This window comes from Trachemys scripta, chromosome 2 (assembly GCF_013100865.1).
Source record: "Trachemys scripta elegans isolate TJP31775 chromosome 2, CAS_Tse_1.0, whole genome shotgun sequence".
Taxonomy (NCBI): domain Eukaryota; kingdom Metazoa; phylum Chordata; order Testudines; family Emydidae; genus Trachemys; species Trachemys scripta.
Window position 1 is genome coordinate 209,707,711 of NC_048299.1, and position 288,358 is coordinate 209,996,068.

At 41.3% G+C, this 288,358-nt stretch overlaps 2 protein-coding genes and 3 long non-coding RNA genes across 12 annotated transcripts in view; 2 read left to right on the forward strand and 3 right to left on the reverse strand.

The window, feature by feature from the left end:
- Nucleotides 1-8,647: 8,647 nt before the first annotated feature.
- On the reverse strand, nt 8,648-14,784 carry LOC117871644. Its single transcript, XR_004644313.1, has 4 exons — nt 14,662-14,784; nt 12,029-12,173; nt 10,762-10,803; nt 8,648-8,723 (listed from the first exon to the last, which is right to left on the reverse strand). It is a non-coding gene; the product is annotated as an uncharacterized LOC117871644 (long non-coding RNA).
- Nucleotides 14,785-14,887: 103 nt separating this feature from the next.
- LOC117873456 lies at nt 14,888-44,011 on the reverse strand. The gene is made up of 4 exons (XR_004644735.1): nt 43,893-44,011; nt 41,739-41,839; nt 16,365-16,511; nt 14,888-15,456 (listed from the first exon to the last, which is right to left on the reverse strand). It is a non-coding gene; the product is annotated as an uncharacterized LOC117873456 (long non-coding RNA).
- Nucleotides 43,652-192,088, forward strand: ASXL3 (ASXL transcriptional regulator 3). 5 transcript variants are annotated; one of them, XM_034762845.1, is made up of 14 exons: nt 43,824-43,914; nt 66,095-66,158; nt 68,028-68,110; nt 74,941-74,943; nt 99,677-99,785; nt 101,131-101,242; nt 112,807-112,928; nt 125,527-125,644; nt 126,568-126,687; nt 131,494-131,657; nt 171,354-171,450; nt 171,953-172,058; nt 177,489-179,448; nt 183,217-186,858. In XM_034762845.1, exons 3-14 carry the CDS (start codon nt 68,055-68,057, stop codon nt 186,856-186,858), a joined length of 6,609 nt encoding a protein of 2,202 aa, XP_034618736.1. In that variant the 5' UTR covers nt 43,824-43,914; nt 66,095-66,158; nt 68,028-68,054. The 5 variants fall into 5 exon arrangements, with proteins under 5 accessions (XP_034618737.1, XP_034618735.1, XP_034618736.1 ...); XM_034762844.1 differs by lacking the exon at nt 66,095-66,158 and having other exon boundaries at nt 43,653-43,914; nt 183,217-192,088; XM_034762846.1 differs by lacking the exons at nt 66,095-66,158; nt 125,527-125,644; nt 126,568-126,687; nt 131,494-131,657 and having other exon boundaries at nt 43,652-43,914; nt 183,217-192,088.
- A 55,210-nt stretch (nt 192,089-247,298) lies between these two features.
- The window catches only part of NOL4 (nucleolar protein 4), a 248,946-nt gene continuing 207,886 nt past the window's right edge, over nt 247,299-288,358 (reverse strand). For 2 of the 4 annotated variants that reach the window (XM_034762852.1, XM_034762853.1), the window contains 3 exons: nt 285,856-285,969; nt 262,065-262,245; nt 247,301-249,597 (listed from right to left, as the gene is read on the reverse strand). In XM_034762852.1, the coding sequence (XP_034618743.1) occupies nt 249,404-249,597; nt 262,065-262,245; nt 285,856-285,969 (489 nt within the window). In that variant the 3' untranslated portion in view covers nt 247,301-249,403. Of the gene's footprint in view, nt 249,598-262,064; nt 262,246-285,855; nt 285,970-288,358 lie in introns of all 4 variants that reach the window. The other 2 variants (XM_034762851.1, XM_034762850.1) reach the window with 2 other exon arrangements.
- Nucleotides 268,359-271,454, forward strand: LOC117873458. Its single transcript, XR_004644736.1, has 3 exons — nt 268,359-268,493; nt 269,496-269,648; nt 271,142-271,454. It is a non-coding gene; the product is annotated as an uncharacterized LOC117873458 (long non-coding RNA).

Genomic DNA, 288,358 nt, shown 5'->3' on the forward strand with positions numbered 1-288,358 from the left:
TCTGGGCTGGGGCAGGAGGTTGGGATGCAGGATCCCACTGGTGCTTACTATGGCTTATAGGAAGCGGCCGCCAGGCACCACCCCTGCAGCTCCCATTGGTTGCGATTCCCAGCCAATGGGAGCTGCAGAGCTGGCGCTGGGGGCAGCGCACGGAGCTTCCCTGGCCGCCCATGCCCCTAGGGACCGCAGGGACCTGGCAGCCGTTCCGGGACTCATGCGGGGCCAGGGCAGGCAGGAAGCCTGCCTTAGCCCTGGGCCCCTGCTGCGCTGCCAACCGGACTTTTAATGGACCGGTTGGCAGTGCCAACTGGAGCTGCCAGGGCCCCTTTTCAACCGGGCATTCCGGTCGAAAACCGGACGCCTGACAACCCTAGCACCAGCCTAAGCATCAGGACTCCAGGGTTCTCTTCCTAGCTCTGCCACTGATCTCTGGGGCTCTCGGGTTTTTCAACTGGGGATAATGATACTGACCCATCTTTGTAAGGCACTTAGAATTCCAGAGCTGTAAAGCACTATACTGTGCAAGTACTGTTATTTTACATCTCTCTGTCCAACATTCGGCTCACACGCTTTGAATCACCCGCTTGTCACTCTGCATGTTTGTTTCCCTCCCTTGCCTGCTGTGCTGCCAATGCACAGCCTTTCCAAATAGCAGAGTGTGTCTAAAACTTGGTGCTCCAGGAAAAGAAAGAGATTAATGTTATCTTTACCATATTGAAACAGAATTGATTTTAAACAGGCACAGTAATACTGCCACCACAAGTGATCAAAAGATCATGAGCCTCCCCTCCCACCCTGCAATTCAACAGATTGATTTAAAAATCATGAGGTTTAAAAAATAATATATTTTGAGTCCTTTTTATTTGCCCTTTGGTTCTTCAGCCTTTAGGGTTTGTGGTTCCAAGCTTTTTTGCCACAACTATGAGTCTAGAAATCTGCTTTAAAAAAACAAACAAACAAACAAACAAACAAAAGCTGCGTGTCTTGTGTACTCACATGACTCCTGAAGCTGCAACTTTTAAGAAAATGTGAAATATTGTGAGACTTAGAATAAAATTGTGAGAGTTGGTAACACTGGCAAATCAACTTACAAATAATTTAGGCAACTTCGTTTCCTTGCCTATATTGTTTATAACACTTTACATTGTTAAACATGATCTATTCTGGTTTTTAGAGGTAGTGAAGGGGATTTCTAAAAGTGCTAAATACTGCTTTAACTCTGCTCCCCCTAAAGTCTATTTTGATTAACTTAAAAGTTTGGTTGATAAAGATGGATGTAATATCCTCAACCTTCTAGCGCATTGGGCAGGTGGGCGTAATGTGCTCCCCAGCCCTGGAGCACCTGGCGGGCGGCGCACGCTCCCCAGCCCTGGAGCACGAGGTAGGCAGTGGGCCCACCCGCCCCAGAGCACCAGGTGGTGCGGCACCAGCATCCCCAGCCCTGGAGCACTGGGTGGCACAGCCCCAGCCACCCCAAGTCCCAGCCGCCCTAGCAGGCTTCCCAGAACTTAGAGCAGCTTGCCTGGGCTGGGGTCAACTAGCAGTAAGCAGGAGGGGGTCTCGGGGGCAGGGCCACACAAAGCTGTTTGAGGAGGCACAGCCTTCCCCAGCCTATTATACGTGCTGCCCATAGAGAGGTCACTGATACAGAGCAATGTGGATGGCCTGGTAAACTGGGCACAAGCAAACAATATGCATTTAAATATAATCAGATGTAAAATTATACATCTATGAACAAAGAATACAGACCATACTTACATGTGGGGGGACTCCATCTTGGGAAGCAGTGACTCTGGAAAGGACCTGGGGGTTGAGATGCTACTCCCCATATTCTTCATAAAATATTATATGAATATGGTATATCTAAGATGTATTTTATGCAAGATGGGTCATGTGAGATATTGGAAAGGTTATGATTTACCGAACATGATTATCCTATTTGTATGCATGTATCATTTCTGTATCTGAAGTTAGGTATATGGACTATGTATCAATTACGAAAGTGTTTGCACCTGGGGAATGCCCACCAGACAAAAGGCAATCAGTATTAAGTTTAGTTTGTGTGTTTGCTTTATTTGCTCAATAATCTGCTCTGATCTGTTTGCTATCCCTTATAATCACTGAATATCTATCCTTTGTAGTTAATAAACTTCTTTTGTTTTCTCTTAACTAGTTTGTGCAATTCATGAAGGGTGGGGCAAAAAGCTGTGCATACTGTCCTCCACATTGAGGGAGGGAGCGAAATTCATAAGGTTACGCTGGACAATTTTCTGTGAAGCGCAAGACAATACAATTTTGGGTTTACACTCCAGAGAGGGTGTGCACTTGAGTGCTGGGCAATTCCCGAGCTGAGTCTTCCTGCGCAGAGCTGATCTGTGTGTTTCTGCAGCTGGGTGTGGCCCTATCTGCGTGTATGCTGGAGGAGGCTTGAGGGCCTGGCTGAGCAGGGCAGTGTAAGGGAACCCTAACTAGTAGAACCAGTGGGCTCAGTGGTACCCCAGTACATCAGATGGCACCCCGAAGGAGGGGGAGGTAACCCGTCACAGGGGTCATGATGGATAATCAGCTGAACATGAGCTCTCAGTGGGGCACTGCAGCCAAAAGAGCTAATGTGATGCTTGGATGTATAAACGGGAATATTGAGAGTAGAATAGGGATGTTATACTAGGGGTGGGGGGTGTCACACACTTGGTATCTTCTGTAGGTGAGCTTATTGCACACACCTGGGGCTCCTTGGATCCCTCCATTTTCCCACTTCCCTTTATGCCACCCTTCCATCCCCCCTATTCAGGTACTCCCTTGAGGTCCCCCCATTCCCATCCTGCCAGGGGTTCAGAATGTCCCCCATTCTTCCCCCCCCTACCAAGGCTGCCTATTCTCCCCCCCTTCCCCCCCCCCCCCCCCCCCCGCCAGAGGCTGTGTGCCCATTCTTCTCACAATCTCCTCATTCAAGGGTGCCTCCATTCACCCCCTCCCCCCCACGACAGGCCCTCTTTGTGTGCCTCTATTGCCCTTTTTCCCTCCATGCCCACCCCCTTCTTGAACTGTGGACACCAGAACTGAACACAGTATTCCAGTAGCAGCCACACCAGTCCCAAATGCAGAGATAAAATAACCTCTCTCTTCCTACTTGAGATTCCCCTGTTTATGCATCTAAGGATCACATTAGCCCTTTTGGCCATAGCGTTGCACTGGGAGTTTATGTTCAGCTGATTATCCATCACGACCCCCAAATCTTTTTCTGAGTCACTGCTTCCCAGAATAGAGTCCCACATCCTGTAAGTAGGGCCTACAGTCTTTGTTCCTAGATATGAACATTTACATTTAGCTATATTGAAGTGCATAGTGTTTGCTTTCACCCAATTTACCAGCCAATCCAGATCAGTGGCCTGTCCTCTTCATTATTTACTGCTCCCCCAATTTTTGTGTCATCTGCAAACTTTATCAGTGATTATTTTCTTTCTTTCAGGACCAATTCCGATGGAACCCCACCAGAAACAAACTTTTGGTTTTGTGGAACCTTGTTTTTTCAGCATTTAAATTTTGGTCTACATTAGAATTGACATTCACTTTTGACTTCTGAGGTGCTGTGCTCAAAACATGGGGCCCTGGTCCTGCAATCAGATCCACATGGTGGATCTTTGCAATCATACAAAGATTGAAGTCAATGGAGCTCTGCACAGTTGCAGAAGTCCACTTAGACATGTCCAGTTGCAGGATCATGCCCATAGTTATATGATCCGCATATCAAATTGTGATGAAATTAAAAGTGGCTATGCCTACATTATTTAGTTTTCAAAGCATTACGTTTCCATATTTCTTAAATTCTACATGCGCCTCCTAAGTTAGGCCAAAGATACATGATTGTGACTTCCAACAGAGCCCCAGTTGCATGACACTCTTTGCAGTAACTGTTATATCTTGTATTTAATTGCCTGTAAAACTTGCTGCTAATAGAATGTAAAATATTACTATAAAGTATAGTCTGAATTACAATTAAAAACACCACTAAGTATAAATTACCTATTTATCTATCAATTTTCAAATTTAATTATCTTCAAACCAAAGTCAAACATATGGGATTAGGGTTGCCAGGCATCCATTTTTCAACCAGAACACCCAGTCAAAAAGGGACCCTTGTGGCTCCAGTCAGCACTGCTAAAAGTCCAGGCACTGCCTGCCCTGGCTCCGCGCAGCTCCTAGAAGCGGCCGGCATGTCCAGCTCCTAGGTGCAGGGGTCCACCCCAAGCACTGGCTCCGCAGCTCCCACACCCCAACACCCTGCCCCAGCCTGGAGCCCCCTCCCGCACTCTGAAACCCTCAGCCCAGAGCCCCCTCCTCCACCCTGAGCCCCCCATCCTTGGCCCCACCCCAGAGCCCACACCCCCAGCTGGAGCCCTCACCCCTTCCCACACTCCAACCCCCTGGCCCAGGCCTGTGAAAGTGAGTGAGGGTGGGGGTTGGGGAAGAGCAAGCAACAGAGGGAGACGGGATGGAGTGAGAAGGGGTGGAAAGAGGTCTGGCTTTGGGGAAGGGGCGGAGAAGGGAGCAGGGCAAGGTTGTTTGGTTTTTATGCAATTAGAAAGTTGGCAACCCTATATGGGATGAATGCCTAAAATGTCCAAGTTTTAAAAGTTAGCCATTTTCCTTCTGAGTTCTACAGATCAAACATAAACAAATTTGTTGGTCTAGTCCAGTGGTTCTCAAACTAGGGCCACCGCTTGTTCAGGGAAAGCCCCTGGCGGGCCAGACCAGTTTGTTTACCTGCCGCGTCCACAGGTTCGGCCAATTGCGGCTCCCACTGGCCATGGTTCGCTGCTCCAGGCCAATGAGGGCTGCAGGAAGCGGCGTGGGCCAAGGGACGTGTTGGCCGCCCTTTTGGAAGCCCCATTGGCCTGGAGCGGAGAACTGCGGCCAGTGGGAACCGCGATCGGCCAAACCTGCGGACGCAGCAGGTAAACAAACCAGCCCGGCCCGCCAGGGGCTTTCTCAGAACAAGCGGCGGCCCTAGTTTGAGAACCACTGGTCTAGTCTAAGAAGCTAAACAGCTAAAACAAATCCAATTAAATACTGCAAAAAAATTAAACTTTAAACATTTACTCCTACACTGACAGCTTATATGCCATGTTTCACCCTAGAGTTAATTTTTTATGACCAAGTGGCAAACCCCCAAAAGGAGAATTTATAGTAGAAGTAAGTCACTGTTTCAGGATGTTGGACAGCAGCTGTCAAGGCTTTTCCCACATTATTTCCATTTATAATCTGGAGGCTGGAAATAAGTGTCACTTGATTGTTAATATGCCATGTCATTTGTCTTACTTTTTTTATTCTGCTATCTCAGTACACTTTGCTTACTTGCCCTTTAACCTAACTGCAAGATTTACTGCATCTAGACAGAAATATTAATTGACAGAAGCAGTGCCTTGGAGACTAAGTGGCACAGTAGGTTAGTGCCCAAGCCTTTCACATCTGGAAACCTACAGTAAGTTAAAATTCTGCTGGGGTCACAAGTGACAATAAACTTGACTGAATATTTGTCACATCACACACTCAACACACAAGTTGCTATAAGTGACCAGAATAGGACTGGAATACTAAGTTGCATTGCCAGCCTGTTTTGAAAAGAAGTGGGAATAGCACCTGCCTGCACCTTTCTTGACACTTTTATTCAATCACAGATTAAGTAGGATTTAATAATAATCACAGTGCACATTAAAAATGTATATGAAGAAAAGGGTAATAATTAAATTCTAGTCCAAGCACTTGTCATCTTGAGTACGTTCCCACAATGCTCTCAAAATCATCTCTTCACACTTCATTCAAGTCCAAAATCATGTAGCTTATTCTTCTTGCTTTACCTTATTTGCAGTGTCTTTCACAGCATTTTGCACCAAAGTTGCTAAATATAAATGTGGGGGGGAATCTTGTGCCAATTTCTAAGCAGTCAAGAAGGGTTTGGACTCCTGGAGTGAGCTAATTCTTCATTGGATAGGAAATGGCACTGACTCAGGTCTTTCCTAATGTCCTTGCAATACATAAATAGGTTTTATTAGTACTTTAAGCAAAAATGGAAAAGCCAAGTATCTCACTCCTTTTTCTCATAAAGAAGTTGAAACTGAGCAAACACACATAAAAATATCATTTTCAACATTCTAAAAGAAATTATATTAGTCAGCATGTCAGAGGAAGAAGGTTTACAACATTTCTCACCTGTTCTTTGCTGCTTTTGGCAAGAAGTCAGGGTAATTAATTACTACAGCTTTTCAAATACAGTAAAGGCTATGCTATCTGGCCCTTTACCAACTGGAAAGCTCTAGAAACTGGCATTTCTGATATCTCCCAATACAAATCTTCAATCTAGGAACCAGGACGGATGCCGAAGCTATTTGGGACCCGAGTATTTTCAAGAGCAGTCGGACTACGCTCGAGTTAGCCAAGAAGAGCAGAATGCTGTTCTTTCGGTTTGTATCTGCCATTATGATCAGTCGGTTTATTACTCAGTGTATTGTCATGTGTTTATCATAAAATATCAACACTACCGTACCATTATGGCATCCAAAATACCAACGAAAAGCAAAGGAGAAATGCATAAAAGAGTTGTGTTGACATTAAAACAGAAAATAGATACATGTACACATCCTGAAAAGGGCGAGAATAGGAATGTTTATTCATTTTATTGTATTCTAATTCTTTGAAAATTGGTAATCCATTGGTAAGTATAACTCTTAGTTAACTTGAATTTTTGACTAACTGGCACCCCCTATTCCCCCAACATGCCAGATAACAAAGCATTTACTGTATTGGTTTACAAAAACTTGGATTATTTTATAGCTATGATAAAACTATGAACATAATCATGTGCAGTGGTAAATAACTCCTACTCTGCTCTTTGATCAACTATTCCATTCACTACTTACCTTGCAATGTACTCTGTATCACCTGCTTCGGAGAGAGTATCTTGGGAGTTAAACTAGATGATTTTATGAAAGTGATCAGTGTAAAGATTTTTGTTTCACCATCTTAAGTGAAATGTTTTAATTATTTTCAAAAATTGACATGAAAAAGACCATTTTTAACCAACTTTATTAAATACTCCCAAATGGTTTATATCAATCAACTGTGTACTTTACCAGTACAGTAATCTCTATCCCTAATGAGGTAGGAAAGCCCTGTATTTAAAGACTTCAGTTCCTGCCTGCCTCCAAGGAGACTATTTCCCAGAGCAGTTATGAGCCAGCCCCTAGCTTCTCCCCTGCTCTGTATCTTCTAGGGCAGGGGTTCTCAACCTTTTTCTTTCTGAGGCCAACCCCAACATGCTATAAAAACTCCATGGCCTTCCTGTGCCACAACAACTGTTCTTCTGCATATCCAGTAGATTAAAAGCCATGACCGGCATTAGGGGGTAGCAAACAGGGCAATGGCCTCGCAACGCTAAGTTGCTCAGGCTTTGGCTTCAGACCCATGGGGCAGGGCTCAGGCATCAGCCCCACGCAGCGGGGCTCAGGCTTTGGCTTTTTACCCTGGGCCCCAATGACTAACGCTGGCCCTGCTCTATGGTTTATTTTGGCGGACCCCCTAAACGTGCTTGCGGCCCCCCCAAAGGGCCTCGGACTCCTGGTTGAGAGCTACTATTTTAGGGGTCAAGTCCAATCCTTCCCATCTTACTTCATTAGAAGGGAACTAATTTTATACAGCTAACTTCCTATTCACTAAACTGGCCTCCAGCACCCTCAAAGTTTGCTGTCAACTTCAGATTATTAAGGTCTTGATCCTACAAATTCTTGCACAAAGCATATAATGGCGGGCAAAGTTGTTGTGCTCAAGTGTACGTAGGACTACTTGTAGACACAAGTAAGGTTAAGTGTAGGCTTAGTCCTCCATGCTGAGAGGTAGTAAGCATCCAATATGCCCACTCCCCTACTTTCAAGTACATACAGTAAAAGTGGATTGCATATGTAGAGAACAGGTGACTCAGAAGAGACCTGGGTGTATATGTAATCCTCAGTTATCCCTTTTTTCCCCCCTCTTAGGTCTTATGCCTGCTACTAGGCAACAGAATTTTGGCAGCCAAGTAGTAGCTCATTTACTAATGAAGAATCAATTTCTTCTGTGCTCCTTGTCCTCCTCCTCATTATTTACCTTTTGTTTACATGCACAGTACTCTATACTTACACTGTGCAGGTTCAGACCCTTAGGCTATGTCTTCACTGCAAAAGAAAAAAGTTTTTTTACATCAAGATAGCCATCTCAAATTAGCTATCTCAATGTGAAACCTTAGTGGAGAAAAGGCACAAGTGGAGGGCATAGAGTTGACCTTTACTAGCCACATCAAGGTAAAAACTACCTGTGCCTTCTTTTCACTAGGACTTTGCATCAAGACCGCTATCTCACTGTAAAAACAAAAAAAAAAAAAAAAAAAAAAAACCCACATCTTTTTAACAGTGAAGATAAAGTCTGAGTGATTGATACGTTCCTAAGCAACAACTGACGGAAGATGCAATGCCACATTCTTAGTGGTATTGTAGGCTTATAATTCACAATCTAATACTGACTTTACAAATTAAACATGACTGAAGAGCAGATATAGCTTTGTAAAAGACATTCCTTCCTTACTCTTATTGACTACTTTCAGGTCCTTAAGTCCCTACCTGTTTGATCTCTTCACTCCTTTGCATTTGTCAATACTTTTTGGCAACATATGAGCTTCAAATTCTTCTTGGCACCTAAGTAGAAGAAGAGATCAAAAGCTGAGGCAGTGAAGAGGGTTCTTTTCTGTCACAAACTCTAGCCTGTGTCAAGTTATAATGTTACTTGATATTTTAGGTGTTTGAATATATGTTTATATGTTGGTCTTGGCAACTATTGTGAAGCAAAGAGGACAGTGGCAAGTGCAATCTTTTAACTATCATCATGGAAATTCCATATTTCCCACTAAGAGCATAACATTTCTTTAAACAAGTTGTTACAAATGCATTTAGCTTCAAGTATACTGGTAGATTTGCCATTTTTTTAGGGGTGATAGTAAAAATTACTTACCAAAAGGTTGAGTATCTGTTGTAGTTAACATTACAATTTATTCATGAGTCTGAATAAAACTTGAATGTTATAATAAAATGGATTCATGAATATTTTAATACATTTTAGTAGAAAGTGGCTGAAGTCTGATGTAAGTGTTTTTAGAATAGCATTTAGATTATTCTTATTGTTAAATACTTGCAAATATAGGATACAATTCTGCACCCGTTAAATCAATTGGAATTCAGAGGGATTTTGTGTGATTTTCACCATTCAAGTAGTGCAAAACAGACTCAAATCCAGCTTAAACAGCTATCTAAGAATTTCTCTGCCAGGGCTATAGGGCTATTAAAATGGCTTCTATACCATGCCTACCTTACAGCCCCCATTTAGGAGGATGGTTTGGGGAAAAGCAAGCATATCCTAGCAGTTGTTACAGTTACCATAATGACTTAATGGGGCATTAGGCAGCCTGAGTAAGCTGGAATAGTCTTTGGATCCTAAAGAGCCCTATATAGTAAAAGTTTTTAATAAAAGCTCGTAGAAGGCTGCAAAACAGGATTTTTTTCCCCTGGAAACCTAATCAGCAAATTAATCTATGCTAAGAAGTGGTTTTGCCAGTTCTGTAGTGCAATTCTGTACAGATTCAAAAACTCATTAAACCTGATTAAACACAATTAAAACTACATTTTACAGTGTTGTAGAAGCTTTTCTTAAATTTTCATGCAAGCCAGTATACAGTAGTAGTGTGGAAGAACTTATGAAAGGCAGCAGTTATGATATTCCTGGCTAGTATTCCTTCTCTCAACACAAGGAAATTTGATCTTCAGATATGGTGTCTTGGCTGCCTACACTCTCATCCATGCAGTAGGATGGTAGTATATTCTATCAGAAAGTGCAATTGACAGTTTCTAGGGCACAAGTGTCCAGCAGAGACATGTTTAGACAGACTGCATAATACTGCAAATGATATCTCTTCTGCAATATCTGTCTATAATAGCCATTCTGTATGGTTACCATATGCCCCTTTACTCCTAATCAATTGTTGTTGATTCCTGTAAGCCTAAAAGGAATGAATTGTCAATAAAGAAAAATAGTACTTATAACAGCCAAGTCAGATTGTACTGCAGTGGGCATTTGAGAAACACATTAAGACCATATGATTGATATAATGACAGACACTTCTATTGTGAGTTAACAGACATAAATTCTTGTGATGAGGTTGTAAATAACACAAAAGCTGTGTTGAATTTTTTTTTAAAAGCTTCCAGACCAGAAAAACAAGGTGAGGTATGTGAAGACAAGAGACACAAATATATCAGAGGCATACCGTATAGCAGTGGTTTTCAACCTCTTTACCATGGTGGGCCGCATATGCAGCTCTCTATGTATTATGTGGGCCACATTGACAAAATATATACTACCTGTATGGCCCTGAGGATGTCACATGGGCTGCAGCTATGTGTTGATTGGTCCACAAGCAGCCCAAAGGCTGGAGGCGGAGAACCACTGCTGTATACAAAGTAACTTAAAATAGACAATAGTAACCAGGGTATCAATAATAGATATTAAGCTTATCCACATGTGCCCAGGGAAAGATTATTTACAAAACCATTAGTAATCCTCTACCCATCTAAAGGTATGCTGCCTGGATTTTGGCAAACTCTGTCAGGGCCTTTAATGTGAAGCAAAAGTCAAAATGAGACTATGCATGTAAATTAAGTCAATGGAGCAACACCAACTTACATGAGTTGAGGATCTGACCCATTGTTTCTGCCTGAGAAACATCTGTGTGGACAATAAGAAATATTAAAAATACATGTGTCCCAGCTACATAATTTAGAAATAAGTAGATCAACATGTGATTGTTAACACCATGAGCTAGAAATTATCCATTAGTAATTGACCCAGTGTCATCTAATTACCTTTTTAAGAATGTCTTTTCCACAGCTATATAATACCAATTTTCTATATGAGCAATAGCAAAGTTCCCATTGATTCAATTAGCTTTGGCTCAGGCCTTATGAATGTGTATACATACACGTGGGCAAATAGAAAGTTCCTTTGAATTTTATCTGTTAAGTGATTCTTTAAAACTTAATGTAGCACAATGTAAATGTTCTGCCCTATTTCCTTCCACTGTAAGAAATAGCACATGTACAGGAAAAGACACCATGCTGAACCAATGACATCTACCCTGTTTCCCTCTAAACAGCAGCTGACTTTGCTAGCCATCAATAAACCTCAGTGCTGAAAGAGCCCCCCGCCTGCCATTAAATGCTAGTGCTCTCAATGTCACATCACCTACCCATTACAAATGGTTGAAGTTATTTGAGTAAAAATGTTTGTCAAATAACAGCCTTTTTGCTAAATCAAAAATTCTTTTAATATTTTAATTAAAAATTTTTAACTAAAGGAGAAACAAAAGTAAAATCAGCCTGTTTGATTTTTGGGGGGAGGTTGGTTTTTCATATGGGAGGCATTTGATTTTCTTTCTTCTGGCTTCTCATTTAAAAAATGGCTGAAAATACTATCTTCTCCCTTTCCCCGCCCCCGTACAAAATTTTCATTTTCCAAACATCAAAAAATTTAAAATTTTAATAGTTCCTGAAAAAAATTGCAAATAACAAACTTAGTCCATTTAAAATCTGTGAAATGAAAACAGTTTCAAAATTTGACTTATTTTTGCTTTTTCAACCAACTTTACTACCCACCATCTGGTTTGCCTGCCACTATTGTGTGGAATTCTGTCCTTCCCTCCACCCCAATTCAACAGTATCAGTATATGAAGCAGCCTAAGGTGCAGCAGAGAGAGAGCACAGTGGAATTATCCCTGCTACTGAAGCAAGGGGTGGTGGACAAACACAAAAACATATGCCTCATCACTTCCCAAATACAGAGTATGATTATTTAGCATTAAAGTAGTTCCAAAATACACAAACTACTATTCAGTCAATCAGAACTAGTGTAAACAAAATACATATTGGAACGCACAAGAAACCAGCCTCCTTACCTGTTGTCGTCAGACATGGACTCCCAGAATGTTCCCACTTCCAGCGTCTTCTGGGATCATCTCTTTTTTCTTTCTCTTCCCCTCAGGGATCCTGAGTGCAGAGGATTCTGCCTTCTCTCCCTTTCCAGTGGTATTGAAGAGGGTCCTATTGGGATGAAAGAGAAGAGACCTCATACTCACCCTTATTTGCCAACAGGGTTACCGGAACAGCATTATATGAACTTGGCCACCTGGAGGGATTACATTTCCAAGCAACCTGTTTTCTTGGCTAGAGCCCAATTGGGGACTACCACAAACCAGCCTTTTCCATTCCAGCTCAATGTGCTAATGCAACTCTAGCCTTGACCTCTGAAGTCAGTCAAGAACATAGACCCTCTCACTAACCTCAGAATGCTCCCTCAATGCTGCTGCTACTCATCAGTGATCCTGTCCCAGGAAAACTTGGAACAAAGTAGTACTGGACAGGATTTGTTCCCTCATATACCCTGCCTAAAGAACTGGAATCATAGGAGCCAACTCTGTGGGTGCTCTGGGGCTGGAGCACCTATGGGACAAAATAGTGCGTGCTCAGAACCCACTGGCAGCCCTGTGGTTCAGCTTCTCCCCCTTCCCCACCAGCGCCTCCCACCCACTGGGATCAGCTGTTCAGCGGTGTTCAGGAGGTGCTGGGGGGGTGAGGGAGAAGTGGAGCAGGAAGAGGCAGGGGGAGAGGACGAGAAGGGGCGGGGGAGTTGGTGGAAGGGGTGGAGTGGGGGCAGGGCCTGGGGCATAGTGGGGGGTCAAGCACCCCCCAAGAAATCAGGAAATCAGCACCTCTAGCTGGTATAGTCAATCACAGTCCATGACATAGTAAATGGTTGTAAGAAAAGCAGGGGAAAAGACAGCCTCAGCGAAAAACTATACGAAAAACCTGAAGATCCTGTCTGTACTAGTCTTCACGTTTAAATCAAACCTGACAATGGGGAAATAACAGACTTGGATATCTTCTGAGATATAGTTCTGTTGGTGGGGTCTGTCAAAAAAAATTCTATAGTTTAGAATTTGTCTAAGAGTTGTAAAATTGGCAAGAATCTCTTACCTTATGCCCAAACCTATGATGAGCAAATAACATTTTAATTTTTATTTCTTTACTATATGGTTGGGGGGGGGGGGGAGGAAATCAGTGTTATCATTAGGAATGTACTGAGACAGGATAAAGAGAACAAACAACTTTAGAAAATTATTTTAATACTGCAAGGGGCAGTTGAAGTATCTGAATATAAGTCTTCTCTTTTTGAAGTGCTGTTAAAAACTTTCTTTGCAGAAGGTCTCTGGTTTAAAAACGCTATATCTTTGATGGAGTTCAGTACTGAAAAACAGATTAAAGATCTCACTCATTACTGTCCCATAAGAAAACAATCTTGTCTTCAGACCATAAGCATCTCAGCTACAGAGTGCAAAGACTTTTTTTTAATCAAATGAATACTGACATAAGCACAACTGCAACACAAGTACTCATGGCAGAGGTTCTCATATATCCTTGATCATACATTATAGACTGAACTCTTATTAAAATAACCCTCCAAGGAAAAGTGAGAAGAAATCCAATAAAGAGAGAGATTATTTTTCAGAATATCAGAGATCTCTATCATAGCATCTAAATTAATCTTTAATCTAGTTAAATCTAGTCTAAAATTCATGTTCTCTTGATAAAATTTGTTTTCAGTGGGAAAAATTTATTTATTACTACTTCACATTATTGCTGTCAAAGATTATTGAATAAAGAAACTGTGAAGTTTTTACTTATAGCATATTTTGATACAAGAGCATTTGGTTAGTGGGAAGAACTAAAAAAGATATATGTAACAGATTTTGGCAAAGCATTCTAAAGGTTCTCATGCCATTGTAGAAGAAATTACTGCAGAAAATTCTTTGCTTTATATGTCTGTTTATTCATGAATGATTTTACCAAGTACCTAAATTCTCCAGTGGAAATACATGTGCTCAAAGAGGAAATGTGGGCCCCCTTACCAAGTCAGTAAGTACCAGAATATGCTCCAGGGTATAAACTTTTACTTTGCCATGATTGTTTTTAATCATTGCTAATCCTGTACATAAAGTACCAGTTAAATAAGAAGTTTAACTTTATAAAATGAAAACGTGGCAATGTACATGTGGTCAAAACCAGTACACTACACATTTTACAGAGATATTTTGTTTTTGTCAATTACAGAATTAGAGATGCACTAATATTTGGATATATGGATGTTACTATTTTCAATATCCTCCAATCTTCCTTTTTATGGTTAATAAGGCCTTGCTGTAAGACCACCTCAGGACATCTGGTTGTAAAAACACTGCAGCAAATGTAGATTAACTCAACAGTTGTTATGATGTATAATTTAAATAAGACAGAACTAACTGGCTCAACATTTGGAAATTACACAAACTGTTCATACTAAATACAGTTTGACAATGGAAATATTTTCTGTAACCTGTCTACTGGTGTATGTGGAATTTTCAACTAGAGTAAAATGCAGTATTTTATCACTTAGATTTCTTCACAATACTCTTGGAGGATGAGTAAGAAGGATTAATCTGCAAGAAGCACTGACAGGTCACCTGCAGTAATACTTGACTAGTGAAAGAGTTACCTGAAAAGATGCCTGATGTCAGAACTTGTTGGAATCAGAATTACCGTTCTTGGGAAATATCAGCATTAAAAAAAAATGTTGTTCCAAATCAGAGCAAAAAGTCAAAATTTTGAAGCTTACTGTGAAACAAATTCTGAAAAAATTCAGTTTGGAACCATTGAAATATTTTGTTCCAATCATGTTGAAATGTTTAGTTTCAATAAGGTACAAACATTTAGTTTCAACTTTATCATTGCATTTAGTTTTGGCCTTTATAGTGTATTAAAATATTAAATAGAATATAAATATTGTATTATATTAAAATATTAGTTAATAACCCCCTCAGTTTCTTCTAACTGCCCTTCAGCAGAGTCAGAATTGATTTGTGTTCTCCTTAGCTAGTTACTGTTTTCTATATAAATTATTTTGTCCATGGGTAGTCTATTTTGGTCAAGGTTCAAATTTCTTGGTCAAGGTATAGTCAAGGTCCAGACTTCAGAAAAAAATAACAGTAATGATAAGTAAATAAAAAGATTTCAGAGTCCATTCAAAAACATCTGACAGTCCGGATTTGGCCCGCGGACCACCTAGTGACTACCCCTGATTCTTCTTTGAGTGATGTCCCTATAGGTGCTCCACTTCAGGTGTCGGTGCGTCCTGGGGCTTTCAATCGAAGATTTATGGTAGCAGTGTCCGTGTGGGTCACGCCTGCACAGTAGGTGTCTCATGGTGCCATTGGAGCCTCATCTAGCGCGTGCTTCTCAACCATCCTCTGCCTGGAGCTCTAGGGTAGTGTTCACTGCTCTTCACAAAAACCTTAAAAATACATTTAAAAGATAGTCACTTAGAAAGTAATAGTTATAGTTAATTTTGTTTAGATAGTAAAAAAAAAAATAGTTTTTAATCCCAGTTTTCCCTTCCCCATAGCTTCCCCACAGCAGGGTCTGTTTAACCATTGAATGATGCCTGGCTTCCCAGGCTTTAAGAGATATGGCTCATGCCACGAAGTAATGCCCATTTCTGATGGACATTCGTTATGTGTCCAATGTTTCAGTGAGGCGCATATCCCACAAAAATGCACCCACTATAGTAATTTGAAAGCAAGCTGGCAAGACCAGGATCTTTGCTTGAAAATGATCATGATGGGGAAATCTCTCCAACTGGAGACAGAACAATGGACCACCTCTCCGGGCACTCTTCTGTCAGCAAAAGGGGACATGCCTTCCTCTAAAAGATCGAGAGATGAGAGCGTAAACACTGCCACAGAGAGCACTGCAGCGGTCTCCTGCCAGGTCACTATCCCCAATGCCAAAACATACCCGAGTGATCACCTATGATGCTCTGGGCACCTCCGCGACAACCAGTCCTGAGACAAGAAGACAGAGTTGAGGCATAGAAAGAGGCATGCTTCCTCCATGGCATCGACCTCACCTGTGAGGGACTCAATGCCGAGACTCTCTCCAAGCACCATGTCTCCACCTCTGGCAAATCAGTACTGACTGCACCAATTAAAACACCATAGCATTTGCCGGTGCCATCACCAGCATTGAAAAAAGTGTCTCCATGAGCATCAGCAGTACCAACACGCTATGCCACAAAAACATCTCATGTATGTGTTCTCACCAATTCCCTTGATATCACACATAATACACAAGATACAAATAGACAAGGCCAAGATCATCCTGATAGTCCTGACGAGGCCCAGACAAGCCTGGTACCCTTACCTGATGCAAATGGTGATATGCACGCTCGAACTCTCCCTCGCTGACCGGACCTGCTTTCACAGAACAACGGTCACGCTCTTCACCCAAGTCCGGAGAAACTCCACCTGCAAGTTTGGCTCCTGCATGATTCTATCATGGCGAACTAGCCTGTTCAGAACAAGTCAAACACATATTCCTAAACAACAGGAAATTGACCACGCATAATACTTACCTTCAAAAATGGAAAAGATTCTCCTCATGGTGTCAAGAGAAACATTTGATGGCCATTACAACACTGTTACTGATAGTGCTGAAATACCTATTGGAGCTAAAACACTTGGGTTTGGCAAATAGCTTGATCAAAGTACATCTCACGGCCATTACAGCATTCCATCAAGAGACTGAAGGGACCTCTATCTTCACACATCCAATTACTAGAACATTTACCCAGAGGTTCACCCACCTATTCCAGCCTGGGATCTAAACCTGGTTCTGAAATGCCACACCAGACCTCCATTCAAACCTTTATCCACCTGTTCCTTACTACATTTGTCCAGGAAAGTGGCATTTTTGGTTGCTATCACTTCCATCTGATGTGTGAGTGAGATGGGGCCCTCATGGCTGATCCCTTCTACACAATATTTTTCAAGGACATGGTCATGTTATGACAACATCCAAAATTCCTACTGAAAATATCATAATCCTTTCATATAAACCAACCAATTCATCTTCCCATGTTTTACCTAAAACTACACAGGACTCCAAGAGAAACTGTCTTGACATTAGACGCGCATTAGCATTCTACTTAGAAAGGGCCAAGCCTTTCTGAAACTCCCCAAATTCAAATATCAAATTCAGAATACTGAACCTCCTAAGACCATCAGAGCTCATTCCACACGCTCACCAACCTCGGTAGCATTCCTAAACAATGTACTATAATAGAAATATGTAGAGCGGCCACTTGGGCCTCTGTCCATACAGTCACTGATCTCTATGCAATCACTCAAGGTTCCCGATCTAATGCCATAGTTGGCCTAACCGTACTTGCCTGTACAGTACAAATGAACCCAAAGTCCCTCCTAGCCTCTGAGGGGCACTGCTCTACAGTCACCTGTAGTGGAGCACCCACAGGGACATCACTTGAAGAAGAAGAGAGGGTTACTCACCTTGTGCAGTAACTGAGATTCTTCGAGATGTGTGTCCCTGTGGGTGCTCCATTACCCATCCTCCTCCCCTCTACTTTGGAGTTTGCAGTAAGGATTCTACAGTAGAAAAGGAACTGGAGGGGTTCGTGCATGTGCTAGATGAGGCACCAATGGCACCACGAGACACCTACCGTGCACACGCGACCACATGGACACTGCTACCGTAAATCTCCGATTGATTGCGCTGGGATGCACTGACACCTCAAGTGGAGCACCCAGAGGGAAAACGGATCTGGAAGAACCTCAGTTACTGCACAAGGTGAGTAACCCTCTCTTTAGTCTTTCATTAGTTAGTTACTTAGTTTACTTAGTTACTTTAGTTTCGACTGTTGACCCATTGGCTTTACTAAAATTATATATAATGTAGAGCTTCAGAATAGGATTGAAATCCCATCTACAGCCTTTAAGTCAGATCGTCAATCACCAACATTTAAATCATGTCCTTTGTGTCAGAGAATTATTCCCCTCACAAATGGACACTATCTCTGCCTATTTCATTTAGGAAAATAGTTCCTTCAAAGTGTGCTATTTGCAGGACTTTTTTTAAAGTCAAGCGAGTGTAGACCAACGCTATTCCTGATGGAGAAATCAGTGAGATCTCAATCTGATGCTGAACCTCAACTGTGGGAATCCTCAGGATCAATACGTGGGACCTAGCCTGTCACTGCCTCACAAACTATTGAGGTAACTCCAATTGCTATATTCCCTAAGAGGCACTGTTCTTCAAAGAGCTCTAAGACTTGTTTGTTAGAACCATCAATTACCCCTGCTGGCCATGAAAATAAGACCTGCTCTGTTAGATATTCTGACCAGAGGTGGTCAGTACTGCAAGAGAAGAGAGCAGAATCCCGCAGATCAAAGCAGCTGGAAGTAGGCAAGTCTGCTCTCCAAAGGAATGTGGTACTGGAGGGATCTGCCTCTGTAACAGCCCCAAGCCTCAAGGAATCCTTCAACATGGGCTTAGATGATACTGTGGCAACAGTCTCATCATACCCCAGCATTGACAAACTCTGGCACCAGGATGCTTACAGCCAGCTTCCTCAGTCCTGACTCAGAGTGTTGGAGATATCAGCCTTTGTGGTACTGAGAGTACTTCCTACTGATAAAAAAGCAGCTGACAGATATGGCACTGAGCCTTTCCCCCTCAAAAGTGTGGTACCCAGAAACTCTTCAGCCATCTCCTTTAGGGACACAATGGATATCAGGATAATTCCTGACCTGCTGTCTCCTTTGTTGGAGAGACAAGATGGGCAAGATAATATCTTTTATTGGACCATCTTCTGTTGGTGAGAGAGACAAGCTTTTGAGCTTACACAGAGCTCTTCTTCAGGTCTGAGAAAAGTACTCAGACTGTCACAGCTAAATACAAGGGTGAAACAGATCACCTTGAATAGTCTCTTGCAATATTGGTTAAGTCACTATTCTCCTCTCTGAGCTAATCAAGGTCACCATCAGGGCAACCCAGGCACCTGTCACAAAAATTTCACTGGATTCCCATATACATAGACATCACCATCACCTCTTTTGATTACAGCAATGAATGAATGATCCAAGCAGGTTTACAAGTCAACCCCCTAAGAAAAAGAACCAAAGAAATTGGATTTGCTTGGCCATAAGATTTATTCCTCAGCATCTCTTCAGGTCATAACTGCAAGCTACTTGATTATGCTGGCCAAATACAATGATATATAACGGGATAAAAATGCATATTTTCATGTTGTGATATATCATGCACACAAGAAATTTCTTCATTTCCAAGTACTACATGATCATTATCAGTGCATGGTCCTTCTGTCTTGCCTCTCAACTGCACCTCAAGTGTTTAATCACAGTGCTTGATTGGCAGCAGGATCATGAATCTGATTTATAAACCCAGCAGCAACAGGGTTGAGACAGAGCCAAAGCCAGGAATTGGAGCCAGGGGTCAGAACCAGATTGCCTGGAGTCAGGGAAGGCAGAAGCAGAGCTGGCTCTGAGGCAGGAATGAGGCTGAGAGAACTTGAACAAGGCCAGGTATAGGGCAAGGTCTAGGCTGGAACAGGGCTAAAAGAGAGGCAAGCACAGGAGGATAGAGAATCCACAGGCTTGTGTGTGTTGAGCAGCCAGTGCTCTGCTGTTGGTGCTGGGTTTATAACTCAGATTGGCTGCAGGACCAGCAATCAGGCACTGTGATTAATCGGGCAGCTCCAGGGCAGAGCAGGCTAGTGGCTGGTCTTAGCTGGCCTTACCTCTGACAGGGAGTACATCTGGGTTGATTCCAGATCCTGCTGATCATTCAGATTGCATAAATATGTTGGAACTGAGAGAAATTCGTTTGTCCTGTAAATTGTTTCTTCCTCTAATAAAAAATCATACAGTACAAATTAAGAGAAAATGTTTCAATGATGTATTATATAAATCGACAGGGGGAGCAAAATCAAGCCCTCTCTCTGTCAAGAGACCATATTGCTATGGGAGCGGTGCCTCAAGCACAACATAGATCTGATAGCCCTACATCTACTGGGGGAATCCAATGCATTAGCAGACCACCTAAGCAGGACAGTGTCCTCTTCTCATGAACAGTACAATAAAAATATAGATTTTTTGCAGCCAAGGAGAACAAAATGTCCCGTTTTGGCTCTCAAAGAGGTTGGAGTCAAGGTGCTCTAGTAGATGTCTTTCTGATCCCTTGGTTGGATCATCTGCTCTGTGCATTTCCTCCTTTGCCCCTAATCCACAAGGTGCTCAGGAAAGTGAGACAAGACTGGGCTGAGATGATCCCAGTGGCTCCAGCATAGCCATGGAAATGTTGGTATCCAGACCTACTGCAACTCTCCATTCAATAACATATAACTTCCTCTCCTGCCAGACAATCTCTCAGATTCTGGCAACATATTCCATCTGGATCCAAAGTCTCTTCACCTCATGACATAGAGGCTCTCTGTCTAACTTCCACAGATAGAAAATGTCCTTATGAGGTCCAGATATTTATTATGGAACATAGAAAGCCATCAACCCAAGAAAGCATACGCTGCCAATTGGAAATTATTTTCCTTATGGAGGAAGATGAAACAGATTGATCCCCTACAAGCATCTGTACCATTAATTCTGGATTATTTACTATAATTTAAATCATTCAGTACTCTTGTTTAGTTCAGCCAAAGTTCATCTAGATTTCATCTTCCTCCTCCTCAAGGTTCTTTGGTAATTTTCCATCCTACAGTCACAACATTTCTTGAAGGATTGTTGCACACCTTTCCACCAATTAGGGATATGCTACCTTCATGGAATTTGAACTTAGTTCTCTAATCATTAATGGAACCTCCATTTGAACCTCTTTCACCTTGCTCCCTCCACCATTTTTCAATTAAAGAGACATTTTTGGTAGCTATCACTTCTGTGCGCAGAGTGAGAGATGCAAGACTTATGTCCAATCCTCCGTACACAATTTTCCACACAGAGTAACTATGCAATCACATCCCAAATTTATCTCAAAAGACATTTCAGACTTTCACATTAACCAGTATATACACTTACCTGTGTTTTTTCCAAGATCTCATTAATCCCCTGATGAAGTAGATTTGCAAACACTGAATGGCAGGAGGTCTCTCTTATATTATCTTAGGAGCACAAGACCATTGAGGAAATCCCCTAGACTCTTTATTGTACATGGCAGTGCTTCAAAGGACAAACCAGTCTCCTCTCAAAGATTATCCAGATGTATTACAGACTGTCTAAAAATTTCTTATGTAACCCTTCTGCCAAGTGGAGTTAGCTGCAACAAGTGTAATCCAATAACAGCCCAAAGTGATCATTTTGACAAAGCAACTCCATCATGCTGTTCACCTCAGCAGAATAGGCATGTCTAAACAAACATGATTTGTTTCTGAAGTCTTTTCCCTCAGCTCATCGCTAAATGTCAGGGGAGAGCTCAGTCAGACCCTGCTTACACTTAGGCCTGGTCCCCACTAAGCCCCCACTTCGGACTAAGGTACGCAAATTCAGCTACGTTAATAACATAGCTGAATTCGAAGTACCTTAGTCCAAACTTACCGCGGGTCCAGACGCGGCAGGGAGGCTCCCCCGTCGATGCCGCGTACTCCTCTTGCCGAGCTGGAGTACCGGCGTCGACGGCGAGCACTTCCGGGATCAATCCGGGATCGATTTATCGCGTCTTAACCAGACACGATAAATCGATCCCAGAACATCGATTGCCTGCCGCCGGACCCTCCGGTAAGTGTAGACGTACCCTTACTTTGTCAATAATCTACAGCCTCCAGTTTGAGTAACTGCTCATTCCACTAGATCACAAGCAGTCTCAGCAGCATGCTTCAACAGGATACCAATTGCTGAAATTTGCAGAGCAGTGATTTGGTCTTCAGTGCCCACATTTATTAACCATTATTCCTTAGTATCAGCGTCCAGAGCAGATGCACAAGTGGGAAGAACATTCCTACAATCTCTATTTAAATGAGCTTCTAGCTCCCACCACTGAATCACCACATTGCTTGTTAATCTCCATGAGTGGGAGCCACATAAACAGGAACAGGAAGAAGAAAGAACAGTTACTTACCTTATAGTTGGTTTTCTAGATGTTCTGTGCATATAGATCCCATAACCCACCCTCCATCCCCGCAGCTCAGAGACTCTTTGAGACACTGGATGACAAGAAGGAACTGAGAGGGTGAATGAGGTTGTGCTGTCCTTCATACTCTTAGGGTGATGGTGCAAGGAAATGAAGGTCATGTGCATTCCCCTAGTGGACACAGCTTTTGAAGCTTCTGAACTCTTGTGCTAGAGGGGTAACCATACCATGAATGGGATCCCCAGGCACAGAACATCTCAAAGAACCAGTTACTATAACATAACTATTCTTTTCGACAATGTTGAAACATTTTATTTAGATTTTGACATTTTAATTAAAAAAATTAAAATAAATTAACTTAAATTTCTTAAAGAAAAATTGTTTCTAACAGAAAATTTGAACATATCATTTTGAAAATGTCAAAATGGGACTTGACAAATACAAAACTTTTTTCAGTTTTGCCAAATGGGAAATTCATCAGAATCAACCCTTTCCTGAAAAATGTTTCAGTTCTGACAAATCAGAATTTTTTATGGATAAATATTTTGTGAAAAGAATCCTGACCAGCTCTAGTCATTAGTATCATCTTGACAACAGGAACTGTAGCATGACCTAGGGATTATCTATATGGCACATTAGTGCATGGCAGACCAGAGTGTAACTCTACAGCGCACCAGCTGGCCACACTGTAACATCCCACTGCTACAGCACAGTGAAAGTCACAGAGTGTGGCTTAACATACTACTATTTCAAAGTTCGCTTGGAGCGGCGAACAACGGAGAGGCTAACAGAGGGAGTTTGACTGAGAGTTTGCCTGGGGAGAGCCCACTGAAGCTTTCATCTTGCAGGCTTCTCTGAGTAGTTAATGCAACAGCTGAGGAAGCTCTTAGAAGGAAGGTAATATGGATGGTGAGCGATCAGCTGTTGTGACCGGCACAGGATGTACCATGTTTGTCTTTCTTCCACAGGACAGAAGCGACTTTGTCTGTGCAAACTGCAAGCTGGTCTCCGTATTGGAAGAGAAGGTTCAAGGTCTGGAGAAACAAGTATCAACCTGCGTTGCATAAGAGAAAATGAAGATTTCCTGAACAGATGTCAGGATATGTTTCTATGGGCACAACATTTTGAAGAATCAGAGCAGGCTGCACAGCGGGGACAGAAGGACGGTGAAGAAATTTGGCAGCATGTGACCTCCAGACGAAGAAAGAGGAGCGTCCACGTACCAGCAATGCAGATACAGGTGAGCAATCGTTTTCATGTTCTCTCCACAGGTACTAATGCGGAGAGTGGACTAGATGATATATCTGAGGGAATGGAGCAGAAGGAGACTCCACCGATTGGAAGGCATGAAATGTATTGTCCTAGGGATGGGGGTTCCACGACCAGCACTCCCAAGAAAAGGAAGCGGGTGGTGGTGGTGGTCGGGGACTCCCTCCTCAGGGGGACTGAGTCCTCTATAAATTATAAATTAATTTATCTGCCATCCTGACTGTGAAAACCAAGAAGTCTGCTGCTTGCCAGGAGCTAGGATTCATAATGTGACGGAGAGACTGCCGAGACTCATCAAGCCCTCGGATCGCTACCCTTTCCTGCTTCTCCTCATGGGCACCAATGATACTGCTAAGAATGACCTTGAGTAGACCACTGCAGACTCCATGGCTCTGGAAAGAAGGATAAAGGAGTTTGAGGTGCAAGTGGTGTTCTCGTCCATCCTCCCTGTGGAAGGAAAAGGCCCGGGTAGAGACCGTTGTATCGTGGAAGTCAATGAATGGCTATGCAGGTGGTGTTGGAGAGAAGGCTTTGGATTCTTTGACCATGGGATGGTGTTCCAAGAAGGAGGAGTGCTAGGCAGAGACGGGCCCCACCTACTGAAGAGAGGCGAAGAGCATCTTCGCAAGCAGGCTGGCTAACCTAGTGAGGAGGGCTTTAAACTAGGTTCACCAGGGGAAGGAGACCAAAGCCCTGAGATAAGTGGGGAACTGGGATACCGGGAGGAAGCAAGAGCAGGAGAGCGCAAGAGGGGAGGACTCCTGCCTCATACTGAGAAAGCAGGATGATCAGCAAGTTATCTTAAGTGCCTATACACAAATGCAAGAAGCCTGGGAAACAAGCAGGGAGAACTGGAAGTCCTGGCACAGTCAAGGAATTATGATGTGATTGGAATAACAGACTTGGTGGGATAACTCACATGACTGGAGTATGTCATGGATGGATATAAACTGTTCAGGAAGGACAGGCAGGGCAGAAAAGGTGGGGGAGTTGCATTGTATGTAAGAGAGCAGTCTGACTGCTCAGAGCTCTGGTATGAAACTGCAGAAAAATCTGAGAGTCTCTGGATTAAGTTTAGAAGTGTGAGCAACAAGGATGATGTCATGGTGGGAGTCTGCTATAGACCACCAGACCGGGGCGATAAGGTGGATGAGGCTTTCTTCCAGCAACTAACAGAAGTTATTAGATCGCAGGCCCTGGTTCTCATGGGAGACTTCAATCACCCTGATATCTGCTGGGAAAGCAAAACAGTGGTGGACAAACAATCCAGGAAGTTTTTGGAAAGTATAGGGGACAATTTCCTGGTGAAAGAGGAACCAACTAGGGGCAGAGCTCTTCTTGACCTGCTGCCCACAAATAGGGAAGAATTAATAGGGGAAGAAAAGTGGATGGGAACCTGGGAGGCAGTGCCAATGAGATGGTCGAGTTCAGGATCCTGACAAAAGGAAGAAAGGAGAGCAGCAGAATAAGGGCTCTGGACTTCAGAAAAGTAGACTTTGACTCCCTCAGGGAACTGATGGGCAGGATCCCCTGGGAGAATAACATGAGGGGGAAAGGAGTCCAGGAGAGCTGGCTGTATTTTAAAGAATCTTTATTAAGATTGCAGGAACAAACCATTCCGATGTGTAGAAACAATAGTAAATATGGCAGGTGACCAACTTGGCTTAACAGTGAAATCCTTGCTGATCTTAAGCACAAAAAAGAAGCTTACAAGAAGTGGAAGACTGGACAAATGACCAGGGAGGAGTATAAAGTGTGACAGACACAGAGCAGTGGGGTACAAGAGTCTGGTATAGGGCAAATATACTGGTCACTGGATGAGTAGTTTTCTTTTCCCTGAGTGACCAGAGCAGGGGCTGCACTAGAGTATTCAGGAACCTGCTAGAACCAGTTAAGGCAGGAAGGCTAATTAGGACATCTGAAGCCAATTAAGAAGAAGCTGCTAGAATCAATTAAGGCAAGCTAATCAGGGCACCTCGGTTTTAAAAGGAGCTCACTTCAGTTTGTGGTGTGAGTGTGAGGAGCTGGGAGCAAGGAGCTGAGAGTGAGAGGGTGTGCTGCTGGAGGCCTGAGGAGTACAAGCGTTATCAGACACCAGGAGGAAGGTCCTGTGGTGAGAATAAGGAAGGTGTTTGGAGGAGGCCATGGGGAAGTAGCCCAGGGAGTTGTATCTGTCATGCAGCTGTTAGAGGCACTATAGACAGCTGCAGTCCACAGGGCCCTGGGCTGGAACCCGGAGTAGAGGGTGGGCCTGGGTTCCCCCCAAACCTCCCAATTGACCTGGACTGTGGGTTCTTCCAGAGGGGAAGGTCTCTGGGCTGTTCCCCAACCCACATGGTGAATCTCTGAGGCAAGAAAATCCGCCAATAAGCATAGGACCCACCAAGATAGAGGAGGAACTTTGTCACAAAAGATATTGCTCACTCATGCAGGAGTGAAATCAGGAAGGCCAATCACACTTGGAGTTGCAGCTAGCAAGAGATGTTAAGAGTAACAAGAAGGGTTTCTTCAGGTATGTTCAGATGGTGGGAGGGGGACTAGGACTGGGGTGTGAGAGGGGGTTAGTGATGCAGGCTCTGGGCAGTGCTTACCTCAAGCAGCTCCCAGAGGCAGTGGCATGTCCCCCCTCCGACTCCTACGCAGTGGCGTAGCCAGATGGCTCTGCGCGCTGCCCTGTCTGCAGGCACCGCCCCTTCAGTTCCTACTGGCTGCAGTTCCTGGCCAATGGGAGCTGCAGAGGTGGGGGGGACAGCATGTGGAGCCCCCTTGCTGCTCCTATGCATAGGAGCCGGAGTGGGGACATGCCGCTGCTTCCGGGAGCCACGGCACATGCGGAGTGGGCCAAGCTCCCCCACCCTGCTCCCCGGCGGGAGCTTGAGGGGCATATTAAAACATCTGAAAGGCCAGATGCGGCCCCCAGGCTATAATTTGCCCACCCCTGTCTTAGCTAGTTGGGGGTAACCCCTACCTCTGCCCTCCTTGGAGTCAGGGACATAGCTCCAAGGTAGATAGGGAGCTTGGGCCCTCCCTGTCCACCAGATCCTGGTTCGGGGCCCTGAAAGTCAAGTTGTGTGCACCAGCCAACTTCCTACCACCACTGCATCTCAGTTTGGGGCATGGTCACAGTGGGCTTAGAGTCTTTACTTCCAAACCCCCACAGTCTAGGACCAATGCCTGTTGACTTCTTGAGCCCTTGCCCACAGTTCTCCCTCCTGGGGAGTGTCTGAGTGAGAGGGAAGACACTCAGCCAGGTCCTTTTGGTAGAAGCTTTCTCTCCTGTTGCGGCAAAGCAGTATTCCTCTAGAAAATGGCTTCTTTTTCATCCACCACCCCAGGGTCACTGAAGCTCCCTTTATCCTGGTCTTCTCCCAGGAGCGTGCTCAGCAGTGCTGGAGGGGCAGGGCCTCCCTGGCCTGGTACTGCTCCAGCCCTTCCCATCTGTGCCATAGAGTGGGATTTATAAATCCTGTTGCAATGCCCTTAGGATATTAACTTATTTGATCTATGCATAATTCAATGGCTGAATGCAAATGGAAAGAATTTTAAGTAATTATAGGAACAGGGTGTGTGTGTGTGTGTGTGTATATATATATATATATATATATACACACACATATATAGTGTGTGTGTGTAATCTTGATCTCAAGATTCATGCATTTGAGGGTACGATACAGATGGATACACAGTATAAATCTATGATTTGGTTAAACTTAAATCAAATGGGCAGAGAAACAGAGTGTATTATAACAATTTCCTATGAGAGAATTTCATGATCAAAGACGCACAAGAATTTATAAATGTCTTACTGAGTGAATAATTATTATAACAGTTATTCAAATGTCCATATCCTGTTATTGTCTGATTGTAACATTGGTTTTACTTACTAAAAGGTAGCTAATCACTGTATTGTTTTACATCTCATTTTTCAGATGTAGAACAATGTGCTGCCTGATAAGTCATATTATTTTAATCAAAATACAGAGAACATAGGAAGTAATCACTTAAGTGTGACAGATACATTTTAGTACTACTGAAGATTTAGAACACTTACGTTATTTATTGAAAGATTTTCTTATTAATCACTGTTAATGATCTTTTGTTCATTTCTGATGAAGAAAAATGAGCAATTACACTAAAGTTAAAACTATCAATCTCTGTGTTTGCATTTGATACACATTTTTCTGTGGTAACATTATGAAGAAACAATTTAGCAATTAGCACTCAATTTAAATGAGGAATTAGTTTAAATAAATTATCTGTGTTCTCCTAAAACAAAATTGTCAATCTAAATAAAAGGGGATCTGTTAATTATGTTTACTGCTCTCAAAAACTTCAAGTTATATTTTTAATTATATTTTTAGCCACTCATTTCAGATGAACACAAATATGTTGATTTCTGCTGATATTTTTTAAATGAACTACTTTTCCAAAATGATTAGCCATGTCACTTCTGAGAGAATACTGGTCTTAGATGATGATGAACCACAAAATACAATTAGGCACATAAACCATTCTACACTAGTGGTGACATTCATTCATTGTGATTTCACTTGCCAATATTGCTACCACTAGCAAATTCTAAGAATCATGCAACAGTGACTGTACATTATGGAAAAAGTGAATTACAACAACATGTTTGAGAACAAAAATCTCAGATCTGAATGTGGATCTTGGATGAAATTCTGATCCATTGAAGTTAATGGCAAAACTCTCCCTAATGAAGCCAAGATTTTGCCCCTTGAGTCTGATATTCTGTTATCTTCTTTCTGTGGTGATTTCAGTTTAAAATTCCCTGTGATGTCCTTTTAGTACTTTGCCCATGTTTCCAGTATAAGTGGCATTTCTTCTTAATTTAAAATAATTTCATGAAGAAAAATTATTCAGAAATCACTAAGGAGAAAATTTATATGTATAATGAACAAATTCCTCAGTGACTTATCCAAAAAATAGTCAAAGACTCAGCCTTACTTAACATCCATTGCCTCATGGGCAAGGGAGCAAAGGTGGGCCTTAAAGTGTGCCCTGAATACTAATATATATGCACTCTAATATATACGTGTGTGTGTGTGTGTGTGTGTGTGTGTGTGTGTGTGTGTGCAACTGAATTTGTATATATAAATATATATTATTTATTTTTCCTGTCTCAACAGCAAAAGAGGAAAAAGAGAGACTGAGAGGGCACTTGCAAAATGAAGTAAACTTTGTGATTAAACAGGATGGTCATAAAAATGTAATATTTAAAAAAGATGAAAAAAACTTTCAATCATCATTTTTTCACATTTTGTGGAATGTTATTCTTTTTAAATTCAAAATCTCAATATTCCTTCAACACTGTCAGTAAAAATCCCTCTATCATTTGGGATTTTCCACTTAGAGAGTAATATTTCATCTAGAACTTACAAGTTTTGACCTTTTTATTAAAGGCTAGATTTCAATAACTTTCAACGGTCCTATAATCCTCATGGTATATTTCTTCCACATTTTAACAGTGTGTTCCATAATTGGTTGATTAAAAATGTAGAAGGCTGTGATTCAGAGCAGTCATACACCTATGGTATTTATACTTCAAAGTCAAGAAGTTTCCTGACATATTTTATTGGGAAAATGACTTGTTCTCCTCCCAAAGAAGCAATTCAAGCAATGTATTACATTCTTGTAAGTTCAAAAATGAAAGGCAGTACTATTCATAGAGCTGTTGATATGTCTGGTACCATTTTATGGATTGATTATGACCATATCTGAGGTAGTACTATCTGTTTCTTAGAGTTCTAATTTGGGCTCATCCTTAACATCCTGACAACGCTGTAATTCACACATACTGTACAGAGTGAAAATATTCAAAGCCAGGCAATTCAGTCCAGATGATTAAACATACCAAAAAATAACAAAACTTTGGAGCTCACTTCCTCCCCAGATCCATAGCAGTCCATGTTTTGTTAGTATTCAGGGCACACTTTAAGGCCCACTTTTTTTTCCTTGCCCATGTAAGTCACTGAGGAATTTCTCTATTTTATTTATATATATATATATATACTGGGGTGTATGGGGTGGCCAGGGAGGGGTAGTACCTCTGATGGGGGGACTTGTCGTACCTCTTCAGGGGTAGTCCATCTACTTTGGTCCCCACCTGTCACTCAGCTCTCACCTGTGGCTCCAAGTAGCTTCAGCATGAGCAGCAGCCAGACCCCGGGCAATGGCTTCAACAGGCCGGCCAAACCAGGTGAGTGTAACTGATGGGATTCAAACCCTCAGTGAATTAGGGATATGCCTACCCTGCATGCGACGTCAGCTCCGGCGGACTGGGCGAAAGAGATCACTAAGATCCAACGGCCAAGAAGGCGGTTTTGCAACGCTTTGTGGAAAGCGATGGGCTTGACGAGGCTCGAAAGATGTCAAGGCCATCCACTGCAACCAAAGAAGCTACCAGTCGTGATGATTTTTCGTACCATTGGTGTCTGGCTCCTAAGGTCGAGAGAGTGGGATTGCTCCCGTGCAATGGCTCTACCACTTAAAAAGCTTTCACGCACAGGTCCTGTGCAAATCATCAAACATTATCATCATACCACCCAGGTCCTGCAGCGATGGGGGAGGGGCAAAGCGACAGGTGGAGGTTATCACTGGGAATCGTAGTTCCAATCCTGCACGCAGGCCGTCTGTGGATAGGTGGTCGTCCAGCTCTGTACTTGGGGCAGCAGAGTTGCCCGGCAGCATCCCAGGCATCTGAGCAGCCCTCTTCAGGATAGCACTGCTCACCCTAATAAGGGAGGGGCCTAGAAAAGGTGGCCTAAAAATTGCCTGCCCTACAGCAACTGCCCAGTAAGCCGCGGCTGGCAGTTCAACCCAATCTGCGGCCAAAACCAAAAGAAAAATTTGAGAAAACTTACCATTGGTGTATGGAATGTTCGTACCCTCATGGATCGAGAAGCTGTTGCAAGACCTGAGAGAAGGACACCTCTCATTGCTCGAGAACTAGTCCATTATAACATTGATATAGCGGCATTAAGTGAAACAAGATTGCCTGGGGAAGGTTTCTTGAGTGAACCAGGAGGTGGTTACACCTTCTTCTGGAAGGGTATGACTGAGACAGAGGATAGAGTACATGGAGTTGGTCTGGCAGTAAAAACCTTATTGATGCATCAACTCCCAGACCTTCCAGTGGGTATCAATGAAAGATTGCTGAAGCTACGCTTCCCACTAAATGCCAAACGTCATGTCACCATCATCCGTGCATATGCACCCACTTTAACATGCTCTGACAACTCAAAGGAACAATTCTATGAAGATCTCGACAGACTGATCAAGCCCACACCTGTAACAGACCAACTACTCCTACTTGGAGATTTCAATGCCCGAGTCAGGGCTGACAGTGAGAACTGGAAAGGAGTAATCGGGCCACATGGTGTAGGCAAAATGAACCGTAATGGATTACTTCTTTTGAGTCTTTGTTCTGAAAATGACCTGACCATTACTAACACTCTGTTCCGACAAGCGGACAAATACAAAATGACGTGGATGCACCCTAGGTCCAAACAATGGCATCTGATAGATTATGCCATTGTTAGAAGGCGAGACATCTGAGACGTACTGATTACTAGAGAAAAGCGAGGCGCAGAGTGCTGGACAGATCACAGATTAGGCAGGACGTCTCTTCAACTCTACATTGTTCCTTCTCAGCACAAATGTCCTAAGCACGTTCAATTTTGCCAAACTGAAGGATGCTCAATGTTTCAACAAATTCCAGAAGAGTCTTGATGACAAACTGACATCCCACGGACAACTGATCGGTACTGTAATCGAAAAGTGGGACCAGTTCAAGCAGATAGTGACTGACACAGCAATAACATCTCTTGGACCAAAGAAAAGAACACATCAGGATTGGTTTGATGAGAATCAAGAAGAAATATGCTCAGCACTGGAAGTAAAGAGAAAAGCCTTTATCGAATGGCAGAATGACCCCTCCCCAGTCTCCAAGCGGGACCATTTCAAGTACCTTCAGAGCAAAACACAGAAAGACCTCTGTCAGATACAAGACATACCCTAGCAGGCTGCCCTATCTCTTCCACAAAAAGGCAAATTTGGCAGTTTTGGGGATTAGCGAGGTACTATTGACAGTTCATCCCTAACTTCACCACTACCGCTGCCCCTTTGACAGACCTGATAAACCACACAGCACCCAAAAGCATCCGGTGAACGAAAAGCTGTGCATCAGAGCATTACAAGACTAGTTGACCTGGGAACAAATACTATTCCATCCAGACTTCTCGAAGCCCTTTATTCTCTGAACAGATGCCTCTGATGTTGACTCAGATCAGTGTTATCTGAGGAATTTGGACGAGGAGAAAAAAACCCTGTTCTCCATCGTAATAAGAAGTTATTCCCACAGGCGGTAGCGTACTCTGTCATTGAGAAGGAGGCCCTGGCAGTGAAATGGACTGTAAATACCCTACCATATTACTTGTGGGGGCAGTCCTTCTGCCTGGTAATTGATTATGCACCACTCCACTGGCTGAATTCAATGAAGGCCCATAACCAACACATTATGCAGTGGAATCTCTTGCTGCAGCCATATAGCTTCCAGGTGATGCATCAAGCAGGCATAAAAAATAATTACACAGCTTTTTATTCATGGCATGGTGGGGACATGGACTGACCCCCAGACACCACAACCCAGGATCTGAGGGGAGGGTGTGTGATGAGTATAGAAATCCTACATTGGGCTGAAAGGGATTAAAGGACAGTACTGAGCCCAATTAGCCCTGCCCCTCCAGTCCTCCAGAGCATGCTCCAACTTGAGAAGGGACCAACCCAGCTCAGAAAGTGGGAGGCTAGGAAGCAAGACAGAGCTATCTGTAAGGCTCCTGATAAAGGTGCTGAAGACGTCTCCCTGAGGAAATAGGATTATATGCCTATGGGGCTGACAGTTTGGTTTCTTTTTCCCTTATCTGGGACCAGAAGCTGAAGGAGGAAGGGAGAGGCAGGAAGTGATCCAGAGAGGGTAACTCAGAGGGTCCCCTAAGAGGCCAAATGCTGTTGACCCTCCTAGGGTCCTGGGCTCCCCTACCAGTGCCCCCACTACTAGGTGGAGGCTGACCACTAGGCCAGCCAGCCCACCAAGGACCCTATTACAAATAAAAAGAGATCTATCATTGAAAATTATGTACTGAAGCTGTACAATTAGCTATTTTCACATTTTTTGAGCTTTGGTGAAAATATCCTCATACAGAGCTGCCAAATACCAGTCACTTATGCAATGTGGTAGAGTTACTGAGGCTCCTAGCTTGGCTGCTTTGTGCCACTCCCGTTAAGCCATAAAGCCAGCTTAACTGGCTACCTTAGGATTTCCTCCCACTGAATTTTAATTAATTTTTCTCTGAGCCTGTTCAGTAGTTAATTTCTATTTGATCATAGATTTATTACTATCTCACCATTTTTTCTTTTAAACTTAGTCATGGACAAAGTGAACTGGGCACTTTCAGATATCAGTGTTCAGCCTTTTTTAGATATCTGTGTGTAATTATAGGGGCTACTTTGTACCCCAAGCTTCTAGAATGCCAGTAACATGCCAGGTGTACCACAGCAAGTACATGCCAGGTGTTCTACAGCATGCATCTGCAGCAAGCACTGTAAATGCTTCTGAGCTAGGCCTTGTAGGTGCTAGTCCTGGAGGGTCCCAAAAATCACTCAGATACATGGCTAAGGGAAAGTATATTACTAGGGCTGGCAGGAAAGGAAAACGTTGCAAATACCCTTGGCACAGAGCCTTACATACTTATGGTTCAGAATGAGCAATAGCAGTAAATGTTTGGGTCTCTGGGGTAGTCCAATTGAGAGTCAGGGCTCTTCAGACCTAATGCTTGGGTGCCCTTTCCAGGCCAAGCAAACGGGCTTGCAGGTTTTAAGCCCAAACTCAGTGTCTCTCATTCGGGGCCTGTGCACTGGTTCTCTGCCCAGCCACTGCTGCTTCCCCATAAGTCCCACACAGACCTGCACCTAGCTATAAGGTCCAACAGTCATAGCCTGTTCCACACACACTCTATCTGTTCCTGGCTCCAGCTTCTCTCCAGCTGTCTGCTTACCATGCTGTTGTGCTTCAGTTTCCCTACAGCTCCTCACTTCCATGTAGCCACTGCTCCCAATCAGAGCCCAGTCACTTCCCAGTTCAGGGTCTTTCCCCTGACCTGGCCAAGGGAAAGGGAAGTGCACTGGGGAGAGGACTGATGAGAGTTGTAGTCCCCCTGCTTTGCAGAGACATCACCAAAAAAGTGTGGCAATAATATTTTTTTAAATGGGAAAAGTGTATTTTTCAGCATCTCAGAACCCAAAATCAGTTTATTAATTATTATTAATATGTAGTATATTTGTTTCACAGTTAAGCCTTGAAAACCAAACCACGATCAGGGCTTCACTGCACTAGCTGCTGCATATATACATAGTAAGGCACAGTCCTTGCCCTGAAAAGCTTACAATCTAAATAGACAAGAAAGAGAGAAAGGAAGTATTATAGATGGAGAATTGAAGCAGAGAGAGATTAACTGACTTGCCAGAGGTTAGATAGGGAGTCTGGCAGAGCCAGAAACTGAATCCAGATTTCCTGAGTCATAGTTCAGTGCCTAAACTACAAGATTATTTTCCCTCTGTAGCTGATCGGATTTTACCTATGCTTATAAACAATTGAAACTGTCTTGCATTCTTAACTCTAATTCTTACTATCTAGAAAACAATATGATCAGGTAAATTCTTGGTTATACCTTGTGGTTATATCAGCAAAACTTTTCCCATTTATTTTGGAATCTGAAGCTCCTAGTTCACATTTCATCAAGGGTGAAATCTTCTCCCGGGAAGAAATGCTAAACAAGAACATGCCTTGATTTAATTTTGTTCACTAGGTTACCATCCTAAATCCTGAACTGCAATACCTCTGTTACTGTAATGCACTCTATTTAGTTTTTGGATGCAGTTCCATTTGATTATTTTATTCATTTCTTTCCTGTATTACTTTTACAAATATATTAACAGATACACATTTGAACAGATGAACAGCTATAGAGTGATGTTGCTAGAAAAAACTGGATAACACTGTTCACTATGGGCCATATCCAGCAAAAATTTTATATGGTCTTCTGAATCAGGAAAATCTCAAAATACATTAAATTGTTGTGATAGGTTGGATCACAGAAACCCCCTTGGGAACTGCCAAGTGATGTGCCAAGACTACTTCTGCCCCTGCTTTCCCTGCCAGCTCGGGACCCCAGCACCCTGTCTTGCTGAGCCAGACCTGCCCATCTGCTCCAGCACAGACCCAGGGTCTGAATTACTTGCCCCAAAGCTGCAAACTTAACTGAAAGCAACTTACAGAAGTGTTCCAGTCTTTAACACTCAGATGTCCAACTCCCAATGGGGTCCAAACCCCAAATAAATCCGTTTTACTCATAAATTGTTTGCCCTCTAAAACACTGATAGAGAGACATGCACAGCTATTTGCTCTCCGCCCTCCCCCGCATATTAATACATACTCTGGGTTAATTAATAAGTAAAAAGTGATTGTATTAAATACAGAAGGTAGGATTTAAGTGGTTTCAAGTAGTAACAGACAGAACAAAGTGAATTACCAAGCAAAATAAAATAAAACACGCAAATCTAAGCCTAATACAGTAATACAACTGAGTACGGATAAAATCTCACCCTGAAAGATGATTCAATAAGTCTTTCACAGACTGGATGCCTTCCTAGTCTGGGCACAATCCTTTCCCCGGTACAGCCCTTGTTCCAGTTTAGGTGGTAACTAGGGGATTCCTCATGATGGCTCTCCCTTTTCTCTGTTCCACCCACTTATATATCTTTTGCATAAGGCAGCAATCCTTTGTCCCTCTGGGTCCCCCCCCCCAATGGAAAAGCACCATGTTAAAGATGGATTCCAGTTCAGGTGACATGATCACAGGTCACTGTAACACTTCATTACCCACTTGCCAGCACACATATACAGGAAGACTTACAGGTAAAACAGAACCATCTGCAGTCAATTGTCCTGGTTAATGGGAGTCATCAAGATTCCAAACCACCATTAATGGCCCACTCTTTGCATAATTACAATAGGCCATCAGAGTTATATTTCATATTTCTAGTTTCAGATACAAACAGAGGTGAAAGTAAGCCAGTCGGCAAGAGCCGGTACGCCGTGCCGGACTGGCTTCTCCGGTGGTGATTTAAAGGGCCCAGGGCTCTAGCCGCTGCGGGGAGCCCTGGGCCCTTTAAATCACTGCCGGAGCTCCAGCAGCCGGGCTCGGGTGGGGATTTAAAGGTCCCAGAGCTCCAGCCCTTGTGGGGAGCCTCAGGCCCTTTAAAGCGCTGCCCGAACCCCGCTGCTGGAGCTCTGGTGGCACTTTAAAGGGCCTGGGGCACCCCGCAATGGCCGGAGCCTCTGGCCCTTTAAATTGCGGCGGCAGGGCTCGGGCAGCGCTTTTAAAGGGCCCAGGGCACTCCGCAGTGGCAGGAGCACCGGGCCCTTTAAATCCCCGCCCAAGCCCTGCTGCCACTACCCCAGCCCTAGTCCGAGCCCTGCCACCCCGGGGTAACAGTGGCAGGGCTCCTGTGGTGATTTAAAGGGCCCGGAGCTCCAAGGTGGCCAGAGCCCTGGGCCCTTTAATTCGCCCCTGAGCCCCGGGGCTTCCAGTTGCCTCTGCAGCTGGTAGTTCCAGGGTGATTTAAAGGCCCTGGGGCTTCCAGCCACAGCCAGAGCCCCAAGGCCTTTAAATCTTGAAAGGCCCTGCCTCTTCACGTTGAGGCCACGCCTCTTCCGGTTGAGGCCATGCCTGCTCAGGACTCCGGCGTACCAGTAAGTCCTTTAAGTTACTTTCACCCCTGGATTCAAGAGTGGTACATTTATACAAATAGGATGATCACACTCAATAGATTATAAGCTTTGTAATGATACCTTACAAGAGACCTTTTGCATGAAGCATATTCCAGTTACATTAGCATATTTTCATAAAATCATATAGAGTGCAACGTCACAGTTGAGTTTTTTCTTTTTATAATTAATATGGATAGAGAGAGAGGATACAGTAGACACAATTGTAAGATATCAGAGGGTTCTGATGACATTGTCATGACCACAAGAGTGAAGCTTGAATAATTTTTGATGTGAGAATGACAACACATTTTAAACTATATTATTCACTGTTTTAAATGATATCATAAACTTTCAAATCTCAGTAGCAGAGATGGACTCTGATGATACTCAGGGTTTTAAGTAGTTTGTTAAATTCTATGATTGTGGATTTGACAATTTTTTTTATTTCCATTTATTCTTTTGTGCTGTATTATATGTTACTAACCGTGGCCCTGTCCTGATTAGGTTACATAAGGAGTGATTTATTTTGCGATGTTTTCATCTTTGGGAAAGGTTTTGGTTAAAGGCTTATAGTTTTTATTTTTGTTGCAGGATTTTTTGCATAATATCTTCACTAGCTCTCTATGCAGAAGACCATTTACGTGGTGCATAGACCCTCCACTGGCCCTTTGCTCAGAGTAGATCTGAGCATGTGTGTGAGAGAATGGAAAAATGTGGGGAAAAATCATTTTGTTTCAACTAGAAAATTATTTTATTTTTAGTTCACTGAACCCCCTCCCCAGAATAAAGTAGTTGGGGGTCAAATGAGAGGTAGCGGGGAGAAGCAGAGCGGCGGCGCGCCCGGGGGAGCAGGCGGAGCGGAGGTAAGCTAGGGCGGGATGTCGCGGGGGGGGCCTGCAGGAAGCAATGGAGGGAGGGGGGAAAATGCGGCATGCCCGGGGGAGGAGGCGGGGCGGGGATTTGGGGAAGGAGTTCGGAAGGGGTGAAGTTGGGGTGGGGCCAGGGCAAGTTCAATATAACGCGGTTTCACCTATAACGCAGTAAGATTTTTTGGCTCCCGAGGACAGCGTTATATCGGGGTAAAGGTGTATGTGGAAGACAACTGGAAGAAGTTAAAACAGCATTTCACTCTGTATCTTCAAGATAAAAAGTAAAAAGTGAGTAAAAAGGAAGTCATTCAGAAAGGAGCCTTATTTTTGACAGAGGGGGCACGAAAAAAAAAGGGGGGGTGGCCAAAAAATTTTTTGTGTGGGGCGGCAAAAATCCTAGAGCCGGCCCTGCCTACCACTACACTTCTTTTTTTCCACCCTTCAGTTTGTTTATTTGTTTAGACTTCCCAACCTTTACCATTATAATTCCCCACACCATTGTTTGTTTATATTCATTTCTGCCCCCAGCAGCCATCCTCATTGCTCCCTTCTGTCCAGGAGGTCACTGCCTCCTTACCTAGCCGTCTTTTTCCTGTTTGAGGACAGCCTTACCTTTCTTCTCCTGCTTTTCAATTTGTTTCCCTTCCCATCCCACTGGCCCGCTGAAGTCTGTTGCTTCCCTCCCTACTCATCTATGTATATTGTGCCCATGATTATACTTTGTCCCCTCTTCTTTTGTTTAACTCCCCCATTCACTTCTCAACTTCACAGACGTGCCCCATCACGCCCAAGTAACTGGAGGAGCCGATCCTCCCTTCTTCCCTTTCTCCGCTATCCCTTCCTTTTTTCTCTCCTGCCCACCTCCGCTGGATGCTTCCTCCATCTGCCTTGCAAGATTGACCCCAGCCCCAGGTGAGGCTTCTACTCTGGTGGCTTCATTCCTCCAGGGAGGGAGTTCTTAGTCACTGATGATGCAGCCCTTGGCTTTCTCCCCCACCTGCCTCTGTGGTCACCACTGTATCAAGCAGAGCTGGAGTCAGAGGGCCCATGTTCCCTGGAGGAACTGTTATTGCAGAAACACCAGGAAAATGGACTGTGAGGTGTTGGGCTGGAAACAATTCAGCCTCCTGGGCAGAGCAGTGCATACAGGTTAATAAAGTTCCACTTGTTCAGTTTAACCTGTATTCAGTTTCACTCTTTGTGAATGAAACATGGTGGGGTGCTCATCAACTGTGGAGTCTACTTTCAGTCCCTTATTGTCTCATGTATTTCAGAAGAGTTCCTTTGTGCAGTGTCTACTGAATCTTTGAATCCTTCAACTCCTTTGTGGAACAGTGAGTTCTGTCTGGAGTTCTCTGCTTATATCCCCATCCAGAAACCCTGTGACCTTTGTTCCTCATCCCTGTTGTTTTTCATTATTTGTCCCAAGAATACTGCTGTTTTTCTCATTCCTGTGCCCCTTCTCAGTTGACAGGCAGGCCTTTAGTTTTGGATGAGCTTAGGTCTGCCCACCCATGATACAAATATTCACATTGTCTCTGCATGTTCAGTAAACACCACATGGAAAAGGAGTAAAAAAAAAAAAAAATTAAAAAAATACCCCGAGTGGAAGAAATGAGCAGTTAAAAGCTCCACCAGAGCTGAAACTCTCTAGATACACCTCTACCCTGATATAACGTGACCTGATATAACACGAATTCGGATATAACGTGGTAAAGCAGTGCTCTGCGGGGGCAGGGCTGCGTGCTCCGGCGGATCAAAGCAAGTTCGATATAACGCGGTTTCACCTATAACGCAGTAAGATTTTTTGGCTCCCGAGGACAGCGTTATATCAGGGTAGAGGTGTATGTGGAAGACAACTGGAAGAAGTTAAAACAGCATTTCACTCTGTATCTTCAAGATAAAAAATAAAAAGTGAGTAAAAAGAAAGTCATTCAGAAGGTAGCCTTATTTTTGACAGTATTTTTATTTAGCATGTGCATAGTCATCTAGCCAAGCGATGGCATCTTCAGTGGCATGATGCAGTTCTTCTAGGCCACCGCTGAACCTAGTCAGCTGGCATTCCTCGACGATGTGCGTCATCGTCTGTGTTGTGCTGCAGCTTTGCAAAGGGCTGTAATGAAATCCCCAGCGGTACTGGTTGGCTGCACAGAGACCTTGCCCGATCTAGAACCTGCTTAACAGGGACCATTGGCGACGGGGCAGGTCAAAACCAGGTGGGCAAATTGTGGGGTTGGCAACGAGGGACTGGTTGGGGATTATAACAATATCCATTCCTCTCGCCAGAGTGTTTCCGCCCTAACATCCTGGCGTGACAGATGAGACCATAATGGGTGACATGACAGCAAATGTGCAGCTGCTACTTTAAAAAGGTCATTGTGCAATGGCAGGCTTGGGTTGGCATCAGGGCTGTCCCTAGCCATTTGGGTGTCCTACGCAGCCCCCCCGCGGGGGGCCTGTGTGAGGCCCCATGCCTCCCTGCCCCTGTGTCTGGGAGGCAGGAGCTAGGGGGTCATTTTGGGGGGCTCCACAGGCCCAGAGTGGCCCAGGGAATTAGCAGAGGGCTGGGAGCAGCCTGCTCAGCTTCCCTCTCCCTGGCCCCAGCCGTGTCGCTCGGGGGAGGGGGCTTGGAGAAGGGCTCCCCCACGCAGTGGCGGGAAGCGGCGCAGCCCGGCCCCAGTCCGTTCTACTCTGCCATCTCCCAGCCGCAGCGCTCCGCTTCCTGCTGCTGATGAGAGCCAGGGGCGGTCCTTTCCCCAACCTGAGTGACAAGGCTGGGGATGGGGCAAGGGAAGAGGAGCGGGCCAGCGGCAGAGCAGGGGGGAAGGGTAAGAGGCAGGGTGGAGGGAGTTGTCTGGGGCCCCACACAGGGCTGGCTTTAGGAAGTGCGGGGCCCAATTCGAACATTGGGGGGGAGGGATAGCTCAGTGGTTTGAGCATTGGCCTGCTAAGCCCAGGGTTGTGAGTTCAATCCTTGAGGGGGCCACTTGGGGATCTGGGGCAAAATCAGTACTTGGTCCTGCTAGTGAAGGCAGGGGGCTGGACTCGATGACCTTTCAAGGTCCCTTCCAGTTCTAGGAGATGGGATATCTCCATTTTCGGTGGGGCCCAGTCAGGGATGGCTGCGGGCAGGGGGTGCGGGGCGGGCTGCAGACAGGAGCTGGCTGCAGGCAGGGCCGGGGGTGCGGGGCTGGCTGCAGACAGGGGCTGGCTGCAGGCAAGGCAGGGGGAGCGGGGCTGGCTGCAGACAGGGGCTGGCTGCAGGCAAGGCAGGGGGAGCGGGGCTGGCTGCAGGCAGGGCCGGGGGTGCGGGGATGGAGGCAGGGCAGGGGGTGCAGCAGGGGCTGGCTGCAGGCAGGGGGTGTGGGGCTGGCTGGAGACAGGCGCTGGCTGCAGGCAGGGGGTGTGGGGCTACTGCGGGCAGGAGTGTGTGTGGGGCTGGCTGGCTTCAGGCAGGGCCGCAGGGGGGTGCGGCAAGGGTTGGCTGGAGACAGGGCAGGGGGTGCAGCAGGGGCTGGCTGCAGGCAGGGCGGGGGGGCTGGTGCGGGCAGGGCATAGCAGGGGGTGCCGGGCTGGTGTGGGCAGGGGGTGCCCCTGCTGGGAGCCCCAGGCCCTTTAAATTGCCCCCTGGGGAAGCCGGGCCACCCTGGTACGGTGCACCGGCTCTTGCTGGTACGCCATACCAGTGCTTGGGCGCGGGGCCCTCTTAGGCGCGGGACCTGATTCAGGGGAATCGGTTGAATCGGCCTAAAGCCAGCCCTGTCCCCACACCCTAGGGATGGCCCTGCCCCTTGCAGGGCGGGCGGGCGGCCGAGGGATAGGGCTGGTTGCCGGGGATCGTACTGCCATGTATGCAGCATGCAGTTGCCTAGGGCACCATGAAATTTGGGGCAATTTGGTGCCCCAAATTTCATGGTGCCCTACGCATCTGTGTATGCTGCGTATGCCTAAGGACGGCCCTGGTTGGCGTGTACTTTCTCCAGTAACTTGCCAGTGGCAACCTCTTGTCTGATAGGAGGAGGAGCAATATTGCTCAGAATTTTTGATAGTGACTGGTTCTGAAGGATTTAATGTATTCATTTTCAGTTAACTGAGGCAGTTGTATGCAGGAATCTGAGACAGCATGCCAGCTAGGCAAGTCTATTGATAGGGAGACTGGGCCCAGGCAGACTGACTGGGTGACTTTGTTTGAAGACAGAACCTGAAGACAAGGATGGAGTCCTGCCAAAAACTTGCCAGACAACACTCTTTTTAGTACCTTGTTTTGGGACTTTTATACAGAAGAAGGGATGGAACTGGAGAATGGCTAAGTTGGAAGGCTTGGGTTCCACAGTACCGGACCCTGCAAGAGGCAGTGGCCAACCATTAGAGAACCACTGGGGCAGGATGAGTAGTGTCATATTGGGCTGCAAGGGGGTGCAGTGTATGCCAGTCCTCCCACAACATGATTAAGAATCCGAAATACTACAAGAGACCAGAGGCATAAAGGCACATAGAGCTTATAATCAAAGTCAAACAAGAACAGCACAAGGAGCTGCACATGCTGTGGCAACCAATGAAAGCTAGGATAATGCCCACCATATGTAAAAATGCAAGAATTACAATGGACTACATCATTTTGAAAGAGTTTGCAAGTACCTGCAGTATGTGCATAGCATGGACAAAGGGCATCATGAAAGCACCACTAGCTCAGCGGCGAAATGGACTATGCTGAAGCACAAGATGAATGAACTATCAATCTGAAAACAAATGGGACATTTATTATTTTTAAGTTAGACACCAGTCCGACACTAGAAATACTGCTAATAACTCTCAAAGAAAAGCCACAGACAGTGAAGGTATATGGTTAAAACATGTTGTCTTCAGTGGTGAGTTTATTCCCACTAGAGGAGTATGTGAACTTCATGTATAGGTAAATAACAAACTGGAAAAGATACAATCTGTAATAGTACCGAGTATCCATTATTGGGCTCAAGATGTGTCAAGCCCTTGGTTAATTCTTGTTAATTCTTTTAGGAGAATGTATATAAACGGTGTGTTTAATTTCATTTGCTTTTTAAATATATATATATATATAAATTTTAAGACAGTTAAAGTTGGAAAGTTATGAACATACAATAAAATGAATTTCATTAGAATGTTGTAGATTGAAAAATAAAATTGAAAATCAGACAATTCAGAAATAAAATGCCCCAAACAATCTCTATACCTTACTATGACATATACTGTCCACATAACATCATTATGGGTATATGGTAAGCATCATAGCTACTTTTCAATTTTTAAATGACTAAGGAAAAGTACTGTATTACACTGTAAGCTTATATATCCCTTCAGTCCCCTGTGTGGAATAAGCAATCCAGGAGAACACTTCCTACCATGAGCATTACTGAATATCATGCGTAATTCCAGGATTGAGTCCCCCTGATTCTGCAGATACTTAAACATTTGTTTAACCCTCACCGCAAGTAGTTCCATTGACTTCAAAGGAATTATTCACATACTTAGATTAAGCTTGTATGGAAATCTTTGGAGGATAAGGGCTTTTGTTTATAGCCGGTTTTAGTATGAGATACTTTGGGACCAGAATGTGTAGCTTAGATGGGTTAGGGTGGATATCTGTCCTGTATGTGGGTGGTAGAGTGAATAATAAATTTATAGTGATGTTGCTAGGCTATTGAGAAGATGGGGCAATATATACAGAATAAGACATGAACATGTTGTGGTATCAACTATTGTGGGAAGATTTATGCAAGGTAAGAGGTGAGATGTTATTGTCTCTGCCTTGTAAATGGCAGGTGAATTGAAAGACAGTATTTGATTGAGGAGGCAGTGGGACTGCTGATGGTTCATACTTTGGGAGATAGAACATAGGATGGCAGAATGGAGGTATGCTTGTGCTACTGGAAGTGCAGTGGAGCTACAGTGTGTGGATGTAAGTGTGTCTCAGGGATCTACATGGATGGGGGCTATGGATACAGATTTTAATTTTTGTAACCTACACTGTTCTGATTCTTTAAGGTGTATATATTGCTTGGCAATAGCCCTGATAGGTTTGCTAGAATTTAAAAATAAACATTTTATTTTATAATTGAAAGCACAGCAAGCCAGCTCTAATAGGCATCACCTTTAAATGTCCACGTTGTTGCCATAGTGCCTAGCAGTCCCCACACACATTATAATAACCACAGCGCTGCCCCTCCCACGACAGACGCGCACACAAGTCTCTGGCTTTGCCTAGCAATTTTGGCAACAGCGCGCAGCGGATCGTATCCACGCTGCCCAGGAGAGACTACACTTCCAACGGGGCAATGCTCCAGCTCGCTCCGCCGCTGGCTGCGCATTGCACCCTGGGATGTGTAGTCTCCGCTTAGCGCCCCCCCCCCCCGTTGGGCAGGGGCAGCCACCCTAACAGCTCTCGCGAGGTTTTTGAATCGCTCTGGTCTCGCGCGCGGTTTCCTCGCGAGGGCGGCCGCCTTGGCTGGGATGTTTGGTGCGGTCGCCATTCCCCTGTGTGACGTCATAGTGCATTGTTGTGAGAGTAGCGGAGCATCCCTCAAGCTGTCAGCTGTGCTGCTGCTGCTGCGGGAGCCCGAGCCCGAGCCGGCCCAGCCCCCTTCTCCTCCCCCCGCCCCGGGGGCTCCGGAGCTCCGCGCCCGTGTAGCCTTGTCTGTGTGGAACCCCTCCGGGCCCCCCTCCCCCGCACGCTCCAGTCCGCCCTCCCCCCGCCCCCCTAGAACCATCTCAATGAGATGCAAACATGAAAGACAAGAGGAAGAAGAAGGACCGCACCTGGGCCGAGGCTGCCCGCCTGGTAGGTGCCGCGTTCGCATGGTGCGGGCAGGCGAGCCCCCGGCGAGTGGAGGGGGCGGTCAGCCCCGTACAGACCCCCCCTCCCCCCGGCTTTGTTGCAATCAGTAGGGCATGTTGGAGTGAGCGTGCAGGGCTGGGTGAGCGAAGCGATTGACTCGCCGGGCGGTAGCGGGTGTGAGTGGCTGCCTCCCCCCTTACGTGGGTGTGTGAGGGGCTAAGGGGCTAGCCAGGGGAATCCCCCCCCACACACACACACACTGCGTGTGAAGTTCCCTCTTCCCCAGGGGGCGCCTCCTTTCCCTGGTATGCGTGTGTGTGAAATTACAAGGGTAGTCCCTCTTGTAGTGTGTATATGTGGGAGAGACATAGCTCTCCCTTTTCCCTTTAATGTGTGGGGAAATAGCTACACCTTTCGTTAGTGTGTGTCGAAAAATATCCACTGTGTGTGTGTGTGTGTGTGTGTGTGTGAGAGAGAGAGAGAGAGAGAAATTCCCTTCTCCCTGTCCCATGTATTTGTTTCAAATATCCCAGAAAAGTCTCCCCCTCCCCCCTTTAAAATATATGTAAGTGAAAGATCCAAGGATTTCCCATCACTCCATTAGTGTGTGTAGGAGAAAGAATTATCCAGGGATTCCTCTCCACCCATCTGTGTAGAGAAATGGCCCAGGCAATCAATCCCACCCCTCAGAAAGCTATTTGGCTCTAAAGACTTCATGTGTTTCCAGAGGGTTGGGGAATTATTTGTCACCCTGTTTCTCCAGTATCTGTTTTATGTGACTTTGTTTTATTGTTCGCTAAGTGTATTAGGACACTTCATTTACTTTGTGCTTCAGGACCCTTTTGTGTGAGTTCTCTCCATTCTAGGAATTTCACAGTGTGTGTGTACGATACAGCATGTGTGGTTGTACATTATAGTGCGTATGCCTTCCCTGAAGATGGGGTTATTTCAGCATCAGTTAGATGCGGTTATAGAAAGAGGACAGCTAGAAAGATCTGCTGCTGTTTATATTGGGGTTTTTTTGGGTATTCATATCAATTTCATATTTTACTGATTATTTCAACAATTAAATTAGTATTGAAAGAATGTGATCCTTTTCTTGTGGTGCTAGTGAGTGTCTGTTTTATTTATTTTTTGTCTTAGAATGGCTGTGAAGCACAGTCCTTTTTGAAAGGATGTGTCTTGTGGGACTATGGAGCATTACATAGGAATTTCAGCCTTTCAGTGCTTCCACGGCATAATTTATATCAAAATAGGAGGCAGTCCTAACTATAGATGTCACTGCCAGTGCCTCATAGGAGTCTTGCATTGATTGAACATATAAGGTTCATTGTGGTAAAAAATTACTACAGTTAGTTCAGCTTTAGCAAGGGTGGTCTGATGTAGGCACTTTTAGAGTTGAAAAATATGCCTGTCTAAAACAGGAAATGTGCCAGGCCCAAGGTTCTTACTTTCTCACTATTGTCTTTCCTTAATTCTGCAGATCCTGGTAAAGGAGTAAGTGTATTAAGAGGGCACTCTCTTCCCCAAACTAATGACTAGAATAGATGTTCCCAAACTCGTAAACTTTATAGCTCTTTATGGTTGTTTGTGACTGTGATTTGTGGCTGTCTTTTGTTATACTGTAAGCTGCTAAACTTCATTAAAAGACATTTAAAATACATGGAATTCTATCCTAATGTTAGTTTAGCATGTAAGCAATTGCTGTAGCTGCCACAGGGAATATAAGCCATCATGAACGGGAAGGGAGATGGTCCGTGCAAGCGAGGAAAATCTCTGTTAAGGTGTAGTCAACTCTGTGGAAAAGTTCAATAGCTTCTAGTACATAGATTGAGCTGTTATAAATAGGGAAGCTCTCTCTGTTTGAGTTGCATTCTTTTTCTCACTCAGAACAGCCTTGATTGTGTAAACCTACTAGGACTGGTAGTTGCTTTATATGAAGAGTGGGTGATGAAGCACGTTGCCTGTTTTACAAAATGTTCAGCCTCCCAAAGTTACTAAATTATCCAGAAGCTTGTCCGTAATCTGTTTCCTATACGACTTATGCATAGACTGCTTGCTTTGACCCTGATTCTGCATCAGGATCTACTAGTGCAGGGATTCATGCTAGCAGATCTTTATTGAGGCCAAATTTATGGAGTCCTTATATTATTTTATGTAAAGGACCTGATGGTTCATTATGATTCCATTTTCTTGGAATACATCAATAATGTATTACTGCAAGGCTTGATTAAATCAATTTCTTTCCAACGACAAGTAAAGAATGAAGTGATTGATACATACTCACAAGTAATGACTCATGAGCTAGCTAGATCAATATCTATGTTATAAAATTGATTGGCTTCTGAATTTCTTTATTTTTAAGAATAGGAAGGTTGAATTAATAAGTTATAAGTACTGATACCCATTTTTTATATTTCCTATAAAAAGCCTACAAGTGTGTTAAGCTTGTAAAGTGAAGTACTCCCAAGTTATGAAATGACAAAGTTAAGATTGTAAGATAATCTTAACTCTGCTCCCTTGTGTATGTGTATGCATTACAGTACAGTCTCTAAATTACATGTTCATGCACTATTTTTCCATAGCACCTCTAGCTCACACAATACAGAATGGGGACAGTGCTCAGTGAATGAAATAGCTGTTGAGTTTTTCACTTTGTACTCTTTGTTCCTCCAGTATGTGGTCCCATGCTTCAAGTACTGCATATTTTCCAAACTGTGGACTAACTAAAATGCTTTTTTCTCTTATTTGACACTCATCACTGTAGTACCTGAGAGCCTTGCAAATGTAAATTGATTTAGCCTTACAACAGGTTTGTGAAGTTAAGTATTATTTATTATTATTATTTTATTATTATTTTACCTATGCAGAACCGAAGCACAAAGAGATTAAATGTGTTGTTCAAGGTTGCATAGGAAATCTCTGAAAGAGGCAGAAAAAGAATGCAGATTCCCTGGGTTGCAGTCTAGTTCCTTAGCCCTAAGCTGTACACTAGTCATGGTAGAAGTGGATATAGTGGTGTCTGTAGCATCCTCACTTCAAACTCACATGCCCCATACAACAATTACATAGAATAAAGCGGGGTAATCTGGACCCTGCACCCATATCATTACACAGTCCTGTCTTATTCCTTGTTCAGCATGCACGATGAAAGAGGCAGCAGTTCTGCAAAAAAATCCAGTAAATTATTTATAATAAGGCAGTTTTGTAATGCATATGTCCAAGCAATCAGGCTTAAGGTTGATAGGCAACCTTACATTTATCATTTCTTGATACTTGAATACATCGTCTTTGTCATCTTGACATTCTTGTAATGTTTTTTTGTATAGAGTCTTAATGTAAGAAGAAACTAACAAATGCCACTATAGTCAGCTGTTTACTATATCTCACATTAAAATATTTTATACTGTGCAATAAATAAGGCAGGAACCCTGGAGACGTTCCTTGACCTGTATTTTGTGGAGGATGGCAGGGTTCCTTTGAGGTCTAACTACTTTCCATATGTAGCACCCTACCTCTTTCCTCACTCACCTCCACTAATCAGAGAGAAAAACGTAGCCCTTTTTTAATGGGGGAGAGAGGAGGAGAGTACAATTGAACTATTTTGGCTCATATATTCTTTAAACTTAATTGTTTGTTTGCTCAGAGAGAGCAAACCTGCCAAATTTCAGGAAAAAGCTTAAAAAAGACTTAAAAAGTTAAAACAACTGACAATGACACCATTGAATGGAAAAGCTTGTGCCTCCTCAGTTCTAGGTGTTCTTAAAACCAAAATTATAAGTCCTGAAATATTGTTAACTTCTGTCCTATACTAATTTGGTGCCTTGAGTTGGATTTTCCAAGTTCATTGGTTGCACAAGACATACATAGTACAGATGCATCACAAAATAATTGATTGTAGACCAGCTGTTTATATTTTTAGTAGATGTCATAAGCCAGCAGTTCTGGTAACTTTTGTCTCTATGTAGTTTCACATTCTAAGTTCATCAGTCACTTTAAAATTGAGGAAGACTCTAAAATAATTAAATGAATGTAGATTTACAAATGTGTGGCTATTGGGGAATGAATGGATCACTTGGAAAATTTCAACGCAAATTTGAAGTTAAATTGAAGGGGTTTGTTCTTTTGAGGTTCAGTCCTTCAATGGTATAGATCGGAGTTGTCATAGAACAACACTCAGCCATTAGTTATGGCTGCCAGACATACTGCTTTACTTATGACCCAGATAGGTTAAATAGGCTTGAAGGGAGCAGATGCTGCAGGCTGGTAAACCCTCAAGACCAGTGTGGCCAGTATATTTCATGAGGCATTGAGCATCTGCCTATAAAGGATGGTGTTTTATCAGAACCATTTGAAAGAATTTCTGTGACTAACTTGCCCTCATCACTGTCCTTTTCTCTTTATTCTAAGCACAGCTCTAAAGCATACTTAAACTCTAACTTCCACTTGATAGTGGGAGTAGCTGAAAATTCTGAAACTGGTAGATTTTCACATCACTTATGTTCACTAGATTACCCCCTGCATGCCTGCTTTTCCTCCTCCAAGCCCTGTTCATAATTAAATGAATGTAGAGGTTTGCTCCAATTGCTTAGCATTGTGCATGTTTTGCTGCACTATGCAGAATCTTCTTGGTACAGGGGATGAGTGAACTGGGTGTTCTGATGCTTTGGTTCTGCGTATTTATTTTTGTAGCTTCCTGGCGCTACAGGTCTTAGTTAAGAATAAATTATTGTTCCTACATAATAGTTTAAATTAAAATACTTTTTTTTTTTTTAAGTAGCAAGTATGTATGCAAATTAATTAAAGAAATTGCTGCTTTAAAGAATAACTACTTTGGAGATGTGGTTGTTAGTCTGTATGTTACCGTTTAATGTGGCTGGCTGTCCAAATCTAGTTATCGGTCACTTGTCCTCTGTTCTACTGAGATTGTGTAGTTGAAGTAGATCATACAGTGGTATGGAATTATATTGCAGTATGTCTTTATATTTGAAGCACACAAATGAGACCAAAAATCAGAATTGTAACATGTATAGCTAGAGCTTTGTAATACCTTTTGACTTTTGTCTCCAGTTTTCACTCTTGTTACTATAAATACAGTTTAAAACATTATGAAAGGAAGTTCATGCATTTCTAAAAATGGGGATTTGACATGACTTTGTTTTACTACACTAAGGGTTTCTTTGTTGTTGGCTTAACAGAGACCTACTATTATTTCCATATTTCTTCTAAGTTCATTCTTTTTTAGACATGCAGAAATATTGCTGCTTCGGGAGGTTTTGATGGCCTTTCACTTTGATCCACAATCAATGTTGCTTTGAAGATCTGTGGGGTTTTTAAATGTTATTTATTTGCCCTAGAGCTTTCTCAGATTTCTTTTTTTTTTTTTTATTCAAAGCAATTGCTGCACTTGTTAGGTAGCACAACTCCTCCATCTATTTCTTTACCTTCTGTTGTTGCATGTACATAGCAGCACCACTCTTCGTTAGTATTGAGTATTCTAGAGATTAGTAGATTTAAAAAAAAGATTTAAAAAGGTGAACTGCAAATAAAATGTAAACTTAATTTACTTGTCCAGTATGTGGACAGTGATCCTATTAATTAGAATGAGAGACATTAATCTTATAAACAACTAAGCCTTACCTTTTTCTCTGAGATGTTCTGAAGACATGTCTGTCTTGATCAACTGTGATGCCTCAGGTACCAATGAGGTAGTCTGGAGCATGGAGCCAGACCTCTGAATATAGATATTGAAGAAAAGAGGAATATGTTATATAATTTTAAAGTCACTTGGAAAACTACACAAAGCCCTTGGAAGAGCCCTCAGCTCCCTACAGATGGGTTCAGTGCTCCAGAAAGCTTCCTTAGTAGTTGTGATATCACAGCATAGGGCCCAATGGAGTATTGCAGAGAATCAGGAGCCAGATGTCTGTGAATTCCCAAGACCTGAAATAGAACAGAAAAGGGCAAATTTGGATTGTTCATGGGCCCAATCCTGCAAGATGCTGCGTGCCTTCAGTTTCCTTTGTTGTGATTTGGAGTGGAGCCTGCTCAGCATCTCCCAAGAGGTCCTCTGCACATAGTCTGATCTGGCCTTACATGCTAAATGCCTATCTTTGCCTTTTCAATGAGGGCATTCAATCCACATGTATTGCTGAAGTCAATAGAATTTACCTTTTATGTTTGCAGTCACCTTTAGATAACACCCATGCGCGAAACTATTTCCTGTTACATATAGCATCTCATTTCCTCTTCCAGTTTTCTGACTTAAAATAAGCAATTGTCTACTTCCCCCATCCCAGGTGTTGCATTCTGAGAATATATATATAAATTTTATGTATATATAAAAAAAAAAGCAAAGCAACAAGAAAATTGTTTTTTTAATTTTATTTGTGTTGTGTTATTCCCTAAAGGCCCCAGTCAGTATCAGGGCTGCATTGTTCTAAATGAAGACGTGATCCCTGACCCAAAAAGGTTAAAACCTAAATTGAAACAAGGCACAGGTGAGTGTTTATAAAACAATGAGAGAAGAAGGATGAAGTAACATTGGCTGACTGTGGACAGCTTGATGATTCTGAATCATTTGGATATTTTTAGTAAACAAATTAATATTAGCCATTCATCATGTAAGTGGTCAATAGCAAAAGAGGGTTTTGAGGTAGACGTTGTAAAGCTGTTCTGGTTAGTTCTGGGAAGGCTTTCCATGCACAAAGGATAATGTGTAAGAAAGCAGAAACGTGGAAGAAGTGAACAAATGCATGGCTGGGCGGACTGGCATAACTGGTGAAATAGAAGGGCAGGATACAGTATAAGTGATGAGGAACAATAGGTAGAGATGGATAGAGTGAAGGGCATGAGGATTAAATCAAGGTATAAATGTAAAGCAGTTGAGGATCAGACAGAGGACAGATTAAAAAAAAAAGGATGTGATTTAGAGCAATGGGTTAGAAGATTTTAGTGGCTACGTTTTGTATGGATTGAAAGGTGATGAGCACCTGTTTGAGCCACTATGTTTATCATTTGATGAGCTGATTTAAAAAAAACTTCAAGCTGCTTTCTTCTCTTCATTTTAGTTGGATCTCTAAAAATGGATCTTCTTAATTGTTTCTCTTCAGGCATCTGTTACAGTTAGTATATTTTGGAGTTACTGTCTAATGATAGAGTAGATGTATTTGAAAAAGAACAAAGATCCTGTCCACCCCTTCATGAGGTTCTCTGCCCTGCATAGGTGCAGCTTCTGTCTAATATACCACCATAAAGATTCTTTATATTACTAACATTTGAAGTGATTAAAATTTGGATTATATTAAAAAATATTTTTCACCCTCTATACAGTTTTCTGTTTTTATTTTGGTTAGTTTGGGCCAGGGGTCGGCAACCTTTCAGGAGTGATGTGCCAAGTCTTAATTTATTTATTCTAATTTAAAGTTTCACATGCCAGTAATGCATTTTAACATTTTTAGAAGGTCTCTTTCTATAAGTCTGTAATATATAACTAAACTATTGTTGTATGTAAAGTAAATAAGGTTTTTAAAATGTTTAAGAAGCTTCATTTAAAAGCAAATTAAAATGCAGAGCCCCCCAGACCGGTGGCCAGGACTCGGGCAGTGTGAGTGCCACTGAAAATCAGCTCGCGTGCTGCCTTTGGCACGCGTGCCATAGATTGCCTACCCCTGGTTTGGGCAATGAAAATAAACTGGTTAATTTCACTGTAGTTCGCATGCACTAGCAGAGTACTGCAATGTCTGAGTTGCAAGCCCTTTAGGCCAATGTTTAAGTCTGAAAACAAAACAAAACAAAAAAATCCCTACTGTCTAAACTTTGGGCCTGACCTACATAAGTGTCTCTGTAACAGAAAGTGAAGTTTGATGTCTGATGTGTGCATAGGGAAGTGCTCCTGAAAATCACAGATGCAGAGAGAACTATCAGTTTAAATTTAAAAGAACACTGCACCTATCTGCTCTTCTCAGCATTCTTAAAACTTGCATGTTAAGAAACCCCTTATGTATTACTTGAAATGCCATTAAAGGCTGAAGTTACTTAGATATTGAAGTAAGTGTGTGTGTGAGAGAGAGAGAGAGAGATCTGGGAAGTCTAGAAAACTACTGGAAGTACTAATGTTCCAAAAAACTGTATTTAGACATATATTCATACAGAATTTGTTTATGTGGTAGGCATATTATAAAACCCTTTTAAAGTTTTCTGTATCCTTGTATTTTGCTACATACAAATCTCTTGAACTTTAAAATGCAAACTTGCATGCCTCTTCTGTGTGGGAGCAGCAATATTGGCAAAGGGCCGGGGAAAAGTGGCAGAGAGGAGTTGGAGAACTGCAGTGGGGGAAAAGATGCAGAAGTGCACGCACACTGTATGAAGTGGAACAAAAAAAACCCAATATCCCAGGAGGAAACCAAAATTCCATGATAGAGAAGGAGAGAAGTGGAAAGAGAGAGAGAGAGAAATTAATTTTCTTAATTTTGGGATGACACTTTATTGGACTGTCAGCTACTTATTTAAGTGAAGTGGTAACACAATAATCTCAAATAATACTTCCCTGCTAAATTTTTGTTTTCATGAGATTTTTTGAAGTATGGAGATTAAAACAACAAATCAAAGAATCCTGTTCTCTGTAGAAACTATTGTGACATTCTGTACCTCGGGGGAACACCCTGCACCCCCATGTTCATCCTTATAATATCTTTGTGTGGTATCCAATGTAAAGTTTGTCGTGTCGGGTGTCTTTAGAAGGCTCATGATGCACTGAGCATTGTTGTTTTAGTAATGTTATCGGTTGTAATTTCATGTATATAGTTATGAGGCTCAAAATGTCTTCTCATGTCTTAAAACTAGCCCAGGCAAAAACTCCCCCAGAGCAGAGGGGCAGTTCACACCTCATCAGGGCATGTATGGAACAAACCCAGCCCAGCCTCACAGGAACAAAGGACGCTGGCCTAGGCAGCAACAAAGGATCTGTTGGACTCTCGAGTGAGTCACCTCCCTTCCCTTGTCAGTTTGGGACTTTGATGAGATAATGCTCACCAGACCCTGAAAGAGGGGTGTGGAGGGCACAGCCAGGAGGGAAGAAAGAACATCATAAAAGGGAGAGACGTTTGCCATGCTCTCCCTCTCTTCCACCTCCATCTACAGACACCACCACCAAACGACTGAAGTGCTGATCAAAGGGGAGAGCCTGGCTGAAGGGCAACCAGCCAGCCGGTGGTGAGAAGCATCCAAGTTTCTAAGGGCACTGAAAGTGTTAAGATCAGCTTACAATGAGTTTTGCTTTTATTTCATTTGACCAGATCTGACTTGTTGGGCTTTGACTTATAATCACTTAAAATCTATCTTTTGTAGTTAATAAATTAGTTTGTTTATTCTACCTGAAGCAGTGAGTTTGGTTTGAAGCGTGTCAGGGACTTCCCTTGGGATAGCAAGCCTGGTACATATCAACTTAATTGTTAAATTGACGAACTCATATAAGCTTGCAGTGTCCAGCAGGCATAACTGGACACTGCAAGACGGAGGTTCCTAGGGCTGTGTCTGGGACCGGAGATATTGGCTAGTGTCATTCAGTTGCAGAATCCATGCAGCAGCTGGATTAAAAGTGCTCACTCACATAGCTGGGAGCAGCTTTCATGCTAGAGGCTGTGCATGAACAGCCTGGGAGTGGGGGTTCTCACAGCAGAGCAGGGTAAGGCTGGCTCCCAGAGTCAAGGATTGGAGTGACCTAGTAGATCACGGGTCCAGATAACACCGGGGAACGTCACAACTATAATTAGAACTTTTGGGAAATGAACTACTGTGTTTCTTATTACATCACATTCCAACTAATTTTAGGAAAATTTGCCTTTATCCATTTCAACCAAGAGAATATTGCAAAGGTTTAAAAAAAAAAAAACCAACCCTTTAGAAATAAATGAAAAGACCCACTTGTCTTATGAAATATTTTCCTCTCCTTTGAGTGATAGATAATCCTTTCTACTAATAAAAAGAACAGGAGTACTTGTGGCACCTTAGAGACTAACAAATTTATTAAAGCATAAGCTTTCGTGGGCTACAGCCCACTTCTTCGGATGCATCTGAAGAAGTGGGCTGTAGCCCATGAAAGCTTATGCTCTAATAAATTTGTTAGTCTCTAAGGTGCCACANNAGGTTTCAGAGTAGCAGCCGTGTTAGTCTGTATCCGCAAAAAGAACAGGAGTACTTGTGGCACCTTAGAGACTAACAAATTTATTAGAGCATAAGCTTTCATGGGCTACAGCCCACTTCTTCAGATGCATCCGAAGAAGTGGGCTGTAGCCCACGAAAGCTTATGCTCTAATAAATTTGTTAGTCTCTAAGGTGCCACAAGTACTCCTGTTCTTTTTGCGGATACAGACTAACACGGCTGCTACTCTGAAACCTTTCTACTAATGGAATTTTCATTGTTGGTGTCACCTGATCTTGTCCAGATTGCTTCTAGAAAAGCAATGCTTATATGTGTACCTATCTTGGAATCTCTTTTGCAAAAAAGCCCTCTTCCATACTTTTTGAGGATGAGACTACTGCTGTTTTTTGTTTAGTAACCAGAAATACTGATGTATTTTCTTACCGTTGAAGAATATAACATCGAAATGTTCCACAAATAGATTTGTATTTATGGGTCATAATATCTGGAACAGTTTAAGGCAAAATCCACCTTCCTGCATATAAGCCAAAAGGCTTATCCAGCCACTGCATTGTATTGCCTTATAGGCAGAAGATGAACTGGATGGCTACCCTGGAGGCCAATGCTGAGGTATCATAACCTTTGTGTAAAGTGACCTTTCGTTTTTCTGTTAACAGGATTTTTTAGGGAAACATGGTTTTCTAAGACCAAAGTCATTGGAACTCTTGGGGAGTCTGTGTAACTTGCATGGGATTTTGGTAATGAATGTTTTGAGTCTATAGCTCTGATGTGTGTTAGAATTCTTTTCAAAGCTTTTGTGAATAGGCAAGGGCCTTTTCTTTTCTTTTAGGATACCAATTTTACAAAAGTGTTCCATATCCTTAAAATAAAAATATTCCGAGATTGCTCCATTGAGCAAGAGAGTTCATTCTGTGGTAGAGCACCAATAGAGTTGAAGGATAAGACAGTTATTTTTTTCCTGTGGACTGCAGGTGATTTTAAATCATAATCCTTCCTGTGCTGTCATATGTCGCTTAGGGCCTGAGCAAGGCTCCTCTATCCCTGTCTATCCTCAGCCACACTCGGTTCTCGGTTATTAAGTCCCATAGATTTCCTGCTCTGAATAGTGTTCGACGAAAGTATTCTTTCACTTGCCCCTTTTGCATGTTCTTTCAGCTGCCCAATGGCATGCCTGCCATGGCAGATGCTCTGGCTTCATTCTTAACATGTCCTATATAGTTCATTCTATTTTTTTCTGGATAACTTTAGAGATCAGGAGGTGTTGAACTCTGACAAATCTTGGCATATGTTATTTCATTTGCTAGCTTTTATTTTTCTAAGGTATTTGCTTTCGAAGATATTTAGACATCTATCTCTATGTTTGGTGACTTTCCAGCTTTCACATCCATATGTTAAGATGGAAATAACATTTGAATTGAAGATTCATAGTTTGGTCGATAACTTAAAATCGATAACTTATCAGATCTTGTTGAAACTGATGCATGCAGTTACTGTTTTGCCAGTTGGTGATATTATTCCCTTCTGGATATCCCCCTGGGCTTTTAGGTTACTGAACTGACTCACTTGTTTAACCCCCAACTTGTAGGACCAGTGGACTGCTTTTAATCTGAACCTTACCCTTTGACCTACATGGCTTGGATGGCCCTACCAGGAGTAACTCCTCCTGGCAAACTTCTCAGGGTCATCAAAACACTCAAGGCCACGTTATTGAATCCACCAAAGAAATTCCTTGATTTCCTGGGACTGCGAAAAAATAAAAATTCATACTGAGCATTCAGAGAAGTCCTACTTAAAATGTGAAAAGACTAGTGCTATTCTGAGACTAGGAGTTGCTAATGTTTACCTCTGTGGTTCCAAAAAAGGGCTTACTTTAGGATAAAACTCCCCGCATCAAAGGCAGGTGTATAGTTCAAGTACGGCAGAATGAATCTGCCTTTGAATAAATCATATGTTAATTACCTAATGGGCGTGTTTTCCTAGTTTGCTTTTCCTTGATGCTTTCACCTGCCAGAAAAAAAAAAAAGGCCATTGCTATTCAAAGTAGAAAGGGCAGTAAACTAAGAGAGCCCCAAAATAAAGCTCATCTCTTGGTTGAGCAGGAAATCCAGTTGTGTGAAAATGATATACCTATAACTTTCCCGGCCGTAAAAGAAAATCCTACGTACCCTCTCCTCTACAAATTAAAGTATCTACCTTGTTTGTGATTCATAGTTTTGTGGCATGCAGGCTGATTTACAGCACCTCAGATTTCCCATTAGTGTGTGCCGAGTTCTTGTTTGATCTGATTTTGGAGTTGGAGCAGGCTTATAGCCCATGCAAAGAGTAATCCTTCCAGGCTGAGTCTGGAGCTCATGGCTGCCGACAACTAGTGACCTATCCTGAGTGCCTTCACGTTTTACTCAGATGGGTAGACAAAATCTGCATCTTAATTTTGGGCTTATGGTTACAAACTGTTGGTATAAGGATCACATCTTTATCTCTATCTCACTATCACCTCTGTAATTTTAAAGTCAGAGTTCATCTTTGTTCCTTGTGGGCATGAGGCCTATTTAATTGTTCTGGCTATGAAGATTGATAGCTTTTATTGAGTTTAAATCTCTAAGGGAAACTTCTGTTCAGCTGGTAAACCACTCTGTTCATTTTCCTTTGTCAGCTATGTCAATGCAGTGTCTCCCAACCATACTGTCATGGTACATCCTCCTCGCAGTAATGTTGCCTCGTTATATGGCTGATCTGTGTAAGTTACTGATCACATCAAAGAATTTTTGAAAACCTTATGCTTGGGCTTCCTGAAGCCCTTATTGAGGGTAGTGTGGATAAAGATATGCTCCCTGTGGAAAACTGGTAATGCTTATCATTTCGTGTATTCCAAAGGCAAAAAATTATTTCATAGAATTATCTTTTGAGTCACAGATTAAATGATAGGTGTGGTCTAGCAGTAACCAGAGAAGAAGAACTTCTCCAAAAGTCAGATTGTCCTCAAATAGAAAAGCTATAAGTTATCATGCAGGTCTTCCCAATAAAACCTTTAGGGCATCTCCCTCTCATATAGACACCCCATCATGTGTTCTATCTGATCTGTTGGTACCTTGCCAAACTCTTGTTCATATGGGTTTGAAACAATACATTATTTGCCAGACTTTATACAAACATCACTAGGTTCCACCCAAATAGAGCCCGTTTCTGTTACAGCTAATATACTTTAAAGCTGGGTGGGGGAAGACAGTATGAAGATTAGAATTAAAAATGAACAAGATACGTGACGCAAACAAAATATGCATGGTTTGGTGTGATACCAAGTACTGATTCTCCCTTGCTTGAGAACCTTGCATGAGTAACTGGCAGCTGTACCATCTGTGAGTAAGGTGGTGTTCCCCAACTCATGGCAATTAAAACTTCATAGCATTCCACACTGTCATGTATTTTATTTTATATACAGCTGGTATTGATGACTAATCTCTTAAGACTTTAATCATCTCATGAGGAGAGGTGGAATAATTCACAGTAGCTCTTCCTTTCCTCACTCATGAAGATAAATATCATAAAATGATGGCTGATCATTGTTATGACACTAACCATTTTATATTTAACAAAGATAGCAAAATCCCACTGGCAGCTAACAAAAGAATTCTCTCTATATATGTGGCGCGAGAAGTCTATATTTCTCCAATTCAAAAATGTGACTTTCCTGTCTACTTTTGGAGCATTTGAAGTACTAGAATTTGATTGTGCCAGTGAATTGACTACATACAGGGATATGATGTCACATTTCAAATTGATTTCAAGTCAGTTTTGAACATTCTGTAAGCTTGAAAACCCCCCAAATCCCTTTCATTTGTAATAGCAGCTCCCTCAAAAATTGAATAATTTCCCCCTGAATAAAACAAGATGATGGCTTTCATTTCACTTTTCTTTGGAGGGATTTTCCTGATGGGGTTGGGGAATTCAGATGCTTTATTTTTTTAGCGGGGGAAAAGTCACTTCTTCCCTCCTGGTTTTAGTTTTCCTTGTCCTGACCTTCTGTGTTGCACCCCAGCCCATCCACCCTCCAGGCACACACACTTTGGTCATCCTTATAAGGATAAAACCTACCAAAGTATGAACAAAGGTTCATTCTCTACATCAGTAACAACACAGTTTGGCTCCCCTTCTTTTCATGTTAGCCAACAGGCAGCAGTACAGGGAACTGTGCTGTATAGCCGATGATGGGAGAGGAAGAGAGAAAACACCGAGTCTTGCAAGGATAAGGAATCTCTTTACAAAGACTGAGAGTATGTAAATAAACTTTTCATCCAAGCATCAAAATGCTGTACAGTGAGGATAAATATATCTGTTTTACAGATGAGAGAACTGAGTCTATGTGATTTTTTTTTAAGGGTCACACAGTATCTCTTTCTATATTATTGTTAGATGTGGTATAATATAACAATCCTGTTATTTGTAAATAAAACCTTGTTATATTCAGCCCATAGTGACTATAGTGACTAGAGTACTATAAATGCTTAATTGTATTCATTCCTCACAATATACCCATATCAGTCACAACACAAAATCTGCTTGTTTTATTAATTTTATAGACAACCCTGATCTAGAAAAAGTATTTTAAAAGCTGATAGGAAGTATGTATTTAGCTGCAGTATATACCCCTAAACATATTTTATTCTTAATCCTATATGTTATAGTTTAATATTTTTTCTCTCTGAAATCTTAGGTCTGTATCTGTAGGACACCGTCTAACAAGATAACTCCTTGTAGGAGAGGAGTGGAAAGAAAACTGGCATAACTGTCTCCTCTTGTTAAATCTGGTACATTTAGAGAGTAGCCAGTAGGAATTCTGTTACTCATTTTGGAAGTACTCCTTAAACATTACATTTGCCTGAGGAAAGTAAGTGATGGAAGCTTTTAAAAACACACACTTGTGTGCGTGCGCGCGCACACACAGACACATGATTTCAGAAGACTTCCTCTTCACATGTTTTGATTCTGACCATGTTGAAACATCAGTAGTATAGCAGACCTTTTAGTGTCTGAAAAAAGATCTATATTAGCTTGTGTTAGTGATATAACATATACAAAAAGTGAATATATTCAGGCTTTTCCGTGCTGTTTTTCTCTCCATCACTTACATAGCAATCAGTGTTAAGTCCCAAGCAGCCTGCGAAGAGCTACAAAAGGATCTCAGAAAACTGGGTGACTGGGCAACAAAACGGCAGATGAAATTCAGTGTTGATAAATGCAAAGTAATGCACACTGGAAAACATAATCCCAGCTATACATATAAAACGATGGGGTCTAAATTAGCTGTTACCACTCAAGAAAGAGATCTTGGAGTCATTGTGGATAGTTCTCTGAAAACATCCACTCAATGTGCAGCAGCAGTCAAAAAAGCCAACAGAATGTTGGGAATCATTAAGAAAGGGATAAACAATAAGACAGAAAATATCATATTGCCGCTATATAAATATATAAATCCATGATATGCCCACATCTTGAATACTGCGTACAGATGTGGTCGGCCCCATCTCAAAAAAGATATTAGAATTAGAAAAGGTTCAGAAAAGGACAACAAAAATGATTGGGGTATGGAATGGCGATTAATGAGACTGGGACTTTTCAGCTTGGAAAAGAGATGACAAAGGATATGATAGAGGTCTATAAATTCATGACTGGTGTGGAGAAAGTAAATAAGGAAGTGTTGTTTACGACTTCTCATAACACAAGTATTAGGGGTCACCAAATAAAAATAATAGGCAGCAGGTTTAAAACAAACAAAAGGAAGTATGTCTTCACACAACGCATAGTCAGCCTATGGAACTCCTTGCCAGAGGATTTTGAGAAGGCCAAGACTATAACAAGGTTCAAAAAAGAACCAGATAAGTTCATGGAGGATAGGTCCATCAATGCTATTAGCCAGGATGGGCAGGGATGGTGTCCCTAGCCTCCGTTTGCCAGAAGCTGCGAACAGACGACAGGGGATGGATCACTTGATGATTATCTGTTCTGTTCATTCCCTCTGGGCACCTGGAATTGGCCATGGTCAGAAGACAGGATACTGGGCTAGATGGATCTTTGGTCTGACTCAGTATAGCTGTTCTGATCCTATTTGTTGGTAGCAACAGAGGGTCCTGTGGCACCTTTGAGACTAACACAAGTACTGGGAGCATAAGCTTTCATGGGTAAGAACCTCACTTCTTCAGATGCAAGTCTTGCATCTGAAGAAGTGAGGTTCTTACCCACGAAAGCTTATGCTCCCAGTACTTGTGTTAGTCTCAAAGGTGCCACAGGACCCTCTGTTGCTTTTTACAGATTCAGACTAACACGGCTACCCTTCTGATATTTGTTGATAGTGTTTCTTTATATTGTTTCCCCTCTGTTATCTACAGCATAAAATACAGGCAAGCTGATGCAGGACACAAACTTTTGGGGTGGAAAGGAACAGTCTCAATCATCTAAGCATGATCGCTTTCTCCCTTGTACAGGGTGTATGAGCCAAAGAGGCATTCACCTCCCTTATGGATGCAGTTAAGGATCATGGCCACCAATTCAGGGCAGTTTTTAACCAATCTCTGATATGGTGGTGGGGTGGGAGGGCTACCTTTTTCTCTTTGCTCTCTCCACAGCGGAGTTGCATCTCAATGTAATGTTTCATAGCCACAAACTGCATAGAACCCATGTTTGTCAGCTAACCGCATGCATATGTCACAGACTAGAACTCCCATCCTAATATTCTAAACTCGTAGCCCTCTGTCACTTGAGCTAAAGGAGACTCTCTGATTGCTAATAGTAATAGAGCTCATGCTATAGTAGAAATGGAAACAAAATTCAGTGTTTCTTGTCAAGATATTTGCCTTTGACCCTGATCTTGCAAAGCAATCTGGTAGCATGAACCCTCTGCCTATGCAAAATTCTGTTATAGTCAGTGGGATGTGCCGGGGGCTGTGGTAACTGATCCCAATGCAGGTTCAGGATCTTAGTCATTTAGATACTTAGCTTGTCTTACTAAGTAATAAAATGGGAAATTTACCTTCTACCTCCTAGCCTGAGGGTTGATTTTACTCATCATGACAAAATTTTACTTGCCACAGCCTCTGCAATTTAAAGGAATAAAACAGTTGTGCTGTTCTATTGTATATTGTATTTAATTGTGACATTTATTTATTTTGAATTCTAAATGCAAGTATGCCATTTATTTTGATTTTTCAAAGAGCCCTAGCTGCCATTACATCAGTTAAAATATGACATTATAGAAAAAACAGCATACTCAAAATTGATCCACTTATCCCAGTCCCAAAACAAACATTAAACCAGCCAAGCAAAGCAGTAGAACAGAGAAATCATCCATCCTACTGGAGAGCTCCATTCTCTCTCTCCGCCTTCATCAAATGCCTAAGGAATTGGACAGGCCTTCCATGGCCTGAAGGTCAGAATACTGGGGCAGTTTCAGACCAAGAAGGGGAGTAAATTCCAAAGTTGATATGCTGACAGAAAACTATCTGCCAGCTGTTTCCCCCCAGGGCAACGGAAGGGATTGCAACTCATGTGTCTCTGCCGACTATGGTGTTGGCTGTCTGAACTTTTACGGTGGCGTATCCTAAGCCACTAGGTCTTTATAGGTCAATACCATTAATGCCACCTAGAAACCAATAGGGAGCCAATGTGGATCATGATATATATGTGCAATGTACCAATCAGTTGTTAAACTTTGTGTTTGATATACTTGGAAAACCTTTTGCTTCTCGGCTCTCTGTGAGCCGAGGGGTGAAAATATTATCTACTATTTATATCTCTATCTGACTTTGCTTTTATTACATCTTCATACTCTTCCTGGCTTCATTCTACTTTTCATTTCTTTCCTATAATACAGGAGTTCTCAATTTTTTTCACAGTATAGACCACATCCTTTAGAAAAAAAGAAAAAAAAATCTCTCGGGGACACTTCCCCTCCCATTCACAATTGTATAACATCCCTATGGCAACTATAATTGCTCATATGGAAAAGTAATATTAGGAAAGTTATTAACATATTTTTAGTGTCTTTTAATGCAGTTTAGCAGCTGGAAATGAAGAGAGCTAGCATCATGTGACTAGCCAGCTATCTAGACCACCAGCAAGCAAGTGCTCCGTGAACCACAGTTTGAGAACTGCTGCAGTAATCGTGGTGTACCTTCCTTTGTTGTCTTCATTCATCTTTTCCTCCTTTTACCCTTCACTCTTACATTCTTTTTTTCACACATTGTGTCCCCTACTTCTTCCCCTTTGTCTGTCTCTCCTTGCTTCTCCCATTCTCAATCCCAGCCCAAAATACTTCCCAAAATCTCTCTTCTGATTGATTTACCCATCAGTCTCTCCCCTCACAACAGAAGGCTTTGAAGTTTTAGCAGAAACTTGATAGCCAGAAGGCTAAATCTGCTGACCAAAAACGAAAGATTTGTGTGGGGCCTTTCTCTCCCTCCCCCCCACCTCGGCCTCTGAGCAAACAGCTGAGAAGGAGCAGGCTGGGATTTTTATGAGGATGCTATCTCTGTACCCTTGCATGGGATTCCATCTTTCTATTAATTAGCTAGCTAATAGGTGTCTAAAAACTTGAATGTTCTCTGTCTACTGGAAGGAAGAAAGAAATATTCATTCTGCGCTCTCCCCATCCATCCCAGTGCCTCTTGGCTGCATGCATGGGCCTGTCTGTGCTATCCAGGCCTTCCCCCAGTTTTTTGTCTGCTTAGAAAAAGGGCTAGGTAGTATCACTTCTACCTCTCTCCCAGCCTGTGGTGTTTGGGGTTTTTGGGTGGTTTTTCCTAGTGTGTTGCTCTAGTGTCGTTGTGGTTGCTTGGACTGTAGCTTTGCCAAGCAGCAGCAGCAATGAAATGTACCTGATTCTTTTCAGTTTAGCTGCTGTTCACAAGGATCTGGATGTATCAGTGGAAAGCTTGGCAAAGCTATGAGCAGCAGCAGAGCCGTGGGAGCAGCCTTGTCTGCTGGTTTAGGAAGGAAGACAGCACTGTATCGGTTTACATTGGTTTCATATTAAGAAATCTTTTTTTCTGCAAACATAATGGCTAGAATCTTTAGGAGTGGATGGTACTTGTCTGCAAAAGCTTCCTACTTGCCACAGGAGAATAACATTCTTGAGTTCTGTGATTCCTAAAACTGTAGTTTGCACCACTGTCTGTTTTCTCTGTGTTGCTCGGTAATAGCTGAATTGCAAACAGTTGAGCAGATTTGATTCTGTGCATTGAAGGGCAATTTTACACATATATTTAAAAAAAACTGGTGATACATTACATACAGAGGTTATCTCCTGGTTTCATTACTGCCAAGCAGATTATAATGGTACAAAGTTGGGAGGCATTGTTAATACAGAGAAGGATCGGAGCTTTATACAGGAAGAACTAGATGATCCTGAAGACTGAGTAACAGAAATGGAATGAAATTTAATACTACAAATTGAAGGGTCAGGCACTTAGGGTCTAATAATAAGAATTTCTGCTATAAGATGGAGGTTCATGAGTTGGAATTGACAGAAGGAGAGAGACCTGGGTGTGTGGTCAAGCACAGGATGTCCGAGAGTCACCAATGTAATGCAAAAAATGCAAATACGATCCTGGGATGTATCAGGCAAGGTATTTCCAGTAGAGATAGAGAAGTATTAAAGACATTGTGCAAGGCTCTGATAAGACCTCATTTGGAATATTGTGTACAGATTCTGTTCACTGTTGTTCAAGAAAGACTAATTCAAACTGGAACAGGTGCAAAGAAGAGCTAGTAGGGAGGTTTGCTTGCTAGGATCGTGTAGGTATCTCAAACTTAATTCCCTGCCATTGCAGCAGCCTCAAGTATTGGTGCACAGTTATCCCTCCTATTCTGTGCCTGTGGCACATAATAGTTTAATCTCCTGTGGGCTGTGATACTTTAGTCTAAATTTGGTTGTTGGGTTTAGCGTGTGGGTGCTCTGGCTGTTGGTCAATAGTATACAGGAGCATAGGTGCTCTGGGGCTGGAGCACCCACGGGGAAAAAATTCAAAAGTGCCCATTTGTCTCCTGGATCATTAATGTTTATTAATAGGTCTGTTTTCTACTAGTAGCTCTCAGAAGTGCCATGTGATAGAACCTGGCTTTGGTTCAGAGTCCTGGTCTCTTCACTCTCCACATCAGCAGGGTATGGGGGAACTACTCAAGTATCTTGGTGATCTCTGTACTGAACCCTCAGCTCTCTTAAGGATCTTCTTAGTAAGGGGTGGGCAACCTGCGGGCCGCATGTGGCCTGTCAGGGTAATCTGCTGGCAGGCTGCGAGAGTTTTGACTATCCACAGGCATGGCTGCCCGCAGCTCCCAGTGGCCGCCGTTTGCCATTCCTTGCCAATGGGAGCTGCAAGAAGCGGTGGCCAGCACGTCCCTGAGGCCCACGCGTCCCTATGGCCCGCCCCACTTCCCGCAGCTCCCATTGGCTGGGAACAGTGAACTGAGGCCACTTTGGAGCTGCGGGCAACTGTGCCTGCGGACGGTCAATGTAAACAAACTGTCTTGCAGCCCGTGGGCCGCAGGTTGCCCACCACTGTTCTTAGTCCTGCTTAGATGGTGAATTTCACTGCTAGTTATGCCTAATGTGGAAGAATAAATGTAGGATCCTCAAGGATACAGTGCAAATCATTCCCTTTCTTCCTCTCGCTTAAGAAAATATGTTGGGACATATCCCAAAGAACTAGGGACAGGAAGACTCCTATTTTTCATTACTGTAATTTGACTTGCGCTGGGGTCCTAACTATTAACTATAATCCCAGCATTACCAGTCATTGCCCAGGTCTAAGTAAATTCCCATTCAGAGGATATGAATGTTGGAGAATGGGGTTGGTAAATAGGAGAAAGATTTAAAACAGGTAAGGCTTCCTCCCTTGCCCTTCATTACCTTGTCTTACCAAGGTGTTCATAAGTGCATTAAGTTATTCTCTTTCATTATTTTACATGTCTTAGTGGACAATTACTAGTTCAGTTTTAATCTTTAGCATTGTGAAAAATCATGGAAATACAATTTTTTTGTGGGGTGGGGGGTGTGCTGTGGAGGTATGCATTATTGGTGCATGTATAAGTTCAGTCTGTTTGTTAGCTCACAAGCTTCTTGATAATATTACTGTATGTGTGGTGTTCTGTACTGTCACCTCATCCTGTTTTCCATAGGTAGGTGGGGGAAATCATAATCCTTCATTGAACTGTTTTTTCAACTAATCACTTTTACTTTCTTCAACTAATAAGCTACTTTAAATTGAGCCTGTTTAGTTTTCTTTCCTTACACAAGAAATACAGTCTAGTTACTGTATTTAGCTAAAATAGTCTTCTTAATAGTTATGAAAAAACCCAGACATTCTGACTTCTCATTCAATAGTATTCTAAATCAGGAAATGTTTGCTCTTCACTTAAGGTAACTTTTGTGGTGTGTTTGTGTGTGTGTGTGTGTGTGTGTGTGTGTGTGTACACACGCATATAATATATATCTGTTCTAAATGGCTAGATGAATACAATTACACTTGTCAGGATATATGAAACCACAGCCCACACTGTGCATCCAGTGATTAAACCATTTCACACAATGGGCAATTGTTCATTCCAGCACATTCAGCCTTTCTAACATATTCTCCATTTTAGTATGTCGTTATATCCAGAATGTATTTGCTTCATACTGTGGTATTTAAAAGGTGTCTTGTGAGGTTGATTAAAATCTCTGTAGTGTTATACATATTGCTTTGTCAGTTCCTTTTTTTGTTTTGTTTTGTGAAGATGATCTTCTGTATCCATGTGTCTGGCTATTGTTTCCACAATCCGTTCAGTGCAGCTTCCTCAGCACATACTGCCCTCCCTTCTCCCACTTCCCCAGATAGGGTGATTTCTGATGTTTTGCGTAGCTTTATTGTTTCCTTCCCACTGTCATCAAATTCACACTGTAATACTTGGCACTTTTACTTCCTTTATAGAGTAGGATGTGATGTCATAGAGAAGGGGACAGGGCTACCCAAATTTTCTCAATTGCAGGGAGGAGCTGCCCAGGTGTGCTGAGGGGCCTGTACTCAGGAAGAGAAACAGGGAATCCTCCACAGTGAGTAACCCCACTTTCAAGTGCACCCAGTTTCCTTCATAGCCATGTCCAGTACAGTGTAGTTTCCTCTTCTGCCCTTTCCAGTTTTACCCAGTTTGCCCTCTGGAGTGTTCCCAGTTCAGTTCAGTTTCCCTTTTTCCCCTCCATTTTACAGCATATTCATTTTACTTTATCCTTTTCTGTTAATGCTCCTCTGTTCCTTACTCCAAAGGTTATGTTTTCCTTTTTTGCCTCTTGATGTTGTTAACTGCCATCATTCTAGTCTTAATCTTCACTCACATTGTCCTCTTTCCAGTGAATTAGACTGTCCTATTGCTACTACTTCCTGTTTTGTCTATAGTTCCTCTCCTCTCCCTTGTAATAATCTCTTTCCGAGCTCTCCGCTGATCCCTTTGCCTCTTTTAATTACTTTCCTCCCTATTTTTCCCCCTTTCAGGTCACCATTCCATTTTCCTTTCCTGCAAGTTCCATGTGTAATCTTTCCTATTTACATACACGTTGTTATAAGCTCAGTTCAGCTCCCAAACCTTTCTAGTGCAGCCCTCATTTCTGCATTTTTCTTTTGTAGAATTAAAAGGTAAAGAATAAGCTTGTCTGACATGGAAAACAATATGGGGCAAGGGGTTTGGTAAATAATGTTCTGAATTGGAAAGGGGAGAACAGGAAGCTACCAGAACTGTAAAATGGCAAGAGGGGCCTGGGGAGCTCAAGGGATTGGTAGAGGGTATGGAGGCTTTGGCTCCTCTTGGTCACCTGCTTGAATTACAGCCCTGGTTAGTAGTGATTGAAAATATTCACCATCCAGTCTTCGGTGACTTATGTGATATGTTTTGGTGGTATGTCTCTAGTTCCTAGTGGACAGGTGTCCACGTTACAGTAGCTACCATCACAATTGGCATTAATTGGTAACTAGTCAAGAGAGGCCAAGGATTGAATGAGCATGGAGACCAAACTCATTTCTCATTTGCCAGAGGTGGAAGTGCAAGTTGTTACTGAGTCACGTTGGAAAGACACTGTGGGGAAGCTTGCATTGCCATTGCCTGTGCTGTACCTTTTCTGTTGATAAAGGATTTCAGTTTCCAGGGCTGTCAATCTGGCACCTTACATGAGCAAAAGAATGGCAGAAAGAGTTAACTGGCTAAAACTGAAAAGGGACAAAAAGCAAATGACAAACTAGAAAATTCCATGCCAGTTGGTCTGAATTGGGATGAGGAGTGTATTAATTTGGGCTCAATTGGAAAAGGCTGGAAAAGGAGTGGAAAACTGAGCTGAACTGGAAAACATACTGCATTCGAGTGAGTCATGTAGCATCTTGTGTGCTTCTGTGACTGTTTTGACCACTTAATTTTTCATCTTTTTAAAAACAAAAAGCATTTAAAATTTGAAACCTATCATGTCACTTCTGACAGTGGCTCCTCCTTTGCAAACAGAAGGTTTTAGCCTTTTTTGTTTCTGAGGTCATCATAAAATGTAAGCACAGTACTTCAGTGACCTCATACTGTTTTTAAAGTAGTGAGCAAAAACTAGCAATCTCTCGCGCTCTTTTTTCCCCCTGCCTCAGAGAAACTGTACTGCCGTATTGGTCTTCTCAAATAGGTTTCATATTTTAACTCTTTTTAGTTTACTTTGTATCTTTGGAAGAATATTCCCATGCATTTCAGCAGATGATGCACACAAGCAGCAAGTAAATCTCACTTTTTCTGCAGTGTCCTGGACTATATCTGGCCTTCCAACAGATGGAGGGATTGCAGTCTCAACACTGCAATCCCCCTTCCAAAAATAATTAGGAAAAAAGTGCATGAACACATAACCTTTCAAATTCACAGAATTATTGTATCTTATTTACACATATATATCATTTCTTTTTAGGCATTGGAAAAACACCCCAACTCACCAATGACTGCAAAACAAATACTGGAAGTCATTCAGAAAGAAGGATTAAAAGAAACAAGGTCAGTATTTATATGTTCAATATTTCTTACAATTTCTTTGAAAACAATGAAATCTAGTAGTAGTGAGGACTGTATGCCATTCCTAAAGTAATATGCACTGGCTAAATCGGAATGTCAGCGCATGGCAAACTTATCTCACTTTTTTAGTTTTCAGTGTTGTAGCTGTGTGTTGGTCCCAGGATAATAGTGAGACAGGTTGGGTGAGGTAATATTTTTTTATTGGACCTACTCATCTCTTTCACCAACAGAAGTTGGGCCAATAAAAGAGATTACCTCACCTGTTTGTTTGTTTTTTTTAGGTTTCTTAAATAATCACGTGACTCAATTTATTGCAAAGTGATTTGGATGCAGAAATGGATTGCAATGGATAAACCCCTGGAGGGTTGAGTAGGTTGGGGTAATGGGGTTTGATCCAAAACCCAACGAAGTCAGTAGCAGTCTTTCCATTGGCTCCAGTGGGCTTTGGATCGAGCTCAATGCATTCTGCTTCAGATGGACATACAGCTCCTTATTCCTGAATCACAACTGTGAGGTGATCTAAGCTATAACTGGGATTTGGACATGAAGACAAAATGACAGATTACTCTAACAGGAAAGGAGAGATTAGTTTGGGGAGGAAAGTAATAATGATGCTCAAATACAGGGTGCATTTTCTTCTTCTATGACTGGTGTTGAGGGATGACTGCTCACAGGGAATTTCTCTTCAAAGATACTGTGTCAGTAGGTGTTGACCTGCGGCAGCAAAAAAAGGTACACATTTGCTTCTATTTTAATTGTATCCTTTTACTGTGGCGCCTAAGTCTAGACAGTATTTGGTCCTGCCATGTGGGCAGGGGACTGGACTCGATGACCTCTTGAGGTCCCTTCCAGTCCTATAATCTATGAATCTATGAATCTAAAGTGTAGGGCAAGTGAGCTTTTAAAGACAACTAGTCTAGTAGAATAGTAATGCATTATATCTCTTATTTCTGAATTTATACTGTTTACCCAAAATAATCTTCCCTAGGTACTGTGTTATGTTTCTTGTCATTCAGAAACATTTTCTAAGAAACAGAAGGAATAATGCAGTGCAGAGTCTTGCACAGTATATAACCATGCAGCTTACTGGTAAACTAGATACGAGCATGTTGTAAGACCTAATAAGTGTGTGTTGGTGGAATGAACAGCAGCAGGGATAGTATTCTATGTAAGTGGAAGCCGAATTTGCCCTCTAAAGCTCTGCAAATGTAGTTGCTGTTCAGAAATCATTTAAAATGTTTGTGCCAGTGCCAAGGAAGAAGGAGAGAGCCTTAGAAAATAAATGTCTGAGCTTAAGCTCTGTGCCACAAGGATATGCAAACAACAAAAAAGTCTCTCAAAAGAAATCACTTGAAAATTGTATATTAAGATACTCCACAGCAACGAATGAGCTTCTGATTGTTCTTTTTAGTCTTATGATATGATGCTACTGAACTTTGGTTTACAATTCTATTCTAATAATTCTTGTTATAATAATACCACCACCTCTTCATAATTCTTAGAGTGCTTTTTCCCCATCATGGTGTATTAAAGAGGAAGCAGTGTACAGAGACTGGGTAGGGGTGAAGCTAGCTCTTTAATATACTTAAAATACAGAAAACAAAAATACTTCTTTTGACAGTAAATATAAGTAAATCATACAACAGGAAGAAGAACCTACTAAACAGAAAATCAGCCTTGTAGTAATGCATGAACTCAGAGTGACAGGCAAGAAAAGGATTGACAAGTGGGGGAAGGGATAGCTCAGTGGTTTGAGCATTGGCCTGCTAAACCCAGGGTTGTGAGTTCAGTCCTTGAGGGGGCCACTTAAGGATCTGGGGCAAAATCAGTACTTGGTCCTGCTAGTGAAGGCAGCGGGCTGGACTCGATGACCTTTCAAGGTCCCTTCCAGTTCTAGGAGATGGGATATCTCCATTAATTTATTTTTATTTATTTATTCTGTATGATTTATATTGTGGTTCAGTATGTATATGCTGTAAAATGAATACAGCACACGTTTGGGTAATTAGTAGTAACTAACTATATGGAATGTCATGTGTAGTGATGAGCATTCCTACTATTAAAGGCAGGACAAATCTCTATATTGTCTATTCTTTAACTGAGCCCCAAATTGAGGAGCCTAAAAATTATGATTGTTGCAGTTGTCTGGAAATTGTGACTTTTTTTTTTTTTTAGAACCGAGTTTAAATTTAAACAAAGTTTGGATTAAGTGTTTTCTACTGCATTGAAAATAGTTGAAATTAAGTGCTCATGAAAGATTTTTGACTGAGAATGTTGGTAGTTAAATTCCTCTACAGAGCAGCAGGCTCTGCAAACTTATCCTATTTAGCCATGCTACTTTAACTGTAATCTGCAGGGGACCATCTCTATGGCTCACAAGCCTCACAAGTATCTCAATTTAGTCTCCATACTGCTATCTACTGAGACTTACAAGTAGTGGTGGATTTTGTGATGAGTAGTCAACCTGTACCCCCCGGAAAAAAAAAAAAAAAGCTGTAATGAGACCACCAAAGTGTCTTGGACCACTGAACAGCCTTCATTCTTTGATGACTTTCTTTCAACTGGACTGGATTTGAACCAGCAGTGAAGGGTTATGTATCCTATTCCCTCTTCCTTAAACTGATATGTTTATCAGCAAACCTGTAGCAATTCTGGGTGAAGTTCTCCTGGAATTCTTTTCCAGCCTTTCCAGTGTATAGTGAACAAAAGGACTGCTCAGTTCAGTCATTTTGCATGTAACTAATCTAAAATTTCTTGCTGTATTAGCAACTCAGAATTAATAACTTTTAAGTTTTGACATTTTTATTGTTGCCATTAGCGGCCAATCTTTAGGAGGACTCTGTCTGCCTTTTAGGCCCTTACATTTATTTCTCTTTGATGTTATAAAGATGTGGAATTCCCCAACAGTTTGGTTGTTTTTCTACCCAAATTAAGTCCAGCAGGGAGAAAATTTAAAAAACAAAAACACTACCACATATCCAGGTGCACCTCAAGGGAAAAACAAACAAAACTATGGTCATAAGCTGTGCTGGAGAAGAGTACACTTGCACAGATTTATATCATGTTTGAGATGCATGTTTCAGTTTTGTTTTTGTTTTGTTTTTTAAATATCTTTCCTGCTGCGACAATCACTTGTAAAAAGATCATCATCTGGCCAATCCTCCTCTCTGTACCTGGAAGGAAAACCAACTTTTAAGGTAAACAATTTTGGGGCCTAAAAGCTTGACATTTTTCTTAACTAATGAAAAGAAATTATTTGTGTGTCTAAATGTAAGTGTTAGCAAACTGACATCCCTTGAGACTGTAGTCTTTTATCTACAGAGCAGGTGTAATGCATGCAACAATAGTGCAAACTTCAAGTTTACCTTTCATTGTACCTCAACCTTATTCTGAAATAACTGCTTTTCTTGGAGACAGGGTAGTTTAGCTATGTGCCTGTTTAAACACTGGCCTCTCTGCTGAGATTACAAATGAAGGTGTCAATTGTGCCACCTGGCCACTTTTAACTGGATTGGGAATACCAAATTATTTCACGTAGGCCACTAAGCAGTGGTTTAATGATAACAATTTTTGGATAGTACTGACATGAGCCAAATTTGAATTGGTGATTGAGAGAGACTTCCTGCTCCATTACCAACTTCCATAGCTTTCCAACCTACTGTTTTCCTCATAAAAACAAAATAAATGTGTGTATGTAATTGGAGATTTTAGTTAATTTTATTTCCTGTATTTGCTATAATGTTTCTTATAACAGGCTAAGTCAAGAGGGGATACTGAGAAAGATATATGGTTTAATTAAAACAAACACTTGTGTTCTAATATTTTTTAAAAATGGGATAAAATCCACAATGATTTTAAGGGTAGATGTTTGATTTTGAGAGATGTCAGAATCACTATAAAAATTACATGGTAGGAAACATCAATTTCACATCTTGTAAAGTTGCAAATGTCCAGGTGTGATTAAAAATATGTGCTCATGGTGATAAGGACCTGTTACGTTTCAGTAGGTTTCGTCTATGTGAGAATTTATCAGGCAGTTAGAAAGACTGAACAAAATTAACGTTCTGGCAGCCATTCACAGTGATAACTTCCGTTTACAAGTCAACTTTGTCAAAAGTTGTTTGGCTTCCATGTTTTCTAGTTTATACAGTTTTGCTGCATGCTAGTTTAGAGTCCAAGCGATATAGTGTAGTAGGGAAGGACTTGTGAGAAATCTTTGTGCAGAACCACTTCTAATTATTTCCAGTTAAAAAGAATTATAATGGTAATTTGCGTGAGTGTAAGATGGTAAAAAAGGATTCTGAAAAGAATTAACTCACTTGCCAACAGCAGGCAATTTAATTATTAGAGAAACGTCAAAGGGATTGAAATAATTACCAGAAACCTAGTAGCCAGATATGAAGTGATAGATGAAAGATGAGGAGGGGTATACCACTAGTGATGTTCAAGGGGAATGCCCTGATGAACAATTCAGCCCCGCCACTATCCCCAGCTGATGGGAGAGGGAGTAGGTGTTGGGATTTTTACAGTGGGTACTGATCCTGAGTTACTTTTCAGTGCTTGTTCTCTTTTATTAGTCTCAGGATAGTAATTGTCTGATATGTATGATGCTCCATAACCCCGGTAGCTATTGGTTGGATTTTTGGCACTTCCAGAAGCTCCTGGCTGATGTGAGAGGAGACAACTCTTGGCTACTGTACCCCTCCTGTTGCCTTGACATGGTTTTTGGCAGGTGGACAGGTGTGGGTGGGGATAACTCCACGCCAGCTTTTGCTGCTTACAGGTTTCCTAGGCAGCATCATCAAATTGACATGATTTGTGACAGCTTCACTGCTGCTTACAGGGTTCAGAACAACAGTAGGGAAACTGAGCTAGAGTCACATAAATTCACTTTGCTGCTGTTTGAGGAAGCTACGAACAGCAGCAGAGGCAGTGAACCTCACTGTCTGCAGACTCAAGAATACAACACTATGCTGGTTTACATTAGATTGACATTTGAAAGGCCTAGAAGCTTTTTCTTCAAGTGAAAGTTTAAATTCTGCCAAAATTGATGGCTTAGGCTCCCATACTCAACGTGGAGTATTTACCCACTGGCCAAGGGCAAGTGAATTTTTTTTTTAACTCCTGCAGTACATACAGGATTCCTTATAGAATGCTCTAGGCGCTTTACATAAATATGAAACATCAAATAAGTATATTTTCATTTTTGTTGAAAAATGGAAACCAGTTTGGCTTCCCAAAAATGAAAAGGCAACTCATTCCAGAGTCATGAGATATATGTGCTAAAAGTACAAGCTTCAAATATGTCTGAATTATATTTAGGACAGGTAGTGAACAAAAGTTTCCCAAATAAAAGATTGGAACATTATGAATCACAGATACTCCATCTCCTGTTCTTATTTGTTATTTATTTGTTAAAAGGGCAATAAACCAAGAAAAGGGGGGCAAGAAATGTTTAACTTTTGGAATGCAACTTTAACCCACAGGTCCCGTATCTCTTTGCCCTTCTCCTCTGTCACACTCATGATTCTGAACTCTGGGGCAAGATAATTCCTTACCCTTCTTGCTGTTAAGGAATGTTTGACCTGAGTATCTTCAAGTAACTGTGATTGACCTATTACTTTTACTATCATTATTATTTTAGAACAGTGGTTCTCAACCTGTTTACCATTGTGGGCCTCATCCAATATTCCCTGTATGGCCCTGAGGATGTTACATGGGCTGCAGCTGTGTGCTGATTGGGCTGCAAGCAGCCTGCGAGCCACAAGTTGAGAACCACTGCTTTAGAAGAAGTAAGAAATCTTGCTCACTCTGCTACTTTTACTGCATTTGTAACTTACCCATAGAATTCTTAACCCTACCTCTCTTTCCTTCTTGAGTTGGCTTCCCTCTTAGTTACTACAGGAAATGTCAATTAAAGTCCTTCTCCCTCATCCCCCTCTCCTCTCCAAAAAGTACATTGGTTATCGTTCTTGTGCAGCTGTTACTCTGCCTAAGGTCATGCTGTCTACATAGGATCAGATAGATTCTGGTGATGATAATCTTCTTTGGGAAGACTAAGAAGAGATATTTGTCATAGGTAACAATGAAGCTCAAACCTTTCTGCTTCTCATCCTCAAAGGTGATAATAGCCTTTTCTCACCTAGCTTCTGATACTGAGATTTCAGAGCCTGAGGAGGTGCCAGAGCAGGACGGTAATTATTCTCAAGATTTTCTGCTAGAGGATTTATGCTATTTGTGTAGAAATATTACATCAGTATGTTGCCTGGAAGTAAGCCCGTGACTTCATCTGTTACCTGAGAAGAGCCATCAAAGGAGAGCACCTAACCTAAACAGTATGCTCACCAGACTCTTTAAGCGCCTAGCTTCTAAGGTGAAACAAATGGAGTGGATCCTGAATCTTTTTTCACTGCACCAGTTTTGTGTACAAGGACCTGTCCATTCCAACCCCCAAATGTCTTGAAACAGAGACCTTGTCACAGGAGGTAGTGTCTCTGACAGTCATTCTTTTTTCGTTTTTTCTGGCTTCAATTCCAGAACAGCTGTTGTGTCCTACCGAAGCTGTACCTACTGAGTATCCTGGCACATTGCCTCAGTCTTGTATTGTTATGATTTCAGGTTCTCCAGCAGTTTCTGATCCTCTCTGGAATCAATGCATCAGAAACATATAAGACTCTTTTCATTCTCCTGTCCTTGCGGAAAGCCTCCCTATTCAGTTAGTTAATTAAGTCACCTATTAAGTGGATCTCCTGGGTTGGTAATAGGGACAATGGACACTAAAGGCCTTATTTTGAGTTCAGAATGAGCCTGAGGAAGTGATTCTTTTCAGAGGAAAAAAATGTCCATCAATTTCCTTGAATATAGGGCTTTTAGGAAAGCACTGGTAGCCCTCAGGGACTCTTTGGAATCTCAGGGGACTCCATTTGGGTCACAGCTCTGAGTGCTCTATCTCATGTGGGCATTTATCCCTTCTGTCTTTGTTAAACCTGTTGGATAAAATTTTAAAAAGAGCTGAAGTCTCATCTACAGTCACTGGGATATAGGCTCCTAAGTGATGTAGGTGCTTTTGATATTTTACCCAGTGCTTCTACATCCCTTAATCTTTCTGCCAGTTTCTCTTTAAGCCTTTGAGTTCTATGTCTGTGGGGTTGCTGACTTTAAAAACCCTTTCCCAGTTGCTGCTTTTCTGCAAATAGGGTAAACGAGCTTGGCAGCTCTGTTCTCTTTACTGCCAACCTATTTCTGGTTCTCCATGGTATAGGGAGGCTTTTCTTCCTTTCTCCAGTAATTTCAAGGTTTCTTCTTGGTCAAGAAATACTGTCATTGCCCAGTTTTATTCTTCCACTCAGAATAAAAAAGAATGCAGCATGTGCCCTTTGACTGTTATAGAACCTTAAAATTCAGCTTTGGAACAACAAAGGATTTTTGGTCTTCTGGGTTGTCTTATTATGGGAAGAGCCAAGGATGGGGACCAAAACTTCTAAGGTAACTCTAATCTGCTAGATTGTATTTGGGAGGCCTATTCAGGTGAAGGAGCACATTGTTTTTTTCAATCTCAGAACCTATTCTGCCTTTGTGTAGTCAATCTTTGGGACAGAGAGGGGACATTTTGGTGGAAGAGAGAAATAAAGCTCGTGTGCATTTTTTCACCTGGTATGTCTGAATTATTGCATATGCGTCAACAGATGCAGTTTTTGGCTATGGAGTGATGAGAGAAGTTGTGTCTGAGCAACTTCTACCCATTCTTTCAATGAAAGACTGCTAGAAAGATCCCCTCTCTGGTCCTCCTTCAGGTACCTTCTCAAAACTCATCTCTTCCATAATCCATATAGCAGACTGCAACCTGATTATGGCAATGCAGGTGGACAGCTGCAATCACTGTCACTGACTAGCCAAGAATGGTGCATGTCATATTATATTTGCTACTCTGTCTCCACTACTTCCCTCCTGGCCCTCTTGTTTGTCTCAGATACTTGTTACTTGTCTTTTTACACTGTAAGCTCTTTGGGGGAAGAGACAGGCATAGATGATATGTTTGTACACAGGCACAATGGAACTTTGACATGGTTGTGGTCTTTAGATGCTGTAGCAATATATGTTAAACAATAAGATCCCTAGTATTCCATTGCAGACAGGTGAATTGGAGGTTTCAAAGACTACAGTTTTTATTTGTAAATATTTCTGAATCCTGGTTACACTATTCTGGACTGATAATTCTAAAATTCATCATTTTAGGCATATTTTAATGTATTATATTTTAGCCACTGATGGCTTATTTTAGTTCACGTTTATGTAGAAACTATCCCTAATTTGTATATTTTAACGCTGCTTCTCTCCACTTTGGAGCACCATGGAAGCTTTGTCAAGGGGCTTTAAGGGACAGTGCAGGAAAATAAGTTGTTTCCATGAGTCAAATTGGTATCAATTTTATGTTTCTCTCAGATATAAATTTAAGTTCAGATTTATTATCATGTGGGTTAAATTTAGGAGAGAGTTGAAAAGACCATTAACATTACGTATTTGTATTTATAATAGTGGATTGGGACCCCATTGTACTGGGCACAAACACATAGTGTGAAACAGCTTCTATCCTGAAGAGCTTACTATATAAATTGACAAGGCATAGGATGGAGGGACAAGAGAAGCATGGAGACAGGTGGAGTGACTTGCCCAAGATCACATAACAGGTTATTGGCAGAGCTGAGAATGGAGCCCTAGTCTTGTGACTCCCAGTCAGTACCCTATCCACTAGACCTTTCTCTTGTTGTACTTAAAGTACTGCACAGGATCTTTTCAGGGGGAATAAGACAAAACGCCACATTTATTAGTAATACGTGTATTCACTAACACTGTATTATATGCATATAATATATTACACTTACACTTACACACACACACACAAACACACTCCGTCTTGTTGTTACCAATTAGTTGCTGCCCTTTACTTCACTGGCCAGGTGAGTTAGATGGGGGAGGGGGTGGAGCCGGGCTTCTGCCGATCCGGATCGATGCTCCCATGTTGACAAGACGAGACCCGGGGTCCTCTGCAAGACACCTCACTTTTATAGCAGCTTTCCTCTTATGCAAATCTATAACAGATTTAAACTTTGTGTCTGTGTCCATTGGTCCTTTGTGCTGCTTTCTTTTGAGTGTTGTCCCAATGCTGCAAAGAGGGTGTTTCCAAAAGAAGGTGCTTGCTTCTAACCCCCGAGGCCGTCAGTATGTCTGCTTGTCTTTAATGAGCCCACTTGACACGTTTTATTGTCCTTGGGTCTGGCTTCCAGCCCCACTCCAACAGTTGAGGCTGTCTGGAGGTGCTGCCTTCCATGCCTTCCTCATTCACACCTCATTCATTCAACAGGGCAATTGATTAAGAGTGGGGGGGGGGGGAAGAGCTCTTGTTCTACTGCTAGCAAACAGAAATTTTTCTTCTATCTTATTCTATCCTTAGGGGCTATAATATTATACCAAGGGCAATGCAAAGTTTTTAAATGAGGCTTTGATACAAAGTTCCATGAAAACAGAGGTCACACGTGGGTAGACCCACCACAAGGTTATATGAAGAGGCACAATGTAAAGTCATATGAAAATTATCAGAGATTTATCTACACTCTGTGTGTGCATATATGTATAAATATATAAAATAAAGAGGATAAAATACAGGCACCCCATAATATAATTTGTATCCTGTTGTAAACTGACTATATGTAGTAGCTGAGTGTCTACAGATATTCAGATTTCATAACTAATTTGTAGAAATAAAAAACACCAATCTAGTCACTCCATCATTTCCCTTAGATCTTCAAGAGTTTACATCAGTTACAGTGTTTTTTAAGGCTTCCCCTTCTGCACATTGGTGCTGATCATCAAAGAATTTAAGCATGTGCTTATGTGCTTTAGTGAACTGGGGCCTTAGAACTGTTGATTCTCTTACATAAGGTGATTAATTTTATTCTTTTAGATTAATATATTTGCTTGTAAGTTGTTCAGTGCTTCATTTCTCCACCTAGTGAACTCTGTAATACTATAGTCTGATGTGTCTAGGTACAGCAATGTGTGACATAACTTCTGTGAAAGTTGGATAGGTGGTTATACAAAATACTGTTGCTTGGTTTTCTAAAGGGTCAGCAATAAAATAGTTTATTTTAAATCAAGAAATAACACTGGAAAGTACTTCACTATGAAGACCGCGAAAATGAGAATGTAATCTGTATGAGACACTTGCTTTCCTAGCTATAATGAAAACATATTTTCATTTTACTTATATAGTTATTTCAGTTTTTGTTTACCCATTCTGTTTTTTCCCCAAGGGTTAGATAGGAGTATTAAGTGCCTGAAGCCTGTTTAAAGGGAATATGTGCTATATTGTAGTTATACTGTGAAATTATAGCACATACAGTGAAAGTGTGAAGATTTTACAGTTAATCCATGTTTAGTAATGTCATCATTTAAGGTCTGTAAAGCAAAAACATTTTGTCTTTGAATGTGTCCAAGTCTCCATTGTTACAGCTCAAATTAGGATCCACATTGTGTATTAGTGCCATATTGCAGAAGTTACTTTTTTCTAAGTATGGAGGGAGGGAGAGTAAACAATTGTTACAATGAAAATGATTAATAATATACCGTATATACTCGATCATAAGCTGGTTCATTTATAAGCCAACCCCCACAAGATGGATACGTAAAAATTGAAAAGCTTTATGACCCGTTCATAAGCTGACCTTATAATTCAGGGGTCAGCAAACTTTGGCTCACGGGCCATGAGGATAAGCCCCTGGGGGGCCGAGATGGTTTGTTTACCTCCAGTGTCCGCAGGCACAGAGGTAAATCTAAGTAAACAAAGTGTCCCAGTGCACCAGCCGCTTACCCTGGCGGGCCGGGACAGCAACTAATGGGGAAATTTTGGGGGGGGAGGGGAGAGAAACTGGGGATCAGGGAAGTAACCCCTGTGACCACCCCCTACATGACCTCACCCCCTAGCCCAGGACCCCCACACTCTCCCCATTCCATCCCTTCCCACCACCTTATCTGGGGAGGGCCAGGGGAGGATGTCTCTAGCCTGGCTGGAGCTGCTCCGGTAGGCTGGGCAGCGCGGCCGGAGCATGTTCCAGCAGAATGGGCCGGGCAGCATGGCTGCAGCGTGCTTCGGCGGGCCGGGCAACATGGTCACAGCTTGCTCTGGGGGGCGTGGCCGAGCGGCACAGCTGCAGCCTGCCAGCCCCGGAGCTGCAGCTGCTTCGGTGGCTGGGGGGAGAGCAGCGTGGCCAGAAGCAGAGAGACTCTGGCCCCACCTCTTCCCTTCTGGCCCTGCTGCCTCTCTTTGCTCCCTCTGTTGGGGAGAGGGGCTGTGTCCCACCTCTCCCTCTCTATACCCGTTCATAAGCCGACCCCCTTCTCTGGTGCTTCCCTTTTTTACTAAAAAAATGTGCTTTATGAGCGAGTATATACGGTAATATAATTGATAGTTTTTGTCAAGGCTGCTTCCCCACTCTGAACTTTAGGGTACAAATGTGGGGGCCTGCATGAAACGTCTAAGCTTAACTACCAGCTTAGATCTGGTCCGCTGCCACCACTCTCAAAGTGCTAATTCCCTTCCCTGGGTAGCCTTGGGAGACCAATTCCCTGGTGAATACAGATCCAAACCCCTTGGATCTTAGAACAAGGAGAAATTAACCATCCTTTCTCCCACCAACTCCTGGTGGATCCAGATCCAACCCCCTTGGATCTAAAAACAAGGAAAAATCAATCAGGTATTAAGAAAAAGGCTTTTAATTAAAGAAAAGAAAGGTAAAAGAAAACCCTCTGGGAGAGATTAGCATACCAGCTACTTTCACAGACAACAGATTCCAAACACGGGATGTTCCCCTGGGCAAACCCTTAGTTACACAAAAAAATACCCAAAATACCCAATTTGACTATTCCTCTAATTGCACAAGACAGGTTACAAAGAAATAAACATAAACCTATTTATTTCCTTCATTAATACTCACTACTTAATAAGAGGCTGAATTCTGGAGCTTTCCCACTCCGGTCCAAACTGAAACTTAACAGACAAAGGGAACTTTCCTCATTCCCTTTGAACCATCTGGTCCTCCCATTGGTTCCTCTGGTCAGGTGTCAGCTAGGCTAGGTGAACTTCTTAACCCTTTACAGGTAAAAGAGGCATTAACCCGTAACTATCTGTTTATGACAGTTTTATTTGTGATATTTACCAACTACACTGGATAAAAATCAACACTTCCTATTGGTCCAACCCACCTACTGTTTGGAGGTAGGAAATAGGCATCAGCTGTGAAAATAAAAGTTATGTGGTCCTTTCTACAAATTCCATGCTCAGCATCCTTTTCATAGTGAAATAGAAGGTTTAATGTTTCTATATTTTTGATGCTTTATATAACAAAGACAACCTGTGTTCATCTATCCTTCATCATGGTTAATACAATTCAGTTATAGAATTTTTTGAGAGACCCAAATTAGTAACTAACAAAACTTGTGTGGAAATGGAAACTAGAGTATTGGAGTCCCCAAATACATATTGTCACTTTAAAACTTACACAGGTTATGTCAAGAACAGCTTTCAGTGTTTTTTCTGGGAAGGTGTAGCCTCCCTTTGGCAATATAGCAGCAAAAGTTGACTTTATAATTCTTTTCTTTCTTCTAAGTAAAAAAATTAATCTGCTTTAAATTTTGCATCTTTTTTGAGAGAGAGAAATTAAGATTTCTTACAGATGTGTACAAATCCGTTCATACACACGTGGAAGTTAAAGAGGGAGAAAGTCTGACTAGATCAGTAATCCATTCCCCTGGCAGTGCAAGTTTCTTCCCTGTATCCAGTGGTTTCTCCAGTTTGGTTTAAAATGACTAACATGGTGGTTTTTTTCCCTAATTTAACAGATCTTCCTTTTTGGGGAGCAGTTTCCTGATAATCTTAGAATTTTCCCTTGCTTAATTTAATCCTTTTTACCTATATCCAGTCAGAGTGTGTTCATCTGAACCCTTGTTAACTTAACCACTATTATGTAAAGAGTGATATGCTCTCTGAGGTTTGTCTTAATCAGCCAGCTTTGCCAACATCTCCTGGTTAAAAGAAGGTAGACTGTAAATTGGTTTTCTAATAATAGGAGCCCCTTATTGTCCAGACCTCTTAGCATTTTAAGAAATCTTTAGTTCATTGAGGTTTGATGGTAGCCTGAGCTTGTGAAGGCCTATGCTCAGCTCAATGGCTGTCTGTAATGTAATAACTTTTTAACTTCTTATCCAATCAATTCAGAATTTCAGACAATTTTTCAGGCCTTCATGGTCAGAACTCTCTGCTGCTGTTAGGGGAAAATATGGAAACTGAAAGGGGAAAAATGGGGGATACATGGAACCCTGACAGTTGATTAGTACTGCCACAGCTGTAAACACCTCTGTAATTGACTATAGATAAAAGGACTAGTTAGTGGCACCCATTAATACCTGCCAGTATAACAATACTCAGTCTCCTCTGTTGTCCTCCTAATATAGTTTTACAGGTTGATACCCTCAATGATCTATATCTCAGAAAGAAAGAAGACAAATAACTTGGGGGACTAGGAGGAAGTGGGGGCAGAATGGGGGAGTGCACACAGTCCCTGACATGGGGAATCCTGGTATAGGGGAAAGGAGAATAGGGGCATACAGAAAACCCTGGCAGGGGGAAGATTAAGTGATCCTGATAGGAGGATGTGGGGACACACTCTCAAACTCTCTACCATGAAGGCCTATCTTAACCAATGTGCACTCAGGACTCTTTCACAAGGCTTCCATCTCAGAGGGGCCCCCAACCACTGGAAAGAAAACCCAAAATAAAACTAGAGTGATGCTGCAACCCTGTGCACAGTTTAGCAGGCAGTGCCATTTGGCCCAGCTGCTCCTCCATCACAGCTGGAATCAGGAGTGGCAATCCGAGCTGGGACAGGAGTGGAGCACTGATCAAGGAGGGGTGGAGGAGGGTGCACAGCCGAGAAGATCCTGGGGGCAAGTTGCTGTGCTATGGGGTTAGTGGGGAGTATTGGGAAGCCGCGTGGGTGGGGGTGAGTGGAGCACAGGGGTGTATGTGCAGGATTGAGGGCTGGAATGTTGGAGGAGAAGGGGATGTTAGAGGTTGTGGCCAGTATGCCTGAGATGCTGGGGGGCTGTGGTGAGCAGAATATATTTCAGGGCTGCTGGGATGTGTGTAGAGGCTGTCAGTGGGAGCTGGTGGAGAGTTGTTGAAGTGTATATATGGGGTAGAAGGGGCATTCTGGGGTCTGTTTCTGAGATGTGTTATTCCTACATTGGTATATTTTAACTTCCAAAACATCTCTGTGTAGAAATAAAACCAAAAATGACTGGAAGACTTCTCTGTACAAGGATTTTGACATAAATCAAGTGTAACTCTTCAGGAAGGAATATTATAGACACTTTAAATGCAGTATATTTTATTTTGTTTAAAGCTAATTAGTGCTGTTTTCTTCTCATATTTTTCTCGATTCTTATACCAATCTTTTAAGTTACTGTGAGATCAAATTACTTTGTCCAATTTTCAGTGTGAAAGCAGAATGAAAATGAAAAGCAATTAGTATGCTGATACAGAAATTTTTCTTAATTGCTTACATGATATTATCTGAAAGAAAAAAGTGTACTACTTAATATATGGTTAGTTTTTGGTTAAGCCACATGAAAAATTCCCATTTTCTGCACATAATTCACATACAACTCAATATTTATCAATACAGATGACTTTGATATCTGAACACTGAAGTCTCAATAATCCTTGGGCTGGCAAATATTCAAGGTGTAAATGGGAGGAATTGACAAGTAGAAGCCAATTTTTTACCTTTGTGAATAGGATTAATGAATTTTTTAAACAAAATTTAGGGACATTAACATCCTCTGACCTGTAGTTATTCAAACAGTAAAGATGGTATGAGAAGATAGAAAATCTTCTTACAGAGTGCTCTTTTGAGCTATTTGCCTTGAGAGGTAAATGAGACAAAATAGATTCTCTTTTCTCATTCTTAATGGACTGTACTTTACCTGCAATTGGAGAGTAGACAATGGAATTTCGAAGCTTATCTGGTAGAAGATGCTTGTTCACTAGATGGAAACCAGAAAAATGTGTAGCTTCTAGAATATCTCCCTCTCGGTATATAGCCTTCATAGATAAAATTTTAGCTTTTACCTGTTTCTTTATGGAACTGCTTCAGTTATTATTGAGATCAGTTTATCTGCTTTTGAGAATCCAACCAAGGGCTATCATAATATTCTTTGTCTTTTAGAAGAGCTTGAAATACTTTCATGTTTATCATATTATACATATCTCAAGACAATTGTTCATTTGTACTGAAAATAACCACCGTTGTTTTCCACTATTTATGTTAATTTATTTTTATTTGTGCTACCAGTCCATCTCTTTTTTAAATAGACCATTAAAATATTTTAAATATCTGAGTCAATTAGAAATTGAACCACATTATCTGAAGAATGACATCCTTCCTCTACAACTACCCCAGCCAAAAAGCGAGAGACAATCTAAGACTTGAGAGGGTGAAAAGGCTGGGAAAGAAACTTGCAAAAAATAAATGGCATTGGCTATAATCTTTTCTCAAGAGCTACTAAACTTTGGTCATGTTATGGATTGATAGCAGGTGAAAATCAGCCCAGTTTCAACCTCTTCATACATGCTAAATATCAAATAAACTTTTTTTTTTTGTTTTTTTGCAAGAGTTGTTACAAAGTTGTAAACCTAACCAGCTATATCAAAATATCATTCCACCAGATGATGTATAGAAATGCATGAACTAAGGCAGTGATATTATGGAGAGAGTTGCTTTCCTAGATTTGCAGTAGACAGATAAAGATTAAGGAGATCTTAGACATCAAAATACTGTGAGGGTTGCGTGGCAACCTGGTCCATAATCTTAGCTGGAAAAGGAAGATTAGGTAGTTGGCCAGATTGTCATTATCAAGTGCTGATAATTTCCTGAGGAAAAAGCTTCTTTATTACCGCAAACTGCCTTTTCAAAGGGAGGCATTGAAAATTTTTCACCTGTACCCATTTCTTCCATATTAGTTCTTATCATCCAGAAAGACATGGATCCAAATAACACACTGTGACCTGAATCGTTCTCCCTACCTCTGGTATCTCAATGAGTGTCAGTGGCCAAAACGCAGCCAGAGAAGTCTTAGTTTTTGCCATATGTGGATGTCCTCTTGTATCTATGAGATGTAGTGTGGTCCAAACCCATTCAATTTTTTTATTCACAAAGTAACTAGGAATTTCCTCACAATGGGGGAAACTTGAATTGGACATCAAACTTCAGCTTATCAACCAAAACAAATCTGGTGGTTGAAAATTTAAGGCCTTATTGGGGAGGCGAAGGACCTTGCTTTGCCTCCCTGACCACCAACAGAATAGAAGTACTCCTATCTCAAACTGTAGGAAGGAGGGGTTGGTCCCAGACATCAGTTAAGTACCACAGGATTGGCTTCAAAGGCCGTTTATACAACTAAGCCACCCTTTCCCAACCTAGTATCTCACTGCCCAGTGTCCCTATAAAGGTTTCAAGGGGAGAGGGAGGCAACTTTTTCCAATGGATGAGTTTCAAACACCAAAAAATTCAAAACCATCAATTTCTCCTATCTCGTGGTAGATCTCGCCCCCACCACTTGACAGCTCTCTCAATTTTATCCTGAATCTCACAATACTTGATTATTATTTTTTTAAATCCCTATTTCATATGACTGCCTGAGAATCTCAGATTTTAATTTTTAACATTAGTTTCTAGCTGTCATGGTTGTGGATTAAAGCTTGAAAATGTGAACTGTAAAGTCTCAAAAATCATAAGACAAATAAAAAGAACCCAAAATACATTGTGGTTGGTTTTTTTTTTTTAACATTTCCTTATTTTTAAACCAGTCTTATGATTTTAATGGGCCAAACTTTTTATTTTTTTGAACACGTGGAGTTGGCCCTACTAGAAAAAATAGTTGCGTTTTACGCCACAATCCAAAAGTAAGCCCTCAAATCTAGGTCTGTTGTGGGGGGGTAGTTCATGGTGAGTAAATAGGAGAGGACGCTTGTCTCTTGCAAAGTATTCTGGTTGGTTGGAAAAAGGGCCAGAAGGCAGGCCCGAGCTCTGTTGGTGCATAGGCCCCCTGCACTTTTTACCAGGTTTTGGAGTTAATGTTGGCTGGGCTAGGTACGCATATCTAACATACCTATCTGGCGAACTAGATACATTTTCTGATATGCAGTGGGAGGCTCTGATATTCAGGAAGATACTTAAGCACATGCCTAACTTGAAATCCATATGCACGTCCAATGAAGTATGTATTTGCAGGATCAGTGTCATATTTATACCATGAATACATAAGGTAAACATTAAATAGATTCTTACTGAAGAATACATAAACAATATTCTCATTAAACATGAATTACAAGTACTTACCAAACTTTCTACTCTCAGTTGATAAATATATTATCTAATAATGTTTACCATTTAATTCCAAAAGGAAGTATTTAAGACACTGAAATCAAGATGATAATAAATGTTAAATAAATATCCTAACAATTCCTGGGTAAGAGTTAAGATTGTTTTGTGATGAAATATGCATTTCTTTGTAATTAGTGGATAAAATCTTTGACCCATTTAAGTTAATGGCAATCTTTGTCATTGACTAGGGATCAAGATTTCACCCAGTAAGAATAATGTGCTTGTCTGTTACAAAGGCAGTATAAATTTATGATTGCCTTAATTATTCATTTCTCCACAGTTTAGTGCTTGGATCTTGCAAGTGATGTGATAGGTAGTATTGTTGTTGTCACCTAACAACCTTGACTGGTTATGTAATGAAGTTTTGCAAGTATATTGAGATTTTACCATATGCTAAGCTTAAAAACCACTCTCAGAACTTAAGGTCAAAAAAGAACAAAGAAGAGCTAGTGATAACATAACATGTAATAGTGGAATCTGCAGCTGGGCCAAGTTAAAACATGAAGGTTAAATAATCTGCCTAGTACTTTGAAGGAAAGAAAGGAGGTGTTTACAATGGAACACTGCTAACTATAACCTCTTCCGCATAGTGATTCACTGTGCATATTCCAATCCGAGCAGCATACCTTCCATATTTAAATGTGTGTTTCCTCAAAAACACAATCTTAACTGTAACCAGTACTCTAGGCCATATAAAATTTGATTTTTTCTTAATTGTATATACCATAACTGCAGACTGTATATTTCTAGTGTTCCCTGATAGATGAGAGTATTTAATAAAAATATTTTAGACATACTTGACTGTGCTAGGCAGCAAAACTTTAGCAGTTACATTTATTTTGAAATAGTCAAAGGCAAGCAGATATCCTTCTGCTGACATTTAATTCTGATACCAAGAAGTATTACTATAAGATCACTATTTTTGGTTTTCCTTGATAGCCAGTCTTGTTTGTGACAGTGTCATTTCTTGGTATCACTTCATAGATGTTTGAGTTGAGGGTATTTAAAGGGTAAATTACTACAGAAAGATAGGATTTTCCCAACCCAGCTTTTATTATAGAGGAAAGATTCTTCTTTCTGCTGTTCTACTCTAATATCCCCCGAAATAGATTTTGTTTTTTTAAATTTTTTAAATTATTTTTGTCATTTATTGTTTAAATATAAATGTTTATGTAGAAATAGGAGGATACTTTCCCACACTTTCTTTTCTCTCCCCCCCCCCCCAGATTGTATAAAACTGATATACTAAGACATAAAAATGAAATATGGGGGAGGGGGGGAACCCACTTGATGTTCAGTGTCAAAATTGTAAACTGTCACTCTTTCAAAACAAATCAAATGAAAAATAATGACCCGTAAAAAGCAGAGGAGAAAATCACAAATGCTTACAAGGAGGGAAAAATGCTAGTTTCCTGCATTTTTGATATTTTAAAGGAAGAATAAAAGGTGCTGTCCTTGCAGAGTTTTGCACAGAAATAGGGGAATCATAAAATGAGGCTTCGCTATGGTTGTTAGCTTTAGATCAGAAGTCACTGAGTGATTGTTATCTTTGACTTCCAGAGTACTTTGTGCTAAAAAGAGATTTTATTTCTAAATGACTGATTTAAATCCACTGTTCTCTACACTCCTTTGCAACTAGTCAAGGCATCTTTAAATCTAGAGTGTTGGGGGTTTTTTTGCCTAGAAGTTTTCTTTGTGTTTTTTCACAGCCATTGTTTGTTGTCCCACCATGGTGCTCATCCTCCTGGCCAGGGATTTGAATTGGACTCCTTTCAGAATATATCAGCAATGCTTTTCTCCTTGATGGAGGAGGTCGCTGAAGACATGTAGCTTCGTATCTCATAGCACACTGGTCAGATCTCCTTGCATCTGAAAACAAAACAGATAATTGCAACCCATTCTTAAAGATCCACAAATGTTTCATGGATCACTTTGGGTGGGTGGGTGTGGGGGGGGGAGGGGGGAGAAATCACTGTAGTAGGTATGAATTCTGCTTGTATCTTCATCATTTCTTCTCCCCACCCCACCTCCACCCTCTCAATTCCCCCCTGCCTGTATTTTGTTACTAATGACATTTCCATGAAAACATCTTTGTTCCTTGGTTCATGTTTTCCTGCTGTTTTTTCCTCTTTTTGAAGTCAGTTTTCTGTTTTTATATCACATTTGCTGTATTGATGGCTGTGACATCACAAACAGGATGTGAGGAGACAACATGAACTGCTAGGGAATAAAAATCTTATTTGCACTTAAATATCCTTCCTAGGAAAGAGGAGAAGGGTCAGGTGAGGGGGAATGAAATGATGGTATAGGGTCAAAATTGTTTCCCAATAGAGTATATTTCAATGTTTATAATAGGGTCTCAAAAGCTCTTAAAATAAAAAACTGAATCATTGTCACTGTGGTCAGGGAAACAATATTAGAATGCTTTTAGCAGCAGAATCCAAATTTATATGTGATTGAAGCTAACAACATTGTGGTCCCTATTCAGTTGGGCCTAAAACTCATCCTTGTTAAGTAAAAACAGTAAAATCTTTACAATATTGATATTCCTCCAACTTGATGTAAATGTAGACATTGGGCATGAGGTGAATTTTGGATCAGGAGGAATCATTTCCTTAGAAATTTTAAGCAAGAATTCCAAATCTTACTAATTCAGAAAAGTGTGTGGTAGAAACTGCACATAAATGTGGGAAATTCAAACAGGACAGCATCTTGGCAACTTGTCAGTTTTAAAATACTGGATTAAAGGAGTAAAATAATTAAGATCAGCTAAACATATTGAGACTTTTGTTAGTGAAAGCAGCTGAAAGAAAATGTGCACTATTTTTCTCTACAGCATATTTGTATTAAAGCTGGCCTTCTCAGCAGAATGTGAGATTTTCATAAACTCTTTCCATACATAGATCCTTCAGTTTCATGTCACATTCTGGCTTTCAAACTGTCAGTACCGTTTTTTAGGTTTTAACAATTTTGGAGAGAAAAGATATATCAGTAAACATCCATCAAATGAAAACAAAATCTTCACATTCAACAATTGCCAGCTATTTCACCAAATAGTGTGTTTGGACTGGTTTAAAAATTATTAGATATTGGCATAATTTAACACACTTTTCCTTTACCTGAAATATGTATTTTTTATTTACTTACAAAAATTTAGTAATTGGATTTTTGGCGTTGGATTTTGTTGCATGGCTGTCAGGGGGAAAGGGCTGATGTGTGCTTCATCTCCTCTTGGGTGTTCCTTTGATCTAATTTTAGTAACATTTTGCATTTGTCTTGGCAGCGGGTGTGACTTGAAAATTTTTATTTTTCTAGACTTGCTATAAAAATAAATATGGCAAATTTCTCTGGAGCTGTAAGTGGGCTCAGTTCCATTGAGTTAGATCAGTGGTTCTCAAACTTGGGCCCCCCTTCTTTGTGTCTGTAGTCGTTCACACTCCCCTCCCACCATAAGCACAGATACTGCCACCCAGCTCTGACGGCAGAGCGGAGAGCAGCAGCGGCTGCTGCTTGGTGCCCAGGTCTGAAGGCAGCAATGCGCCAGTAGCAGCAAGTAGTAAGGGTGGCAATGTGAAAAAGCGATATTCATCAATATAACTTTTCACAGCAGACTTAGCGCCCCTCTGCCACCCCTTCTGCGCTGCTGCTGCCACCTCTCCAGGTGGGAGATGCGGGGGACAGAGAAGAGCTCAGGTTGCCTCCCTGTGAGGGAATGGGAGGCGGGGAAGAAGGATAGCCTTGGCGGGGCTCTAGCTGTCCCCTTTATCTCCTCCTTCTGAGTGTGCACGGCCCTCCTGCATGAGCCTCAGCCCAGCCACCTGGGGCTGACAGACAGAGAGCTCTAACCCCCACCCACCTACCCACACGCACACCTCATGCTTCCCTTGACACATTCACGTGCTTCCCTTGAGAGGACTGCCCCATAGTGAGAACTGTTGAATTAGATGGATTTTCACGAGCAGATAATTTGTCCCTTTTCTTCTGCTTTGTGTGTGTGACTTTGATACAGTCACTTTCAAACACTGTAAGTGCTCCCTTTAAGTGGTTAACTTAATACATGAAAATTTTTGTTACTTTGTGCAAAAGTTTGTCAGTCTGCTCCTAAGGTTCATATTCTTGTGGAGCTGTGTTTTCATGGAAAAACACAATTCGTATTGTAGTTCTTTAGGACATTTTACCTCATAAATTACCGCTTGGCTAGCCAATCAGATACTGACCACACAAAGAATAAAGCTAGTTACAAAAGGAAAAGGTCAGTCTGTGGTATTTTCCCAAAACAACCCAAAGAGGTTTTTGTGGGGGAGGCTAACCACTTTAAGATGGCTAAGTTAAACAAGAGAGTTAGTGATAACTTTTTGTAGCTCCCTAGTGTGGGATTAAATGTTAGAGAAGGAAGGGGATTAAATTAATGCTAAATGTGTCTTGTTTGACATGGTCATTTAGTTTCAAACTTACTATTTTTGTTGAAGAATGAGTGAAATACAGTTGACACCCAACTCAAAGGACAGAGAGATTTGGAAGCTAAGTATTCATTTTGTATTCACACATTTTATGGCAGTTTGTCTTGTGTTTAGTACATTTCTAATTATAGCACAGTAATATTTTTTTATTTTCTAATCAAATACATTTAAAAATCACAAGTGCCAGTGAAATATGATATGGAAATAACACTTTCAGTACATAATATGTATCAAAACCATAATTTCTCAAGCAGAAAGAATGAGTTTATTGGCTTTGGGCGGGGGGGGGGGGGGAATCTCCTTTTATGACCTTTACCTCTTCTTCCATGGCTTGTTCTCCATGGCAAGAGCCCATGTGTTTCCTCTCCCCCTACTTTTGTTCTTCATGCCGGCCATCAGCATTGGAGCAGAAACAAAAAGGTAGATTACTTTTTTATACAATTATTAATAGGCTACTTTGTAATGAAAAAAGTGAAGAAACATCACACTTACTTGCTTATTGAAGAAAATGACTATCACAAAGTTACATACTCTTTTACTGGTTTAAATGCGCCTTGCTCAAAGTAATGAAATACCTGCTCCTAGATTATACTGAATGGAGAGGAAATCCTATGTTTGGGGGACACTTTAGCTAACGTCTTTGGCAACCATTTTAGCGCATGCTGAGTTCTTCCTGCTTCAGTTTCCATTTTTATTCTGAAACAGTTTTTGATGAGGATTTGAAAAAGTACTTTTTTGTTTCTGCCTGAGTTTCATAAGCATGTATTAAAAAAAAAATTATCATCATTATTAGCATTAGATTATTTCTATATTCTGCAAACTGCAACTACCACATTGGAAAAGATTGCTCAGGATGGAAATGGGCTTACAATAAGAACATAAGACTGGCCATACAGGGTCAGACCAGTGGTCCATCTAGTTCGGTATCCTGTCTTGCGACAGTGGCCAATGCCAAATGCTTTGGAGGGAATGAGCAGGACAGGCTCAAGTGATCCATCCCCTGTTGTCCAGTCCCAACTTCTGGCATTCAGAGGCTTTGGGGCACCTAGAACATGGGGTTGCATCTTTGACTGTCTTGGTTAGTAGCCATTGATGGGCTTGCCCTCGATGAACTGATCTAATCCTTTTCTGAACCCAGTTTACTTTTGGCTTTCACAATATCCCGTTAGTGAGTTCCACAGTTCACTGTGCATTGTGTGAAGGTGTACTTCCCTTATATTTGTTTTTGTTCTGCTGCCTATTAATTTAGTTGGATTCTTGTGTTATGTGAAAGGGAAATAACACATCCCTATTCACTTTCTGCACACCATTCATGACCATTATAGACCTCTATCATATCCCCCTTAATCATCTCTTTTCTAAGATGAACAGTTCCAGTCTTTTTAATCTCTCCCCACATAGAAACTAATCCATACTCCTACTAATCATTTTTGTTCCCTTCTCTGTAACTTTTCCAATTCTAATATATATTTTTTGAGATGGGGGCAACCAGATCTGTACACGGCATTAAGGTGTGGTGTACCATGGATTTATAAAGTGGCATTATGATATGTTCTGTCTCATTATCTATCCCTTTCCTAATGGCTCCTAACATTCTGTTTGCTTTTTTTGACTGCTGCTGCACATTGAGCAGATGTTTTCAGAGAACTATCCGTTAAGACTGCAAGATGTCTGTCTTGACTGGTAACAGCTAATTTAGACCCCATCATTTTATATGTATAGTTGGGATTAAGTTTTCCAAAGCACATTACATTGCATTTATTAACATTGAATTTCATCTGCCATTTTGTTGCCATGTCACCTAGTTTAGTCAGATCCCTTTATAACTCTTTGCAGTCACCCTTGGACTTAACTATCTTGAGTAATTTTGTGTCATCTGCAGATTTTCCCACCTCACTGTCCACCCCTTTTCCAGATCATTTATGAATACATTGAACAGCAGCGTTCCCAGAACAGATACTTGGGGGAACCTGCTTTTTACCTCTCTCCATTGTGAAAACTGACCATTTATTCCTACCCTTTGTTTCTTGTTTTTAACCAGTTACTGATGTATGAGAGAACCTTTCCTCTTATCCCATGATTGCTTAGTTGGCTGAAGAACCTTTGGTGTGGGACCTTGTCAAAGGCTTTCTGAAAGTACACTACATCAACTGGATCACTCTTGTCCACATGCTTGTTGACACCCTCAGAGAATTCTAATAGCTGTGTTGACTCTTCCCCAACATATTGTGTTCATCTATGTGTCTGATAATTCTGTTCTTTACTATAGATTCAGCTGAATGCCTTGTACTGAAGTTAGTCTTACCGGCCAGAATTTCCTCCGAAGCCTTTTTAAAAATTGGCATTATATTAGCTATCCTCAAGTCATTTCGTACTGAGGCTGATTTAAGCAATAGGTTACATATCACAGTTAGTAGTTCTGCAGTTTCATATTTGAGTTCCTTCAGAACTCTTCGGTAAATACTATCTGGTCCTAGTGACTTATTACTGTTCAATATAGAACAGTTCCTCAGATTGGCCACCTAAAATAAATGGATATGGTGTTGGAATCGCCCTTACATTCTCTGCAGTGAAGATTGATGAAAAAATTCATTTAGCGTCTCTGCAACGTCCTTGTCTTCTTTGAGTGCTCCTTTAGCACTTTGATCATCCAGTGGCTCAACAGGCTTACTGCTAATTATGTACTTAATTTTTGTTGTTAGTTTGTGTGTCTTTTGCTAGTTGCTCTTCAAATTCTTTTTTGGTCTGCCTAATTATATTTTTACACTTGACAGAGTTTATGTTCCTGTCTATTTTCCTCTATAGGATTTGACTTCCAATTTTTAAAGTATGCCTTTTTGCCTCTAACTGTCTCTTTTACTTCGTTGTTTAGCCATGGTGGCATTTTTTATCATCTTACTTTTTTTTTTTTTTTTTTTTTTTTTATTTGGACAATACATTTAGTCTGAGCGTCTGTTATGGTGTTTTTAAATAGTTTCCATGCAGCTTACAGGCATTTCACTCTTGTGACTGTTCCTTTTAATTTCCGTTTAACCAGGTTTCTCATTTTTGTGTAGATCTCCTTTTTAAAGTTATGTGCTACTGTGGTGGGTTTCTTTTGGTATTTTCTCTCCCTACAAGGCAGTTACATTTCAGTATGAGTATGTCTCATCTTCTTGGATTTTTTTTCTCTCTACTTTCCCCCAAATGCAGAACAAATTACAGTGAAAGCATGTTTTGTAAAATATTATTCTCATTTCCTTTCTGGTCAAGGAATGGTTATTACTATAAGTTAATGTTATTTAAAGGGGTTTCCTAATGATACAAGCATATTCTTTAGAACCTATGAATATTAGAAATATACAGGGTGGTATTTTAAGCAGTTTCTGACAAAAGGGCACAGATCAGTTAAAAGAGAACAAGCATAGCTTTTTAAAAAAGTGAATGAATGTAAGGTGTAAATATCATTTTTCTGTACAGTATATGTTGTAACATTTGTATTATATATACATTTTTTTCTAGTTTAGCCACCTACAGTATGGTTAGCATCTTATTCTTCAGTATAAACTTTCTTTTGCCTTGTACTTTTACCTTCATATGAGAAGTTTTTCTTTGTTCAGGAAGACATTGTTACAGTGTAGGTCGGGGTGGGCAAACTGTGGCCCGCGGGACCGTCCTGCCCGGCCCCCAAGCTCCTGGCCCCGGAAGCTAGCCCTTGGCCCCTTCCCTGCTGTCTCCTCTCCCCCGCAGCCTCAGCTCACTCGCTCTGCCACCGGCGCAATGCTCTGGGTGGCGGGGCTGTGAGCTCCTGGGGCTGGTGGTGGTGGGTCCAGCGCTGCCAGCCACCAGTGCTCCAGGTAGCGCGGTAAGGGGGGCAGGGAGCGGGGGGGGGGTTGGATAGAGGTCAGGAGAGTTTGGGGTGGTGATCAGGGGGCAGGGGTGTGGATAAGGGGCTGTCGGAGGGGAAACTGGGTTGAATTGGGGCAGGGGTCCTGGGGGGGGCTGTCAGGAAGGAGAGGGGGTTGGATGGGGCAGCAGGGGGCAGTCAGGGACAAGGAAAAGGGGTGGTTGGATGGGGCAGGAGTCCGGGGGGCCATCAGGGAACAGGGTGGGGTTGGATGGGGCAAGAGGCCTGGGGGGGGGGGGCAGATAGGAGGTGGGGGCCGGGCCATGGCCTCCTCCCCTCACTGGCCCTCCATACAATTTACAAAACCCTCGGGCCAAAAAGTTTGCCCGCTCCTGTTGTAGGTTAACGATCCAGGTCTGCAGTTATTGCTTTCCAAAGTATATATACTCTGTGAGATATTAAATAATCCGTAACAGAATACATTTTTTGTGTCTGCTTCAGCAAACTGCTATCTTACCTTATGACCAATTTGCTTATATGGGTGGTGATGGTCAGGGGAGAGAACTCCTGAAAACTTTAGGAGAACTATAAATTATTTAATCTAGTGTAGTATCAATAGTCCTTATGTTGGTGAAGTTGTAACTTCTTTTACATTTAATTACTTAATCAGTTGCTTTAAATTAGGGGTTAATTCTGTGAAATTACATTCAAGTTGCTTTATAAATGTAGCTACTGAATGAGGGTGGTTCTTAGACATGGGCACCTCTAAACAAATATAGTTGAAAACTAGAATATGTCCCTACCCTGATCCTGTAGGGCGTGTGGGTCTGACTAGATGGAGACGTTTGCGGGATCAGAGCTGTATGCATGTTCATGTGTATTTTTCCTAGTTGAAATGGTTTTGGTCACTTTAAGTTTTGTGTTAGCTAGTTCTTGAAGAGGAGAGGGGTAATAACCTCATGCTGGTTGCTACTGTGTAAGGAAGGCCTTGATCCAAAGTTGCATGAAGTCAATTAAAGTATTTCCACTGCCTTTATCAGGCCTTTGGATCAGGCCCCATATGTGTTGCTTTACAGTGTGCATGGGTAAACAACATACTCAGTCAACGCTTCCCCCAGCATTTCTGGCTGCCATATATATTGAAAAAATATTAGTTTAATTTATTTATAGTGTAGGGTAAATCTCTAATATTGTTCAAATATTCTGTAGAAGCAAGAGATATGGCGCTGTGTTAGCTCTAGGAATTAGTAATGAGTTATGGAGCTTTCACTTTTGGTTTGTTTCTAGTAGTGGTCAAAAGTTGTTAGTGTCTGTTGGCTGTTTGGTTGCCTGTATGAAATGAATTGGTGATTTTAGTACCATTTGCAGTGATCAGGTGTCCACATTATAGAAATTGTCATCAGACTTGCAACTAAGTGACACCCTTGTTACTAATTTGATAAAGAGGCCTAAACAAAAATCTGCATGTTCATAATGGCTGGACTCTTTTTGTTGCTACTGGTGGCCTCCCTTCTTCTGCAGTTGAGGTACACTGGCTGGGCAGTGTGGGGAAATGTTTGTCTGCTATGCTGTACTTGTTTAAATTGAATTTAATCAATTAATTTCCCTTTTTTTAAAACAGTGTGCTTTGGCAAGCCATCTTTCTCATGGCAATCCATCTAGCAAAGATGATTAAAATTAAATGGAGGCTACAACTTTAGGTTTTTAAGAGGTTTTAATTTATTTAAACATATTTTTCATTGTGCTTAGTAATCTTAAAAAAACCCTGTTTGTATTGACTTTTGTCCTTTTCTCTGTGGCAAAAATTGTTCTTCAATTCTCCCAGATGTTTTATGGAGGATAATTGAACATAGTAGTCAGATTTCTTTCTTGTCTGCTTGCAGAGGGTTAATTTAGTTAATTCCTGCTGCAGAACCTAGAGAGGGAGCTCAAATGCACAAAATACAGGATACTTTTTGAAGGGAGAAAGGGGAAGCTTGCCCTGGTAAATGGAAGTTTGTGTGCATATTAGGAGGAAGATATCACACAGTGTTTAAGAACTTGTGTCCTTCTAAATCATAACAGTTTTAGAAATGAACAAATTTTGCATCCTAAACTACTTGACGATATCTGTTAAATTATCAAAAAGTCGTAACACCTTTTTGTATTGGAAGACTAACCAATTATTCTTTTTCTTTCTTGTTTTGTATGCGGTTGCTTCGTGCCTCCCTATCTCCTTTATAGGAAGTAAGTATCTTTTGAAATATTTTATACTTTTGAAAGTATTTTCTAAAAGTGCTTGTTTTTTGTGTGTGAGTGTAAATCGGTTTTCTTGTGATAACAGGAAATACCCACCTTAAAGACATATATTATTACAGATGAAAGTACTCAAGAATGTTTTTCATAACAGCAAAATAGTTTTCCGCATAGTATAAAATGTAATTTTAAAATAGGGTGACTAGCTGTCCCGATTTTTATAGGGACATTCCCAATTTTTGGGTCTTTTTCTTATATAGGCTCCTATTACCCCTCACCCCCATCCCGATTTTTCACATTTGCTGTCTGGTCACCCTATTTTAAAATGTAAAATAATTTTCATATATGCTGATTTATAGTAACAAACATTTTTCAATATGTAGGTTTAAAACATGTGGCTCTTTTATAGCCATGAATACCAAGGCACGATGTGCAACTTGGTCAAAATTGAACTGATTCTGATACAATTTGACCCAAAGGTTTTTGAGTATCTTCTGTTTGATATGCAAGGAATAAAATAGTGGCAGGGAAAGTCACAAAATGCCTAGGAAAGACCTAGTGAAAGGGGAAAACAGCCGTGTAGCTTTTTAAGATACTCTTGGGCATCTGCAGCCTTGACTCTCTCTACCACAAAGACAATAGAGTGGTAGCCTGTGAAAAGAGGAGTGTGGCCTTCAAGAAGGAGGGAAGGTTGGAGTGCTCATTATATGTTTCATGCATCCCTAGCAAACTAGGGTAATATTGAGACTCAGTTCCACTCAGCTGACACCACACTGCATGATTGGATCTTTGGTCATTGGGTTTTCAGGATGCAGCCCGGTGCTTTCTGGTGACGTATGTGGCAAGTGTCTCCTGAGGATTATACAGTTCAACTTCAACACAAGGAGAATTGGTCTGATCTTCACTTTCCCCCTCTTGGTGTTCTACAGGAGGGGAGCTAATATAGGGATTCTTGAAGTTGGCACATCAGATACATGTACTTACGGCTCAGTAGCTGACATGGATTCCTTTGTACTCAGAAAATGGTTACTATTGTCCATTTACCAATTAGCCAGTATTTGAAGATTAAGATACCTGCTGTGAGAACAATAGTGGCCATTGGGGGAGAGTTCTATATTTTGAGTTCGTTTATCTTGTATTATTTTAATTGCCTAATGATGAGATATCTAAACACAAGTATTGTGACCAAAATCTCTCTAGATGGACCAGCAGCAGAAATTAGAAGAAAGATGCTAAATGCAAACTTGAGTATTATATAGACACACACAACTCTATCTTGTTATTCCATGCATAGAATTCAGCTGCCTTTGCAGTTAGCATCTTCCTATCAGCATCCTGCTGAAATAGTCTTCATTTTTGACAGCTTCACTAAATAGAAGCTCCAAGCATCTGACATAATTATCAGTAGCTTCAAGTTATATATGTTATCACCTAAAAAATGTAACTTGAGAAAAATGGTCTTGCATTGCTCAGTTAAATGCCATATGTCACTGTATGTGAACCAGTAATTCAGTAAGAACATTTCTAGAGGAAAGGCATGCATCTTATTTGACCTCTGTGTTCACTGATCTTCAAACAGTAACAAGACACTTTAATATATTCTACTTTACAGCTAGTACAATAACTGTACTTGTAATTTACTCATATTCCTAGACTGACCACATAGTATTATATCAGCTCAAAATCACATGTAGGATTCTTTTTATTTGCAGGAAAAATAAAAATTTTAAAGAACAAATCCTTTAAAAATGTTATGTTGTATGTTTTAAAATTCACCATTTAATAGCTGACATGAAGCTCTATAAGCAGCAGTTTTAGCTGTAGTATTGGTTTTTAATGAAGACATGTACACTGTATGAAAGTCAATACAGAAGTAGATATTGTGGTAATATGGTATTTTAGGTAACCTATAATAAATTATATTATACAGCTGTTCTGATATGAGGACATCTTATAACGAACTACTTATGAGCTTTTACTGGAACAGCAAATAAATGATCATATAATCCATCTTGTCAGAAAATTAATGTACATCTCTACCCCGATATAACGCTGTTCTCAGGAGCCAAAAAATCGTACCGCGTTGTAGGTGAAACCGTGTTATGGCGAACTTACTTTGATCCGCCGGAGTGCACAGCCCCTCTTTCCTGCCCTCTCCCCCTCTCCCCCCGAGCACTGCTTTACCGGGTTATATCCGAATTCGTGTTATATCAGGTCGCGTTATATCGGGGTAAAGGTGTATATACATTATGGACAAATTCTGCTTTGAGATGCAACCATTGAACTCATTAGGAACAGTGTGCACATCAGAGGACAGAATTTAGCTCCTACCAATAAAATCTACCAAAATTGAATAGGGACCAATATAATTAAAAATTGTATAATGGAGTCCTGAACCATAATTCCTGCAGACTTTTTGTATTGTCTAACTGAAGCACATTACTTTAAGTTCCAGGCCCAGTATTTTGCTGAGTGTAGCCTCAGTCCTGCAAACACACATGCATAACTTTACACATACGACTAGTTACTCTTAAGTCAATGAGACTGTTTATGTGGATAAAGTTAAGCATGTGTGTTTGCAAGATTGGAGTCTGTGTGAAGAAACACAATTGGAAGTTCAGTCTCTAATCATAAGTATAGCAATGTATATGGGGAGATAGATATGATGACAGTACACCTATAAACACTGTAGTTAATTTTAATTCCATTAATACAAAATAGGATACGTTTGTGAGCGCTCCCTGCACCCTCACTATTCCCCAAATTAACTTTTCAGAATAATATGAATTTAGCCAAGAGCAAAAATGCATGCTTTGTTTTTCTCTTGCATGTAAAATCTAGCCCTGTGTATACATCACATAAAGATATTTGTACAAATTAAACACTGTGTGAAGGTATTGATTTTATTTGACTATTTTTAAAAGGTACTTTAAAGTGCATTCCAATATGATATTGCATATAATTACTGCTCCACTAAAAGTATAAAATATGTGTGTATGTTTCTACAGTAACTTAGGTTGGCCATTTTAGGAAAATACTGTCCTAAATAACTTTAACTCCTATAAGTTTAAATATGTTCTTCCTGGGCTCTTTATTATTATTCTTTTGTTGCCTTTCATCCTATGGGATGCAGCTGCCCTTGAACTTGGTACTGTTTTGATCATTCATGTGCAGCAGCCACATTGTCGGTAACATTTTGAAAATGAGGCTTCATGGTGTTATTTGTGAAGTAATTTCACATAAATATTTGGACTTTGGTTCCTTTAGAATGTGGAGCTGGTTGCTGTATGAAGAAAAGCATAATTATAATTCGCAGACTTTTTGCCTGAAGCCTAGGGGACAGATGCATATGATTAAGTTTGAAACTGGCCTGTTATTGTAATGTAGATGTTTTCAAGGTTGGGAGAATTTAAAAAAAAGGCAAGGCAAGCATGAGTTTAAAAAAAAAAAAAAAAAAGACAGAGGGAATAGTTTTACAAGAGGCACTCTATCTTGGACTGCTTTATTTTTGCTCAATTTTATTTTTCAGTGGAACCTCTCCATTAGCTTGTCTGAATGCAATGCTTCATACTAACACTCGTGTAGGTGATGGAACATTCTTCAAAATCCCTGGGAAGTCGGGACTGTATGCTCTCAAAGTAAGTTGAATTTTTGCATATACAAAGTACATAAAGTGGATTAATAGCGCCATGTATATCTCAATAGATATAAAGGTAAACAAATTAGATTCTGTGGGGAGTAGATGAGCTGAAAGTCTTTTCTAACTGTTTTCAGATGTCTTATAATGAAAGTAAACACTGAATGTTTTATCTCAAAGAGTATGTGTATTCTTGAATTTGGCATATGGTAAGAAAACCATGCTGTAGAGTTGTTAACAGAAAGGCCTTTGTTTTATAAGCAGTGAGTTCAAGAAGATCACTGACTTTCTCATGAAGTAATTGTGTTAATATTTAATTTTTTGAACAGTGGAAGACTTTTGCAAGTTCAGTGTAAGCAGCTTTTAAGTTACAGCTTATTTTAAATCAGAAATATAATTACAGTGATAAAATCCTGAGTGGTTTGATACTAAGTGGTGGTGATGGTTGTAGTTGTGGGTTTTCTCTTGTGTGTTGTGTTTTTCTATGTTGTGCTGGTTGAAAAAAAATTGTTTTCGCCCTGATACCCATGATCAAACTATACTGGCTTCGTACTGGGGAGGAGGGTGAAGTAGGGGCAAGAAAACAATAATGTGAAATTACATGTTCTACAGACTAGATTTAATCTATTGAAGTTATGGGGGAAATTCTTTGATATTTGTGATAGAAAAATAATTGTGCACAGTTTAGAAACAATAAAAGCAGTATGAATAATGCTGCTCCTTAGAACTAAAAATGCACTATTTTTTGGTTAACAATGAATGGATTTCAGAATAATCATTTTCTCATTTGCTAATGGAAGAATGTTTAGTTTGGTCTTGTTTTAAATCTGAAGATATCCCTGGCTCGAAACCAGGTATTTGCAATCATTCCCATGGCTTGTGAGTTCCAGGTTGCTGCAGCTATTTGAATTCAGGAAACAGGCACAGGCAAAAGAGAAACATTAAAGGATTTGTGTTTCTCTTGCAGCACTTAGGACGTTCAGCTAGATGACTAGAATTTTTAAGTGCCAAACAAGTCTGTTCAAATACAAAAAGTGAAAGGAAGTGCATTTTGATTTATAACTCTTTTTATAAAAGTCTAAATTGTGACTTTTTACAGGATAACTTGAAAATCAAAAGCTGAAAGAGCTATCTCGTAAAGATCATGTTTTACTTCTTTCCATAAAGTAACTCTTATGCAGGAAGCAGATTAGTTTTTGAAATGTAGACACCCAAATGTGTTGCAACAGTTTTACCTTTGGGGAAACCTAACAGTAATATAAACATTTTTTGTGGCTGGCCTTACATTATTTTTCTTTTCTCTCTCCTTTCTCCCCCCCCCCCCCATTCTGTTTTTTTAACTGCAGAAAGAAGAATCTACATGCCCAGCAGATGGAACATTGGATTTAGGATGTGAATCTGAGTTAGATGGCACTGAAATGGCTGAGACAAACAATAGTAATGGAGAAGAAAATGGAGGTAGGTATTCTTAATTTCACTTTTCAGGAGCTACTATGGAAAGCATATATACCAATTAGGTTCATTATTCATGTTTTCAAAATAAACTATGGTTGTTTTTGCAACTAATTAAAACAATTTTGAGAAACAACTTCCCAATTTTGTTCTTATAAAGGGGTCAGGGCCACATGAGAAAAGTGGCCTTTTTGTTTTTAAAAGACTGGTATGTTATGGGAAGCTGTGGAGTATTTACAACGTTCTGAGTAGATCTGTTTTTCATTTAGTATTTCCCCCCTTCTCCCTCTATTATATCGCTTGCCTTCTTAGGCCCCAATCCAGAGTGTAGGTACACCCTGTCTGGAGCCCCATTGACTTCAGTGGGATTTTGCATGGGCACAGGGTTCCTCCAACACAGTTCTTTGTGTAGGACCAAGGTCTTAGGTTTACAAACTCTTTGGGGAGGGGATCTTACTTTGTGCTGGTATAGTGCCCAGCATAATGGAGGCAGTGTGACTTAAATCTTAAATACCGATACGCTGAACAATGGTACTTTAAAATGCCACCCTTAGAAATAAAACTTATTACTTTTAGGAGGTAATAAATACGTATAAAGAGAGAACCTACTCCCTCAAATTTTCATCATATATAAACCCCTAAACCAACTACTGACAATTAGTGGTGAATGCTATAGCTCTTGAAGATTAACCAGTAAAGTGTTTATACTGTGCATACTTTACAGTATATTGGAAGTTTTCATGCCTATATGCCACTGAAATTGCCCTTTTTGAGCATTCCTCTCTTCTGCCTTCCCTCTTGAACTCTGACCCACTAGTGGACTTGCAGCATACCCTTTTGGATCATTCTGTGGCATAGGGGTGGATGAATACCCATTATTGGATTTATATAATCTTTGTGGATACTATTCCTCAGATAAATATAAGGAAGGATAGAATGAGGAAGGATGTTCCAGTGGTTTGGGCACCAGCTTAGGATACGGGAGTCCTGGGTTCATATCCCTGGTCTGCCACAGAATTCCTGTGTGATCTTGGGCTAGTCACTTAGTCTCTTTATGCCTCAAGTCCTAATCTGTAAAATGGGGATGATGATATTTATCTACCTCGCAGGGGTGTTGTGAGGATAAATATATTAAAGATTTTGAGGTGCTCAGAAACCATGATTATGGGGCCATATATATACACCTCTACCCCAATATAACGCTGTCCTTGGGAGCCAAAAAATCTTACCACATTATAGGTGAAACCGCATTATATCAAACTTGCTTTGATCCGCCGGAGTGCGCAGCCCTCGCCCCCACCCCCACGAAGCACTGCTTTACCGCGTTATATCCGAATTTGTGTTATATCAAGTCTCATTATATCAGGGTAGAGGTGTACTTAAGATAGAAGACATTTGTGAGTTGAATTATGAGATTGTGAATCTGGGTAGAGCTATAAAGGGCATGTACTGTTAGATGGCTGAACTTTTCATTTCCTTGCTTTAGAGACTTTTATATTAGATATGTAATGTGTGCAGCCTTAACTGGCATATAGTGCAGGAAGGACTTTTAAGAAGTATTTCAAGGTCAAATGAAATCCTAGGAAAGTCATAAATCCGTTACTAAGTAGGTATGGAAAAATTGTCAATAATGATGCAAAGAAAGCAAAAGCATTGAATAAATATTTCTGCTTTGTACTAGGAAAGAAGCTGGGTGAAATTTAATGTCTAGTTTGCTTCAGTCTTCACTAAAAAGGATAATGGTGAGCAATACTCAACAAAATTAATATTAACAACAAAGGGAAGAAATGCTAGCTGAAATAGGGAAAGAACAGATTAAAGAATATTTAGGTAAGATAGATGTATTCAAGTTGGGCAGGGTCTGATGAAGTTCATCATAGGGTGCTTAGGGATCTAATTGAAGCAATCTTGGAACTGTTAGCAATTATCTTTGAGAAGTCATGGAGGACTGGTGAAGTCTCAGAGGACTAGAGGAGGGCAAATATAATACTTACCTTTTAAAAAGGGGAATAAAGGAGACCCAGGAAATTATAGACCAGGCAGCGTAACTTCAGTACCTGAAAAGATGGTGGAAGAAATGATTAAACGATCACTTTGTAAGCACATAGAGCAGGGGTCGGCAACGTTTGGCACGCGGCTCGCCAGGATAAGCACCCTGGCAGGCCGGGCCAGTTTATTTACCTGCTGATGCGGCAGGTTCGGCCGATCGCGGCCCCCACTGACTGCGGTTTACCGTCCTGGGCCAATGGGGGCGGCGAGAAGCGGCGCGGGTGAGGGATGTGTTGGCCGCAGCTTCCCATCGCCCCCATTGGCCCGGGACGGTAAACCGCAGCCAGTGGGGGCTGCGATCGGCCAAACCTGCCGCATCAGCAGGTAAATAAACTGGCCCGGCCTGCCAGGGTGCTTATCCTGGCAAGCCGCGTGCCAAACGTTGCCGACCCCTGACATAGAGGATAAGAGGGTTATAAGGAATAGCCAGAATGGATTTGTCAAGAACAAATCATGCCAAACCAATCTAATTTCCTTCTTTGACAGGATTATTGGTCTAGTGGATGGGGCAAGCTGTAGGTATGATATCTTGATTTTAGTAAGTCTTTTGACAAAGTCCCGTATGACATTCTCATAAGCCAACTAGGGAAATGTGGTCTAGGTGAAATTACTAAAACGTAGGTGCACAACTGGTTGAAAAAACATACTCCGAATAGTCATCGATGGTTTGCTGTCAAAGTGGGAGGACATATATAGTGGAGTCCCGTCGGTGTCTGGTACTATTCAGTATTTTCATTAATAGTGGAGTGGAGAGTGTGCTTATAAAATTTGCAGATGATAGTAAGCTAAGGAGTTGCAAGCACTTTTGAGGACAGGATTAGAACTCAAAAGGACCTTGATAAATTAGAGAATTGGTCTGAACTCAGCAAGATGAAATTCAGTAAAGTCAAGTGCAAAGCACACACTTAGGAAGGAAAAATCAAATGCACAACTACAAAAGGGGAATAACTGGCTAGATGGTAGTACTGCTGGAAAGGATCTAGGACTTATAGTGGATCACAAATTGAATACGAATCCACAAAGTGATGCAGTTGCAAAAAAAGGCTTATATTCTGTGGTGTATTAACAGGAGGGTTGTATGTAAGACACGGGAGGTAATTGTCCTGCTCTGCTCAGGGGAGTAGCCTCATCTGGAGTACTTTGTCCCATTTTGGTCACTAGACTTTAGGAAAGATGTGGACAAATCGGAGAGAGGCCAGAGGAGAGCAATAAAAATGATAAAAGTTTTAGAAAATCTGACCTATGAGGAAAAGTTTTTTTAAAAATTGGACATGTTTAGACTTGAGAAAAGAAGGCTGGGGATGGGGGAACCTGATAAGTCTTCAAATATTTTAAGGGCTATATAAAGAGGAGTGTGATCAACTGTTCTCTTATGTCCACTGAAGGTAGGACAAGAAGTAATGGGCTTAATCTGCAGCAAGGGAGATTTAGAAAAGCTATTGGGGAAAAGCTTTTGAACTGTAAAGGAAGTTAAGCTCTGGAATAGGGCTCAAAGGGAGGTTGTGGAATCCTTATCATTGGAAATTTTTTTAACGGGTTGGAGAAAACTCTGTCAGCGATGGTCTAGCTTTACTTGGTCCTGCCTCAGTGCAGGAGGCTAGACTTGGTGATCTCATGAGGTCCCTTTCAGCCCTATATTTCTATAATTCTATGTGTTCACAGTTTATAGTGATAGTGAAATACTTTATATTCAAACATTTACTAGACAGGATGTTAAACAACACCTGTTACGGATAAACATTTTAAATCTCCAGGTCCTGATAACGTGCAACCAGGCATTTAAAAAAAAAAAATTGGCCAACATGTTCTCTGAACTAATGGTGCTGATTTTTTAAACAGATCTTGGAATATGGGGGAAATTCCAGAGGACTGGAAAAAACGAATGTTTTGCCAATATTTGAAAGGGGTATAAATAGGATGAGCCTGGTAACTCTGGTCTGTTTAGTATGAGATCCCTGTGCAAAATAATGGGAAGACTAATATGGGATGCAATCAGTAAAGAATAAAAAATTGTAGCATAACTAATTTTGTCAGTATAATTTTATGAAAAATAGGTCTTATCAGACTAACTTAATATCACTTTTTGATGAGAATACAAGTTTGGTTCAGTAAGTGCTGACATAAGGCATTTGAGTTACTACACTCAACATTCTGCTTAAAAAATGAGCAGTGCAGAAGATCAGAGTTGCCCATATGAAACAGATTAAGAACTGGACAACTGAGTGATCTCAGTAGGAATCATCAGGCAAAAGGAGTGCTTCTAGTGGAATCTTCTGTTCTTGGCCCAGTGCTATTCAGTATCTTTTATTAATGCTTAGGAAAATGTGTATAAAATCATTGGTGGTAAAGTTTATAGATGACCAAATTGATGGAGTGGTAAATAATGATAAGGCCAGGTGAGTAAGGCAGATTGGTACCTGGACTAATTAGGACAACCAGCTGATACGAGTATAATCTGTGTAATGTACTGAATGGGTGAGAAGACTTGAGAGTCCTAGATGCTGCCAGAATGGTTCCACCCGTCCTCCTTGACAGTCTTTTCCCAAAAGGAGGATTCAAGACAGGGTGATAATTGGAGTAATCTTACATCTTGAGAGAATTTGTTGAGCAGGGGCGGGGGTGTGTATGAGTTTAACAATATCTTCTTTAAAAGGAGGTGTTACCCAGAGGGGGGCACTGATAGTTAACTGGTGCCAGTGTGTCTCCACTTGTCTTTAAGTCATAGCCTTCAGATTTCTCAGTATCTCAGAAAAACTCTGTTTGAAATTAAAGTATAGAAGAATCTGCTCTTCTCCTCTTCCTTTTCCCCACTCTCCCCAGTACAGTTTTGCCAGCACAGGTGCAAAGTTCTTGATCTGGATCTGAGCAATTGTTCTCAAATTATTTTTCTAAAAAATCTCAGTGATAAACATGTGATTGTTTCACTGAATGCTGTGCTAACAACTTGGATTAATTAGGTTGATGACCATCTGGAATGGTTGCACGTCAGGATTTCCCATACCATCATGGCATATGTTAAAAAAAATTATTCATGCTCCAGTTACCTAGTTTGGAATGAGAATTCCACCAGCAGCCCTCTAGTAGGTTTTCTTTTCATTATTTGTAGGTCATCCAAGTACCATGCAAAGATGAAGCCATACTTAGTGTTTAAGATCCAAAATGGTAATAGTCTAGGATACGAAATGGTTATAATATCCTACTGTGCGTGGCAGACCACGGTAGTGTGGTCTGTAGTCAAAACAGTATCCATCTCCAGATTGTCTGAAACCCATTGGGTTCCGTCTTCACTCCAGTCAGAGGAGCATCATGATCTCAAGATGGAGATGGTAGTGATCCATAGAAAGATGTGACTTCCACTTCCAGTCCCAGCCCAAACATAGATTCTGAAGTGTGACCAGCTCTGAGTAGGGCCTCATCTACACTAGGAAATTAGGTCTGGACATTGCTCAGGGGTGTGAAAAATCCATACTTCTGAGTGATGCAGTTAAACCTATCTAACCCCCAGTGTAGACAACGCTTGGTCGGACAACAGGATATTTCTCCCATCAACCCATCTACTGCCTTTTAGGGAGGTGGAGTACCTACGCCAACAGGAGAACCCCAACTTCAGCTTTTTAAATGTAGAGTAGCCCTAGGTGACCTTACTACAACCTAACAAAAACTACAGTTCCCAGCACTTCTTAAATGTAAAACTTCTTTAGTTTCAAAAGTGAAACTGATTACATTGTGACAAATTCATCTCTAGTGTAACAGTAGTGGATATAGTAGGTCAGCCATGCAGAAGTTGGAGGAGCAGATTCATTCTGAGTCTTGAAATTTTGTCTTTGCAATTGTTAGTCCATTGAAATTCTGTGTGTTTTCTGGACTAAAACCACAAGGATAACTCTTGACTGTGGAGCTAATATTCCCCTTCCTTTGGCTATGAAGTATTCATTGGCTTTCCACACTCTTCCTTCCCAGGAATGGAAATTTTGGCTCATTCAAGGCAGCCTGTGACTTATAGCAGTTGGGCTCTTGGGCATGATGCTTAAGATTTCCTCTGAATATGTTTGGTGTATAGTCTGATACTAATGTGCAGTGGGCTTTTCCCCAGCAGAAGTTTAATGGGATCACAGCCTGAACATATGGGACTCTTCCTCAGCTTACAGATCGGACAGAGACCCAGTTTTTTATTTATTTTCTTCATTTTCCCACCAGCAGTTACGAAGGAAAATTATCTACCCCCTCCAGGGCAAGATTGACTACCCTTTGCTTCATTGCTGTGGGTGGGAAGGTCTCAACTACTGAGGTGGTGCAATGTGAGAGGCTGGGAGCTAATTGGGTGGGGTCTCTTGGCTCTATTGTTCTCTGCTATAGAGCAGAATTAGTGAGGCCTGAAAGGTTGGTGGTTGGTTAGTGACAGATCATACTTCTCTGATGAAAAAGTTGCCTAGCTGTGGAATGAGGATCCACAGTTTTCTGAGATTTATGGAGTTCTTAGGTTCCATTATATCTTGTGCAGCATTGGTTACTTTAACATGAGCGTATCATTTTACAGGGCTTTTTTTGTTTTTTCTTTTCCAAAAAAATGTGTTTGAGCACTGTTACTGATGTTTTCATAATACTGCTATTTCCCTTATACAAAGAACTATACAATCACTTTACCTCCCAAACTATGTTTTGTTTGATAAAGAATAAAGCTAACAGATTAGAGATGTGAACGGTTCAGATTTTGCAAGTTAAGCTCTGCAGATCAAAGTGTGACTCAGGTGAATTGCTTGATATATCAGTGTTGACAAGCTATGACCAATTATGTCAAAACAAGTATATATATCTGTGTCACCCAAAGAAAATATATAGAATTTTGTGGGATATTTTAGTCAGATATTTATATGTTTTTCTGAGGATGTTTTCTATATAGTTTAATATTAAAGAGTATGGGCATAGATTTTATTCTTGAGGTAGACTACAGTTTTTAGCATATGGTAGTAATATTAATTTGTTTTGTAATATGGCTATTAGTAGACAAACTTTCTCATCTGCTGTGGTTACCATAGTAAGAAAAGAATTGTACTGCTGTTGATTTTTCTGGTCTGATTTTAAATCAGTCTGGCCTGTCTGAAATCAAAATCAATTGTTCCATTTATTTTGGAAAGATGGGGCTTCTTAAAGCATTCAGGGAAATTTTCTTTTTCTGTAGATCATAAACAAGTCTGCTCATTATTATTATTCCTAATAATTTTTCAGTGCTGTAGCTGCATAGTCATTTTGAATTATATTTCACTAAACATTTTTTGGTGTATTGATATACTTAATATTGGTATCCCAAATCTCAATTGATTTTAAGGTTTTGGAGAAAGTTAGTGAACCATGCTGTTGAAGGTTGGCACATTAATTTTACGTTTTGTTTAAAGAAAACCAACAGTTCTGTATGTTTTCTAAAATGTATCTTTCTCACTATGAAGAAAAGTTGCTTCTAAAAGGAGAAGAGAAAATGGAAGGGAAAAGGTTATATAAACCTTGTCTCAAGTATTTTGGGCTATTCATTTTTTTTTTTAACCCTTTTTCATTTTAGGCTCTCAGAACACTCACAAAGGAATTCTTACCTTCTATTTCCTTTCTACCTAAAACCCTGCTCATCTGTCAATTCAAAGACCTAACAGTTTATTGTCTCACAGCCACTTTGTTCTCACTTCCTCTACTGGGTCCTGTACCCTTGGAGTAGGGTTACCATATTTTGTGCCTCCCAAAGGAGGACACTCCACGGGGCCCCGGCCCTGCCCCCAGCCCCGCCCCTGCCCCCACCCCAACTCCGCCCCCTCCCCAAAGTCTCCGCCCCCTCCCCTGCTTCCCGCGAACATTTGAGTTGCGGGAAGCCTGAAGCAGGTAAGGGGGAGTGTGGGGGGAGGAGGCGCGGCCCAGGCTGTCCCCGGCCCTGGGGTGCCGGCCCCGGGCCCGGCCCCCGGCCCACCACCCCTGGCCCGCCCAGCACTGCGGCCCCCGGCCTGGCACCGCCATTCCCCAGCCTGGCCCCCGGCTCGGCCCCCGAGTCCCCGGCCCGGCCTGGCACCACCGGCCCGGCCCCCGAGCCCCCGGCCCCGACGGCCCCACCTGAGCCCCCGAGCCCCCGGCCCGACCCCGCTGGAGCCCCCGGCCAGGCACCTCACCGCGGGCCCGGCCCCGGAGCCCCCGGCCCGGCCCCGCTCCGCCGGCCCGTCCCGGCCCCCAAGCCCCTGGCCCGACCCCTGAGCACCCGCACCGCCGGCCGGCATGTCCCGATTTTCCCGGACATGTCCGGTTTTTTGGGCTTTCCCCCCGGATGGGGATTTGGAGCCCAAAAAGCCGGACATGTCTGGGAAAATCCGGACATATGGTAACCCTATCTTGGAGGAGATGACATATAGAATAGAACACAGTAATGCTAATGATATCACTGAATGAAGTGCCTCCCTTGCCTTAATTCTGCTTGCTTCCTTTCTCTTCCCCTACTTCCTCTTGGCACTAGCGGTGAATAATTGCTGACTACCCAGATGTTTCTCCCACTCTGCTCCATGCTACTCAGAACTTTTTGCATAGGCAGTCAGTTGTGTTGCTGCTGCTGTTTTATAATCCAGAGAGAACAAAGGATCCCACATTTCTGATATAGTGTATGTGTGCATGTGGCAGTTCCATCTACTTATCATTGATGTATATGGACATGTGCCCAGTTACTTCTAGCCCTTCCTGCTTATAACTCTGTTTTCTATTACACTATTCTTCATTTTGTTTTGCATATTGGAGCTGACTGTTTTGTTGCTGAGTGTTGCTTTTCTGAATATTGCCATTCCTCTTGGAATATTGCTATTGCTTCTACTCTTCGACTTTTCCCTTTAGTTTTCCTTCTGTATCACTTTTCATTCGTAGGAAGTAAGATAATAAGACTTCTCCCCTCCATTCTTTATGGTTACAAACATTGTGGCTTTGTCCTGAGATTTTTGCATCAAGAGTTTGACATTTGCTCTATGACTTCTTGTCATTTGGATAGTGATACAGCATCACAACGTTGTGAACTTGTATCATCACCAAAGTAAATGAAGGACACTTGGGTTTATATCCTGGAAATGGCATCAAAATTGGACCTTTCTATTTATATAAGGAGTGGGTGGGGTTCCCTGTCACCATGGAGGAATAAAATATATGCTTAGTGACAGGACATGTTGCTTTCTTATGAAGGACACTTTGTGGCTTTCCTGTCATATTTTTTCTAAAATTCATTTGTTTTTATAACAGATTCCACTCTTCTGCCCTTTCTTACATTGTAGGGTTTTATGTACATAGAACAACTCTTGCCTTTCCTTCAATTCTTCGACCCCTTTGCTTTGCCAACAAAACAAACTGGCTATCTAATAGAAATATAACAATCCATGAAAATTTCTTATTAAAAACAAAAAGGGATGTGGAAACAGAAGTCGAGCAATTTAAAATATTGAGTTTCTGTTTTTGGATTGTGTGTTTTATATCTTAGGTGCACAAATATTGCAGAGATGGGGTTAAATAAATATTTAGACTAGTGTGTTTGTTTGCTGCTGACACCTTCTTGCTACTTTAAGTTGTCTCTTTGATAGTGAGCTTTGCTGATCATGTGAAAAAGACTCTTATCCAAACCATGTGATGCAGTTGAGTTCAAGGCATTTTTTGCCCATCAGCTCCCCGAGGTATTGTGAGGCATAATTTCAGCATAAGCAAAAAAGAAAAAAGAGACAAATTTCACTTATAAAGCTTCTGGCAAAACTCGCTTCCCAATCCACTATGAGAACTGTATTGACATAATGACATAACTATGAAAAAGTAGTTCTTTCTCTACCATTTGTGAGATGAGTATTGACTATTTTTTTTCCTCTAAAGATGAAAACAAATGTTCAGTGTGTTACCAGTTATACCTCATACTGGCAATGAATTATTGGCAATTAAGTTGTCAGAATTCCATACTTTATCTTATAAATACAAAAAAAAGTTTCAGTAATATTAATGGTGGAAGGCATTACCGAAGACGAAGAAATTGAGTGGCACTGAATTCTCTGCTCACTCCACTGAGCAATAAAAATAAAAAAACACACAGCAAATCAAGATAAAAGTAGAAGGACAAATTCACAGCTGACATATGCCATTGCAACTCTTTTGAGGATCCCAAACCTGCTTTTATAGATGTGGTACACCCCATTGCACATTTTGGAAAACCATCTACTAGTACTATAGTAGATATTCCAAGATATGTGGCAATCTTCGCTGTGTATCTGAGGACAGGACTGAAACCAGTTACTATGTGAGCATGGGGAAATTTACCCCAAATTCAAACTGGTTCTAACACTGTTTTAGCTACACTGGTGTTTGAAATTGGTGGGAGTAACATTATAGACAAAGCATCAGAGTCTTCAATCATTTTTACAGCCATTTTACTTATATCTGCTAAAAAGTAAGTCTAATAGAATGTTTTGGCTGTTTTTGCAGCCTTAATATTGTTTAAACATAGTTGGATTTAAAAAATAAATTAATTTACTTTGCTTTTTTTTAATCTTAGAGACCCTCAGACAAACACATATTCAGGCAGCTGTTTAAAAGCAAGTACTGTAATATTCACTCACTAAAACATGTATTTTTAAGAGACCTGAAAATTAGCAACATACATTTGCGTGGGAGACCAGAACTCCTCTTTGTGAGCTATTCCAGTCCATCATTCAAATGAGCATGTGTGTGTTCTTGGTTTACCAAGCAATAGTTACATGATAGTCGGGGATGGCTTCTTAGAAGCCATTACAATTGGTTATGCAGTTACATAGTTACAAATATTTTTAGAACACAGGGCCATCAGTGTCTCTCTTCTAAATATATATTCAGACATGTAATCTTGTTAAACTTCCCGGGGAAAATAAGTTACTGTCTACTTCTATTTAGAAAACATTGTGATATACATAAAATATTTCAATTGCCACTTCAAGGCTTGATCACATGGAAAATACCCATGAGCTCCTGAGCTATACAGAAGGGTACAGAATTTGGTTCTACAACAGACTGGCTTATTCAAGAGAAGTTTAGTTTTCTAAATTGGAGAGGAGCCTCAGTGTGGTGGGGTGACATGGAAAAGAGCTCAGTGCATGTAATTGAGCTTTCTACACACCACAACTTCTGTCCTGGCCCAGCCCCTGTTGCCACTTAGAGCTTGGATGTCTACAAGGGGAAATTTAGCAATATAATTAGACTGCTGTAGTTATACTGGTATAACTTGCAGTGTGAACGTTCTTATTCTGGAACTCAGCTCTCATCTCTGTTCAAGTCTAGGGGTGGAACTTGATTAGAAACAAACATTTGTGAAGCGATGCATTAGAAGTTAGCGTGTGGCTGAAAATTCACGTCTCTACAGATCCTGAGACTCCATGACTTTCATGGGTCATCAGCCGTGGAGATTGCTTTTTGGTGACAGGGTCCCTTATTCCATTTGCAGGAGCCTCTTAAGACCTCAAGTGCCTAAGCAATGGTATTCTTAAAATGTTTTTTTTTTTTCATAGTTTGTCCAAAGCAGATACCTGAAGAAGCGTCTTCCAATCGAGACTCAAGCCTTACTAACACACCAGTGCAAAGCAAGCTAGTGTCTTCCTTCCAGCAGCACACCAAAAAGGCACTTAAACAGGTAAGCTGGTATTTATTGGTAGTCAGGTGGCTTTCTTTTTAATGTGTTGCCTGACTATTTAAACAAGAAATCAGTGAGAAACACCACAGAAAAATGTTAAGACATTTCGAATAAAAGTACCAGCAACTTATTTAGCTGGACATTTTTTTTTTCTTGATCTGTAAACATCTGCAATAAGAAGAACTGTTGTGGGGGAAAATTTTGAAGTTTTTGTGTTCTGTGCACTAGTGCTGTAATTCTGCTTATTATTGTATACTTGAGGGTTTTTTTAAATGGCTTCTATGCAAGCGAAAAAGTTTTGTATGCTTTATTGTTACTTCCTAGGTTTTGTTGACAGACTTTTTAAAAAAAAAAAATTTGCAAAACAGATTTTGTGAGAGATTGTAGCACTGAGAGGTGAATGTACTTGCTGTTCAGTTTCTCTATAGAGTGTGTCCCCACATACTGTATTTAATGCAAAAATATAGTACCTGAGAATGTCTTTGTTTTGAATAAGCTGAGTTTGGATGGGTTTGGGTTGCACAATAAATAATAAAGCTTAGAACAAGTGACTGAATATTCATGGTTTGATGTAAACTGAACACTATAATGTGAAAAATTGGCTCAAAACAGTGCTAATCAATTTCATTCAGAGCAGATTGAATGAAAAACCATAGAAATGCTTGTTTAAAAAACATCACTCTAATCCTGCTATCTATTTGCCAAACGCAGAAATCGTTTCCATTTCTTAAAGATTTTATTTTATGAAATAAAATAAAACTTTTGTTAAATATTGGTGTAATGAGGTTGGGTTGGTTAATTTTCCCCTTATTTCATGTCCAGGTTACATTTAGCAAATAAAAATGGTAGTTGAAGCCAACTATCTCAAACACTAGGCCATTCCAGAGTTATTAACTTAGGCCACAGCTCAGCAGAGCACCTAAGCATGTGCTTATGTCCATCCCTGTTCAGCAGAACAATTTAGCACTAAAGGTTAAGTCCCATTAAAGTCAATAGGATTTAAGCATGTGCTTGAAGTTAACTTGAAGCACATGCCTACATGTGTTGCAGAATGGGGTGGTTTGCTAAATTGGAGCCTTCAGGCTTCTGGGTCAGCAGAAGTAGAGCGGCGGATGCAGCAGGCTTTACTAATTGTGTGGAGTATGGGTGAGTTGTGAGTGAGGCAAACGGTGTCTGGAAACTTCATTTAATTTAGATTTTTTGTAATATGTGAGTGTACTGAAATTTGAGTAAGCCACTACTCTTTTACATGAACTCCTAATCTTTAGAGCAGAAAAGAATCACTATTTATCTAAATACTTAGGGTCAGATTTGTCACTTACTTGCTTTTGGGGGAGTGAAGGGGATGGAAAATGCTGAAAACAAAAATAAAACAAATGAACAGAGACCAAAAGCAATTACAGAAGCTTAATTAATATAAAAATTCATATCCGAGATGGAAGTCCTTGCAAAACTGCCCATAAGGCAGTAGGTTTGCAAGAGCACCAGAATGCTAAGTAGTCAATAGAAAGAATGGAAAGCAGCTTTAATTAAGATTATAGTAATTAGATCTTATGCTTCAGATTGCGAGTTTATTATTACAGCTGTCTGTGAAGAATGTTTTATCCCATGTACAACATTATACAATTGGTTAGGTGTATTGAGGTGATGAGATTTTTTGCACTTTTTTTACTTGCCTATGAAGCATCGAGTATTGGCCAGGCAAGATGTGTATTTGATTTAATCCAGTATTGTAAATCCTATAAAATAGGTGAATGAACTTTCAATAGCAATTTTATTCAGAAAATTGCTGTTGAAAGTTTATTCACCTACCATATATCCTCTCTTCAGGGTTTCTGTTGCTGTTATGGACACATAATGTGTCGTCTTCGCACAAAGAAGAGCCTGCAGTATGTTTGAATACACAGAAACATTAGGCAATTGTATGTGACACTCCACCAACTGATATTAACTTACTGGTTCTCGTCTGCAATAACAAGAAGCTAAACCTTCATTGTGCACTTAGTAAGAGCTACTAATGCTGTACAATGTCACAGTGAGCATTTGCCTGGTTGTACATTTATTTTTTCTTTAATAAAACAAATCCCTCACAAAATGACAATCCACAAAGCATTCTTTCAACCATTTTCCCCCTTCATCATATTAAATAAGGGCAAGATTTTTTTAATTAATAATGATCTTTTGTTTAATTTTTGCCCACTAAATGTAAGTGAAAGTCCAGCTGATAATGTGAAATATTACTTGAAGACCTGAGCTCAGGTGGAGCGGTCTGCTCTGTTAATATAGTTATTAAACCAAACAAATCATATGGCGTTGGCTTTAAAGTATTATGTTGGAGTTTGGGTTGTTTTTGATAAAGATTTCTAGAAATCCTTTGTTTTAGACCACTAAAAGTAGGTTTAGCTTCCCCTGCAACATTCTGCATCTTAGGACATGCTTCCCCTTGTGTACTGGAATTTGTTTCAGTATCACCATGCTTCTGCGGCTATGCCTGTAGTGTGAGGAGGAGGGCACCTCTTGAGCCCTGGGTCCTGCCCATGACTAACTCAGAATGGCGGTGGGGGATGGGAACTGTTGCTTAGTCCTTACTGCGCTCTGCTTTTCAGGGATGGGGAGGTTGCAGTGCTAGTCCACTCTAAAAGTCTGTGTCATAGCTCGCATCTCGTGTTCTCATCTTGCAAGGAGGCCTGTGTTAATGTCCCAATCCCTGGAGCTTTTTAGCATTGCCACCCTCTCTTTTGTTACACTTTTGGGGTAAGTGTTTTGAGTATTTCAGTCTTGGGTGTGTTTCCAGTATGTGGCACATTTGTCTCCCCTTTTGTGGAGGATGGGGGATTTTCACCACCTGACTTTGCTCTTGATTATAACTGAGTGGAGGGTTTAACAACTTGATCCTAGTTTATGATGGCTTGCTCGAAAATAGTTCCTGAGGTAGAGCTCCCATTTATGTGTGGCTTCTGCTGGCAGGTTCTCCTTTGCTAGATTCTTATTTCTTTCTTGCTTTTGGAGGCAGGTGCATGCTACACAACTCTTCTTACCAATACTATTGGGCAGGGGATGAGGCATGCATTCCCATGTTGTTTTGCCCTTTATGATCTTGTCTACACTAGAGGATTTTGGCCTACTAACCAGTGTGAGCATCTCCTACCATGCAAGTAACAATCCACACATACAGTTGCTATCAATGGACCACAGGTGATCACAGCACTATGTAAGTTGCACTTGCTGTGAGCCAGGTTAACTCAAGTACAGACCTCAAGTTCTGGCATAGCAGCTGCGATGGGCAATTACTCCATCCTCCACTGCGCCTCTCTGGTAAAATTTCTGTTCTATTGATCTGTGTCAAGTTTTCTGCAAGTCCCTCACCTGTACTGAATGAGCTACTGTACCCACTTTAGATCTCATGGCACACACGTTCTCACCAGCATCCACTTATTTGTGATTGCTACATTTACCAAGCTGCTCTTGGGGCTTTTCTCAAAAGAAGCCATCATATGAGCATATCTACCGACTGGTCTGATGCAGATGACACAAGACGCTTGTGAACCACTAGGATGGTGAAGTGATAGTGTCTGCTGAACTCTGTTGTGACCAGGTGTAAAAGCATTTTGCCCAGTAGCTTATCACTTGCTCTGGGACAGTGCCAGGAGAAGATAAAGAGTCTGAAGCTGCAGTGCAACAATGCCTGGGGTGCTAGTAGACCTTCCAGGCAGGGAAGAAAATCTGCCTCATTTTTGGCCCTTTGGAATTAATGGAGCGGAGTTCCTTTTTGACAGCAGTGTGCTGTGGGTAGAAGAGGAGGAGGACGCCATCATCCAGGCCTAGAATCAGAGTGAGGGCCAGGACATGTCTGCGACTGTGCTGGGGCCTCAAGCCCTCTTGATTGAGACAAGTTCCAGAGACAGCAGCCAAGTGGGTTTGGGAGGATGTGATGCTCAGGAAATAAGGGGACCTCCACACAAGGTATGTTGCTGCTGCTGTTTTTACTGCTTTGGGCTTTATCTGCATGCTTGATGGCTGGGTTCCTCTGAGTGCTGCTATAACTGTTGTGAAATGGGTAGATGCTATCTCTCGTGAGGCAGGAAGGAACCCCTCCACTTGCTTTGTTGTGTTCCGCCAGTGAACACTGCCAGATTCAGGAGCCCTCTCCATATGCCCCACGCACAACACCCCTTTTGTCAGCTACACTTGCTGTTCGAAGTAAGGATACAAGTACTTGGCAAATTCTGCATAGGTGTTTCTGAGCCATGCCACAAGACCTGTCTCAACAGGGTGACCAAGCAGGGAAAACTAAAAAATAAAGTTACAAAACCACAGACATATTGAAAATGGCAAAACGGAATGCTTTCAGAAAGCTACATGATGCAGATTATGGCTTGGTCCACATGCTGCTTTTGGGTAAGAGGACATAAAGCACTTAGAAAGACATCAAAAGTGGCTGGAAATAGCTATCATGTACATGGGACACAAGCCGAAGCTATTATCAGGTAGCAACCTGCTTTAAAGCAGCTATAGGCCAGAGCACTGAAAGCATCGCTCTGTCAGTCAGCACAAGATAGCGGCCTATCAGATAATGGTGTAATTTAGCCCAAAGTTTCCCAAATCTTCTAAAAAAATATTCTGGTAAAGACAGTGCTGTAGGCATTCATCATTAATTCAGTTTCCAAACTCCCTGGCCCTCATATAAACTCGCTTCACTTTCTTCAGCTCCATTGCACATCCTATGTTACCAATTGAGAAAATAAGTAACAGCAAATATATTAGCCTCTCTTCCCCTTGCCCCCCTCATGCTCACCTTAATAGCAATTTCTTTACTTTACTACAATCTAGTGCAGAGAGTCTTTCCAGGCATCTTGCAGTCTGCAGTAAGTAACCCAGTATTAGTCTCACTGTACTGCAACGTACATCCTTTACCTCTTACCAGGAACACACTCAGACACCTTGCAGCTAACCCAAAATTTCATCGGGGAACAAAAATAAATAAATGTTAGGAGACGATCATTACCTCTAATCCTAGCACAGGATGTCTTCCTTGAAGGCTTTGGAATTCCAAAGTGAACTGAAAATTTTTTGCTTGTATTGCATTTTTGGTATTCTAAGGGGTCTAGTGTGTTAATATGCATATTAACCATTTCCTTATATTTCATTTTAGAAACCACCATTGCATCAAGGCCACAATTGGGAAATGCTAGCTCAACATAAGCGGAGAGTGATCAGACATCTGGCAACACAAGAGGCAGATTGCTTGACAAATCTTCGTGTCAACAGGTGAAAAATGAGAAAGATGAATTGTTTCTTTACCTTCAGGGAAACATGGAAAGGGACAGTGATAGAACGTACTAAATGCAGCCAAGAAACAGAAGTGTGAGGAGGACAAACTAAGTTGCTTTTTTGAATGCCAAGACAAATAGGGAAGAGAACTGAGAAGTCATGACTTAAAAATATCATGACAGGAAAATGAGGCTGGAAGCGCAAGTGTTCCAGAGGTTGTTCTTCAGGGAATACATGTAGAACCCGAAAGCAAAGTGCACGGTGTGTCCTTCCACAGGTCCCTGTGCATGGACAACAGCTCCTCAACACAGTGCTATGGTATGGGACAGTAGCAGTATTTATAGAACTTGCCTCCTGGTCATTTCCATAGTACTCAACCCTTGCCTATTGTCAGGAAAAAGAGAACAGGAGTAGGTTCATTCTCTGTTCATGTTGTGTCCAACAACTAACTATGTGTGGGGTTGTGGCTAATTGTATTGGGTGCTTATTGCAGCTGGCCTGCATGTTTTGTGTTTTAATAAACATGGTTTTCAGGATTTCTTTCTCCAAAATTTCATTAAGCAAAACTTTTTAAGCTTGAAACATTACCGTATTAAATCCTTCTGGGCACCCCTCTCCTTTACCATCTCCCACACCCAAAATCATAAAAATGTATCCTTGTACAGTAACTCCTCACTTAAAGTTGTCCCGGTTAACATTGTTTTGTTGTTACGTTGCTGATCAATTAGGGAACGTGCTCATTTAAAGTTGTGTAATGCTCCCTTCTAACGTTATTTGGCAGCCACCTGCTTTGTCTACTGCTTGCGGGAAGAGCAGCCCTTTGCAGCTAGCTTGGGGGGGCTTGGAACCAGGGTGGACCGGCAGCCCCCTATCAACGTCCCCTATCAGCTCCCTGCTCCCCTGAGTTCCCTGTGCAGCAGCTGCCTGCAGTTCAGCTGTGTCCCTCCCCCCACTGCCATGTGCTGCTCCTGCCCTCTGCCTTGGAGCTGCTCCCCGAGACTCCTGCTTGCTGTGCTGAGGGGGAGGGAAGGTAGAGGGGGGCTAATGTCAGGGTGTCCCCCTGTCCCCTGCTCCTGCACCCCGCTTACCCCATCTTCCATAGAGCAGGGCTCAGGACAGAGGTCTCAGCAAGCTGATCTAATTAACAAGGCAGTGTACTTAAGGGAAATGCGCTTATCTCCCTCCATTCCTGCTGCCTTGCAGAGTGAGAGAGTTAACCCTTGAGGGCTCAGCCAATTGCTAGTTCATCATTTAGCAGTAAGGGAAATATCCCACTCTCTGTTTGTTTAAAACCTATACTGTGTGTGTGTGTGTGTGTGTGTGTGTGTGTGTGTGTATATATATATATATATATATAATATAGTCTTTTGTCTGGTGAAAAAAAATTTCTTGGAACCTAACCCCCTCGTTTACATTAATTCTTATGGGGAAATTGGATTCGCTTAACATCGTTTAGCTTAAAGTCGCATTTTTCAGGAACATAACTACAACGTTAAGTGAGGAGTTACTGTATTAGCAACTACCTCAGGTCAAATCCACCACTGCTGCATTGTTGGGGTTAGCTTTTGAGACAGGGAATAAAAGGTCTCCTTCTTTAGAAGTTCTGCAGCCACTGCTGCTTTTCCAAAGTCTCGAACAACTCTATCCACCAGTTGGTGTGGTGGTCTTGTCCCAAATGTAGCACTTGGCTTGACAAAATTCTCTTTTAGGTAACTCATGGAGCCATTTAACTAGGATGAGGACGGATCGAGCTTCTCTCTCGACAAACGAGTTGCCCAACATTTTCCATGTACTGCTCATCTAAGTTTCCATTGGAACGTCCCCTGCTGCCTCTCCTGGGCCACATGTAATGTCTGGCCATTAATTTTCATGGCCTCCAGCAGAAAATTCTCCCTGAGCAAAGAATGAGCTCTATCCATTCAGCCTGACCACCATTTTGAAAATATTTTGCAGAAATGGCTGCATTTCCCAGGGAGATATGGAAGTTGGACCACCTTTTTCCATGACTCCCTTGGGTTCCAAGAAGCCTTTCCAAATCTCTCACAATCCATTACTTTAGGGAGCTATGCTGGGAACTGTGGGATAGGTACCCAGATGGCAGTGTGCCTGCACTATTGACTGGCATGCTGTGTGTGGGCATGGAGCAGGTCTGCAGAGAAGCAAGATGCATTGCACAATTGCTGTTTATATTGATGCAATGTCACTAGTTCAGTTAAAAGTGGTATGATACATGTTTTATTTAGGGAAAACAGAGAGAGAATCTAGCTGAGCATATCCTTTGTGTGTTCTGTGCACCGTGGTTGGGGAGTTTGGTTTAAAAGAAAATGGTGATTTGGTTTTTATTTTAATAACAAAACAGTCTGCATGGCTCAGCAGTTCAGACTATGGGGCTGTAAATTGCAGCGCGTACTAGCATGCTGCGCTGCACTGCACCATGTAGACCCTGCAAGTGCGAACTAATCAGTACCTAGATCACATTAATATAGTCCAGTTTTTTTATTAAAATAAAAACATACAACACAAGCTGCTTCCCGTGTAGCTTGTTTACTTTTTGCTAAGTTGGAAGACAGAGAGTTTTTCCTCCATAGAAGATTTTTCAGTTGATCACTGTTAACCACTTAATACTACACAAACCATTTTTTGTTTTGAAACAAACTTTCTTCTTTTTTGAAAATAAAATTATTAGTGAGTTGATGCACATGCCATCCTTGTCCCGATTCTCATGCAAGTCAGAATGGTTATTTAACACAAACATCAGCTCTTTTGTCTTTCCAGTTTCTTTGTGTTGTTGAAAAGCAACAAAAAATAGATTTACTTTTGTACTACAATGATCTATGGAAATTGTAGCTGTGAATGTATAATCAAGCTTCTTATAGAAGAAGTAATGCTGGTTTAACACACACGTGCTGCCCTATGTTTTATTACATTTTACCTCCATGCCATCGCTCATGTACACAATGTTCAGTTAATTTGTATTACAGTAGCATATAGAAGCCTGACCAATAATGGCACCCCATTGTGCTAGTCACTATACAAACACATTCCAGAAGAAAGCTCTGACCCAAAGAGCTTGCAGTCTAAATGGACATGACAAAAGGTGGGAATCCAAACAGATACAGAAGTATCGTGCTCAAGGTTATACAGCAGACAAGTGGCAGAGATGAGACTAGAACCCAAGTCTCCTGAGTTCAAGTCCAGTACTCTATCCACTGGACTACACTGCCTCTCAAAATTGTTTACCATTACTCTTATATACATTATTGATCCTGTTCCACAGGTCTAGTATGGAATAAATAAATTCCTTCCATGTATTTGGATCTTACTCTTGTATTCTGTAGCCGTTTTCATGAGACAGTTTTAACATAATACTATTGTACAAGGTGCTTAGTGTTGCACTTATATATTTATAATTCAACATTTTTAATGTGTGTTAAAAATCTTAAGCATGTAGAAGCCTCATAAGAATGTTGAAAGTATGTTGTAATGCTCACTGCTGTGGGTTTTTTTTAGAATCTGTGAAAAAAAGTTTTCAGTGAGATTTTAATTTAATGGAGGAATAGCAGTTGTTATACTTTTTTAATTTGACTAGCAGAATAGGGGTAAGCGAAGGGACAAAGACTGAATTTATGGTGATGTGAAATGAATTGGTGATACAGTATAAATCTATCTGTTTCCTCTTTTCCAGTTTAGAATCCATGGTCATGGTGTGGACTCATTATTTATTTTGCGTAATAGATTTTCTTCAGCATGTCATAGATCCTGTTTTTCATATGTCAGAACAGAAAAATTCCATAGCCTAACATTTCTGATCCATAATGTGTGAAATTTCAAAGGTTATGTTTCATGATAGAAGTTTCAGAATGTAGACTTGACATTTATAGAACAAAGTAGCAATCCAGGATGATGTTGCCTGATGCAACCAAGTGTTACATATCTCTGTTCTTAATAACTGATTTTTTAACGTTCTGAGAATGTCATGCATTTAATCTCAAATAGAAGTGTTTTTCTATATTCATTCTTTATCTGTGTGCTGCACTGTTTCTTTATGAATTGTAGAGATGTAAAAAAATAAGAAGTCACACAGATTTCAGAGCAGTGTAAGGTACAAACAAACTTGACGTTTTGCTCTTCTGGTATTGGAGGGGAATTTACACCATCTTTAGGGTGCTTGGTTTTTCTTCTCCACAGTTACTGTTTGACTTGATATCATTTTCTTTTATTCCTCCCCTAACGGAGGCGTTTTTCAGTTGTTAGCAGGGAGAACAGCCATTTTCCCACCTGGGTCAGCGAGTCTTTGCAACCTTAAAATCAGTTAAATATAATTGGCCTATATTTTAGGAAATACCACGAAACCTCCAGTGCACTGCTGCTCTCTAGTGGGGGCAAAAAAAAGCAAGCTTTCCTTCGTGACTACTTAATGGAAATCAGTTGAGAATTAGAATTCTACAGGTAGTACAGTGGGCTGTGTATCAAGAAATTTGTGTTCTCTTCTGGACTCTGCCTTTTACAGCCTTTTATCCTAATTAATCTTAGGATACAAGATTCTTCTCATACCCTACAGTAGTCTTGTATCCTAAAATTGATAAACCTCACGCTAGGTCTATGAAGATAGAGTCTCCACCTTACAAGAGTATGCACACGCTTCTTTAGTTCAAACTTACTCTTTCTGGAATTTGGTTTTACTGGTTACTAAAATAACGATAAAAACATAAACCTCTGTCTGAGATTTCTTCCTAAGCTTGTCTCTTCCTACGGTTTTCTTGCAAAAACCTCTCAGTGCTAGACCTTGGCTCCCACTGCCCAAAGGGCCTTAAATCCAACGTGGAGCCAACAAGCTCCATCTGCCGTGATGAGTCAGCAGGGATTAGCATCCCCAGCAAACAGGGTGGGCTGACAAAAATCCTGGACATTGCCTTACAATAGATATCAATTATTCAGTTGCTTTTTCCATATCTTTGCTGTGGGAGGTTTGAGGGAGGACAGGCATGGGTTGAGTTAGTAGTTAACATTTTTTCCTCGCTGGAAACCATATTCTTCATTAGTACTTTTATAACTAACTCAAGTAAAATACAATGTGCATGTAGCTTTATAGCTTTCATTATCCTCTGGCACAATTCTGCACGTATCCACATGTACGGAACTTTACTTCACTTCTTCCAGACTCAAGGAAAGGTCCATGCATGGCAATAAGTTTCCAGGATCATTCCCATAGTTAGCTGCTTGATTGTTAAATAGAAGACCATGGGTCTCAAAACAATAAATTATGAAAATGTAAATTAAAATAAATCTGAGTGACGAAGAGAAGCGTACCTTTGTATTCATTGCCTAGATACGTTGGTTTACAGGTTCATTAGAAAATGCCTAAGTTAGATCGAAATAGACTAAAACTTCTTGTGGCTGGAGAATGCCCCATCTCTTACTTTCCCAATCAAACTGATGCAAATATGCCTCTGTTGCATTTTCTGTATAATATATAGGAAATATTGGTTGCCATCAGGTTCTGATATCAAGGTTGAGGTCCATGGTGGAGGTGAGTGAGAGTGCTCCCAAATAGCTGTGCTCAGTTTGGTAGGGGGCGGACTCTGTTTGGTCATGTGCACCTACTCAACTTCACTTTAGGGGTCTCCCCATAGGAGATTGCAGGTTTATAATCTCCTCTCCCTGCAGTTCAACACATATATGAAGCTGCTAAGGGAGCTAATAAAGAGAGAATGGTTGTGGTTACATATGTATGCTGACTGATATCACACAACTTTGCTTCCTTTTCAATTAATCCTTTATTGGCTTCTTTTTTTTTTTTTAATTCACTATCTAAATGACATTGTTATTTGGGTAAGTGATATCTGGGTTTAATTTGAGCCAGGCAATACTATGGATTGAGGGAAATGTTTTGAGACAGTTTTTGGCACTGTGTACATGCTAGTATGGCTGGTGAGGTGTGAAATTTGGGATTGGTCTTGACTGTTTTGGTTTTTGCTTTCACTGACCTTTGGGCTAGCCTCATGTGGATCTGAGCAGCTTCTCTCTTTTGTTTGATTTCCAGATGTTTTATTTTGGTTTGTATTGCATGGTGCTTAGATGCCTTTGGATAAGCATCCTATAAATGCATTAATGAAATAGTTTAACTATACTTTTATTTGGCTGAATGTATTTTATAGTGTATTATTATTTAAATGAAACAGATAATTGTTTAGGTTTTTGGAATTGTTCTACCTATGTGAAATATTTTGAGTGTACTGCAGATGAATTACAGAATTAACTTCATAAATCAGGCACTGATGTTTAGTATGAATAATCCCTTTAGTCCTTACAAACATGTCCTCTATTTGAGTACCATCTAAAAAAAACAAAACACAAATCAGAGAGGAAAAAAGAGTGCAATATTAAGATTGCAGAAAATTAGAAGATTAGAGAAGATCAGTATTGAGTCCAGTGCATTTTGACTTGTTCCAAACTTTCAATTCTTGTAAATATCTTAACTGGCAAAAGTTCATATTCATATATTTTTAAGACCTTTGACTCTCATGTCTTTTTCTGTATAAAACAATCTGGCAGATATTCACTGTTTCTAAACTTTTTATATTTTTGTATTACATTATTAACCCCTGTAGTTGATCCATTTATGAAACACAAAGCACTCCCATTTGTAGAGATTTATTCTTGTATCGTTTTTCCCTGGATTTGCCAGAACACCATCATGTTCGTGTTCTGAAGGTTAATGCCCAAAGTCAAGCAGACAGAAGCCAAGTGCTGCAAGGTTTCCAAGATTAGGACTGATTCCCTTCACAGAAATAAATGATTCCTGCCATGTTCAGTGATTTTGTGCAGCACTACTCACGGCTGAGTGAGTGCATCAATACTGTAGTCCTTACATGCTGTACATACTGATGACACTCTGTGTTAACTTGATTGACTGAGCAGTATACTGGAGAGGATGCACCTGCAAGAGATGTGCAGACACACACATTTTTATTCTGGTTTCAAAACATTTATTTTACATTTATTTTACTTGGATGTCTTAGTTGCAAATTCCATGGGTTTTCATGTTGTGCTGCTAAGGTAGAGCAAACGGTTATATGCTTCTTTGTTGTCAAAACTGTATTGGAAAATGATCTAAGGTGCATCTTCTTTCTCTTTAAAACCAAAAGCCTGATTTTATGCTTTTAAAAGAAAATGACATAAAGGGGACTAGTGTGAAATCTGAAAAATCAGTAACTATGTAAAGTAGTTATCTTAGGAGGTTCAATTTAATGATAGGCAAATGTATCATGTAATCCACTTAAAAGCAGTATTTTTGTTGCATTTTTATGTTTTGTTATTTTTATAGGCTTTAAGACAACAGCAGAAAAGAAGAAATGGAGTCTCAATGATGGTAAACAAGACTGTTCCTCGTGTTGTTTTGACACCATTAAAGGTGTCTGATGAGCAGTCGGATTCACCTTCAGGTAAACAGCTAAAGGACTGTGTGAAATATCAGTTCTAGTCACAAAGCCTTCCTCTGAATGAATCTGTAGCATACAAAATGTAGAATTGCTGCAAATAATGATATTTCCACATAGTAGTTTTGTTTAACTTCTTTATTTTCTTACCAAATCTAGTGAGTCAAAGATGGTTTTTTTTCCTTTCTTTTATTATTAAAGAACTGAAAGTACATAATAAACTGACAATTGATAGCAGCAGCAGCTTTAAGGGAATGCAAAGTAACATTTCTGTTTGGCTGTGGAACTCTAATGGAAGACCACATGCTGGCATTCAACGCCATCAAAAAACAGCTCCTCTGTGAGTGTGAATTTGTGTCTGTTCTCCATTGCAATACCAGAGATCTTTGCATTAGCTTTTTTGTTCTGGCAACATTCTTATCATCACGGCGCAACCCTGACCTTTAGTTCTGGTTGTTAGCTGCTTCATTTTAAAAGGATCCTACAGAGATGTACATCCACATTTATAACAGATCGATGATTGTATTTTCCAGGTACACCTCTTTTGTAAAAGTTACTTTGCAAAGAAATGATTTTTTTCTCCTTTGATTGCTTTATTACTCCATAACATGGAGCTTAATTATTTTTAAAGATATTTCTTGAGTATCATAGCAGAGCACTATTTATAATGGATTAGTGAACATCTTGATTGACTGCAGTGTTCAGCAAATTTTAGTTTTCACGACTTACTTGATTTATTGAACTTTTCCTTCCATTTCCTCCAGTGTTCAGGAATCAAATCGTGGCGAAAAAGGTATATTACCTTTCAGCAAGTATCAGATAAAGTAGATGTTGCTCTTGATTTAAAAAAAAAAACCACAAAAACTATTTTTGTTTTGAAGGAGGAAGAAAGTGCATCTCTGTAATATTTTGTTGTTGTTATTTTTAAGGATCTGAATCTAAAAATGGTGAAGCAGACAGTTCTGATAAAGAAATGAAACATGGGCAAAAATCTCCAACTGGAAAACAAACAAGTCAGCACTTAAAGAGATTAAAAAAGTCTGGTTTAGGTGAGTAGGACTTCGGATGTCTAAAGTATTTCATTTGTTTCTATAATACTGAACTTTTTATAAACAATGTAATCTCCCTTTAGAGAGTTCCTTTTGTCACTGTAATATGCTGATGCTGTTATCAATGCAAAAGCAGGCTCTTCCCCAGTAGCATACCTCCTTTGATGGCTACCTCATCCCTGTGAACTCCGCAGGGTTGCCTTCATATAGGAATCTTTTTCCTAGCATGCCTTTCTGCAACTGGCCTTTTAAATTTGACAGAGCCAAGTAGTTGCATCCCAAAGAGGCCATTTTGTAACTAGCTACTGCTTGCTGCATTACCTTTTTTACTAGCTGGAAAGTATTCTCATCTCCTGTTATATTTTCTCCCAGTCTTCTCTTTCTTATTCCCAATGAGAATGGCACATTCTTACTACTTGTCAGGAGAAAACCTGTTAACTGAATAACATTTTCATATTCCATCCCATAATGAGACACGATACCCTCATTTTTATGTTGATTTTAGGACCCAGGCATTATTTTGAAGCTATATGGCTGTAGTGCTAAATACCAAATATTTTTCATATTGTTCAATTTAGTGGATGATGATCTGTAATTAATGTAAAATCTGATCCTAAGAGGAGATAAAGTAACCTTTCAAAAGCCAGACATTCCTATTCTGTTGTGGAGTGTTCGTGTTCTCTGGAGAACAGTTTTCTCTTCACATACAGAATAGGGTGTTCCATTTCTTCAAATTCTTGGCTCAGCTCTGCTCCTATCCCCAGTTTAGAAGCATCTGTTTGCAAAATAAATCTTTTTTCGAAGACTGGGCTATGTAAAATGGGGTAATAACATACTTGTTTCTTTATCTCCACAAAGGATTGTTCACATTCAACAGTCAATGTTGAGTCCTTTTGACATGTATTTGGTGAGATCTGTTAGTGAAGCAACCCTCTCAGAAATTAGGAATAAACTTTCTGTAGTAGCTGGCTAACCTTTTAAAGGATTTAAGTTTTCCTTTGGTGGTAAGAACGTTGGTCTCCTTTAGTGTCCTGATTTTGTCTTGTTTTAGTTTTATGAATCCATTTTCTGGAAGGGAAAAAAACCAACAGCAACAACCCACAAGATATTTTATTTCTTTGTTTGCTAAACAACATGTCTTCATATTGATTGCTATAAGTAATTCTTAGGCTATGTCTACACTACCGCGGTAAGTTGACCTATGCTACACAACTCCAGATATGTGAATAACGTAGCTGGAGTTGATGTACCTTAGCTCGAGTTATCGCGGGGTATACACCGCTGGAGGGTCGATGGGAGAAACTCTCCCGTTGACTTACCTTACTCTTCTCATCGGGAGTAGAGTACAGGGGTCGACTGGAGAGCGATCTGCTGTCGATTTGGCGGGTCTTCACTAGACCTGCTAAATCGACCGCTGGTGGATTGATCTCAGAGTGTCGATCCCGGCTGTAGTGTAGATGTAGCCTTAGACTGCTGCTCATAGGTTTACCAGATAGTTCACCCAAGTCTTGCTAAATAACAGCCCATCATCGAGTTATGTGACTCAGTTTCATACATTGTCTTTCAGCAGACTATCCATCAATCTTTAAAAAGTGGCTGGTGGGCCATATAGACGAAATATCATTGTTGTTAAATAAAAAAAATCTTTAGGGTGTTGGAACTTCTGTTTTACAATGCTGGGTTTAGAGGGATCTTGCAGTAATTTTTGTCTAGATGTACGGTTAAGAGAGATTTTTCATGTCCATTTTCTCCAGTATTTTGTCCATTCCTGGCATTGGATAGTTATCAAATGTAGAGATAGCATTAATTTTTCTGAAATCTATGCAGAACCTAATTCCCCTGTCTTTTGGGGGCACGGTAACCACTGGGGAATGCCATGGGCTTCTGGAGGTTTCAGGAACCTTTAATTTGAGCATGTTTTCTTTTTCTTCCTCTGCCAAAGGTTTCATCCATTCAGATATACGCTTGAATCTTTGTCTTATGGGTTTATGGCCCTCGATATCTATTGTGTGAGTAAGTATCAGTGTGTTCTGGGGTTCTAGTAAAATAATTGCTATATACCTTTAAGAGTAGGTCTAAATCCCAATGCTGTGCCTGGTTCAATTCCAGACATTGCTTAACTATCTGAATTCCCAGAGACTATCCCAATCTCCCATATTTCTTCTATTGCACTCTCTGATTTACTTGTGGGATGCCCTGCAAGAAAACCCTTCTGACCACTTTGGGGTTCATTCCACCCTTTTGAATAAATTCACAGAATATATTTTTGCCCTTGTTTACCAGCTGTGGTAATTGCATAATATACAGGACTTATCAGTCTCATGACTACATGGTCCTTGCCATTTTGCTACTAATTTAGTCTCACCGCTGTGGAGCGGAAGCAAAACTTTTCCACCTGGTTTATATTTAATTCCCATGCCCCTGTTATCATACCATGTCTTCTGGTTTATTGGGACTTGTGTTAGATTCTCCTTTGCCAACTCAATAAACTGAGTGAGTTTCTCTCATCTTTGGGGTGTATTCTATAATTGCAGGGCTCTATTTTTGATCTGACCTCAGTTTCCAGTTCTCTGATAGCTATGGGTCCCCTAGATTGATGATCATAAAATAATTCAAAGGGTTGTTGCCCAAGGTACCTCTCTATAAGCAAAGAAGAGATGTATCATCTCATCTCAATGTTTGGCATCCTCCTGAACACATTTTTAAGCATGTCTTTTTCAAGGTTTCTACCAAGAATATTCTACCGTCACTTTATTCTGGGGATGATATGTTGTGTTGTGAAAGCAATTACTCCTACTAATTCATTAGGTCTCTGCAGTAATACTGAATTGAAGTTGATAGCAGGGTGAAGGCGCCAACACAACATGTGTATACCCCAGATCTGTGAAGATGAAACCTGGTTTTTCTATAGCTTCTTGGGCTATTTGCAATTTCAAGACATCACACCCTCTGTCCACCTCAGAAACTTTCATTCTAGAGAAGATACTATAGTAGCAGCGCTGCAGTATAAAACTCATTTTTAGTTTTAGGAGCACCTTTTCCCTTTCCATGAGGTTTTTCCATCGAAGGGGGAGATATTAGCAGGGGAGAACAATTTTTCTCCAATTTGCACCTAAAACATGAAGACAGATGCATCCTACATTGTTAAAAGAAAGGAATGTAAACCTGCATTTAAATCATATACATCATACTTACTCGTATTACACTTGGGAATTATGTTTTTTCTGCATGTATAGTTAGTGGGTGGAACAGATGGTGAAGACAATTTAATGTGATGCACTCATTAAAATGAGCACTTCTTCCACATGATTGTCCTTCATAACGGGGGATTCAATGGTTTTAATGGAGTTTTTTGCTGTATTGAAATGCAGGATGTTCGAAGCATATGTTGTATAAGGTTACACTATGCTGAAGACAAACTAACCCTTATCTCATTCAGTCAGTATTGCTTGTTGAAAAGTAACAAGAAATTGCAGGAAATTTATGGGAGGCTGTGAGTTTCTCTATTCATTCAAAGGGGAAAACTATTGAACTTGCAAATTGGCTGCAAACTTTTCCCTTTCCATGAGGTTTTGGACACTATCATAGCTTTTCAGCAGAGACCAAACAGTAAGGCTCTTAAGAAACTAAAAAAAAATTAAATTGTAGTACTTGTATTCATATTACATTTCATACTGAGTGACATTCAACAAGTCTCTTAGGGTCTCTTTGACCAAGTTTCCAGATCTGTAAAATAGGGATATCTACCCTCCCTTACAAAACACTTGGAGATCCTCAGATGAGAGGCCCTGTATAAGTGCTGAGTATTCTCATTATTAACAACAATGACAAAAAAATTCCCTTGGAACTCGGGCATGACTCACCTTGTTGCTTGGGTGTGATCTTGCTGAAACATCCCGTTGCAGGACCTTTGAAATATTAAAAGTCCAAGCAAACAAAAATCTCAGGTGGTTGGCCTCAGCAGTTTCTGTCTTGCACACTTCTACTGAACCTTCTGGGTACAAATCTATTCTTTTTTTATTCTCTGGAACTTGCATGTTCTTTTGGACTTGCTGGGATTGGTCAGCTAATTAATTTAATGAGTCTTCTTATCCCATTTGACAGATTCTTAGTGGGTTAGTCTGCAGTTGCAGTATGCAATTTACATCTTTTAGATTTTATGAAAATTCAGAAAAATATTAATTTATTTGCACAAAATTAATACATCACTAATAAATTAGACAGTCTCTCCTCTGTGATCACGTCTCAAGTTGTGATAATGCACTGAGGGTTTTTTAAGAGCAAATAAAAATACAGAAGAGTGGTAATATATAGAAAAAGCAAATGAATAGGATAGGTGGACAACAATGTACTGCAGGTGCAGGAACACAAATAAAAACTTCGCTCTGTGTAATAAAGTTTCACCCACTTGGGCCTCTTCAGGCAGCCACATATGTTCTAACAAACATTCAGTCTTGTGTGAGCTAATTTTGCTTAGCAGTAGATGCTTAAAATATGTTGGTGAAATGACAGAAAAATTTACGTGTTCGGCTAAATCAAGATATCCTGACTTCTAGTTCAAGAAAGAGAATATTGGTCATGGTGTAGACTGGAACATGGATGCTGTGAAAGGTGAGGAAGTGAACATTGGGGTGTATAAAAGGAAGTTCATAGAATCCAGAAGAAACCTGTATTCCCCTTCACAAAGCTCTGTCTTATTGGAATGCACTATACTATATAAAATATAAATAACTTTTGAGAAAAATTATTGTTCCTGTTCCCTCTGTTATCTGTGGTAAAGGCAAATGTGTTGTTTGTTTACTCCAGGACATTTGAAATGGACCAAAGCTGAGGATATTGACATAGAAACACCAGGATCTATTCTAGTGAACACTAACCTGAGGGCTTTAATAAACAAACACACCTTTGCTTCCTTACCTCAGCATTTTCAACAATACCTCCTGCTTTTACTTCCAGAAGTAGACAGGCAGGTAAGTAGAAACATAAAACATTTGCTTCCTTACTAATAAAACTTTTTGTGTTTTGGAATATTTACAAAGTCTGACTTGATTCCACTCAAAATCATTATAGAATGAAACTTGTAAAATAATTGTTTTTCTTAGCTATTCTATATCAGCGAGTTTTAATTAGCATTCACTTGTGTCCAGATCATGTCCTGCCTCCCAGCTGCTTCCATTTCTATGACCTCCTTGAAACCCAAGTCACTCAATTACAACCTGTCCAAAATGCAGCCGGTCAGATTACCTTCTTAACCAGTTGAATCCCTTTACTGGCTCCCCTTTGCTTTCTATAGCAAGTTTAAACTTCTTGTCTTTCAAGGACCCACACAGTCTCACCCCACGTCATTTTTTTCTGTGTTCCCCTCAGGCTCTGCACTCTGCCAACAACATCAGCCTCAATGCTTAATTTGTTACCTTCTCTCACTCCTACCTCCATGCCTTCTTCTACACTTCAGCCTATTTTGGAACAAATTCTCAGTTCCAGTGCACGAGGCCTCCAGCCTCGCATCTCATTCACATCCCTATTAGAAGACTCACTTCTTGTTTGAACCCCACCAGTGCTCACTTCATCTAGTCATACACCCGCTCCACTGGAGATAATGGGAATGGGCATGGGAAGAGAAGATAAATTTTTCAAGTTATTAGTTTGCGTTTCCCAACGTGTGTTGTCCTCTCTGTATCTGTCCTTTAGATTGTAAGCTCCTGGGGGCAGGGGAGCTTCTCTGTATCTTCTCGAGCATATTGTTAGCAGTTAGAACAATAGTAATTTAGGCCAGGTACTTAAACACTTGCCTAATTTAAGCAAATGTATAGTCTCATTGACTTGAATGGGACTACGCATGTACTTACATTTAGTTACATGCTTAAGTACTTTGCTGAATCAGGGCCTTATGTTGTATGCAAATAGTCAGTGAGTTACATTTCCTCTCTGTTCTCAGTCCACAAAGGATTTGAGTCTGTTACAGCCCGAGCTACAGAACCCGGCTCTTAGGTCAAACTGTTGTGACTCATGGCTTTCGCTCTTGAGGTTCTTGGCTCATTCTTCAGTTTTTGTGAAGATGGCAGATGCCACAAAAACACAACAGAAAGATAGAGAGAACAATATAAGCAATTGATTGACTCAACATCTTAACAAATTATATACTATATTTTAAGGACTCTTCAAACTATATGCTTTGTCAACAGGGAGTATTTGAAGTTGAACATTAAAAGCCAGATCTGCATCAGAAGTTATGTAGAATTATTTATTCTCATTCTCCTCAGATGCACTTAAAATTGCTATCAACAAAATTAAAAAGGACAGTTTTTCATCAGGCAGAAAAACAGATTTAAATTTGCGATGCAGTTAAAATTTTATTGATAGTTTTCAGTTATCTAACAGCCTTCAGTTAGTGATTCAGAAGAGATAAATCGTCTGTTAGATATGATCCTATTTCCTATCCAATCCAGTCGGAGCTAAACATTCACACTTCAATTTGTAAAACTACTGGCATTATTTACAAGCCTCCTAACGTAAAGATTATAAAAAGATAGGGACCACAGTACTGAGTTACTGCCTTACCTTCATTTAAGATAATGTATTCAATAAAAACTGCACTCATGCTCAGTACCATGGAAAATTGATTTTTTTTTTTTGAGTTTTGCATGGCTTTTGGCGTGAAAAACAAGAATGTTTGTTGAACTAGGCCCTAAATTACTAAGAATTTTTTCAAAAACATTTCCTTCTCATTCTTGTTTCAATAAACTTTGATATAATACATATGAGTGCAACAGGCACAGTACCACAAAACTAAACTCAACTCCATGGCCAAGAAAAGTAGTTACTAAAAGAATACACCATCAGCCTCATACTCTTATAGCAATAGTTTTTCTTTGTCTCATGTTTTCCCTATGCCTCTTTCTGTCTTTCATGTGTTTAAACAGAAACCCAGGCTTTTCTTTTTATGTGCGTTTGGAAAGCAGGAATGGTGCATATGTTTGGGAATAGTGGGCAGATTTGGTGGCTGGAAGAATGATCATTTCAGGGTTTCTTGTCTCTTGGAGGATGGAAGTTCCGGAGGCCTGTCTCTGACCTTTACTTTACAGAGGTTGTAATACCAAATGTGGGTGTTTCCTGATGTGACATCTGAAAAGGTGCCCCATAAGACATCTTCCTGGCTGCAACAGGAGTGGGCTGATCAAAGTAATGACACTCTCTCACATATGTCTGTTTGGGGTGAGTGCTGGGCATTGATACACCTCCTGGGGGCAGGAAGGAGTGAGACGCAAGGCCTGTCAGGTTTCTGATTTCCTAATCTCTCCCACTGAGGCAGGCTGGACTTCTCTTGGCAGGCTCTTTTCCACTTCCTGTACCAGCATGGCTTTTTTGAGCTGAGCTCTCTGTTTTCACAGGCCACGCTCTTGTCTCGGTCTCCTCCCACCCCAAAACCAGGAAGGGTATGTGTGTACTTCAAGCTGAATGTGTATGAGTATAACCGTTACACTTCTATTTTTAGTGTGCTATCTCAGTCACAGCTAGTGTGGGTGCATCTCCTCAAATCATGGTTTACCCCTCTAGCTCGAAGTGTGGACATACTCAGTGAATACCAGGGAAGATATTCCTTTATCCCACCCTCCGCCCGGGAGCGAGAGGGGTAGGGATTTTGAGGGGCCTAGACAGACATAGTCTGAGGGTGTTCATACGTCATTGTTTCAGAAGGCCACCTGCTACCAGGAGCAGGAAAGCTAGAGTGACCCTACCTATCTCTGCAGGGGAAGTGGGAAATTGGAGCCCTGGTAGCCACTTGAGCAGTAGCTCTTGCTGCCCTCATATATACCTGATTTCACCAGTCTCTCCTGGAAGCTTTGTTATTTGGGGGTAGGAAAGCTTTAAGTGCCCAATGACCACTTCAGCCAAGCAAATGCCTGCCCATTCCCTGCCCATCTCTGGAAACACCTGTACACTTACTTGCTAATGCTGGAGAAATCCAAACTCCACAGATATTTTTTCCACAACTTTTTGTGTGATAATTTCTATATGCAATTACATTTTTCCCGGCCTTATACTATTGTGCAATCAATAGTTGGCTGGTGTCGTCCTCCCTGGCTGCATTTGATCAGTGCTATATGGATATACTATATGAAGTGCTGTGATGAAAGATGCTATGTAAATGTAATATATCAATACTATTTGTCTTCATGTATGGTGATCAATGAAATATAGTATTGAGTAAGTGCAGGCTTAATTACACTTTATTACTGCTCCAGATAGAACAACTATATGATGAACGGTCAATTGTCATTTCTGTCACAAACACCATTTTTCTAAGTTACATAACTCCACCTTCTTAAATGGCATTGGGCTGAAACTTGTCATGCATTTGTTTATACAAATCCAAACATTTTTAGCAACCATTACTTAAGTGAGTTGCCTTTTTTAGTTAAGCAAAAAATACCCCCAAATTAACTCAAGATTTAATTGTGTTTATACCAACCTCTTGTTCAAAAAAGGCTTAGGACCAAATCCTGCACTTTAGAATAGATGTTCTCAATATGGGGATGAGCTGGTGTTGAGGAATCACAACCACCCCACCCTTCCCTTGCTAAATGGGAGCAGAGGCTTAGGGGTGGGGTCCCTGCATGGAAAAGGTTGGACACCACCATGTTATTGTTGTGTGTACTCTTTCCTATTCTCACTGGAATTTTGCCTGAGTAAAGACTGTATGATTGTTCCCTACATTTTAAAATCATCTTCATCTTAACATCCAGAATGTTTGTTAGAACAATATCTATGTGTGAATGCCATCTGCTATTCACAACTTATATGTTTGAACAGTTCTAAGTTGCATGTTGATTAGGTTCTATTTCAGCAGTAAAGATGCTCATGCAGCATTCTTTGTGTTCAAAATATCATGAAAAGAATTTGGAACTAGAGCTGGGTGGAAAAAAGTATTTCCATTGCCCAGAGGATTGTTATTTTGAAATTAGTTTTTTCTATGATTTGGGAGGGGGGTGGAAACGAATATTTTGAGATTCTCCGTGAAAGGGAATTGAGCCCTGGCTCTGGGGCAATCTGGCTGGTGGGCTTCCCCAGAGCCTTGGTCCCAGAAAACATTTGTGTCCCTGACATATTGGCAGCCTCCTTGGCAAACTGCTCGGGAGTAGGGAACCTGGTATCTCTGGGGCCCCATAGTCTGCATTGTGGGGCTCCCAGCGCTTCTGCGCTGTTGATAAATTTTATAGTCAATTGCTTGACAATATTTTGGTTTGTTATGAAATATACTCAAGGGATCTAATAATCAATGTTAGTCAGGTTATTAATATGGTACAGGAAAAAGGTATATGCTACCAGACTCCAAGGAGCTGTCCCTTAGCAATGTTGCATGCACCTCACACAGAAGGTGTGCTCCCCCCAGTTACGCATTTGATGGTATTATTTATATGATTTAACAAATGACACATCTCTTTACACTAAAATGCAACCCATGAGTTCCTTCCTTATCTTTGTTTTGGATACTAGCATTCCATGTACTGGTCAGTGAAGGTAGATCAAATGTATCTTGATTTTTGACAAGTTTCTTATCTGCTTATGCCAAATGCTTACTTTAGCAGGTGTAAGGAATTATGGGATACTTAGCGTAAGTGAACAAGATTATTGTATGAGCTAGTTTAAGATGTATCAGTTACAATATTTGTGCTTACTATTGTTGGTGCTTAATGTATACCTGTGTGTGTCTGTATAATATATATTGTGACAGACCCAGACCAGTGAGGTACAGGAGTTTGGTAGAGGGCAAATATACTGGTCACTGGATGAGTAGTTTTCTGTTCCCTGAATGACCAGAGCAGGGGCTGCACTAGAGTAATCAGGAACCTGCTAGAACCAGTTAAGGCAGGCAGACTAATTAGGACACCTGGAATCAATTAAGAAGAAGCTGCTAGAATCAATTAAGGCGGGCTAATCAGGGCACCTCGGTTTTAAAAGGAGCTCACTTCAGTTTGTGGTGCGAGTGTGAGGAGCTGGGAGCAAGGAGCTGAGAGTGAGAGGGTGTGCTGCTGGAGGACTGAGGAGCACAAGCCTTATCAGACACCAGGAGGAAGATCCTGTGGTGAGAATAAGGAAGGTGTTTGGAGGAGGCCATGGGGAAGTAGCCCAGGGAGTTGTAGCTGTCATGCAGCTGTTACAGGAGGCACTATAGACAGCTGCAGTCCACAGGGCCCTGGGCTGGAACCCGGAGTAGAGGGCGGGTCCGGGTTCCCCCCAAACCTCCCAATTGACCTGGACTGTGGGTTCTTCCAGAGGGGAAGGTCTCTGGGCTGTTCCCCAACCCACATGGTGAATCTCTGAGGCTAGAAAATCCGCCAATAAGCGCAGGACCCACAAGATAGTGGAGGAACTTTGTCACAATATATATGAGAGAGAATAATACGTATTATTATGATACATATTTATATGCTTGCCAGCATATATTAGTCAACAGATCTTATCAGATCCAGAAAATTTAAGACAAAGATGAGCAATAGTAAATGGCCTAGCAGAAAGTAAGTCTCCCCTAGCCACTAAAATAGAAATCTCTTGGTTTGAATTCAGGTCACCTTTACCATTCACGGCAAGAGCTAGGTAGTCAGTAGGGCAAAAAATTCTACATTTAAATACTATTAGGAAAATACATAAATAATATAATTATTCACAAGAGCATGTGAATATTTAAGATTCATAAAAACAAATCCTTGATACTAGATACTACATAATGTCTCCTCTTAAACAAAAAATATTATGAGTCAAGACCTTCCTCTTTTGTTTGTAGATCAGTGACACCAGAACTGAAGCCTGTCTTAGGAGTCAGTGCCAGTAATAGTGATCTAAGACACTGTAACATCCTGTCATGTTCAGGTCAACTTTACCTACAGAATATTTTGTTTCTGTTTCACGTCATTGACCCACTTGATTGGGTTAATGCTAAAACTCCTTTTGAATGCTAAAACTCTTTTTGAATGATTTATTGAAAAAATGTGCAGATCATTTTTGAAATGAAATAAGTTTGACTTCATATATTCCTTTCAAATAGGCAACGTGATTTAGGGACCAGTCACCTACAAAACTTCATTTTGAAAAACTCTTTGCTTTCACTTAGCTCAAGACAAATGAATATCTATAAAAGTAACTTCCTTTTTTTTTAAAAAAAAAAAAAAGCATGTTTTTTTCTGTTGAAATTACCTGTGCTTAGGTTGAGATACTCAAGTATTTCAGCAGTGTTGAGAGAAGGTGATGTATAGTACATATCAGCTACAAAATTTGAGCAGAATAAGATGAGACGAAGATGGTTTGGCAGCTCTCACTCTGTCAGCTTGTTTTTGTCATTTTTATTAATACTTTAATACTGTTTTAACATACAGCCCTGCTATATTAGGAGAGAGCAAGTTCAGCTTCTTTTTCACACTGCGTTTTTTAGTAGTACAACCCATCATTTTGATGGCTTTCTTTGCAGCATCTGTACTTCAGGCAAAGGCTTTGACATTTTCTGCAGTGCCTCACAAACCTTTCTGTGTTATGACATCTTTCTATTCAGAATTCATCCTTTGTGTTGTATTGTTTTCACATGATTCATTTTACATTTTTCTCTGTGGAATTATTGTGTAACAGATATCTTACCCCAGACACCTTCCCAATTTATATTTGTTTTTAGCTGGTTGTACTAATGCTCTTTTTTTTTATTGTTCTTTTTCAATTTTTTTATCATTGGGTAGGTATTAAGCTTTCTGTTGTTCATTATAATTGCTCATGTAAATGTTTACCCATTCAAGAACTACACTGAAATAATTTTGAAGTTGTGATGGAAACACACAAGCTAGGAGGAAAAATTCATAGTACAGGGTGAAGTGTGCCATATGTCTTGTGTACTTACTTAGGCACAACTGGGCACATTAAAAAAACCATTAAAATGGCACCCCATTGTGTCCAGTAATTGAAGGTCATATGGTATATTTCTTTCCTTAACTGATTTTTACCTTTGATTTTATTGGTTAGTGTTCAAAGCTTAGCATTTTTCAAGTTTCTTTATGGTACAATTTAGTTTCATAGTGCATGATTCATGTACAATTTTTCAATTCATAGCAGTTACAAAAGTGGAAAAATTCAGTTTTGTATGGGTGTGTTTCTTCATTAATTTTATGGTACATTTTCAAAAACACGGTACGTTGAAAGTCAGTTGACAGGTTAATGGGACTTAGGCTCTTAAATGCCTGTGCCACTTTTGAAAAATGCGAATTAGGTTCCTAAGTCAAGTGGGCACTTTTGAAATGTTTACCTTACCCTACAGAACAATGTAGTGGCTGCCTTAAAATTTAATTTGCTGATCCAGTGGTCCTAATCTCAGTACGTACTTATCTCTCAATGGCTATTGAAGTCAATTTCTTGATAGTGATTTCACACCTGATTGCTTTTCAGTGTTCACAATATTTTGACAAATTTCATATTTCCAACTTGCTCAGATCACTGTTAAGTAACATGTTGGAAAATATACTCATGCCCAGTCTAAACTAGTCTTCCCACTATTGTTCCCAGTAGTGAAGTTGTGCTAGTGGCAGTGCAACTATGAGAGATTTCTCAAAACCATGCTAGTATTTTTTTGTTTTGTTTTGTTTTTTAATGTAAGTGAATGGAAAGACTATAGGAGTTGGCTCAAGCTCTTAACTGGGATAATTGTCAAGTTCAGTGCATTTCAGCTAAGATAAACAATGTGTTAATGGCCCTCTTGCTGCTTTTTAAAAATTATTTATGTATTTATTTATTTTATTTAATTTTGGTAGAGGCCCCCGTCAGGATCAGGGCACTGTCATGCTAGGTGCTGCGCAAACACCATGATGTGAAAGTTTTGTTTAAATACCATGTTTTTTGACTCTCTGCAAACCTATTCACAGTCGTTAAAAAGTGTGAATCGGTGTTTGCTAGCACACACAGGCTTACTGCTGTGGAAGCAGTTCACTCTGTGCTGGGTTATTAAAGCCCTTGTTGCAAGCTGTCCTCACGCTTCTTTATAACATGTCTCACATCCACACAGGTAAGTGCTTGCTGCAATGCACAGGTCTTGAGAGAACTATTGAAATTGCTCCTGGTTGGATCAAGGCTCAGCTTGGTTATAGCCTGCATTGGGGCACTGTAATGTTACAGTGTTAGCTGTAGACCTGTAAGTTCGTTACTGAAGATGTGCTATTGCAATTGGTCTTGCCAAAGTTGCACTTCCTCCTACAGCCTGTCAGTACAAGCGACCACTCTGGATAGTGTGCCATGTGTCCTGTACTTCTGATTTCTTATTTTGTTTTGAGCTAGTGCAGCTTCTGTCATTTTATGTATATGAGTTTTCTGTTTTATATGGGGCAGAGCAGGCAGTCTCGAGTGTCTTCTTCAAGTGCTTGCTCATATCCAGTCCATTGTAGGTGTGTGTGCTTGCCACATGCATCGGTGCTGGAAGTTTTTACCCTCAGTGGTATCCATAGGGGACTGGCTTTGGCGCCCCCAGAGTGGTGCGCATATGCGCCGTATAAGGGGCGCTGCTGGCCCCTTCCCTGCCTTAGTTCCTTCTTCCTGCCAGTGTTGGGGTTGCTCCTCTTGCTCTAGTAAGTGATTCTCATTCAGTGATTCTTTGAACTTTTTCTCTTGTAAATAGTTGTCTTTATTGATAGTTCCTAATAAAAAGAACGAGAAGTACTTGTGGCACCTTAGAGATTAACAAATTTTAAAAAGCTACTGAGAGTCCTGTGGCACTTTTAAGACTAACAGATGTATTGGAGCATAAGCTTTCGTGGGTGAATGCCCACTTCGTCGGATGCATGGGCATTCACCCACGAAAGCTTATGCTCCAATACATCTGTTAGTCTTAAAAGTGCCACAGAACTCTCTGTTGCTTTTTACAGATCCAGACTAACACGGCTACCCCTCTGACACTTAACAAATTTTAGTATACTCTAGTTGATAGTCCCCCGAGGGGTTTAGCCCAGTGACGCTCCCCGGGCTTCAAGCCGTGCAAGGGCTGTAAGAAGCCTTTGCCAATCAGTGATCCGCATCTTAGCTGTTTGACGTGTCTGGGTGAGTCCCACATTGGTGAGAAGTGTCGCATTGGAAGGGATTCAAGGCCCAGCGCTTAGTCTCAGGGGCATCAGAAAGACCTTTAGCCTCGGTGTCTCGCCCGCCATCAACTCGGATGTCAGGTCAGTCCAGGGGACCCAGGAGCCACTTCCTCCAGCGCATGGAGTTCCCCAGGCAGGGGATGGGGAACCCGCCCCTCATCTTGGGCTGGCCTCCTCCTCCTTATCACCTGATGAGACAGTAGCAGGCCCTTCACAGACAGTGCCTCAAGATGATGTAAAAGCCCACCAGGAGCTGCTTAAACAGGTGGCAGTGAACCTGGGATTGAAGGCGGAGGAGATGTCTGAACTAGCGGACTCCCTATTCGATGTGCTGGCCGCAGCAGCCCCAACAAGGGTGGCCATACCCTTCCATTATGGGGTGGTCAAAATTGTAAAAGCCCTGTGGCAGACCCAGTCATCCTTGCCCCCTGTTTCTAAGAGCTCAGAGCACAAGTATTACATCCCTGCAAAAGGGTTTGAGTACTTATATACACACCCAGTCCCCAGGTCATTAATAGTCACGGAAGCCAGTAAGAGTGACAGGCAGGGGTAACCCAGCTCGATCCCCAAGAATAACGACATGAAGTGACTTGATCTGTATGGCAGGAAAATTTATTCTTCAGCCAGCCTGCAGCTTTGCATAGCAAATCATCTGGCCCTGTTCGGCAGGTATCACTTTAATGTGTGGCAGTGCACGGCCAAATTTGCTGACTCGCTCCCACAGGACACTGAGGAGTTCAATGCCATACTAGAGTATGGTAGGGTAATTGCGAGAGCCTCCCTCCAGGCCTTCTCAGATGCGGCAGATTCAGCAGCCAGGGCAATGGCATCGGCAGTATCAGTGAGGTGGATATCATGGCTACAGTCGTCTGACCTGTCGGCGGAAGTCCAACAGTCCATCTAAGATCTCCCATTCAATGGCTCGGTCCTGTTTGCTGAACAGACAGCAGATTACATGGCCTAAAAGAATCAAGGACCACTCTTTGCTCGTTGGGTCTGTACACCCTGGCCCACGCTAGGAAGAGATTTAAACCTCACGAGCCAGGCTAGAGTGGAACTGTATCACAGGAAGTGCAGAGGATATAGGCAACACCAAGGCCAACTGCCAGCAGCGGGGCTCATTCGGGATTGAGCCACGGCCCTCCTAAGAACAGGCATTCATTTTGAGGGGATGCTCAAAGGTGACCTCACAGCCTGCAACCAGGATTTGTCTCACCCTTTATTTTCCCCACTGTTTTTTGCCTTACCTCTCCACTTGGACCACCATAACTACAGACTGCTGTATCCTCAATTCGGTGGCAATGGGGTATATCCTCCAATTTCTTTCTATCCCTCCTTCCAACCCTCCTTCTCCATCCCTCTTCGGGGACCCTTCTCACGAGCAACTGCTCACGTAGGAGGTGCAAGCCCTCCTGTGGCTGGGGACTTTAGAAGAAGTTCCCGCAGAACGACGAGGGACAAGATTTTATTCCTGGTACTTTCTAATGCCAAAGGGGGCCTACGCCCCATCCTAGACCTGCGAGACCTCAACAAATACCTCAAAAAGTTGAAGGTTCTGCATGGTCTCCCTGGCCTCCATCATTCCCTCCCTGGAGACTGATACACCACCCTCGATCTAAAAGATGCTTACTTTCATGTTTTGATATTTCCTGGCCACAGGAGATTTCTACGGTTTGTGGTCTTTCAGGCACACTACCAGTTCGCTGTGCTCCCATTCAGCCTAGCAACAGCACCAAGAGTGTTTACAAAGTGCATGGCGGTAGTCGCAGCCTACCTCAGACATCAGGGTATCCAGATTTTCTCTATCTCGACGACTGGCTCATTAAGGGCCACTCCAAAGAGCAGCTGCAGTGCAGTGTCGAGGTATTGTGAACCACTTATCAAGTTTGGGTCTGTTGATAAACGAACAAAAATCTACATTGGTCCCAGTTCAGAGGAGCTGTCCTTGACTCAAATCAGGCCAGAGCATTTTTACCACAAACCAGGTTCAGGGCAATGTCAGATCTGATCACCCAAGTCACCGCACACCCGCTTACTGCGTGCACCTATGTCATCCGACATGCAAGGCTGAGGCTAAGACCCCTTCAAATGTGACTGTTGTCAGTCTATTCCCCAGCCAGATCCCTTTGGACAAGCTCCTCATGATCCCACCCTGGGTACTCACCTCCCTCCAATGGTGGTCCGACCCGGTGATGGAAGGTATTCCGTTTGTAACTCCATGGCCCACAGTATCCCTGACGGCCTCGGTTGGGGAGCACACCTTGGTGCTCTCAAGACTCAGGGGCTGTGATTCTGAGAGGAGTTGTCGTTCCACATAAATGTCAGAGAGCTCAGGGCCATCCTGTGAGGTGTTCCTTTCTCATCTGTCTGGTTGCGTGGTACAGGTGCTGACAGACAACACGGCCTCTATATTTACATAGACAGGGGTGAGCCCGGTCATCGGCTGTTTGTCAGGAAGCCCTTCGCCTGTGGGACTTCTGCATCCAGCATGCGATCCACCTGGAAGCCTCCCATCTCTCTGGTGTTTAGACCATGATGGTGGATCGCCTCAGCAGGTCCTTCTTCTCTCATGATGACTGGTTCCCCCTCTCGGAGGTCATCAGGATGCTCTTCCAGAGGTGGGGAGCTCCCCAAGTGGACTTCTTCGTCACCAGGCAAAACAGAAAATGCCACCAGTTCTGTTCTCTGCAAGACCTTGACTGCAGCTCGCTATCAGATGCCTTTCTTCTGTCACGTCGGCACTTTGATGTATGCCTTCCTGCCAATCCCACTGATCAGCAGGGTCCTTTCCAAGATCAAGAAGGACAAGGAACAAGTTATTATGATCACCCTGGCCTGGCCTTGTCAGCCTTGGTTTGACATGCTCATGGAATTGGCAGTAGCAGCTCCATAACCTCTTCCCGACCATCCGGACCTGCTCTCAGGATCATGGGGGGCAGTTGCTGCAGCTGAACCTCACCTCTTTCCACCTCACAGCATGGATGCTGCATGACTGAACTCCAAGGAGCAGGCCTGCTCCAGTCAGGTCCAGCAGGTTCTTCTGGAAAGCAGAAAGCCCTCCACTAGGGCTATCTACCTCACAAAGTGGAAGCACTTTTCCCGCTGGGCGTCAAAGCAGAATATCTCTCCAGTCAGCGCATCTCTGTAATCCATCCTGGATTACCTCCTGCATTTAAAGCACGAGGGCCTGGCCTTTTTATCAATCAAGGTGCACGTGGTGGCCATATTGGCCTTCCACCCTCACGTCCTCGGTAGATCGGTATTCTCACATGAGATGATGATCAGGTTCCTGAAGGGCCTTGAGAGACTGTTTCCTCTGATCCGGGATCTGGTTCCCCAGTGGAATCTCAGGCTGGTCCTCTCCAGGCTCATTGGTCCTCCTTTTGAGCCTCTGTCATCTTTCTGTCTCTTGCACCTGTCATGGAGGGTCGCATTCCTTCTAGTACCTCAGCAAGGCAAATCTCCGAGATTAAAGCTCTTATGTCGGAGCTCCCATACACGGTGTTCTACAAGGATAAAGTCCAACTGTGTCCCCATTCTGCCTTCCTGCCAAAGGTGATGTCGCACTTCCATGTCAACCAGTACAACTTCCTCCCAGTGTTCTGTCCAAAGCCCCACACATACAATGAGGAAAGGTGTCTACACACCCTAGATGTCATGCTTGCCCTGGCTTTCTACCTTGAGCATACTAAGCCCTTCTGCAGATCAACTCATCTCTTCGTTGCAGTGGCTGACAGAATGAATGGCCTTCCAGTGTTGGCTCAGAGGATTTCGTACTGGATCACTATCTGCATCCATACCTGTTACAAATTGGCACAGTTGGTGCCTCCACCATTAATAACTGCTCATTCCACAAGGGCTCAGGCGTCGTCGGCCGCGTTTCTGGCCCATGTTCCCATCCAGGACTTCTGAAGAGCCGCAACATGGTCATCAGTACACACCTTCACGACGCATTACTCCATCACCTAGCAAGCCGGAGATGACGCTGGATTTGGCACAGCTGTGTTGCAAATGACACATCCGTGAACTGCTACCTGCCTCCGAAGGTACTGCTTGGAACTCACCTACAATGGAATGGACATGAGCAAGCACTTGAAGAAGAAAAAACAGTTACCTTTCATAATTGTTGTTCTTCAAGATGTGTTGCTGATGTCCCATGCTCCTTCCCCTCTGTCGGACTTCTGGCAAGAGGGAACTGTTGGAGGGAGGAAGCCGTCAGCGCCCCTTATACCAGCGCATATGCGCGCCTCTCCAGAGGGCGCCAGAGCCGGTCCCCTACGGGAACCGCTGAGGGTAGAAACTTCCAGGTGTGGCAAGCGCGCACACCTACAATGGAATGGACATGAGCAACACATCTTGAAGAACAACAATTACAAAAGGTGAGTAACCATTGTTGGGGTTTTTTTCTTGTTTAAAAAACAGGGATTTTTATATGGAATATTGAGCCAATTTAATTTTACAAAATATATTATTATTTACATTTGGAAAATATTAATTTCATGTTTAAAGAAAAAGTTTGGTACAACACTTTTCTAACTGAGAGATGCTCTTCCTACAATCAACCTTTTAAGGGACCCCTGCTAGGAACTGTGGTATAGGTCCACACAATGCACTAGTACCGCAGGAGTAGCAAGTAGTGGAGTGCAGCACTGCATAATTGCAAATTAAAACAGATGTGAAGTCTCAACATGCTGGGACCAGAACAGCGAAAGCTACTGTACATAACACTGTCACCATCGGTGGAGCAGCATTGGGGCTAGATCAGTGTTTCTCAACCTGCTTACCTTTGTGGGACGCATATGCAGCTCTCTGTTATGTGGGCCACATCCACACAATATATTTACTATCTGTATAGCCCTGAGGATGTCCCCAGACCACAGCTGTGTACTGATTGGACTGCAGGCGGCCTGCAGGCCACGGGTTGATAACCACTGGGCTAGATTGATGAAGGAACAATACCCTAAAATTCTTGGTTTAGACACATGCAGGGAATTATAAGCAGGATGATTTTGGTGGATGATGGACCCAAGCAAACCCCTACCTCCTTCCTAGCCACCCTTCCTCCTTTCATAATAAAGATATGGCATGTTACAATAAAGGGTTGGGTGTGGGAGAAAACCGAATTTACTGTTGTATCTCCTTTATTGTTCTCTCCCATGATTAGCCCCTCACACACACACACACACACACTGTATTTTTAACCAAAAAATTGCAGTCCGTTTATTTTTTAAAAATCTTTGTCGAGTGCTACTACTTTATTTTTTTTTAAATAATTTCCTTTTTTGTGTCTACTCCTTTTTCTTCTGGGTTGTTGACCTCATATTTTCTGTGTCATTTTTCTCTTTTCCTACAGGGACACAATCTCCTTATCCTTGTACGTAGGGAGGCAATGTGATCTAATGGTTAGAGTAAGGGACCAGGGAGCAGGACTTCAGACTACTATTCCAAATTCTGCCACTGACTCTGTGTGACGTAGGATGAGTCACTTAATTGTTTTGTCTATGCTTCCCATCTGTAGTTTTATAACGGGCGTTATAGGTCTAACTATTATTTGTAAAATATTTGAGATTCCCAGATGAAAAGTGCTTTAGAAGTGCAGGATATTACCATTGTTCTCTCGGCATTGGGTGAATAATAGCATAGGATTTGGGATGTTTTTGTAACTGGAGTTGAGACAATATTTCCATTTTGAACCCTTACAATCAGGCTTTTATATGCATGACTAAATATGTGTACCTGGCCAGTGTGCAAGATCTTCACGGTAAAGCAATTTTTATTTTTAAGAATTTTGTAAAAGACTCACTTTTCCTGTTTAACTTAAAATCTCTACAGTGTCATGTGAAATTATTGTTTACTTGTTTACGATGTTTATCTGTAATACTCCACAATTCTCCCATTCTCATGGGGAGAGGTATACATGTTTTATTTTTATTAGCAGGTAGGTCTAAAGGCATCTGCTTCTTTACATTTGTTTTCCCCCCTCCACCAACTCCTCTCCTCCTCTGTCTTGCTTGATGACTGTACCATTTCCCATCTTTTCAAATACTCAAAGCCTATTAAAAAGGCTGCTCTTCATTCATGCTTTTGCTGATTATAGCCTACAGCTGATTTTCTTCACCTTGCCATTAGTTTTTGGGGTGGAGGGTGTCTTTAATTTTCCTCATTGTATTATGATCTTTATAAATGTCTCAACTTTGTAACTTCTTCTGAAGCATTTGGTAGTGATACTTGTATGACAGATGCTATATGAAAATAAATTTAGTTGTACTTGTTTAATATGTATGCAATTAAAAGATGCTGTTTGCTTCGGATGTTCTTTTTTTCTTTTAATTTGTTGTAGCTTGGTTTTAAAACCTGCCTTATCTTTTCATTTTGCCAGATTGATTATTCTGTTTTAATTCTTCATTTAGTTTCTTGCATCTCAGCTCCGCCAAGTTGGAGTCCATTGTTGTTTTTGACACTACAGTGTATTAGAATGAATATAGCTATCCCAATTGACTGCTTGATTTAGACAAATCACATTTCACTTTGAAAATATGTTTGTACTTCTGCAGTCTTACTTGGTGTATTTCCTACATTTGTGGTGGGGTGGGGGGAAGGGAGGGAAAGAGTATCTTTGTTTTGTCAATTTTTGTTGTTGTTAATTTTTTTTTTAATTCTGTAAAAGCCTCTTACCATTTTGTTTTGCTGCATTATAGATCTTGTGGAACAAACAATTTTCTAGCAGAAGCTTTTCCTTAGTTTTCTTTCTAGATCTCCCCTTTGGATTTAGATTTTTAGATCAAGTAATATATTTAGCATTATCTGCAGAATCTGTCTCTTCTATATACAGATGCGGCCCATTTTTCTTGTGTTATGTTGATGCTCTCTTGGGATTGCTTCCTGTTCTGCCTATGAGATAATAACCATATTCTGGGCTGAATAAACTGTGGCTGAAGGCTGAGACCTCTGTAAGAGACATTGTTACTGAGTAAACAGTAATATTCAGATTATTGTTACACCAGAATGTCAGAGTTCTGAGGCATAATTTGCAATTGGTTTTTTTTCTTGGCATCTAGATGAAATGCGAAGTTGAGGTTGGCTATGTTTGTGAGCCAAAAGATACTGAGTTCTGAGGGTAGTAAAGAGTCATCTGCATAGATTTGCATATAGTATGATTACTGGCAACTACCTTCGTTCTGAGTCTGTATCTGTTTTGGCATTCTTGCACTCTTCAGTTTTAATGTAGTGTGCTTTATTGTCAAAGAAATGTCCTGATTAGTCACACATTTCCATATGTTCGGTTTGCATAACCCTCTGATTCCTCATTATCTTTTTTTGAAACTCAGAACCTCCCTCTCCTTCTGAGACTAACAATACTTATTAAATATATTTTGACAGTCTTCAGAAAAGATAGGTTTATCTTCAAATTCCCAGACTATTTTCTCTGTATCATAAAAACCCACGTGTTTGTGTGTATATATAACTACACACAGCTTCGCTTCTGTGTTTCAAATTAACCTCTCCTAACGTTCCTTATCTTCAGTCAACGAAATACAAGTTGCTGCCCTTCTGTCTGTTTTTGGCAAGTCTCACTGTTTATAAAATGTTCTGTAGTTTCCAGCTGCCATCATCTCTCTCTCATTTCCACCATCTGAGTCCTTGAAAATCTGAAATGTGTGTTTTATGTTATACTTCATAATTTTCTGCTCCTTTATTGTTTATTCCCCATTTTTATTACTCATCTACATATGTACTTAGCTCTTTCTTTCTCTACTTATTTTCATAGGATGCATTATTCATTTTTTAAAATATCAAATGATTGATGATGGAGACAGTGAAGTGTCATAGTGGAGTTACATGATGAATCAATTTCAAAGGGCACTGGCAAGATTGGTGGGTCTCAACTTGGCTCTGCCAGCTACATTTGATCTGTATACAAATGCCTGCGGTTGCCATATGTTTGCACCATTCTTGTGAGCAAGGATGTAGACTGGTGAAGGGGCTTGACTTTTTAATTTTATTTTTTTTCTCTTCTATCTATGTGATTGGAGCTTTCTTTCCCTACTAACTCTAGCTACTTTGCTTTGAAGTGATACACTGTGAAGGTTGGGGTTGGCTAAACCGCCTTTCCACCAAAAGGCACCTGGTATATTAATTTGGTCTCTGAGCATGGTGAGAGGATGACTCCGAATAAAATCCCATTGCCCACCTATTACTTAGGACAAGAGTGGGCAAACTTTTTGGCCCGAGGGCCACATCGGGGAATAGAAATTATATGGCTGGCCATGAATGCTCACAAAATTGGGGTTGGGGTGCAGGAGGGGTGTGGGCTCTAGGGTGGGGCTGAGGATGAGGAGTTTGGGGTGCAGGAGGGTACTCTGGGCTGAGACCGAGGGGTTCAGAGGGCGGGAGGGGGATCAGGGCTGTGGCAGGGGTGCGGGAAGGGGTGCAGGCTCTGGGATGGGGCTGAGAGGTTTGGGGAGCCAGGAGAGTGCACAGGGCTGGGATCGAGGGGTTTGGAGAGTGGGAGGGGGATTGGGGTAGGGGCATGGGGAAAGGCTCACGGAGTGCAGGCTCTGAGTGGCACTTATCTCTAGTAGCTCCCGGAAGCAGTGGCACATCCCTTCTCTGGCTCCTATGCGGAGGCGCGGCCAGGTGGCTCTGCTCACTGCCCCATCCTCAGGCACCACCCCTGCAGCTCCCATTGGAGCATGTAGGAGCTGGAGTGGGACCAGGCCGGCGTCCGGGAGTTGCATGGTAGAGCCCCGCCGCGGCTGGAGCAAGGCTGAGCCACATGGTCCGGCCCATACCCAGCGTCCCGGCCTGAGTGGAGCTGAGCCACGTGGTGTGGCCCCGACCCAGAGCCCGGGCCGGAGCGCTGGAGTTGGGCCAAGCTGCTGGTGTGCAGCTCATGGGCTGGCTTAAAATGGTTTGCAGGCCGGATATGGCCCGCGGGCTGTAGTTCGCTCACTCCGATTTAGGATGAAGAGGCTTATGGCAGAAAGTGCCTTCTGAAGGTGTTGTACATCGCATGGGGCAGGTTAAAGAATCTCACTGTAAGGACTCCATTTTTGCCCATAGTTGCTGGGTTATCATAAACTCATTTTGGATTTCCTTGCATCTTTATTTGTTTAGTTTGCTTGCATGTGCTCTATGATGTTGTCCTATGGGAAAGCCTCGCACAATAAATGTCCTCGAGGGCTATTACAGCAGCCCTGGCATGAACGACATCATGTCCTGAAAGAAGCAGGTTACACTGGTCTACAATTTTTGAGAAATCGTCTGCTTCAGAGATAAAATGTGCTATTTATTATGTATTTTGATGTGCTAAATTCAGATATGACAATTAAAACAACTAATTGGCTACTGTTTCTAAGATATTTAAGTTTTTACATTTTATGTTTATCTATATTGTGTAGATAGTAGAGTTTTAATCATAAATTGTAAACCTAGGTCTTTTCATGTGTTTATGGTTGCTTTACATGATAATATTTCACCTGTCCTGTTTATGTAACACTTTAAAAATCAGCAAAAGGGTTATATAAATAATATGTATTATGAAACAAAAGGCAAAAAACTATTATGTACGTAGTTTAGTCCTATTCAGTGTCTACTCGGAGCTTCTTGGCTTGTCTCTTGTATTCATTAAATGGAGCATCTCTTGTCACTGGCCAGCAATAGTCTGCAAGCATTGATGGGCTCCATTTGCCCTGATAGCGTTTCTCCATTGTTGCAATGTCCTGGTGAAATTGCTCGCCGTGCTCGTCGCTCACTGCTCCGCAGTTTGGTGGGAAAAATCTAGACGAGAGTGCAAAAAATGTATCTTTAGTGACATGTTGCAACCAGGGTTTTTGTATGCCTTGAGGAGGTTTTGCACCAACAACCTGTAGTTGTCTGCCTTGTTGTTTCCGAGAAAATTTATTGCCACTAACTGGAAGGCTTTCCATGCCGTCTTTTTCTTGCCACGCAGTGCATGGTCAAATGCATCATCATCTCGAAGAAGTTCACAAATCTGAGGACCAACAAAGACACCTTTCTTTATCTTAGCTTCACTTAACCTTGGAAATTTTCCACGGAGGTACTTGAAAGCTGCTTGTGTTTTGTCAATGGCCTTGACAAAGTTCTTCATCAGACCCAGTTTGATGTGTAAGGGTGGTAACAAAATCTTCCTTGATTCAACAAGTGGTGGATGCTGAACACTTTTTTCCTCCCAGGCTCCAATGACTGTCGGAGTGGCCAGTCTTTCTTGATGTAGTGGGACTCTCTTGCACGACTATCCCATTCGCAGAGAAAACAGCAGTACTTTGTGTATCCAGTCTGCAGACCAAGCAAGAGAGCAACAACCTTCAGATCGCCACAAAGCTGCCACTGAAGTTGGTCATAGTTTATGCACCTCAAAAGTTGTTTCATGTTGTCATAGGTTTCCTTCATATGGACTGCATGACCAACTGGAATTGATGGCAAAACATTGCCATTATGCAGTAAAACAGCTTTAAGACTCGTCTTCGATGAATCAATGAACAGTCTCCACTCATCTGAATCGTGAACGATGTTGAGGGCTGCCATCACACCATCGATGTTGTTGCAGGCTACAAGATCACCTTCCATGAAGAAGAATGGGGCAAGATCCCTTTGACGGTCACGGAACATGGAAACCCTAACATCACCTGCCAGGAGATTCCACTGCTGTAGTCTGGAGCCAAACAGCTCTGCCTTACTCTTTGGTAGTTCCAAATCCCTGACGGGGTCATTCAGTTCACCTTGTGTTATGAGGTGTGGTTCAGAGGAGGAGGATGGGAGAAAATGTGGGTCCTGTGACATTGATAGTTCAGGACCAGAAGTTTCATCCTCTTCCTCTTCCTCATCTGACTAAAGTGAGACTGATTCTGGTGCATCAGGAACCGGTAGTCCTTCTCCGTGGGGTACTGGGCGTATAGCTGATGGAATGTTTGGATAATGCACAGTCCACTTTTTCTTCTTTGGCACACCTTTCCCAACTGGAGGCACCATGCAGAAGTAACAATTGCTGGTATGATCTGTTGGCTCTCTCCAAATCATTGGCACTGCAAAAGGCATAGATTTCCTTTTCCTGTTCAACCACTGGCGAAGATTTGTTGCACAAGTGTTGCAGCATATGTGTGGGGCCCACCTCTTGTCCTGATCTCCAATTTTGCAGCCAAAATAAAGGTGATAGGCTTTCTTAACCATAGTTGTTATACTGCGCTTTTGTGATGCAAAAGTCACTTCACCACAAACATAGCAGAAGTTATCTGCACTGTTCACACAAGTACGAGGCATCTCTGCTCACTTTGGCTAAACAGAAATGTGTCCCTTTGCAAAATCAAACACTGACAAATAAGAGAGCACGACACTGTATGATTTCTAGAGCTGATATAGGGCAATTTGTTCAGCAGAGTGATGTAAGCTTCGTTATGATTGCATCATCCATGACTTCTAGGAATAACATGATGCTATTCATATCATATATGACGCAATACCAGCTTCAGATTGCATTATTCATTATTTTGCCTAAAAAGCAAGTACTGTCCAAACCCAGTCATAGATTTATTCATAGATCCAGTCAAAGATGTATTTGAGTCATTGCTGGTTTAAATTGAGATCCCTTCCCTTCATAACTCACTTATCCTCCGCCATTCCCAAGTCAAGGGTCGTATATACTGACCCAATAGCATATCTTGAAAACTAGAGCCAATCAACAATTTTAAGCATCATTTTCGTTCTCAGTGACCCAGAATTAGTAAAGTTTGACTACATTTATTTCAGAAGCATTTTGGCTGTAGAGCAGTGTTATCAGCATAGCTCAGCATCAACTGGTACAGGAGCCCTGCTCTTGAGAGGTCTGATTCTGCAAGGTGCTTAGTGTCTGCAACACTCAAAGGCTTAAATGGGCATTGCAGGCACTCAGTACTTTTATAAGGGGTGGTTTTTCAGGATCGGGCTCCAAGTCTACTTGAACAAAACCCTTATAAATTTCAATATCTTGTCTACTAACAGGACAGAGTAAGGAGACAGAGTAAGAGGTTAGGCCCATATAAATGTACAATGACCACAAACACTGTGAGGATAAATACTGGGGTGCTCCAGGGATTCAGGCTAGGATGGATGTTTAATATATTAAACAATCCAGAAAAGCAGTTTTGTTGGCAAAATTTGCTGATGACAGTTATTTAGGTTAGCAGAGTATGAGACGAGAAGCTACGGAAGGCCCTGGCTGAGAGGGACAGTTGGGCATGATTGTCATATGAAATTCAATGTAGATAAGTGTAAGGTGAGGTATGCTGTAAACAATGATTTGAAATATTCATTGGTGGTTTCGAAGGTAGCTTAGAAAAAATGTTCTAGCTGAGATTATGAAAAACTCAGTAAAGACATCTGTTCAATGAACAGGAGAGCAAACAAAATGTTAAGATGTATATACAGAGAGATGCTGCTGCAAGTATTGTGCCATTATATACATTGATAATAAGCCATCATCTTCAATATTGTATTCAGTTCTGGTCATCCCATCTCAAAAACCAGATAGCAAAAATAAAAAGGGACTAGCACAGGGAGGATTTGATTTAAATCATTATTTAAATCACTAGTCTGGAAGACTCTATTTAATCATGGATTTCAAGTGCATTCTTGTTGGTTGTTATAACCTTAATACATATTCTTCACAACTCAGAGGTAGATGTAGGTTTCATTTTTAGAAGGTACACACTATACATTTTTAAAGTGATTTATTTAGAAAACTTTTCAGATTAGTTTTACAGCTATATCAAAAAATGAATGATTGTTTGGTTATTTCATTTACCAAAGGTCATTGAAGCAGATATTTATGAAGTTATTGGGAGGTGAACTATCTCCAATTCAACAGGTTAATCATTAATATTTGGATTTTCTTGCAGTGCTGTATTAGGAGGAGAACATCACCAGACAGATATTTAAATTGTTTTATTTAACTAAAACAACAATGTTAAGTATTCTGGATTTTTTTCCTTCACCAGCAAACATATAATATTTTAACAAAACAAGCATATGAATTTTTGAATGTTGTTAAACATTCAAGTTTTTTAAAATCAGGTGTGTTTTTGTTAAAATTGTTTTTAACTAAAATAGTTAAATGAAATATTAAAAAAAATTAAATGGACTGTCAGCCATGTCAACATGAGAAACTTAAAATATTGGCTTCTGCAGCTAACTCAGTCGTCTTCACCTTCATTTTCCTGTTAGTTCATAATCTGGAAAAGAAAAACAGCTTTCCTGCTTTTTCAGGTCCCAAATGATTTCTCAACTTGGAATGAATTAGTCCAAAGGAAGAAAATATTCTTTCTACACCGGCAGAAGAAACTAGTGCTGTTAAAAGTGAGATTATCACTTCAACAATCTCTGAATCCAAGTGCTTAATTGACTTCCACTAGTTCACTGGTGTGACTTTCTTTAAAACATTATCAGCAAACATATATTTCTTGAATGGTTCACCCTTAGCTCTAAAGTTTTATAGTTGGCATTATGGAGGGATGATTGCTGGATATCCATATCATAGCCAACTCCTCTTTTCTTCTTCAGCAGTTAAGGTTTGACCCTGGTACCGAGTATTGAGAATATTTGCAAGAAAATGAGCTGGAAATAGTGCTTGTCCCATTTGTTTTTTTTAATGCTTGTAATTTAACTCTGTTATTGCATATTTCTTTTTTTAAGATCTCACTCAATTCCTTCCAAATTTCAACAGCGTCAGCTGTTTTATTGCTATTTCCCTGCATTTTGTTCAAGGCTACAGAAATAGGCTTCCGGGTACTCAGCATGTGTTCAACGTTTCTATTAAGCCCAATGTTGAGAACTTTGGCTGTGACAGTGCCATCTATTTTTTCACTATTTTGTTCACAAACTGTCATCAGATTAGGCCAGTTCTTGATATAGTGCTCAAAACAGTCCACTACTGAATTCCATCGCACACCTTGTGGGAGAGTTAGCTTGGTTCCTCCCACTTTTTTCAGAGCAGCTGCTGCCAAGTGGTTGTTACGGAAGTATTTTGCAATTTCAACAACATTAGCCTTTATTTCTGGAACACTGAAGTCTTTGGCTAGGAGGTGCATCAAATGAACACTGCAACCGCATGTTATTAGCTTGGGACTCTCTTCGCTGTCTTCTAAATAATTTCTTCTCATCTTGGATACATTTGCAGCATTGTCTGTGATCCGGCTGCAAACGAGACATTTGATTTTTTTTTTTCACAGTTTGTTATAACTTTTACTGCTATTTCTTGTAAGTATTGTGCTGTGTGTGCATTTCCTGATGTATCAATTGTTTCTGTAAGGAAGACATTCCCTTCTTCTGTTGTCACACAAGCACGTACAACAGGATCGTTGTGGTCATAGTTCCACCCATCAAGACTCAGGTTAACAATTTCACCCTCTAGACCAGGAGTCGGCAGCCTCTGGCACGCAGCTCGCGAGGGTAAGCACCCTGGCGGGCCAGACCAGTTTGTTTACCTGCTGCATCCGCAGGTTCGGCCGATCACGGCTCCCACTGGCCACGGTTCACCGCTCCAGGCCAATGGGGGCAGCGGGAAGCCGTGGCCAGCACATCCCTCGGCCCGCGCCGCTTCCCGCAGCCCCCATTAGCCTGGAGCGGCGAACCACGGCCAGTTGGAGCTGCGATCGGCCGAACCTGTGGAGACGGCAGGTAAACAAACTGACCCGGCCCGCCCGGATGCTTACCCTGGCGAGCTGCGTGCCAGAGGTTGCCACCCCAGCTCTAGACCTTTGGCACACTGTTCAATTTCTCTTTCATACACTTTATCCAGCCATTTGCTTGCGACATCTGTTCTGTTGGGTGGACTGCATCCTGGTCTGAATGGCTCAACCATGTTCATGAAGTGTGGGTTCTCTATCATACGGAAAGGAGAGTTTTCTTGCGTAAACAAACTGGGCAATTTTTTCATCAGTTACCTCTTTTTGTAATCATCTGGTTCTTATCACAAACTTATCTATGGTTGTTTCTGGATGATGGAGATTTTTCTTTTTCTTTTTGCTACAGCTGATATACTGTGGCTATGTGACATACATGCTGTGACTGAAACACTATCATTGGCAGATAACTCTGAAACTATAGAAAATGATGGTGATCTTGAAGGTGGATAGTCTTCAGAATCTTGTATGTTGAGGATGGATTCTCCTAAACAAAATAAGTCAATGCAGTTATTTAATTATTATTACCATACTGCTCATTTATTACTCATTGCCTTCACTGACAGTACTACTTTTAAAGGTGAAATTGTAAAAGGAAGATCTGCCTATTTCAACTATTTCTTTTATCACAACTGCATTTAAAATGATAGTACCTGCATGTTCAGACACGTTCCTTTCATCCTCTTCAACGCAGCTTCCTCCCGAGAAGGAACACTTCTCATGATGTTGTTTCATTCAGGCAACCAGGCCTTACATTTCCTTGTTGCACTGTTTGCATTTTGCACACATGCCTGTCTTACCCACAGATAAACGAACTTCATTAAAATATTCCCAAACTGGGTCTCTTTTATGGCCTGCTGCCATTATAGGTTTTCCCTTCTAGTGAGAGAATGGTATGGAAGATCTCAAATCAACTCAGAAAGACCTCAAGACTTCTGGAATATGCTGCTCACAGTTTCACTTTTGTTTCTACTGCCTGTCCCTCGCTTGTCACATTTATCTCCAGACTTCTTCTCTTTATCCAGATCTATTCCGCCACCAGCAATCTTCTATTCATTGAACTTTTTGAAATTTTGCACTTTTAGAGAGAGATAAGGGATTGACTTTGTGTACACAAATTTACAGAGGGACGATAGAGTTGAGGTCTGTTATTTCTCACCTCTATTTATTTATTTATTTATTTATTTAAAAACATGTTTGCTGTTAACAAGCATGTTATCTCCGGAGACACAAATCCACAGTTTGAGAACTGTAAAACCAAGCATCTCTGATGGTATCTTCTAGACTGAGCACTGAGTCCCATTGGGTAGATAGAAAGATTAATCTAAGTAATCTATGCAGAAGCATCTGGAGCCCCATAAGATTGGGTCCCTAATCCATGAGCTATTGAAATTCATTTACAAAACTTTTCTTTAACATTACATGAATATACTGTTTCATAATCCCTATTCCAGGATGAGAGATCTTTGAGCAATAACGTATCTTAATTAAAACTATCTTTAGATAGGTTTTCTCCTCAAAAAGCACTTTATCAAAAAAATCCGATTTTGTCGATTTTTTTTTTTTTTTTTTTTAATCATTGATTTTTATCCACCCTGGTCCAGCGTAGGGCAACAGAAGCAGTGAGAGGTATGAAAAGAGGATAAGATGAGAATGTCATTTGAGAGGAGAGAAATAAGTGATGACGTGATGGAAGAATGTAAAATAATGAACAGTATAGGGAAGGTAAATCAAAAGCTCCTCTTCAATCTTTTTTTATAATATCCGAATCCAAAGAAATTTAAAAGGCAACAAGTGTAAAATTTATAAAAATAAAGTACTGTATTTTTACACAACTAATACATGGAACTCCCTGCCATACCACAAGATGGTATTGAAACCAAGCATTTATCCGCTTTCATTTAAAAAAAAAATAGATTCTTATCTGACTAACAGCATCTACAGTGACATTAAATGGGCTAATCTATTTATAAAAGGTTAAAAACCCCTCGTACTTTTAGGCATATGCCAATTAATTCCTGGCATTAGAAAGAAACCTCCCTCTATGGTAGCTTGTCTAATAATTGGCATTTGTGAGGTCTCCTGCACATTCCTCTGAAGAATGAGCAGTCTGATTTTTGCTTCTGTCAAAAACGTGATACCAGACTTGATGGACCACTAGTCTAATGTGGTATAACCAACCCTATGTTCTTATCTACAGAGAAACCCAATACCTTTGCTATTGGTAGGTTGTTTAGCAGGAACATTGCTATTTTATCACTAATGCAACCATTGTTTTGGAGAACTGATAGATTTTCAGGGGCAAGTAGAGCAGTTTAAAATGAAAACCATTATTTCGGGCTTGCCAATCATGACCATGTCCTAGTCATCTGCTTCCATTTGTTGCATTCTGGACCCCCGGAATGGGTATAGTATCAGTGGCAGAGTGGCAAACTATAGAGAGGTGACTTACAGAATATTGCAGTTATTTCATATACTAGTTAGAAAATCATAGGATTGATTCTCCAACTCCTTCTTAGCCTGCAGGTGTCTTATGCTGAAGATACTTTTCAGATGGATAAAATGTAAAGTTTTGTAGTAGCCATCCCATGCTTTGATATGGAGAGCTCCTTGATAAAACTGGCTCTCAGGAGATTTGACCAAGGGAAGATCATTGCTCTGCATTATTGTACAAAGCTCAGTCTTAAAGCAATTGAGGCAAAGCTGGTTAGGAATTTCTGAAGACTGAATGTCAGTCTGATTGTTAAACAGCACAGAGACTGGCAGGAGCAAATATAGAGCTTGAAATATTTAGGTTCTGTTTGCATAATGAATGTCGTGTTCTGTTGCACTGGCAGCATATTTTTAAAACAGTTGGAATGGGCAGAACAGGTGAACTAATCATAATGCTCTGTACGGCCATGCTTGAGATCTGGGATTCAATTCCCAATATTAGTCTCTTGCTTCCCAGTCTAGCAGTAAGGCAGTACTCCTAGGCTCTGGCGCAGGAAGTATCTCACCTTGCTCTTTGGCCCTCTCCAGCCATAGAACGAGAGGTATTGTCATACCATAAGCAGGGTCCATCGCAGCCATTCTCAGCCAGTGGGATAGTGAAAAGCAACAGAGGGTCCTGTGGCACATTTGAGACTAACAGAAGTATTGGGAGCATAAGCTTTCGTGGGTAAGAACCTCACTTCTTCAGATGCAAGATGGGATAGTGAGCGGACATTATGAAGGGTATAAAGTTGAGAAAAATCTCTTGTGTGAGAGAAAGAGAGGCAGGATGGAATTCTGAGGAACAACGGGTTGCATTTGAGGGCGTGCACTTTTGCAATTTAGGGGGCAAAGTGTGATGATCCAAGTAATGTTTAAACAAAGCCAGAATAGTGCCTTACTGAGACGTTAATATTTTCCAAATATTATATGGTCCAGAACATTGGGTGCTTCTGAGATGATTCAATAGCTTTAGTGAATTGCGGTGTAAAGCAGATGGTTATATAGCCTGACAAGAGCAAGTTGGTACAGTGACTTGAGTGGAAGGTAGATTGAGAAGTTGAAATCAATAATGAAGCAAATGGGCCTGAAAGTGGAATGCAACTATCTTCTTGAGTACCTTTCTTACAACAAGGAGATTTAGCAACTGGTCAGAGGAGCGATGAGAGTAAGCGTTTGCTGTTTTTTAACAGTAGTGTAACGGATGGCAGTTCTATAGGCAAAGGACTGTGATGGATGTATTGAGCAGGCAGTAGTAGTATATTACTTTTTAATGGGCTATTTAATCAGTTTTAAGGAAGAATTAAGGTTTGTATCTGAATATAGTATTGAGACCTGACAGGGAGCTTTTCTAGTCTGGTAGTATATAACTTTGGTATATTGTGCACTTATACATGAATTTTGTACTTGGAAAACAAGCAATTGCACATGTTAAATAAGTAATTGTGCATGAAATGATCAGTTTAACACATCCAGTACTCGTTTTCTATATGCTACTTTAGAGGCTTAAAAATATGTGCCCTCAGTGTCCATCACAATTATATGACTGCATTGTGACAGTCCCCTCCACTTCACCAATGCTTCATAAGCACTTTTTCACTTTACTTTAAACTGCCACTTACGTATAGAATGCTCTCTTTCTCAACTGCAAAGCAAATACTGTCCTCCTCAAGACCCATCTGTAAGTATGATGCCTGTGGTAAAACTGCCAGCTGGTTTTGGCTAGATGGATGGCTTGTAGAGATCCATTAATCTCTTCTTTTGTTTAAAAATAGCACAGCTTGTTTATTCAACCTCAGGAGCCCATTACTGTTATCCTCACTTCCCTTGCATTGCAAAGAGGTGCATCTTGCAGGCATCTTTTTTCCTTCCTCTAGCTTGTCAGCTCTCTGAGACAAAGGAGTGTCATCTTACGTGTTTGTACAGTACAGTGGTACCCTAATCCTGACTTGGAAGAACCTTGGGCATTATGGTAATAGAAGTAGTAAAGGGCGATAATAAATTAATTAGCTAATAAACCATCACTCACTGGCAATGATCTTCTTAAGTACAGGTCAGGCTGTCATCTGTTTTTTTTAGAAATGCTAGTAAATTGCTCTCCCTAATGGAGTTATTGGTACTTTGTCAGTAGTGGCCCTAAGTCACTAATCAAAAAGAGTAAGAATCCAATTTGACTATGGTGGCACAGATTTCCTCCTGCACATGCTGAACCTGTGCATGTGAAACAAGCCCAAAATCAGTCGGGACAATTGGTGTGCTTTACTCCTTCTACTCTAAATATTGCTTCAGCAGGGCTTGGAGAAAATGTCTCGCCTATAGTCAATATTTCCTGTGAAGTGGGCTGGTTATTCCAAGTAGCTGAAAATGTTCAGATCTGAAATTGGGAAATAGTAGTCTTAGTAGTTTAGGCAATCTGCTATCTTAAGCAGCTCCATTGGCAGTTTCTTTGCAGAAACTATAGTGGAAGTGACGTCTGTCTTAGCATCACTCACTGACATAGTATAGGTTCTAAGGTCGGATCTGACCTTAGATGATGAAAGTCAGATTTGTCTTTTCCCAACAATGTCATTGTGATTTATGGTGATATTGTCATGTGACGGGGCTGGTGCATCAATGACTCTGGATGGCAAATGGTTTTAGGGTCCTACCAGCCTCTCTGATTCATGGTCTAGCATTTGGTCATTGATCATCATCAGGAAATTATGGAAACGTGGGGTCCATGAGCCTCTGAATATGGATTGGCATAGTTGGCCCACCTCATGTGGGCATGAGAGAAGTCCATGAGGAATTGGTCAAACCAGTAGTTCAGGTCCAGGATGTGTCTGGCCATGTGCATGGGCCTGATGAGCTGTTGGTAGAACACCGTGTTTGTCACGATAGACATAAAGTCCTGATCATCACGTTGGAGAAGTCTCTGTCACTCTCCCTTTTTACCAGGTTTGGTAGCAACACTCATTCCACTGGGAATTTTGTGGAGCTATAGGGCATCCTGTACACTACAGGGTACTTGTGTTGATTTTGTCCTGGGACTCGGGCAATATTTGCATATGGTCAAATAGATCTGTCCTTGGAATGAGTCCTCTCTTGTAGTGGAGATTGGTTGTGGAGAACATAGACACTGCTCCTCCCTTGACAACTTTGTTTATGTTATGCTTTGTGACCAGCAAAAATAAAATGAGTTTGGCATGGCACGTCATCTAACCAAATCTGATACAAGTAATGTTGGACCTGAGATTGAAAGGTATTGGTCAAATTGCCCCATTTGCACTCCAGGTCCATGGCAACTAGGTCTGCTGGATCCATGATTCATAGATTCCAAGGCCAGCAGGGACCACTGTGAGCATCTAGCCTGACATCCTGTATACCACTGGCCATAGAACTTCCCCAAAATAATTCCTAGAGCAGATCTTTTATAAAAACAGCTAATCTTGATTTAATAATTGAGTGATGGAGAATCTACCATGACCCTTGTTAAATTGTTCCAATGGTTAATTACTCTCTCAGTAAAAATGTAGGCCTTATTTCCAGTCTGACTTTGTCTGGTTTCAACTTGCAACCCTTGGATCGTGTTATACTTTTCTCTGCTAGACTGAAGAGCCCATTATTAAATATGTTTGCCATGTAGATACTTATAGACTTGTAATCAAGTCACACCTTAACCTTCTCTTTGTTAAGCTAAATAGTTCGAGCTCTTTGAGTCTATTTCTATAAAGCATGTTTTGTAATCCTTTAATCATTCTCGTGGCTGTTCTTTGAACCTTCTCCAATTTATCAACATCCTTTTTGAATTGTTGATACCAGAAGTGGACACAGTATTCCAGCAGTGGTTGCACAAGTGCCAAATATAGAGGTAAAACAACCTCTCTATTCCTGCTCAAAATTCCCGTCTGTGCATCAAAGGATTGCATTAGCCCATTTGGCCACAGCATCATACTGGGAGCTCATGTTCAGCTGATTATCTACCACGACCCCCGAATCTTTTTCAGAGTCATTGCTTCCCAGGATAGAGTCCCCCATCATGTAAGTATGGCCTACATTTTTTGTTCCTAGATGTATACATTTACATTTAGCTGTATCCAAATGCAAGTATTTTTGCTTACCGCCCCAGCTTACCAAGCGATCCAGATCACTCTGTATCAGTGACCTGTTCTCTTCTTTATTTACTACTCTCTCAATTTTTGTGTCATCTGCAAACTTTATCAATGATAATTTTATATTTTTTTCCATATCATTAGTAAAAATATTAATTAATGTAGGGACAAGAACTGATCACTGTGGGACCCCACTAGAACCACACCTGTTCAATGACTATTCCCTGATTGCAACTACATTTTGAGACCTTCGGTTAGCTAGTTTCTAATTCATTTAAAACATGCCATCTTAATTTTATATTCTAGTTTTTTAATCAAAATGTCACTCGTATGAAGTCAAATGTCTTACAGAAGCCTAAGAATATTATGTCTATACTATTATCTTTATCAACCAAACATGCAATCTCATCAAAAAGAGGTTTGATAGGATCTGTTATCCATAAACGCATGTTGACTGGGATTAATTATATTACTCTCCTTTAATTTCTTTATTAATTGAGTCCTGTATCAGTCACTCCATTATTTTGCTCAGTATCGATGTCAGACTGACAGGTATATAATTACTTAGGTTGTCCCATTTAATCTTTTTAAATATTGGCACAACATTTGCTTTCTTTGAAATCTTGTGAAACTTCCCTGGTATTCCAAGACTTACTGAAAATCAGCATTAACAGTCCAGCGAGCTCCTTTGCCAGCTGTTTTCTGGACATGCTGATTTAAAAATGTCTAAGTTGAGTAGCTGCTGTTGAGCATCCTCCTGAGATACCAGTGGAATGGCAAGTGTGTTATACGATATGACTGCATCATCTGTTTCTTCTCAAATACAAAACAGAAATACACAGAAATGTATATTAAACACTTGGCCTTTTCTGCATTATTATTGATAATTCTACCATTTCCATCTAATAATGGACCAGTAGCGTTGTTAGGAACAAGTACAACCATTGTAGCTGGTAGCCTGTGTGAAGGTAAGCATTTTTGCAGTTTAAAAAAGTGTGTGTTTCTGAGCATCCACAACTCTGTTGCTGTGCAGAATGATGGTCTTTAAAAGCTGGTGCCCAGAGTGGTAGTAGAGTGACGGGAGGCCTGCTTTTTAAATTGGACTTTAAGGCACAGGAAATGGCAGCAATAGTGCAGAGCCACTGGTTAATTATCTCTGCATCATATTTTCCACTTAAATACTGAAAGATATCATTGCATATTGTGGGTATATATAAATACGTAGGTAAACCCTGATTTCCCTTTCACCTATATTTGGTTGAAAAATATTGAATTTAATAATTTTGGTAGGAAAAAGGGACACTTTTTTCATGAAAAATTTTGCAGAAAGTTTCTCCATTTTTCCAACTAGATGTTATCCAAAATGCCCCTTTCCACAGTCTCAGGGTAGTGTATTTTATGTCCCTACATATTTACAAAAATAGTGGCTGTCCTCAGAGACCTTTACTTGTAATGTAATATAATGTATAATTAATTTTTCTTTTAAAAATTTGGAGCTTGTATTGTCACCTAAAACTGCTTGTTTCTTGTCAGTATTAAGTGCTTTCAAAATCAGTTACACCTCAAATAAATAAATAAATAAAGATGACAAGATGTATTTTCTTACAACCCCTTGCCCTCTAGTATGTAATTCCTTTTAAATATCTTTTGGGAATTCTATAAATTATAGGCCTGTTTTTCCCCCAAGACAAAAATAAAAGCACAAAAGGAGTTGAATAGTGGTTTGTAACAAGTGTATAATTATGTGACATAATGCACTTAATTTAGGAGAGCCTTCACTTTTAAAGCTCTCTCCTTTTTTAGTAATGTGAGATACTATTGTCAGATCATACAATGTATTACTTTCTGGGTTAATTGTGCTTGGACGTATAATTTTGTATTTAAGAAATATATGTGGTACTGCAGAACAGCTATGTAGAAATAATTATTAATAGTTTTATAAATAAATAAATAAGAGAAAGAAATAATGGATTGGCCAATTCAGTGCCTTCTCAGGTAACAGCAACTGTGTGGAGCAAAATGCACCCATGTGAATATTGCTGTGTCCCTCCTGAAGTGCCAACAACATTCGCATTCTAATGGAACTGCAGAAAACATAACCACATTTTATTGCCATGCAGATTCTGCAGCGGGGGAACCATCAACAGAGGAGTTAAACTAGACCTTGGTAGAAAATTCCGAGTCAGTTAAGCTTTGTGTTACTGTTTGCCATTACCATGTCCTGTTATGAAAACAACCACTGAGGTGTGACAATTTTTTTCTTAAATAAAAAATATACTCTTAATTTTCTGGTTTGGATTCTTCATAAAATAATTTTGTTTTAGACTTACCAGTGTCATTGTGCGTAATCAGACAAAACAGGAATTCAAACCCTAACAGAAAAAATGTAAAGCTTTCAAGAACTGTTTGGAGTTCCAGTTCATTAATGCACTGTCTCTGTTGGACAACATTTCTTAAAGACCATAAAAATTAATAGTGTATTTAAAAAGTGCTTTATTGGCATGTTTCTCCAAATTCTAATTTAGCTCTAGCTCTTAATTGTGCTGTCTCCATGGATGGGATATAGAAGTAAATACTCCCTTTGGCTTCAGAAATGTAAATTCTTTCTTCTTATGCTTTTGCAGTTCAGGTAGAAATTAATCCTCTGAGGTATGCAATACACACAAAGATTTAGATGCATGATGCACAATCCACCACCTAACACCTTGGGACTGAAGGACTCTCGGTCCTCTTTTTAAATATGGTAGAACATAGGAAATTTCATTCTGATTTCACTTGGTTGTTATATTGATAGGAGGATTTAAAACAATTTTTTCCCCGTCATTGTCACTTGTGACATAGTCTTTTGTTTGGAACTAGAATATTGGTGAGGAGAGTAGGGAGAAGAGGGGATGAGTAACCTGAATTTTTTTCCTCCTAGCAATTGGATTCTTCCTTGTTCCTGGTTTACTCCATTGAAATGGAGGAAAGTTCAGTGTTCTAAAGCAGGACACTACTTCCTTGTCCTGCTGCAATCCTTGAATCCATTTCCTTACTACTCTTAATTAAAGTAGCAATAGCTGATAGTAGGCTTTCTTATTCATAAGAAATGGAGATGGGAAGCGACTTGGGCTGCTTGGAAAATAAGAATTCTGTTTCACGAAAATGTTGAGGTTTTGGTATATATTTTCATTCTGATATGGAATGAAACCAAGACCTTTTGTGTTTATATATTTTTTTTAAAATGAAACCCCAAAAACCAGAGTGGGAGAGGGAACACAAAATAGCAATAGACCAGTGATTCGGGCACTCAAGTGGAATGTGGGACACCCAGGTTCAGGTCCCTTCCTGCTTTGCCTGATTCAGACCAGGGAAACTTGAACCAGCATCGTCCACATCCTATGTGAGTGCCCGAACCACTGGGCTATTGGCTATTCTCTCTTAATTTTCCTGATGAAAGTTTCACCAAAACTTAAGTTTTAAGGCGGGTGCTCTGCCTGACTTAGAGCAGGGACCTGGCTCTCCCACATCCCACGTGAATGCCTTAGCCACGTATCTATTCTGGTGCATGCGCTCTCTTCCCCTGGTCAAAACCAGGCAATCTTTCCCAACTAAACCTTTGTTGAAACCAGTATGCTTCTGCAAAAAGTTTCAATGTCAGCAAATCTGCATTTTCTGACTAAAAATGTATTGAAAAGTTCCCAACTAGTAATAGAAACAACTGACATGCTCATCCAGTCCTTTCCCTTGGCAGTATGGGATTGTTTCCTACAGTAGATACTTTGTCCAGCTAAGTTTCTGTCTGAAACAGTGTCGTATAGAATACAAATATAATAAATCTGGTGCTCACTGTTTACTAATGTTGTGATTTTTTTGTCAAAGCATGACTAAATCTTAACAGACATATTTGTAAATGCTTTTTACTTACTGCTTGTAGTTATTTTCCTTCTAGAGACTGAATCCCACACACCTTGAAGTCAGATGGGAGTGTTGCCATGGCCTTTAATAGATGCAGGGTTCAGTTCTCAGACATAGTGATTCTTTCCCCTGTAATAATTGATCTATTGTCTTTCTAGATATAGAAGTTAGATTAGGGTAATTGTCAGGATCATTTTTATTTCCTTTTGGGAAAATCTGTGTCACATTTACTTTTCTCCAGTGTTTACTCCTGAGGTCATTCTGTGCCAAAAAAATAAAAATTCTGTGCACAATATTTTAAAATTCTGCAAAGTTTATTCATCAAATAAATGTGGAAGCTCCAGCATGGCATTGGGGAGCACAGGCCACTGGCTGCACAGAGGTGGGAGATCACTGTGCAGCTTCCCCCTGGGACATGGACTTAGTGGTGAGGCTGCAACCCTGACACAGCGCAAAGACCGGGCCTGCTACTCTGTGCCAAGTGCACCAGGTGTGGGCAGGCAGGCTCAGCAAGGCAGGATCCAAGTGTGGAGGGGCTTAGTGTTGGGGGATCCAGGTGTGGGGTGAGACGGTTCTGTGTTGGGTAATCTGGGTACAGGTAGCTCAGTGGGGAATCGGGGGGGTGGTATCTAGATGCACAGGGGCCTTTTGGGGGGTTCTGGGCGCAGTGATAATGGACTGTGCGGGGGGTCCAGGTGAAAGTGGTTGGGGCTCAGTAGTGAGCGGTGTCTGGGTTTGGGGGGATAGAGCTCGGCGGCGGGTCTGGGTGTGGGGGGCTTAGTGGTGGGTCCAGATGCTGGGGGAGTGGGGCTCGGGGGGGGGGTTCTGGTGCAGGGGGGTGAGGCTCAGTGGGTCTGGGTATGAGGGGTCTGGATGCAGGGGGTTGGGTGGAGAAGCGAGGGGTGCAGAAAGCGTGGGGGGCGAAGTTTGCAGAGCTTCCTACAGCCGGGGGAGAAATCTGGGCATGGGTCTGACACAGCCCTGGATGCTGTGCAGGGGAAGAGGAAGTCCCAGTCTCCCCAGCCTAGCTCGGACTAGCAGCCCTGCCCGGCGCAGGATAGGAACCACCAGCCAGGTCTTCCCCAGTCACTCCCCCTGTCTCACGGTGATTTACCTCTCTGCTGGCTGCCCTGGGCACCCAAAACATACTGCTGGGGAGGGTCGCATGACCACTTCTGTGGCTTCACTTTGCTTCCCTGTCAGAAAGTCATTTTTCTGTGGGGAAGCAAAGAAATCTTCAGGGGACATACATTCTGCGCATGCACAGTGGCACAGAATTCCCCCGGGAGTAAATGTTTCAGCATAATTAGATTCAATGGTTAGAAGTTACAATTTCAACCTTGAAATAAGATGCAGTTTCCTAATATTGAGGGTATTAAACATTGGAACAGCTTACCAGGATAAATGGTGGACTCACCAGCTCTAAGTGTCTTTAAGACAAGTTTATATATCTTTTTAAAAGATTGTTTTAATCCAGCTTCTGGGGGGAAAAAATCTAAGGCCTGTGTGCACAAGGGTCAGGTTGGGTGGTTGTGATGTTCCCTCCTAGCCTTAGAGTCTGTGAGTCTGGTTTATATTCTCTCACTCCATGGTCCGTGGAGAGAATAGGAAGCTATGCATTGCTCTCATCATGCTCATGCCATTTTCAGATCTGCATTAAGACAATCACTATAAACAAATCTCATGCTTCAGGGTTTCAGCTGGCTGCCAACTGGGGTCAGGAAGAATATTTTTTCCCCGACTGCATTTTGGTGCGTATGGTGGTTGGGTTTTTATTTTTTTTTGTTTGTTTGTTTGTTTGTTTGTTTTCCTTCCTCAGAATTATCAAGAATGGCCACAGTTGGAGATAGGATCCCAGACTGGGTGGACCAGTGTTTGAGATGATGTAAAGAATCCTCTTTCTGAAATGGTTGGCTGGTGTATCTTGCTCATATGCTCAGGGCATAGCTGATCGCCAGATTTGTGGTCAGGAAGGAATTTTCCTGCAGGTCAGATTGGCAAGGACCTTGGGAGTTTTTGCCTTTCTCTGTGGTATAGAGTAGAGAGAACCTGCTAGGAACACCTGAGTGTCTCTTATCAATTCCCTGCCATTCCAGGGACATCAGGCATTGTTGGCACCTTGGTCTCCCCTGTTTTCTGCCTGTGGCATGTAGCAGTTTAATCTCTGAGGACTGAAATGCTTTAGTCTAACCCAATTTACTGGTTCAGCACGGGATTGTGGGTGAAATTTAATGGCTTGTGATTACACGGAGGTCAGACTAGAAGATTTTCTAATGATCCCCTCTGGCCTTGAACTATATGAAATCTTTGTGTATAATTTTTCAGTAGCTTCTAGGTGCAGTAAATTTGTTTAACGCATTTCCTTTATGCTATAGGTTTTGTATCATTAGATCAGATGATCTGCACACCGTGTGTTCAGATATTTCAAGTATTCCATTATCTTTGTTCTTTTTCAATAGCTAGTTTTACAAGATCTTGCTTCTTTTTTTAAAGTTTTCAGACTTCTCTATTTTTCTTCTTGAATACAGATTTAAAAAGGAGTTTAACATGTCAGCTATTTTTTACTTCTTATTAGTTTAGCCTCTCTTATTCACTTTAACCTCTTTGGTTATCATTAACTCACTCTGCTTTTCTGCCATCCTCCTTTTCCTTTAAAACTTTCACTGATTGAGTCTGTTCTTCCTTTTCTGTTCTCAGTACAGATTTTCTTTAACCTCGAACTTTTGAGTGTATTTTATAAGGTCACAGAAGCTGGCCAATTCTTATTTCTTGTATTCTTTTTCAAAAGAAATTTTGACTGCTGTGCCTTAATTATTTTGGGCCAGATCCTCAGTTGATGTGAATTGGTGTAACTCCACAGTGGAGCTATGCTGATTAACACCAGCTCAGGATCTGACTTGCTGTCCTTAGGATTCTACAGCCTTTAACCACAGCAGTGGACTATAGTGCTCAACCATATTGCACTTTAGTAGATTTCTCAAACCCCCAAAATTGGCTTACCTGATATCTGTTACTCCTGCATTATGTCATTCCATTCCTTAATAAAGAGAATCTAGATAGTGGTCACTGGTTCAGTGCTTCCCTATTGTTCTTTTAGTCTCAAACAGTTCCTTCAGATTAGTTAAAAATAATAAATCATGGGCATCTTTTCCTCTAGTTGGAGTGGTTTCACTTTCTGGATCATTAAATTGTTTTCTGTGTAATTTAGGAACTGTTTGTTTAATGTTTTAGGGTTATATTTTTTTTACCCAGCAGATGTTCGTTAAATTGGCACTGGAGCCTGAGAAACTAGTCTAGGAATTTTTTGTTCTCTCTCCTGTCCTCGTGATCTCTAGGTGGTGTCCACAGTCATTTCTGCTTTGTTTTTCATTCCTTGCATCTTTACCCAAAGAATTTCTGCAACATATATTTCAGGGATTCTCAAACTGGGGGTCGGGACCCTTCAAGGGGTCACAAGGTTATTACATGGGGGGTCGCGATCTGTCAGCCTCCACCCCAAGACCTGCTTTGCATCCAGCATTTATAATGGTGTTAAATATATTAAAAAGTGTTTTTAATTTATAAGGGGGGGGGGTCACACTCAGAGGCTTGCTATGTGAAAGGGGTTACCAGTACTAAAGTTTGAGAACCACAGATATATTTGGTCATCTAAATGTATCTCTGTAGTAGTATATAGAAACTAAATTCTCACCTTCTTTATCAGTTCCTCTTTCTTGGCTGTAGATCATCTTCTCTCTTTAGAATCTCCACTTTGCTTCATGCTAGACCCTTGAGCTGATCAAAGTAATGCATGACTCAGACCCTTGGTCCCTTTATGTTTGTGGGGTGTAGGAGGTATGCAGCAACAGTACATTTAGCTGTGGAACAGAAAAGGAAATAGCATATTACTTGCCAGCAGCTGCTTCTGTTGTATTGACTTTGCATGGAAATGCCATTGCTGTGTTCAGTCAAAAAAGAGAAGCAGCTTAAGGCCCCAGCCCTGCAAGGAGAACCACCCAGACAGACACATGTCCTCACTGAGCCCCACTGAAGTCAGTGGGGGTCCTTTATAGTTTTCCTTTCAGGATTGAGGCACCCAGCTCCCAGACTCCATCTTGATCAGTCTTCCTGTTTTCACTACTTTGTATTTTAAAACTTACTCTTGTGTTCTTTAGTTCATAAAACAGAGTATTATGCGTTATTAATCAGCTGTGAAGTGATTAAATTTATAAAACTGCTGGAGAATGAGAGCAGCATTAGTTGTAAATCAGGAAAATAACTAGGTAGATATGGTTAAATATTATTAAATGTGGCTGTGACATCTGCTCCCTTCTCTATTTCCAGATCTGGAATGGAGGAGGGCAGTTGGAGTTAGGTTCATAGTTAAAATTAGTGTGCTGGCATGCTGAGAATTGTGACGCTTTGCACTAGCAGATGACAGAGAAAGCAGTCAAACGTTTATCTCTTAGCAACCTCAAAGGATGTATAATGAACTATACTGAGCACTAGGTACCTTTGACCTGAACAAATTGGCTCCTACTAAAGCCCTTTCTGTCTGGGGTTTTTATCTTTTTTGTTGTTGTTGCTGCTGTTACAGGAAAACTATTATAGATGTGATGTGACCTGTAATGCATTTTATTTATTGATTTGCTTAGTTGATAAATTGTTGTCTACAGTATTTCAACATGAACCCATGAAATTAAAAACAAAATGTGTCCAGTATGCCATAAAAAGAGATTCAATACTAGACTTGTTTTAATCACTTATTGCAGATGAGGTAGTTCAAATAATATTTTCATAATATCTGTGTTTTACATATGTAGAAAGTAAAAATAATTACTATTTTAGCACACCACCATTTTCACCCTTTTGATGCCTGTAAAATTACATTTACAGGGTTTTTGCTGCTTTTGTTTTTATTGATGTTATACTAGTTTTTTTTCTTTCTTTCTTATGTTTTTGTTAAGGAAAATTGTTTTTCTCCACCCTTCTTTGAGCAAGTAGGGTATATTAGATGTCATGGGAACTAGGTTTCTTCAGCACAGAGAAATATGCTAAAGTTACTGCCTTCATTAAATTTAATTAATTTGTTCTGTACTGTATTCCAGGAAGTACAATAATGATCTGGATTTTGTGTACAACAATTCTAGGCATATTAGGCTCAAGGTATATGGCTGTGATTTAAACCACATCAATCAGTTGTAAAATGTGTGATCATCAGTAATACTGATGATTTTTGAATTAGGCACATAGATGCTGGATTAGGCCACTTGCATTTACAGTAATGACTATAATGAAAATGCTGTTTTAATACTAGTAGTTGATTTCCTTTGTTATTCCCACTTCCTATCCCTTCCCATTCCCCTTAATTGGAACTCTATTCTTATGTAATCTTAGTTGAAGCTATTTCTGACAGTGTCTTCTGCTACCATCGGCTTATTTTCTAGATGGGAAGTGATGGAGTTTTGCGCCTCAGTAGTTCCGCTCTAAATAATGAATTCTTTGCATATGCAGCACAAGGGTGGAAACAACGATTGGCAGAAGGTAACTCTCTACTTGTTCTCAGATTTACCAAATATTAATTTTATGAAGGATGCCTTTTTTTCTTAGCCAAAACAAAAAAAAATGTATACTTGAGAAATACTTTTAGAATGGAAATGCAGTACAGCAGAAATTCAGCAACAGTAATTGCTGATTCAGTTTTGAATTTATTCTAGAGAATCTCTTTTCAGTTAATAATTTTATAGTTCGCTATGGCAGCTTATTTGGGCAGTTTAAAAATAACTAAATAAGCATTTTCATCACTGTCAGCTTTGGAAACATAAATGCATGTGACTAAATCCCACCAATATACTTTGGAAATACCAAAGTTATATGCTAATTGCAATCTTGCAGGTCACACTCACCTTTGTTTTGCATTGAATTACTGTTTGGATGGCTATAACAAAGAACAGTATATATGTGTATCTTTGTACAATATATAATGGTCCCGTATTAGCGTAAACCTTGACAACTTTTATTCAATATGTTAGTATTTGTTTTTTAGGAGAATTTACTCCAGAAATGCAGTTGCGCATCAGACAAGAGATTGAAAAGGAAAAGAAAACAGAACCTTGGAAGGAAAGGTTCTTTGAAAGGTTTTATGGTGAAAAGTAAGTATTGGACCAAAAACCATTTTGTTTCATTTTCTTTTAGAAGGAAATGAAAATATTGTTCTGTGCTTCACATAGTACAGTCAGATATGTTGTAAAACTTAATAAACCAGTTATCAAAGGCAGTAGTTCCCCAATATAAGAAATCATGGATAAAATTATAGTGGCATGTCAGCATTTACATTAAAAATGCATTTTATGGGGTTCAGAACTCATCCACAAAAATTCATTCTGTGCAGAATTTAAAATACAGAGTCTGAACATGGGAATAATTTTTATTTTAAAAGTATTGTAACAAGCCAGTTTTTGCCTGAAATTATAAACAAAGCTTTTACAAAACCGAAAACCAATAGAGATGTTTCTATGACATTTTTTAAAAAGTCAGTTTAAAAAAATTAGTCTCCTAAGGTGTTTCTTACCCAGACATTCCAGCATTGTGCTAGTGCACACAATAGGTAGGTGAAATTGACTAGAGAATAACTTTACAAAAGTGAAACTGAGTTGTCTAATTCTATTTTCTGAGATGAGGTACAAAAACAAAACAAATATCAGCAGAGGGGTAAAGTGAATTAGATATATCGGGCCAAAGGCTCAGCTGGTGTAAGTCATCATAGCTCTGATGTCACTAAAGCGATCCCAGTTTACAGGAGCTGTTTACAGCCCTTAAATTCTTTCTGTTTTAAAAATCTAATATAGGTAAGGAAATTGGTTACTGTTTTTTAAACCTGAAAATGTCCTTTTAAATGGCTTTTAAAAAGTCAGTCCAGTGCTCTTTGACTTATGTAGGTGTTAAAATATAGAATTATATTGAGTTTTTTGGTTTTTATGTAATTTTTTGTGCACTTCTAACTTTAAAGTGGCTTCAGTTTATAACTTAGAATACATCCTATGTAAAATTTGTGTGGATAATATCTGTGTTTAATAGACAGAAAAGGCCCAAAGGAGCCATTATAATGTGTAGGATCGTTTACATTTTATTTATTTTAAAACAGCTTTTGTTTACTTAAGCAGTCAAGGACATTCAGAGACCAAAACCTACATCTACATAAAGGCAGGATTATGACAGTAACTAAAGCGTTGTGCCTGGACATTAGAGCATAGGTGCTACCTTGCACAATTCATTGATTTCACACCACTGCAGTATTTTGGTAAAACAAGGCAGCAGATTAAAGGACTGAATTTCAAGTTTAACTTTACATTTCCTTGCTCGCAGCTTTCTCACAACATAAGCATTATTTGAATACCATTTCATCTGTTAACACTCTTGGATGCCTTAGTGTAACAGAACTGCTCTTTTTGATCAAGTGGCAAAACATTTTCCTTGAAAGCCTGGAGGCCAGGATATAGTCCAACTGTAGACCTCTTCATTTAAATATATGTAAAGCTAGCCATTTGTTTATGGAGTCTAATGACCTTTAATTATGCATGTTAGTATACAAGTCAGAGTTACAGAACTCTGCTCTAAGAGGAAGGCTTTTTTGAAAGGTTGCCGTGGGACTTTCTGCTGTAATTAGAAGTTTAAACACAAACTGAGCAAAATTATTAGCTTATTTTAAAGGAAACGGTGTTCCAAATGCACTAATGAGTAACGTGTCCATAGGGCGTAGTATTAATTATGCTAAAAGGAACCAGCAGTCCTACCCTGGTAACTGAAAGTTGGGTGCCATGGCCAACAGATAAGGTTCAGTCTGCAATAACAGTGACACTGGGCAGTATTGACGGTAGGTTTTTGACTTCCAGATAGTAATGCTGGGTGTCATAATACTCACAATTTCTTCTGACCATTAGACTGAACCTGTTTTTCTCCACCTGTTCTGTTTCATCGGCATGGTTCTTACCTGGCTAATCTGCGGGCACCTGCTGTTTCATCCCTCTAGGTCTCTCTACTGCTTGACTTGTCTCAAGTGTGGTTTTTTTGGTGGACTATGGTTTGTCTGGCAACATCTTTACTAGAGTTCAGTCTACTTGCTGCTTACTACTTTGTTTTGACTTGGGTTTTTTAAACTTGTTTTGAATATAATTTGGATTGAGTGCCTTCAAATACTTTGATTCCATTGAAATGGAAGCTCTTGATAGCTCCGATTCTTTATGAGCTATTTCTCAGGTGTGTTGGCAGCAAACTGGGTGTCACCTTGGGGTCTGACCGATTTTCCTCTCCAGTCAGTTTGGTGATTTTTGTTGAGGCCTCAGCTGAGTTAACTGCTTATAAATATTCCATTACCTGGCTCTCAAGTTCCATCGTCTACCTGGAGATGTATCTTTAATAAATTGAGAATCTTTGGGATCACCCTGATTAAACCCCCTTTCAATTCATAGCTTTAGTCTGTGCCTAAGAGCCCTACCATCTATTTGCCGGACTGTGTGTATTACATAATACATAGCAAGGTCTCCTTCCTATTGTTCACTTTCATCCATTTTATTTTCTGTTTTCTCCATGTTCTCTTACTTTGAAATAGTAAACCTTTGATCAACTGATGTACCTAATCATGATCAGATGATGTGCAATTTCAGATATATTAACTATTTGCACTTTTAGAAAAAACATGATTGTCACCTGATGAATCTGACCCCAGTGGTCTTATCTTGTGGTGACTATCTCTTTTCCCACTCTGAGATTAAAGTGGCTGTGGTGATGCTAACTGGTTGTTACGTCTAGGCACTGGCTTTTGACCAGTATTCTCTGAATTTTAATGCTGTTTAAAACTCTTAATTAAATACCAAAATAGTCTCACTGATTTCCCTTTAATATGGATTACTGTATCATCCTCTGTGTACCTTTGATGGCTATATTTAATTTCAAGAATGGCTGTCAGACTTTACCAAATAATTCCACACTAGCCAATTAGAAGCACTTTCAGTACAGTGAACACCTTTACCATCAATCTGATACTTTCCATCGGGGGTCAACAACATGTCTGTACACAGGAAAAACTTTGAGGTCTGTGATAATTTTTCAAAAAATTAAATGACTGAATGACATAACCTCCCCTACCCCCCAAGTCCGTCACTAAGTACAGTAATTTTGTCAAGTGTCTGTCGCGCAACATGGGGGTGCTTTCCATGTAACTGCAGTCTTAGTGTCTTGCTATCTTTAAAACAGTGGAAAGACCAGGCAGTTGTGCAGGCTGTTATCATCTTAGACCCTGTGATCTTAAGGCTTTCCTTTGTTGCAAGCTTCTTCATCCACTGTTCTCTGAGCCCATGGGAACATCTTTTAAGTCATAATATCAGAAATATTATTGCCCTATGCCTTTACTGAATACATCCCATTAAAAGGGCATTGTCAGTTTAAAAATAATGGGGTAGATTCAGCGGATTAATCCCTCCTCCTTTTTATTTCCATTGTATCTCTTCCCCTTCATTAAAATTATTAGGACGCCTGGTTTTGAGTATCGTTTCTGTGCTGATTATGTTCAGCTTTCTCTTGCATTTCCTAATTCTTCAGCTGTTATATTTTTTCTATATTACAGTATTTTTCAATTATGTATTCTATTTTTCCTATATTCAGGGGTGTTGGAACAATTTTTATAGTGGGGGTGCTGATCCTGGAAACTATGTATTTTGGGGTCTGTTATTGCTACTTCAAGCCAGGGGTATGGCAGCAACCCCAGCACCTCTATTTCCAGCACCACTGCCTATATTACTAAGTGATTGGTAGACTTTTTATGTCGAATGCTCCAGAATGTCCTCCTATTTAACAAGGCTAAAAACAAGGTCCTCTTACTGGCTTCCAGTTGTACAGTACCTTTCCCCCTGCCCCCCTCTCTTTCTTGAGACTGGTTTTGCTTCTCCATTCAAGAGACTGGGAGTTCTTTTTGGTTACTGATTCTTGATTGATTTTTATAACATGATTGTTATTTTATAGTCAACAATGCCATCTATTCAGAATTCCTAAAGTGTGTTACTAAAAATGTTGATTCATTCCATGATTATTCCATACTTGGAGCTGTTACAGTGTGGACCTAAATGAACTTCCTATTTCCTCTGTCACCCTCTGCAAATTATTCAAAACCATTGCTTGCTTAATTTCCTGATATCCTTCGTTCTTGTACATCACTCACTTGTTTATTCAGTTACATTGTCTTCTCATTAAATTGAGGATGGAGATCAATCTTCTGTTATTGGCGTATGGTTCGGAAGACCATCATACCCCTCCTACCACCATAGCCTAGCATTTGTGTCTTCTCCAGCACTCTGGAGTGTCACATTGCTGCTGGTATGGTCACCCATTGCCCACTCCAAAAGGTGCTCAGTATTCTTCAGCCCCGTTGTCCTTGTTCAGAAATGAGAGTGCAGGATCATGCTCTTTTTATATTTTCTCTCAATAGCTCTTGTTTCTAAATTCAGTTGTCATTTTTCAACCTAAACCAAATGACTTTTATAATTTTTTTTACCAATTGTCTGCAATTCTTAGCTGTGTTTTAGTTTTATTTGTCTGAAGCAATAGAATTATATGTAAATTAATATATAATATTTTAGGTAAGAAAGGGATTAAGAAAACATCCTAAAATGGAAGTGTAAGCAAGGGCCCACACTGTGACTTTTTACACTTCAGTCACTTAAAATACAAAGATTATAAACGCCTCGTTTATTTTGTATTTAAGAATGTTAACGATTTTTTTATTATAGAGAAATCTGATGAGTTGTGTATGCATAGACCTAAATATTAAAAAACTGAAAGTTTATCTTCTTAAAATAATGCTGCTGCATATGCGTCTGAAATAGAATGGAATCAAAAACGTGAGCTTGCCACTGATATTTTCTTACTTTGTGTAGTAGACTCTTGATTGGAAAATAAATGAGGATGAAATGGGATTTTTTTAAATTTTCATTGCAAAAACACATGAAATTATTAGAAGTTTCTAAACAGAAAAGAAACAGTTCATCAGCAGGAGGCAAGAATGAGTTTCTGAAATGCAGCTTTTCCTGCTAATTTAGGCAAAAATGATATTAATAGAAATATTTATTCTGAACTGTTTTTAAATTTCAAACCAAAACTGTTTTCATTGAATTTAAACAATTCTGCAATACTTGCAGTGCTATTATTGCAGCATTGTGCTGGCATATGAAAATCAGAAAGAGAAATGGAGTATAAATAAAAGTGAAACCAAATAGTCTGCATTTTATGTGCAATTTGAATAAAATGCCAAATGGTTAAATAATAAGTAAATTTTTAAAATTCCTGAAGTTTTACTAATCAAAGGTAATATAAGTAATACAGGTAAGGAAATTTGTTTTCCTAAATATATAAAGCCAGATCCTCAGCTAGTGTAAATTGGCATCGCTCTGTTGAATCTATCCCATTATTTTTTATATGACAATGCCCTTTTAATGGCATGTATTCAGTAAAAGCATAGGACAAAAATCAAGTCATTGTTTAATTCTGTCTGTGATTACATGACATTTTAACTTAAGTGGTTTGTATTTTAGGTTGGGAATGTCAAGAGAAGAATCTATGAAGCTCACTTCAGTACAGAACAGTGATGAAGATGAGAGTAGTTTGCTGTGTGGATCTTCTGGTATACCTGGTCCTTCTAAACAAACAACTTTTGAGGACCATGAACAGAAAAGCATGAAAATTCCACCTCTTCCTGAAAGAGATTTCTGTCAGTCTCTTTGTAATGTGGAACAGGTTCCAGTCAAGGATCTAATGGCGGAATCAGATTCAGAGGATATATTGGTACCCGACGAATCTGTAATTCAGGAAGAGATTGCTGAGGAGGTTGAGACAAGTATCTGTGAATGCCAAGAGGAGAACCATAAAACAGAACATGAGTTTTCTGAGGAGCCAGTAAGCCCAGCTGGTACTAATGAAGAAGTAGAAGCAGTGCCACTTGCAGACAACTCAGCATCCTGTGTTGTGATGAATGATGTAGTTGATACTTTGTCTCACATTGAAATTAAAGTGGAGTTGAAATCAGAATGTCCTCAGGAAGAAATGTCAGTTGTGATTGATCAGCTGGAGGATTGCTTATCACCTGCACAATCTGCTTCATCTACGAACTCTGTCAGCGATACAGCAGAGAGGGATTCTGAGTCTACAAAAGAGCTAAGTGCTCCAGAAACACAAAACTCTGCTCTAGAAGGCTCATTGTTCACTGATGGAGGCATTGCTGTTGATATGGAGCTACAGAGTGACCCTGATGAACAGTTATCTGAAAATGCTTGTATTTCTGAAACTTCCTTTTCCTCTGAAAGCCCAGAGGGACCTTGTATCAGTATTGCCTCTCCAGGAGGTGACACACAGTCCACTTCAGAAGAACCCTGTACTCCAGCATCTCATGAAACGGCTTGTTCATCTGAGGCAGCCAGCAGTGAAAATATTGAACCTGATAGTCAGCAAAAGACCATTGAAGAAAGCCTGCACACACCTTTAATGTCAGAAATATCTCCAGTGTCCACTTCACCTGTAACCTCAGAAGCATCTCTGACATCAAACTTACCTTTGACATCAGAGGCATCACCAGCTTCTCATTTACCTTTAACATCAGAAACCTCTCCAATGTCTGATTTACCGTTAACATCAGAAACCTCTTCCGTGTCTTCTGTACTTCTAGCTTCTGAAACATCTATGGCAACCAGTTTACCTTTTCTGTCAGAAACATCTCCAATTTCTAATTCCCCCCAGAGTGAAAGACTTATTCTGCAACAAAGGAAATCACCATGTTTATCTGAAGAATCCCTCTCCCCTTTAAAAGAAGAAACTTCAACCATTCCTAAGGCATCTCAAGAGGAAAATCTTATTGCACAAGAGAAACTGATTCAGAGTACAGCTGAAACTATGAAAATGGGTCCTCTAGCAAATATACCCGAAAGTTCAATATTGGAAGAGCCCCAGAGCAAAAATCTTACTCATCAATCATGTAGATCACATACTGAAATTGAGAAATCTTATATTGCTTCCATTTCAGAACTCTCTTCTCCAGAAGTGATCAAAATTAAAAATCATCATGTTCAGCAAAGAATGGAAAAGAAAGGTGTGCTCTCGCCATTAGAGATATCTGTCGTATCAGAAGGGACAGTGGGCAAAAGCACTGAACTCCTTCCAGTTAAACCACATGATAAAGTATATACCTCATCTCTAGAAAAGACTTCATTCTCAGAAGTGTGCAGAAGTAAGTCACACAAACAACAAAGCAGTGCACAGATACGGCTGGAGAGTTCCCATTCTTCTAAGTTATTAGAACCCACAAAATCACCTGAAGTAAGAATTGAAAATAGAGATGCAGAGATCCCAAAGCGAAAGACTGCAGAGCAGCACAGTTTTGGAATCTGTAAAGAGAAGAGAGCTAGAATAGAAGATGATCAGTCTAATCGTAATGCTCCATTGACAAGTCCATCCGAGAAAGAGCAGCCACCTAGAGAAGAGCCCCGAGTCCCACCCCTCAAGGTAAAGTGGTAGTAAATGCCTACTGCGTCAGAAGGCTAAAGATGAGTGCTGATTGCTTCTGGATTTGTTTCTGTTTCTCTTAAATGTTTGGTATAGGGAGAGAAAGATAAGCAATTTCCAATACCTCTCTTTCTGTGTTGCACAGTTTGAGTTACCTCTTTTTTGTTGCAAAGTTACTTTCATGTAAGGGAAAACAATCCAAATATATATGACTTAAAAATAAATCTGTGGACTTTTCTATTGTTTCTTAGTATAGTTGCTAATTCCCCAGTCTTCAATATTCAAAATTAAACAAGGGCCTGCTCGCTCACAGTCTGTTTTTCTTTCTAGTTGCTTCCCCAGGGAAGTTGAAATAGTGAATTTGTTACAACAGAGTCATTTTTGTTATAACTGGTCAATTCCTCAGTCCTGCAAAGGGATCCAGATTGAAAGCAGAGAGGCTCTATATGCAGTCAACAGTGTGCCCTTGTTGCCAAGAAGGCTAACAGAATTTTGGGCTATATAAGTAGGAGCATTACCGGCAGATCGAGGGACATTCCGCCCTCTCCGGCATTGGTGAGTCCTCATCTGGAGTAGCGTGTCCAGTTTTGGGCCCCACACTAAAAGAAGGATGTGGAAAAATTGGAAAGAGTTCAGCAGAGGGCAACAAAAATGATTAGGGGGCTGGAGCACATGACTTATGAGGAGAGCCTGAGGGAACTGGCATTATTTCGTTTGCAGAAGAGAAGAATGAGGGGGGATTTGATAGCTGCTTTCAACTACCTGAAAGGCGGTTCCAAAGAGGATGGATCTAGACTGTTCTCAGTGGTACCAGATGACAGAACAAGGAGTAATGGTCTCAAGTTGCAGTGGGGGAGGTTTAGGTTGGATATTAGGAAAAACTTTTTCACTGGGATGGTGGTGAAGCACTGGAATGGGTTACCTAGGGAGGTGGTGGAATCTCCTTCCTTAGAGGTTTTTAAGGTCAGACTTGACAAAGCCATGGCTGGATGATTTAGTTGGGGATTGGTTCTGCTTTGAGCAGGGGGTTGGACTAGATGACCTCCTGAGGTCCCTTCCAACCCTGAGATTCTATGAGTAATGGCCTGTGCTTGCAGATCTTTTTGCAGTACTGGGACACATGATGGCTTAAGTACAAGATTTCCCTGTACAGTTAGGAGGCAGAACCTTAGCTGTAAGGGAGAAAGTCTTTGAGAATGCACATATCTTTACTAGCAGCAAAGCAAAGGCAGCAAAATACTAGCTAGATAAATTGTTTTGTACACATATGTCTTTTTTTAAAAAGTTTGCTCTGTTTGGAAAGTTCTTCTTTTTAACATGTGATGACAATAGATTTATTTAGTCTGTTTTGTGATGTCTTGTCCATCTTAGTTTCGTACATGATGACATTGGCCAAAACTTAGGTCCAGTCTACTTAACTCAACCTACTGGCTGTGCAGTGTGAGTCCCCAATTATTCAGAGCTGTCCCTTTTTTCCATTTATTTGTAACTGCTATAGTCATTGAACATTGCTAATCTGTCCAAGAGGGCAAATACAGTAAATGTTTCAATCAGTAGTACTACAGCATGGACCAGCTAACAGTAGTTGATGAGCAAGAATACAGTTGGAAGCTAGTCCACTCTTACTTTAGTGGTATTCTTGGGGGGGGGGGGTTGTTTTGTTTTGTTAAAAGATTCCAGCCTCATATATAGCATTCTAATCACTATCTAATTACAAAGAAAAGTAGATCACTAGGGAGAAAAAGGTATCATAATTCTAATTTTAAAAATTAACAATCAAACAATAGTTACCATTTTATCAATATTGATGTTGCAAAGTAGGATTGAAAAAGATCTGCTTTTGAGCTGGAAAGCAAAATGTTTCAAAGTAGTGTTTTAAAGTAGCAGTGTACTTTAAGAAATGTGTTAATGTAGGTGTTATTAACTCAACTATTAAACTAACCGATGTTTTTAAAAAAATTAGAGGAGGAACAAAATGATTCAAGAGATTAGTTCTAGATGATGGAACCTTTTGTCTGTAGGTTACTAGTTCAAACCCAGATGAAATCAGTAGTGTTGATTTTTGGTCACTATCTGCTGGGTGTTCATTGGAATATGTGAAATTAGTTTAATCTCATTCCATTTCCCAGCTGAGAAGTTTCGACATTACAAAACCACCACCATAACTAGCACTAATTGGCAGATTCGGCAGACAGGCCAAGAATTGAATTGGCACATAGAATGAATTGCTCTTCAAAAAGGTCAGGGTTGAGGCCCGTTGGCAGAGCTGTGTGGGGAAAGTTATACTGACACTGTCTATGCTGTACTGTGGAGATAAATAAAATGTATATTACTACAGCACTGGAACTTTGAGTTCCACTGCTTTCTAATAGAAAACCAGATTCTTTCAATCCCACACTGCATCATCAAATTTTTCCCCTGCTGGGGAAATGGCAGCTCCTACCAATAGAGACAGCCCCAGAGACATTGAAGGGAGATACTGAAACAGCAGCAGGCATTTCTAAAATGTATTTCGGAAAATCATGTGTTAATCATTTCTTTATTTAATCAGTATTTAGCTCTGTAAGATGGTGCCACTGATAAAGGCTACCTTTCCTTATAAGAATGACCCTGCCAATGTCCCAAACCATAAGGGCTCTTTTGTAGCTTTGACTTCCCTTAACGCACATTTATCACATGGCTACTTTTCCTATAAATGTTACATAGCTCATCTCTCTGCTACTGTCCAAAAGAAAGTCACCTCACTGATCACTGAGGCCCCACTAACCTGGACAGCTGAAAAATGTGTCTATTTTAAGAGGTTAAAATACTATTCTGCCTGGCTCGATGTGTTTAATAGAAGTGCATTCCACTGATTGTTGTTGGAGCTTGTCTTGGATATGACCTCATGACTCTTACACCCCAATCTGCAAACACCTGTGCATGTGCTTATGTTTACATATAATATGAGTCATCCCATTGATTTCAGTGAGATCATTCATGTACGTTCATTAAACACTATAAATATTTGCAGGATTGGGGTCTCAGTACACAGTAGTGAGCAGGTGATGCACCAGAAAGATACTACAGTAGGGGTCCTAAAATTAGGGCACTAGGGAGGGAAAAAGACATGTTTGTGATTCACCCCTTTTAAGTCACAGTTAGGGATTGATCCTTGGTATGGTATGAATTACAGACTCAGAGGAATTTCAGATTCCTCCTAGCTGGAGGAAAGGTTTTTTGGTTGCATTTGATATTACAATAAATGTTTGGTGTAACGAGGGAAAGGTTAAGTAGTTACCAAGGCCTGAATGCTTTGGAGTGAGGAGCAAAACTACTATGATTATTATTTTTTAAACATTTGCAGTATGTGTTAACTAGGAAGCCCTTTTCCAGTCCCATTGCATTGGACAGGTTGATCTCCAACTAGATACAATGGAGATTAGGAAGGTGTGATGTATTATATCCGATAACCATTATATTTTATCACATTCGGTCAACTTTCCTTCTCAACAAAAGGGTAGGTCTATGGAGGCAAATTCAAATACTCATTACGTCTATTAGAGAATGACCAAATAGTAAAATGAGCATATCGTTAACTTTTAGCATTTTTCTGTGCAACTACCCTGCATGGTAATTCTAATCATGGAGTTTAAGGCCAGAAGGGACCACCTGATCATCTAGTTTGACCTCTAATTCGCTATCATGCGCTGAACCTTTTAGGAGACAGCAGAGAAATTTAATATGTATGATACCCCATTGAAATTGTTTTCTTTTTTCTTCTTTTAGATTCAACTTTCAAAAATTGGGCCACCTTTTATTATCAAGAGTCAACCTGTTTCAAAACCAGAACCTAGGGTTTCCCAGAGTACATCAGTCAGCAGCGGGAGGAACACTGGGGCTAGAACTCTTGCAGATATCAAGGCAAGAGCTCAGCAAGCTAGAGCCCAGAGAGAGGCTGCAGCCGCAGCTGCTGTGGCAGCAGCTGCAAGCATAGTCTCTGGAGCAATGGGGAGTCCCTGCGAAGGTGGGAAGACAAGAACACTGGCACACATCAAGGAGCAAACAAAGGCCAAACTATTTGCAAAGCATCAAGCCAGAGCCCATTTACTCCAGACCAGTAAAGAAGCAAAGTCTCAGATCAGTTCAAAGGAAGGTCCTTCGTCCGTAGAGACCTCAACTCCTTCTGACACAAAGATTGAAGTTTCTACTGGTGTCATTATAGTTAATCCTAACTGCAGGTCTCCTAGCAACAAGTCTGCTCACCTCCGTGAGACTAACACTTTACTGCAGCAGTCACTTAACACAGCTGCATTGCCAGAAACTGCTACGGACATATCTGTGCACAGTTCTGATGAAAACATACCTATGCCACATTTGTGTGAGAAAATTATCTCATCTACCTCCACTGAAAATAACAATGTGCCAGTGCTTTATAGTAAAAATTCAGTCCCTGCGTCTGTTTGCAGCACTGCTATGTCGGGAACAATTCAAGAACTTCCCTTTGCAAGTTCTCTTGATAAATCCTCTGTTTTAATGTCTGTTGACAGTACAAACACAACAATTTCGGCTTGTAACGTAAACATGCTGAAATCCACCCAAGGGGTTGATACTCCATGCATTGCCATTGTACCAAAATGTATTGATAACACTATTGTTCCAACCTCAATAGACAGTACAGTCTTATCAAATTCAATTGATGAGAAAAGGTTGCCAGTATCAAGTAGCAGTGCAAATAATGCAGTCTCCAGTCAATATACCACTGTGCCGACTTCGTCCATTGCAAGTAATTTGCCAAATCATCTCCCAGGTAGTTCTGTACTGATTCCCCCAGTGGGGACTACTGCTAGATTTTCTTCTGATAAGATAGCCATAACTGGATGCAGTGAGCAAAGTACTGTATCCATTAACACTACTGTTAGAGCGGCGTTAAGTTGCAGTGATGCGGCTGCAGTAGTAGATTCTGTTGCAAGGCCACCCATTTCAATGTTTACTGGTAATATGGTGACAATAAGTTCCTACGACAACACTGCTAAATTAAGTGCTGACAACTTGGAAAAAAGTTCTGGACCACGAAACCGAATAGATCTATCCAGTAAATCTCAGCCAGTGAACTTTACACAAACAGCCATGAACAGGTCTATACCTTGTAAAGTCATTGTTGACCACACTACGACATTAAATTCCAGTTTGTCACTGGCTGCTTCCATTGAAAATGCAGAAAACAGCATAGATCTGCAGAGCAGACTTGTGAGGGCAGAAACTGCCTTACAAAATATAGCATGTCCTCAGGTGTCTGTAATAAGCAGGCCTGAAATAGTCAGTAATGAAAGCCTTGAGCACAGTTCCAGCTTCATAACTGTTACAGCAAAGCAAGAGGGCAAAACCTTGCAGGCAGCTTGTACAAGTCTTCAAGAAGTGCCTCTTACTCCTCAAGATAAATTAATTGAGGTTGTTGCCCCCAGCCAAGGTTTTGTGGAGCAGTTACGAGGTCCTTCAGCCTTTAAAAGTGAAGCAGATGCTGCCTGTGTCAATCAGTATAACACTAATAACAGAATTTGCTGGCATGATGAAGAAGCAATGCACACAGACCAGCCAGTGGTCAGCCATCTTAACCCAAATAAGCATAAAGAATATACAGAGCAAAACTGTTTAAAAAATGTCAAAACTGAACCTTCAAGTTACACGCAAATGTCAGAGTTGCAGTCAAGGAGTCTTATGACAAGCATCGCTGTTCCTGTTAAATCAGAAACTACCGAATCTGACAAGTGCTTTAGGATGGACACTGAAGATTTTACCGGACCTGAAATGCCTAGTCAGACTGCAGAAATAGCCACAAGTGCACAGCCAACACAGACCTCCAAGACATCTGTTACGGATTCCATGGAGGACTCCTTGTCATTGACAACAGAAACCCTAAAAAGAGTTACAAGTGCTGGAAGCTCTAGCTGTCGTTTGTCATCGGTTGAGGCCAACAATCCTCTAGTGACACAGTTACTGCAAGGCAACCTGCCTTTGGAAAAAGTGCTGCCGCAGCCCAGATCAGGAGCCAAACTAGAAATTAACAGGCTTCCTCTGCCTTTGCAAACTACCTCAGTGTGTAAAACATCAGCATCTGAGAGAAGTATGGTTGAAAATCCTTCCAGCTCACCCAATCCAGATGGTAAAGGATTTACAGCAGGCAGCATCGCCCCACTGCAAATTAGAAAGCGTGAAAACCATCCAAAAAAGCGGATAGCCAGGACTGTGGGGGAGCACACTCAAATGAAATGTGAGCTTGGGAAGCTATCAATGGACACAGATGTTAAAGTGGCTCCTTGTGTGATCAGTTCCAACATGAATCAACTAGGGCATGGTCAGCCATTTAAACAAGAGTGGCTGAGCAAACATGCAGTTCAGAACAGAATTGCACACAGTCCAGAGATCAAGCAGCAAAAGAGGCCACTGCCTTCGTGCAGTTTCCAACAGAACTTATTTCACATTGACAAAAACGGCAGTTTTCATGCAGAAGCTAGTACCTCACACAGACAGCATTTTTACCAAATGTCCATGGCTGCAAGAGGCCCCATTCCTACGGCAGCTTTGTTGCAAACTACTTCAAAAGTCCCATCTGGCTGCAATGCATTTGCTTTCAGTAGGCACCTGGAACAGAAGGGTTTGGGAGAGGTCAATATTTCTGCAGCAGCTCACCAGCTGAGGCTAGGAAGTGTTTTTTCCCCTAATATTCAAATTAAGGAAGGTGATGACATTGCTAGTGCCTCACAAACTCTCCAGAATAAAACATTAGTGCATCCTCCTCCTCCTCCCCGTATTCCAAACGCAGAAGTCCCATCTGATCAAAAACAACCGACAGTTACTATGGAAACCACTAAAAGACTTAGTTGGCCTCAGCCAGCAAGCATCTGTAGCAATATAAAATCTGAACCTGTTTCTTTTGAGGAAGGTTTAAGCAGCAGCTGCGAACTGGGCATAAAACAAGCTTCCTACGATCAGAATGAAGTAAAAGAACAGTTAAAAGCATTTGCATTAAAAAATGCAGATTTCTCTTCCTATTTACTTTCTGAGCCACAGAAGCCTTTTACCCAATTAGCGACTCAGAAAATACAAACACAGCACCCACAGCAGCAGCAGCTCTGTGGAAATTATCCAACTATACACTTTGGTAGCACAAGCTTCAAAAGGGCAGCATCTGCGATTGAAAAATCTATTGGAATTTTGGGAAGTGGCTCAAATACTGCTACAGGTCTGTCTAATCAGAACCTTCCGATTCCGGTTCAGAAATTTGCTGACAGCAGCAATGCAGATGAACTGGAACTGAAATGCTCTTGCAGGCTGAAAGCCATGATAGTGTGCAAAGGCTGTGGAGCCTTCTGCCATGATGACTGCATAGGCCCTTCAAAACTGTGTGTAGCTTGTTTGGTTGTACGGTAGAAACTGAGTCAAAGATGCAGTATCCCTTCTCAGCATGGGAGAGCAGAACCAAGAAGTGGAGAAATTGTAACATTTTAGGTCCTTTTTTTTTTTTTTTTTTTTTTTTGGTGATGCTTTGTTTCAGAATTTAGTTATTTCTGCTTGCATGACATTCCCTGGAAAGAAGAAGAAACCGTTAGAATTTCTTTTTAAAAAATAACAAACTTGTTACTAAGCTTCTATGAGCTTCCTTGCTGTTTAAAAGAAAAGGTATAAACATGTCATTCCTAGCTTCTATTTATTTGCACAAAGTGCAGCACACTATTTCCCCACTAATCTATTATGATAGCAGACCCTCTAGGTTAAGGATAACAGGTTAGTTGTATTCTCATGATTTCTAACTGCCGGGGTACTGCAAGTGCAGAGATAACAAGATGATTAACAAATTGAGTAAAGACTGCTTTGGGTAAAGTAGCTTGGTGTTCTGTTACAAATCACCTTCAGAGCTACTAAATTAACTTGCAATTTTTCTAATGATGATTGCTTTCTTGAACCCACCTTTACCATCCATAACTTATAGACGGTCAACCTAACAAAAGAAAGAGAGAGACTTTAGACAGATTTAATTAAAGGAGTGTGCTCACTCCTACACAAAGCATTATGGAGGTAAGGTTTTAATTGTCAGCTGTTCTTGTTGATTCCCTGAGAATTAGATTTGTAAATGTGGTTTGATTAGCTGGACCATGTCTAGAATCTCTTGGCTTTAATGGAGTGTAGAGGAAGTAACGACTTCTCTTAGAGAGCTGAGCACCCTCTCTTTTTCCCTCTTCCCCAAACCTTCCCTGTACACCTATTGTGCTATCTATCCCAAACACATATATGGGTCGGGTCTAGGTAACAAATAGGTTCTGGATTTCAATAGCATTTCCGTGGCCTAAGGTTGATCCTAAGGTATAAATAATAATTTGAGGACAGATTATAATTGTGTGTTGAGGTGAATAGTAGAAAATCAGTTATTTTCCCTCCTATATGCTTTACTATCTATTTAAATATGTTTAAGTTTTGACTTTTTTAAAAAATTATTTTCAAAAATGACTTAACACTACCTTTTTCTGTTAAAGGTTTCAGACCACCTATAGTATCTTTTGGAGAGTTGGGAGTAAAGAGGTGGCGGGTTTTAAAGGGATACTGCATCTTTTAAATAATCTTCAGTATTTATCCAGTACTGTATTTATGTTGAGGACTACAGCTGCATTCCAGATGCATTAGCCACCATAACATCAGAGGACAACAGCAGTAATTTTGGGGCCCTGTCCACCTAAAAGAAAAATATTATAAAGGAATAAAGCACATGCAGCTGTTGGGGACAGGAAAAAATCTTGCTGTTGTTTTTTACTCCAGATTCAAGAACACAAAATGTGCAGTACGAGTACCCCATATGCTGACATGCGGCTGACAACCCAAACAAATATGAGCATAGAGAACAACGTAATTTTTACTATTGCAGTAGAACCTCACTAATATATACACACCTTACCATCTGCACAAAAAACAGACATTCTCTCCCTAGTTCTTACTGAAACATGTAATAGCAGTGAGTTGAGGTCTCGTATTAATCAGATTTTAGTATTTATACAAAACATATAATACTACACATTTACTGGTATATCTGGAAGTATTAACATTAACAATAAAACTGTTAAATGAAAAAAGTACACTATATGATCCATTATACTTGTTTATTTATGATCTTTTCTTGCTTACTAATTTATAATTATTTAATTTGTAATCGGTCTCCCTGGCATCAGTGCATATTAGTGAGGTTCTACCATATATGCAAATCCCATTTATTTTCTTTTGGAACCATTTTCACAAACATAAAATATACCATTCCTTTTGATTGTCTTAAAAAATTCGTTGGAACATTGTAGGAAGTACATTCCTGCCATAAGAAGTTCTGTGGTGCAACTAGAGTTCTGTTTTACTGTAGTAGTGACATCTAAGTATTAATTATGGACACCATGTGATCCAAAGCTATTGACGATTCCATTAACAAAATTGTTGCTGATACAATAATATATTTTCTGTATACAAAAGCACTCCTTTATGAAAGGTGAAAATCCCACAGATTTTCCACTTTTTCAAACCTTTCTGTGGAATGAAAAACAAACCAAAAATAAACAGTTGAAAAGTAATTTCCAGTGGTATGCTGATGGCTACCCAAATGGGAGCTATGATAGTCACATGGGTAAACATGAGTATATTGTAGTCATGCATACCAAACCATATTTAAGGAGCCTTCTGTATTGGACTTATATCCTATTGCATTTACATATGGTAGAGGTAGAATTTATTCCCTTAAATAAACAGATTGGCCAGTTCTTAAAATCATGATAACCTGTATTTATATGAACCCTCTGAGAGCTCGGAATCTTTTTACTTCTGGCTCAGAATCCCTTGTCCACAGCACATATCAGTATCTGTTTTTACTTGCAACTTGAAATATATTCTACCCATGACTGACATGGTATTGAAAGAAAATGTAGCATCCAAAAATGTTTTATTTTGAATGACGGATGAGGGAGTAAATAATATAATATGAATTCATGTCAATGGCATCTTTGTACTATGGTTGCAGTTTGCATATTTGAGATAAGATAAAATGTTATATAAAACTGCTTTGGACAAAATGATGCTAAATAATATAATACAATTAGCCAACCCCCTTCATGGTGCCATTGCATTGACTTCTATTTGACATCAGTGGAGTTGCTTTAGGAATGAATTTGACCCACTATTTAGAAACATCTGGTGAGTGATGTAAGTGATTTATAGCCATGGTGTAAAATTCCAAAAGCACCTAACTGATTTAGGAGCCTGAGTCTCCTTTTAATTTTAAAATTAGTCTGACTTTTAATTTGAAAATGGGACTTATGTTCCTAAATAATGCAGGTGCTCTTGAAAATTGTACCCTCCTAAGGGCTTGTCTACATTACCGGCTGGATCGACGGGCAGCTATCGATCCAGTGGGGGTCAATTTATCACATCTAGTCTAGACGTGATAAATCGACCACCAAGCACTCTCCCGTCGACTCGGTACTCCTCCAGGGCAAGAGGCGCAGGCGGAGTCGACAGGGGAACGTCAACTGTCAACTTACCAATGAAGATACTGTGGTAAGTAGATCTAAGTACGTCGACTTCAGCTATGTTCCTGTAGCTGAAGTTGCGTAACTTAGATCGATTTCCCCCCCCCCCCCTTAGTGTAGACCAGGCCTAAGATTAGAACTGAATTTTGGATTGCTCCTGTTTTTGTCTAATTTTGTCCCAATTTCAATCCCCATGTCACTCTGTTTTGTTAGTGATCGTGCAGTTTGCACTGTTGAACATTTAAGGTTTATGCACTGAAAAGTGGTGAGAATAAGCATTACTTAAGAAGACACCTGTGTGTGTTTGCGTGTGTCAGTCCATCCATCCTTCCCGCAGGAATAATTTACACACATGCATTTTTGGAAAATATCCAAAGTTTTTTCCCTAGTTGCAGCACTTTTGGGAGAGAGGAAGAAATACTCTTGTGCTCCTTCCTTCCTTTTTTTTTAATCTGCTTATTTTTGAGGTGTGTCATTAACATTAGGGCATTTGTAGTGTGTATGTTTGTCTGTTTCTGTGCAGAACTAATTTTCCAGTCAGAAATTCCCTTAGTTGAAATACTATAAAAAAATTGGTGAACTGGGCACTTCATTTCAGCATTCTGTTTACTTGCTGAGGTTTAGCACGTGAAATGAATTAACTTAAAAATAAGGTTGAGCCATAAAGCAGAATAATATCCCTTTTCTTGATGAGGGCTCTGTGTTGTTAGGATAAGCTACAGAATGTTCAGATTTTTTCAGGGTCCTGGAATTCCTTGCACAGTTTATAAACTGGTGCATATGGTGCTTTGTAATGCAGTTTCTGAAGTAAAATTATCTTATGCTGCACCTCCCTTCCCCTTACAAACACATGCACAATTTCAGAATAGTTATTGTAGCCTCTGGTTTAGCAGTTTTACCAAGGTGTGGTGAAGTACCAGGATGAACACTTAAAAGCTCAAAAATGTCATCTAAAGGGATCATCTTAGCTGACACATGCGAACGGCCCTGCTTTAAACACTGAATGACTTTCTACAGTTTTGTGACAGCAGCACAGTGGTTTTTTATCTGTGTTTCTGTAGAACTTTGAGGGAAAGCAAAAAATAATATTCAGTGTGAATAATCATGGACCTGTGAAGCTAAATGTTTCTGAATCTAAAAATCCTGTTGTCTTCAGTAATCATGCTTTTGTCACTGTAAAACCAACAAAAACATTTTTAGTCTAATTTAAAGGAGCTGCTTCTTTTATAGCACATAATATTTCGCTTTGTACTATATTTGATAGTTACAGAATAATTTAGTCTGTAGAATAACTTTGTCGTATTTGTACTGTTCATGAATGTTACAAGAAAAGTGCTTTACTTTGTTGCCATAATTCTCTTGTACTGCTGTAAAATATTTCTTCTGCTTTACAGAAACCTAACTCAATTCACAATTTCAGTACAGGGTTTTTTGTGGTTTTTTTTTTTATTATTATTTTTTATTTGTCAGTGTTTTGAATGTTTACATCTGTTTGACATTAGCCATTCAATGCCTTTTTAGGGCAGTATTACTCCTGGAGTGTAACAGCAATGTGAAATCAACCCATATTTAACATGCATGAGAAATACAGATTTAAGGGGGAAATCCCTGACATGCATAGATTTATTTTTTTTTCCATCAACATATGGAGAAGTAAAAACCCTCCTTCAATCCTCTACCAAAGAAAACATTATTCCCACAGGACAAGCTCAGAAATGGTTCTCTGAATCCTCGGAAGGGGGAGTAGTTGATTTCAGTGGGGTTGCTACAATTTAATACTGTTATGCTTGCTTTGTTACCTGACTAAATGTGACTGAGTGCAAGAAGCATTTTAACAATTTTTTTTTAAAGACAGTGTTTTCTTTAGAAATCAGGGATCATGCTTTCTTTAATGGTGCTCTTCATTTTTTATTTAAAAAAACAAAAACAAAAAACATTTGTTGCCTACAAAAATGACCACTCACAAAACCATAAATTAAATACATTGAGTTGTCTCCATATTTTCTCTCTTCTCCCTCTCCTTTTCCCCTTCCTGCTCCCCTGAAAATAACAACATGGGCTTCAATATTAAAATATTCTGGAAAAAAATAAAGAGATAAAATATATTTGTCATATGTTTTTCTTTTATGTTCAGTGCATTATGTGGGGTATTCTGTCTGTGCTAGTTCATTGAACATTCCAGTCAGTGAAGGAGAAACAGAAGCAGAAAATCTGTACTTTTAAAAGTTGATGACCATTTATTGTATGATTGAGATTGAGCAGTATCTGATATAGCATAGGTATGACCATATTGAAATAATGAAAATAAAACTGGGTGTTAATATTTTGAGTTTTAAGTAGAAGATTTACAGAACATACAAAGCAGATTAGCTGCATTGTCTTTCAGTGCAACTCCTAGGTATGTACTATGTATTTTGGAAACCTGACTCTCAGCACACATGAACAGCACATCCTCTTGTGATCTCCCCCTTCCCTTTCCCACCAACAAAGAACACCTTAAAAGTCCATACCTCAGTGGCCCTTTGATAACAGGTTCCCAGTTCAAACCTGTTACCCAATGATGAACCCAGAGTTGGCTTATAAACTCTGCTAGACCAACAGGAGATAGAAATAGAGTGGAGAATTCATTACTTTACAAACAAAATATTTCTAGAAATTTTTCCTTTGAAAGAGCTTTGCAAACATAAGCCAGTTGTTAGGGTTGAGGGATAAGAGGGTGGACAGCAAGTAATTTTTTCCACAGGCCTGCTCAAAAATGCTAAGGCCCGCACTTCCTGAATCCCCAATGCCTTGCTGCACTTTTCCACAATTATTATTAATTACTATTTGATTAGTGGTAGCACTTCAGGTCCCCAGTCATGCATCAGGACAACATTGTGCTAGGCACTGAACAAACAAAACAACAAAAAGACAGTGCCTGTCCTAAATAGTTGTTAATCTAATGACAGTTACTGTGATTCCCCCACCCACCTGACGTGCACTCCCACCTCCAGTTGTGCTTTGCAGGTTATCCAAGTCTGCCAGGGGTCTCAGCCAGGGTCTTGCAAAGCTTGGGGCTAGCCTTGTTTTATTTAATACTAATTGTTCGACCATAGGCTGCAATAGTTTTTATCTTAACTCTTTAGGTGAATGGAGGAACTCCAATCAGAATTTCTGTACATTTTAAGAGCTATCTGTTTACTGTTGCACCTATGTTAATTTTAAAAACCTTCTAAAATAGCTTTCTGCAAAATTTTATTTAAACTTTTTAAAATAACATTTTATAGTATTTTGTATTTCTAGAATATCTTCTGTCTGCACGTCCCACTCCGTGTTCCCCAAACAGTAATAAATTAGTCTTCACAACACTCCTTTGAATTATCCTCACTTTTACAGTTGGGGAAATTGAGCCCCAGAGAAATGAAATGACTTGCCAAGGTCACACAGGAAGTCTGCAGCAGAACTGTGAGGGAAAAATCATGTATCTTCTGCTTCCTAATCCAATGCTTTAACCAGAGGATTATTTTGTATAAGTTTAAAATAAATTATGGATCATTTTAAAATAAAGGACAATGGGTCTTAACTGTCTGCCATAGTTAGTGGTGGGGAAGAGAATGAGAAGGAAGAACATTTGACTTTTAAAATAGCAGCAGTACAGATTAATGTTCATGGAAAACTCGGGGTGGGGGGATTTGCCTTCCACTGCAGCATGGGTTATTTGCAGGTTTAAACTACTGTAAATGGTAGATTCTTTGTAACTGGAAGTGTTTAAATCATGATTAGAGGACTTCATTAACTCAGCCAGAGGTTAGGGGTCTATTAAGGAGTGGGTGGGTGAGGTTCTGTGGCCTGCAAAGTGCAGGAGGTCAGACTAGATGATCATGAAAAGTCTGAGTCTACAGTGCAGCAGAGGTTAATATTTATCCTGATTCTTCCAACATTGCTTTCTGTCTATCCATAGAAACGATATCTGTACTACCAGCAGATGGAGACAGGAGAAAATCTTGTGCAGATTATCTAGGCCGGTAGAGTGCTCTTCTTCAAGTGCGTGCTCATGCTGATTCCATTTGAGGAGTGTGCGCACCCATGTGCACAGTTATTGGAGATTTTTGCCTTAGCAGTATCCGTAGGATTGGCTGTGGCGCCCCCTTGAGTGCCACACTCATGCACTGGTATATTAGGCACCACCAACCTTATGCCCTCTCAGTTCCTTCTTACTGCACGTGACGCTTGATCGGACCGCCTCATCTTGCATTGCAAGAGCGTTAGTGGTTCTTTACAGCCCATCATCGTGCAACAGGCCAATACCTATTAGTGACCCCCCCCCACGACAGCTGTTTGAAGTGCTTAGGGCAGTCCCATAGCAAGGACAAGGGCAGAATCTGTAAACTATGCTCATACTAACTATTCACAAACAAATCACAGTGAAAGGCGGATGGGAGACAAATGCATTAATATTTTATAGGAATGGCTGAGGTGCTCTCAGTTTTCGTGGAAAATACTCAAGAAACTGGGTGGTGGATGCCACCCTTCTAAATCTTAAATAGCACTTTGCTCTGCCAGCAGTTCCATTTACTTCAACTGGGCTACTCATGGCGCAAGTTAGCACTCCTGAATAAGGCATCAAAATCTGGCCCAAAGAAATTACCACTTGGCTAGTTTCTCCTGATGAATCACATGTAGCTGTCTTGTTTAACTGGAAAGTTAATTGGTTTAGTCGCCCAGGATGAAGTTGGGAAAGGACGTTTAATGTTGGGTTGAGAAACTGGGGGAATGGAAGGATCATAAGATTCCCAAGAGAAATAGAGAATGTGAAAATGTGGTGGGATTGTGATGTGTAATAATTTAAACACATACACATCCAGGCATTGTTGTAGACACCAAGGGGATGTGTTGTGCACATTGCAGGGAGTATGGGCTGGAACCATGTGGGTCTCACAAAAAAAGACCCCTTCCTCAACTGGGGTGCATGTCCTGACTAGCAAATTATTATGGGGAAGTGTTTTTGGTGGGTGAGATGGCCCCTGTCATGTGCATTATCAACCATCCAGTTCCATGGGAGGTCAGGCAGCTGTTTGTAGCAGATTAGGAAGTATGGATAATATTCACAGCTGTCAAAGATCATGTAGATGGCGGGTTAGTCCATATTGTCACACATGATATTCCAGACCACTTAAACAGGTTGATCATAGTGAGTTCTTGGCAAGAGATCAAATGGACAATAAAATGTACAAGATCAGTAATGATTGGTGACTTCAACTACACAAGTATTGACTGGTGAAATGTCTTACTGGGATACAATTTAGAGAAACAGTTTCTTTACATCTCAGTCCTTCCTGTTCTTTGCCTGTGTTACGTAATAGTATAGCATCCTGTGGGCTTTAATACTTCGGTCTCATTTCGGGGGTTGGATTTGGTGTGCAGATGCTGAGTGCATTGGTGCCCTGCGTTGTATAGAAGGTCAGTCTAGATGAGCTGGTGGTCTATTCTGGCCTTCAGTTCTATAACTGACACCGTAAATATTAACATAATGGCACAACTTCTCTGAAATACACGAGGGGCTGCTCTTCACATAGTCCTAAACATCAGAGCAAAATTAGCTAAAGAAGTAACTATAATACAGCCATTAGGTAATTGTGATCATAATATAATTAAGTTAAACATTTCACTAGTAGGGACTGTATCGAAAGCTATAGCACCAAACTTTAGGAAGACTACTTCAAAAAATAAGGAAGTTATGAATGAAGTGGCTGAACTGCTAACAAAAATATGCAACCTGTCTTTAAAATTAGCTGATATACTGATTTTTAAATTAGCTGATAGAGGACTGGAGAATAACCAACATTGTATCTGTCTATTAAATAGGCCCTAGTTGTAATTTTGGGAATACATACAAGTTATTTCACTATCAAGTAAATTAACTGGAGGTGAGCAGTGAGGTGACATAATCTGTGGACAATATAAAATTAGGTTAGCTGAGATTATAGATTGTGAGGGTTTATAGAATAACCTAAGAAAACCTTCATATATATATTTCTCAGTCACAACAGCAATATGGGTCTGATTCACTGCTGCTTTGCACCTTGTGTAGTTATTGACACTAGTGCAAAGTGGGTGTAAAAGGCTATCATCACAATGGTCATGCTTGAGGTCCACTTTGAACTCCCATTATGCTGGTGCAAATGATTATACAAGGTGCAAAGGAGTGGTGAATTGGACTCTCATACTTAGTGATGTGACTTCTGGGAGGCTGATGTGAAAGAATTGCAACTGGGAAATAAAAAAGTAATATTTTCTTTTGTGCACACAGGTATTCAGAGAATCTACTAAAAAAATCAAATTGTGGTGTGTGTGTTTTGATTGACTAGCTATTTGCTTACAATGTGCTGATGTTGGATTTCAATCAGAATTACTGTGCAGAAGGAATACATAATGACCAGGAATCTCTGCACACTTAACCGGTCAACCAAAGTGCAGAAAGATCATACTCATGCTGTTGATAAAAGCACAGTGCAGTAATGCCCCCTGTCAACTGGCCAAAGAGCAGCTTTTGCTGAAGAAGAAAATTTTTTGTCATTACCTAAAAGAGCAGAGCCCAGGTTTGACAGACACTGTATTGTAGAGGAAATTAATGTAAATAATACATTTTAAAAATCCTTATCTTAAAAAATCATTATGGTGTTGGATGCTGAGCATTCCTAGTAAATGTAAGTGCATTTTCAGGTATGGATTTTGTTGTAAATTTGTATTTGGAAATTATAAACAGTGAGGAAAAGTTTTATACAGGTCCTGATTGCTAGAGACAGTTTTTCTTTGGGTATACTCAGTTTTGGATTATAATGTCCACTTTTAAAAATTTTAAATGTCACTAGTAAGCTGTCTGTGTTTGCACCCACAAAGTAAGGCCCAGATTGTAATGCCAAAGTGCACTCCATGAGTAGTCCTATTGAATTAAATGGGGATGCCTCGAATAACGTTACCCAATGTGAGTAACTTTGCCACAATTCTATCCCTAAGTAGTTGGGTGTCCACTCATCTTTCTTACTAACTTCTTGCAGTTCCATTTGGATGTGAAATTGACTAGCAAAGGGTGGGTTGAAGCCTGGCTGAAAATCAGACCCATAATGCTGGACATATATAGCTTAGGTTCAGATCAGTGGTAATGGGCTAAATCAACAGTAGGGATTTTATTAACCCTTTGATACAGGGATATGGATTTCCCTGTATATGTAGAAAAACTGGAATTGCAGGTCTAATGCAGCTATGGTTTCATCATCATCTGTTTCATTGCATTTCTCATTAGTCTTGTTGTTTGATTACTTGTCAAGTTTGTTCTCTGAGCACAGAAACAGAAAGGTTGCAGCTTTCACTGTTTTCTCCAGAGTTACTTTTTGCTGTCTGCCTTACTGGAGATAGAGATATTTCCAATGCACTTCGGTTCTTTTTTCTTCTGACTACACATATAGTATCTGTTAGTCTCAAGTCTGAAATGCCAAATTCTGCCTTAGAGTAGACAGGGAAAAAAGCAGAAAACTGTGACTGGGAGAGGAATTGCTGACCCCACTGTGACAGGTCGCCCCCCTTAGGATGCCACGTGATGTACTGGGATAGCGCTGAGCCCGCCTGTTCTGCCAGCCAGAACATCCTTTTTCCCTGTCTTGCTGAGCCAAGCTATCAAGCCTCTTCCAACACACACACAGGCAGGGCCACACCCAACTGCAGAATGACACAGACACTGAGATCAGCTCTGGGAAGACTCAGTTTAAGGGACTTGCCCCAGCATTCAGGTGTCCACCTCTCTTGGAGTGCAGACTCAAAGGTATATTATGAAATCCACCTCCTCCCTCAATGTGGAGGAAGGTATGCACAGCCTCTTACCCTCCCCCGAATTATGAATTGCATGAACGGGGTTATATTATAAACAAGAAATAAGTTTATTAACTACAAAAAGTGCATTTTAAGTGGTTAAAGAGAGAGCAAACAGAACAAAGCAAATTACTAAGCAAATAAAACAAAACACACAAACTAAGCTTGTTTCACTAAAGAAATTGGTTATCAATAGTAATTTCTCACCCTTGATATTGTTGCAGGCAGATTACAGAAAGTCTTGAAAGGCAGCTGCACTGGTCTCCAGCTTGAGAACTTGGGTATTATTACTCACAAGCTAGACGCCCTTCCAGCTTGGGCTCAACCCTTTTCCCCCCAGTTCAGTTCTTGTTTCCAGGTGTTTCACAGTGTCTCTGTGGGTGGGGAGGCAGAAGAGAAGCTCAATGATGTCACTCTCTTGTCTTATATAGCTCTTGTGTATTGCGGGAACCCTTTGTCTCCCGGTGGAAGAACACTGGCATTCCAAGGGCTGGGTCCATTACCAGGTGACTCAGCCCCATGTCTCTGCAGGGCTGTGGCAGCCATTACTCATAGGCTGTCTGGAGTGTCACAGGAAGACTAAGATCTTTCATAGGCCATTGTCTTTGCTGATGGGCCATTGGCCCTGTCTAGCTTTTCCATGGCTGTACCTGAAGGGCTAATTGGGGGTGACACCCAAAGTAACACATTTGAAATACAAATACAGAAATGATTCCAGCATACAAATTGGATAATCACATTCAGTAAATCATAACCTTTCCAATGATATCTTACATGAGCCATCTTGCATAAGGTATATCTCAGTTATGTCATGTCCATATCATAAGCGTATTTTTATAAAGAATATGGAGTGAAACATCACAGCCACTATTTATGAATCTTTTTGCAATTTCATCTGTTTTCTGCATAATCTAAGTTTCTGACTTTTTCATGAATCAAAACATTCAAAGTATAAGTACTTCCATAGTGTCCTTATTAATGCAGCCACTTCTCATGTCTCCTTTCCTTCTCTGCTCCTCTTTCCTCTGTCTCTCCTCCATAGCTGCTTTTCCCCTTGCTACCCTTTCAAACTGTGTCCGCTTCTGTATATCTTCAGTGTGCCATGAGCCTCTTCTGTTACATATGCTTCAGCTGAGCTGGTTCCTCAATTCTGTTTTCCAGGTTTGCTGGCCTCCTCACTGTCACTCATATTCTGGAAGCGGCAGAGGGATTTGGTCTTTTAGGGTACGTCTACACTGGAATTAAAAACCTATGGCTGGCCTATGCCTGCTGACTGGCTTGTGAAGCTGTTTAATTACAATGGAGATGTTCAGGCTCAGCCTGAACCCCTGCTGTGAGATGGGAGGGTCCCAGAGCTTGGGCTGCAGCCCAAACCTGAATGTCTACATCGCAATTAAGCTGCCCCTTAGCCTGAGCCCCGCGAGCCCAAATCAGCTGGCATAGGCCAGCCGCAGGTGTTGAATTGCAGTGTAGACGTATCATACCCTTAGGGTATGTCTATACAGCGTTTTGGAACCCATGAGAGCAAGCCTCCCAGCCTGGGTCAAACAGACTCCAGCTAGCAGGGCTCACTGTGCACTCTAAAAATAGCTGTGGAGACACTGCTTTGAAGTTGCACCTCAGGCTCTGAAGCCTAGAGAAGGGGGTGACCTTGGCTGGGAGGTTCACCCCTGTAGGCTCAAAAATGCTGTGTAGACACATACCCTTAGAGAATATCTTCATGGTGAATAATTCTGGAATAGCTATTCTTGATTAACTCCTTCTGTGGATACTACAGAATAAAAGTGTCCATACATGGAGTTAATCAGGAATAGCTATTCTACTTTAAATTTACACCCTATCTTAATCTGAATTAATTGATCTGTGTTGACAAACCCTTAATATAGATCCCTACGATTACCAGTCTTTCACTGCTGCTTATACTTAAAGAATGATAGGGGGAAACTCAGAGCATGGTGTTTTGGGGAGCAGAGATGGTTCCTATATGGACTGGTATGTTACACCAGCAAAATAACCACTATGCACAACCACATATGCTATACCAGCTTAGCTTGATCTCTGGTTACATTGTTTTGTTTCCTCAGCACTGTCATATGACACTGGTAAAGAATGGGGGGGAATTGCTTTCTTCCAGCACTGAACTAGAAACTTTATTTGAATAAGAACAAAGCCATTCTGTCTCTCTCCCCCTCCCACTGTCTTTCATTATAAAGCTTCTGACAGAACCTTTTCTAGCCCTTGTGCCTGTCTCACTGCTACAGATTTAAAGAATCTGTACCTGTATCCTTGCAAGTTCTAATATAATATTTAATATTATTGGATTATACCAGCCACAAGAAAATAAAATCTTATCCGTTTCTGTCAAAAGGGTGTGCAATGAAGAGAGAAGTGGAAATCTTCACTTGATGAATATACCTTTTATGCCATCTATGGCCTTTCTAAGGAAATGTGTACTTAAATAAGTTATGTAAAGTAAACAAACTGTCTTCCTGGTAATTTATCTCCACAACCCATCTATCAGTCCTGCCAGTTGGTGATTAACTGACCAGCCAAAAAAACCTAACACCGTTTGCTTGAGCTTGAGAATGGTGTATGATATAGCCAAATGGGTCAGTCAGAATCATGTTTTTCAGTGAATAAGCAGAGGGATAAAGGTTTTATTATAAAAATAGAAAAATAATCTAGAATTTTGATAAGTGCAAGTTTCTTGAGCAAAACTCACTTAAAATAATAAAAGGCATACAACTTTGGGGGAAACTATTTAATTGAGCCTTAAATGACTTAGGTACCACATAGGCATCTGTAATGGCTAGTAATGTTAAATGTCTTTCCTGAAGTGCATGCTGAATGAGGCAAGCTTCCTCATTATTTTCACTTCTTTTTGATACCTTGCTATAGCTGTGGCAGAGGTGACTGGACTCAGGAAGGTTTATTTAAATGCAGATGCAGATATAAAAAGCAACTTTTTAAATGGCCAGTCACAAGTTATCTATTACTGATTCTAAGTAACCTCGTCCTAGGGTTCTCAATTTTATCAAGACATTTGGAATTAGAATTGCAATATAAAAATAACTTCTCAAAATTAAAAGTTTTACTGGCGGAGCTCTGTCCTGGGCTGAAGATATCAGAAGGCTGATAGTGAATAATTTTTGTGCTCCTTTTCATTAATTAATATATATACTCTATATAAACTTAATACATGTCCCTTAATAAAATAAACATGAAGTGTTTTACATTGCTGGCTAAATTTACCAGTTACATCATTTTTATATGCATGTCATTTTTAAGCACATGGCTTGCTTGCCCTGCATTTATCCATTTTATGGACTAAAATGTGTTTTTAAAAATGGCATCTGAAGTTGTGCCTGCAGAGTTGTTTGTACACATAATCTGTGTTTATTTAAAGAAGTTGACTTTTTCTCATGTAAATCAAGTAACTGCATATCTAATGTTATGTACAAATGCTGGTTTCATGCAAAATCTGCAGGCATAATCCTAAAGGCCAATTTGAAAATCTAACTCTCTTCAATATATTACCATTCAATTTACTAGAGTGTGTGTTTTGCTTGTTTAATAAATTACATGCAGCTTTTACTGATAATATATAATACTGGTTGGATAGAAACTGGTGCATATCTAAAACAATTTGTAATAGGATCATAAAATAATATATAACTAATATAAAAAGGGGAAGCTGATAGCTTCTAATGTATATTAATTGCTAGGAATTGTAGAAAATTGATAAGGGAAGCAAAAGGACACAAGGCAACATCTATGGCCAGCAGAGTTGAGAACAATAAAAAGGAGTGTTTAACTGTATTAAAAACAAAAGGTATCCTAACAATAGTATTTATAACTAGATGAAAATGGTAGATAATCAGAAAAGGCAGAAGTGTTCAATAAATATTTCTGTTCTCTGTTGGGAGAAAAAGACAGATACTATAGTAATATCATGCAATAATAATCATGATGAAATATTTTCCCTTCCAACAATAATTCTACAGGTTGTTAAACACCAGCTTCTGAAGTTAGACATTTTTAAATCATCAGGTCCAGATGACTTCTAGTCAAGAGTTATAAAGGAGTAGGCGGAGGAGCTTTTGAGATACCAGGGAGAGAAGTGTTATGGGGAAGCAGCATTGTGCAATGGTTGGAACAAGGGATGGAAAGTCAGAACTTCTGCATTTTATTCTCACCTTTCCCATCAATTCACTCTGTGAGCTTGGACAAGTGATGTGTCAGTTTATCCATCTGGAAAATGGATGTAATACTACTTACCTGCTCCCACTAAAGTTAATAGCAAAACTTCTGTTGACTTCAATGGCACCGGATTGGGCCATACGCCAATAGTGTTTTCGTTCATAACATTTTGAGAATGCTAAGAAATTCATCTTTAAAGATCTCAGACTCATAAGACCATAACATAAGAACGGCCATGCTGGGTCAGACGTAAGGTCCATCTAGCCCAGTCTCCTGTCTTCTGACAATGGCCAATGCCAGGTGCCCCAGAGGGAATGAACAGAACATCAAGTGATCCATTCCCTGTCGCTCATTCCCAGCTTCTGGCAAACAGGCTAGGGACACTCCCTAAACTAAGACCTCAATTCAACAAAGCAGTTATGCATATAATTTACCCTTAACATGTGCTTAAGTGGGTCCCTCTTCAGTAAGACAGTTAAGAATGTGCTTAAGTGGTTAGTTGAATGGAGGGCTCAAATCTCAAAATACATGTTTGAAATTGTGCTCTGAGTTTCTGAAATGAGTTGCTTCCTGAGGGCCAAGGGCCAAGTCCTTATACAGGCAAAATTCCCACTGGATTCAGGTGGAGTTTTACCAACACAAAGACTCTACATTTTAGGATTTGGCTTTGAAACATTATCTTCTTGAAGTTCTCTTTGTAAATATTTAATAAAATAATTCAGAGCATGGAAGAAAAACATCAGCATCCTCCAGCATAATGTTATTTAGGAACCTGATATATGATTTAATTTCAAACTGCAGATTAAATCCCTGACCTGCACCCAGCTACACAGAAGGTTTATGCAATTATCGTTATTGTGTTGTTTATCCATGTGTGGATCCAACTCAATTTTAAAATTCTGTGCTATTAAAAATACATGCCAATTAACATCATTTTGGGAAGAGAAATGGAAGAAATATCCATATTCATTTTAACTTGATTTATTTCTTTGGATTTTTATTTGCAGCAGCAATATTTGTAAAAAATCCAAAGATAGAACATTGCTAAGGGAAAATGTTTATATCCAATTATTTTTTGTGCCTCTGGATCTAGGGGTGGCAGGCTTTTTGTCTGTTAAATTCTACCTGGCAAATCTATCACCACATTTTCCTCCTGAGGGCATTCTGCACCAAAAAATTAAAAATTCTGTGCACAATATTTTAAAATTCTGCAGGTTTTATTTGTCAATAAATAAATGCAGAGGCTCCAGCATGGCAGTGGGGAGCATAAGCCACTGGCTGCACAAAGGTGGGAGATCACCCTGCAGCCTCCCCAGCCTGGGGACACAGACTCAGTGGTGAGGCTGCACCCAACCCTGACACAGCACAAGGCCTGGGCCTGCCCCAGGAACACTTTGGGGCCCTGTCCCTTTGCACCAGGTGCACCAGGTGTGGGGCAGGCAGGCTCAAACAGGCAGGATCCAAATGTGGAGGGGCTCAGTGTGGGTGGATCCAGGTGTGGGGTGAGGGGATTCTGTGTGTGACAATCTGGGTGCAGGTAGCTTAGTGGGGGGATCTGGATGCACAGAGGCTCGCTGAGGGCGGTTCCAGGTGGAGGGGCAATGAGACTCTGCAGGGAGTTCCAGGGGAAGGTGGTTGGGGCTCAGCACAGGGGTCTGGGTGTGGGGGGTCTCAGCAGGAGGGCCTGGGTGCTGGGGGAGTGGGGTTTGGTGGGGTGGGGGTCTGGGTGCAGCTAGTCAGGGGTCAGTGGCATGGGGGTCTGGATGTGGGGGCTCAGGTTGTGCAGCAGGGTGGGGGTTTGAGTGCAGGGAGCTCAGTGGGGGGTGGTCTGGGTATAGGGGTGGGGGCCTGGGTGCACGGGGCTCCAGATGCAGGGATTGAGGTTCAGTGGGGTGGTGGTTGGATATGGAGGGCTGGAGGACTGGGTGTAAGGGGTGAGGCTTGGCAGGGGATGTCTGGATATGGGAGGTCTGGATGCACTGGGGTTGGGTGGATGGGGGAGCAGCTCCCCTTACAGTGACCCCTCCCCCCCGCAGCTGAGGAGCGATGTGGGCAGGCAGCAGGGGAAGATGCTGAGCTTCTTGCACTGGGGGAGGTTTCTGGGGGTGGGTTTGACACAGAGGAAGAGGAAGTCCCGTCCTCTCCTGCCTCCAGCCCAGCTGGGACTAGTAGCTGATCCTGGCTCAGGGTAGGAGTCACTGACTGGGGTGCCCCATCCCTGCAGTGATTTACCTTTCCGTCGGCTGCTCTGGGTGCCTGAAAGGATGTACCTGTGCTGCTAGGGAGCGGTGCGTTTTCTGTGGAAAAGCAAAGATATCTGTGGGGGACACTAATTTTGCACATGTGCCATGGTGCAAAATTCCCCCTGGAGTAACACTTTGGTGACTCAGTTATTTTTAAAGGTGTTGTGAAGGTTTCCTTTGAGGACAAGTATTGAAAGATCAGATATGGAGTGATCGCTTTACAAAACCTGGTCTACCCTGGGTGATATAATGTTTTTGTCTTTTACTGTTATTCTGTGAGAGTTCATTTGAGAGTGTAGTGACGGTATCCTAATATGCCAATGTCTTCATGGGTCTCCATGAGGAAGAATTTCTGGAAAAAGGCATGACAAAACCAACGGTATACCTGAGATATAGTCAATTATATTTTATCCTCTGGACAGAAGACCTAAACTCCCTCAGAGGTTTTCACCACAACTTCAGCAACTATCTCTAGGAGTAGGTGTAGGAGTGTTCTAAACTTCCTAGAAGCCACAATTAGTTTAAACAATCGAACCCTACAAACGACTATATACAAGAAACAAACCAATGACCACACTTACCTTCATAGATCTGGCAACCATCCCACACACCCCAAAAAATGTTATCTACAGCCAGGCACTTAGCTACCACAGAATTTGTTCCAAAGAGAAAGTAGAGGGTATACACACAAAACGCACACTTAAAACTGCCTTCACTAAACAAGGATACTCCACCAGAGAAATAGAAAGAGCCACCCAAATACCCCTGCTACAATGCAGAAAAAAAAAGAAAAAAACAGACTGTACAACCCCTAGTGGTCACCTGCCACCCCACACTAGAATCTATACAGAGTAACATCAAACAATCACAACCCATATTTGATAGGGACCTATGATGGGGTGGACTTGGTCCAGAGGCCCCCACTGCAGGCCTCGCAGCCCAGCCTCACCCTGCCCCAGAAAAGAGCAGAGGAGAAGTCCTCCAGGTGGCCTGCAGGGGAAGCAGCCAAGGGGGGCTGCTGGAGCGGCCAATCAGGGACCAAGAGGGCCATAGAAAGCAGCAGAGACAGAATTTTCAGTTGCTGCTTGGAGCTGGAAGAGAGAGGACCGGTTTCCTGGCTGACTGGAAGAGCATCAGGACCATGGACATCTCAGTGCTGAGTCCAGGGAGGGTTGCCAAAGCCTGGGAGTCCTATGGACCGAGCAAGGACTGAGCCTAGAACCTAGCCAGACCAAACAAGGGTACCATGATGGGCCCTGTTGGACTGTTACAGAGAGCAGTGTCTCCAGGGAGGAAGCCTTGGCAGAAGGTAAAGATTGTATACCCCAGAAAGGGTTTGTGCTGTTTCACCTACAAACAGTGTGCGTGACTCAACCAAAGGGCTGAGTCACTGAAGACCCACCAAAGAAACCATCAACCAAGTAGGGGTGCTCACGAGAGATGGGTGCCACCTCCTTCCAAGAATTAAGAAACAGCAGGCTCACACCCGACCAGAATGGGGAGCTCACAAGAGGTGAGGGCACCTCATTACAGGACAACATCTTGAAAGAAATCTTTCCTGAATCCCCACTTCTGGCCTTAAAACAACCCCTCAACCTTGCCAATCTCATCCAGAGACCAGGCCATACCAACTCAAAGTTGCACCAGACCCTGCCAGAACAACAGATACAAAACCTGCAAACATATACCCACTGCTATGATGATCAATACCACCCACAACACACCTTTTAAGCCCAGTCGGTCCTCCACATGCTTATCACAACGTGTGGTGTATTTCACCAGTGCATCAAATGCCTCAATAACAAGTGTGTGGGTGAAACCACACAATCACTATGTTCTTGAGTGAACTCTCACAGTAAAATAAGACAAAAACACCATATCACCCATGAGTGAACAGTTTTCTCAGTGATCACTCCATAGCTGATCTTTCAATACTTGTCCTCAAAAGAAATCTGCATACAATACCTTCAAAAGGTGAGCCTGGGAACGTAAATTCATAACTCTGCTAGACACCAAAAAGCATGGACTTAACAGAGACACTGGGTTTATGGCTCATTGCAACAATTTGTAACACATCCTATAACCTGCCACCTTTAATTGCCCCACTTCAGACCCTTCATGCATAACAGTCTAACCCCCAATTGCCCACTTCAAGTGACTGCCTCCAACATGCCTTCTACTTAACAATCTCTTCCAATTTGTATCTAGTTCAGAGACTCTGTATCCTTCCCCCCAACTGAAGAAGAGCTCTGTGTAGCGCAAAAACTTGTACCTTCCGCCAGCAATAGTTGGTCCAATAGAAATATTACCTCACCTATCTTGTCAATAATAATATCTTACACTTACTGTAGATAGCATGTTTTGTAAATCGTCTCTCTCTCCCTTTTACAGATGGAGAAACATAGCAAGGGAGGTGTTGATTTTCTGAAACGCACAGTAAATCAGTAGCAGAACTGGGAATAAGTTCTTGTAATATTTTGACACCATGTAATCCTTTTGATTGTCTGCATGCTTATAAGATGGACATTTTTAACAGGGTAATTAACAATTGGAAGTTTGCCAAGGGTCATGGTTGATTCTCCATCACTGCCAATTTTTAAAATCAAGATTGATGTTTTTCTAAAGTATATGCTCAGGGAATTATTTTGGGGAAGATCACAATGGTCTCTTCTGGCCTTGGAATCTATGAACTTGTAGACAGCAGTTCTGCACCTAAGAAATTATTCATTTGGTAAGACTAAGATAGTGAGAACTTTTACTGATGATATGTTCAGCTTTTTAAAAAAAGAACTGCACTACAACTAACAAGCAGCATTTCACCATGATCTTACTCTTTCAGTCAAACAGAACTTATAAGGCTATCTGTAATATTGCCAACTGGTGAATACCAGTAATGCTACAGTTGTTATTCCCACTACTCTGCTCTAACAGCTAGACCACGTTTCCTCCGACGAGGAAATGAAAGACTGAGCTTAATGAAAGGATGCTGAAAAATTAACCTAGTGCATGTTCATAGACACACTTCAACTCTGTCTTTCTTGTTTTAAACATCCATCACATCTAATCCTGCCTGAAGGATATCTTATGTTCTGATGTTTTCTATTTTGCTTCTCAATAGTGAAGTGGTCCCTTTACTTACTGGAATGGAAGCTACAGCCTCCTCCACTTGGAGGAAAAACAAGATACAGAACATTTATTCTCACTCCATCATATGGATCTGAATTAAAATATGTTACTGAGGGGGACCATTAGAGCATTTGCATAATTGGGGTAAAGGTAATGCTGCCATAGTGAATATTTTTCTGTTTATTTATATGTTTAAGCACTTGAATGAATGATTCTGTAAGGAAGATTTGTAATGTATTTCAGTGCAGAGAGACTTACAGTGTAGCCAAGTCGCTTGTACATATGTTGCTGGAAGAGAAACGTATTCTGTTCATTAAGTGGATTCATGCCAAGTCTTCTAAGTGGGTGATTTTTTAGTTTACTATTTTTCCAGCTCTCTCTTTGTCTCTTTCTCTGTTTCATTTTAAAGATGCATCCTGTTGGCAAGGACTATGTAGTAGATTGAGGTCTTTTACTAGAACTGGGACCATATTTGCTCAAGCAGAGCACCATTAGCAAAAGAAAGTACACTGCTGTACATAAATGGTTGTACATGTCTTTAGTTCTAATAACAGCACTTGCAGGGCACCGGATTATTATTGTTATTTATTTAGTGAAAATAGTGTTAGAGTAATGGTGGTAACGGAATACAGGATACTAAAGTATTGGGGGGTGTATACATGTTTTCACATTCCCCAAAAAAGAATCAAATTTATGAGGGCCTGGCCAAAACTACTTCAGAGGGTCTGACATATGCACAATATTAAGGGTGGTACATGAGTAGGTCAGAATACTCTTTTGTCTGGAGAGAGAAAGCACTTCTCAGGTCAGGCCAGGTCCTGGCTGAGGTGTTTCTTTGTGTTGCAGAGCAGCTATCCAGCTCTACCATGATGTTTGTTATTAAGAACAAGAGAGGCTGTGCAGTAGGAGAAGATGGAGTTTTGGACAAGGAAGGTGGAGGAAGCTTATGTCAGAGTTTAAGGGCTAGAATGCTGGAATCAGGCAGAATTGGAATAAAGTCCTGGAATATAGGTGTTCCAGCTCTGTGAAGCCTTGGTGAAACGTGTGTGCCATTTTTGTGCCCGGTCTAAAGGGCCTGTGTATATATTAAGAAAAGAATGGTCCACTCGGTAATATTCACACTCTTGTTGGCCAGATCCATAGCCCATTAATGTCAATAGCAAGACTTCACTGGGCTTGGACTCAGGCCCTAAGTCACTAATTTGTCTCCAATGAGGAGCCTGCCATCTCTAAAGTCCTACCTAACTGAGCAGATGGGATGGCAGGACCAATATAAATTTAGTCAATATGAGGCAGCATTCCCAGTGGTTTGGGAATCTCAAATATACAATCAATTTGTCAAATAAGTTTTATATTATTTCTTGTTTTGGGGACCAAAATCCTGTTGACCAAGATCTAACAGCTTAATCTGTCTTGGCATACCTAGAAGTTACCAGATTGAAACAACTGAGTTGTGTGTCCTAAGAAGCTCTCCTGATCACCAAGTGCTAAATAGAATGGTGGTATCTTTCTTATTTAAGTAGCCAAATACTGAATAAAAATAGAATTGTATAGCTAATATAAAATATAGTCACAGACAGAAAAGTCTGGGAGTTTCAAATAATGGTTTAATTTCCAACTTTAAATAAAGATCAGACAATCTTTCAAGGGAGCAGTTTTATGAGTCAACTTACCAAATCATTAATGAATAATTTAAAATTCATATTAGATTTAGAGGAGTGGAACTATATTAGCTAAGAAGAAAATTAAGAAAAAATAGTAACCAGTAAATCATGAGATAGAACTAGATTTTATTTCTGCACTTTTAGTGCAGCAATTCTTGAGTGATGGGTTGGTTTCCTTTCATCAGAACAGAGAAACAGATGGATCAGTCATGGCTAGAGAAATATTGGGTCATTTTTTAGCCCTCTGGTGACAGCTTCCTTGTTGTTGGTTTTCTCTATAACTTAAGTCGTCAATTGCAATTGCAGTTATTCTGTGTTTTTTTATTTATTTGTTTGTTTGTTTGTTTCTAATCATTGGGATTCTTTGTCGTTATTGTTTGGGTTTTTTCTTTAAAAACACTGGCTGTTATAATCTAAACGAGAAAGAAGTGTGGGGTACACTTGTCCCACTGCAGCTGCCTACCTGTGGACCAGTCTGCAGCTTTGGTACATTATAGCTTTTCCGGTCACCAATAAGAGAGCAAAAGAGGAAAGCAAAGGGGAAGCAAGTGGACAGTAGGGTGGCTTTTTCTCAATTCCAAACGCTATTTAAGACTCTTCAGTGAGGGTCCAGCACCAAAGCTTTGGTTCTTAGGCATTTGGAAAGCTGCCATTACCATAGTGTGAGTATGCAAGTACTGTTTCTTGAAAACTGCAGCAGGAAACTAGACAGGTGAGCAGCTGGGGACGATTCTTGTCAGAAGTTCTGCAGTGAAGCACAGAGAGAGGCAAAGTAGCTTTAGAGATAATACTATTTTCCTTATTCTGATTAAGTTCTTTGTTCAGTGTTACAAAAACATGATTTTTTTTCTGTGATTCTTTGTCACCTGGCCCATGATATCTAGGTGTCGAATCAGTCTTGGTGACCCCTGGTAGAAAGCATTTGATTTTTATCCTTTTTTTTCTTTGCAGAAACAAAAGTTTTTGGTGATTTTTGTCTCTCTCTTGATCCATAATAGAATTCTGAGTTAAAAAGGGAAAGGGTCCAAAATCTTCTATGTACAGAGAGGCAATGAAACTAACCAGGTTACTATGGCACAAAATCCTTTAAGTTTTCTGAGCCATCCTCTAAATCTAGTAAGTGAGGAAATCCCATCACCAGAACCCAGGTTGTTGTTAGGTGGAGTCCAGGAAGGCTAGCTCTAAACTGCTTACTGTTAGCCAAGAGGATAGACTAACCAAAGAGTCAGACTTCAGGGTGAACAAAGCATCCAGTTACTGAATGTTGAACCGGAGGCATCAGAATCTCATACGGAGGGTAGTTCCCTACTTCTGCGGTAGAGTAGCTCAGCAGAGCTCAGAATGAGTGGTGGAATGGCATTCTACATTTTGGAAATGGTTCAGGTGGACCAGTCTGAGATGCAAGAGATTTCTGCCAGAACTTTCTACTGTGCTGAAGAATAATTTTGCTATGGCCTGTACTATCTCAACCAGTTTTATTCAAGAAAATATTCCCAGGGCTTCATCCACAGCACTGGCAGAGGCCTTCCCTTAATGGGCCAGTTTCCCAGAAGACAGATGCCTCCATCTGTGAAGGTGGTCTGAGAAAGCTGTTCATCCCAGTAAAGAGGAAGCTAAAATTGTTGGACCAAAAGAACATTTCTGCAACCATGTTTAGTACTCAAATAGAATCTACTCATGTGTCAAATCTATTGTCAGTAGGTAAAGGCATAGACTCTATTTTTAACTCTCCCTGGAAGCTTTTCTGTTCTGTATTTGATTTTTTCAGTCTTATATCCTCTTCCTTGGCCACTCAGTATGCCTGGGTTGTGTGTAGTAGCGGGTGAGTGGGTTGGTTGGTTAGTTAGTTGGACGGGGGAGGGATAGCTCAGTGGTTTGAGCATTGGCCTGCTAAACCCAGGGTTGTGAGTTCAATCCTTGAGGGGGCCACCTAGGGATCTGGGGCAAAATCACTACTTGGTCCTGCTAGTGAAGGCAGGGGGCTGGACTCGATGACCTTTCAAGGTCCCTTCCAGTTCTAGGCAATAGGATATCTCCATTAATTCGTGTTCAGAAGATGCCTGTTTTGGAAGGACAGGATCAGTTAGGGACTCATTTTCCAATTAAGTTTTGATAACATAATTCATTAGTATCATCAGGGCCAGAGCAACTTATTAGGTGACCTAGATGGTCACCTCGGGCGCTAGCATTTGGGGGGGCGGCATTTTCTTTGGCGGCGACCGCAGCGGCCAGATCTTCGGCCACCCCGGTCATCGTCAGCATTTAGGCGGAGGGAGCTGGGGCAGGGGGGCACGGGGAGGGCCGCCTGCAGCAAGTAAGGGGGGGCGACACACTGGGGAACTCCCCGCCCCACCTCACCTCTGCTCCGCCTCCTCCCCGCTCTGCTTCTCTCCCTCCCAGGCTTGCTGCACCAAACAGCTGATTGGCGCCACAAGCCTGGGAGGCAGGAGAAGTGGAGCAGCGACAGCGTGCTCGGGGAGGAGGTGGAGCAGAGGTGAGCTGGGGTGGGGAGCTTCCACACGGCTCTCCGGGCGGGGAGGAGCTGCCACGGGAGAGGTGCCTCAGGGCAGAGGGAGGGGTGGGGACCTGCCGCAGGGCTCGGGGAGGGGGCGGGACGGGGGGGGCGTGGAGCTGCCGCAGGGCTCGGGGAGGGGGGAGGGCGCAAGGTGGAAGTTTCGCCTAGGGCGCGAAACATCCTTGCACCGGCCCTGAGTATCATACTATATCTCATGCTGCAGGTTCCCCCATTCACCCCACAAGGTTTGCCCTTCTGTGTAGCCACTCCCCACCCCTCTGGGCTTCCTGAAGCACTGTTGTTTGGTGTCTCATTGGAGCTAAGGCACTGTGGGGAGCCCTGGATGCACCAATTCCTTAGTATTGCTACCACAGCTATCCTATGTTTGAGTGTGATTGGGAAAAACTGAATTGTGGTTAGAATTGAAAGGGAGCATGTTGTGGAGCCAAGGATTCTGAATGTATATTTGTGTACTATGTTGGTCCAATGACGAGGGCACTAGCCTAGGATTTGGGAGACATTGGTTCATGTTCCTGCTCCACCACAGACTTCCTGTATAACCTTGGGCAAATCACTTAGGTTATGTCTACACTACCCACATTACAGCGCAGCCATGCTGTCACGGCAGCGCTGTGGCGTGGGCAGTGTAGACATGCTTTATCACTGGGGGGAGAGCTCTCCTGGTGACTAAAAAAACCCCAACCCCGAATGAGCAGTGGTAGCTCCCGGTGATAAATCACTGTCTATACCGGCACTTTACAGTGCTAAAACTTTTGTCGCTCGGGGGGTGTTTTTTCACACCCCTGAATGACAAAAGTTTTAGCACTGAAAGTGGCAGTGTAGACATATCCTAGGTCTCTCCCTGCCTCAGGTCCCCATGAGGATAGTAGCACTTTGCTTTTCACAAGGATACTGTTTTAGATAAATACTTTAAAGATTATTAGATACTCAAATACTGTGGAAGAGGGCCCCAAACAAATACCTAAAACAGATTATGTTTAAGTGGTAAGGTATATTAACTGAGGTTGCGGTGGGTGTGAATGTTGGCTTAATTTGAGATTTCCTGGGTTTTTAATGACTGTTGCTAGGGAATATAGTTGAGCAACCATAACCGTAAGTTTAATGTGTTTTGTGGGGGATATACACAAAGAACGGCAGGCAATCCTATCTATAACTTGGGAAAAGAAATAAATATTACACCACTGCAAGCAGCACTAAAATCCAGTTTTAAAATGCAGTCATGTAAACATTTATAAAACATAATGCATGTGAATCTTTGTATTTTAATCAGTTTCCAAGTCAGTGAAGATGTCAGGATATATGTGAGTGTTCATTTCTCCAGAGCAATGACGAGCAATATTTGCTACTACAGGAAAGGAGATCACTATTGTTTTGTAGCAGTCAATGGCATTTGTAGCCTGTAGTAAATTTAGACAGTAAATTACACCTACTATTCTATTGACTAAATTTGTCCAATATACCAGCTTTGTGCTACAGTATGTCCTCTGGGTTATTCTACATGGTAATACTAGCATGTGCTCTATCTTGTACATGTTAATTTTAAATTATGTTTACATAATGTGTGAATGTAAATCAATTGAAGCTTGACATCCCATTTCAGAGTAGGAATAGCTAGTCAATATACGCTCATATTATTGATTGGGCTATTTGTGTGTCTGATATGCAAACTGTACAGGTAATGAATATCAATATGTAAGAGCCTGCACAAATATCTTACTGTCAAAAGTATGAAGAGTTCATTGAATGTGAAAGCCAGTCTTCCATGTTGAAAGTCAGCTGCCAATATTCTGGTGTAATACATTCCTCTGTCAGGTAAAGTATATAAAAAAATGCAAAATACTCAGTGTTCAAGGGAAGACAGGATGATTCACAATACGCTTCCGAACTGCAGTGTCTCTCAGCCCAGCATTCCTTTGTTTTGATCAGATGCATGCTATGTGGAAAGAATTTGTGATAGAACTTCACTGGAGTTGGAACCCAGCATATAGCTTAATTTACTAGGAAAAACCTACCCAAGAATTGGATGGTATGTCATCATTCTAAGCCATGCTTAGAGTTCACTTCTCCTTAATTACAATGTGCACAAAAGAACAGGCCAAATCTGTTACTGATAGATAAATATTAAGACTCTTACTATGGGCTCAATTGTTGACTTTGCCACAAACCCTGAGTAAGATACAGCATGTAGCTGCACTGCCCCAGGAGCAGACCAGAACCCAGTGTGAGACTTTGAGAATCAGTCTGGTTCCTTGTTCGCCCTTGATTTCTAGAGAAATCAATTTGTTCCAGTCCTACACCTAATGCTGATGTCTTCCCCTGGTGTTGCCAGCTAGACTGCACTTCCTGGCATGTGTGGTGGTGGTCGTACCCCTGGCTCTACCTACCTCAGCCTAACAGAATAGTTATCTGGAAGCTGCAAGTTAAAAATTGGAATATGTTTCTGAGTTTTTCCCTATTAACAGCAAATTGATCTGAGGTACAGGTACTATGACAGCATGCCACCAGGGACAAACACAACTTTGAAGAAACTGTGTGGATCTGACTTTGCTCAACCTGTCCTCAAGCTCTGCATGATTATACAAAGTGCAAAGCAGTGGAATAGCAGGCCTTGTATTTTTATGTGCTCTACCACAAAATAGACTGCAAGCTTAATTTAAAAATAGACCCCAGAGCTGCAGATGAATGCCTTACATCATCAGCAATATTGCTAATATGGTTCCATGTTACCTGGTGTGGTCATTTATCTTTCTGAAGTACTAGAAGATTAAGGGACAAGCAGTTTTATTTTTAATTAGTGTGCTATGGCCAGCATAAATACTGAAGCACTTTAGATCCTCATGTGTCTACCGAGTTTAACTGGCATGCAGAATTACAGCCTTTTTATATTATTGCAGACAGAAATCTGGAACACAGATGAAAATATTGATTTCCTGGAATATCTGCACTATTTCTAAAGGAGAGAATAACATGATAAATAAATACATCACCCAGAGTCCTAATTTTTTATAGTTCAAAACATAATTAAAATTTAAACTGTTCTTTTGTGTTCGTCCATTTTGTCACATTATTTTGCCTGGCTCTGTGTGTGTGTGTCACTAGGCCCAGCGCTGTAAAATTTTGGAGGAAACATACTACATAGATAAGTAGATTAAAAACTATACTTGGCAGGAATTTAGTACCTTATTATCCAGGCTAGCAAAATATTGGAGGAAAAGTTTATTCTGTGTTTTTTTCCAAAGGGAAAAAAGAGGATTGTGTGTGTGTGTGTGTGTGTGTGTGTGTGTGTGTGTGTGTGTGTGTGTGTGTGTAGTTAGCAGTTGCTGGTGTTTCCAAAGTTTGTGGGGGGGGGAGGTTATGTACAATGGTATTCCAATTGGGAGAGAGTCTGTTATAGTGACTACTAAGGCCTGGTCTACTTAAAATTTAGGTTGACATAGCTATGTCAGTCCGGGGTGTGAAAAATGCCAACTTAACCCCCAGTGCACACACACAGTTAGGTCAATGGAAGAATGCTTCCATCAACCTAACTATCGTCGCTTGAGGAGGTGGCATTCCTACACCAATAGAAAGCCCCCTTCCTTCTCGGCAGGTCATGTCTACACTATGAGGTTATGCTGGCATAGCTACAGTGCTATAGTCCCCATAGTGTAGACATGGCCTAAGCCTATCCCAAGTGCATTCCCCATATTTATCACAGCCTGATTCAATTTAGTCTGAGTGAAAAATGGGTTTTCTCTTATAGGGGCCAATCCTACCAGGTGCTAGAAACTCCTGCAAAAGGCTTAGTAACATCTCCTGTCATTAGTGTCAATGGAAGTTGATGGTACTCAGTACCCTTCAGGAGGTTCTCGTTAACAGATCCATAGGATCATATTAGTCTGGAAAGTTTTCTCTTTGTTAGCTATTTCCCTTCTCCTGCACACATTCAGGAGGCATTTGATTAAAATAGAGTATTTGCTTTTCAGCTTCATCTATTTCAAGGAACAGAAGCAGGATGGAAGTTGCCAGTAAAATTTTGTAGCACCTGTGTTGCCTTTCAGTGACCTCCATTTCCAATTAACAGTTTTTTAGAATTTAAATCATATCAGTTGTTTAAAAGAATCCATCCATTCACCAATCTTTACCCTGCATATGCAGTCTGGGCAGCACGTGACGCTTCCTTTTCTGGAGGCTGGGTGTGCCTGGACAGTGGCCCTGTCTCGAGGCCCATCCCTGCTTGGCCTCCTCCCTCCAAAGTCCTGCCCATGCTCCATCCCCAGCCTGCTCGTCCCCCTCCCTTGAGGCCAGCCCCTGCCCACCTGCCGCGCATGCCTCTTCGTCCCGTCCCTCCCACAAAGCCCCCACCATTGCGCGCGCACACACACACACACACACACCAAGGCCCCTGCCTGGCTGCTGTGCATGCTTCTTTGCCCCCTCTCCTGAGGCTCTCCCCCCCACCTGCTAACAAGCCAATCACCACTCACGCGTGCCTCTTCACCCTCTCCCCCGAGGCCTCCATGCGGGCAGAGCAGGGATGAGAAGAAGCGGAGTGAGAGCGAGAAAGAAGGTGAGTGGGAGTGGGGCCAGGGCCTGGGCACCCTTTTGACAGTGGTGTGCTCCAAAGGTGGCAGGCCAGCTATGTGGGGAGGCTTAGCCTCCCCGGGCCTCTTATGCCTGCCGCCCATGTATGCAGTCCTGTGCCTCCCAGTTGCTTAGCATGCCAGGAGAAGTGTGATCTATCTGGTAATGAGTTGGACAAATGCAGTCCAAGTCTTACGTCCAATCCAAGAATTTCCAGCAGTTAACACAGTGCAGTAATTAGGACATTCAAGATAAATAATTTAGTGGAATTGTAAGCTTTTTGGGGCAGAGACAATTGTTTTTGGTATATGTGCATGCAGAGTGCGTAGCACAATTGTGGGGGGGGGGGGGCTGGCTTCTTGTCTTTAATACAAAAAAAATGCTTATAAAGGATGTGGCAATTTGACATTTTAAAATATTGCATTGTTAATAATGATCCTCTGCTGTATTTTATTGTTTAGAAATGCTACCTATACTTCAGTTGAAGATGATAGATATAGATATACACACAGAGACACGTACAGCACGAGAGTACAGAATTGCAATAATACAATGAATATATAAATGACTTACATGGGAGTTTTGGATGTGCAAGAATGCAGGACCTAGCCCCAAGTAACTCTCTCTTTACAGTATATTGCACCAATCAGTGTAAAATGGCACCAAATACAGGAGTTTTAAACTTGAGTATTCTTTCTCCCCTTAAGGGGTAGGGGAGGATATATTCTTGGTGTGTTTTGTGTATCATCAGCTCTACTAAAAGGAGACTGATGAATCTTGCCTTGTTTCTTAAAAGTGGATAATCGTGTTCATTTTTCTTTCCTGAGGCAGAATTCTTTACCTGAACACTCATGGTTGAGAATACCTTGACCCCAGCTCTGGGTATCAGCAGCTGTATTATACCTGGTGATCACAGCTTTTTAGGGTGGAGTGAAGAAGGAGGTGGTCTTTCAAAGTAACTGGACCTTAGTCGATTCAGGACTTTAAAAATGAGGACCAAGACCTTGAATTGAAGCCACTGTGGAATGGGGAACCAGTGTTACATGTTGGAACAAGGTTCCTCTGTTCAGAGAAGTTATGCAACCCTCTAGTCAGTGTGTGTTATGTGGACCCCTCTATGCCTAAGCTATGGAGCATGTGAGTGAGTTACAGCGCCTAGCTACAGTGCCTAGCATTTTAGCTCAAACTGTAGAGACTTTTAGATCCTATTCAATATTCTCCTGTTTATACAGCACATTTGCCCTTTTGGCCACAGTGTTGAACTGGGAACTCATGTTCAGCGGATTATCCACCATTGCTCCATGTTTGTTTGTTTTTCAGAATCACTGCTTCCCAGGATAAGAACCCCCATCCTGTAAGTATGGCCTACGTTCTTTTCTTCCTCTCTGTTTGACTATATTTGGCCATATTGAAATACATATTGGTTGCTTACACTCAGTTTATGAAGTGATCCAGATTGCTCAGAGTCCGTTAACCTGTTCATTATTTACCACTCCCTCAGTCTTCCTGGCACCTGCAAACTTTATCAATAATTTTATGGTTTCTTCTGGATCATTGATAAAAATGTTAAATAGTGTAGGGCCAAGAATCAATCCCTGTGGGACACCTCTAAAACCACACCCACTCCAGGAGGATTTCAATTTACAATTACATTTTGAGACCTGTCAGTTAGCCAGTTTTTAATCCACTTAATGTGTGCTATGTTAATTTTCTCTGTCTCATTTCTTAATCAAAATGTCCTGCAATGTCAAGTTAAATACCTTACAGAAATCTAAGTATGTTATACGAACACTATTACCTTTATCAAGCAAACGTGTACTCTCCTCAAAAAATGCTATCAAGTTAGTTTGACAAGATCTATTTTCCATAAGCTTGTGTTGATTTGCATTAATTATATTACCTTCCTTTAATTCTTTATTAATTGAGCCATGAATCAGCCAAACCCTTATTTTGCCTGGGATCAATGTCAGCCTGACAGACCTATAATTACTTGGGTGACAATTGCTGGCAATTAAACCTGTTGCATCTCACAATGTTTCCTGAAGCCTCTGTGTGATTGTGTTTTTGGTGAAGGGGAGAATCTGCCCGTCATGACCTTCTGAGATCTGTCTCAGAGAAAGGAGCAGTACACTTGATTCCTGCTAGGCACTACAGACAGGCTAGTGGTACCAGTGAAATATCATGTCCAAGGAGCGAGAAAGGTCCATTAAATACAATATGAATCTCCTACTACTGTCCATGGCCATAAGGAGACAATCCACTAATGCAAATGGATTCAAGACTGGACTGTAGCTAGCAAGATCATTTGCATCTATCAATATTTTTGAGAATTGTAAAATAATGCAAAATATGTTTTCAAATATTTTAAACAGAATGAATGACAGTCCTTAAAACTGCAGCAAGTGTCTGTTCCCATAAGTCAGTTGAGCTTGGTACTGAAGAACTCTTCTTGTTTCTGCTATAATTATAATTCGGTTATACGCTGAGACAAAACAATCATTTGTCCACCTTTTCTGTTAGTAGATTTCCCTCACTCTCCCTCAAAGGGCTTATAGTCTCTCATGACCTCTTGCTTCTTTTATTCCATACAGTTGTAAACTCTTTTATTGTCAGTCTTGACATCTCTTGCAATTATCTTTTTATTTTTCTTAGTTCTATTGTAACAGGCCTTTCAGATTTCACTTACCATCATATTTTCTTCCCCCGCCTGAGCTGATGATCCAATCTGTATTCCTATAATGATTTTGCTTCTAGTGCGGCTTCTAATTTCCAGCCATAATTCTGTTTCCTCTGCCTTGAATGTTGTCACCCTCCACTTTTCCCCTAGTCTTTTTGACACATAAAATTACCCATCTTCCCAGTCGGTGTCTTTTAAATAGCCTATAATCCCTCAATGTTTAACACTGGTCATTTTCATGCACCTCCCTGCATTATATTTCACAGATACAGCTTAGTCACCATTTTCTGCAGATATTTTTAATTACTGTTTTCTGGCATTTGTGTATAAACAGTGTAGGACTCCCTCCACAGAGTACTTTTGTTTATTTGCTGTGCTAGGAACCCCTTTCTTTGTATTCTGCAGGAGATCAGACTAGATGATCATAATGGTTCCTTCTGGCCTTAAAAACTATGAATCTGTGTTTCTTCTACTTTTCCCTCTCTCTGTCACTTTCCACACAATCACTGATTTAATATTCACCCCACTCATCTTTACCCTTCAACAGTACATTGGGTTCTCTCTTGATCAGATGAAGGCCCTCCTGCTTGTGAGTCCCATCTGTTTTGAAGGATGCCTCAATGTCCCAGTAAGCTAACCTCTTCCAGAAGCTACTCTCTTCATTTCTGTTCTGTCTTGTTTTGTTCAATGGGTGTTGTAGGGTGAATACTTTTGAGAAAATGGCCTGCCTCTCTCATTCTTTCCAATAAGACTTCCATTTTCCCTCTGCTTGTGTCATCGCTATCAGCATTAATGACCACCACTAATTTCACCACTTCCCCATGTGGAGTCTGTTCATCCATGCTGTGCTCCAGTTGGCCAAATTCATCCCTGGCATAAGCAGACACAACTCTGATTGGCTTAAAAAATAAACAAACAAAAAACCCTTCTCCCACCAAAACAGCAACTCTTCCCCCATTCTCACAAACTTTAGAATTTGAAAGTGTGTGTTAAGGAGCCCCATGTCCATCCTAGAAGACAGATTCAGGACTAAATTCTGCCATTAACTTGAGAGGCACTGAGAAACTACAATGATAAGGACCATATAAGTACCTAGATAGATAGACCATCCTGCCTCTTCCACTTCTCTACTTTTCTTTGTTTCATCAGTCAACACTTTTCACTTCCTTTTTGCTCTGTTTTCATTATTCTCTCTCCCCGTGCTCATACACTAGAAGAAGGAGACATTTGTAGAGTGTTAGGCCAGCACTATGCGGGAGGAGCAGCTTCACTTCAGATTTTCTATTTTTTTGGCCAGAAAGTGGAAGATCATGACTGTCCTGGATGATGTCTGCTACGTGTCCCTCTGTAGTGGTTGGTCCCTGTAAGAGGATAAGAGACTGTTAGTGCTACCAGATTATGTCATTAATTCTTTTGCTTAAATTCTTTTAGTGCTGAAGGTCTCCGTTTCAATCTGTATTGATGATCCATGTTGCGGGGAGGCAACATTGTACTTGCATAACTGATAAAATTCCATTCTTCCTGCTTTACAAGTCATTCTGGAGATCTAAAAATATATGAAAATTAGTCCTAGAGGGCACTCAAGCCAAGCAGTCACACGAAGCAAAAAGGAGAAAAAGGGACTGTTACAGTCTATCCCATGCCCCAAAGTATGTAGAGCACTGTTCTTGTTTGGCCATTAGTGGCTCCCAGAAAGAGTTAAAATCCCTCATGACCTCTGTATCTAGTTACATATTCTAACCTTGTCGTATTGTTCCACGCTGTAAGAAATTCTCTGTGCTGTTTTGACTATGGGGCCAGCCACTAGAAGGCAATGTAATCACACAAACTAAGCCAAAGTATCGCATAAAGCTCCCACTGAAGTAATTAACCTGAAACCAACACATCTCTCCCAGTAGAACCACTTTTGTTACCTGTGTGTATGATAGGGAGGATGACATTAAAAACTGAACATTTGTGTTTCTGCACTGATTCCAGTATTGTGGTATTTCCCAGTCTAAGTATAGGAAGATACTGTGACTGTTGCAGGTACCTGGACATTTCAATGCCGAGTTTTTAACAGCATCTAGCGTATTTAATTTAAATACAGTTCAGTATTGGGTTTGCAAACTGACTAGCTTATGGCAATTTACTGAAAAATAGTAAATTGCAAGTAATAACATTTATTGAGAATTGTTACTTGTTTCTCAGAAGTGCAGCTCTGAGAAAAAAATAATTGGTTCTGTAGAGTTGCTTCCTAGAATCATTAGTAATAAATAAATAACTTCCCCATCCGGAAGTTAATGCAGCCTGAGACTGAGTTCATATCTACAGATTTCTATGGGGCCAAAATAACATAAACAGGTAAAACGCTCTGTTGTTTTTGACCCAAAGCATAATTTGGATCCGTTACTATCAGAGTTAATACATCCCTGCATCTTGGATTTTTAAAACAGAAAACAGGCACTATGCTCCTGCTTCATTCTCTTTTCATAATCTGGCATATCTAGTCAAGAGTCCCAGCAGATGGTCCTTTTTGTTGCAATTGTTGTATGAAGGCTGCTTCTAAGTATTTTTTTCTTTTTAATTTCCAATGAAACATTTAAACAGGGAGAAATGGGGGAAGTCTTGCTCCATAGATCAAAAGATTGCATGATTCTCTGTATTATGAAGAAACTGAGTGTGTTGCCCGAGAGCAAGTCTATGTGGATAGTCTTGATATTTTGTCAACTGTTTTTCTGACTGTCACTTGGAATGCCTCTCTCTTTGCCTTACCAAGAATTCCTCTCCTGCAGTTTGTCCTTTGTCTCACTATGTGGATCTTTGCATGCATTCTCCTTTTTATTTGTGGTACATGTGCAACACCAACAGGCACCTGTCACTGGTTGAAATCTGAAATAGATGCTGCTGTGTGGCTCAGAATGTTTCATTTCAAAGAGTGAAAAGGGGGAAAAAATCTTCCTTCAGCTGGTAAATAACCCTTCCCTTGGTGCTACAGCTTCATTCCTGGTAATCCTGCTGGTTTCAATTAGTTCATGGATCGAAACACCTTTGTTTGTTGTAGAAACTCATTCGCCAGACATTGAGATTTCATTTAGCTGCCCCTGATTGCATGGGGAATTATAAATGAATTTCTTCATAGTTTTTGAGACAGATCCTTGTTTGGCATAAATCAGCATCGCTAGCTCCATTGACTTCAGGGTCAGTTTACACCAACTGAAGGTCTGGTCCTTCCCCCCCTTTGTCCTTGGAAAATAAAGGCTCTACCGTGCGTCAAACGGATGGGTGTTCAGAAACACCTTGTAGCTGTTCTTTGTTCTATCAAGGTACCTTACAAAGGCTTAAGCAGTTTGATAGTGTGCCTCAGTCATTTTTTCTCACTACATTGTGCCTTTATGTCTGGGAGTTTGTGTGTGTGTTGAGAGATTAGAAAAATCAGCCATAAAACAGAAATCTAATTAGCAAGATTTTCACGTTTCTTGCCTGAATAAAACACACTCAAGAGAAAGGTAGGGCACATCATAGCAGAGAAAGAACAAATCGATACTGATAGACTCCTACTAATCCCCAAGGCCATTGTGTATGAGGGCAGGCGGGCAGAGTTACCTGAGTGTCTCCTGATTGGCCGAGAGTGAGGTCAGGGTTTTGTTCAAGCAGGTGCAGAACCTGTTGTTTATTTAACAAGGTTGGCAGCTGTTGCTTCAGAGCAATTAAAGAATGTGTTGTTCAGTAGGAGGTTGCCAGGTGCTGGCTGTCCTATATGCTATGACAAGTGGGGCAAAATTTCATGTAAACACCTGCCAGCATCCCAGGCAAACATATACTAACGGGCTATTATGTACCTGCCATTAAACCATTTGTGGGTTTTGCTCATAGCACATTGTGCGCGCTAGCTATCACAGTAAGGGTTTGAAAAGATAAGATAGGCAAGTGCTTCCTTACTTTTGACGGATGCAAGACCAGGATGCTTGTGAAACCTAATGATCGTTTCAGACGTTACCTTTTTATATGATGAGAGCCAGATTCCCAGCTGTTGTAAACTGTCATGACTTCATGGACATCAGTGGAGTGACACTGATTTGCACCTCCTGACAATCTAGCCCTGAGTGTGCACTGCAGCTAAGGCCAGGTGACCAGCCCTGGGCTCCATTTTTGGGGAAGCACATTGGTGCTCAGAATTGCTTGTAGTCCTAAATCCTAGCAGTTAGACATCTAACTGATTGGCAGCTGCAATATTTAACTGACATGTAGGCACAGGTAGGTATTTGTGGGAACAAGGTCATGACTGGAAAAACAGAGGTCTCTGTTGCAATTTTGGCTTTTCACATACCTAAAGCTTAGGCTGAGTAATAAAGTTTTGAGCGTGCTCTGTTACGTTTCTTATATTAACCTTGCAGGTTGTCTGCAGCATCCCATCTCCACAGGGTGTAACAAAAGGAAGAGGCCATGAAGGAGTCAGTTGCAGGGCCCTGATTCTCTGTGCTGGTTCTGTCAAAGTTTAGAAGAGCATTGTGACTATTCTATGCTATCCCAGCTATGGCCATCAAAGGGCTCAGCCCCCACAGTTGAAAAGAGCTAAAGCTCAGTAATGCTTTGGCTCCACCCTTCCTGATCCCAGCCAGCCTATTCGCTGAGGTGAGGGCAGGGCCGGCTCCAGGCGCCAGCTTAACAAGCAGGTGCTTGGGGCGGACAAGGGAGAGGGGCGGCACCTGCGGCAATTCGGGGGCTGCAGGTCTCTCACTCCCTCTAGGAGCGAAGGACCTGCCGCTGAACTGCCGCCAACGATCGCGGCTTTTTTTTTTTTTTGCTTGGGGCGGCAGAAATGCTGGAGCCGGCCCTGGGTGAGGGTGGTGTGATGTAGCGGTGATTTAGCAGCGAACTATGATGACTTTGTGTGAGCAGAGGATTCCTATATACTGAAGAATTCCCTGCTTATGAGAGCTGGAGAGAATCTGGCCCCAGAAATAGCAATAGCCTGACAAAAAGTCCAAACGTTGACTGAAACATGAGGGAGGAACTGATACCAAACAGGAGTAATTGACTCTTAGGCTTTTCAATTCACTGATGCTAAGCTGATCCACATCGAAGCCTGGAGTGTTTTCTATAGAGTCTGAAGGGCTGGTATACCTGATAATCACCTTATTGCCAAATAACATTCTGAACCGTATTCTTCATTGCAAAACAAGAACTACTCAAAACTTGGGAGGGAGGAGGGGAGTTAGGCCGCTATCATTTACATAACCAAGATTTCTTTTTTATCAAAAGTTACACCAACACAATCTGCTCCTGCTTTTGCAAAGATGTGATTCCACACGCAAAACACACCATTGCCTGGTACCCATCTACATGTACAATTACTCCAAAGTGTGTTTTGTGCATGCTAGCCTGCTTGCATGGGTGTTTGTGTATTTTGGGGGTACAATTGAACTGCAGATATTTGAAAAAGTAAATAATTATATGCAATTATGTTTGTTTTGCAGCAAAAATCAGACCTGTTATGTATAAATACAGCATGAACATCATAGCCATATTTCTAGATGGGGAAGGAAATAAGTGGTGAAGAGAAGGGATTCATTTTGGGCGGGGCTCTATTTTCTGTGAACGATGTAGGTTTGCAATTACTGTGTACACACTTTTCTTGTTTGAGAGGAAAACCTACAATCTCTTGCCTTCTTTAGTGAAATGTAAATTACTTATTCCTCCTGTGAAAAAGTCCTTGCATTTTATATCCTCTCTTCTCTTGCTTTTTCCCCCTTCCAGGAATGTAGTTCACAGCTATTTGACTAAATTTGCTCACATCTCAAAGTTAGTTTTATTAAGATCATCAAGTTCAGGTGCCCTTCAACATTCTGTTTTATCTGGTGTAGGACTTTCATTAATATGCACCATTTGGGATTAAGGTAGCATCTAAAGGACTACCGCAGAGGTGATTACATTTCAGACGAATCACTCTACTACTTGCCCATGAAGTCCAGATTTCTGCTGTGACCTGCATTGCTTTTACTGAAACTGATTTTTAAAGTGTTAAGGTTTCTTTTCAATCAAGAAAAGTGTTATGATACAAATGTGCCTTTTTATGTATGACTTCCTGCAGTTCCTGAGCATGGTTGGGGGAAAGATCTAAGGGGAGAACTTTTCACATGAAGGGCAGCATGTGAATTTCAAATGGAACAAAAATAATTGCTCTTGAATATAAAAATTCATTTACTCATAGTAACTGAATTGTTTCTCTCTCCTAAGTTTAGAGCATAACTGCGTTATCTTAGTTACTAATCTGTGGTAACAGTGAGTAAATGCTCATTCCTTTAATGGTGCCTGCTCTCAGGGCCGGCTTTAGGCCGATTCCCCCGAATCGGGCCCCGTGCCTAAGAGGGCCCTGCGCCCAGCCAGAGCGTGGCAAGCCTGCAGCCCTGCTCCACGGGCCGGAGTGCCAGCCGGAGCGCTGCAACCCCCACGGCCCCGCAACCCGAACCGGAGCGCCGGCCTGCGCGCGGCAAGTCCCGCGCCCCTGTTCCCCCGGGCAGAGTGCTGCAAACCCGCGGCCCCACTTCTCCCGCCGGAGCGTGGCAAGCCCCGCAGCCCCACTCCCCCAGATGGAGCCCAGCAATTGCAATTTGAAAAAAGAGTCCAAAATGGTATTTTGGAGATACATCCCTTGGGCAAAAATTAATTTAAATAACAAGCAAACAATAAAAGAAAGGAGAAAATAATAGGCATCAAAAATGATTTACAAAGGTAATGCGTCAAAGAGGAGAATGAAAAGGGTCAATAAGTAAAAGACTATAGGATAAAAAAGTCAATCAGAGGAGGGATAGACAGGTCAATCAGAGGAGGTGTAAATGAAGGACATTGTATAGTAGGTGGGCTCAATATTGTCAAGAGGAGAACAGGAGGCATGGGCATCAATGAATACAGCAAAAGATTCAGTATACATCCCATGAGGGCCAACACTTTTTCTTTGACTTCATTCCGTTTCTATTACTAGCATGGTTCACAGGATGCCGCCTTGTGTGTGTGCTGCCAGCTGACCTGACGCCAGTGCACAAGTATTGCAGCCCCGCTAGGGCAACGAGGCAGAGAAGGGGCAGCTGCAGTTGGTCACTTTGGCAGATGACTGGGCTTCTGGATGGCAGTGATCGGCATCCCATGGAATGGCAAATATCAGTGAGAAAAGGTTGGGAGGTCTGTGATCCACTGGAACATGGACAGAAATAATATGTCTGACTCAGGGTAGGAAACATGGTTAATTCCATAAAGAGTTGGACCAAATGCTCAGCACTAACCTGTGCATAGACCCCCAGGTACTATTGTTTTAGCTACCTAGCAATACAGGGGTGAGGAGGAGAACACCAGCTCCACGGAGTGGGCAGACCAGCACAATGAGGACCCAGGTTGGGAGACAGAGAGACATGGCTGGACTCTCAGATTCTAGTTGTAGTGACATGGGATTTAGCAACTGCAACAAAGATGGCAGTTGAGCCAGTGTGGCAGGAGGAAGAAGATAAAGGCCCTTCTACACCAGGTATGCAGCTGCTGATCATTAAATGGGTTGATTTTGCAGGCTTGGGAAAGAGTGATCTTGTGAATACTGCCATTAGTGCCTGTGAAAGGGTAGCTCTAGCCTCACACAAGGGCAGAAGGATCCATTGAACAATAGGCTCTGGAGTTTCCAGGTGAGCAGACTCTGGCAGCAAGGTAGAAAAAGCACACGGCATAAGAGGGGAGAAAGATCCAGGAGACTGACCAGGAGAAGACCGTGCTAAGAAAGGAGCCATGGAAGGGGTGGAGGCAGATGCAGATAGTGGACTAAGCAGTTAGGCAAAAACAGATCACAGGAGGGTGAGGAGACAAGGAGCATAGGAAGAGAGGGGGGACTAAGGGGGAAGAACTGGAGGAAGTGTACGGGACATGAGAGAAGCTAGGGTTGCCTCTCTTCCTCCCCAGACCCTACTCCTTTGAGATACCATCTTCACTTGAAAACTGAATGGGCAAACTATCCCTAGCAGGGTATTGCTTTCCCTTTCCTCACCCCAAATTTGTTTGTTTCTGTGCAAAATATCAGATATTGTCCAAGTCACTCATTTTTATAGATGTACTAATTTGCATATCTATTTGCATAATTTGACATATTTGAATACTGAACCCGGCCACCATCTCCCCCTGCAATGTAAAATTCCAGATACAGTCAGAGGCCAGTAGATAAGTGCCATTCAACTATGGGCTCAGTTGTTTATTGCTGGTTAACATGTTAGAAAATGGTTGGAGGTCACATATAGGGAGATCAGTGGTGGCTGGTGCCCAGACTAACTGCGGGGCTACACACATCAATCTGCTCTCCTTTCCCCTGCTTGTTTTCAGTGACAAGCGGAATGCTGGGCTGCAGGGTTTCCCAGGGAAGTGACTTGGGGGGTGATAATGGATGGTAGTGGGGAAGTGAAAAGAGGAAGGGTCGCTCTCTTCCTCCCCCCTTTTCAGAATGGAAAATTAGAACACTTTAAGGGCAGGGTGGGGGGGAAACAGTATTAAGCCTTCATGCTTGCCTCGGTCCAGCTTCTCCCCTTCTGATCTAGCTCCCACTCCACCATTGCTCGCTCATCCCACCCCTACGCACTATCAAATAAACATGACCTCCTTGACCAATTGACTCATTTCCCCAGGCACTCCCACCCTGCCTGTCCTCCTCTCAGCTCAGAACCTAGAAGACTAGGGCTTTTGAGGAAAAAGAAATCAACTGCTGGCTCAGGTAACACTGGTCAGAGAGAAATGCTGTAACAGTTGCTTTGACATGTTCACTTTAGAAAGCGTGGCATTCAAATTCAATGAAATGAACTGTACATTCTGATAATTAAATCCGCTTTTCTTGCAGTTACATCAATTAGCATATAACACAGTTAGGGAGAAAAGCATTTGTCAGGATTTTGCCTTCAGCAGCAAGCAATACAATATGTTAAGCCATCACATCTTCTAGGTGCAGATTTTTTTTTTTTTTTGCAGAGCACTCAGAAGAAATGCAAAAGAGCTCCCCATTAAACCTCTAGCAAAGAAAAGAGAGTCAGAACTTTAAGGTACAGGGGCTGTGCTTCAAATGTGCCTTTTATGCCGCTAAAGAGATCCACAGTGCTGTGACCAAAATCCCGTTAAATGGAGCCGTTTCTATTTAAATCTTCCCATGACATTTTCTGAGATTGCCCTACAAGCGAGGCACAGAACTGTCAGGCTTAGAGACTGCTCTTCTTTTCTTCCTTGAGTGGGGCTGGAGATTCAGACTGTCATTTTCAGTTCAGACACTCAGGCTGAGTGCTAAACTTTTAGGCTGAACAAGGCAATACGTCTGCTTGTGGATGAAACTCGAGTTACTGTACCTTACCTGAAGAGAAAATGTAGGCTTAATGCTAGGGTCAGAAAAAGTAGCCTTTCAACTCAAGGAGGAGGCAGATTCAGAAAAAGACCCATAGTCTGTGCTCCAGCGACTGGGAGAATGCTGGCATCATATAATGTGTAGCCCCGTGAGAGGGAAACTGTCACATTGGCTTTAGTGGACGACTTACACAATACCCTTATTGGCGGGTGCATAGCTTGTCCTCAGCTGGAGGAAAGGCTTCTGGCACCATTGACCTGGCCTACACCGAGTGACCAGAAATGATTCAAATGAGACGCTATTGGTTGCTGCTGTTATAATAGTGTCCCCTTTGGGCATGTGAGGCATGCTGTAGCTTCTGAAGTGCACAATACTAGCTTCTTGTATATTAAGTGAAAAGCAATCATAAATGATAGAGAGTAAATTGGAGTGGTTGCTATTAAAATCAACCTTCCCCCATTGTTACCAAATAGAGGTATCCCGTTCTATGAGGGAGATTGCAGCATCTCAGATATCACCACATGGGAACTGTTGATAAATGCTGACTTCTTAATTGCAAATGCTGTGTCCCCACAAGGCATGAGGGTCCTTCAAAAGGTTCAGGATTTGATTGAGAGAAGCGTGCAAATGGTCAAATGCCTTATTGCCTCTTTTTAAGCCTTGTCACCCAAACCCAAGCCATAACCGACACGATAACATTTAATATTTTTTAATGTTCCTTCTTAATTCCTCTTAACTTCACATAATAGTTACTGCTTTGTCCTCTGAAAGTGTTTAAAACAATATTGCTTATAGGCAGGCAAAAATTCTCACTCTCTTTTTTTCAGTTCATGTGCTATCGAGTAGGTGTGATTTACATAACGTAGACAACTTTAGCACCCTTTTCATATTTACTTGGACTGTGAAGTATGTGGAAAAGTAATTTACCTTTAGTGCTTTCTTTGTTGGTATAATTTATTTATATGTATACCAGGATATAGTATCAGTAGCTCAGCTGTGTTTAGTGTATTAGTTGGGAATATTATTGCAATTTCCTATATTGGCCTGATTTTTAGATGTCTTGTACTGAAAGTTGTACCACCAATTTTGTTACATGCTCAGAGGATGGCTTATATGCCTGGTAATGGTGGCGTATGAAGCCTCTCACCTCTATGTTCTTGCTTCAGTCCAAGTCAATAATGCCTGAACGATGTTACCAGCTCTGGTAGATATCCAGTAGTTGGTCTAAAATTATTTGAGGGTCCATTGGGAATTTGACTGAGACAGTGTCCACATCACAATCTACTAGCAGGATTGGCAATTACAGCGGAGACACCAAGGATGAAATAGTTAGAGCAAATGAACTGCCCCTTAACTCCCAAAGGTGGTATCTCCACATCCTGGGTTCAGCCACATTGACTGGACAATGCAGAGCTGCTTGTACTGCTGACTTGTTCTGACTCAATCAGACTCCAGTTGTCCATTAGGCACCTTACACAAGAAGTAAATCCAATAAATAAAATGAGAAATAAATACAGTGAATGGGAGTGTGACAGGGCATCTGGGCCACAACCCCCACCCACTCCCTTTCTTCCATGATCACAGACTGTTCTGTGACCTTCTTTCTTGTAACCACCACAGTGTAGTTTGGTTATTGTTTTAATCCCTCCACAAACAGGTGCTGCCACAACTTTACACACTGTATCTTAACTTCCTAACTCCTTCTTCAAAACGGGAGGGGGTAAGGTGAAGCTACTTGGAGGGCTCCCTTTGTCAGGCTCTCCTAGCCTTGTATTTCTGTCCTTTTCTTCACCCCCATGCCCTTTTCTACAGCTTCCCTGTTAAGGGGCACATGGACTCACTAGCCGTAATGTGGCCTGGTAACAAAGTACACCTCTGACCAGTTATGGGAACCTAATAAATACTAATAGCAGGCACAGTGCTGGCTCAGGTGCTAGCCCTCAGTCACAGGGGGGAAACCTTTGAAACATGATATCTCTCAGGTAACTGGGTCCAGAGTTTCTTTCAAGTGTGTCCAGTAGGTTTCCTTGCCCCCTGTTACTATAAATCAAAGCTCTTTGTTTAAATAAGGCCTTGCTGCCTCACAGCCAGTCCGCTTGATCCTGCAGTGAAGTCACTGTGCTGAATTGAAGACACGATAGTAATTACCACACACAACTAACTGATGCCAGAAACACACAGTTGTGACTAACAATACAGAAGCAAGCAGAAAGAGATGATAAATGTTAAGGGGGAGGAGGGGAAGTCTCCTATTCAAACAGGAATGTTCGCAGGGTAACACTGAAAACCACTGGCAGTGTAAATAGCGTATTGTATAAGTGTCTCTTCCAAGTTTGCTCCATTGTAAGACTCCCTCTCAAGGTACATTATTGCTATGCTGTAAGGCACACAGAGAACCAAACGCTTAGTTGTAGCAAACAAATACTCGTCTCCTGCTGGGGCTTAATACTGTAACTTTTATTAGCAACAAGTGACTGCAGTTTAGCCTGCCTTCTTTTTCTAGATGATTACATTCCTAAGCCGATTGCCTGTGTTGACTAAAGGCGGCTGTTGAGCCACACTTCTCTCTTACACACACAATGGCACATGAAGAAAAGAAATGCCAGATTCGGTATGTGCAGGATAAGCTTAAGATTTTGATTGCCTGAGTGGAGGTGAGAAATTGGTTACTGTCTCTCAGGAGCTTGGGATCCGTAAGGGCACAATTTCCACATACATGCAAAAGAAAGTGAGGTTGTCATGTGTTTGATAACCCAGACTTGAGATTTGCTTTCCTTGTACCTTTCCCCTAGATCACGGCTCTCAGAGGTGAAGGGGAGGCGTGTTCCACCTTACACAGGGTGATGCACCATGTATCAGAGCTGGGATCTCAAGGTCTCCAGCCTCCTGAAGGAAAAATACAAAGGTTGGTGAATCAAACATAAACCGCTTGTAACTTTTCTAAAGGGTCTAATAACATGTAGAAACACATGTAAAACTGACTAGGTTTTCACCAGTGAATCAGTTACCTCTTTTGCAGCTGCTGCCATCCAGGTCCTTTTTCCCCCTTTATCAAAGCAAACACTTTTTTCTGTATTCAACAGCCATCAGCAAATGCCCTGGCACTTCTCCAGTAGCCATCTTGTCTGCTTCAATGCAAGGGTGCATCATTAGTGAATAGGACATGGCTCTTCCCATGAAATTGAAACAGTGCATGGATCAATTGATTGAGCTTGTGAGTAATGCTTTGAGCACCTAATCTGAACAAAGAGCACTGCTACACTATATAGTGTCTGGATAAATTGCACTTTTCTATTCCACACACCAGGAATATTTGGGTGAGGAATGTACCTGTTAAAAAAGACACCAATCCCCATAGAATGAACAGATTTAAGTAATCTGGCTTGCATTTGAATTTGTGCACAAGGGTACACAGGAGGAAGGGCTCCATTACCTGTTAGGTTCACTCCCTAAAGGCGCTCCCTCTGGGGCACCTGGCATTGGCCACTGTTGGTAGACAGGATACTGGGCTAGATGGACCTTTGGTCTGACCCAGTACCGCCGTTCTTATGTTCAGTGAAAGGGATTGTACCAGGCAGATTGATTGTACTATTTACATTTTGTTTGAGGAACAATGTTCTTCACATATCTCCTTTACCTGATCTGGCATCATATTAATGATTCAAGAAGGATTTATAAGGGGAGTTTTCTGACTCAGCCTCTGTTTATTGGGTTTAGCGCAAGGTAAATAAGCACAAGTTGTGTCAATTAAAAATCTCTGGAGAAGTGGGTCTAGTGAGGAACCTGCTGCAGCTTTTAGACCTCAGAAGCAATTTGATGCTGGGAAGTGTACACCAAAGCAAATTCGGTAATGAGGAGTCCCATCTTACTCTCTGATCGTACACTTGCAGCAAGAAGCAAGCGAGGAATGGTGGGACAGTTGCTACACAAACACAATAATCCCCCTAGTTTTCAGCCGTGATGGGTCCAACCTACAAAACTCAGGGAGAAATTTCAACATTTTCCCACCTTGACAAAGCCATGGGGAGTTTGGATGCAGCTACTGGTTCAAAGTCATCTCTAAAGCATCTGGCAAGCACAAGCCCTGTTCACAATGTTCTGTACTGAGAAATTCCAAAGTACATATATATGATATGTGTAAACCAAACAAGGCTTCTGAGCTGTGATTGCAGCTTTTAATAATTCAGTCTCTACTTAACTAAGCGTTTCATAATTTTGGCTGACTTTTATTGGTCCACAGCAGGATTTCTCTACTTTCATTGCACGGAAACACCCTTTTGACACAAAAATTACTATATGATCCCAGGAAGGGGGACCAAAGCCCGAGCTCCGCCGCCCTGGGGTGTGTGTGTTCAAAACCTCAGGCTTCAGCTTCAGCCCTGGGTGGTGGGGCTCGGACTTTGGCTTCAGCCACAGGCCCCAGCAAGTCTAACACCAGCCCTGGCCACCCCATTAAAATGGGGTCCTGACCCACAGTCTGAGAAACACTGGTCCACAGTAATTTGCTATAGATCTGAGGTGCTGCCATTCTCTGGCTTTTCCCCAAGAGAAGAACAATAGAAGAAAATGTGGAACTGTAGAACCTGAATGGAGATTCCCCAACCCATTGTGCCTGTGCAGACAAAATGGCTCTGAGAGCCCCTGAGGGTGGCATACTCAGCCATGGCCCTTACTTACCGTGTGTACTTTCCCCTACAGCTACTGCCAGATGAAATCAGAATATTTCAAAGCTGCTGTGTAGCAAATTCTTTGCATCCAATTCTTTCTTTGTTTGGGTTAAGCCAAGAGCTGTGATACCGATTGCTGAACTGACCAGTTCTCTGCGTTACAGACTGCAGAATGTTTTAGTAATTTGCTCTACTTTATTAATAGGTGCAGTGTTTAAAACCTCTTGGTTATTACATGTGAGTTTTCCTTTAAAAGGCTTCACAAATTGAAGTGACATTTACGTTTTTTCAAAGCCAGTATGTGCAAATGAAGAATACGGCAGCAAATTCATCAAAGCTGGTGATTTTCTTATGACAGAGTTAAGAAGCTGAGGAAGAACATTCAGTTCTGCTATAGGCTGTGTAACAAATTTAAAATTACTATTCATTTCATTCAACCCTCCTTGTTTGAGATTATGTTCTTTTTGCCATTAGGAATATTTTTTTTAAAGGGCAAGTCCTTCGTATTTTAGAGCCTGGCCTATGTCCCTTCCTTAGGTGAATAATTGATTTCGTACAGGCTACTCCCATGAGTATGAGTTGTGGGATCGAGCTGTGGATGAAGACGAAGCTTGGAATTCAGACTTGTCTAGATATAAAGGATGGCTCTCGTCCCTAGAAATACTTTTAAAAACTATATTTGGTCCTTGACAGCCCCACCTAGAGCCCTAAATCCTGATTGGCTTTATTTATTTGGAATTTGTTAATATTAAATATTTAGGACCTGGTCCAGTGGTCATTGAAAGCAATGGAAAGACTCCATTGACTTCAATGGGCATTGGACCACTCCTTTAATTAGAATAATTTTTCTTTTCTCCCACCTTTAGTTCCAGTGCTCAAGGTGGGGCTGGTCAAGGACCAAATATATTTTTTTAAATTATTTCTAGAGATGAGAGCCATCTTTTATATCTAGTTTCAGACAAGTCTGAATTCCAAGCTTCATCTTCATACACAGCTCAAGTTTTAAGGATCCAACCATGACAAAAAGTGGGTGCCTGACACCCTTGCAGCAATTTAATAAGACAAGAGGCCAAAACCTAGAATAGAGCTCAAAAGCTTGAGTAGACATAGATAACAGCTCACTGGTAAACCATAACGTGGGGCTGAAACTGTCACCAATGTACAACAGATAATATCTATCCAATAATGAAATAGGAAAATACACCAGTGAAGCTCAACTTTTTAGCAGCCTTAAAAGCTGTACAGATGTGGGTCAGAGTAGAATCAAATGGACAAATCTGAAACAGGCTGGTAAGAGTGGGTACTAAGGAGCCTGAATTTAGAAGTGGAGAGATATTATATATATATATATATATATATATATATATTTATATGTATATATAAACAAGCCCCATAACATTTCATATAACTTTTTAAAATGGTGTTTCAGTATAAATTTTAGCCATCTCAAATTGATGCCAGTAAAGCTTTCCCACCACCCAATCCTGCTTTCTATATATGTTTGTGCGTGTTTGTGCACCAAGGAAGAACAGAAGCCAGTATAAAGGGAATGGATTAATGTAGGTAAACATAATTGTAGGGCCCAATTCTACTACCCTCATTGAGTGGTGCCTTTTTATTTTCTTACACTGTTATTTTTAAATTAATTTTAAAATACATTATCCTGCACAGAATAAGCCTGTAAAACCCTTACCCAAACACAAGGCAAAGTTGTGGAAAGCAATAGCTTTAGTGGTCAAATGTCTACCGTTTCTTCGTTGCGCTTGTCAAGTTAGAACTGTATCTTTTACATAATTATTTCTTCTCCTTTTAAAAGGAAAAAACGAAAAGTGCAAATGTAGTTTGCAGGAAGGGAAAAAACACAAGCAACTTAAAAACCTGTCTCTTGATTAAGACTGAACGGTGTAGCATTATTTAAGGAGTTATACTTGTTTCTATTTTTGGTTGTCTCTGCCAGTAGGTGTCATGATACATCAACCTGTGAAACTGTTCCATATTCTCAAGGGTTAAATGGCTAAATTAAGACTAATAATTACCAGTGCTCCCTAAATTATTAGCTGGTGCTGGTTAAAATAGTGGTTAATTTTCTTAAGGGCCCCAGTGTGGGATTTTGTTGTCTGGGTGATGCTGTGTTACCAATAAAAACAGCTGTCACTACTGAATAATTTTCTCTTTAATGCCTGTGTAATACAGTCATTTCCTCCTGTACTAGGCATCTGCCTTAGCTGTTGGTGGAACATCATAAAAATAAGGGGAGGGGGGTATAAAATGGAGACAACATCCTAATCCTTTGTATTAAATAGAAGAGGTTAATGAGAGGTTAAAGATTAAATACATAGATACACGGGGCTGGACACTTTAGGTGCCGAACTCCCAGAATCAGGCCCGTCTAGGATTCACAAAACTTGATGGCGGTTGATGGTCCCCAACCCTCGTAGACACCTACAATCATTGGACAGCTAAATGTTTGCAGTGAAAGTTCCCCAGGTTTCTGCCTTTGCGCATACACACCACAGCTCCATGCCAAGTGTCTGGATGCTAAGCCCCAAAGCAATGCAAAAACCAGAAGAATGTTCCTTTGCCTAACTCACCTGCGGGACTGGATCCAGTAAGCATGCTCCGAGCTCACCTGCCAGATTGGGCTTCTATTGATGAGCTTACACAAAAGGGCTTGGGGGTTGAGGGGACAGGTTACTCACCTGGGGTATGGGAGACCCCAGTTCAATGATTCTTTATTTAGCAACAGTGTAACAGCTTCAGCGGTGGGCCAGCAGAGACAGCAAGGACACATGAGAATAACACTGTAGCCTGCTGGTTAGAGCGCTCAGCTGGGAGGTGGGAGACCCAGGGGCCAGGCCCCACTCCAATGACTTTTAAAATTATTTCACCACAGTGGAACAGCTTCAACCATAGAGACAGATGGACCCTCACACCAGAATATCCTACTAGTTAGGACACTCAACTGAGAGGTGGCAGATCCCAGTTCAAATCCCTTCTTGTCCTTAACTGGAGGGGGAATTTGAACCCCGGGTCTTCTGCATCCCATGTGAGTTCCCTAACCACTGAGCTAAAAGTTATGAGGGAACTCCTACTTTTCCCCCATCCTGTGGCTTCTTGGAAAAACAGTGCAGGCACCTACCACCGAAGAGGGGCGGCAGCTGAGAATCCCAGGCAGAGAGAGGTGCCGTCCTGCAGCTTGGACTTAGATGCCTGTCTTAAAGAGGGGGGGGCAGGGCTCAACACACACACACCCCACCCTTGGCTTGACACCTTCCATTGGTTACCTTAAGTGAAATGGCTCCTCCCCTGCTGGCTTTTGTGAATCCCATTCTCAGGCACCACTTCCCACCCCCACTGTAAAGGGAGTCACGGTGCCTAACTCAGACTTTGTGAATCCCAGTGATTTTCTATGCACCTAAACTTTAGGTGGGATGACACTGAGAACCTCCATTAATTTGACTGAAATCAGCGAGGCTGTAGGTGTAACTGAGAAGAATGTGGCTATCTGTGTACACAGCTGCATGTCCTATTCCCCCCGCAATCCCTGCCTCCCCACACGGATGGGGAAGATAATAAAGTTACATGGCTGCAAGCGCTGGGAGAATTTCACATTTTACTGCTTGTGTTCAAGACAGGGCCGGCTCTAGCTGTTTTGCTGCCCCAAACAGCAAAAAAAAGCGCCGCCCCCCCGAGCCCCCCCGCCGAGCGCCGGATCCCGCCCCCCCCGCACCAAGCCCCGCCAGAACCCCCCCCGAGCGCCGAGCCCCCCGACGCCCCCCCCGTGCCGCGCCGCTGGAGCCCGCCCCCTGCCGAGCCCCGCCGGAACCCCCCCTCCAGCGCCGCGCCCGTGCCGCACCCCCACCGAGTGCCATGCACCGGAATCCCTCTGAGCCCCGCGCTGCTCCCTGCCGAGCGCTGAGCCGCTGGAGCGCGCCGCCGAGTGCCGCCGGAGCGCCCCCCCCTCCCCGCAGAATGCCGTGCCGCGCTCCCCCCCGCCGCCCCTTACCAGGTGCCGCCCCAAGCATGTGCTTGGGTGCCTGGTGCCTGGAGCCGGCCCTGGTTCAAGAACAAAATAGATGACCAGCGTATGGGGAAAATTTTACATGCAGCTGCACCCTGGCAGTTAGAGACATTGTGAAACTGAAAGTAATTCACAACACTGGGCACTCGGTTATTACTTAGTCGACAGGGCTGGCCTTACCATGAGGCGAACTAGGGCAGCCACCTCAGGTGCCAGATTGGGGGGCATAGATGGGGAGGGGGCGCCACTAGGACCCGGAGTGTAGAAAATTGTGTCTGCTAGGTGCTGCTTCCCAGGAGCTGCCTGAGGTCAGCGCCGCCCACAGCCTGCACCCCAATCCCTTGCCCCAGCCCTAAGCCCCCTCCCAAACTCTGAACCCCTCAGCCCCAGCCCAGAGCCCCCTCCTGCACCCTGAACTCCTCATTTTTGGCCCCACCCTGGAGCCCACACCCCCAGCCCAGAGCCTGTACTTCTCCCACATCCCAACCCACTATCTGAGCCCGGAGCTGTCTCCTGCACCCCAAACCCCTCATCCTCAGCCCCACCCCAGAACCCTCACCCCCTCTCACATCCCAGCCCAGTGAAAATGAGCAAGTGAGTGAGGGTGGGGGAGAGCGAGCGATAGAGGGAGGGGGGCTGAGGTGAGCAAGGGGCAGGGCCTAGGAGAAGGGGTGGGGCAGGGAGCCGGGCAAGAGTGTTTGGTTTTCTGCAATTAGAAAGTTGGCAACCCTAATGCTGTCTGGAATAGCCCAGTGCTTCATTTGTATTGAAAGAGGGGTCAGGGCTCGACCAATTTTTTTTTTTAAACTTTCATAACTGATGTGGCAAGCCCAGAGGTGCTAGGTCTATGAACTGCCAAGCCTAGAGGACCAGGACTCAGCCCTGGCATAAATTAAATACTGGAACAGCCCCAGCACTCATTGCCTGAGGCGTCACGGCCATGGTCTACCCCACCCTGGGGGCAGGAAGCAGTATGGGAAGGGGTGGGAGTGCTTCCTCGGCAGCCTGGCTTTGGGCCGCTTCCTGCTCCTTGGAGCTCTGTCTGCCTAGGTAGTCTGTGGTGTAAATCTAATGGTGCCTAAGATAGAGTGGGCTCTGCTGGTTGGGTCCACTTGTGGGTCCTGGTGCGACTGCACCATTTGCATTTTGTAGCTATGCTCCTGTACAGTGCAATTTCTGTGTCATTCCTAGCCCTCAAATATTACTGTTGGGAAAGGAAACGTACATGCAATTATGTTACTCTTCAGGGAGAGAAGAAAATTGGAGCAAAACATCTCATTAAGATGACTAAATATTCCAGCCTCTATCTTGCTTCATGTTCTCTGGATAGCTCTTGCTTTAAGACCGGCGTACAGTTTAAATCCACTCCCAGCATTATCAATCCATTCACAACAGGCATTTTGGAGCTGTTCCTGGGACACCCCAATACAGAATACAGTTGCACTTATGGCAGAATCTCTGGAATCAAAGGGTTAATATGGCAAAAAAAAAAAATAATCAAGTCTTATTAAATAAGACCAAGCCCCAGGATTGATGGAAGCAGAACAATTTAAGAAAAATTCCCTTTGTTAAATAATCCTAAAAGATTCTTATTTGCTGAGTGCTGAAAGTGAGATGCTAAAAATAAATACTATTCATATAAAAATAAAAAATAAACACACCCAGAAGCTCAAAAGGTCAAGCAACAGAGTGAAAACAAAACATCATGGGGTTAATAAGACACAGCAGATACGTAGGATGTTTATTATAAGGAGCATTTGGAAGCCCACAGGGGATGTTTATACTGCAGCTGGGAGTGAGTCTCCCAGACCAGTAGATGGACGTGTGATAGAGGGGCTTACGTTAGCATGCTAAAAATAGCATGGCTTTTGTGGCACCAGCTCAGGTCTGGGCTAGGCACTTGACCCTGGAACCAGGAGGTAGGAGGGGTTCAAGCTTGGGTGGCTACCCTGAGCCTCCATCAGTGCCACAGTGGCCACACAGCTAGTTTTAGCACACTGGCAGGATGTGTCTATCCTCCCACCCCCTGTAGAGTTCTCAGCACAAAGTTCAGTTACTGTGGCATTGTGTAGACAGCATGAATTCAACCTTGTCTTTCTTTACTGGTGGGGAAGAGGAGGTGATGACACAGGAGCCAAGGTTTGGAACTTTTTGCTTAAACAATATTCTTAGTTTCTATTTCTTGTTCCCGTCTGAAAACAGGGAAGGGTTATCCTCTCCTTAGCCCTGGACTGCTCGTGTTCTGAGGGCCTTATTTTCAAAGGTGCAAGGAACACACAGCTCTGATTACCTCTGCAAACCAGGCCCTTATCTTTTAGTTCCAATAGTGCTATAGAATTTAGAATATTTTACTTAACTCTAAAGCCTCCTTGATTTCAAGTTAAGCTTTTTAATCAGAGATTGGTGCCACACCTGTGACAAGAAGCTGGCATTGTGTGCATATTTAATTGTCACAAGTGATGCTCACGTCAACGCTGAGTACGTTTTACCCTTCATTATTCCTCTGTCTACTACCCTTTGACTAGATTCTCCAAGTGAACACACAACTCCAATCAACATGGTTATCCTGGATCTTTGCCTCCAAAAACAGATGTTTTTACCTCTTGAACTAAAGGAGAATTGGCATTACTTGTTAGCAGTAGTAAGGCTTTTATCTTTAGACCCCAGCCAAACCCCAAGAAAGCAAAATACAGTATGTATTTATCAGCTAGGCATGACTGCCAGGGGAACCAATACTGCAATCTGAGAAAAGCACAATAAATTGTGCATCAGCCCCAGAGATATAAAGAAAACGATTATTTAATTTTTACAGAAGTCTGTACAATTCTGATTCTGCCCTTTCACACGTGGCCCTGGAAACTTTCCTTGCTAAAACAGAAATGCCTCTCTGTGGTACAGTGAGAGAGCTTGGATGCTCTGTTAACAGCAACAGAGCTTCCCGGCACCCTGAAATCCAGGACATTGGGTAAGGCTGCTAGCTCAGCCAGCTTCTTCGATTTTGATAAACATTTTTCTGACCCCCTTGCAGGCAAGCTGCTTACCCTGTTCAGTGAGTCCCTGGAGGAGGGTACTTTCCCCTACACCCTGAGAGAGGCTTGATTTCAGTCATTCCCAAACCAGTCATGATCTCATGTGCTTGAACTATAGAGCAATTTTCCTAATTAATAGTGATGTGGAAAATATTGGCCAAACTTTTGGCAGTGAGGCTGGAGAAAGATGGAATTTAGGAAGGCAGGATAACATAAGACAGTAGATACCAGAGCGGTGTAGAGTAATTAGCCCAACCCCCAGTTACTTCTAGGTTCGGACGCTCAATGTCCAGTGGCTGTCAAACAAGCTAGCGATGTCAGGACCCACTAGAAAAGAGTTTGATAATAAGACAGAAAATATCACAATGCTACTATCTAAATCCATGGTACTCCCACGCCTTGAATGCTGCGTTCAGTTCTGGTCACCCCAACTCAAAAAAGATATAGAATTGGAAAAGATACAGAGAAGGGCAACAAAAATGATTAAGGGTCTGGAACAGCTTCTATATGAGGCGAGATTTTAAAAAGATTTGGACTTTTCAGCTTGGAAAAAAGAGGACTAAGAGGGGATATGATCATGACTGTAAAATCATGACTGGTGTGGAGAAAGTGAATAAGGAAGTGTTGTTTACTCCTTCGCATAAGACAAGGACCACGGGTCACCCAATAAAATTAATAGGCGGCAGCATGTTTAAAACAAACTGAAGTACTTCTTCACACAATGCACAAGAAACCTGTGGAACTCATTGCCAGGGGACGTTCTGAAGGTCAAAACTATAATGGGGTTAAAAAGAGAATTCAGTAATTTCCCGGAGGACATGTCCCATCAATGGCTATTACCCAAGATGGTCAGGGATGCAACCCGATTGCTGTGGGTATCCCTAGCCTCTGACTTCCGGAAGCTGGAAGTGGACCACAGGAGATGGATCACTTGATGATTACTTGTTCTGTTCATTCCCTCTGAGGCACCTGGCATTGGCCCCTATTGGGCTAAATGGACCTTTGGTCTAACCTAGTATGGTTGTTCTTATGATGAAGAATACAGAGATTTGGTTTTAGGCCTGTTTTTGAGCATGGGTTCAACTTCTATAAAAGGTCTCCACATCTCATATCTTAACCACTGGCATAATTTCAGTCTCATTTAACTTCCTCAGAAGCCCTAGACAGGATTGTTCATTGTCCCTGCTCCTGTTTGATCCAGGCTGAGAATCCATGGAAATTGCCATAGGCTCTCACTCAAATATTTGAGATATCAGGACTGGCCCATTGTAGTACCATTTGATGTTAACACCAATGATGTCCTTTTGTTTATAACATATCCCCAAACCACAATCCTTGACCTAGCATTAATCCAAGATTTTGGCTCACTTTCAGGGTGAGGTAATATATTTTATTGGACCAATGTCTGTTGGTGAGAGACAAGCTTTTGAACTTACACCAACCTGAAGAAGAGCTCTGTGTAACCTCTGTGAAGGTTTCCCAGACCTGAAGAGCTCACCCACCTTGTCTCTCGAATATCCAACATGGCTACAACGACACTGCATTCAACATAGGTAGTCAGAGACAATTAAATACTTGGAGATAAAAATACCAAGGAATCTTGAAACACTTGTAATAATGAAGTGAGCACCAACCTTTCTACAACTAGCCGAAGACTCCAGTTCCTGGCAAGAGCTTTCTCTGAGCCTCTGTAGGAAAATTAACACAGTTAAGATGAATGTCTTATCTAGATTTTTGTACATTTTGAGTAGACTACCCATCATCATCTCACCATCCTATTTTAAAGGATTTAGTAAGATTATCAAGACCTCCATATGGGGCCTAGAACAATGCCCCATACTATCTTGGTGGATGCCTCAACTCCCCTTGGATAGAGGTAGGAGATCCAGGAGTCTGAAGCAACTCTATCATGTCCTGGGCCTCCATTGGTTCGAACACAACCACCACATCCCCTTAAGCCAATCTGCCTGCCAGGGTTTCTTGGGATCCTCATTCTACAGAGATCCTCTCATTCTGTAGAGGCCACCTGGAGAGTATTGTCCCTTTTTGACCAATAGATTCCATACAAAAGCCACTATTTGGAGTCATTCTGATTTACAGATTGACAACCAATCATACGAAGAGAATGGACAGAGAGAGGCATTACATCCTGTCTCATTTGGTTGATAATGTGGACATAGTTCCTGTCCATGTCCTGCAATATCAGTGTAACCTCCCAGCCACAACGATATGGCAATATATACAGCTAAAACATTTATTGAGCTAGCTCTTTGGCCCAGATGCCCTGAGGCTGCCCAACACCCCTGAGAACTGAGTATAATAGACATGTCCCTCAAGTCCATGCATGCTTTTTTGATGGAAAAAGATTGAATCCTGACTTTATTACTAAAATCTGGGATAAAGAGCTGGCACATCCTTTAAAGGCTCCACAATGGTCAAATGCATTATACAATGCTGTGCTTCTCTAGATTTATGATTATATTTAATTAAACAAAAACATTCTTTAGAATATATTGGACGCCACGGAGACTACATAAGATTGAAGCTGTTCCTTTGTATACATGCTGCAACTGCAGGACAGATAAGGGCTCCCTTCTCCAGCTGTTGTGGGAATGTCCTCTAGTTAAACATCTGTGGAAAGAAGTTGACAATAGAATTAAAATGATTTGGGGATTTAGCAAGCAAACATCACTCAAGAATTACTTATTAGGTTATTTACCCATGAATTTGGGCATTTGCAGTTTCTGAGAGCAGCCAGGATCATGAAGTGAGTGATTTTACAGAAGTAAATCAATGCACAGAATAAAACAATGGTTTTCAGACCTCTCTGACCTAGTGAGCAAAGAAGGGCCACCCTCTGCCACAGAGAGCAACTACATGAGTTAGAAGAAATCTGGGCTCCAGTTTTAGAAACATTTGACTAAGGAACACCCTGGAGCCCAGTGGCCATTCCAGACCTCCTTCCTTTTCCTCCTTCCCCCTTCCAGCCTGGTTTTCACACTTCCCCTCCAATGCCTTGCCTCTGATTTCCTCCCATTAATTGCAAAGTTTTGATTTATTTGATTTTATGGTTTAATATTAACGTTGTAAAAATGTGTTTTGTGTATATATGTCATGGCTATGCTGTACATTCTATATGCTTACTGTGAGTTTATCATTTTTATTTGTGTTTGCTTTTTGTATCGTGATGTTTTATCAAAAAGTAAAAATTAATAAGAAACCCTTAATTAAAAAAAAAAAAAAAAAACCACAAGCCAAACCCCTAGCCTGATTGTACTTACTGAGTGAGTGACCCGGACAGTATTGCAACTGAGCCATGAACTCAGAACCTTGTAGTTTGCACTTTGCAGGTAGCAGAGCCAGCGAATGAACTAAAGTAAAGCTGCCTGCTGGCTAAGCCAGCGGGGGCTTCTCTCAGCTGGAAGCTGCTCTTCCATACTTCAAATCCTACCCTCCCTTTTATGGAAGATGAGAGGAAATAAGTAGGTCAGGATCGTAGTTCTACACTTCTCAGATTTTGTAATGAAAAGTAAGTAAATAAATAAAGTTGATGGATCAAAAGTCTCTCCTTCTCTTTTTCCCCCTCTATGTTTCCGATATGTTTTCCCCTAAAACAAGTGCTTCAGTGCTCTTGCTTCTAATTATAAAGAAATGCCAGCAACTAAGATTTCACAAGCAACCCTACAATAATAAACCAGCAGGCATGTGGGATGGAGGAAAAAATAATCAGTTTTAAGCTTCCATGGGGATGTTGTAAACAACTTCAATCAAAAATGATTTTTAAAACCTTGAAATCACTTTGACAGCGTCCTTTTAATTAACCACTGTAATCCATATCCCTGCTGCTTATGTGGTTGCACGGAGTCTCAGAAAAAGATTCAAGTGACGCACCTACACGCAGTTGATATATTGTAACCTTCCCTCAATTTTCTTTACAGTATCATTTTACTAAGATAGATAAACAGGGTTCCAAAGCAAAGATGTAATTACAAGATGAATTACATACATTCACAATTATTAGGATCCTTTTCAAGTTTGTTTCCAGACATTTATTACTGGGAATAGGGATGAAAAACGCTGACATAAAGATCTCGCTCCACACTGAAGGAAATTAACTAAATTATGTATTACACTTTAAAGCCGTTACTCATAGACTAGGAGACCAGTTCTTCATTCCTCCCAGTCTCGTTGGCTGCTCCAGTGGGGAAAAGAGCACTCAAGAGATTTCTTGGTCAGCAGAGAGCTCAAAACCACCTCTTCATTCTCCTCCCCCAACATTTGTTCCTGCTACCAAGGAAGCTCAGTTAGAACAGAGAATTGGACTCCAGGACTTTACATACCGGACCTTGCACAGGGCAGTGTGGATGAGTGGATAGGATACTGGATTAAGAGTCGAAAGACCTGGCTTCTCTTCTGGGTTCAGCCACCCCTCTGTGTCTTTGTTTTCTCCTTCTATATTGTAAACTCTCTGAGGCAGGGTTGTCTCTTACTATGTGTTAGCACAGAACCTAGCACAATGGGATCTTTCAGGTCTAGTTCAATATAAATAATAAACCACCACCACAATATGGTTGAACTGTGCCACCACCCACTTTTTATTAGTGGTATAGTTTTATGTTTTATTAACTTGGTTCTTCTGGACTCAGGGGTTGGAATTCTCTGCTGGGCCCAACAGCTTCTGTAAAATGCCAGCTTTCATTTAAGAAAAAGTTTCTTTCCCTTGTGATTGCCAGGCTAACCTTCCAAAGAAGTTTGCAGTGAAATCTTACCGGAGCTGCTGACAGCCTAAAACAGTACCACTAACTCAGAGGAGTCAATTCCTCCTTCTTTTCAATTGAGTCCTGACACTGAAGCCTAATAACAATGTTTTGTTTAAAAAGTCATCAACATTTTCACTGGTCCTTATAGCAAAACCATATGGCTCCTCTGGGATTGGGGTGGTGTTTAGGATTGTGGGAACACCCTGAGGAGAGCTCAACCAGCATCTTTTTTCTATTTTGTGGGCTGGAAGGTATTTTTCCTTTTTTCCACGCGTGAACAGGTAGATCCTAGTTTACTAATTCTCATTCAGAAAGTTCTCCAGACATGGTGGGCAGGCAGTGATGGTTTCTGTCTTTGAACCTCTGACAAAGAGTCTAAACACAATAGACACATTTTCTTACCTGCCAATTGATTTTCTGTGGCTTATCAGGTGCCCACAAACAAAGCCCATGAAACAGTCAGAGCCAAAACTTGGATCTGCAGAAGCCACCCAGGGGAATTTCCAGGATATCTGGTAAGGAGGCCTTCTTAGCCTAGGTTTGGTGCGACTCATACCAGGCAGAGCAGACAGCCCATGTTCTTTATTGACTTGAAAAAAGCTGGTTATTTATTTACTTGAAACAAGTGTGTAAGAACATGGTGGACTCCTGGCATTTGGGGAGGATGCTGAAAGAGAGAGACAGACAGATGGGTGGTGGATGGGGTTTTGATGAAAGGGATTGGGTCTGTCAGAGAGCAGTTGGATCGTCTCTCATAGCTGCAGAAGGTCAATAAACTAGATGCTTCTCAGCACTCTGCAGTAATTCAGATAATCTGGCACTCATTGCTCTGTGCTTTTACAACCTTGCAGATCTGTGGGAAGAGGGCAAATGTGTTTGACAAACTCCTTTGTCCTGAGGACAGGGAAGACATGCTGAGTACAGGATTTCAGGTCGGGATACCTACTGCAATAACTGGATATAGGGTGGTGAGACTGGGATTCAAAAAGATCCAAGGAAAAGAGGAAACAGCATTCTGAATGAGTTTCCTGTGAAGTGACCAATAAGCAGGTGAAGAGGCAGGGACGGATAGCTTAGTGGTTTGAGCATTGGCCTGCTAAACCCAGGGTTGTGAGTTCAATCCTTGAGGGATCTGGGGAAAAATCAGTACTTGGTCCTGCTAGTGAAGGCAGCAGGCTGGACTTGATGACCTTTCAAGGTCCCTTCCAGTTCTAGGAGTTGGGATATCTCCATTAATTATTATTATTTAAGAGAGATCTACTTAACTGGAAGATAAGTAGGCTGGAAGTTCTGTTTCCTCAGGAAGTGCAAAGCTTTCAGGGACAAGATGCATCTGAGAGTGGTACTGAGTCCAGGGAACCAGATTCTAGCAAGAAATTTGTATATCCATTATTCACATGCAGAAATGAATGGTGAATTATGACTTGATTAGAACTCCCAGATGGTGGTTTCAGGATTCTTTTGTGAAAGAGGAAGGCTACACCTGTAGGTGAGTCTGACTGTTCCAAGATGCATATGTTTTTGTAAAAGAATGGGTGAGCTTTTCTCTAGGTTCACCTCTAAGGGCTAAAACTACTGTAGGAGAGTGAGAGACCACCCAGAGTGAATCCTGCTGGGACTTAGCCCAGATGAGTTAGTTTCCAGGTAAGGAATTATAAAACTATCCTCCTTCCTGAAGGCCACCACTATCACGGATATGATTGTAGTGAAATTTCAGGGGAACAACTCAGAATTTAGGTCATATGGGAGACAAGTTGTCCCTCAAAAGAAGTGGGCGTAAGTCTGGAGGGTTTTAAAGAGGGATAGGGACTTGAGTTCTAAGTAATTGAAGGATTTGATTCCAGCATGTAATGAGTCTGAAAAAGATCCCTGGAGATTCCTGAGAAGGGGATCTGTGGTGGAGGGGCATGCTTGTTGAGTGTCTATGAGGGATGGGATGGGAGAGAGACCTATGCTCTTCAAAGGGGAGAGAGCAGGAAGGCCTTGAAGGCTCCACTGAGACACAAAATAGTGCCAATAGTGCTTCTCTCTCAAAAAATAATATCAAATCAAATTAAAAAAAAGAATGACGGGGGAAGGGGGTTATAAAGTAAATCCCTTACCTCTTCTTTCTCTCAGCTGTCCCTGACATCCAGTCGAGCTCTGGCTTTAGCATGCTGAGCCCCGCAGTTTTGGTTCATTCCAACTGGCAAACAGCTGGGTGGACAAACTGCTCAGTTGCTGCTTAGCTGAACATTTGAAGCACACCAGCCCTGCAAGAGAAGACTAGGGAAACTGCAGTCCTCCTTCTATATGGAGGGTGAAAAGCCTGCATTAGCTGTGCTCTCTTCCATGGCTCTTATGGTTGAGGACTAAAGACGTTACCTCAGGAAGAGTCACTTGCTACCTCCCTCACTTCAAGGCAGGAAGATGCAGAGGAGTCTGGAGATATTGGCTGAAAACATAAGGGACTAACATCAAATCTCTTGCTCCTGATTGGCCCTTCAATTCCTGACGGATACCAGAGGAGAGGAACAACACACTCTCTACACTGGAAAGCAAAGCCACAGAACATTTTTGAAGAAAAAGGCGAGAACACTGTGTTAATTACAGTAGGAGAAAATACATCTATTAAATGATGGGCAGCAATTAACAAGAACTTGCTACAGTATTCACACAGTCAATGGCAAGTGCCTTTAAAGGACACTTGATAGATTTTTTTTTTTTAAGAACAAATTTTACCAGTTAGATTGTGTTGCCTCAAGCCAGGTTTAAATTGTGAAGTGTTAGTGACTTGGACCTCATGATTTATGCACCGCCTCTCCGTGCTCTTATTGAAGAGATTCTTCATTAGAACAAAGCTCTAGCTAGAATTATCCAAATGGATTTACTCAATATTTTTGAGAACTGAGCTGTGGCGACTCCAAAACTGGCATGGAAGTCCCCTTTTCCTGTTTAAAGAAGACAATGCTGATAACTGATTACACACTGTTTGTTTAAACGTTATAATGTTTCACAATCGTTAAACACAGAAATCTGTTTATTTACCCAAACAAAACAGAGGAAATAATTCCAGCCCTCAGTTTTTGAATTTTCATTTAAATTTGTGAACAGTAGTTCACAACTTAGATAGATGTTTGTGTATCTATGTACCTTCAAAATACTCATATTTCATAGCCTTTTTCACATTAATATTCACCAACAGTATCACAAAAGTTCTTTTTTTTCTTTTTCTTTTTCTTTACATAACTGTAAGCAATAGTAATTCTAGAAACACTAGAGGGGATAAAAGCATATCAATGTCCCACATTACAAGAAAAAGTGCACATTACTGGGTCACAATCACAGTCATTACTTGGAAAACTATATGTAACAAGTAGCTATAAAATATCACTGATGCCTTCAACTCATTGTCAAAAACTGAATTACATAAAATTTTGTACATGAAATAAGGCAAATTCAGGAATGCACAAGGAACTTGTTAGTCAACAAAAGCTAAACAGAACAAATAGTACAGTAAGCATGAACGAAAGTACTTGTCTCTATATATTCAAAAATAAGCTTGCCTTAGTGCACAAAAAAACACCATTAATGTGTATTCAACCTTATAAAATAAGAAATAGGGGATGGGAAAAGTTGGGGAGAGGAGAGAAGAGTTTAATTAAAGTTGCAGCTGCATCCATTTATCATTTTTGTACAGTTTTCAGCTAGGTGTGGGCATTACACAAGTCACACCAGAAATGTCAATGGCCTTTTTTTCTGTACTTATTTTGTTGAAAGGAATAAATAAATAAATAAACAAACACAAGAGTGCAAATTTTCAGATTGTCACTTGCAACCTCTTAACATTCAATCATCTACATCCAATCGCTACTAAAGGGACTTGTACAAGACAGCAGCAGCGATCACGGAGTTAAATGAGCTAGCTGTAAGAAACCAATTTTTTTAAAATGATATGTCTTAAAAAACCCCTCATCTCTATTAACTGCTAATAAAGCTGCAATATATTACAGGATGGAGGTGAGAATGGCATGAATGTAAGGAAATGCATGCTTCCTTTCAAAGTGATTCCAGAGATGACAATTTACAGTACACAAGGGAAGGGTTATCCAGCATCGAGTTACTTGTTGTAGAAAGAATATGAAGTTGGGGAGAAGGGCAGGGACAAGGGGTTCTGGAGAGGAAGAGGGGGACTTACAATATCTCCTCAAAACATTTTTAGGACCAGTGAAAAAGTTTACCAAAGTAAAAATGAAAAATTTTGAATGAAAACAAAAGTTTTTTTCTGTTTTGTTTTTATAAAAATTACATTTTTGAAAATACAAGATCCTTTCCATTGCAATTGTGTCCTGTGGCAACAGGACTTTTGGCAACATTTTGCCATATACTGCAGCTTTAAGTCCAATGAGTCAGTAGCACATTCCACTAATATTGCACTTGGATCTTGAACCAATTTTTACCACCACAGCATCGTCTCTTTTCTCCACTTGTTAGAATGAGTTAACAATCTCTAGCCACTTTTTTGATATTTATGCTGACACACTAAAACAAAAAGCAATAGGCTGGACACATTAAAGTACCTCAGAACTATCGGAGGTCAAAGTTCACTTGAAGCACCTTAACACATCACTTTATGGATCAAGAACAGTGTGGCATTATGGTAATTAACTCTCCTAAAAAGACTGCAGTAATTGAAGCGTCTGCTCTGGGAACTCAAAATGTCATTAGTGGAAACTCCGAGATAAGACTAGGCCAGAATGAAGGTCATGTGACTCAGTTCTGCTGCAAAATAAGGTTTTCCAGTTCATCTGCAGAACGCAATAAAAATGCTGCTGATTCTCGATACCCTGCAACAAGCTGCCGCACTGCATTTATTTCAGTTGGACTCAGCTGGGGTCTAGAGCTTGTACTACTGGAGGATCCGGAGCTGGTTGCTAACTGCCTCTTCATACTGAGATCTGTTGGACCTGGAAATAACGAATGGAAAAAATGGAAGCATTAGGTTTTCCTGCCAGAAAAAAGTTTCACTACGATAGATTTGTAGACACAATTCAAGAGCAACGACAAACTGCTCGCAGCGGTTTATCAGTAAAAGGTGAAAAGTAGCAGCTATTCATAGTGAGGGCATGTTGCAGTTCATTTTGATATGTAACAGGGTTCATTCACTCCTTGGCTTCTGCTAACATGGCCCAGGGTATGGGATCACTGGTGGTGGAAATGTCAATCTCAAGAGTAGGAGTACTTGTGGCACCTTAGAGACTAACAAATTTATTAGAGCATAAGCTTTCGTGGGCTACAACCCACTTCTTCGGATGCATCCGAAGAAGTGGGTTGTAGCCCACGAAAGCTTATGCTCTAATAAATTTGTTAGTCTCTAAGGTGCCACAAGTACTCCTGTTCTTTTTGAGGATACAGACTAACACGGCTGCTACCCTGAAATCTCAAGAGTAAATCTTGTATGTGCAGGGGGCAGAGCTTTCTCAGCAACTGGACCACATATGGGACTTGCTTCCTGAAGAGATTGGGATAAACACCAAGCTCCAGAACAAAATGCAAAACCAACTTATTTCCAGCCATTCTGCAGTAACGCCAACAGAATCACAGTTTAAGGGGTCAGGGGGAGGGGAGGAACAACTCCCTACTCAGTGGAGGAATGGAAGGAAGGGAGAGAGAGAGAAGCTTGATTAAAACAATAATAGATTTGTAAGGCCCTGGAGATGGGAGCGGTAGATAAACAGATGTTAGCAGAAGGGCTAAGAGCTATACCGATTTACATCAGTTGAAGAAATGGCCCTTAATGTTCCTTAATTCTATTTCCTTTTTGGCAACCCTGAGATAAAGCTACCTGTAGATAATGCCATATTTTTGCGGTCACTGAAGTCAATGGCAAACTTCCCATTCACTTCAGGGAAGTGCAGGCAGAGTCAGGCACACAAAAAAAGACTGGTCACACAGAACCTGCACTGTTAAACATTCTTACTTCGAGATCTGGAATTGGTAGTACGAACAGGTGAACTATAAAGACAGCCTAGCCCTCCATTCACATTCACCAGTTTTACATTGGTATGACTGCTTTGTTTTAATAGTTACCCCAATACACCTGGGATGAATGAGAGAAGTAGGCTAGTGAATCTACCTAATGGTCATCATACATGATAGGGCAAGGACTATATCACGATGAAGCTCAAAAGGAGAACTCTAAGGAAGTAAAATCTCAACACAGCATACTGAACAAGAGTATACAAATCATAATGTCAGCTTAGCTGAATGGTTGTAAGAAGCCATTAAAGACTTCTATATTTATTGTGCCAGTACTGAAAAGTTGGCCATTGAAATATTGAGGGCATCATGCTCCAGATGAACCTACTTTAATTTTTATGTTCTTCCCTGGACTCTCATTCATGTCACAGCCAAAAACACACAGAAAATATATGGCAGAGGAAAGTTTCTGTAGCAGAACAAATCTTTTTCTGAAATGAGAATGAATGGTTTTGCTTCTCAGCAATCCAGATTTTTAAATAGTTGAATAGAATATTAAATTTATTTCATCAGTAAGTACAAAATGTTGTAATGTTCTCCTTACTTTAATGGGCTTTTTCTTGCAGTATTTCAGCACAAGCAGTGAGACATCTCTCAAAGGAAAGCTAGAAGTAGGCCTGATACACAATTGACATAAATTGGTGTGGTTCCATCAAACCAACAGAAGCTGAGGATCTAGCCCAGTATCTTTAAATGTGCCAATTAACCCCCACAGGGAGATTTTTAACTCCACAGAGTGTATTTTTTCTAAAATCCTAACGGAATCTGGAAGGAAAATTCTATGCCAACTGCAACCAATATCCACACACTGCACATGCAATGGATCATCAAAACTCAGTCAGAATTCACCTGAGTCTAACAAATTAATAACATAAACTGAATGCTGGTACAGAGGATCACTGAAGATGTGGGAGCTCACTCTATACCCACATCTATACCCAACTGTTCATTTGTGGCATCTCGGTCACCTGGGACTACAGCTCTTCCTGAGGCCCCTTTGATGATCTTGGACACATGTGGGACAGTTACCCCACCTGTAAGAGAAGAAGAGATGCTAAGGGAAACAGCTGGATGAGCTGCAGGCTTTGAATCCCCCGTGTAGAGAGGAGATTGAGCAGAAATTGGTGACCCAGGTTACATCCTGGAAACAGTTTGAAAAATAAAGATGAAATCTAGAAGAGTTTTAATGCCCCAAAGAAACCAGATACCCTCCCCTCTTTTCTTTTGCCTTTATTTTAAATGTTCCCATCTTAAGTGAAGTGAATCACCCCATCCTTGATATTTGAATCATCTCTTCTTAAAAGGCAGAGCTGAGCCCTGTGCCACTGAAAGCTATAAGCACTAGGCACATAATGTTTTCAAGTCATGGAAAACTTTCGGCACCCAATCAGGATGAAGTTCCATTGTGCTATGTTCTGTACAATCACGTACCAAGACTTGGCTCTACCCTGAAAAGTTTACAATCTAAGAAGGAAAGCGACATATGAAGCATAGGAAGAGAAAGATACAATCAAATATATGTTGGGTCTTTTTGGATGACTATAGCTCAGTTAAGGGCCAGCCAGTCCCATCTGTCCTCGGCGTGTCATGGCAGAGGTGGCAGTGTTGCAGGAGAGAGTAGTAGCCTTACAGATCACTGCAGGGAGCATTGTCTTTGTGTAAGGGGCAGAGTGGAAGAGGGCACAGAGCCACGTGTGTGAGAAACCGATATGAGCAAACAAGGCTGTCATTGGCGGTAGACAACAGCAGGTTTAAGGCAATGTGATAGATGAGAAGGACAAATAAGGACGGGCAGATTTGTGAGGGGCCCATAGAGGTCAGGAAAAGAAGCTTGAACTTGAGGAAACAAAACACGGGGGAGCTAGTGGAGGAATTCAACATGGGAGAAGATGAGATTGGAGTGTCAGGCAAGCCAGACAGCCTGAGCAGATGCACTGTGTGTGGACTGAGGGGAAAGCTGGGGCAAAGTATGATCCTCCCAGATCAGACGAATTCCTACAGATTTCTATCAGGACAATGAAGGAGTTATTTCTGTGCCAGATTACAGCTTACTGTCCCCAGCCATTTTGAAAATAAGTTGCAAGGATTTCTTTTATAAAGGGGAAAGTATTTTTCTTTCACTCTCCTTGTACTCAGAAGGAGCTGAACCACCCTTTTTCTAACTTTCCAAAAGAATCAATTGTACCTTTCAGCACAGCCTAGCGCTGAGGCCAATACAGAGCCACACTGGCCCACGGGAGCTCCAGGAGACACAAGAAAAGTGCCTGCTGCTACCCTTTTGTGGGATGCAGCATTCTCTCCTCTCCAACCCATGCCGCAGAACAGCGAGGAGTGAGGGAACAGTCCGTGCGTTCCCTTGAATGCAGGAACTGCAGCTGTGCCCAATCCTTACCTGGGTTATGAAATGGGGCTCTTGCACCATGCCTCCACGGCACACCTGGGTAAGGGCCAGGCACAACTTACCTATAAGAATTTACTGTGGGCCGGAGACCAAAGCTAGGTAATTTCATCCTGAAAGATTCAAGTTTCAGAACATTCTGAATGACTGAAAAGAAAAAGGGCTAGAATGGGAGCGTGTACACAGCCTCATCTATAGCTGTCACTAGCACTCCCTGGAGACTACATATAGTGCAGTGATACTTCCATTGGTGCTAAATCACTGCCCCACTCTGAAAAGAAATGAAGTGGGTATGACACACAGTTTCAACACTGTAAGTGTTACCCACACCTAGTAGTATATGTTAAGAACATCATAACTCATTTGTAGCTTCATTAGTTGTACTGGTTTCTTCGTGAAATAAGGCATAAATGTATCACACACTCTTCACTGTCTGTATTTTTCTGCCTATCCATATGCAATGTCAAATACTCGGAGAGCAAACTGAAGCTTCAGTAATAAGAATTAATCTATACAGATTTATATAAACAGGTGACTAATTCTATAAACATAAACCATAATTTATATAGAGGGATATATCAGGGCTTTAGGCGCCTAAAGTGACAATTGGCACCTGAGTCTTTTTGTGACTCTAATCCTGGGTGTACTCCAGTACTGAGCAGTACCTGTAACTACTGGGCTATAAAATAGGCTCATCTGAGACTTCCTCAATTTGTCCTGTTGAAGCTGTTCCACTGTGGATAAATCATTGGCTCAGGGAGACTGGATCCTCGGTCTCCCACTTCCCCAGTGAGGGCTCTAACCAGCAGGCTACAGTGTAATTGTCATGCTTACTTTCTCTGGCCCAGTGTTACCGCGCTGTGGCTAAATAATGAAAGAATCACAGCTCTGCAACCATTCCCGGGGATTCCTCTCTGCACCAGCTTCTCTGCAGCTCCTGGGCTGCAATGCAAAAGAGCCTGGCTACTTCCTGATTCAGGGCCTTTCCCCTTGATGGGCCAGGAGGAAAGCAGCGTGGAGTGGACTGATGGGAGTGTAGTTCCCTGCTTAGCAAATCCATCGTTTATTTCTACGTGCACACGAGTAGGTCTTTTAAAATACTTTTAAATAACTAGTTAATGGACTGCTTTCATGGACCTTTATCTCCTGAAGCCACCAGTACAAATGATTACATCTGGTGCAAAATGGGCAGCTTAGAGAGAGTTTCTTATACTATTTTCCCCTTCCCTTATGTGGAAATTCATTTCTTAATAACCTTATGTTCTCTATTGTTGTGGTCAAAAACACCCACGCAATGATTTTAGTTCAAAGACTCAAGCCTGAGGCCAGTTTATTGACATACATACCAGTGCACTGGGGTGCAGTCCGAAGACTGACACCCCGAGGGCCGCTCGCAGGCGGGTTTTTATTTCATTAAACCGCAAGTAGAGTACAAACAACACGTCATGAGTTAAGAAATTAGGGTCGGGATCAGTTCCCCCCCCCTCCCCTAGGTACCTTCCTCATTTTTCCGAGAAGTGGATGTTTATTTGGGTAGAGGGGCGCTTGGTGGTTTTCCCCAGGGGTGGTACTTGGCACCAGTTTGGGTACATTTCTCAAGACACATGTTATTTTCCGGGGTCTTTTGGTTAAAGATTGGGGGGGGGGGGTCCATGGGATGCCTAAAGAAGATCTATGATTGGCTATTTTTGTAGATAGCTGGAATCATGGAGTGGGTCACAGATCACCCAAAGGAGAAGCTGCATGAGTCAAGAAATTGCATTTAGCTAAAGTTACCTATTGCTTCACACAAGTGGTTATTATATTTCATTAGTCATGAACATATTTAATTAGTGCTGCTGCTGGGGCTTTTCTTCTATTCTTTCCCTCCTTGCCCCCCACTCCTCTGGTCATGACCCTTGGCCGAGTTTGGCTGGGAATTGTGCAGTCTAGTCTAGTTCAGGCCCTGGCCTGTACTGCTTTAGCATAACAGATCTCTGTTGGAGGGTTTATTTTGGGGCCTTCAGATTCACAGCTCTGGCTATTAAAAAGAAGGCCCCCCTGCTCTATTTTCCCACATTATTAACCTGGCACTGTGCCTGGCACTCCCTTTCATTAAAAGGAAATAATAATCTGCATTTTTTGCAATTAACCTTTCCATTTAAATTTCCCCTCGAGTATACCAGGCCTGCACCTTTTGGAATACCCTGACCTGTCACAGAGTATTTCATGACAATGAAAAAATCTTGATATACAAGGATGATCAGCTTGCACAGTAACTTTGGTCTGTGGCAGTGTGCAAACAAAGATTAAGCACGTACTGGACACCTGAAGACAGGGTCTGTATTTTTTGTTCCTTAGTACACACTTTTATAAATCAAGACTGCTACCTATCATTTTCACCATAGCACAGCTTCTTAAGCAGTGAATTAGACAAAGTGTTCAGACAGAGAGTTTTCTGAGGGCTTCAGTGAGACTGATGGATTTACATTTTAACTTTAAAGTTAGGGAGTCATTCCAATTACATTCACCTCATTTCTTTTGCAAAGCTTAATGGTTCTAGTTTAATTAAATCATTCAAAATATTAAATTTTTTTAATAGGAATCCTCTCTTCCTAGGAATCCTCTCTTCATGCACTAAACAATCATTTATCAGATTAGCTGCTGAATAAATCTAATATTAAATATGCTGTTGGACAAACAACTTTACTGTAAACTGCAAGATCTATAAGTGAACTAATTATTGCCTCATACACTATTCACTGGCAAGGTCAATTATTTAAAATTTCAGCGTCAGATGTATGATATGACCAATGATAATACAAACACTGATGGCTCATGAGTGGCAACACCATATGTGAGTTGTCTCAACAATAATCTCTTCAGAATTGCACGCTACCAGTGGGTAACTACCAATATGATAGTTAATAGCCTGCTGAAAGCAAATAATGCTCTAATACATTTAACATAGACTCTCAAATTGGTCATTATTATTGTAGGCAATAATTATAACAGCAATACCTCATTAAAAAAAGACTGACATGCATTTAAGCATGTGTTAAGATGTCAAATTACTTTACCCCATGACAATTAACCAACTTTTTTCATCTATCAAGATGCAAAAGGCAATGGTATTTAGCTATAACAAAAGGCACGTTCCCAAGAAGCAGGGACACTGTCCATACCTTGAAATATATTATGCATAGTCTTTTTACTGTGTAATTTTTATTCAAATATTTTTCTTCAAGTGCCACTGCAAGTGGTTAACATGCATTCAGATAGTTTCATATCCCATTCCAATAAAATTAGACTTTAATAATTGTTTTCTATTTATGTTATTTTTTTCCAAGTGAGCATTATTTATTATGATTAGAAGTATGATTTATTATTTTATTTTGCATCTACCATGTTTCTCCTCTTCCTCTCTCTCAAAAGAGGGCAGATATGTGAGAAGCAATAATTCTCAGTGCTGGGACATCTCAGGCCAGGGTAACAGACACTAATGAATTGGACTAAGTCTTTTTTCTCCATTCTGCTTCCTTTCCCTCCCTCAATTGCATGGGAAACAAAACACTCAGCTAATTCAGTTAATGGAAACACAGCTTTGTAGCTTGAGGACGGAAAAGTTAGAAAAGAAAGATGTCTGTAACTATTCACCATCATGCATTTTCAAGTGACAAGCACAAGACACTTGCTTGGAGAAGGAGGTGATGACTGAGGCCCACCAGTGTCTGCCCCTGCCATCACAGGAAATCATCATGTGGAATACACCAACCTCATCCTAATAGATGATCCCTGCTCTACTATGCCGATAAAGGTGCAAAATAATGTACCCTTCCGTTATACCCTGTCAGAGACATTTCTTCCTGATTCCAAATGTGGGGGTCAGTTTAATTTTGAGCATGCCAGCCTGAATCACCATACATAAGGATGGTGGGGTCCATACAAAGTAGAAAAGAACAAGCGTATTGGAAAACTGTTTCCATCGCTCTCAGTAAGAGGAAGGAAGGATGATCATAAGACGGAAGTCTGTCAATAATATAGGGAGTCAGGAGACTCCCAGCTCTGCTATAGAGCTGGCCAAGTTACTTAACTTCTCTGAACCTTATTTTTCTCTTTTGTAAAATGGGGCGAATAATACTTGCCAAAGCTCTTGCCCCTGTCCCACAACCCTGCATTTCTTCCCTTTCCCCCCACACCTCCCAATCCTTACCTCACACATCTAAGTCAGGCTACTTCCTCCTTTCGTTCCTCACTGTCTGGATGCCAACACGGGGAGCATTTGAAAGCACAGGAAAGACAGTCTTCCTGCTTTCAGTTCCTGTGCCTGGCAGCACAACAGATCCCACCAGCCAGGACAAGCAAATACATGGAAAGTCCTGCTCAGCCCCTACAGCCTTGGTCTGGTGCATGCTCAGTCACACTGTGGGGACAGCGCATGCCCTGTCCAATTGGCAAGTCAGAATCTAAGGGGATGGAGCGTGCTCAATCTTTGGAGAATTTAGCTGCCAAACTCTAACAACGTCACCCGAGCATGTGTGAACTGAAATTCTTCAGAGGCTCAGAACCTGGCCAAATCTGGGTTAATTTTCATGGGGATGGCAAGAGTCACGTTCCTGACACCAGGATGACACCCCCTTACCAAATGTCAAGCCCCTGCTCCAAAGAATGGAGGTGCTAGAGCTTCTCATTGAAACAGCTTGAGATTTTTTTTAATGTGGGAAAAACAATGTGTTTTACCCTTGATCTTTTTCTCAGAAATGGCTGAACTGTTTTAGCTGAAACTTCCCCAAAAAATTCAGCCTGAGGTGGTCACTTGACATAGAAAATTTCTGCTCATACAGTTTAAGTTTGGCAAACAACTGAAAACAGGATTGTGTTATGAAAAGTGTGGGGAAACATTAACTATAGTCATTGCTACCTGTGCTACTTATAACAATAGTATTGTTTATTGCAATGAATATAGGGCCTTATGCGCCCATTCTAGGGTTGTTGCCAGGTAGGGAAGTAAACTCAGATTGTCCCTTACACTAAGGCCCCTTTATACTGCTCTGGCAGTGTAAATGGGTTTTAACATGTGGTTATATTACATCTACTCCTACTTCAAGGCCCCTTTATATGACTACCGTCAGTCTGCAGAATTTTTCTATTCAGTTGCATGGTAGGGAAATGTGTCCCCTAAAAGTCTGGAGGGTTCAAACTCCTAAAATTGCAGTGCCCCTTTCATCCATGTGGGGTTTAGGGACATACGAAAACCAAAGGCAATCTGCTTGGAGGCTTCTATACGGCTCTCTGCTTCCTCGTGACGGCCAGACTCATACAGGGGCTGTCAGGGTCTCTGCCAACCCAGAGAGCTTCCAGGGAGAGGGAGAAGCCATACACGTTATTGCAGACTCCATGTAAAAGAAGTTGAACTGATTTACCCTGCGGGTTTGAGGTGGGGAGAGAGAATTTGGCACTTTCTGCCTAATTCCTTTCCTGTTCTGCCCTCTCCAATTCCCTATGTAAAACCGAGATGCCTCTTGTTCAAGCTGCTGCAGCCCCATCCTCCCTTTCCTTGCCCATCCTTGCCTTTTATGCTGAGCAGTTTCATGGCTCTCCACCCCCTACACTTGTATAAGGAACTAATTACGATACTATCATTAGACATGTGGAAGCACAGGCTGAGGAGGCAAGCACAGCACAGCAGGGTATAGACGGGTCCCTGATGAGCAGTGGGGCATGAGTAATTGGGCCAGGGGATGCCTTGATTTGAAGGATGGGATCAGAGAAGGGAGGAAATTTACAGGGCAGGAGGCAACCAAATTAAACGAGTTACGTCATATAAAATACACATGTCGATAATTAAATGAGTTACGTCATATAAAATACACATGTCGATTTGACTATTAGATAAGAGAGTTAATTGGAGACAGTAATTACATTACTGTAGGAAAATGTCCAGAAATAGATATTCAAGCCATGAGTTTTTATCCAGCTTTTGCAAAAGGCTTTATTTTGTAGCAGATACAGATGACAGTATGTGTCTATACACCGTCCTGAATAAAGTGTGGGCTTGTTTTTACACTGTCAGAACATTTGTAAACAAGGCAAGAATGTCAGATGGGGATTACTGAATTCAGAAGGAAATGCTTTTTCAAAATGAAGACTTCTTTAGTAAAGGAAACAATCAACAAGCAAATTCTGCTCTACAGACACTAACCCTTCCCAATGTACTCATGTAAACGCTAAAAGACAGCAGTGCAGCTCCCTTCAAAAAAGAGCCATTGGAGCAGAGGAACAATTGCCCACAACTTCCCTTTGGGCTCTTTTGGAAAGAACAGCGCCACTCCAGAGCAGTCCCATCCACCCCAATTAGTGCCCATAAACAAGCCAACAAACTCTCATCGTTAATTGTATCAAAGGTTGGTGACAGATCTAATCATCACAGGCACTCTATCTTCTTCCATTGCCAGGAGGAGACCATCAACTAATGCAGTCAGTGCAGTTTTTACCCTACATAAATGCCTATAATCAGATTGACTGCAATCAAGGAAATCTAAGGAATCAAGGAAGTGCCAGAGTTGCCTTGCCACAACCTGCTCAATTACCTTTCCTAAAGAGGAAGAGCTCTGAATGGCCCAAAAGCTTGTCTCTCTCAGCAACAGAAGTTGATCCAATAAAAGATATTACCTTACCCACTTCGTCTCTCTAATTTCCTAAAGGCAGCAGATGGGACTCAGGCCAATAGTTAGCCAGATTGTCAACAAGTGTTGGTTTCTGAACTTCGGTGTATTGTTCTTGTTGGTAAGAGGAATACAGAAAAGTAGCTGGATTAAACAATTTTTCTCACCAGCTGACTCATGCAGGGGATCCTGAGGTAAGTAATAAGCTGAGAACAAATTCTAATAATTTTCAGCAAAAGGGGTGGGCACACTTGTGCAATCTTCTGATTATGTACCAGTCTGGGCCCAAGTGGGGAAATGGTTTGATAGTCATCAGGGCAGAGGGGTGAATGGCTGACCAGTTTCTTGTGCAAGATACACAGTGGTAGTGGGGCCATGGATGTTGATGACTCAGTGGGCAGATAGTAAATCTTCATGTGGGACTGCAGAACCCTTGCCTCAGGCAACACAGGAATACACCACAAAGAGGCTGCAGTACTCCAGTGAATTTAATAATGCTTGGTTTCTTGGGTCTATTAGTTGTGCAGTGTCAGGAAAGCTCCAACCATTGTTTCTCCTACAAGGCCCATTATGGTCCCTAATTGTGGCATACCACTTGGCACTCACAAATTAAAGATACAAAGAAATTAAAAAGAAGTTCACCATCACAGTTGCTAGCCAAGTAACCACTCTTTAGGATATTGACAATAGTATCTAATTTTTTTAATTGCATACTGAAATGAAATAGAATACTTCTGACATAGCTGTGCAATTCAATGAAATATGGAAACAACAGCAATGTATTTTATTATAAACTGTGTGAAGAAAAAAGCACAGTTCAAAAATCCCCTGTTGTAGTTAACCAGGACCTGGCATTATGTAAAGTGTAACAGGACAACAATGGCCGATGGCCTCTGTTGAGTAGTTAAGATATGGATAACTGTTTAGAGGCCCAATTCTGCTCCTATTTAAGTCAATGTCAAAACGCCCACTGACTTCAGCAGTGGAAGCTGGATCTGTTCTCATGTGCCCACAATTTAAAAATACATTGCGAAAGTGAATAGCATTTTCTCAAGAAAACTAGTTTCCAGGGATGTCTTATACTTATAAAAATATTTTCTCAGAGAACCTTTTCAGCATCTTAAACACGTCTTCTGTGCACATGGAAACAATTACAACTGCAATTTTCCAGCTTTGAGTTAAGAGTTTTGACAGCTAAAATATTGTCATTTTAAAGACTTTCAAAAACTCAGTTTAAGTCAGTCTCCAACGTTAGAGACAGAGGAATATTTTCTTCTGGTCCCAGGAACACCACATTCAGGCTCACTGTTGCAGTCCTGATAACAGCGGTAACAGTTTGAAAACTCTCAAGAAAACTAATTAGCATAGAGAAAACCGAGGACGAGACTGAACAGTTAATTTCTTGCAAAACTAGGCCTACTGATTTACCCTGTGCACCTGAGGCACCACTTTCCTCAACCAGAGAAGAATCACCCAGGACAAAAGCCAGTAATTCCTGTCCTCTGAGACATTCTGTAAATCCTCCTTTTGGATACAAGAGGCCCATTGTCTTTCAATTTAATCATTTTTTACTGACAGATAAGAGCATACTCCTGTTACCACTTGGGGCAAAAATCATTTCCTATAGTCTATATCCATAGGCAATCAATATTTTTTACTATTCCAAACAAATGATACAATTCTTGTTTGTTTGTTACTGTTATCTGCTACTGTAATGAGAAAGAAACCTTGGCTAACCAAAAGACATCACTACTTTTTTTCAGAGCATCCTGTCACCTTATGGTCACACAAAATTACCTACATTATTTTCAGCTCCAGGTAAACAGGAACTCAACATGTCTATTTTACACTTGTCATGTCCAGTCCTCAACCTGGGGTAAATCACTGCAGTCAGTGAAGTCCATGGAGCTATGCAGACTTACTCCAGCTGAGAAATGGGCCCAAATTCGTTTAATTTTGAAAGGTAGAATATAGTATTTTTCAACCTCTAATTAGAAAAATGCAAGCCAATAGCCACGTTTTGTGCTCTACTTAAAAGTAGACATAACAATAGACCAGGTCCTCATGAAGCTGTGCCTATTTACACATCAGTGGAGGATCTGACCCAATATTTGTACTCAGCTTTGTTAAGGACTTAGGACTTGATCTTGTCCTGTTGTGAATAGCCCCATTTAAGTCACAAGGGGACTACACATAGTACTAAGCAGTATGCCCAGCAGTTAGCAAGGCTGGGCCCCAGTCATGTAACCGATACGAGCCTATAGATACAGCACCCTTTAGATTAGTTTTCAGTATTGTGGGAGGTAAATGCGTCCACAAACACACAGACACACACATTGGTACGGAAACTCACCACTGCTAGAAGCATCGCTGAGATTTAGCAGCCCACTTCCTAACCCTCTGTAACTATGGTAACTGTAGGTCCCATTTCCATTGATGTACAACACCTCCTGTGTGCTGGAAACAGCTGATGTTGAGTAAGTGACCTGGGCTGGCTCTTGTTTATATTGTTTGTCAGCTGGAGCAGCTTCATCCTGCCAAAACAATGTTTCATTGTAAGGTTTCAAATAATTGTTAAAGTTCACCTTGAATGAGAGGGGCTATTTTATTGTTATTTAAAACTCCCCAAGTGTTACTTTCACAACAGTGTAATAAACAAGAAACAAGCACGTACATGTTTTCAACTGACAGTTTATCAATTGAAAAGAAATCATGAGAATAGCCACGAACATAGATTTCCTACAACCATTGATTTGCATTTTGCTAGCAAATCACAACATGATGGGTGCTGTCCAAACACACAGGAAGACACAGTCCCTGCCTGGAAGAGCTTACAATCTCCTGAAAAACTCAACTCTAAATCAAAATAAAATGGAAGGAACTGAACGCAAATGATTATGCTCTGGCATTTAAAGCCACCCTCTTGGTGCAGAAAATCAGTTTTTTCTTGTTATGATAAAGCAACATAAAATGCATTGGCATGTTCTCTAGATGGATTGATCAGCATCAAGGATACAGGAAATAGTGTGTGTGTGTGTAAAAAGAATGAAATAATCTTTTCCATATCTGGAATGATGTGGCATTACGACACAGGAGACCAAACCTTTCTGAGCTGGAAGCTTTTGTTTGTTTATTTTGCATATGAGTTTGAAGAGTTAGACACAACCAAGATTATTCAAGTGAAAAAATTGTATTATTGAGAGAAGCTTTTAAAATATGTTGCAGCAGAATACTGAGAAGTCAGATAATTAATTGCATGGGCATTGGGGACATTAATTTGTATTGAGGCATATATTTGCATTATTAAGATACTTAGCTGTACTGAATTCCACTATAAGTTTTCTTCAATAACATATAAGAATCCAAATAAAGGGATAAAAACTGCAATGTATTTTTGCCAAAAGTTTAATGTAATTTACTTTTTATCTTCAAAGGTCATGCTGTCTGTTATAAAGCAGAATGGATTTTTTTTCCTGTGAGAAAATATTCAATAAGCTATGCAGTAAAGTTTTAGCTTGGCAAGAAAGCTTAAAACATCATCCATTCCCTAAAATTCCCAAAGCTGCTGCCTTATTTTCTGATTTGATATGAAGACTTTCCCCAAAACTAGATGATATTTCCATTCACATACTCACTCAGGGTCTGATACAGTTCCCAGCAAGGTTGATGAAAAGGTTGACTTAAAAGGGAGTTAGATCGGGCTCTCGGGGCTCCCTCGTGTTTTAAAAAGCATCAGCTTCCTCCTACTTTGTCCTTGCAATTGTACTTTGGATAAAAGATCCTCTCTCTGTCTATCTAGGTATTTACACCATGTTCCACAACAGATTTAGTCTTTCCTTCAAGTGTCTTTGCTTTTAAAATTTGGAAATGAAACAAGCTACAGTGCCACAACTCTGAGATATTTGATGTTCTGCACTAGTTGATCAATCCATTCTTGGTAGGTACAAACAGAACAACTGGTAGTCTTTGCTTCCGTTTTTGCAACACAGGCCCGTATGGAATGAGGCCTGTAACCCAGTCTGCGGAATTGTTTACATTATTCACCGAGGAATATTCAGTATTCTGAAAAAGACATTGAATGGTAAAACTCTAGTAACATGTCTGAAAAGAAAAGGATGCTATTTTCCAAGAACCTAAGCTTACTCACTACTAAACACATGTGGCTAATCTCTGTTTCCCAAAAATATTGGGAACACAACTCAAAGGAGCAGTGGTCAGAGTATCACTTGCATTGCCACATATTGAAATTTTGTAACCCTAATTTGCCTACATTTGCACCAGTCTTTTCCCTTTAAACAGGCATGTATATTTTTAAAAACAGAGGAATAGATAGAGCTGTATACAATTTTCCTACGAGACAAAAAACATTTTTGGCCCATTATTTAACCAATAAATAAATAAAATAATGCTAGTACAGATTAAAACCAACAATATAAAACAATACTAAAATAAGCTTGTGTTTCTGTCCACTTTGACTAAACCCAAAATTTTTAAGTTGTTGAAAACAGTAGGAAGGAATCTGATGAACATACAGTAAAGGGAAACAAGAAAATTGAGTTAAGCCTGTAAGATTCTGCACTGAAGCCACTTCTAGAGCCATTGTTTGCATGAGTGAAATCTACAATTACATGACACTACCAGCTCCTTTTAATTGTTTAAAAATGTATTTAAAAATTGTGGATTGACAGAACTGGAGACTATTTTATTCACAAAACAAGTACAACATAAGCCAAAGTACAGCATAAAGACTGACTTAGATTTACTGGCCAGATTCTCAGCTGGTATAAAAATTGGCATTGTTCCCTTAATTTTTGAGTGTGCTCCAATCTTTATATGCATTCCATCTTTGGCTTCTTCACTAAGACTGCCAACAAAAGTGTCAACTATTGCCAATAGTGGTTGTGTTTTTCGTGATGCACCCAAAAATCATGATGGGCATATTAAAATGCTGACATGGGTCACACTTTATATTAAGGACACATTTATAAATAGATTACAAAAGGTTAATAAATGGTTAATAGATGTTTTAATAAATGGGTAGTCAATGGTTACAACATGCTACTCCTGTCTGTAACATGGTTATAGAACCTATCAACCATTTAGGAACCCTTTCTAAACTATTTATAAATGTACTTTTAATATCAAGTCTGATCCACTTATGGCGAGACACCTGTTCATCTAGCATTTGACTAAAATCATCATCATTTTGAAAATAAATGAGATCACATCCTTCTAAAAGTGTTTCTTTTTCCATTTGGTAAAGCAAGTACTTAGGACCTGAGCACATTGTCCAAGAGCTGTTGGAATACACGGGTTAGATCAGAGAAGAGCATAAATACCTTTCTGGCACAATTCATGCTAAGAAATAAGTTACTTATTTGTTTTAGAAAATAGCAGCCTACACAAGTGCTTGGTAAGATCATTACCATGGCATTTATCACAATAAGTACATTTTACTTATGAGCCTAAGTGTGTAATGAAGGAGAAATTTTTCCTAAGACAGTAGACATAAGTATATTTTCTAAACACAGAAGTGATTAAATATACATAAAAAGTAGTATATTATTTGAAAAATGTACATGTTTCTGTAAAACTGCACAAAAACTGCACTTTAAATTCCAAGCAGCTGAAGACTAGCTTAAAAGAAAAAACACGCACAGCAATATGGGTCAAACATAATCTCCACCAATCACTTGTGAGTACATAAAGTAGGGTTACCAGGTTTCTGGTTTTCGACCAGAACGCCTGGTCAAAAAGGGACCCGGTGGCTCTGGTTAGCATAGCTGACAGGGCCGTTAAAAGTCTGGTTGGCTGCAGCAGCCAGCTCCATGCGGCTCCCAGAAGCAGCCAGCATGTCCCTCTGACTCTTAGGTGCAGGGGGTTCCATGTGCTGCTCCTGCCCGCGGTGCAGGCGCCTCCCCGAACGCCAACTCTGCAGCTCCCATTGGCCAGGAACCATGGCCAATGGGAGCTGCGCCTGCAGACAGATGTGGCGCGCAGAGCCCCTTGGCCATCTCTGCACCTAGGAGCCAGAGGGACATGTTGCCACTTCCCAGGAGCTGCCTGAGGTAAGCACTTCCCAGAGCCCGCACCCCGAACACCCTGCCACACCCAACCCCCTGCTCCAGCTCTGAGCCCACTCCCACACTCTGAACCTCCCCAGCCCCAGTCCAGAGCCCCCTCCCACACTCTGAACCACTCATTTCTGCCCCCCCAGCCCACACCCGCAGCCCAGAGCTGGGATCCCCTCCCATACCGTAGCCCCCTACCCCAGCCCAGAGCCCCCTCCCACACTCTGAACCCGTCGGCCCCACCCCCCAGCCTGGAGACCTCTCCTGGACTTCAAACCCCTCATCCCCGGCCCCACCCCAGAGCCCACACCCTCAGCCAGAGCCCTCATCCCCTCCCTGACCCCAACCCCCTGCCCCGGCCTGGAGCCCCCTCGTGCACCCCAAACTCCAAGGTTTACAACTTGGCAAAATTTGAGTGGATTTTCCTGGTGGGAGCAAAAAGCTCATCCCTGGCATATAGACCACCCCCTGCCAAATTTGAAGCATGGAAGTGCTAGAGCTTTTCAAAGAAAAAGTCACCAGAATTTTTTTTAACATGTAAAACAATAGCCTGATTGTTGCAAACAGCAGAATAATTTTGGGTGAAATTAAAAAATCAGGCACAGAAACATTCAGCTCAAATTATAAACGTTTGGAAAACTTATAAGCAACTGAAAACAGGGCCTTCCAATGGGACACGTCAAGCAACTTCAATAACAGGCATTGCTAACAGCTCTGTCTATAGCAGACGTGGGCAAACTATGGCCCGCGGGCCACATTCGGCCCACGGGACCGTCCTGCCCGGCCCCTGAGCTCCTGGCTGGGGAGCCTAGTCTCCAGCCCCTCCCACGCCCTTCTCCCTCCCCTGCGACCACGCCACCGTGTGGGCCGAGTTCTGGCCCACCACTCCTGCTGGGCAGCGTGGGGAGCGCAGCTGGCTCTGGCCGGGTGTTGCGGCTGTGAGCTCCTGCTGCTGGTAAGGGGGCAGGGGGTTGGGTAAGGGAGTGAGGGAGTCCTGGGGGGCAGTCAGGGATGAGGGGGCAGTTGGATGGGGCGGATGTTCTGGGGGACGGTCGGGACAGGGAGCAGGGGGGGTTGGATGTGTTGGGGATTCTGAGGGGGGCAGTCAGGGGGCAGGAAGTGGGAGAGGGTGGATAGGGGGCGGGGGCCAGGCTGTTTGGGGAGGCACAGCCTCCCCTACCCGGCCCTCCATACAGTTGGGCAACCCCAATGTGGCCCTCGGGCCAAAAAGTTTGCCCACCCCTGGACTATAGTATATATTGTCCTAACACAATACTATGCTTTACATTAGGTTTATCCTAAGATCAGGGTTGGAAGAGACCTCAGGAGGTCATCTAGTCCAACCTCCTACAGGAGGTCAGACTAGATGATCATAATGGTCCCTTCTGACCTTAAAGTCTGTGATTCTTTAAAGTCTATGAAAGCAGGACCACCACCAACTAAATCATCCCAGCCAGGGCTTTGTCAAGCCGGACCTTAAAAACCTCTAAGGATGGAGATTCCACCATCTCCCTAGGTAACCCATTCAGTTCTTCACCACTCTCCTAGTGAAACAGTGTTTCCTAATATCCAACCTAGACCTTCCCTACTGCAACTTGAGACCATTGCTCCTTGTTCTGTCATCTGCCACCACTGAGTATGTAATGAAGACCATATAGCAGTCCTGCATATTTCTGGAATGGAACATTTTTAAGGAAAGCCAGAGATGTAGATTGTGATCTAGTCAAAGTGGACCAAAATGCTGATAGGGAGTGGGATGTTGACAGCCTGGTAGAAGGCTATACTATACTTGGAAATCCAATTAGAATCCCTGGGTGGAAGTGGCGGAACCCTTAGATCTGTCTGCAATCAAAAGAAATGTCTATTGGATTTATGAAATGGTTTAGTTCTAACCAGATACTAGGATGGTACCCTCCTGACATCTAGAGTGTGGATAACGGTCTCCTGGTTGGAAGTATGCAGTTTTGAGAAGAAAACCAGCATGTATATTGTCTCATGCAAGTGAAATTCAGAGTCACTTTAGGGAGAAAACTGGGATGTTGCCATAGGGACACCGTACACTTGTGAAATGTTGTGAAAGGGGGTCTGCCATTAAAGCCCCAATCTCTCCAACTCTGCAGGCTGAGGTAATCACCACTAGGAAAGCTGTTTTCCTTGATAAATTCAATAGGAAGCAGGTGGCCATCGGTTCAAACCTGGGATTTGTGAGGCTTTTGAGAACAAAATTCAGGTCCAAAGCAGGAGTAGGAACCTTTATCTGTGGGAAGAGATTCATTGAGCTTTTCAGAAATCTTGTGGTTGTGTATGTGTGTGTGTGTGTGGGGGGGGGAACAAACAGAGAAAAAACCTTCAACAGTAGTATGAAAGGCTGTTATGGTTGCCAGGTGAACTTTGATGGAATAAGCTGTAGTAGGTACTCCAGAATCAGAGGAAGAGGGGCAGATTCAGGAGCAGCATTGTGGAGTTCGCACGAGTGGCTGAATCTTGTCTGATTCTGGAGGTAAGTAGTCCTGGTAGAAACTTTTCTATTATTTAATAGTATGTGTTGTGTACCTTCACAGAGCAGGATGACTCTAGCCCTGCAAACATCTAGAAACCAAGCCTTGAGGCGAAGAATGCCCCAGTTGGCATGTGTCAGGTGTCCAGCACTCAGAGAGGAGTTGAGGGATGGCTGGAAGATCTATCGGAGGACAGAAAGCCAGGTGAAACAGGTAAGGGAACAACACTAGCCATGACCACACCGGGGCTATTAGAAAGACTCTGGCCTTGCACAGCTTGATCTTGTTTATCACCGTGAGGATGAGCAGCATCATAGGGAAGGCATAAAACATTCTGTCCATCCAAGGCAGGAGGAAGGCATCCCCCGTTGAATTGTGACCTAAAGCTCTCCTTGAGCAAAACAGGTGACATTTTTGGTTTGCTATTGTAGCGAAAAGGTCTACTTCTGGAAACTCTCAAGTCTGAAAGATTCTGGGTAGAACCCAAGAGTCCAACACCCAGTCATATTCTTGGGAGAAGCACCCACTGAATCAGTTGGCCATGGCATTCTGTATGCCGGGCAGATACATTGCTGAGATCCTTATCTGATGCCTTATGCACTAATTCCACAACTTGATTGCTTTGGCACAGAGGAAAGGGGGTCTCACCCTTCCTTGACGATTGATATAAAACATGCAGGCCATGTTGTCTGTTATGACTTTGATAGATCTGCATCTGATGAGAGGAAGGAAATGATGACAGGCATTTCTGACCACTCTGAGCTCCAGGAGATTGACATGGAGGATGGTCTATTGAGGTGATCACCTGCCCTATGCTGTCAGGGAGCCAAGGTGCCCCCTCCAACCCAACAGAGATGCACCTGTGGTTACAGTCAGTGTTGGGACTGGTTGGAGGAAGGGGACCTCTGCCCCTACATTGCAATGAATCTTCCACCAGTCTAGGGAATGCTTCACCCACTGTGGAACTGACACCTGCTTGTCTAGACTGTGTTGTTTGGTTAGTAAACCATTCTGAGGCACCCTTGGAAACAGCAGAGGTGTAACTTCACATGCTCTGTCACAAAAGTATAAGCAGCCACAGTTTCTGACTGAGGTCTGAGGACTGTCTTGAATTATTTTGATGAGGCTCAGTAATGTCCAAAACCTGTCCATGGGAAGGGATGCCCTGGATACCAGAGAATCCTGACACACCCCTATGAATTGTATATTCAACAGGCATTAGTGTGGATTTTTCTACATTCAGCTGGAGGCCCAGGTCCAAAAACGGGGAAAGCACTGTCCTTGTGGCAGACAACATTTCTTGGCAGACAACAATTCAAGTAGCCAGTCGTTGAAGTACGGGACTACCACTATAGCCTGGCAACACAGGTAAGCAGCCACTACTAACAGAACCTTTGAGAATACTCTCTGAGCTGGGAAGAAACTGAAAGGAAGCACTTGATACTGGAAACTATCCTGGCCTACCACAAATCAGAGGAATCTCTTGTGAGGTGGGTGCATTGCTATATGGGAATACATATCCTGGAGGTCAAGGGCTGTAGCGGGGTACTTACCCCGCTCCTGCCTGGAAGGGCTTAAAGCAGCCTAACCGTAGCTGGGCTGATTGGGGAAGTAGCCACAGCTGGGCCACACCCCAATCAGGCCACAGCTGGCCTGTATAAAAAGGCTGTGAGCCAGAGGCCAAGAGTCCCTCTGAGTGCAGAGAGAGAAGGGCCTGGCTGCAGGGAGCTAGACACAGAGTACCTGGGTAGAGCAGGGCTGGGGAAAGGCTGAGGAGTTGGGGAGCTCCATCCTGGAAAGCCCCAGGCTGCGGCTTAGGAGTAGGCCAAGGGGTACTGGGGGTTGCAAAGGGCAGCCCAGGGCTAGGCCAAGGCAGCAGGTCCAAACCCAACCTTGCCGATGATGAGTGGCCTATACTGCAGTCTGCCCCAGAGAGTGGGGGCTAGTTGGTGACTTGCAATGGCCTTATCCTAAGGTGAGGTGGGGATAGTGGGTGGGGGTTCCCCTGGGAGGGGAGACCTAGCATGTGGGTACTGCCAGGGGGCAGCACCCAGAGCAAAGGGCACCGGAGTCCTGGGAGGGACATGGGAGCTGAGAAGGAGAGGACAGGTGGATCACCGGCTGCAGTGGGCGCTCCAGAGGCTGGAGAGCTAATTCCCTGGACGACCCGCAGGAGGCGCCACAGGGGTGAGTCTGGACCTCTTACAAAGACCAAAACCCAAGCCCCTGAATCTAGAGAAGGAATTATAGCTGCCATCATCACCATCCTGAATTTCTGGGGTCTCACAAATCTGTTTAGGAGTCTCAGATCTAGAATTTGTCTCCACCCTCCGTTCTTTGGTATGAGGAAATAGTTTGAATAGAAACATTTCCCCCTATATACAGCAGGTACCAGTTCTATTGCTCCTAAATGAAGAAGGGTGTTTACTTCCTGCTTTAGCAGTGGCTCATGAGAGGGGTCCCCAAAGAGGAATGGGGAAAGGGAATGAGGAGGAGGGAGGGAGGTAAATGGATGGTGTCGCCTGATGATATTACTTCCAACACCCATTTGTTTGAGGTGATACACTCCCATGCAAGCTGAAGTAGGAGAGTCAGTTTCCAAATGGGGGAAGGTGGGAAAAACACTGGCAGGCTAATGAGTGGTGGGAATTCAAACCCTAGACTATCTTGGCAAAACTGGCATTTTGATGATGATGCCTGGGGGCTGAGCCACATCAGATGGGTTAGGGGGTCTCTTTCTCTGGAATCTGTGTCTCTTCCTGGGGGGGAGGGGGAAGTTGTGGGTCTCTTGAATCCAGAGAATTGTACAGGGTGGGATCTCTGAGCTGTTTGTGATCTGCTGAACTTCCATTTGTTTGCAGAAGTATAGGTGCCTAATGAGCGAAATGTAGCCCTGGAAACTTTAAAGACTCATCAATGTTCTTTGCAAACAACTTCCGTCCATCAAATGGGAGAGCCTCAACCGTTTATGAACTTCCTGGGGAAGCCAGATAACTGCAGCCAGGATGCCCTACAATGAACTGCCAACATCACCATCCATCATCAAAGGCTATAGATGCTAACATTTGACAAGACATGAAAGTCCAGGATTGCAATGGAAAAGAAGATCAAAATAAAAATGTGCCATGTGGAGGAGAGGGGGAAATGGACCTCATGCTTCTGCATTTCTGATAGAAACACAGCTGTAGAGTGAAATGTTTAAGTTAACATTAAATAAAATGTGAATGTTTCCACGTCAGTGTTTCAGTCTTGTTCTTTAGTCACTGCTACTTCACCTAGGGTGATCAGACGTCCCGATTTTATCGGGACAGTCACGATATTTCCTTCTTTGTCCCGCGTCCCAAACGATGTTCGGTTGGGACACTGGACAAAAAAGCAATTTTGCCCTCCGCTCCGGCGCTCACGCCCCCCCCACCCCGACTCCGCCCCCTCCTTCCCCCATTGGATCTCTCCATGGAGGGAGGAGGTTAGGAGGAGGGTCGGGCAACTACTAGAAGCGTGGGAGGGGAAGGGAAAGTTGCCGCGGCCCCGCCGGGAAGGAACCGCTGGAGCGCAGCATGTGCCCACGGCGGGCTGGGGGGCGGGAGGCTCTGCAGGGCTGGGAAAAGCCCTGGCTCCTGCCCGTTGCCCAGCCTGGAGCCCCTCAGGCGACCGGCCGCTGCTGTGGCTCGGCTGTGCCAGCCCTGGCCCCTTGCACGCCCGCGCCGCGGCCAGCCCCGGATTTTGCTTCTTGTCCCCCCCCCATGCCCTCTTTATCCCTAGCCCCTTCTGTATCGGGGCCAGCTTTTGCCCTGGGATGGGCAGCACGTGCGCCTGCTAATGCCCCCCGCCCCTGCGAAACTGCTTTTTTTTTTTTTTTGCTCCGCCGCCATTTTTTTTTTTGCTCCGCCCCTCCCTGCATCCTGATATTTCATCCCTGTGATCTGGTCACCCTAACTTCACCTGCCGAATGGAAAACCTTTTCAGAAGAGGTGCTGATTATCAAATCAAAATGATCATAACAGCAAGTGTTGATGAAATGCTTTTGGTTGAGCAACAGCACAGCAAAGGGATCATCTTTCATGCCAACATCAGCTTTAGCAAAGTTCATTATCCACTCTGATAGCTGGAGAACAACATACAATCTCCTCTTTTGACATTTCAGTTTCAGTGTGTGGACAACTCCGGGACCAAGTTACTGGAGAAGGAGAATTTTTCTTGTTTTAAAGAGCAGGGCCTCTACGTTGTCAAATAAAAAATGACAAATCTTTATCAGTATCTATACTGTCTGGGAGAAGTCTGCCATTCTTTAGTGAGGGTCTAGAAAACGGGCTAGTATATTTGCTTTGCCCATGGCTTGATCTTTTTCCACCAAATGGACAAAGAGATGCAAAAGTCTTTCAATTTAAAATGTGTGGCTGAATTTAGTGCTCACAAAGGGAGAGACTAATGACAGATGCTTGAGCCAGGTACAATGGGGCAGGTGCTTTGCAAGTTAATCCACTTAATGCTGCAGCCTCTGCTACTTTAGTATTGAGCTGAGATGACCGCCTTGCCAAATTGTTTAGGGAGACTATATGCAGGGACATGGCTGAGGTCTGTGCTTGCTTTAAAGTTTTGAACATGTGGACGAAGTGGATAACTTAACTAATTAACAGTTTCAGCACTGATTTCTTTGGCAGCAATTGCAAATGGTTTCCAGCAGGTGTTCCAGCATGGCACATTGAGCAGAATGAAAAACAATGCCTCCCTGATGAAATTTTAAATGCTGTGTGTCCAAAGATTGCTATTTTCTGATTAAGAATATCTTCAGTCAAGTAGAAGGTAGAATTCCATCTGGTATGCATATTTGGAATGAACCACTGGCTCATAGGTCTTTGGATTCAGGCTAAAGCCTCAGAGTTTTTGTGGAATGATTAAAATGGGCACAGCCCTTTAGTAATGTACCTATTATGATCATTGCTTCAATATTCATTGTGAAGAAACTCGGGCATTCAAACTAAGGCAGCAGCTGAAGGGCTGCAGTGCTGGGAGGAGAATAGTTTCCATAGCTGCTATGCCCCGGCTGCGTAGATGGGCAGAACGGGGCAGGCAGCAAGTGGAGCCTTGGCTCCACCCCCAGTGGATTAGTTAGTATAGCTGGTGTATCGGGAAGGCATGCTGCTCTGGGCACAGGCCTCATGCAGGAAACTTCCTCCTAAGAGCAGTGAGGAGATATGGAGGCAAGTTATGACTCTGAGTCACAATCACCTTCTTGGGCAGACCCAATGCAACACAACAATGCACGGGGCCTTGCTCAGGGCTCATGCTAAAGCCAAGATTTATCCCTTGGTTTGGTAGGAGTGTCCTTTCAGGATCTTCATATATTTTTGCCATTTTAACTTCACATTGTGACCAACCTTCCCTGTGCAAAGAAAGGCTAGATGCATTTCTCTCCAGAGACGTGCACTTACTCTACCAGCCTGCCAGAGGTGAGCAGTTGGTGGGGGGATGTGAAATACTCCTTCCTCTGTGCTGCCACCACAGAGCTCAGAGCCCAAGGTGGATTGGAAGCAAGGGAATATGGGAGCAGGATTATTATGTTACCTGTAGACCACCAGGCTAATAGTATAGTCATTGAATGACACATATCATAAAAATGAGGCACTGGATAAAGAACTCCAGCTTCCAGGACATCTCTTATTAGAATAAAAGTAAATGAAAATCTGAGAATAAAAAAACTCCAGATGAAGTGTTTGTAGCAAAGGAGTAAGGGTTTTGCTTAGGAGAGAATTGTGTGGTTTGGTGAATCCTCCAAGGGCCTTCGGGAGCCAATATCATCTGCAATGGACAAGTGCTTGCAGAACAAGGATGATGATAATTTTTTGCTACTTTCCAATTTATGGGCAGTGCAAATGGATGAGTCTTTAAATATCTGACCTTTCTTCAAAACAAGGTCAAACTGAAACCCATGGAAACTGTCATCTTTTCTCAACCCGTGAACAGTTTTGCCTTCAGGTGATGAGTTGGATGAATCAATGTACCATTAATACTGATGTATGACGACAATGATATAGTATTTACTGATAAACTGTGATGCAAAGGAGGAGGAATCCCTCCTTTCCTAGTCTACTGTTCTCATTCAGCACAGATTTTGCTATGTACCACTTAGCTCTTTGAGCATGAAGAGTGAAGAACACAGAGTGAAATACTGGTGTTTGATTAAAATGAAGATGTCTCATCCTAGCAATCCTAGTTAGACCATCAAACTCTTTTTAATCTAATATATCTACATTTTGCAGTGAACGTGATGGGCTAGATTTTCAGCTGCTGTAGATTAGCATAGCTCCACTGAAGTCAATGATACAATGACAGTAGCAGTGCCAAAACCGAGAAATTTTAAAAGTGTGAATCAGATTATTTAGGGATGTTTTGGGGAAATATGTGGGACTCTTGGAGCGCTGCTTGTGCCAGTTTTGCAGATTTTATAATTGCAATAATATCAGGGTTACCACAGTTAAACCTCTTACTGCAGGTCTCTTCACTGAGAGAATTGCAATCCATATAACTCCCACTACTGATAGCACTTTTTCTTGACACCAAACAGCTTGCACTATGCCTACTAGATCTAGGGCTTGGAGAATTAAATAAACAAAAGACATTTGTTGAAAAACTGTGGGGTAACATTACATGTTGCATCAGCTCTAGCTTCATCTGCTGTATTGTGCCTGCTTATAACTGGACACTATTTCCAACCTTCATGTTACGTATGTTGGAATATGCAGATTACACTGTTAAAATCAGATTCTGAATGAAATTCTTCTTTATTTAGAACCAGAAGACGACAACCTTGACATGAAGAGTGAGACTGATGCTGGTTATTTGTTTCCACTTAATTAAAATGCATATATATTAGAGAGTTTTTTCTTTAGAGGAAAAATAAGATTTGTAGGAGTTTGAGTATTGAAAAGTTTATGTAAATTGTCTCCCTAATGGGTGAATGCTGGTACCAAGTGACTGATAGCTGTCTTTACAAACCTATTTCTTCTGACCAGAAGAAAATAAAAAGTGAGCAAGCACTTTTTGAGATACATTTGATTCCTACTGCCTGTCTTCAAACACAGGCTCACGTATTTATTTTATGGATTTACAAGTTATAAAGACTAAATGAAAGAGTATTTAAGGGAAGCTTTGCTACTTACATAGTGTGCATATATACTGTTCGCATTTAGCAATTTCAAATTATTCTGCTATAAAGTTAAACAGAACAAAATTCTCTGCAGAGTGAGAAGCCATCTGGAAAACTTTTAATAGCTAATGTTTCAAAATTATTTGTATGAACATAGTGAATCGTAGATACTAACGTGTTTTACCTTTTATTTCATTATGGCTGTTTGATATGTAGTTAGTGTATTTCAAGTCTGCCTTGTTAAATTTGAACTGTAAATCTGTGAAAACTAAAATTTCTTGCATGCATTTGATGTATGCTGTCTGCTTTCATACACTGCCTCCGGTATAACCTGACTTTTATAGTTTAAAGAAAAAAAATCTTAGAAGTAAATACATACATTCTGGAGACTTTAAAAAAAAACACATTTACTGGAAGAGGGAAATATGGCCCTAAGAAAAAAGAAATTTCTCCTATTATGAATTTCACCTTGACCTGCTACTGTGCAGTATGTGAGCCAAGACCCAAAATCATTACCTTTGATAAAGAAAGCTTTTTACATTTTAAAACAAGAGTCAGTAGATGAACAGGAGATGCTTTTGGGGTATGACCCTCTCATTCCCTAACGGAGAGTCAGTGAGTTTTCAAACTAGAATGCATAAACAGGAAAAACAAAGTAGCAACCTTTTAACGGCCTTAGGAAAGTGCGGGTTCTGATTTGTTTAATTAAAGGAGCCAATAAAGAAGAAGGCTGATAAGAAATATCAAAAGTAACAAGCAGTGGCTTTGTGCATTGCATTAAAGATCAGTACCCCAAATTTCCTTATTCTAGAGAAGGATTCTTCTGGCACGTTGCCTGGGCTGCAGGCCGCAGCCTGCTTGGCTGCCTTGCGCCATGCCTGGCATCTAGCAGCTGGTGCTGTTCTGGGGCAGTGTATTTGGTTCATTATTTTTACTTTGAAAAACAGTCTTAGTTTGGGGATGTCTGGCCAATGTTTGGATTATATAAATACCCCCCCTGCTGCTGCATATAAATAACTTGTTGATATATGGAGTGTTGCATACGTCTAACTAAATGTGAATTTTAAGCGATCTAGTTAAACCCCATCTGGACACTTATTTTGATTTATGCGTGGTTTATTTCAGTTTAACTTCAGTTGATTAGGGACAGGTTTCAGCTAAACTGAAATAAACCATGTCCACACAGGGGTTTTTGTACTGGTTTAACTAAATCAATTTAACTAAACTGGTGCAAGTTTGCATAGACAAGGCTTCACCCTCAAAAACATAACTTCCCCTTTGTGCTACAGGCAGCCGGACTCCCACTGCAATACCTATAGGTGACCATAAGCAGAAAATAGAAGATGAATAGGCTCTTAGATGCTAGTCTCAACCCAATCAAGATAAGGGACTATTGGACTGGCTTAAAAATAGATCATATTTCATTTGGTATATCCACATGAAAGGATGGGGGAAGAAATGTCTCCACGCTCCAGCTTGCAGTGTGGGGGAAGGAGGAGAAAATGTCCACCTCTGCTATCTCCATTTTTGGTTCTGGGTAGCAGAGATCCATGCTTCCTTCTTAACTGTATGGTGGGGAAAGAAGAATCCATGATCCTTACACAGGCTTAGGGGAGAAGATTAATGCAGCCGCCTATTCACACCACCCTGGCTCCAAAGAGGGGTAGAAGAAAAACTCCTTGGGCTGCTATATAGATATTTCCTAGGCTACTTTCACCTGTCCATCCAGCCCTCACCTTTCAGCTCCAAAGGGTTCAGATAAGTTTTGGTATTAATTTTAACCACTTCAAATATTTTATTAAACCTCTGGATCTTTAGTGCCTACGCTGAAACAAGCAGCTTCTATTTCAGCTGTACATGCTCAGATTCTGCTGCGTATGGATCCTTCTGGATAACCCTAAAGAGAAATTACCACATGGAAAAAACAAATCCATAATCTTTCTAATCTACTAAAAGCCATGTTTAAATAAAAAAAAAATAGGTGTTCACCCTTAGGTCTCACTGTGTGTCCAAGGCATGAAATTATTTGCTACTGCACGATTGGTGCATTATTCCTGACAAATATATGTATCAAATTTAATACCTTTTGGACTGAGGAATATTTTTGTCTGCAATAGCCAACATTCCATTCTAACGCCACCTATTAATAACAAAGAACCCAACCCTGAACCAGTGAAATCACTAGTTTTGCCATTAACTTGAAAGGCAGCAGGATTTAAATTACAATGCTGCTTATATTCCTACTCTTGACAATATGGCTATTGCATTGTGGGTACAAAGCTAAATTTCTCAATGCTTGCACATAATTTGATTTCTCGACAATAATCCATACCCAGCTAAATTGTGCCTGCATAACATTTTGTGCCTCAGTGGTTAGAACATATAATTTGGAAGCACAAAAGGAAATTGTAGTTCAACTCAGAAGTGAAATAATCATTTGGTGGGGATCTGGAGGGAGAGGAAAAAGGCCTAAACCAAAAACTTGTGTGCATGCACATGTGTGTCTATGTATGTCTATTCTCAGAGATGGTTTATTAATCTATGGTCAAAACTGTCCACTTTGTATACCTGAAATTAGATACCTGAATCCCTATTCAGACAACTAGTACTTTGCTGCATTAATCTCAGGTTTTCTGATTTTTCGAGGTGCGAAGTATTCTCCAGCTTCTATTGACACGCACGGACTAAAGTTTGAAACTTCCGGCCTATTACATTTGTGTTAGCATTCCTGTTTTTAATAGGCTGCTTTTAATTGCCTCAAATAGAAAGGATTGTTCTAATTGCTCTTTTATAGTCTAAAAGACTCAACAAACCTCCCATTCTCAAATGCAAACATTTTGAGCCTGATTCTGCTAGTTCCTTAAGCAGATGCACAGTGGAGTGATGGCTCAAGGAGCCTTCCCTCCATTCTTTGCAATGCTGTCATGCACAGGCCAGGCACAATTGCAGTGTCTTTTTGGTCTGCTCTTCCAGGGGCACTTGGTGCCCCAAAGGGAGCCAGGAGGAGGCAAGGCCTTATTCCTTCCACACCAGCCTGCACAGAGGGAGTGGGGAAAAGCTGCACCTATAATGGGTTGTTGTTCCCCATGCATGCTGAGGAGCTCTGGTAGGCATTGTTAGTTCCTGAGGCGGAACATGTCCCATGCTCCCACTGGGGCAGTGTAGCTTCATACCATTCTTTACTATAAACATTGCCGTAAAGGCACAATCTAGCCTTTTGTTAGGAGGTATTTTTGCATGCTTGCTTTTTCTGTAGCAAATGTTGCCCAAATCTGCACTTGATACAGAAATGAAGAATATAAACAACAGAATAAAAAGAGGCACGTTGGAACCCTGCAATTTGTTTCTTCCTTCCTCCCAGGAGCTGCAGTGCACATTTATCTGGAAAGTAAACACCACACATAAAATTATATATCCCCCATCCTCTTTTCCTACTGTCTGAACTGTAATCCAGGAGATAACTGCTCCCTGTCAACATTTAGAACCAATGCATTAAAGGCAGTGCTGAGATTCTAACTCTCAGTCCTTAAGTACAAAGGATTAGAGGCCTTAATTCTTTCTCCGTGCTGAAACCCTGATACAATGGTCCTGAAACGGTCCATTCCCTCATTGCCATATAAATTAGTTTCTTCCAAAACAGTTTTGCAATTATCTATAATTTGTCCACAGATAATTTCTTCCTTTCTTAACGGCGATATTGGCTGTTCCTGGTGTGTAGCAGCTGGACAGCTCTTTTGTTAACAAAACTGTACTTGAAGAGTCTTCCCCAAGCATCAACCCCCTTGTTACCGCGGAGTCACCTCGAGAAAAGGCGCCACCAATTGGCCAAAGGTAGATCATTAACATAAACTTCCAAACCTGAATTGATTTAAAAGTGAACATTTAGGAATTAGACAAATGGAATGAAATACAAAAGCAGTGGCTTCAACTAAGTGGCAGTATGTGTGCACTTTTATTAACATTCAGATGTATTGCATTAGTGCAGAACTTACATCCACTCTGCAGCATGCATTTGTATCAAGCTGCTCTATTCAGGCTGCTGCTATGACAACTATCCAGAGGCAAATGTCAGGTCAGCTCCCAGCAGGTGTGTCTAGGCCATAATTGCTTTGTCAGAAACCTAATAGTCATCTACTTCTTCTCCTCTAGCAGCTAAAAGCAATACTGTTAAAATTACTAAATGAAGCAAAATTCTTTATCCCTCCACCATGTTATAGCATTTAGATCTGTAGATTTGTTTCTATTTTGCCAAAAACTGGAATGGCGGGGAAGAGGAAGGCAGAGGTTGTTTTTTTAAAGTCTCCACATCTTTGTCAATTTATCTTTCATTTATGTTACTCTGTACAGTGTAGACCTGGGATTTTCAAGCATATACCTCTTCTGGGTGCTGGATATTATCTTTTAGTGCCCCGGGACATTACTAGTCGGTAATCTGTGTGGCTACAAATCACATTATGGAAATTCTTTCGTATGGAAAGGTGGTTCCTTTTTTTCGTATGGAAAGGTGGTTCCTTTTTTCAAAATGTGCGTAACAGTTACAATAAAGCACACTATAACTTGCCATACTCAAGAGGCAATGAAAAGGCTGAATAATTAACAGATAAAGTTATTTTTAAATTACAGAAACTGATGATTTCCACGGGGTTCAGAAATGTAACGTGAAAGTCCATCTTAATGTTGTGACTAAATCAGAACTGATTTAACTCTTGGATAAATAGATCCTTCTTTGGTACTTGAAGAAATAATGAAACTAGAGACAGATATGAAGAGATTAACACTGAGTTTTTTTAAACTATCTCAAGTGTATGATTCCATATCAAGAATTAAAGAAAATCTGAATATAACTGGTTTCTTCACTGGAAGAGAAATTGTCTCCCATGCGCATATGGAGACATACACATATTCTGACAGCTTCATCGTACTACCTCACATTTGCCTTATAGGCAATAATAAATAATAGTTGAATTAAATCAAATTCAACTAATTTGGACTTCTGGCTTTTGCATGACAATTATTATTATGGTGTTTCTGTGTAGGGAATATATGATGACATCAGCTATGGCTGGCTAGGAAGCTGTCTGATTTTTATTACTCAGAACTGGTCTCTGGAATTAAAAGGAAGCTGTACCCTTTATATTTACTTTTTTAAAGAGAGGAAATCTATAAAAGCCTACTTCTTAATTTGTACATTCTGTACAATATTTCAGCTCAGCACTCTCCGAAAAGTCGGCTAATTTAAAAATCACAGCTCTTTAGTCATAATGAAACTAAAATGACAAAATGATTTCTCATGAAATAATGAATGCTTGCTGGTCTAATATCAGGTTGAAGATTAAAAGTAGTGAATATATAGTGGGCTAAATCCTTGGGTGTGGCAAAGGAGCACCCAGTGTAGTTTGGGGATGAATGGAGTGCAAAGAGGAAGTTAAAACACCTTTGTATTCCCCTGATCCTGGGCTGTCTATGTGCTGGACCTGTCTTCTGGCATAATGGAGAAAGATCTGATAGTATCCTGTCTTCACACACTAACCCTGGCCACAGGGTGGGAAACTGAGTCCAAACCATTGTGCTGGTTCTACACCCTAGGATCCCCTTGTGCTAAGGGGCTCCTTCCCATGATAGGGTACAGTGACTTGAAGGTCACTTTGCATGAGCAGCACACAGCAACCTGAATCCAGAGGACAATCTGGTCTGCTATCTTCAGAAATAGGTATGAATATTATTCACATACACAATAATGTGTGTGTAATAGGACAGATCCTTATCTGATATAGATCAGTGTAGCTCCACTGAAGTCAGCAGAGCTACATCAATTTACAGCAGCCGAAGATCTTGCCAAATATGTATATTTGTATAGAAAGAGACCCATACACTCATCCAGACATAAACGTTACAAGTTAGACTAGAGCTCACACACTGAACGAGCTGTTTTAACTTGCTATCTTTCTCTTTCCACCTTCCCCTGCCCTACTCCCCTATCATGAGCTCAGATAGGGGCAAGTTTTGGTGGCAAGTTTCCTCTCGCTTTTTTGCCTCATTTAAAAACAAGCAGTATTTTGTTATAAAATAAAACCTACAATGTAAGCAAATGGGAAAACTATAAGAATTAATTCTAAATATAATAGAGAAAAAAGGTGCATAATGTTATATACAACATTTGTGTCCAAATAACAATAAAGATGATTTTTTCCAATATTGTTCTCATTTCCTTATTTTCCTGTTTTGAAATCATTCTTCTCCTCACTCTCTCTTATAAAAAGGAAGGGTCGGTGCAAATTACATGCAAATTAGTGACAGAGAGAGGAAGGGAAAAATCCTTTTTCCTTTTCATTCTTACACGGATGAAAAGAGAACCACTCTCATCCTTCCCTGAAAGCCAAGAACATCCACATATTTTGGGAGATTCGTCAGAGGTCCAAGGCTCCGTGCTGGCAGCTCCTAGAAATCTGGTTAGCCCTCTTTGCTTTGGGTGGAGAGGATCCTGTGGCCAAACCCTAGGTCTCTTTTCTCACTGGTAACCACATGCCAAAGTTTTTTTTTTTTTTTAAATTAAATCAATGGAGATATGCCATCTCCTAGAACTGGAAGGGACCTTGAAAGGTCATCAAGTCCAGCCCCCTGCCTTCACTAGCAGGACCAAGTACTGATTTTGTCTCAGATCCCTAAGTGGCTCCCTCAAGGATTGAACTCAAAACCCTGGGTTTAGCAGGCCAATGCTCAAACCACTGAGCTATCCCTCCCACAGTTGCTCCAGGGCTGCCTTTATGGAGGTGTGGGTTGGGGTGGTGAAGACCACACCATGCCCCTACTATGAGCCCAACCCTTGATGTGCTAAAATGACGCAAAGTCAGAAATTGCTAAGATTTTAGATCACACAGCAGCGCTATCAGGCCTGTGACTGAGCTCCAGCTACGTGGCCCAGGATTCCACAGCAGGCACCTTCCCTCAGAAACTCCTCAGAGGGTTCTATAGTGAGGCATAGGTAATGGAACTAGAGGAGCTGCCACACCCCCTGCCTTCAAGTAGTAACAACAACCCAAATACATGGCTTCCGCCTTCAGCACCCCCTATAAAAACTGTTCCAGCGCCATTGCAGTGAGGAGGTAATGCATGCAAAAGTTCATGCTGCCATAGTCATCACAACTTTTCTGCAGATTGCCTGTGTGCTTAGTGAGGAGACAATTAGTTCCACAGTTTATTACACATACCTCTCTATTCCCTATCAGTCTAATCAACCTAGTCCTAACTAAGTTCCTAGTATGAAGCATACAATAAAAGAAGCTACTGTCACTGCCACGTGCCTATTCACCATATGCAATGTATTTATGCAAATGTGTTTTTATTCTGTCTGTGCTAAGTTTCATTCAAAACTCTCTATTTCACAACACGCTAGACCCTACAACTCAGGGTAACGGCTTTGCATTGCATTTCACCACAGGTGCAATATGGCCCGTAAGCCAGTTTGATACTGACTCAGGGAAGATCACCCCATTGGTAAACATGATCCTTCAGTGGCACAGAGGCTCTGATGATGCCATATTCCCTCCCTGCTGCAAAAGAAGAAGGTTAAAAGGGCCACACTGATTTTCAGCTGTAGTTTTGGCCCCTCATGCCCATTTGCAGTCAACCTAAATTAGAGAAGCCCTCAGAACATAGGCTGGAAGCAATTCCATCCAAAATCCAGCCCAGGGGTCTGATCCTGAACGGAGATGAGGCAGGACCAGGGTAGTGTAAAGGTGAGGTATGTACACCACCTCCTGACCTGGGCTCCAGGCAAATCAGCTAGACTCCACCATCTTGTCCGTAATCTTTTTTTTCTTGGGGCAGTTATCAGTGTACAGCGGGATAAATCCATGTACTTACAACATATAAACAATAACTGCTGGATGACTAACACAAATTGAAATGACAATACTCTGAAGTCAGATAATATTCATCTCATATGTAAATCCTCTGCACTTATTCAGGTTTCAGACCAACCACCTGAGCCTAACCTCAAGGTAATCTAGATGCATTCAAGCTAAAAAGAGCAGTTGGGTAACATCTAACACAGTCAGACAGCTAAGCATTATAGCCCAAGCTACCATGATCTAGTAAACATGTTTGTATTACTTGCAGGAAACAACTCCACAACTGACTATGCTTTAATATTACACATTCAAACATTATGGAAAGATGCTGGTCTCTCCATCGGTAAGGTTGAAGCTAGTTTCTCATTATGAGCCTGATTTTAATAAATCACATATTTTACTACCTTATTTTCGAAAATTGGATTTTTACATGGAGGGCATTAGGGCTTCAATCTAGCAAAGCATGAAAGTAGTCACATGGCTTCTCCCATGCTTCATGTTAAGCACAGGCTTGAGTGCTTTTCTGGATTAGGGCCACATTTATCATTGTCTTTGTCAGAATACAGCAAGGAAGTTGCTCATAAAATGAAATATTTGTCACCGTCACACAAAAGAGTACACAAAGAGAGCTTGCATCTTTATGGTGCCAAGATGGGGGATTTTTTTTTCTTCCTAGCGGATAAAATGTTACATGTGGATACTATAATAAAGCACTTAAATACAAAAGATAGAGCATTTGAGGTTGATGCCTTCTCTTTTAATATCTGGGAGTGAAAGTAATTAGTATCATCAATAATTCTGTTTGTCTTTAAGAAAAATTAAATAACTAAAAACAATTTGGGGTTACCTTTGATTTGACTTTTGCATTAGATCTTTTCATTAACTTAAACTGTTGTTGGGCTGATTAGGCATCAAAACTGTTGTTGAAATTAACACTGTTTACCAAATGGTTTTTAAAATACTTGTCTTGGAAGGCAAAATATTTTAAACCCTCAAACTACTATTTGAGATTGGTATATAACAGTCCCAACAGCCTGTTATGGGGCACATTGTGCCTGAGGGGACAGCAGGGTCAGAGAGAACAGAGTTCAAGAAGTCACCACCACATATGCCCAGTTAGAGGCCAGGCACAATCCCAGTCCTTGTGCTCAGGGAGTGCAAGGACTCTGTAATTCTAGCATCAACAGTGGTAGGACTCCCTGAAGTATGTGGGGAGAGGCAAGGAAGGGTATCCGCCACTCTCCACATCTACTAGTGGAGGTGGGTCCATGCAATGGGAAATGAATGCTCACTCTGAGAGGCAATATACCTGCCTCAGGCAGTTTTCAGAATAGATGGATACAAGATTTCTGCATAGCTGAATTTATATATCGTAACTATGGTTAGGATTTGCTTAGGAGTCTAAGTGAGTTAAGTGCCTAACCCCCTTTGGTTTGCAATGGGATCTGGTTGACTAACTCCCTGAGGTTCCTTTGAAAATCCCATCCCATATATTATACATATAATATATATGTATTTTACATACCTGTAACTAATCGACCTTAAGGTGTATCCATAACATTAATTGAAATGTCACAAAAGACAAAATATCATCAAAAAGACATAGCAATATACATTTCCAGACTCTTAGCTATCAGCAATCTAAGGATAATCCTAAGCATCCACTGTTCCAAGAAATGCTGTGAAGAAAGGCTACAGAAAGTAGATAAAGGCAAAATGTCCATCCCTTTGGAAAAGTCCATATAAAGAAAAAGTTTATCAACCATGAGTTTAAGTCAAGTTTCAATACAGTTGTGGTGTCTCTGGGCTTTTACTTTACAATATCATCAGATAAAATAAAACACACTTATTTTTTTAAATAGAAAGGTCAGACATTCACCATGATCTTGGAGCAATTAAATAAGCAAAATCTAAGACTGGCTACCACTTTGATTTTAAGAAGTTGGAAAGGAAGCATGATGTTTCCAGCAAATAAAAGGCAAACAGTTAAAACTCTAACATACAGTATACTACATACTGAATAACCTAAGAATAAAATAAGATAAATATTGATATGAATTTTAAAAGACTGATTTACAAGAGAACTGACAGTACAGTAGTTTGGGAAATATCTCAGTAACCTTTCTACTAAAAACAAATAGGTATTTCCACCCTTCATTATATTTATAAATTCACACACAAAGGAAGATTATACATATATAAATAATGTTAAGTATAATTGTATAATTTTATATACATATATATTTTATGCATGTTCTGTACATTATGTATATTATTTGTATATATAATATATACATATACAATACATAAAGTACACAACTATTACACACAGATGTATGATAATCTCTTTATCCATCCATTCACACTAGATATGCTCAACACATTTCTAAACACCTACACAATGTAGTTACAAGGCATTTTCATGTATTTATTTAAAACATAAAATCCATAGACATTTAATTATTTTTGCTAACAGTAAGTATAAGAGATGTACCACCCCTCTGCGTGATACCCTATGTAAATTACCCTCACTCCGTTAATTATAAATATGGTTGTGGTAGACCCCAAATAACAGTACCTGCTGTCTATCCAACCGCATTCTTTTTGCAGCATTTCTACTTTCACTCTCACAGGCTGAAGCCAGGATACTCTCTGCTACTGCTGAAGTAAGGTGTGAGGGAATAGGTCGTGACTAAGAAAGAGAAAAAAAAACAAAAAAATTATTACTAGGATAATAACCAGACCTGCTGTTTCCTTATCGGAGCACACAAAACTGTCACATAGGCTGGAGAGTCCATTCATTGAAATGTAATTTATATCAACAAAAAGGGGAAATGGAAATTGTAAAGATGAAAAATGAAAACTAGTTAGAGGTTAAAGCTGCAGTTGATCCACACAGATCCATCAAAAGCGCTTTCTTTCCCCACAGCTCTATTGTCCATTGTATTTAGTCTGGCTCATTAGACTGAATTTTGAACAGACAGCGGCATATTCTCTGTGTTTCAGCAGCACCCTGGCTGTCTGATTCTTGCTAAGAAAACGGAAAAGACTTTTATCCTGTACAGCATATGACAGAGATGAGCAGTGTTTTTAAACTCGTAAAAAAAAAAAAAAAAGACAGGGTTGAAACATCACTCAAACATAACAGATTGTCAGAACATTTCAGAGCAGTCCATATGTAATGTCATGAACATTTACATTTCTTGCTGCAATATGATTGATGTTATTAAAATGATTTTTTTAAAATCTATATGTATTTTGACACAGTAGCATATGTCAGGCCTCTATCAATTTACGTAGCTTTCAAGGTTCCAGCTAAATTCTGAAAAACTCACATTGCTAGTTTTACAACATTTACATATTTTAGATTTACGTTGCATATAAATCAAGTGAATCCTAAAGTTTTATTCGCTCTACGGTTGGCTGTGAATGCAATAAGACTTTCTATAACAATTAAATAAGGACAATCACATACTATTTGCATTCGTTTCTCTGTAATGATGTGCAAAAATCATTTCACTGAAAGATGAAGCTCATAATGAATATCTCAACCTGTTTTCTTAATTAAGCTACATACAAAGATAGATCAGAAATTTCAAGAAAATAAGCTATATGAGGATGATGCCGTACACATTGTTATGGATACAAGCACATTTTAGGGGAATAAAACATATTGGACCAGATCCTCAGCTTGCATAAGTTCGTATAGCTTCCTTTCCTGCTGAGTAAATTGCCTGCCATTTATTCTCTATAGAATTTCATCAAATTTTAAGGCAACAGAATAAATATGTACCTGCTATGAAATACCACTGAGTATCAGAAACAATTTTAGGCATTTTCCAAACAAACTCAGAACAGGTTCTTTGAATTGGCATACCTGACTTCAGATTAAGAACAATATACCAAAATTATGAGCAACATGTTACCAAGACTTCATTTTTAACCAATAGAACACAACACATCATATTTCTCAGCTTTGGCTAACTGTACTTTAACATGTAGTATCAATTTAATATCTGATATTGTACCTCCTATAATGGGTGGAATATAGCCTATCTTTGCAGAGAGATGGAATGAGTGAACATCAGGGCCTGCTCCAGGGTTTTTGCTGCCCCAAGAGGCGCAAAAAAAAAAAGAGGTCCTTTGCTCCGAGCGGGAGTGAGGGACTGTCTGTCGAATTGCCGCCGAGTAGCTGGACCTGCCGCCCCTCTCCGGAGTGGCCGCCCCAAGCGCCTGTTTGGCAAGCTGGTGCCTGGAGCCGGCCCTGGTGAATATATATGTCTTTTCCATCTCCAAATACTACAGACTTGATTCTCCCCACACTTACACCAGAATAAATCAAGAGTAAAATCCATTGAAATCAGTGGTGTTCCTCTGGAGTAAAACAAATGTTAATATAAGACAAATTAGGTGTTGTGATCCTATAATAGAATATACATTCTGCCATGTCAGTCCAAAAGTCACGTTCAAGAACTTGTTTTCCCAACATAAACAATGAGTTCTCATGTATGTAGGAGGAAAATCATGTTTGTTTAAGATGAGACTTGTGTCTCTGATGTTAAATCCTGGTGTCACAGACAATCAAACAATTTTAATATTACAACACAAGTAGATGCGTTTCTCTGAGTTCTAGAGCAAGGCAGTAGCCTTATTAGAAAGGGATGTTTTAATGATGTAGAACTATTGCACTAATTTAGTCTTCTAGAGTTGCTAGATTATTCAGAGAGCATCATTGCTTAACTTGGCCATGATACTTTCATGCTATGTCCCCCTATGTATTAGGTGGCAGTCTCACTATTAATACCACAGTTTTATGAACTCCTCAAGGAACACTGACTATGGAGACTGGAAACAGTCACACCATGGCAAACCTGATTTCCAGAGTACCAGAAGCCAAGGGCATATATCTAGCAAATTCCTCCAGGTCAAATCGTTAGTTAGAGCGCAAACAAACATACCTCCATGTGGAGTCCTATGGGCAGATAAATGGGCCAGAAAATTACATGTCCAACCAGATATTAAAATGACTCCAAATCCTTCCAGATTACGTTCCCATAAAGGAAACGTAAGTTCACCGAAAC

Bases quoted from the DNA above. Each gene is read 5' to 3' on its own strand.
- ASXL3 (XM_034762844.1), top strand. From the start codon at position 43,861: ATGAAAGACAAGAGGAAGAAGAAGGACCGCACCTGGGCCGAGGCTGCC. The intron at 43,915-68,027 runs GTAGGTGCCGCG...ATTTCTTTTTAG, and splicing joins GGGCCGAGGCTGCCCGCCTG to GCATTGGAAAAACACCCCAA. The intron at 179,449-183,216 runs GTAAAGTGGTAG...TTCTTCTTTTAG, and splicing joins CCCGAGTCCCACCCCTCAAG to ATTCAACTTTCAAAAATTGG.